Raw genomic sequence first — 288,358 nt, 5'->3', positions numbered from 1 at the left:
CAGCAGACTGTCAAATAGAAATTGCTGCTGCTGCTGTCGCTTTAAGACAACTAGGCAATGCTTTAGATACCGGATCTAACGTAGCTGAAAAATATGCACATGGTCGCTGTTTGTCTCCAAAACGCTGCATTAAAACTGACAACGCACAAACTTCTTTTTCATGAACATATAGCGTGAATGGCTTACTGTAATCGGGAGTACCCAATACAGGAGCAGAACATAGCGCAGCACCTAAGTCAGTGAAACTCTTCTGACATTCGTCAGTCCATGGAAGGGGCTGAGGCGTATCTTTCAAAGTGAGTGCCAACAGAGGTTTAGCCAACAGAGAGAAGTTAGGGATCCACTGCCTACAATAGGAAGTAATGCCCAGGAAGGCACGGACCTCCCTTTGTGTGGATGGCACAGACATTTGCGCAATCGCCTGAATTCGTTCTGGGGTTAATCGTCGTCCCTCCTTTGATAGGAGATGACCCAAGTAGGTAACCTCTCGACGAACATATTGTAATTTGGAAGGTGAGACCTTATGATTCAGATTAAACAAATGGCGTAACAATGCAACAGTCACGTTTTTGCAAATATCTTCTGAATCAGCGGCGATCAACAAGTCATTCATGTACTGGATAAGAGCAGCACCAGACGGCAAATGAAAAGTATCAAGGTGACATTTTAAAGCTTGGCTGTAAATAGAGGGACTTTCACAATAGCCCTGAGGTGCGCGCTTGAACCGGAAGCTTCGGCCTCCAAGAGAGAAGCCAAAAATATCCCTACTCTCTTCTGCAATAGGAATACTAAAGAAGGCATTCTTTAGATCGATAACAGAAAACCAAGTTGCTGTGGAAGGTATCATTGTCAACAAAGCAGTGATATCTGAGACAACAGGAAATTGTGGTACAACAATTTTGTTTACCTCCTGAAGATCAATTACGAAACGATATACAGGAGGCTGAGAAGGATCAGTGCGTTTAAGAACAGGAAGAATAGGACTATTGCATATGTTTCCGCTCGTTTCTTCAACCACACCCTTCTGAATCAAATCATGAATGATTTCCAAAAGCGCTTTTTCCCCTTCAGTGGAAATTCTATACTGTGGAATACGAGGCAATTCAACATTAGGCTTGAGAGTAACAACATAAGGTGGAATCTCAAGACAGCCCACATCGTTTGAACCAGTGGCCCAAAGCGTTCCCGGAAGAGAAAGCAATTCAGGTGGAAACTGATCTTTGGACAAATACATTGGAGAAGTCAATTTCTGTCCTAAAGTAAGATGTACACCAGAAGGAGAACAATATATCGTAGCATACATTCTTTTTAATAAGTCAAATCCCAACAAATTCTCACCGTAACCATTCATCAAAAGAAGCGGAGCATCCAAATCATAAGGGCCAATTGAAATGGGCAAAGGGCAAGAAACCGGATTACGAACAGGGGCGCCAGAAAATCCTACAGATACATTCGTTAAGACAGACAAAGGTGCCCCAGGGAGTTTAGAATGAATGATAGAACTTCTCATCGCACCAGTATCTAAAAGAAATGGCTCTGAAACACCCATTGTAGTGACTTTAACATAAGGTCCATTCTGATCTACTGGAATCGACACAACTCCCTTACTTTGTCCATGGCTGTCCTAGTTAGCATGAAGATTTTCATTCCCGTCTTCAACATAACAATCCTCATTGTAATACTGTGTAGACCGAGCGTTTTGCTGATCAAAGTAATTCACGGAATTAGAAGGAGGAAGGGAACGCTGTTCTTGGGTCAACATACCTCGACCTCTACCTCTGTTTGCTGACTGGAGGCCAGCACGACCTCGTGAAGCAGATGGTGTCCCATTTCGCTGCAATAAAACCGGACAACTATTCTTGAAGTGACCTTCCTCTCTACAATAGGCACATTGATTAGGACCTAACAAAGGTCGCAGAATATATGGCTCAGGCTTTTGATACACCCTCTGAAACTGCGGAGGCTGTTGAAACTGGGGCTGAGCATAACGAGGTGGATAAGCCTGTTGCAAGAGAACCTTAGTTTTTAATTCTTTAGTCTTTTTCTCTTGCTTATCTCTTTCTTCTTTATCTCTATTTTCATAATATTGAGCAGTAGCCAATATCTGGGCTGAAGAAGAAACAGCCCATGAACTTTCGGAGTCTTTCAACTTATGCGACAGCTCGGGAAGCAAATTAAATACGAACTTATCCACAAATAATCACTGTCCACCCTCTGTAGTCATGTCCTGACCACTGTCATCAATGAATGTCTCCTCGAAATGAGTAAAGAAATCGGAGACACTCTCATCTTTCTTCTGTTTACACGCGGCTAGTTTATCCCAGTTAACTCTCAAGGCAGGCATCATCGTTTTCATTAATGTAATAATCCTACCAGGGAGTTCTGAAATCAAAACATCAGGCTTCGCACCACCCACTTGATTTCTATCTGCGGCAATGATAGCATCCCAGTCTCTACCTAATTCTTGGCCATGATTTTCTTTACGAATCCTAGCCCATAATGCTTGTGGGACTACATTTCCCATCAACATGTCAATATCTTCTAAATTCATGATGCAGGCTTCAACAGTTTGTGACAATTCTTTATAATAACCTGCCGGATTCTTACGAGGGTCCGGTAGAGACTGTTTAAGGGCTAAAACCTCAGATCTTTTCCAGGGGACATGTACCCATATTCGCTGGAAGTGAGCAGGAATAGGTTGATTACCACCTACTCCCGCAACCTCTTCTCTCCACACTGGAGGAACCTCTCTCATTGGATAATTTTTCAGTGTCAACCTAAATGAAGGATCGGAATCTAGAAAAGTCTGTGAGGAAAATAAGGTTCTAAAGGAAACAAGTGTCTTTACAGCGTCCTCAACCTTAGAACCCACAACGAGACCCTTATCAAAATTAGCCTGAATGTCTAACAGACCCTGAGGAACCGAACCCAAGTCCATATCCTCCCATCCTTTAATAAGAGTATAGCACATAGCATTGAAAACATATCTCTGCGTAGGCGCATTCCACTGTGAGAAGGTAGGCATAATATCAGATACACTATACCGAGGACCCTTTTCAATCCATTTACGAGCAAGAGAGTCCAACATTTCTCGTTCTTCGGAATCTGGGAACTGACTACGAGACTGTCTTCGAGAAAATGCCGGAGACACATTTAATGCCTCAAAGAAAGGTGATAAAAGACCAGAGACCGTTTCTGTCGTTTACGCATAAATGGAGAATTGGACATAAGAATAGGGGACAAAGTATTAGGCGAACTAACGGAAAAGGAATCGGTAATTTCCGGGGGAGCAGAGGGCAAAGAAGACGAAGGCAAAGGAGTCGAAGGCAAAGCCGGCAGAGGTGGCAATACCTGAGGGGGCAAATGTGGAAGAGCCGGAGCAGGCGGAGGCGCAACTGGCGGCTGAACAGGCTGTAACAACTGGGGTGCATTAGCACCTTGTGCATAGGGCGGAGGCAATCTCAATAGGTGAGACATCAAGGAATCTTCTTCTAAATCCTTTCTTTTATCAGAGGGGGAAGCTGGCAACATTGGATAGCATTTATCTATCGCCATACGATGCTGTCTCTCTGAAATCTCCATCACATTATCGACTTCAACATCTTTAAACTGTTGAGCAGCCTGTATAATGGTCATACCCTGTGCTTTCTTATCTCGTTTTTCCTGCTTAATTTTCTTCTGTTTGGCTTCCTTATGCCAAAGGCGGAAAGAGTCAAACATTGCCGGCCGGGCTTTTCTTTTGAATAAAACTGCTTCCAAATTATCTAGTATGTCAGGCTCAAAACTACCATTTTCTGACCATTTTAAAACACCATCATTCTTCGTGTATCGGATCCATGCCTCATTAAAGGCAATGGGGCCAACACCATGTTTAGAATAGAGCTCATAAGTGGGAGTTCCAACCGAAGGAATCGGACAAGAGTCCTCAAGCCGGGAATCCCTATTACAACCAAAGCAACAAAGCTTTCCAAACTTAGTCAGACCAGGCATCTCGTGATTTCACCGGACTGTTCACAAACATCAAGGGGGCAAACTCAGTTTACGCAGCACCAATGCACTTACCCCTCGGCTTTGGCTATTGCAATAGTAAAATCTAAGGACCAGAGGAACTAAGGAACCAAGAAAACAAAGGACCAAAATTGTGGGCGCGACCCACCAAATACTTAACTAAGGATGTCTTCTTACGCCAACAGAGGCCCCGTCTATCGTCTCGCCTTACCATACATCATCGAAAGAGGGCCAAGGCAGGGCGGCAGTCAGAGCAGCAGTCGTCAGTAGCCGTCAGAAAGGAGTAACCACGCTGCAAAAGACCTTCGGACCACTTTCGACATACAGGGGTCGCTTAATGCGGCTCGCGATTCCTCCAGAATTTTCTTGCGGGGTTCCTCACGACCTTCAGGCAGAACCACTACCTCTGAAGCCACCCCACGTTGGGCGCCAGTTGAAGAACCAGAACCTTTTGGGTCCGGCGGTGCAGGGTACGCCTTAATCTCCTGGGTTCTCCTGCTCAGCTACACAGAGACACCGGGACACTCCGCCGGCGTAAAAGATCAGATTTTATTAGCTGCAGCTAGTACAGTTGTCCTAGAAGTACACACGGTATGTTCTCAGGAGACTGCCACTTCACTCCGTGGCGCACAATCTTATATAGGTCATATGTGAAATATACATTAACCAAGAACACATCTAAAACATATAGAAAGAACCAATAAGAAAGGTTACAAAACAGAACAGAACCAATAGGAAAGGTTTGAAAACAAAGTATCGGGTAACTCGAAGAAGCCTCTCCTCCAACTGTGTTTGTCACCCCTCCCCAAGAACTAATTCATTAGCAGGTTTGTGGTCGACTCGCAGGTGACGAGATACGTTTGTGTGTTTTGGAGGACAGTTGTGAAACGAGAGAATACTAGCAGAGGACAGTGAAGGCCAGATGATAAGATAAAGTTAGAAGAGAATAGTGTGAACCAACAGATAGTTGAGACAGGGATTAGAAAAACCAGACGGGGATTAGTGTACTCGGCCAGTGCTAACATCAGCTTTGTAAATAGGGGCAGAAGGCTTATTTCGACACAAAGCTGCAGAAAAAGCAGAAAAGACTATGTTCGCCGTGCTGCCTGAGTGAGGACACCACAAAATGGCGGTGGAGCACAAAATGGCGGGTCGATACGATCACGATCGAAAATCGAATTTCCTCAGGACAGCTGGCAACAGCTTGTGAAACTTCAGCTTCATGAAAGAATTTCAGTGCTGTGGCATCAGACTCCAGTGGGACCACTGGCAACAGCTTGTGAAAGTGCAGCTTCATGAAATAATTTCAGTGCTGTCGCATCAGACTCCAGTGGGACCGCTGGCAACGACTTGTGAAACTGCAGCTTCTTGAAAGAATTTCAGTGCTGTCGCATCAGACTCCAGTGGGACCGCCAGCAACAGCTTGTGAAACTTCAGCTTCATGAAATAGTTTCAGTGCTGTCGTATCAAACTCCAGTGGGACCGCTAGTAACGGCTTGTGAAACTGCAGCTTCATGAAAGAATTTCAATGTTTTTGAATCTGACTTGAGAGGGATCTTTGCTAATACCTTGAGGAACTGAAGCTCTGGGAAAGAATTTTTAAGACTTCACATCGGAGTGATGAGGGACCTCTAGTAATGTCTTGAGAAGCTTTAACTCTGTGAAAGAATTTTGAAGTTTTCGCACCTGACTTGAAAGAGACTTTTAGTAACGACAGGAGGAGTTGACGCTTCATGAAAAAATGTAAATACTTTTGCATGTCACTCAAGAGGGAGCTCTAGTAAAGCAACAATGAACAGCAGCTCTGGGAAAGAATTTTATAGATCTGCATCCAACTCGAAAGGGACCCTCTAGTAAGTAGTTGAGGAATAGCAGGTTTGTGAGTATATGTATGTGTATACATATACATATATATATAACCTCGGGCTCAAACAGCTTGTCACCAACCCCACCCACACCGCATGACACGCACTCGACCCCATCTTCTCAGCTAGCGACAGAGTTAAATACACCCACACCAAGGAACTCACCTAGACCGATCACTACTGTGTCCATTCTTTTATCTCAGAACCTCCCAACACCGCCACCTCCACTGCCAGTGGCACATGGTGCTGTTCGTCTAAGTTATCAGAGCAACGATGAACCAAAACCCTCAACTCCCGCCTGCCCACCACCACCAAAGACACAGAACAAGCGGTGGATAACATCACAAACTGGATCACTGCAAGTGTTAATCAAGTCACACCAAGGACATTCACCAATGCCAAGAAACGAACATGACACCCCAACTGGAAAGAAGATTGTGCTCCAGTAAGACCATCTAGGACCAGAAACGTTTCAAAGATGCCTTCAACCAATACCACCACCTCCTGAAAAAGCACCAAGAAGACTTCCCTAACCACCCACCTCAACAATGGCTTCAACAACAGCATTGAACTGTTTAACATAGCCAAGGAGTTCACCAACCCCTCGGAAACTGAAAACATCACACCATCACCAGCTCTCTGCAATACCCAATCAGATTCTTTTTAGAACAAAATCAGCACCATCTACTTAGACTTTGCACCCCAACCCCCGCCGAGGACAACATCAACCTCCTCACGCCGAGCTACACTGATCAACACCACCTCACCTCGCGGAACACCCTCACACAGAAAGAAACGGTGTCCACCATGAGATCCATCCACTCCTAAGCTCCAGCTGACCCCTGCCACATTTTTAACCTCGGCAATCAACACATCAGCAAAGAACTAAGCAAGGTCCTCAACTCCTCAATCACCAAGGCCCAATTCTCTCTGAAATGGAAACAATCTGACGTGAAGCCATTGCTGAAGAAACCATCCGCCAACCAAAGAGATCCCAAGAAATACTGACCCATCTACCTGCTCCCCTTCTAACCCAAGGTCATTGAAAAAGCCACCAACATCCAGCTAACCAGACATCTGGAGAACCACAGCCTGCTGTACCCCTCCCAAGCCGGTTTTAAAACAAACCACAGAACCGAGACAGCTCTAGTCCCAGCCATGGATGACATCAGAATGCTGCTAGATCACATTGAAACAGGAGCCCTCATCGCCCTTGATGTCTCAGCAGCCTTCAACACCGTATCCCACCACACACTGGTCAATAAACTCCACCAGATCGGAATCCAAGGAGCAGCGCTCAAGTGGATTGCATCCTACCTCTCAGGAAGAACACAGAATATCATCCTCCCTCCCTACTCCTCACTCCCTAAAAACATCACTTGTCATGTACCTCAAGGCTCTTCCCTCAGCCCAATCCTCTTCAACATATACATGGCAACCTTAGCTATCATCAGGAGCCACAGACTCAACATTATGTCCTACGCCAATGACCCCCAACTCACCCTCAACCTTACGAACGACCCAAGAACCATCAAAGATAAGTTCAAAGATGCATGAAGGACGTGGCTGTCTGGATGAACAACTGTCTCAAACTCAACTCAGACAAGACTGAAGTACTCATCTTTGGGAAAGGCAAGGTCACCCTATAGAGCAAAGCATGATGGCTACCCAAGCTGGGCCCCACCCCCAAACCCAACGAACATACCTGCCATCTATCTATGAAGAAGCAGGTCAGCACCGTCTCCTCCAAAGGCTTCACCTCACTGTCCGAATGCTTAGAAAGGTTTTCAGATGGTTCCCACCCAACTAGGACTAACATAAGGGAGGGTACACCCAATTATTCTATATACCACCTGCTGTAAAGTGGTGTGCGTGGATGTTTGATATATCACAAGTGTGTGTGGATGGCTCCCAGGTAAATTAGTACCCACGCCACATTTCTTGGATATACATGTATATATGTTTTAGGGTCCTCACCCACAGGTACTACTCGTGGCTTGCTTCATCATTGGACCCACACCCAGATCACCTAATGTGAGTGGGTGGGCTCTATGCATTTGTGAGTAGAGCTTTCTAGGAGGCATGTGCAGGGAACTGAGTGAGTGTGTTAAAAATGTCTATAAATCCACTGTTATAGGCATAATGTATAAGACCTAGGGAAAGATTAAAAACAGTGAGATGTTTGTAAGGATTCTATGGTCTTTAACATCCACAGGTCGACATGTTTCAGCCCTATAATTGACTTTTAGGGTCAGTCGGCTTTTTTAGGACCTAAATCATTTTTTTACCACTCCTGCTTGGGGGATGAAGTCCCCGTGGCTGCTGAGGGATCTTGGGGGCCAAGAAGCCCTCCTGTTATCTTCAGAAAGCCCTTTACAGCTGTATTCCTGAGAGCTGGTCAAAGGTAACCCCTTCACATCTCCACCACTCTGCAAACACTACTACTAGTTAAACAACCATAGAAACTCACAACAACAACAAAAAACAAAGGTTACAGGGACGTTAAAGATCAATCAATCGGGGAATTGTAAGCGCGCTACTCACCCGTGAAGATCTCAAGGCGCTGAGGGGGGGGGGGGGGGTTCCGCAGATCTGTTTAGCCAAAGAGCCATGTCTTGAAGGTCTTCCTGAAGGTGTTCAGGGAGGGGGCACGTCTGATGTCTGCTGGTAGCTCGTTCCAGGTCTTGGCTGCAATGTGAGAGAAGGATCTTCCGCCTTCTCTGGCTCTGTGGATGCGCAGTGTTTTGGCCAGTGCGAGGTTAGAAGATCGGAGGTTTCTTTTGGGTACGTGGAAGCTGATTCTGTTGTTGAGGTATTTGGGTCCATTGTTGTGTAGGCATTTCTAGGCGTGAGTGAGGATTTCGAAAGCGACTCTTTTCTCCACGGGAAGCCAGTGGAGACTTTGTACGTGTTGACTGATGTGTTCGTGTCGGGGGATGCAGAGGACGAGTCTTTCGGCGGTTTTCTGTATTGTCTGGAGTTTACGGAGTAGGGACTTGTTGATGCCGGCATAGAGTGCGTTTCCATAGTCCAGTCTGCTGGTGATGAATGCGTGGGTGACTGTCTTCCTTGACTCAGGGGGGATCCACTTGAAGGTCTCACAGAGGATGCAGAGGGTGTTGAAGCAGCTGGAGGTGATGGCGTTGACCTGTCGGTTTATGGTGAGTGATGAGTCAAGTACGATGCCGAGGTTCTTGGCGTGGTCTGAGGGGGTAGGTGGGCTTCTGAGGGCAGTCGGCAACCAGGTGCTGTTCCATGCAGAAGGGGTGGTACCCAGGACAAGGACTTCAATCAATCAATCAATCATTTGTAAAGCGCACTACATACCCGCTAGGGTCTCAAGGCGCTGGGGGTGCTACAGATCGAACAGCCAGGTCTTGCGTATCCTCCTGAAGGTCAGCAGGTCTTGGGTCTGTCGTAGGCAAGGTGGGAGGGTGTTCCATGTCTTGGCGGCGAGGTGGGAGAAGGATCTCTCGCCGGTGGTTGTTTTTCTGATCAAGGGACGGTGGTGAGTGAGAGGTCGGCGGAGCGTAGCTGGCGGTTTGGGATGTAGAAGGAGAGCCGTCTGTTGAGGTAGGCTGGGCCGGTCTTGTGGAGCACTTTGTGTGCGTGGATGAGGAGCTTGAAGGATATCCTCTTGTTGACGGGGAGCCAGTGCAGGTTTCTCAAGTAGGGGGTGATGTGGCCGTGTCGTGATACATCAAGGATCAGTCGTGCCGAGGCATTTTGGATGCGTTGTAGTTGTTTGATGAGCTTGGTCGGGGCTCCCGCGTAGAGGGCGTTTCTGTAGTTGAGTCTGCTGCTGACGAGGGCCTGGGTTGCTGTCTTTCTTGTGTCTGTCGGGATCCATCTGTAGCTCTTGTGGAGCATGCGGAGGGTGTTGAAGCAGGAGGAGGAGACGGCGTTGACTGGCGTGGTCATTGAGAGCGTTGAGTTGAGGATGTTTCCCAGGTTGCGTGCGTGGTCGGTGGGTGTTGGGCTGCCCCTAGTGCCGTCGGCCACCAGGAGTCATCCCAGGCTGAGGGGTTGGAGCCGAGGATGAGGACCTCCGTCTTGTCCGAGTTCAGCTTCAGACGGCTGATCTTCATCCAGTCGGCGACGGCCTTCATTCCTTCGTGGAGGTTGGCTTTGGCAGTGATGGGGTCCTTGGTGAGGGAGAGGATCAGTTGAGTGTCGTCGGCATAGGAGATTATGTTGAGGTCGTGCTGTTGGGCGACGTGTGCGAGCGGGGCCATGTAAATGTTGAACAATACAAATTGATACAATGGTAGTGATGGTTATAATAGTCGCACATCAAGTTCTAAACATTTCTCAAGTTGAAAATTGTCCTACAAGTTCACGGTGCCCATCGGGGTAGAAAAGACATCCCACTACCAAGGATGTAAAAACGAACAGGGCCTTCAGGAGGAGAGCCTGTTGCCAAAAACGTTTTTGTATTTTCGGACTACCCCGGCACTCTAACGTTAAAGTTGCAATGTCAACCAGTGTTCTGAAAAAGTGAGTAACGTACAACCATAGGTGACTTTACATATAATCAGTACTGTCCCAGCAGAAAAAGACCATATATGTCATGCAGAGCTCCTTGAAAAGAACCCAAAGGAACATCAATGTACAAACATGATTTGTGTAGTTAGTATCCGCACAATTTGATGTGGTGTAAATGGTTTTAAAATATACCAAATGCAGTCTCAAAAATGATGATGAAAGTATACTATAGATTGTAATAAAGTCACTCAAGTGTTAAAAGAACTCAAAAAAGCCAAAGCGGCAGGCCCAGACTCCATTCCAAATGAACTATATATAGCCCTTCAGGAAACTATATCACCTTACCTTACATCCCTTTTTAATGATATTTTTCTAGACAAAAAAAACAACCAGCCTCATGGAGTGAAGCAATAACAACTCTAATTCTAAAACCAGATAAAAATCCTGGCAAATGTGAGTCTTATAGACCTATATCACTCCTAAACTGTGATTATAAAATCTATCCACAGATTCTTACAAAGAGGCTGAGCAAATGTGTAGAGAATATTATCCATGAAGATCAGAAGGGCTTTATAAAAGGTAGACAGTTACAAGACCTTACACACCAACTCATCGGAGCAATAGACATCTCGGTCCACCAAAAATTGCCCCTATCTGTTATAACGCTGGATGCGGCAAAAGCGTTCGACAGAGTAAACTGTTCTTTCTACATGCCGTGCTAGAGAAATTTAAGTTAGGGGTTAATTTTTTGGAGGCGATAAGGAACATCTATAGTTCCCCTTCAGCTAAAATTTTAGTGAATGGTAGTCTGTCGGAAAAAATTCTCATTAAAAGAGGCACTAGACAAGGTTGTCCCATTTCTCCCTTACTTTTTAATCTCTATATAGAACCCCTCGCCTCAACCATTAGAAATAATTCAAGGATAAAACCATTCTGCTACCGAAATTGGACAAAAAAGGTTGCATTATATGCAGACGATCTAATGATTTTTACCAACAATCTCTCTGAAGCAATCCCTGAAATTGAGCAAATGATAGAAGAGTTAGGAAACATTTCAGGTTACCAGATAAATCAAACAAAATCAGAAATCTTGGAGTGGAATACTTGAAGTAATTCTCAGTTGATGAAATCAAAGATCAGATACCTTGGGTTGGACATAGTTAAGGATATTGACGCACTACCACAAATAAACTTCAATAGAGTCTTAGCAGAGGTAAGGAAACTCTTGAAAACATGGAGTGGGCTCCCCTTAACACTCCTAGGTAGATCTAATATCATCAAGATGACAGTCCTCCCAAAATTTACATTTATTTTTAGTGCAATTCCCCTGGAATTTAATAAGTCCTCCATACTTAAACTACAGGGAGAACTAAATGGCTTCATATGGAACTCAAAATGCCAGAGAATAGCTTGGAAAAAACTAAGGAGAACAAAGATCCAAGGTAGTATAGCAAGTCCGGATATATTAGAGTATTGTAAGGCCTTTCAATTTAAATATACTAGGGTATTATTGCAAAGCTATGAGGTATGTCCACCACACCTACAAGCGATGGTAGATACAGGGGGGCATTTCCTATATAAATTTGGTCATCAAAATTTTTTTTAAAAGATGAAACTGAAAATCCTCTTGTCGGCAGCTAAGTTATGGCTGCAAATCAGGAAAACTATAAAGATCCCTTATTATAGCCAATACGCTCCAGTCTGGGACTCCCCCGGTACTCCTAATTGCCTCAAAGACCAATTGGCCCTACCGTTAAGACGAGCAGGAATCTTGAACTGGGGGGAACTAATTTTAAATGGCACTTTGATAGGTTGGGACTTGTTAACAACTATTACAGAAGCCCAAATATCAAAGTTTAAATATTACCAACTATTGAGCTGGATAAAATCAATAACAGAACCACTTAAGGGAAATCAGCAATTGGAACTTAAGATGCTTGGAGCTAGATTCCAGAAAAAAGAAGTTTCATTGTGGTACTGGACTCTGATAACAGCCGGTGAAGACAACTTTACGATTCCAGATTCGACCTGGGGGATTTCACTGCCTACAATAGATCTTCAGGACATATGGCAAGTATCAATGGGCAAATGTTGGGGTATTATCCAGTCCGCTGCATTAAGGAGAAATCACCTTTTCACTATCCACAGAGCCTACTGGACCCCAAAGAAGCTTTCAAAGTTCAGAGGCCAACAACGCTAAGGTGGACGACACACATATGTTCTAGCAGTGCCCCCAGCTCGAAGATTTTTGGTCAAAAGTTGGTAAGACACTGACTGATCTCTTTGGCCTATAAATAGCTGTAAGTATTGAACTGGTAATTTTTGGAATATATAAAGCAGATGTAAGTGTACGTAATTTAGATTTAAGACAAGAGAACCTACTTTTTGTGTTAATCCTTTTAGCCCGTAGAGAAATATATATTAATTGGGTTAGCCCTTTACCACCAAAACATTTGGATTGGTGGAACTCAATTGGTAGAGTGAACAAATTAGATAGAAGTGGAAGGCCCAGTTAAAAATACAATTTTTGGGAAATATGGGAGCACTTTCTTAATCACAGTGACCAAAGACAAGTCCAATGATTTTAACCTAGGCAATACTCAAAACGAATATACTTGGTCTAAACAACTAAGGGTCGTTGGTCTCCTCCACTGTGCCTAGGTGATAACTGGTTCCAGCTGCAAGGAAAAATTTTCCTTCGTAAAAACTCTTGCTGTGTTGGTTCAGGAAAGTTGTAATAGCAGCATTGGTTCCCATATCAAAACCTGACACAAGTATTGCAAAATGAGGACAAAAAAATAAATGAATAAATAAATAAATAAAGTCTCTTAAATATACAGCACATTCTATGTGGTTCTAAACTAATTCTTCATACACTGTACAGAATTCAGAAACACAATTTAATATTAGGAAACACAGTTTTAAGACTCAAATGTCTCATTTGGAATGCACAATATACTGATTAATGACCCAATATGAAAATCTGATCCTGAAGATTTCTCAGGATAGATATTTGAAAAAAAGGTCAGGGAACACAAGAGCCCCGTAGGGGGAAACAATCCAGAGTCACCACCCTGTCCGGGAAACAGTCCAGGACAGCCGACACGTGTTTTGTTACAATATGTAACTTTATCAAGGCTGTAAATGCAATTTCCACAAAGAAAAAACAGAAATTAACATTTGTTGGACATATGGGTCTATGTACAAATATCTGTGCATCAAAAGAAACAGAAAGAATTCCTTAAAATCCAGAAGGAATAGGTGCCGAGATATATTGAAACAGTGAGTTAGCAAAGTCAGAGTGTTACTGTTTCCTTCGAATCCCCAGTGAAAGAAGGCGTGAGCTAGAAAGTTACCAAGTTATCCAAGAAGATCAATACGGATGTGCAAAAAGAGGTCCCAAAAAACAGTGTGAGGAAACGTAAGCCTTTCAAAAGATAATTCAAAGCGCAAAAAGCGAGAGTGGATAGAATTCCCTGTGAAGTAAAGTCATAACATTCGCGCTTTGAGTGAGTATAAAAAGTTACTAAGGTCCTAAGGGGATAATAAATACCTTAAATTCTAGGTGAAGCAAATTGTAAGTGGATAAGGTCCAAGTTGTAAACCGTCGCCCAGTGGTCGAAACAATATACTTCAACAATCCTGTATATGTAAAAGTAAAAACAGACACGAAGTCTGTTTGCAAGAACATTAGTCACTGGTGGGACATAATATCAATAATTTATAGCATCACATACGCAGTTAACGCGATGTGTTATACCTTAACTGTTTCACACGTAGTGAATGGTGCAAAAGTATTCCGGTTTATGGAGTCATCATAAAATTGTCCATGAAAGACACATAAAGACATAAGGACTAAGATTAGTCTGATATGTGCCCGAGTATTCAATAAATACTAAGCTCGGATCAAATTGGTAAAAGAACAGGAGGTCAGTACAGAGTCCCCCTAGTCATAGTGGAAGAACCTAGGGTAACGGATCATTGAGAGCTATGGAAAGATACATCATGAATCTTAATATTGTTGTGAGTGTACAGAACGCTCTAATAATCAAAAGCGAACGTGTGTAGTTTAGAACAATTCGACCCAGTGGCGGATTGACGTAATGCTCTCAATTCTCGAGTAATGGGAACCAAACGAAAAAAGTGTTGTAGAGAAATTAACACAATACTCACATGCAACAAAAAATAGTTGGCGCTGGAAGTACTGTGATAGGTCCCTGTGGGGGAACGAACAGCAGTCAGGTAGGAAGTCATTCTCCAGTATGTATAATTTAGATATAGCGCTATAGACGGTCTGTCTGGAAGGTATAATCTAATACGTACTTCTGAGCCAAGTAGGTGAGCAGCAATTCGGGCGTCGATCCGTGGGAGCAGCCACGGTCGACGACTGCATGTCTTTATACAGTGCGATCTTGAAAATAGTAGAAGGACAAAGCATGTGGGTGCTCTTCCTGTCAAAGAAAGTGAAAAAGGGGACTACGAGGACTCATAATGTATATGTGTCTGCCATGTTGGAACGGAAAAAAGGAAAACGTCAATGAATCTGACACAACTGTTAAATAATGAAAAAGTCAAGAATGCAAAGAAAAAAGTACCAAAGTTTTGAAGGTAAAGCTTCAAAAGCTAAAAGTCACATTCGGATGTGTCTGATTCGGTATTCTATGTCGTTATAAGTACGATCGTGGAAATAGTAGAAGGACAAAGCACCTGGGTGCTCTTCCTGTAAGAGAGAGTAAAGAGGGGGCTAAGAGAGGTCATGGTGTATATGTGTCCACCATGTTCGAGCTGGAAAATGAAAAACGTCATTAAATCTGACACACTTTTAACTAATGAGATGGTCAGGAATAAAAAGAAAAAGAAAAATTTACCAAAGTTTTAAAAATACACCTTCAAAGAAAATAACAGTCACAGTCAGTGTGGTAGGTCTTGGTAAGAGAAATCGCAGTTGTTTATGCGAAAACTGTACCTCGCTAAGAAATGTTTGGTCAAAGGATGATGGTACCATTAAAAGTACGCACGAGTCAGAACGAGAAAATAGAAAGGTGAAGTTTTCTAGGCGCTGTTCATGAATAAGCTACTTAAGGGAAATACCACCCCCAGAAGACTGATAAACTAAAGAGGGTGTAACAGGTATCATGAGCCCTATATCCAACACCACAAAATTTGTTAATATTATGGAAGTTGTTAGTTTTTGGTTGAAAATAAGGAAGAAAGAACAAAATTGATAAGCCTCCTAGAATACAAATAGAGAAATCTAAGTCCTATATTGAACATGTACATACATCATGCATTTATTAATGTGGAAGACAGGAAAAGACTTCCAAAACATAAGTATAGACTACAATAAAGCAGATCTGGTACATTCAGAGATGTCACTTATACAAGACCTATTGGCAGTGTACCCTATTGGGACTGTTCGATAATGTGACAACCTGACCAGAGGATCTATCAAAGAAGTAGTGGCATCAATCCTTGAGAAACACATGTAGTTCTTTGTCATAATTGATCCCCTGTTCTACCGCCCGGAGACGTATAATCCATTGGGCTTCCAACTTCCTAAGAGTAGAGATTCGATCACCACCCCTAGGATCGTTGTATGCTTGGGCTATTCCATGAAACTTGATATTCAAGAAAGAGCTGTTGGGATGAGCTGTGTTAAAGTGAACCGCCAAAGGGTAACTACTGTCATTTTTACGAATGGCCCTTACGTGTTCCTGAATTCTTTCTTTTAAGGCTCGGATGGTACTGCCAATATAGATCAAATCACAGGAGCATTTGATGCAGTACACTATGAATTTGGATTCACAATTCATAAAATCCCTGATGGTATGAGTGGTTGGAGTGTTGTAGCAAAATTCTTTGATGCCATTGCTGGCCAGAGGACACATATTGCAATGGGTGCATTTATAAAATCCTTTGGGTTTCGTAGGTAACCAGGATATAGCCTTAGATTCAACTGGTAGATAGCTTGTACAGAGAATGTCCCTTAGGGTTTTGTTCCTCCTGTGTATAATCTTGGGTTTTTGTGTCAGATGTTTAACCAATGACTTATCTAACAGTATGAGATGCCAATGTTTGGACATGATTTTGTAGATGGCATTACTTTCCACATGAAAATCTGTGATGAGGCCTAATTTGTTGGAGCTCTCTTTTTTACTACTTTCTTTGCACTTCTTCTTTAGTAGTGTGTGTCTGGGTGTATGTAAGATTCGCTTTTTGGCAGGTTCTAATAAATCAGAGGAAAAACCTCTATGTTTGAAGCGTTCCTGTAGATTATTAAGTTCTTGGATAAAGACCTCATGCTCGCTACAGTTTCTACGTAGCCGAGTCATTTCACCCAAAGGAATGGCTTTAATCTGGGCTTTTGGATGGGCACTGGTGGCGTGTAACACAGCATTGCATGCTGTTTCCTTTCTGTAAAGTTTGGACATGATTTTAGAGCCTTTAGTATAGATTGTAATGTCTAAGAACTCGATTTCTGTGGTGTTGAAATTCAAGGTAAATTTTAGATTGAAACTGTTGTCATTGAGATGTTCCGTAAGTAAAGTAAATTCCAAGTTACTGCCTGCCCAGATGATAAAAATATCATCGATGTATCGTCCTCAATATACTATGTGTGCAGTCAAATTAGGGGGACCATCAGTCCATAGATGTTTCTTTTCAAATTTGCCCATATACAAATTAGCAATTGAGGGTGAAAATGTACAGCCCATGGCCACTCCCATCGCTTGTTGGTACTATTCGCCTTGGTGAAAGAAAACATTATTCTCCAAGACTACTCTTGTCATCTCCAAAATCATTGCTGTATGTCCATACAAAGTGGCATCCCTTTGATAGAGAGTATCCTTAAGGGCTTGTAAGCCCTGATCCCAAAGAATGCTGGTGTACAAGGCGCACACGTCCAATGTAGCAAATGACATATCTGTCATCCATTCAATGTCTTCCAATTTATTAAGCAGGTCCCCAGTATCCCTAAGATAAGAGGAAAGATTAAGCACAAAGGGTTGTAGGAAAGTGTCGATATGTTCTTATAGATGCTCTGTGGGTGAGCCGAGACCTGACACTATCGGTCTACCTGGGGGGAAGATCGCTGGTTTGTGTATTTTTGGAAGGATGTAGAAACAGGGTGCTTTTGGTGTAGAAATGAATAAGTATCTAGCCTCTCCATCTGAAATAAGGCCCTGTTCCTGCCATACTCTGAGTTTAGATTCAATGAGAGTAGTGATTTGTTTAAGTGGATTAGTGGGCAATTTGATGTATGCTTGTTTGTCCAATAGTTGTTTAGTAATTTCACCTTTATAGTCATCCTTCTGCATCAATACTATATTCCCACCCTTATCGGCTTCATTGACAATCACTTCTGAGTTAGCAGATAATGTTTTTAGTGCCAAATGTTCTGATTTGGTGAGATTAATGGTGTATTGCTTGTGCGTGCCCCTCAAGTTATCTTCCAGGATATGGAGATCTTTTGTTACCGCTCTATGGAATGCATCAATCATGTTCTCTGATTGCAAATTGGGAACAAATTTTGACCTAATCTTTAACCCACTGTCAATATTCAAGTTTGGTTCAATACCTAAATCAACCAAGACATCAGACACTGAGATTGAGCTATCATTAAGAGATGACAGTAAGTATACGTTTTCAATGTCATTAATTGTTTTGTTGCAAGGTAATGTAGTTGGATTTACAGGAACCATAGTACTCGGATTCTCTTCAAAATATTTTTTTAATTTTACGTTTCTGGTAAACTTGCATTGATCAACATGGATATTCACAAAGTCTGGTCTCGCAGTGGGACAGAAACTAAGTCCTTTAGTTAATGCCGTTTTGTCACATTTGGTAAGTTCATAGTTAGATAAGTTAACAATATTGACATGTTTGGAAGAGTCTGCCAATGCAACCTCCGTACTTAGTTCAGTGGATAAGGTCTGAATCAGTTCTTTGCATTGCGGGCCGAGAATCTGGTGTTTGTAGCTCCTTCTCTCCCGCCGGTTCCGCCTCCCACAGTGTCGGGCTGAGGGAGGATCCCTGGGGTACGCCGCAGATGATCTCGGAGGCTTTGGAACGGAATGGGTGGAGGTGGACACTCTGGGTACTGCCGGAGAGGAAGGAGGTGGTCCATTCCAGAGCCTTGTCTCGGATTCCTGCGGCGTGGAGGCGTGCGTGTAGTGTGTGGTGGCAGACGGTGTCAAAGGCGGCGGAGAGGTCCAGGAGGATGAGTGCTGCGGTCTCACCGTTGTCCATCAGGGTCCTGATGTCGTCAGTGGCGGCGATGAGGGCAGTCTCGGTGCTGTGGTTGCTGTGGAACCCTGACTGGGAAGGGTCAAGGATTCTGTTTTCTTTGAGGTATCGGGTTAGCTGTCTGTTGACGATTTTCTCGATGACCTTGGCCGGGAAGGGGAGCAGAGAGATGGGCCGGAAGTTCTTGAGGTATCTTGGGTCTGCCTTAGCTTTTTTGAGTAGGGCGTTTATCTCGGCGTGTTTCCAGCTCTCTGGGAAGGTCGCGGTCTCGAGGGAGAGGTTGATGACATTGCGTAGGTGGGGTGCCATGGAGCTGCTTGCTTTGGTGAAGACGTGGTGCGGGAATGGGTCTGACGGAGACCCCGAGTGGATTGTGCTGATGGTCTTGATGGTGTCATCGACGCTCACGCTGGCCCAGGCTAACAGGGGGTCGTGGTCGATGGTGTGCGGAGGGTCTGTTGTGTTGCTGTCTGTTGGGGCTGTCTGGGTGTTAAAGCTGTCGTGGATGTCTGCTATCTTGTGGTGGAAGAAGGTGGTGAGGGAGTCGCACAGGGCTTGCGAAGGCGGGATGTCGTTGGTGTTGGAGCTGGGGTTGGAGAGTTCCTTCACAATGTTGAAGAGCTCCTTGCTATTGTGTGCGTTGTTGTCGAGGCGGTGTTTGAAGGAGGTCCACTTCTGTCTTCTCAGCGTTGAGTTTCAGGCAGCTGTTGGTCATCCTTCCTTTCTGGAAGTTGAGTTTGGCAGTGGTGGGGTCTTTGGTGAGGGAGAGAATGAGCTGGGTGTCGTCAGCGTCGGATACGATGTTGAGGCTGTGTTGTCGGACGATGGCTGCGAGGGTGGCCATGTAGATGTTGAAGAGGGTGGGGCTCATGGATGAACCCTGTGGGACTTCGCAGGTGATTTTCGTGGGGTCAAAGAGGAAGGGTGGGAGTCTGATCCTTTGGCTTCTTCCTGTGAGGAATGATCGGACCCAGTCCAGGGCTGTTCCTTGTATTCCTGCGTCATGTAGTCTGGCGACTAGTATGCGATGGGAGACGGTATCGAAGGCCGCTGATAGGTTGAGTAGGATGAGGGCTGCAGAGTTGCTTTGGTCCAGGAGGGTGCGGATGTCATCTGTGGCGGCGAGTAGGGCAGTCTCTGTGCTGTGGTTGCTCCGGAATCAGGATTGGGACAGGTCGAGGACGGCGGTCTCTTCAATGAATCGTGTCAGTTTCCTGTTGACTGTAGTCTCTGCAACTTTGGCTGCGAAGGGGAGGAGCAAGATGGGCCGATAGTTCTTGAGGTTGGTCAGCTGTGGGCTTCTTGATCAGAGGTATGACTTCTGCGCGCTTCTAGTTGTCTGGGAAGGTGCCTGTTTTGAAGGTGGTATTGATGGTGCATTGTAGTTCGGGTGCGATGGCAGCCGCGGCTCTGTGGTAGATGTGAGGGGGCACCCAAGTGGATGCTTTTCATGGTTGAGGTGGTGTCTTCGGCCGTGATCAGTGTCCAGTTGGAGATGGTGGGCTGGCTGGTGTTTCTGAAGGGCGGGGGGCCGTCTGTGGCACTTGGTGGATGGACGATGAAGTTGTAGAGGTTTTTTATCTTGAGGTAGAAAGAGGTTCCACGCTTGTCACAGAGGTCTTGGGATGGGGTGATGTCTGTGGCTGCGCTGAGTGGGTTCGTGAATTCTTGAATGACACTGAAAAGTTCCTTGGAGTTGGTGGAGTTGGCCAGGATTTTTTGTGTGGATGAAGTTCCTCTTGGTGGCTCCGATTGGTTCTGGTAGTCCGTCATGGAGTCCTTGTAGGTCGTGTGGTTTTCGGTTGTCTTGGTGTTTCTCCAGGCGTCTGAAGGTGCGTCTGGCTTCTTGGAGAGCGGTGGTGAACCAGGCGGCTTTCCTGGGGTGTTGTCTGTCAGGGTTGCGTAGCGGGGTGAGCTCGTCTGCGCAGTCAGAGATCCAGGTGTGGAGTTCTCTGGCTGCGTCGTTTGCGTTGGGTACCTAGGTGTGGTTGTCTCGGGTGAGGGTGGAGTTAAGTTGCTCATCGGTAACCTTGCTCCAGTACCTTCGTGATGGGCGTGGGGCTGGTTTGGGTGCCTTGGGTTTGTTGATGGCGAAGTGTACGCAGTGGTGGTCGGTCCATAGCGGCTGCGTTGTGTGGCTGAATTGTATGCTGTTTCCTGCTGCGAAGATGGGGTCGAGGGTGTGTCCTGCTCTGTGGCTCGCTGTGTTGACAAGTTGTTTAAGTCCGATGCTGGCGAGGTTGTCATGAAGGATAGTGGAGTTGGGCTCGCTGGAGTTGTCAAGGTGGAAGTTCAGGTCTCCAATGAGCATGTAGTTTGTTGAGGCGATGTCGTGGGGTGCGATGAAGTCGGTGATGGTGGTGGTGAAGGGTGTTCAGGGGCTGGGGGGTCTGTAGACGAGGGTTCCTCAGAGTGTGTCTTTGGGGTGGTCTGGATCTGGAAGTGCAGGTGTTCGGCGGAGGGGAAGGTTTTGCTGGAGGTGGTGAGGCAGAGGGTGCTCTTGTGGGCGATGGCGAGGCCCCCTCCTTGGTGGTTGGGACGGTCTTTCCTCTGGATATTGTATCAGTCTGGGATTGCGGTGCTGATGTTGGGGGCGGAGGATGCATTGGTCCAGGTCTCTGTGAAGAAGGCGATGTCGGGCGAGAGAGAGTCAAGTAGGTTCCAGATTTCCATGGCGTGTTTGTGTACAGAGCGTACATTGAGGAGGATGCATTTTAGGGTGTCGCCGGTGCTAGCGTTGGCGGTTTTGGAGGCCGGGGTGGCGGTGAGGGTCTGGTGGCAGTGGAGGCAGGAGAACTGGCTATGGGTCGTGTTCGGCAAGGCCTGATGGCATTCTCTAAGTCTTCGAGGGTTGAGTGCGAGGAGGGTGGTGGAGTCATAGCGATGGGTAGTGGGAGGTCCAGGGTTTCTGGCGCTGGCTGCGGTCGGGTCGCGGACGGGCACAGATTGGCTTGCCTTTGGCGAGCCTTTGGTGTGCCCGCTGTGCTAATCCGCTGCGCGACCACGCAGCGGCCGCCATTAAGTAGGGGAGGTGGGAGGGAGGAGAGGCCGGGAGGCGGGAGCGGGGGAATTCTGGGGGGGAATTCCAGGGGGGGAATTCCTGGGGGGAATACCGGGGAGGAGGGGCCACAGGGGCAGCAGCGGCAAAAGGTGAAAGGAACAGGCAAGCACGAGAAATTAAAAACAGTGGTGGAATTAGAGCAAGACACAGATGGGCATAATAACAAGTGGCACAACAGGGAAAAATTAAGAATAAAAATGGCTGAGAAAGGTTATGGTGGTTGCAGGCAGTCTGTTCCCAGTTGGAGTGGGCAGCAGGTGCAGGAGCGGACAGCAGCCTCGAACCTCCCAAGGAGGAGGTCGGGGTCTGGAGGCAAGAGACGGCACAGCAGAGCTACGGGGAGAGAGTGGACCTAGACTGAGGGTTAGGAAATAAAATTTGAAGAACCATAGAAATTCACTGGAAAATACAAATGTTGAGGGACATTATAGTTACATTATAGTTAGAATTTAAAAACCTTAGAAATTCACTGAAAAAAACAAAAGTTACAAGGATCACTGATGACATCATCCACAGAACCACTCACACCCCATGGAACCTCTTGTACGCCCACTGACACACCCACACAACTACTCACATACCCATTCACAGACCGATACCAGTACTCATATGCCCACTCACTCCTCCATAGAGGCAGTCAAACAGCCAGTCACTCACTCATAGAGCCACTCATACAACCATTCACTCATCCATACAGCCACTCATGCAACCAGTCATTCACATGTACAAGCACTCAAATAGCCAGAAAAGTACCCATACAGCTACTGAGACATCCACTTATTTACCTATATAGTTACTCACATACCCACTTACTCACCCATACAGCCTCTCAACAGAGCCACTCACTTACCCATACAAACACTCAACCACTCACTCGCACATCCACACAGCCACTTACATACCCATTCAGACTTCCATACAAGCATTTGCACATCCGCTCACTCACCCATACAGCCATTCACACATACACTCTCCAATACAGACCAACTTACTTAACCAAACACCTACTCAAACAGCCACTCACTTATCCACACAGCCACTTACACACTGAGTCACTCACTCATGAAGCCATTCAGACACCCACTCACCCATGCAATCACTACACACCCACTTATCTAATCACAGAGCAACTCACACCGCAGCTCACTCACTCACCCAGCCACTGACACACCCACTTACTCACCAAGCACTCACACAGCATGTCACTCACCCACATACCTACTCACAAACCCACTTATACACGCATATTGCACTTAGACATCCATACACACAAGGATATATTCAGTTACACAGTTATTTACATAATATATGATAGGAGTAGTATCACTCAATAGTAGTGCACCTAGTACACTAATTTAACTATTGTAGTAGGTTAGTATATATTTTTAACACCCAAAAAACACTTGAAAACACACACACGATATGATGTCATCAGTGATGTCACTGACCATGTCATTAGTGATGTAATATGTCATTAGCTGTGCATGGCTGGGTGTAAGTTATTGTTACCTCTTCTAACTATAACTGGTGAATTTCTGTATGTTTTTTTAGGTCAAAACATTAATGTTGTCACTGTTGTCAATTCGCCTAACTATTACTATAACGTTACTTTAACCTTTGTTTTTTTCACTTAATATATATTACCTACTGGCGGTCGCCAAGAGGCAGTTTTAGTTGGGACCTAGTTTCCATTGGAAAACCATTTTTTATTTTGCTAATGACTTTGGCGCCGTTTGACGAATCTTCATGAAATTTTCAAAACTAGTGTGCCAGTCACTTCAGCTGCTTTCTGGAAAGTTTTGGGGTGATTCATCAAGCAGGGGCCAAGAAAAAGAGGGGTCCCAAAACAAGTTTTCCACATGCAATCTCCCATTGAGATTTTAGACACGACTATACCCAGAACGCTGAACAAAATTATATCAAATTTGGCAGAAAGCTATATCTTTGTCCAGAAAGAGAGCTTTTTGTACTTTGGTATACATTTGTTCAGTAGTTTTGGAGTTATTAAAGAAAAAAATGTATGTATATCTAGAGACAAGGATTCACTGCAGTGAATCTGCGAATCCACGCACCAAAAGCAATGCTGCAATTTACTGGCCACAACCTGAAAGAAAAGTTGCAGCTGCCATTTTGTGAATCAAGACATGGGTCTGGGTGGAGAGGGAGGGATAAAGTCGAAATAGGTTATATTGAGTCAGAATAGAAGAATCCTGACCCCATTGAACTGATGGAGGGGTCTGTGAGGGACCCCTAATGGGCAAGAAATTGTCCAAAAACATTTTATTTTTAGAGTACGAGGATCCACCATGTTGCTCAGCATGGCCCCCCTTGTGTGAATGGGTGGGGGATCTGTGGATTCAGACCTCACTTCATAAGGGAAATGTGTGTGTTTGGAGATGACATGGTCAGTGATATCACTGATGACATTACTGATGACATCTTAAATGACATCACTGATGACCTCATCAAGTGAGTGTAAGTGTTTTCAAGAGGTTAAGGGTGTGTAAGTGGTTTTGATGTATGGGTGCATGAGTGGGTGTGTATGTGGCTGTGTGGGTCTGTGAGTTGATGTATGGGTATGTATGTGGCATGTGAGTGGATGTGTGAGTGCCTGTGTGGGTCTGTGAGTGGGTGTTTGAGTGGTTCTAAGGGTCTCTGAGTGCCACTGTGAGTGGTTGTGTGGGTGTGTGAGCGAGTGTGTGAGTGGGTTTGTGAGTAGGTGTATGTGTTTTTTTAAATTGAGGTCTGAATCCACAGGTCCCCCACTGATTCACCTCGTACACCCTAAATAAAATGTTTTTGGACAATTTCCTGCCCATTAGGGGTCCCTTTCAGACCCCTCATCAGTCTCATGGTGTCAGGATTTCTCTATTCTGACTCAAAATATCCTATTTAGACTTTATCCTTCCTCCTCTCCCCAGAACCATGTCTTGATTCACAAAACTGGCAGCTGCAACTTTTATTTCAGGTTGTGGCCAGTAAATCGCAGCATTGCTTTTAGTGCGTGGATTCGCAGATTCACAGCAGTGAATCCTTGTCTCTAGATATACATACATTTTTTTTTCCAATAACTCCAAAACTACTGAACAAATTTACACCAAAGTACAAAAAGCTCTCTTTCTGGACAAAGATCTAGCTTTCTGCCAAATTTGGTGTAATTCCGTTCAGCAGTTCTGGCTATAGTCGTATCTAAAATCTCAATGGGAATTTCCATACATAAATTCAACCCCCCACAGGCATGGCCTATGGCCGTGCATTGAGGGGAGGGTGGGTTAGCTTCAGGCAATCACCCACATGCAACCAACCCCACACTGTGCTCTGTGTGGCCAACAAAGGTAAAGTCAGCCAACCCTACACTGCACAGGGCCATAGGTCATGCACGGTGGGGGAAGTGGCCATAGGCCCTGGCCACAGGCCAGGTCCTAGTGCTAATCCCGGCATTTAACCAACCCCACACTACGCATGGCATTCAGCCGTGTGGGCAAAGCCCAATAAAGGCAGCCAACCCCACAATGTTCAGGACCTTCGGACGTGCATGGCGTGTGGTTGAACGCACAGGCCTGGCCGTGCTAACCCCCCGCATGTAACGAACCCCACTCTGCGCACAGCCTTTGCTTGTGCGTGGTGGGGGTTGGACTAAGGGCCTGACCCGTGGCTAGGCCCTGTAGCTAACACCCCTCCCCTCAAAGGCAGCCAACCCCACATTGCACACTGCCTTCGCACATGCATGGCAGGGAGTTAGCCACAGGGCCTGGGGGTTGCTGGTTCTGGGGACACCAAGACCCAGGGCCTTTTTATTGTTAAAAGGAGAGGTGGCCAGTTGGCCCCCCTCCCTGAACCTTTTATGGCCCTGGGGACTCCATCCCCCAGGGCTATATATTTTATAAAGGGGAGGAGGGCCATGTGGCTCGTCTCCCTGATCCTTGTTAGGCCCTGGGTACCCCATCCTCCTAGGCCTTATTTATTTTGAAGTGGAGGGGGCCCCGTTGCCACCCTCCCCGGGCCTTGCTGGGCCCTGGGGACCCCATGTCCCATGGCTTTTTCTCAAAATCAAGGGGAGGGCGGCTGTGCCGCCTCCTTCCCCGAACATCTTTATGCCCTGGGGACCCCATTCCCCAGGGCTGTGCATATATATTAAAAGGGGAAAGGGCCGCCCTGTTCCCATTCCTGAGCCTTGTAAAGCCCTTGGCACCCTATCCCTCACAGACTTGGATTTTTTTAAGGGGAGGGGTGGTCACGCTAACCTTGTTAGCCCCTGGGGTCCCCATTCATCAAGACAATTCAAAAAATGAAGGGGAGGTAGGCCATCCCCGGGGCCACTTATTTAAATGAAAGTAAGGGGGCTGCATGGCACCCCTCCCTGAGACTTAACAAGGCCCTGTGGAGCGCATCTCCCAGTGCCGTGTATTTTAAGGGAAGCAGGGACGCCTAGCACCCCTCACTGAGGCGCTGTCAGTCCCTGGGGCCCCATCCTCCGGTTCCTGCATTTTTTTAAGTGGGTGCCCTGGTGCCCACCCAGGGCACCCACCATATATACTTGTTGGGGGCCGCAGGGGAAGCCCTAAGTCTCCACGGACCCAGCCGGCTCCCCACAGGCAGTAGGAGCCGACATTGCTCCCACCTGCGGGGAGCAGCTACTAATGCTGCTCCCTGCGGGTGGGAGCAATATCTTGATGTGTTTCATCAGTGCAGGCAGGGAAACAGATTAAAAGTCAGTTCCCAGTGGACAGGAGCATTTTTAAGGCTCCTGGCCTCTGGGGGCGGGAGCATTTTTAGGTTTCACCTCCACAGCGTTTGCGCAGTCCTCGCACAATAACTCACGATCCACCATTTCTTTATTAGCAAAAAAGGCCACTTTATTAAGACAGGTGCCAAATTATAATTTTCTCTAAACACCAATTTTCTTTATCTGATAAGCAAATCCCCCAATTTTTCTTTGACATCCATAAAGCATAACCCCCAATGCAAACCCCAAGCAAAAACAACTAAAATGACTCCTGTTGATAGATCCCCCTCATTCTCATTTCCCGTCCCCGTGACTGCGTCCCCCACCTCCCCCGTTGGAGGATGGGCAATCCCGTGCAAGGCTGCCCACCCCCCCTATCAAAAAACCCGCCTACCCAAAAACCTGGCTAACCAAAAAAACCTGTCTTAACGTGGCAGAAAGAAAAAAAACCCAGGCCTGGCAGTAGCCAAACCTAGAGAAGAAAAAACCCTGTATAGGTAAAGAGAGAATTAGAAGAAAACAAGAAAAAAGAGGGAAGGGTGGGTGGGGCAAATTCGCAAACCCTTCCTCCCGTCTCCCTGTGACACAATGATTTTCCCGCCCCACTGCACCTCTAATTGAAACCTCGCCTCGCGCGCCTCCCGCCTTCCTAATTACCCCTACATCTCACCTGGGTGGCCGCTCCATTGTGCGAAACCACCCAGGGGGAGACTGGCTCGCGCTCAGCGCCCCCTGCGTCCCCCCTCGTGAAATCTCTATTAGTTAATATATCTTCAAGGGGGGGGGGTCTTATCGGTTCCCGTCCGCGAAATACTGTGTCCTTCTGCTTTTGTATAGAACTTTTTTTTGTTTACTTTCCCTGCATTGACACTGTGCTTTTAAAGATGTAAGGCACTTCTACATTGATGCCCATAAGGTCAAGGTGGAATCCTAAACCCCTTGGAGGAAACAAACTTGTTTTCTCACACAAATAAATACTCATTGGTTCTTTCTGCCTTATCACTTTTAAATTTCTTCAGCAGCCACTGCAAAAAAAAGGCATCGCCTTCACCTTGTCTTCCTCGGGAAATCAGTGACTTTTTCCTAAAATGAGCTACTGTTGTAAAGATGCATCGTTAGTTTTATTGGCGAACCAACCAAATATAATGGACAATTCGTCATCACCAACAAAAGGCTTTAGAAAAGAAAAGATGGAGCCACACTGCCATCTTGTGGTTAATTATGCACATTCCGACTGCGGCTGAACATATTTATCTCTACTTGAGATTCAGACGGAAAACAAACGGAAATCCTACAGTTGTCGTTCAACTACAGGCGGAAAAGGTCAAAAGCAAGTGATGCGCCGCTTTAAGTTCAGTAAAGAGAAAATCAAATCTTAACGCTTGTAAGGCGGTGACGTTAAGAAAGGTGCAATAAGGCTTAAACATTTTTAATACAGAAGCAGGTGGGTGTAATTGCTGGAGCTTGCTCAGAAATATATCTGTGCATCCAGAAAAGATGTGGACTAGAGCGGATTGGTGCCAGCTCTCTGGCTACTGTCCTCCATCCTTGCGATGGCGTTGCTAGGAGCAATGATGGAACACCTGCTCTTACCAACTTGACACCATGAAATGATGGAGATGCCAAGCGGTGCGCCAATGTTCACAAGAAGTGAGTGGCATACAGCATTGAAGGGCTGGCCACCAGGCGGCGCTAGATCCCAAACATCGGCTCATATATGGAGTCACCAGCTTCAAATGGACACACGCAAGACAAGTAAAAACATACACCACCAGGCCAATATGCACTTGCTCTGTTCTGCACGTTTAACTGTTGGATGCAGCAAATGTTCCTTACGCGCCCGTATGGTTGACTATCATGGCTTGCAATATACATGCACAACGTTGTCACCTACATTTCATTTGCAAAACAACCTATGCTCTTCACCTTACCTCTCAAGGCTCCAATTTTCAAATTTATGATTCCACAGCTATATTTAACTTCTAAACAGGCAGCCACAAGTGCAGTTACCTTGGATACAGTAGGGTAATAATTTAAATAGTGCAGCAGGTGCAGTGACACCATGGTCCAAAGTTGTAGGAATCCCAATAAACACCAGAAATTGCTATATTTTATTACTAAAACTAGGCAGTCACAAGGGTAATAACCTTACATCATCATCCATCTTTATTTCGGTCACTGGGACCATAAAAGAATGCAGCAAGTATACAATTAAAAATTAGACAATGTAAAAATAACACACATAATTACATTAAAATCAATCATAAAACAAATGACCTAAAATCATCAAGAATATTAATTCAACTGTGTTTAGCTTAATACAACGGTTACGGCTGATCCACATTGTTGTTAAACATTTTGCGACAGCAAATACAATTGGGGGCGATAAATCTGTTTTTAGGATTCTGTATGCTGGAAAATGCTGCCTAAAGCCGAGATTTTTGAGAAGTGGGACAAGCCAATAGTTCCTTGCTCTTTGATAAGCTGGACAAAAGAATATAATATGCAGATCAGACTCTCGCGGATACGCGCAAGCTGGACATTGCACTGTAGGCTGGGGATATGTCCAGCGGTCTGTGTGCGCCCTGAGGGGGAGAGTACTATATCGCCATTGCATGTATAGCTTCCTTGTTAGCGAAGGGCCTATATCATCAAATGCGAGCTCTAGTTGATATGAGTCTTTAAACCCCAGAAAGTGGTCGGATAAGGAACCCTCCCCTGCGCTCATGATTAGAACGCATAAGTTATGCTCATAGTAAGCCTTGGAGATGGATTTGCATGAGATCCTGCAACATGCATTTCCTGGATCAGACCACAAATCCGGTCTTCCTAGTGACTCACATGTTTGCTTGATATATCTTAGCCATGGGATTTGTACAGCTTTAGCAAGACGTAAAATCTCTAGGAGCTCAGCTCTATAATTAGATAGTTCCGGCGTGCTCCATATTTTGCGCCAAAAGATTATGGGTTTGAGTCCCAACTCCTCTGTAATGGGTCTTAGGCCCAGGTCTAGTCTCAGTGGGAGGAGAGGGGTACTAGACGGTAAAGCTGCCAATTGCCTTAAAAAGTTGTTCTCCGTGACCTGCAATTTCTGGACGGCAGTATGCCCCCAAATTTCACCTCCATAAGTCACTGCCCCTCTTGCCTGGATTTTGTAAATTTGGAGGCGGGGACCAAATGGCTTATAGGTCAGTCCTCTTGTCATCCTAGCTATGCCACCCGTCAACTGGATCAGTTTCAGGTTTGCCTTGGTTCGGTGTGAATCCCACGTCATGGACTGGTTGATTGTTACCCCCAGATATTCGAACGTGTAAACCCTCTCTAATCTGGAGGACCCTATGGCAGGATTCGCGCGTGTAGAGGAGGGCAGGTTGAAGATCATATACTTGGTTTTAGAAGCATTAATCTCCAATCCGCGTCTCACACAGAAACTCGCAAATCCGTCCAACACCCGTTGTATGCCCATAGGGGATTTGGAAAGCAGCAGGGTATCATCTGCGAACATGATAGCAGGAACCCTGCTGCCATCCAACCTAGGGGCATCGATGTTGCTCAACCCATTGAGATGGTTAATGACCCCATTGACAAAGAGGCAGAAAAGGGTCGGTGCGAGCACACAACCCTGCCTAACCCCCCGGTCAACGGGGAAGCCATCCGAGAGAGTACCCCCTCTTCCACACCTAACCCTGGCAAAATTTCCCTGGTGTAGTCTTTTCATAATTAGTAAGTTGTCGGGGGGAACTTCAAGGTCCATTAAGACAGCCCATAGTTTATCCCTGGGCGCTAAATCGAAGGCGGCTCGAAAGTCCACGAACACCGTGTATAAGCTGCCGCCCTCGATTAACACAGTCTTCCAATATAGAAGATTCAGACGAAAAATGTGGTCAATAGTGGAAACACCTCTTCTGAACCCTGCTTGATATGGACTCATAATCTCGCGTTCTTCAATCCAATCCTGAAGGCGATTGAGCATGAGTCTGCCGAAGATCTTTTGGGGCACATCAATGAGACTGATGGGTCTGTAGTTGGCTGGGAGCAGAGGCGAGCCCTTTTTAAATATTGGGACAATCTCTGCGCCCAGCCAAGTATCAGGCAGCTCCATGCCCCCCAGGATAGAATTAAATAGAATCATAAGATAGGGTGCCCAGACATTCGGTTCTTGTTTAAATAAGTCTCCGTGCAAGCCATCCAAGCCTGGTGCCTTGCCTGATGCCAACCCGGCAATAGCCGCTCGGACCTCCTTTATTGTGAACGGCACCCCTTTCGAAGTGATGCTAACCGTCTGGGTGGAGTTTGTCCTATCCCCCTCAGGTAACTTATAAAGGGACTGAAAGTGATCTTGCCATGCCTTAGCTGAGATGTTGGGCTCTATGGCAGGGGCCAACTCATCAGAACCTGTATTCGCGCAACGCCAGAATTTGCGCGAATCCCCACATGCCAGGGAGATAGTAAGTTTTTCCCATCTTTGGTGCTCCCATTCGCTTTTAGCATTGGTAGTCAGGATCTTGTAGGCCATTCTCCTGGCCCTAGTTTCCACACTTCCCTTCCCCGCCTTAATCGAGGTCAGGAGATCAGTTTTTGCCTTGCGGCATGCCATATTATACCAGAGGGGGCCGGCAGCACATCCATTGACCCTTTTTGGTGTGGTGGTAAGAATCTCAGACACCGATTTAGTGAGAGCTTCGTGTAACTGCCCCAGTTGTTTGTATACACCCTGGGTAATGCCTTGCACCTTTAGTGCCTGGACCTTTTCGAGTGTGGGAATTACCCGAGCGTATAGCTTGGATATCTTCCCTGGATTGGAAGCTATTTTCTCCCACTTCACTCTACGTCTATTGTTCGCGAGGGCTAACCCCACCTCAGATGCCTCCCTCTGCTTTCCCCTGACCTCAAGACCAGGGTGGTCATATTCCAGTTCTAAAGCGTTGTGGTCGCTATCTTCCCTAGCTGTCACCCGGAAGTCTCTAATGAGTGACCACGAGGCCAGTGGAATCAGGATATAATCAAGTCTTGACTCCCTGCCCACTCTGTTATATGTGCATCTTGGAGGGATATCAGATTTTAGCCTTCCATTACAGGCCCGAAGACCGTATTGCAGGGTTAGAGGTGTAATTTGTAGAGCCAAAGGGGTCAATGCTCTTGGGGCCGGTGCCTGCGAAGGAGGTATAGACAACGCCAGGTCCTCCTCCTGAGGCAGACCATCCAGTGTACCTGAAAGGGGCTCAAAATGGCAATTCAGGTCACCGTCTATTAAAAAAGGGATACCCTCCGTAATTTCGTTAAGGGCGAGCGCAAGCTCCTCAATGGTGCGCGACTCCTGTGTAATATTAACTGGCCTGGAGTAAACATTTATCAACAGGAGGCTGTTGGAGTTTGGCCATTACAGCAATACAACTAGAATGTCCTCAATGTTCAATGGAAGGACAACGGCCCTACATCCCAGGTCGCTAGCCACTCAGATTGCGAGACCTCCCGAAGGACGCCCTCTACCCCCCCATGCTGCATGTGTGGAGAATACAGCGAAGCCCGTGCAGGTAACGTCTACCCTCGCCCAGGTCTCTTGGAACAGGCATATATCTTTATCCTCGATAAAGGAACTCCAGGCCGGGCAGTTCAGTTTATTACCCAAGCCCGCCACATTCCATGATAGAATCTTAAGCGAGGAGGGGTTAGTTCTCTCTGTTTGTGAATTAGGAGGCGCAGCCATACCAAAGTGTATCCCCAGAGATGGGTTGGAGTCAGAGCTACCAGCTAGGGCAGCAATCTCCTCGGATGTATTGTGTGGAGGGCTGGGAGTCCCTGCACGGCCCTCTCCGTTTACTTGGATATGCTCGGAGTAATCCTTCTCCGTGGGGATTGCTGATCGTAGATTGGATAACAGGATCCTACCTTGGCCCAGGTCCTCTCCATCCCCCCTCTTACTTGGTCAATCCACCATATCTAGGTTACTAAACCTGTTATAGGTGGAAAAATGATCATATCGCGGAAATCTTGGAATAGGGTAATCCCTTCTTTCACTTGGGCCCCATCTACCTCCTTTCTTGCGTACTAGTTCCCACCCCTCCTCTTCCTGCTCATTAGTTGTAGAGGGATAGAAGAATGAGAGGGGAAGGGATTGGATAGAAGTCCCCTGGGCGTTGTGAGGCCAGCTACATATATGTGAGACAGTAAGAGGGTCCCTGAAATTAATCAGGACAAAGTCTCCATGAATAGATTTTCTGGTGTTACCTAGCCAAGGGACTCTCCTCACCATGAGAACCTCACTATGAATACCTTCAGGGAGGGGCCTGTTAGTGGAAAGCCAGTGGATTACCTTGTTTTTTAGGGCCTCCATAGGTTCTCTAGTAGATGGTTTTAGTTTGGGAATGCCGGTTAAAATAACTGTGTACGGAATGGCCTCCGGTGGCAGATTGACTGGCCTATGTTTTGTACCATTACCATGTACCTCTGTTACGTGCGCAGCTAACTTCTCTTGAGGACTAGCGTTTGCTACGCAGGGTGGGACCTGTAGATTTGAGGTTTCTGGAGTGGATAGTGTGAGGTGGTGTGTTTGTACGAGCTTTGATGGAGGACGCCCTTCCTTAACTGGAGGTGCTGGTGTAAGCTTTGTACATTGACTGGCTATTTTTGGGGCATTTACTAATTGTGCAATTCCATATTGGAGATTCAATAAGCACGTTTCCATCTTTACTAGACGGTCTTCTAGGGTCATTGTAGGAGAGTAGGATCTGCACTTATGTTGCCCCCACTTTCTTTCTGATGTTAAGACTGGTTTCTGGCTATAGTCTGGCTGGGTCCCTGCTAATCAGGGCCCCAGCCTCTCTGTTCTCTCTAAACAACTTGGAGTGCATACTAGATGCACTAGTTATTGGATACCGTGGTACCTTATGAGCCCCTAGTATATGGTACCTTAGGTACCAAGGGCATAGGTACTTCACAGGCCTACCAGGGGCTGAAGCATGTATTATGCTTACCTGGGAAGCAGACTAAATCTGGCACCACAGGCCTGCTACTGCAGCCTGGGTGAGTTCGTGTTAGCACTCCTCACTGAGGTATAGGTTCCCTATATCTCTAAATACACACACATATAATCCTATCAGTCACCCCTAAGGCAGGCCCTAACAATCCTGAGGGCAGGGTGCTTGGTTTCCATGTGAGGGAGTGCCTCTGCCTGAGCGGGGCCCCTCTACAGCTCCCAGAGTCTATTCTCTGTGGCTCTTTGTGGATGCGGTTAAACCATATACTCTTAAGTGCATTATAACCTAGCGGTAAATGCTAACTTTGGGATGGCTGCATCAAAACATATCGGGCCCGATTCACAGAACTAACTTAAGACAAAATCCTAAATTTACTACCATTTTGGTATTCACAGAAGACACTTACTCACTTCGGTATTCACAGAAGTTATTAGTCCTTTCAAGTCAAGTCAAGTCAAGTCAAGATAGCTTTATTCGATTTCAGTATAAAAACCATAAAAGCAACATTAAAATACATACATATTAAAAATACTACATTAAGAAAAAAGTGTTACAGCTTTATATACGGCTTAGTCGAGTTACTCAGCATAAAAACAGGCTCTGCCTTAGTTCATCGACAGTCTGCACCTAATAGCAAATTTTAAAAACTTAGCTAAGGCATTAATGGTTATTTCATCTTGGAGTAAGAGCAGTTTCAGAAAAGCAGGCCTACACTGCCTGAATCCCCAGGACTTCAGTAGGGGCATCAAATATAGCCTTCTTCCCCATGAATAAAATTTACAAAATAGGACACAGTGTATTTGCGATTGTGTTGCAACATTATCACAGGGACACTTAATTAGATGTGAAGACCAATCATTTCTAGCTGGGAAAGTTATTAATCTAAAATAAGATCCAACTCTCAGACGGGCTAACAGCATCCTGTCATAACTGGGAAAATCGGGGGACAGGTACAACTGTAAACCAGGGGCCTGTAGCAGTGAATTATGTTGGAGTACTGATTTCTTGCTTATTTCATCACACCAACGTCGATTTTCCAGGAAGTCAAGGCACCTTTGTTTGTAATCCTTCCTGGACATCGAGTTTAAAGAACCAGGGTTTTCAAAGAAGGCTGGGTGTCCCATCTTAATCATAAATTCTTTTATGTAAGCAATCCAGGGAATATCCATGCATCTTTCCAATTTAAGGCAGTCAATCAAAATAGATCTATTAAAGACAGTTTCCTCTTTAGTCCATATCTTGTGCCATAACAGTAAGGGGCTAACTTTAATCAAATCTGAAATGTATGGCAGGTCTAATTCTTTATGACAGATATATGTGGGGGACGAATTTGGGACCGCCAAGAGATAGCGCAGAAAAGAATTTTCTCTTACTTGGATCTCTTGACAGTCAGCAATGCCCCATAGGCCAGAACCATATATTGCGGTTGAAATGCATTTGGCATTATAAATGTCCATTAAAATGCGTACAGGCCTACCCCCCAATTTGTTGGAAAACTGTTTTACTGCTCCTAGTGCACGGGCGAAAGCAAGGTTTCTACTCCTAATCGCTGCTTTCCAGGAACCTTTTTCATTAAAAACAACCCCTAAATATGAGAAGGTACTTGTAAGGGCTATCTTGGACTTTTCAATAAAAACATTACAGGGGAGTTTTTTCTTCGAGGAGCAGCACATGGAAAAGGTTTTCCCAATATTTACTTTTAGTCCTCTAGTACTCATAAACAGTGTAAAACAGGTTAGAGCTTTTTGGAGGCCCAATTGGGTTCTCGCCATGATAACTGCGTCGTCCGCATATAGTAAAATGGGAACCGCCGTGCCATCAATTAAAGGATAATCTACATTTTGTGTGGTTAAAAATTCCGCCACACCATTTATGTATAAATTAAAAAGAAATGGTGCCAGGATACACCCCTGTCGGACTCCTTTGTTTATTGGGAACTTAGTAGAACATTCTCCTTTATTTCCAAATCGAACCTTTGCACCAGCCCCCCTGTATAATTCTTTGATGAAATTAAGGATGTTTGTATCAATACCCAAGCCTGTCAAGGTATCCCATAGTACCTCATGGTTCAGACAATCGAAAGCAGAACTTAAATCAATGAACGTCATAAAAAGATTACCTTTTTTTGCCGTCATGTATTTGCCGATAATTAGGGCCAGATTTAGTCCCTGTTCGATTGTACCTAGGCCTGTTTTGAAACCATATTGGAACTTAGAAAGGATAACCTTTTCCTCTGCCCAGGAATTTAATCTGTTTAAGATTACCCTGCCTGCCACTTTCATCAACGTGTCAAGTAAGGAAATAGGCCTATAGCATTTAGGGTCGTTTCGATCACCCTTTTTAAAAATAGGCACAACTATTGCTTCTTGCCAGGTCGATGGAAAGCCAATAGTATTAAAACTATTTAAAACATTGGTCAACAGAGGAGACCATAGGGATAATGTATTTTTATATATATCAATAGGGACTCCGTCCGGGCCGGGAGCTTTATTTCTCGAACTTTCTAATAGTGCCAATTCTACTTCCAGGACAGAGAACGAAATGCTAATAGGAAAAGAAGTGGAAGGGGCAGGGTCAGATGAAAGCTGATGTTTGTGTGGTATAGAGACTGTGACGGGAAGAACATCTTCTTTATATAATTCGGTGAAATATTCCACCCAAGTTGGTCCGTCGATAGCGAGCTCTACCTTGTCTGTTTTTCTATCTACAAAAAAGGGAGCATTTACTGCTTTCCAGAAAGCAGTGCTATCTCTCAACTTGCTGGCCTTTGTTAGGGTCTCCCACGCAAGCTCTTTCAACTCCTGTTTCCGATTTTTCAGGCAGGTTCTATAAGCTAATCTCGCAGCTCTGACTGCTGGCAAGTCTTTCGGTGTTTCCTTTAAGATCCGCTTTAAAAACGAATGTGCTTTAGTGCAGTCAGAATTAAACCATCCCTCACTTTTTTCTCTCGTCCCTGTCCGAGATGTTCCTATCAGTTTTTCACTAATGTACAGAGTAATCTGGTTAAAAGCATTTGCAATCATGTGCGGGTCGGGATTTTCCTCCAAACATGTCTTGATATTGTTGTAATTTTTCTTAATTAAATTTTGGAGAAAGTTTATAGGGTCTACTTTATTCCATTTTACTACATAGCCGTTTTGTCTCGCCAAAGAAAGCGCATGGTGATATAAATTTTCGGCTACGTTATTTCCCGATCTAATACATAGCTCAATATCAAAAGTTGTGCTGATCGGGTAATGGTCGCTCATCACAGTATCCAGTGTTAAGAAAGACCGTACAATATGGTGGTGAAAAGTAGAAATTAATATATAGTCTATTACAGACTGTGAACCACGCCCATTAAATGTAGGTTGAAAAGCAACCAGGGGCTTACAAAGTTCATTTGCGAACCCCATGTTCAAGTCAAAAATTAGGGCATTAAACAAGTTTCCCAAAGAGGTATGCTCAAAATGTGTGCATGGTTCGCCAGATAGGTTAACCATACCACAAATACCTGAGTCACTTAGGGGGCATAAGTGACAGTTAAAGTCGCCCAGCAGTATGATACACGTATCATTTTGTTCGTGATTAAGGCTAAGCGAACGTAAACAGTCAGTTAGATCTTCCAAAATTTTTTGCTGTGATTCCTTTGGGATATTGTTATACAAGTTCACCACAATAAAAGATCGTTTCCCACCTGCCATTAGACTGAGAACCTGAAAACTGTCGTGCCCCGGAGTAATGTGTTGTTTAATGGACAAAATAGTTTTATTAGAGATATAGGTGCAGAGGCCCCCAGAACACCTGCCTCTCCGTGACTGAGTGGCGGGGGTGAAGTATGTTCGATAGCCTGAAATATGGGTCTCAGTTAGTTCCCAGCATTCCTGAAGACAGATAATGTCATATTCCGCAATTAAGTCGCGAAATATGGGGTCATTTACCTTACTTGCTAATCCCGCTATATTCCATGAGAGGAAAGACAGTTTCCCTCTTGGTTTTTCCCCTTGGGGTTTTAGATTTTGGGGGTAATCCAGAGAGGGTTCTATTTCACTCACGCACGGGTTATTTTCAAAGTCATTATTTAATAATGGGTTAGGTAATAGAGATACTGTTTGGGTTATTAAAGGCTGATTGTCTCTTAACTCATCAGTTTCCACTAGGGAAGTAGATGTCCTGGGGTTGATATTAATGTGTGATTTGTCTGTACCAGGATAGTGGACGTTAGAGCCACGGTTCTTCTGAAAAAGTCAATCCACCATCTCCAAACAATCAAATCTATTGAAAGTTGGTATGCCTTTCCAGGTATCCCTAGATGAACAATCTCTGATGGGCTGCCTTTCCCAACGCCTATTGACTATACCGCAATCCCGAGTACCCACCCTAATCCAATTTTCGTTGCTGCGAAAATGATGGTAAGGAGAAATGGGTGGATAAAAGAAGGAAAGGCGTTTAGGTAAGATACCCTCGTTGCTTAAATTCGTGTCCCAAGAGCAAATATAGTCGACTGTGTCTGGGTTATCAAAATTAACCAAAACACAGTCGCCCGATATCGATTTACTTCCTGGGCCCACCCAGGGTACCCTACGGACCATTAAGATCTTGCTATGTCTGTTGGATGGTAAGGGTCGGTTAATATTTAACCAGTATTGAGCTTTATTTTTTAATGATCCGGTTGTCTCTTCATCTTCCTCCTTCAATTCAGGGACTCCGGTCAGTATTACCACATATGGTGAGGCTTCTGGGGGTAAACTAATACTTGGATTTCCTAGATTTGTTCCCCAGGTAGAATGTTTGGCAGTATTGGAATCCTGTACCAAATTTGTGGGGGCGTTTTTTTTAGTAGCCACATTTATTATATTATCTGTCATAGTGGATGTCGATTTAATTACCTTTTGCGCAGGGACCATTGATTTAAGAATCGGGGGGGTCGGTGAAGATGATTTTGGGCGGGTTAAACTTTCGCTTTCATTCTGTGATATCACTGGATTTGGCTGGAATTTTGAGGCTTTAGACAAATCCATTAACTGTCCCTCGATCCGTTTCAACCTGGTCTCTATGGGAGAAAGAAAGATTTTAAAAAGCTCCTTAATGTATTCGGCTAAATGGTGATCAGGTTCAAAAATATCATGGTTTATGTCAGTTACAAAAGAGGCCCCCCCATTATTCGGCTCCAAATTAACTACGGTTTCTATTGGACATTTTCTTATGGGTAGATCCTTAGACTGCTGTCCTTTGAGTGCTGCAGACCTGAGTGAGAGTTTACTCTCCCCTTTCTTCGCTATGGCAGTAGGTTTTCTTGATGTCTTGGACTTTTTTGTGGTATTATCCTTTATCTTGTTCCTAGGGTGTTTTACTAATTTTGTCGTTTTTAGACCAGCTCCCTTACTAGCATCTCGCGACTGCTCAATTATCGAAACCTGGGATGATAAATCAATACTCAATAACTCAGAAACAAGGAGTGGAGATCTCTCTAGTTGAGTTGGAGATAATGAGTCCACCATTGATGGTGAAAGGTCCACGGTATTTGGGATGCTATGTAAATCTGCCTGTATTACATTCGTGGTTACCTTATTACTTTGTGGAACGGGAGTTTTAACTGTAGCAATGTGTCCCATAGACGAACGCCGTGCTAATAAAAGATCTTGTGAGACTCTCCGTTCCATAATTGCAATTCCTTGATCAATTACTGAGTTTGCTCTAACGATAAAATTATCTATGGGGCCAGTAATGTTTGATACATCCACATTTAACCTACTCTTGTTCCCTCTAGTATTCGCCATCTATAACAATGAATAAATATACAGCTATCAAAAGATAAGCACTTAGTCCTGGAAGTAAATTTTACCCGTAAATGTTACTGGTCAACTGGACATTAGACGTTAGAGGGGGGGCCCGGTCCGGTCTTGCTCGGTCTGGAACGGGCATGAACGGGCCCGCCCTTGGCCCGGGCTTCGCCCAGCGCGCGTCCCGCGCGCGTCCCGCGCTGCGTCAGCGAGTTCCAATTGTATAGTGCAGGTAGGCGGGCAAACAGGCGAGGGGGGAGTGTCCGGGAAGAGGCAGCAGCTGTTCGAAATCTTCAGGCTGCAAGCGCCTCGCAGTCCCTCACACCCTTTCGAAGCGCCCAACAAAATCCATAAACAAAGGGTTCAGGAATCCTGGCACGAGCGGCACCCGCGGAGCGGGGGCCGCGAGTCAGCTTTCAAAGTCAAAGGCTTCAAGTATCCTGACACGAGCGGCACCCGAGAAGCGGGGGCCGCAAGTCAGCTTTTAAGGACAGGTAGGCGGGCAAACAGGCGAGGGGGGAGTGTCCGGGAAGAGGCAGCAGCTGTTCGAAATCTTCAGGCTGCAAGCGCCTCGCAGTCCCTCACACCCTTTCGAAGCGCCCAACAAAATCCATAAACAAAGGGTTCAGGAATCCTGGCACGAGCGGCTCCCGCGGAGCGGGGGCCGCGAGTCAGCTTTCAAAGTCAAAGGCTTCAAGTATCCTGACACGAGCGGCACCCGAGAAGCGGGGGCCGCAAGTCAGCTTTTAAGGACAGGTAGGCGGGCAAACAGGCGAGGGGGGAGTGTCCGGGAAGAGGCAGCAGCTGTTCGAAATCTTCAGGCTGCAAGCGCCTCGCAGTCCCTCACACCCTTTCGAAGCGCCCAACAAAATCCATAAACAAAGGGTTCAGGAATCCTGGCACGAGCGGCTCCCGCGGAGCGGGGGCCGCGAGTCAGCTTTCAAAGTCAAAGGCTTCAAGTATCCTGACACGAGCGGCACCCCATTATTAGTCCTAACTTTAGGACTCCTAAATGCCTTCTGTGAATACCGAAAGTCTTAAAATTAGGATTTTTCTCAGTTTAGGAGTCCTAAAGTTAAGACTCCTAACTTTACTACTACTAAACTGAGAAAAATCCTAATTTTAAGGCTTTCGATATTCACAGAAGGCATTTAGGAGTCCTAAAGTTAGGAGTCCTAACTTTACAACTACTAAATTGAGAAAAATCCTAATTTTAAGGCTTTCGGTATTCACAGAAGGCATTTAGCAGTCCTAAAGTTAGGAGTCCTAACTATACTACTACTAAACTGAGAAAAATCCGAATTTTAAGACTTTTGGTATTCACAGAAGGCATTTAGGAGTCCTAAAGTTAGGACTCCTAACTTCTGTGAATACCGAAATTGTAGTAAGTTTAGGATTTTGTCTTAAGTTAGTTCTGTGAATCGGGCCCATCGTGTTTGATGTCAAACGCTATGGAATCATACCCCCACACCAGTAACTGGAGTGGGAGTATGATCCCACCCTTTTAGAGGGATAGACATGTACCCACTGTGGAAACACGGTAGAATCCTGAAGAGCCCTGGCATCACAAAATGGATGCCACCAGTCACAGACACTGGGCTGCCCTCCTGCTGCTGACCGAAACTCGCAGTGGAGGAGGCCCAACAATAGACATCCTGTCACAGGGAGGTGTGGTCACCTCCCAGACAGGGTTTAGTGTATTGGGGATGGGTGGGTGCACTCCTAGAGTGCTTTGAAGTCCTGCACTGGGGGAGCAGTAGGCTCCTCTGTGCATATGCCAGCTCAAACCGGTTCAGGGGCTACCAGCCCCTGCTCTGGCGTGAAACTGGATAAAGGGAAGTGGGTGTAGCCACCCACTCCCCTAACCCTCCCATAGGAGGGGTCATAGAACTAGTCCCTCCCTTCCTTGTAGTATAAGTTAGGGAACCTTTGCCATTGCAAACTACATATCCCTGGACGACGCTCTTAAGAAGAATCCTGGACCTTCAACGTTCCACTACCTCTGGAAGACTGAAGAATCTCCCTTGGAGTCAAGGAGTTGCTTCCCTGCTTGGCAGGCACCAAAACTTTGAATCAATGGTAGCAAACTTTCCCGCTCCTGGCGGAGTCCAAAGTCCCTGCAGCCCCAAAAGTAGATTTCCTGACTTCTCCAAGGCCATCGTGAGTACCCAGTGACGCTGAGGCAAGTGGACCCCACAAGTTACGAGGAACTGCAATACCTGGGTACCAGGCACTATGTTCGAGTGCAACCCCTTCACGACGTTCTACAAACTTGTGCATTGGACCACATGTGGTCCAAGCCTCCAGCAGGATTTCCACCAAAGATCAGAGGCCTACCTCATCCCGAGTGACCGTGGGCTCCTGGTGAGTGAATCCTCCCAAGGCATCTTTGCGATCCCTTTCCAGTTGGCTTGTGGGTCTCCAGAAGACTTTTGTACAGAACCAAAGGGCTCCCCGGGTTGCTCCAGGCCTGCCCTGACTTACCCTTGTTGGGTGAGTCCCTCAGACCTTGCTGGTCTGACAGCTGACTTTTTACACTTCCCACAAGACTTGCTGTTGCCAAGGCTTGTTGGCTCCAATCTGGTCGCTGACACCTCAGTAAGCTGCAAACTTTGTGGGACACGCCGAATCCAGCTCCTGGTTGTCGTCAACGCCTCCTGGACCTCGTGGCTGAAGAGTCAAGACACCCGTAATCACCTGAAATCACCCGACGACTGTGGGCATCCATCTTCCTTGCCCCGGGTCACTGCCAAGTGACTTTGAACACTGTCTCCTCTGCTTTCAGGTCTTCCTTCTTCTGAATACCGCCTTGGATTCCACCGGACACTTCTTCTGTCTTCACAAGCAGCAAGTCTTCTTTGGCTCCCATTGAAAATGACGCCGTGACCCGACACCAAAAGACACCTATGCACCCGGCTTCCCTGGGTGAGGTAACTCCAGCATTACGGTGCTCCTGTGTGTGTTGGCTCTAGAACTACTTACCCTGTAAGTGACTTGCTTGTAGACTCTCCCGAAGTATCCTAAAACTTTAAAATTCCAACCGTGACTTGCTCCATTGAAGTCTATTGGGATCCGCGGCTGTGTTCTCACACTGCATGCGTCTCCTGTGGGTCCTTTACTTACCTGCCTTGGGTGGATTAGTGAGGCCCCAGCACTTCTGAAGGCCCTAGGCCTTACCTCTTCTCAAGTCGATATTCCTAAACCTCTTTTTTAGTATATGGTCTGGTACGCCCCTAGGGCCCCAGCCATACTTGTGCTTAACTTGTTGTGAAATGTTGATTTGTGCATATGTCATTGACTTCTAATCTCATAAAGAGATTAGTAGAGTGTGTCTAGTAATAAATATATATATATATTTTATATATATACCTGTGTGGTGTCCTTTCATTTAGTGATTCAAGAGATTATAAGGTAAAACAAGCTGCTTTACATTCCTCTAAAGACTTAGCCTGAAGGCTGCTCTCCACAGCTACCACTAGGATAGCTTTTTTAAAAAGGTTGTCTTAAACCTATCTACCATAAGAGTCGAATTGTACTGGTGCAAGTGGCCACTTTAACCAGTGACCAGCATATACCAGGCCAACATCTCACAGTAATGATTTGAATGTTTGAAGCAGGTGCAGTGGCACTGGGGCCGAAAGTTGTCAGAACTCCTCTAAACACATAATATAGCGATTACATTAATTAATTCTATTAGTTCCCTCTCTCATTTCATTTTTCAAAATTGTACTTACTTACCCGCACTAAACCACTAGTAACAGCACAATATATTACATATATTATAGAAAATAACACTTTAACATACTTTCTTTTACTTAAATTGTACAGCTACTCAGCAAACTACAACTTACAACCAAAACAGATTATTATTAATCACACAGGCGCAGCCTAATGCATTTACCAATGATTGTTGAATTTCCCGCCAAGCGAGAGCCGCGGCGTGAAGGGAAACTGCTATGTCCTAGCCGTTTTGTGCTGCTTCCCCTGCTCACAACTCTAATCCTCTGCAGCGGATTTGGGAGAATGTTGAGGGCGACGGTGCTGGTGGATGCGCCTTCCCGTGATTGCTATTGGTGGACCTCGTGGAGCTGCGTGGATGATGGTGACCACCCCTCCCCGATGTTGGAAATGTGGGCTAAATAAAAGTAGCACCAGCGCCAGTGGATGTCGAAACCTCACAGCCCGTGGCATAGTGTATTTTCGCTGCTGTGGACCAATAGTTTAGGCCACGCGAGGGATCCCTGGGGCATATCAATGCTGGGCCCCTTACCTTGGACTGGGGTGACCGGGAGGAACCACGTTTGTAGTGGATGTCATCTTCCATTCCATGGGGGAGTCTGTGTATGTCTTGAACTTAGCAGTAGTGCTCTCGGTCCTCGTACGGGTGCTGCCATGGACCGTGGCCTTGAGGTGCCGCACCCTGGATGTGGTTGCCTGGAGTCACCTACAAGACATTTGTTCTGGGGTGCTGGTGACTTCACTTTCTAATCTGGGATGGCCTGGTATTTCTAGGGCAGTGATATGGCACCATGGCAGCAGTGGGCCCCTTTCTTCCCCCCAGATTGCCTAGAGGTGGTACAACATGGTTGTTCTAAATAATGTGCTGAGCTGCTGTGCTGGGCGGTGACTTTTGCTGACTGTCCTGGTACACTGGGCAGTGCTCTGACTGTGCCCCGGCTGACCTGCAATGACCTATCAGCTTGCTGTCTAGGGCCCTTGGAGGGGTTCTCCTTTGTGCTGGAGGTGCTAGTTGTCTCTGCACCGTCATGACTACAGGGAGGCATTGTGCTGGATGAACACTTCACCCCCTTTGATGTACTGTTTGCTGGTGGTTTTGACATCCCACCAATGCAGGAAGCAGCACTGACCAGAGGGGTGGAGGAACCTCTGCCCTTTGCCTGGATGGTCTTTGCCCTGGATCATCCTCCCCCACTGAACTGGAGCTTCCTTGGGGCAGACCTTGATCCTGTTGACTCTGGCTCCTAGTGCTGCCCTGGGATAAGTGGGCCAAGGGTGTGTGATTCCCCTACCAATTCCCATGTCATCCTCCTTGGGCTCCTGTGTTGTGGTCATGCCTTCCTGGAGGATCTCTTGTCTCTGTTGTAGCTGGCTGCTCATACTGCCACGAGGCAAGAGGGCTGGCTGGACTGTATCTTTGTCCTCCATAGCGACCGTTACCTTGTGACAAGTAATGGAACGTGACAAGCCACCCATGTTGAAACCAGCCCTGACCATGATGGACTAATATACCACCTCTGTGCAGGATACTGAAAGGTCTATGGAATGCCCCATCCCCACAGTGCCAGCCAAACCCCTCGCCGACCTGGCGACTATCATCAAGGCCATACAGGAGTCTAGAGAGGCCGTGAAATCTAAAGTAGACTGAGTCTGGATTGATGTCTCCCTCCTACGTCAGGACCTTCGCAAACTGGTGGAGCAGGTGATGGCAGCTGAAGCCCGGGTCTCCACAGTTGTTTATGAGATAGTGACTCTCAAATGCCTGATCTCCAAACTCCTCTCCACAACAGCCATATTGGAGGAGAGGGCAAAGGACGCTGAGAATCAATCCCAACATAACAATTTGCACCGCATTGGTTTTCCTGAGGGAGTGGAAGCCCCTGATATGAATGGCTTTCTGAAAGAGTGGTTCCATACCTGAGCCCAGCTGGATAAGTTGTCCCCCTGTTTTGTTATGGAGTGGGCGCAGGTTGCCCTGCCAAGCCACCACCAGGGGACCCTCCTTGTCCTGTGATAGCTCATATCCTCAATAGGCCTGGGCGGTAAATTCCGTTCCGCTCGCGGAATTTGCGGAATTCGCGTAATTTCGCGTTCCGCGGAGAACGCGCAATTGCTCAAAAGTCTGCTTTCCGCAATTTCGCGAAATTTTTGCTTGTTCGCGTTCTCAAAATGCGTGTTCGCGAGATATTTCTCCCTGAGCACGCAAACAGCAATTGTGAACAGGAAAAAAGCATCGCGAACAAGCAATTCCGCGTGTTCGCGGAATTTCTGCGTGTTCGCGGAGATTTTTTACCGTTTCGCGGAGATTTGCGTGATGCAATTACGCAAATTCCGCCCACCCCTAATCCTCAATCATCGGGTCCACAATGATATACTTCGTGATGCCCGAAGTCAACAAGACCTGCGCTACCTCAATAATAAAATCTTGATCTTCCTGGATTATACTCATGTGGGTCAGCAACAATGCCGCTCATTTGAGGGGGTTAAGCAGAAGGTCTGGGCGCTTACGGTCCAGTACATGCTTCTTTTCCCGACCCACCTCATAGTGATCTTTAATTCATCAACACATTTTTTGACTCCCCAGAGCAAGCCTGGGAATGGGCAGCAGAAAAACAGCTGCTCCGGTTGACAGAGTCTGGAAACCGGACCGAATCAGAGCTGCTGGAGCGCCCTTGGCCCCTGCCCGCTCAGGTGCCCTGGAGAAAAGCACCCATTTTTGGAAAGGCCATCCAAACTAGCATAGTAGACAGGGGTCGCCAAACCTGTCTCTTGTGGAGGGTGCCACTAGTGCTGTGGACCCAGAGGCATCCCTATCTGATACCCCAGCCCTTTTTCAGACTTTAGGAGGTGCTGCAGACTCGTTGACCTGAAGTTGGTGGGCACAGCACTTCACGCTGCACTGCTTATGGTGCAATGTGCTCTCCGACAGGCCCACATTTTGAGTGGGGTGTTGTGTCTCCTGCTGTTCTGTTGTTGAGAGGGTGGCGGGACCCAACCACTGTCTCTCTGATATCCTCCATGATGATGATGTGTTTGTTTATAAACTTTTCAGATGCTGCTGTCAGGCACTCATATCGTCCTTATGGGTGCTGGGACTCTCAGTCGGGTTTCCCCCCTATTAATTGAGTTATGTTTCTTTCTTGGGCAACAGATGCTTGTGGGTTGGAAGTATGGGGTGACGTGGAGTTGGAGGGAGGATTTATTGTTTCTATTTTGAAAGTTGTTATGAGTCTTTTTTTTAGGCGCCCACCAAAAAAAATCGACCACAGTTATTCCTGTTTACGTGTTAGGTTCCGTGACATTGCTTTGCATTCTATCTCCGAGTCTGTGGCACGCTGGGCAGATCCACCAATTTCTGACTCTATCTCCAGATGGTTAGAGTTGTGCCCTGGAATATTAACTTTTTTTTGGATCATATTAAGAGATCCGCTGTATTGTGCCGTATCAAGCCGTACAGACCAGATTGGTCCTGCTCCAGGAGACACACCTCTTGGGTTCTAATTGCTCCTTCCTTAGCCAGTTTGGACATGAATGCATTTTTTATACCGGCTTTTCTAGGGCCTCCCAGGTTGTAGAAATTCTTTTACATAGACCATTTCCCTTGGCAGTCTCCGCTTCTCACATTAACCCACAGGGGAAGTATGTGGGAATTGAGGGGCGCTTGGAGGCCAGGCATTATCATTTCATTTCATTCTATGTCCCCCAGCAGTTGCTACAACTGACCCTACAAGCACTACATTCTCTAGTGGTGGTTCTTCCCCCAGGAACAACTCTGATCGGAGGGGACTTCAATGCAGGCCTCAAACCCTCACAGGATGTCTCTGGCACTCACCACCTGGGTCAGATTGCCCATTCCTCTCAACTGGCTTCTTGGGCAGATTACATGGGTCTCTGTGATGCACCACATTCGTGGAACCCCTCAAAATAATCTTACACACACACTTCTGCTGCTCACAAATAAGAATCTAGAACTGATTTTCTCTGGCTCCCGGCGTGCAATTTACTGTCGCTGCAGTCCATCCAGATTCTGCCACGTGGTATATCTGATCATGCTCCCCTCCTGCTTGAGTGGGGGACCCAAACGGATTCCCTTCATCCACTGTGACATTTCAGTGCTTGGCACCCGATGGATCAAGACTGTGCTGACTCTGTGTAGGAGGAACTGCTGGCTTTCTTTAAAATCAACTGTGGCTTGGTGTCCTCTGCTCGGACCTTATGGGTGGCGTCCAAGCCTACCTTGAGGGGTCTGCTAAGGAATATGTGCGGAGAAAGGAGTTGAGCCAGCTGGCACAGGTGATGGAGTTGAAAGCTCTTATCCTTGCCTTATTTCACCGACACGGGGTCGGGACCCGGGAGACGCCATGGGCCAGTTGTTGTTGGCGAGATCCTAATTGCGTCGGATTTCTCTGGAGGAGGCGAAACAGTGCTGGAGAGCATCAACCCAGTGAATCTATGAATATGGGGACAAATCAAGCAAGCTACTCTATTGGCTGGTGACCTGTGATGTCTCCAATAGGATAGTGCTGGCCATTCAGGATGCTTCAGGAGCCCTTATATGAGGTTTTGCCTCTGATTGCACAGGTGTTAACGTCCTACAAACGGTCAAGTCCCTGCTAATTCTGGACATCCCATTGGTGTTCTTTCCCTCTTCTTTGGCTCTGAAACTCAGATAGGCCTAGCTCTCTCTGACCTCCCGTCAGGCAAGACCTCTGGCCCTGACAGATTCCCTATTAAGTTCTTTAAGTGTTATCGCATCCATCTAATACTCCACCTTTTGACCCTTAATACTGAAGTGTCGAAGTTCGGGTCCTTCCCCTTGACATGGATAGTGCCACAATTGTTGTTATTAAAAAGGCGGACCAACATATGGGCCACTGCTCCTCCTACAGGCTGATTTCACTCATAAATGTGGACATTGAGATGATCGTGAAGGTCGTTACACCTAGCTGGGTTGGACGTTACATTATTTGATCCATACCGGCCAACGTGGCATCATGCCTGGCAGAAACACCCAGTATTGCATCCAGAGGGTGCATCTGCCCTCTCCCAATCGAACCCCCTTGGCGGTGCCCTGGGCTTCTTACTTATTGACTTTCAAAACACGTTCAACACAGTTTCATGGATGTTTCTGGAGGACGTACTACTATGAAGTGGCTTTGGGCTCTTCTTCTGTAGGCTTGTGGGTCAGCTATACAGAGCCCCTACGGCACAGGTCAGTGTAAATGGTGTCCTTTCCCACCCCTTCTTAATCTGAAGGGGCACTCGTTAGGTGTGCCAGTTATCCCCCTTGTTATGCAACCTTGCAATCGAGACCCTAGCGTGTCTGCTTAGGTGAGCTGCTCAGGTTTAGGGATGGAGGTGAGAGGGAGGTGTTTAGGACCACCTCGCGGATGTAAGATGGAACCCCGCATGCATTTACCAAGCATGCCTTTACAATACAGTCAGTACCACAACTTCAACATTACCACGTGTTACTTTACCACGCAAGTCGTTACAATGACTTGCCTTAGGGAGCATTGGACTTTGGAATGGTATAAAGTACTATTCCAACTCCAGTCTACGCAACAGCAGGGAAGGTGTTGGACTTAGAATCCAACACAAGTCCAACAACGCTCCCTAAAGTAAGTCGTTGTAACAACTTGAGGGGTAAAGGAATGTTTGGTAAGGTCAGAGTAGTGACTGTGTTATAAAGGCATGATGTGATTCTGACTGCGGGGTTAAGGATGTTTCCCACGCATCGCCCTATATGTGGACAATGTTCTGCTGTCCATCAGTGACCCTCAGCCTGCAAGCCCCAGATGCCTTGAGTTCCTTCATTTGTATGAGGAGTCCTCTGGTTTGCAGAATATTATATCCAAGCCACAACAGGTTATGGTTGCGGGAAATGCTGCAGACCCTACCTGGTCCCAGATGATACTGGGAAGGAGTATCTCCTTTAAATATTTTGGCATATACATCTATTGTCGCCCAGACCTCTCGTGATCTCTTAATTTCCTGACCCTTACATTGGCCATGGACAGGTATTTGCTGGAGTAGAGTTGCCTGAATCTGAGAAAAGGGTTCAGGGTGTTTACCCATGTACCCCTGCAATAAAACAATTATTTTGTCGATATAATGGCACCACAAAATAATAAGGGTGAAGTAGGGGTTGTTGTCTCATTGGATATTGCCTTGTTCGAAGTTGGACATGTAATTTCTTTTGTGAATCGGTAAACACCCTGAAACCATTTTCTAAGTTTCATGCAACTCTAGGAGGTCACCTACATACCACTATCTATAAAAAAAAACATGGACTGTAATAGTCTACAACAGCCACCATCGCAAACACCTGAGGGACAACTTACCATTTGGGCAATTTTTGCGGCTGCCTGTAGCTGCAGCTCCTCCAGTGACTATGACTCCCAAGCACTCTCTTTAACTGACAACCTACAGGCATGCCACTATCCACCTCATGGGGTTAAAGTAGCTCGCAAAAGGGAAAAAAATAACAACAGGGCAGCGCTACTTGAAACAACACCATGGACCCAAGATGTTACTTTCATGTGTATGACATCCACAATCCAACAACATTTAGAAAATCATTAAGAAACACATGGGGACGTTGGTCTGCATAGGTTTTAATTTTATTTTTCTGAGTTGCATCGGTGTCTCGAACCTGGTCGGTGCTCCCTGATCGATCCGAGTCCATTGAGATGGTTTTCTTCTGATGGCTCTCCCAAATAGCATAGTGACTGGACTCTCACCAGTTGTGGAGTGAAGAGTTGACCGATAGGCCTGGATGGCCTGATACAAGGCTTGGTTCAGATCATTTACTTCCATGGACGCACATTGAATGACTCTCCTGAGGATGCCCATGAATCATTTAACTACACCGTTGGCCTGAGCCCGGGGGGGTGTACTCTTTTGATGTTTGACGTTGAGTTGAACAAGGAATTCTTTGAACTCTTTGCTATTAAAAGGTGACTATTGTCAAATTTTAGAATTTCGGGGATGCCCCATGTTGCAAAGATGTCATTAAGTTGTTCAATGACTTTGTCATGAGTTGTGGAGGATATGACTTCCACCAAAGTTAAACACGAATATTCGTCGTTGACTACCATGCGATGGTGTCACTTCCTAAAGGCCCAAAGAAATCAATGACAATCCTCTCCCAAGCATGGACACAAAGGTTAGACATTGTCACTGGGTGATGTGTTGCTTTAGGAGACAAACAATCACAAATGTAGCATGCCTTCAGCTCTTTCTCGACTCGCTCATCTAGTCGGGAGCACCACACTTGATCTCATAGGGCTCTTTTGGTGGCTACTATACCACGTTGTCCTTCATAGGTGACTGATAACTCATCATGTACATTTCTGAATTTTTGAAATTCAACATCATAGGCAAGGGGCCAGGATCTACTTCATAATTGCGTAGCAATAATTTCTTTGATGATGACCATGTCTTTGTTGGTTTTGGTGGTAGCAATGATTTGTTCCACTGACAGATCCACTAGTGTGCTGGATCCCACAATGAAGCTGAGCTATGCTTCAACTGTCTTAGATGTCAAACTGTGATGATGTAGAGGAACTTGTGAAAAGTAATCTGATGGGTTTTGATCTTTCTCTGGTTTGTACACTATCTCATAGTCATATTCACATCTATTGCAGTGGGGCTTCTTTGCTTTTGGGTTTCCAAAAATTTTGAGCAATGCCTGGTGGTCTGTGACAACAGTAAATCGTTTTCCATAAAGGAATACATGACAATGTTTGCAGGCCCACATGACACCCAGAATCTCCTTCTCTGGCTGAGAGTAGGCACGTTCTGCCTCAGACAAGTTCAACTGGCATAGGCCACAATGTGATTCAAAGCATTTAGATGGCCATTGCTTGAGCAAGGATTGCCCCTATTCCTATCGGGTTGGCTTCAACAGTTATTTCGTTATGTAAGTCCCTGACCTCCTGTCTGGGCTCACTCTCTCCCCCACAGCTCCACAGGCAAGTCGCATCGCCGCAGCGCTCAGCTCTCACCTCTCCTCCTGGTGAGGGTTCGCACCTGCAGCCTCCAGCAGTGCACCCTCCAGCCTCTTCGCGACCTCCGCTCACTCTCTCCCCCACTCTTATTTTTATTTAAGCTTACTTGAAGCTTACTTATTTTTCATTAGCCTTAAGCATTAAGCACTAAGCTTCATTAAGCTTACTGGAAGCTTAATCCTCTCGCCGTTTTTTTCCAGCTGCCGCTGCTGTCCCTGTAGCCTTTCCCTCTCCTGCTCACACCCTGCTCCCACCCTGCGACCCTCCCCTACTTAATGGCGAATGCTGTGCAGCGCACCTACGCCAAGCCTGTCTGTGCCCATCCGTGACCCTGTCCATGACCCGACCGCGGCCAACCCCAGGAACCCTGGATCTCCGGCCATCCATCGCCACAGCACCACCACCCTTCACGCACTCAACCCCGGAAGACTCCGAGACTGCAAACAGGCCTCGCCGAACACGACCCATGAACATTTCTCCTACCTCCACTGCCGCCATACCTTCACCACCTCCCCGGCCTCCAACAGCACCGACGCCAGCAACGCCAACTCCCTAAGATGCATCCTCCTCAATGTTCGCTCTGTACACAAACACGCCATAGAAATCTGGAACCTACTTGACTCCCTCTCGCCCGACATCGCCTTCTTCACGGAGACCTGGACCAATGCCTCCTCCGCCCCCGACATCTACACCGCCATCCCAGACGGATACAAGATCCAAAGAAAGGTCTGCCCCAAACACCCGGAAGGGGACTTCGCCATCGCCCACAAGACCACCCTCCGTCTCACCACCTCCAGCGAAACCTTCCCCTCCACTGAACACCTGTATTTCCTGATCCGGACCAGCCCCAATGCCACACCCCTTGTCTACAGACCCCCCCGGCCCCCGGACACCCTCCGCCACCACCATCAATGACTTAATCGCCCCTCACGCCATCGCCTCAATGAACTTCATACTTATTGGAGACCTGAACTTCCACCTCGACAACCCCAGCGACCACAACTCCACCATCCATCGTGACAATCTTGCAAGCATCGGACTCAAACAACTCATCACCACACCAACCCACAGACCAGGACATACCCTCAACCCCATCTTCTCGGCAGGGAAAAGCGTCCACTTCAGCCAAACAACGCAACCACCATGGACCGACCACCACTGCGTACATGTCACCATAGACAAACCCAAGGCACCCAATCCAGCCCCATGCCCACCACAAAGGAACAGGAACAAGGTGACCGACGAACAACTCAACTCCACCCTCACCTGACACAACCACACCTGGGCATCTGACGTAAACATCACAGCCAGAGAACTCCACACCCGGATCGCCAACTGCGCAGACAAGCTTGCCCGACTACGCAACCCCAACAAGCAGCGCCCCGGTAAAGCTGCCTGGTTCACCTCTGGCGCACTTGCAGATGCCTGGAAAATAACTGGAGATATGCCAAGACAACCGAACACTACTCCACCTACAAGGACGCCATGATGGACTACCAGAAAAAAATTGAACTACCAAGAGGAACTTCATCCACAACAAAATCCTCGCCATCTCCACCAACTCCAAGGAATTCTTTAATGTCATTCAGGAATTCAACAACCCACACAGCGAAGCCACAGACATCACCCCAAGACCTTGGCGACAATCTCAGAACCTACTTCCACCTCAAGATCAAAAACCTCTACGACAACTTTGTCAGCCACCCTCCAAACACCACAGCCGGCCCCCGCCCTCCAGACACACCAGCCAATCCACCATCTCCAACTGGACGCCGATCACAACCAAAGACACCGCCTCGACATCGAAAGGCATCGACTCGGGGGCCCCCACCGACCCCCCCCTCTCCACTTCTACCACAGAGCCGCAGCCTCGATCACACCTGAACTACAGCGCACCATCAACACAACCCTCCAAATAGGCACCTTCCCAGATGACTGGAAACGCTCAGAAGTCATTCCCCTGCTCAAGAAACCCACAGTTGACCCCACCGACCTTAAGAACTACCGACCCATATTCCTCCTCCCCTTCGCAGCCAAAGATGCAGAGAAAACAGTTAACAGGGAACTGACTCGATTCATTGAAGAGAACACCGTCCTCGACCCATCCCATTTCCGGTTTCCGAAGCAACCACAGCACCGAGACCGCCCTGCTCGCTGCCACAGAAGACAGCTGCACCCTCCTGGACCAAGGTCACTCTGCAGCTCTCATCCTACTTGACCTATCAGCGGCTTTCGACACTGTCTCCCACCACACACTAGTCACCAGACTATACCACACCGGCATACAAGTAACAGCCCTGGGTTGGATCCGATCGTTCCTCACCAGAAGAAGCCAAAGGATCGGACTACCACCCTTCCTCCTCAATCCCACGAAACTCACCTGCGGAGTCCCACAGGTGTCATCGCTGAGCCCGTCCCTCTTCAACATCTACATGGCTCCCCTCGCAACCATCGTACAACAACACGGCCTCAACATCGTATCCTATGCCGACGACACCCAGCTCATCCTCTCCCCCACCACTGCCAAACTCAACTTCCAGAAAGGAATGCAAGACATCGCAGCCTGGATGACCAACAGCTGCCAGAAACTCAACGCTGAGAAGACAGAAGTCCTCATCCTTGGAACCACCCCCTCAGCATGGGACAGCACTTGGTAGCCGACTGCCCTCGGAAGCCCACCTACCCCCTCAGACCATGCCAAAAACCTCGGCATCGTACTCGACTCATCACTCACCATCAATCGACAGGTCAACGCCATCATATACAGCTGCTTCAACATCCTCCGCATCCTCCGCAAGACCTCCAAATGGATCCCCCATGAGTCAAGCAAGACTCATCACCAGCAGACTGGACTATGGGAATGGGCTCTGCGCTGGCATCAATAAGTCCCTACTCCGCGAACTCCAGACAATACAGAACACCGCCCCCAGACCCGTCCTCGGCATCACCCGGCAAGAACACATCAGCCAACACCTACGAAGACTCCACTGGCTCACCGTGGAGAAAAAAGTCACCTTCAAAATCCTCACTCAGGCCTACAAATGCCTACACAACAACGGAGCCAAATACCTCAATGACAGAATCAACTTCCACGTACCCAAAACAAACCTCCGATCCACCAACCTTACACTGGCCGAAACCCCGCACAGCCACAGAACCAGAGCAGGCGGAAGATTCTTCTCTCACATTGCAGCCAAAACCTGGAACGAACTGCCGGCGGACATCAGACGCGCCCCCTACCTGGACACCTTCAGGAAGGCCCTCAAGACCTGGCTTTTTGGCTAACAGATCTGTGGATCCCCCACCCCACCTCAGCGCCTGGAGACCCTCACGGGTGAGTAGCGCGCATACAATTCCCTGATTGATTGATTGGTTGGTTGGTTATGTAACTTCAGCTTTGTCAAGTCTCTTAATGGGGCACTCACTGTTGCAAAGTTGTGATTGTATCTTGAGCAATAAAAGGCAATGCCTTGAAAGGATTGCAGCATGGTAACATCCTGGAGGGGGCAAGTGTATGACAGTGCTTGCACCTTTTTCGGGTCTGGAGTCATTCCCCTATCAGAGAATATGTTCCCACAGAATTTCTTGTTGTGTTTCCCTAAAAACCAGTAGGTCATAACTGTAATTGAAGGCATGTGTAACAGGTTGAATTACTCGGCAAATAACATCTTGAAATATTTCAGCAGCTGAAGATACTCCAAACCTCAGTCTCATATATCTAAATAAACCAATATGAGTTGAAAAGGTAGCAATGTACCTTCAGTTCTCCTCCAGTTTAAGTTGATGGTATCTTTTATTCAGGTCAAGACAGGAAAACACTTTGGCTCCATTCAAGTGCATGACCACATCTGCTAAGTGAGGACCAGGGTGTCTCGCCTTCTCAATGGCTTTATTCACTGGGCCCATATCAATGCCAATGCGCACTGACCTGCTACTGTCCTTTTTTGGTACTTCTACTGTGGGCAAAACCCATGGTGTGGGACTTGTGGAGTGTTCAATGTTTATCTCATGCTTAAAGAGGGCCCCCAGTTAGTTTTCTACAACTTCTTGTAGATTAAAAGCAATTCTACAGTGTCGCTGAGCAACAAGGCCAATGTCTTCATTAAGCTGTACTTTCACTTTCTTGAGTTTTCCTAGGCCATGGAACAACTATGGGAATTGGCTGGTGATATCAGACTGAGCACAGAGTTTGTAGTTGAAGGATATTAATCCCATGATAGCAACATTGGCAAAACTAAGCAAATGGGCACTCAATGAATTCCCTTGTAGAACATGAATAGCGGCTTGTACCAATGTCTCCTTGTGTCACACTGTCACTGTGAATGACCCCTGGCTTTGCAGCAGCTCAGAAATGGCCCCGGTATATGCCTTTGTGCATGACGGAGTGTGGTGAGGCACAGGAGGTAGGCTGTTTACCCTTTCCAGTGGCATGATATTAATCGATGCACCACTGTGTATAATGAAAGTTATTGGATGACTGTTCACTTTCAATGTGATTTTGGGACAGTGTCCAAATGAAGTTTGCCATTTTATTTAGTGAATTTCCATTGAACTGTGGTCTTCTTTACAGGAGACTAACCCTACATGCGCACAACGCACTTTGGTAGATAGCATCAGCGCACACACATCTTCTTCATCGGTATACTCGACGGTGATGTCGAAGAGCCTTTGTACGATGAGCTTGACGATGATTGATCTAGCGTTGTTTCCACATGTCAAAGCGGATGTTGCTTTTTGTTTTTATGGGTGTGGCGAGAGTGCTTCTGGAACATTCTCACATCCATCTTGTCTTTCCGTCAGAACTGATTAGATTTTTCCTTAGCTCGGTGCACATTTGTGAAATGGTTTTCTTTCCCACAACCTTTTCAGACCTGTCCGATGGCTAGACATTCACCTTTATTGGGAAACAAAAATCCACATCAAAAGCATAGCTTTGATTTCTTTCAAGATGTTGACTTATGTGCATCTCGTTTTTGCTTGTGCTCGCTTTTCGTGGTCTTGGAGGATTCATTGTGAGCCGTTACCTCTTCCATATCAGCAGCTTGTTAGTCTGCTTGTACTTCTGCTCTCGGAACCATCAGCAGTTTTTTGTGTGGAGTTTTATATAGCTCTTTCAACATGTGCCTTCTAAATGAATCAGAACGTCAGCCATCAATGATTCTGAGGCGCATGGCTTCTTTGTTGGTGATGTCACAGAACTTGCAATGTTTAATGAGTGTATCAAGTATTTCAATAAACTCATCTATTGTTACACCAACCTGTTGTCATGCTTAGTTGAAGATATACCTTTCTTAGTCGACATTCAGCATTGGGTTAAACTTGGGCTCCAATACTTCTTCTACCTTTTGGTACCTTTTTGCTTCAGTTTGTAAAATCTTCTTTAGAACCTATTTCACTCTGCCACCTGCAAGGTTTTTAAAGTTTTTAATGATCTTCTTTTCATCTTTTTCTTCTAGCGCATCTATGAAGTCATCGTATGTTTTGGTCCACTCAGCCCACCTGGCACCGATGTTCTGCTTCTTAGAAGTGTAGAATGGTGGTGGTGGTTTCAGTAACACGGCTGCAGTGTGCACTCAAATATTCTTTATCACATGTATGCTGACGACACTCAATTATACTTGAAAATCTCAACCCCGAAGATGTTAAAACTCCCAACCACACCCTGCTGCAAACCCAGCATTGGCTAACCCACAACCACCTCATGCTCAACGCCCTCAAAACGGAATTCCTCCTGATCATCCTTGACAACTGCTCTGTCCCTATACATGAATGGCTCAAACAACTTACAGTTCTGAATTGCGTCCAGACCATCATTGACTCCACGAGATCACTTGGTATAATTTTGGGCAAATATCTGAATATCCAAGATCATATTAGTGCAAAAACCAGGGGAGCCAACTACCAGCTGAGAAAATCAAACCTTTCTTGCCCCCTGATGACCTTCTTATGGCTGTACAATCCCTTATCATTTCCAGATTAGACTACGAGATTGCTACTCTCGCAGACTTTCCCAAACCAAGGTTAGCACCATTAAGAGCTGTGCTGAACTCAGCAGCTAGACTAGTCACTGGATCTAGGAAATTTTATCATAACAGTCCAGGCCTAAAACCTTTAAACGGGCTCCCACTTGAACAAAGGATTCAGCTGAAAATAGCCTTCATGACTCATAAGGCTCCACACCACAACACTCCCATTTACCTGGCCAATAAACTTGAATGGTCATGGGGCAGTCGCTCCTTGAGAAGTGCCAATTCCCTTTTGCTGGAACCGCAGAAGCTCAACAAGATGACAACATACAACCGTTCATTCTCTGACCTAGCCCCTAGAAAATGGAACCGATTGTCACCCACTATCAGAACCAAACCCTTGATTACTGCCTTCAAAATAGAAATGAAAAGGTTTCTGATGAACAAATATCTCTATTAACAAACCTTGACAATATCTGATCCTGATTCAGCCTGCTAGATGGTGCTCTGCAGTTCTTGCTGTTCCCTCTTAAAACTATTGCCATTTACATTGTTTGCATAACCTGTCTACGATTTGTTCAGCACTCTGATTCCCAGATGGGTCACGTCCTTTCTTTATAAAAGTCTTTAAATGAAATTAAAAAAAATATATATTTGGTGATCCCTTCTGCCAACACAGTGTTGGCACGTGCCGTTCAGGCGACTGCGATGGAGGAAGGTTGCTGCAGCTTCTGTAAACACAACTCTTGCGCTTAAATTTGTGACGTAGAATGCTTCAATCACTCCTGCTGTTGAGTAATGTTTTTGTTGTTTTTCTACCTTGCTGATGCGATTGTTGTTTCTTGCTTCACCTAAATAATTTTTCTCTATTTAAATCACAGCACAGCGTTTGTGTTGATAACCTCGTCGACGGCTTTGGCAGACCTTTCAAATATGCAATTCTGCAGGGCCTTCATTCACTCTCTTCAGTGGCTATGAACAGGCTAGAGCAGGGCTTTAACTCCACATGTGCCAGTCGCAGACTGCTTTGCATCAATTTCGGTCATGTGTGGCACATACAAGCAGTTTGCTGTACCATTGCACACACAGCAGTCTGTTTTTTTTCAGGCATGTATTCCAGCCACTTCACCAGATGTAGCGTCTTCCCCAGCCCTGTAGCATGCAGATGAAATATGCCACACTGGAGTTGCTGTTAAACCTTACTTTATTCTTCAGCATACACTTACATACTGAACATTACATCATACTTTTTATTAACCACACCCTAACACCTCCCTGCATATTACACAGTTCCTTTCTAGAGTCTGGCCCAGAGCCATGTGGGCCCTGGTGCGTATAATCGCAATATGCTACACAGGAGAGACTGCCTCGGGGTTAGTAAAATGTATTCCAAGGACACAGTAAAATCCTGACTTGTCTGTAAAACAATTTCCATCTAGAGGAAAATGAACGACTCCATTATGCTCAATTGAGACACCAGGTATCACATCTGATTATAAAAGACCTAGAGCCAGTAAAAAGAGGCTGCACCAAGACTGCACGGCACCTGCTGCTCCTTGGTCAAGCAAATAGTGGACTGTGCCTGGGGTGAAATACTTGAGGAAAAGTCATCCCGAGCCTCAGACAGAAGGAGTGACTCCAAGAGTTAGTTGGTTGACTTCCTAGTACAGTTACAGGACCACAAAAGCTGATGAAGCCTGTCTGGGCAAGTTGGTGGCCAAGATTGCCTAACTGCCCAAGCGCAGCCTGGAAGATCACGTCTGGACACTCAAAAGTTGCACCCGAAGCTGCTGGACCCAGGAGAGTCATCAGAGTGCAATTTGGTTGTCCACCAGAAGACCAGTGGCTGTACTTTAATTGGACTCCGAGGGACATTGGCCTCTGTGGCCAAAGTCACGCTACTATGTTCATAGATCAAGCGGTGGCCCCAGGAAGACCTGTCACCAAATCTGCATCATCTGCATCCTTCAGTGTCCTTATAACTATATCCCTTGCATCAGGATCACTCCATTGATGTCTATGGCAGTTTGGCTATAGAACCTGGAATTCGATTGGAGACTGCTTTGACTACAAGGTAACTGTCCTGTCAAGCCTTTTTGACCCTTGTGACTCACTCCCTGCCGGAGTTGGCTGCCCAGACCGGGCCGAAGAAGTTCTACTCGACTTTGCAAACCTTTTCAAAAGTTTTCCAAGTAACTACTAACATTAGTAGGTGCCAATACTTGTTTGCGAATTGAATCAAAAGTATTGATTTATTATTGCACTGTACAGTCAGATGTGTACAGGAATCCTTGACTGCTCGTCTGAGGCATCACTGTAGAGTCAGGTGTGCAGGGAGTCTTGAATGCTCGACTAAGCCATCACTGCAGAAAAAAGTGCGTACAGGGAGGCTTGACTGCTCAACTGAACCATGACTGTAGAGAGACAGGTGTGTACAGGAAGGCTTGACTGCTCGACTGAGCCATCACTGCAGAGACAGCAGTGGCGACTCGACCGAGGGAGTGCTGTGGGGCAGTGGGGCAGGTGGGAGAGGGGCAGAGTGGGGGGTAGTGGACTCGGACATACGATGGACAGGAGTAAGGTAAGTAAATAAATAAAGCTATTTTCCTTGCGCTTGCTGCATCGCCAACTCGGTTATGCAGCAAGCGCAAGGTTAATAGTTTTATTTATTTAATTACTTACCTTACTCCTGTCCGTCGTAAGTCCAAGTCCACAACTACCCACCCTGCCCCTCCCACACCCTGCCCACCACCCCACAGCACTCCCTCAGCGAGCTGCCACTGAGAGACAGGCGCGTACAGCGAGGCTTGACTGCTCGACTTAGCTATCACTGCAGAGTCAGGTGTGTACAGGGAGGCTTGGCTGCTCAACTAAGCCATCTCCGCAGAGTCAGGTGTGTACAGGGATGCTTGGCTGCTCGACTGACCCATCACTGCAGTCAGGTGTGTACAGGGAGGCTTGGCTGCTCGACTGAGCCATCACTGCAGAGTCAGGTGTGTACAGGGAGACTTGGCTGCTCGACTGAGCCATCACTGCAGAGTCAGGTGTGTACAGGGAGGCTTGGCTGCTCGACTGAGCCATCACTGCAGAGTCAGGTGTGTACATGAAGGCTTGGCTGCTCAACTGAGCCATCTCTGCAGAGTCAGGTGTGTACAGGGAGGCTTGACTGCTCGACTGAGCCATCACTGCAGAGTCAGGTGTGTACATGGAGGCTTGGCTGCTCAACTGAGCCATCTCTGCAGAGTCAGGTGTGTACAGCGAGGCTTGGCTGCTCGTCTTAGCTATCACTGAAGAGTCAGGTGTGTACAGAGAGGCTTGGCTGCTCGACTGAGCCATCATTGCAGAGTCAGGTGTGTACATTGAGGCTTGACTGCTTGACTGAGCCATCACTGCAGAGTCAGGTGTGTACAGGGAGGCTTGGCTGCTCAACTGAGCCATCTCTGCTGAGTCAGGTGTGTACAGGGAGGCTTGGCTGCTCGTCGTAGCTATCACTGCAGAGTCAGCTGTGTACAGGGAGGCTTGGCTGCTCGACTGAGCCATCACTGCAGAGTCAGGTGTGTACAGGGAGGCTTGGCTGCTCGACTGAGCCATCACTGCAGAGTCAGGTGTGTACAGGGAGGCTTGGCTGCTTGACTGAGCCATCACTGCAGAGCAGGTGTGTACAGGGAGGCTTGGCTGCTCAACTGAGCCATCTCTGCAGAGTCAGGTGTGTACAGGAAGGCTTGGCTGCTCGACTGAGCCATCACTGCAGAGTCAGGTGTGTACAGGGAGGCTTGGCTGCTCGACTGAGCCACCACTGCATAGTCAGGTGTGTACAGGTAGACTTGGCTGCTCGACTGAGCCATCACTGCAGAGTCAGGTGTGTACAGGGAGGCTTGGCTGCTCGACTTAGCCATCACTGCAGAGTCAGGTGTGTACAGGGAGGCTTGGCTGCTCAATTGAGCTATCACTGCAGAGTCAGGTGTGTACAGGGAGGCTTGGCTGCTCGTCTTAGCCATCACTGCAGAGTCAGGTGTGTACAGGAAGGCTTGGCTGCTCGACTGAGCCATCACTGCAGAGTCAGGTGTGTACAGGGAGGCTTGGCTGCTCGACTGAGCTATCACTGCAGAGTCAGGTGTGTACAGGGAGGCTTGGCTGCTCGACTGAGCCATCACTGCAGAGTCAGGTGTGTACAGGGAGGCTTGGCTGCTCGACTGAGCCATCACTGCAGAGTCAGGTGTGTACAGGGAGGCTTGGCTGCTCGACTGAGCTATCACTGCAGAGTCAGGTGTGTACAGGGAGGCTTGGCTGCTCGTCTTAGCCATCACTGCAGAGTCAGGTGTGTACAGGAAGGCTTGGCTGTTCGACTGAGCTATCACTGCAGAGTCAGGTGTGTAGAGGGAGGCTTGGCTGCTCGTCTTAGCCATGACTGCAGAGTCAGGTTGAGGAAATTCAAATACGGCCACATATTTCCTAGTAACACCTTTACGCTGTTGTCCTCACTCAGGCACCTTCAACCTTCATAGCGTTTCTTTCACATTCTATACTGTTGCGCATATTACACGACCTTTCCTATTTCCCTGAGCTAAGTCAATTCTGAGACCCGGCTCGAAGCAACTAATCCCCGAGATAACCATCTATTGACCCTTGGTGACCGTTCTCGGCCTCTCCAGTTGTTTTACGAATCACCATCTTCAAACACGCAAACACGTCATGTCGTAAATTAATTTAACCAAGGAATGGCTATGCCACCTGACCTATAGGGTCAGGTAGAGAACACGACCTTAGGGAAGGAATTTCTATTACCCATTATCTTGTATCTTGTACAAAGAATGTTTTCTTGTGGATGATTTGTATTTTTATTGCACATTGAGGGGGTTGTTGCTTTAGGGGATTCAAGCGCTACAAAAGACTGTGAGCCACGGATTGAAGTGTCAGTCTCCTGAGAACCTACCACTGATGTACTTCTAGGACAACTGTACCTAGCTGCAGCTAATAAATTGAAGTTCCTATGCCAGACAGAGTGTTCCGTGTCTCTGTAATTTGAAAGGCGAACTCAGAAGATTTCAGGCGTACCCTGCGCCGCCAGGCTTAATGAGCCCGGTTCTTCAATTGGTGCCCTCTGTGAGGCCGCTTCAGAGGTCGTGGGTCCAGCCCAAGGATCGTGAGGAGCCCCGCAAGGAAATTCCGGAGGACGCGCACCACGTGATCGACCCCTGCATGTCGTAAGTGGACCGAAGGTTTTTTACCGTGTGGCTTCTCCCTCCCAATGGCTGAAAAGACCTGCTGCCCTGACTGCGGCCACGCTTTGGCTCCCTTTGGTAATTTGTATCGTGAGACATCAGACGGACCTCTGTTGGCGTACGGACACATCTGGATAAGTTAAGTATAGTGGCCACTCCTTTGTCTTTGTTTTGTCTTTGTTCGACTTTTGCAAAAGCCGAAACCGAGGGGTGAGTGCAGTTTTTGTACTATATAGTGACTAATTAACCCCTTGAAGTTTGTAAAGAAACTATTGTGGTAGCGATGCCTGGTTTCAGTAAGTTTGGAAGATGATTTTGTTGTAATCGCGATAGGGCTTCCCGACTGGAGGACTCTTGTCCAATTCCTCCGGCCGGAACTCCCACTTATGAAGTATATTCTAAACATGGTATTTGCCCCATAGCTTTTAATGAGGCATGGGTTCGCTATACTAGGAAAGATGGTGTTTTACGATGGCCACAGAACGGCAATTTTGAGCTCAATATTTTAGATAATTTGGAGAACACTTTGTTTAAGTGAAAAGCCCGGCCGGCTATGTTTCACTCTTTTCGCTTATGGCTTAAGGAGGCCAAACAGAAAGAAATAAAACAAGCTAAAAGTGATAGGAGGGATATGTCTATTTTACAAGCTGCGCAACAGTTTAAAAATAATGAAACCGATCATGCGATTGAGGTCTCAGATAGGCAACATCGTATGGCGCTAGATAAATGTTATCCAGTGTTGCCAACTTCTCCTACGGAGAAAAATGTGGACCCTGAGAAGGATCCTTCAATGTCCCATATGTTGAGATTACCCCCGCCCTATGCGCAGGGAGCTAATGTACCTTTTGGATTACCGACTGCCCCCGGAGCGAATGCACCTTTATTATTAGCACCTGCCCCGCCTGTTCCGCCTGTTGTCCCACCTGTCGCTCCTCAATCGGTTCCTGCACCCCCACCACAGCTTTCTTCGGAATTACCGAGCTCTCCCTTACCTTCGGCTCCCTTCGTAAATGTTACTCCCTCTTCTGCCCCGCCTAATATTCTGTCTCCTGTCCTAATGACGAATTCTCCCTCCGCTCGGAGGCGAATGATCGATACCGTTTCTGGCCTTTTGTCCCCTCTCTTTGGGACATTTCAGATGACCCATGTTCCTCCTCGTAGACAAACTCGTAGTCAGCTCCCAGGTCCGGAGGAACGGGAAGTACTAGATCTTCAAGCCCGAAGGTGGATCACGAATGGCCCCCAGTATAGTGTGCAAGATATTATGGTCACCTTTCAGCAGTGGGAGGCACCAATGCAGAGATATGATTTTGATACTAGGTGTAACATTTTAAGTCAAGAGTGGGAGGATATGGGATTGGGACGAGCCCCTCAGGGCTGCTCGATGTACAGGCCGAGTTTGATAAAGAGCTGATTGTGGGCGCAGAGGTTGAGGACACGGTAGGAACGCTTGTCACTTTTAAAATGATGCTTGCCTGCCGGTCCTTGCCAAAACGCGATTCATCCGTCAGGCGAAAATTAAAACACTATCCCATGAGAGAGGTTCCCCCAGTGTGGAGAGAGGAGGTTGCAGCTCAGGGTGCTAATCCTCTTATACCTGCTCACTTTCAACGTGTGTGGGTACACGTTCCTTGGAATAGATCTGAGGTATTGGCCCTTAAGCTGTCCTTACCGGACCCCCGTAAAAATCCTGCTGGTTACTACAAAGAGTTGTCCCAAACTGTCGATGCATGTATCATGAATTTGGCCGATTAGACATGCTAATGGGTAATGTGGTCTCACAACCGTTATGGGCTAGGATTCGGAAGGAGGACCATGTGGGGGAACTGGGGGGTGATTGGGCTGCCATACTCGCCGCGGACAGACTCCAAGTGGGGGGTGCCAAACCTGAGGCTCTAATTACAGAACTCCCAGCTAGGATCATTGCCTTACTGAAAACTATGATGCCCCCTCTGCGAGTTAATTGGGATAAGTTAGCAGCTTGTAAACAGAAAGCGGATGAAAACGTCTCTGATTTCTTCACTCGTTTCGAGGAGACGTTCATCGATCATAGTGGTCAGGATATGAGCACGGAAGGTGGCCAACGGTTGTTTGTAGACACATTTGTGTCAAATTTGGTTCCAGAAATATCTAATAAGTTGAAGAATTCCGAAAGTGCGTGGGCGGTCTCCTCTTCGGCCCAGATATTGGCTACTGCCCAGTACTATAAAAATAGGGATAAAGAGGAAAGAGAGAAACTTGATAAAAAGACCAAAGAGTTGAAAACAAAAGTTCTTTTGCAACAAGCTTATCCTCCTCGCCCTGCCCAACGTGAATATCAGCCGTCTCCACAATTCCAGAGACAGTTGCAGAGGTCTGGGCCTTTCGTTCCCCGACCCCCACTGGGCCAAAATCAATGCGCTTACTGTAAAGAAGAAGGCCATTTAAAGTATAATTGCCCGGTTTTGTTACAGCGCACAAGCGGTATTCCCGCGTCACGAGGCCAGGGTGGTTATCAGTCAGCACCAAGAGGTAGAGGACGAGGTACGCCGCCTAATAACCAACGTTCCATGCCCCCTGGAAATTCCACTAATTATTTTGATCAGCAAAATGTTCAGTCTACCAACTATTACAACAGTGATTACTATACTGAGGATGAGAGTCAGAATTCCCAACCTAGCTAGGACAGCCATGGACAAAGTAAGGGAGTAGTATCAGTTCCAGTGGACCAAAGTGGGCCTTATGTTGATGTGGAAGCACTAGGTGTTACAGAGCCATTCCTATTAGACACTGGTGCAACAAAGAGCTCTATGATTCACTCTAAACTCCCTGGGGCACCTTTGTCTGGCTGTACAAATGTTTCTGTAGGTTTTTCGGAAGCCCCAGTTCAAAACCCAGTTTCATTCCCTTTGCCCATTTCAATAGGTCCTTACAAATTGGAGGCCCCGCTCCTTTTAACAACTGGTTGTGGTGAAAATTTGTTGGGCTTGGATTTATTGAAGAGATTGTATGCGACATTACACTGTTCCCCTTCTGGTGTACGTCTTACCTTAGGTAAGAAATTGACCTCACCGATGTACTTGTCTAAAGATCACCTTCCCCCTGAATTACAATCTCTTCCAGCCACCCTCTGGGCCACCGGCCCCAATGATGTGGGCCTCCTGCGGATTCCTCCCTACATTGTAACACTCAAGCCTAATACTAAATTTCCTCGCATTACACAATATAAAATTTCCAGTGACGGCGAAAAAGCTCTTTTGACTGTAGTTCATGATTTGGTACAAAACGATGTAGTCGAAGAGACTAGGGAAAATGTATGTAATAGCCCTGTTCTGCCTGTTTTTAAACGAACCAACCCTTCCCAGCCACCTGTCTATCGTTTTGTGATTGATCTCAGAGAGGTCAACAAGATTGTGGTACCTCAATTCCCTGTTGTCCCGGATATTAATGCCCTGCTGACAATGATACCAGCCTCAGCTTCCTGGTTTTCTGTCATTGACCTCAAAAATGCTTTCTTCAGCATTCCCATTGCTGAGGAAAGTAGGGATATTTTTGGCTTCTCCTTAGCAGGCCGAAGCTTCCGGTTCAAGCGAGCTCCTCAAGGCTATTGCGAGAGCCCCTCCATTTATAGTCAAGCATTGAAATCACAGCTCGATACTCTGTGTTTACCACCAGGGGCCACTCTCATTCAATATGTGGATGACCTGTTGGTTGCAGCAGATTCTGAAGACACTTGTAAAAAGGCTACCATTTCACTGTTACGCCACTTATCTGCCCACAACCACAAGGTTTCACCATCAAAATTGCAATATTGCTGCCAAGAGTTTACCTACCTAGGTCATCTCTTGTCAAAGGAGGGACGGCGATTGACCCCAGAACGTATCCAAGCAATTGCCCAAATGCCTATTCCATGTACGCAAAAAGAGGTGCGTGCCTTTTTTAGGTATTACCTCTTATTGTAGACAATGGATCCCCAATTTTTACCTTCTGGCAAAACCCTTGTTGGCACTCACTCTTAAAGATACACCACACTCGCTTCCATGGACTGTGGAATGTCAGAAAAGTTTCACTGATTTATGCACTGCCTTGTGCTCTGCCCCTGTGTTAGGTAGTCCTGATTACAGTAAGCCTTTCACACTCCATGTTCATGAGAAAGAAGGTTGCCCGTTATCAGTTTTAACGCAACGATTTGGGGACAAGCAACACCCTGTGCCTATTTTTCGGCCACGTTAGATCCAGTGGCCAAGGCATTACCTACTGTTTGAGGGCTACAGCAGCAGCGGCAGTTTTCCATTCGCCAGTCCGCTGGATTGGTATTAGATAATACCCTTATTGTCATGGTACCGCATGCAGTAGACACCCTCCTAAATAGAACAAAGACTCATCACCTCACGAGTGCACGCCTTTCCGCGTACGAATTGACGCTCTTGGCTAGCCACATACACATTAAGCGATGTAATACCTTGAACCCGGCAACATTGCTGCCAATTCCAGTAGAAAATGACACTCAGGAGCAACACGACTGCTTCCTCCGCATGGAGGAAGAGACAAAAGGCAGAGTTGATTTAAAGGATACTCCACTCCCGGACCCGGATGGGACCTTAGTGGTGGACGGTTCTTGTTTTAAGCTTCCCAATGGTGAAACGACCTCAGCCTATGCAGTCACTACCTTATGCACTGTTGTAGAAACAGCGCGTATTATACATAACTCAGCCCAGGCAGCTGAATTGATAGCACTGACTAGAGCTTGTGTGTTGGCTGAAGGAAAAAGGGTGAATGTGTATACTGATAGTCAGTATGCGTTTGGAGTGGCCCATAGTTTTGGCCGCCTGTGGAAGGAAAGAGGGTTTCCAACATCCCACGGCACTAAGATACAGCATGGCAAATTGGTAAATGACCTCCTTGAATCACTCACCTTGCCCACTCGGATAGCGATTGTGAAATGTAGTGCACATAAGAAGATCACTGATGATGTAGGTCAAGGAAATGCTTTCGCAGACCACATAGCGAAAGAGACAGCTAGAGACACTACAAGCCGCATGTATGTTGCGGGCTCTGCTAGGTGGGTTGCACAAGGAGGGATGTGTGAGAATACTGTGGACAGTGTGAAAATGATCCAGGCAGAGGCCACAGAGAAAGAATTGAGTACGTGGAAAGAAAGGTTAGGAAGATTGGATGTGACAGGGTGCTGGACGGACTTGTCAGAACATCAACGCTGGTTGTTACCAGATGCTTATGTACTCCCAGTAGTTACCATGGCACATGGTCCAGCCCATATTAGCGCTAAAGGTATATGCAAGCTTCTGGCTCCGGTATGGAAGAATGTGGGGATCCCTAAATGTGCAGACAATCTGGTTAAGCATTGTATTGTATGCTTGATGCATAACCCGGGGAAGGGAACACCAACACCAGCAGGACACTTTGCTTCCCCAACTTACCCTTTTGAGGTTTTAGAAATAGATTACATCCACATGGAACGATGTAACAATCTGAAGTACGTTCTTGTTGTGGTATGTGCCTTCTCCCGATGGGTAGAGGCCTATCCCCTGAAAGATAATACTGCTCTATCCACGGCAAAAGTCCTTTTGAAGGAGTTTCCGCCAAGATTTGGGTTACCAAGAATTATTTGGAGTGACAACGGAAGTGAATTAGTGGGTCAGATCATGCAGAAAGTATGTATAGGCCTTGGCATTAAGCAAAAGTTCCACGCAGCAAACCATCCTCAGTCAGCAGGTTTGGTGGAATGCTATAATGGCACCCTTAAGCTTAAACTGGCGAAAATACAAGCCAGCACGGGTCTTGCCTGGCCTGATGCCTTGCCCTTGGCTCTCTTATCCACCAGAACAACCACCCATTCCCGTATGAGGCTTAGTCCTTATGAGGTTGTCTTTGGACGCCCTGCAAATGTTTGGGGAGTCCCAAGGCCAAAGAAATACTCAGAGATATAGCATCCATTGTTGGTTGACTATTTACATGATCTAACCACTAAGTTACGTGTCCTTCACCAACAGGTACAAGATACTTTGCCCCAGGCTTCAACGGATTCTGGTCACACCATACAGCCGGGAGACTGAGTCTGCGTCAAAAACTTCCAGAGGTCAAAGAACTTGGAACCTCGCTAGAGAGAACCTCGTCAGGTACTACTGACGACGCATACTGCAGTAAAGGTGGTCGTCAAAAAGAACTGGGTACATGGGGTACATTGCAAGAAAGTGCCCCTACCATTGCCTTATGATCAATGGGTTCATAAACGAATTAGAGACTCTGAAACCGGAAGAATACCAAGATTTGGACTATTCAGCGATGCACGCCTAGACTTTGCCGGAGCAGGACAAGACGACGACGAGGTCCTCCAGACAGCTATACCACCGGCAGTGAAATTGGACACTTCTAAACCACATCTCCTTTTCCAAGAGCAAACTGTACCTGGTTCCCGGAGGTACGATTTGAGGCCCAGACTGAACAAAAATACCTCAATAGTGCTTCATTGACTTTGTCTTTATCCCGATTTCCACATGATTGCAGGGCCGTGATCGTAAGTCTCAGAATTGTGACCCAAGGTGTGGCTCTAGGCCTGTGGGACTTGTAGGAAAGTATCAAGAACTACAGACAATCACAGCTGAGTGAAGCAACCTCCCGTCACGGGCAATATGTAGAGCTGGAAATGACTGTAAACAAGGGAATGGACAAAATACAAACAATGAGCACGAAGCATTGTAAATTATTGCATAATCGTTTTATAGTGGCTTTAATAATATTGATTTTGATGTGTATTATATTGTCTTGTATAGGATGGGGACTACACGTAATTTTTACACAGCCTACTCCCAAAGTTACCGTTGAAATGCATACACATGTCACTCTACCACCTCATGTTGAGTGAAGAAGGAGTGAATTCCGCAACAACACATTTGTTTCCATGCTACACCAACATCAATTGGCCACGACGAACTTTTGGGTTTGTGGCCTTCTGCCAAGTTCGGTGAATACTGGAATAACATACATTACCCTTCCTTTTTCATTTAATGGCTCTTGTAGTGCATGGTGGGAATTGAGCGCCAGTTGGGTATTTTCTGGAGATGGGGATACTCGAGAAGTAAGGAGCTTGGGAGTACATCTATACCATTTATGTTGGCGGGACAGAAAAAGGATATATGGGACGGATAGTGAGAAGTCGGAATATGCTGATCGCCAAACCAAATCTACGGATTTGTATTTTCTGCCCTCTAATAGAACCTCTCGAAAAGGACGAACTTTTCTAGTGGTACCTGGACAAGCACCATTCTGTATTAGGAAAGGAGGGTTAGAATATAAAGGTACAAGCAATTGCCAACATATTGTGACATTGAATGGGACAGATTGGCCTCGCATGGTTCCCTCACGTAATACATACTTCGTGTGTGGAAATAAGGCTTACACTTCTCTACCTGGTAATTGGAGAGGCACTTGTTATATCACTTGGTTGTTGCCCCCTACATATATAGCAGATGCCAAGCATCATTTACAGAAAAGAGGGGTGGCGTCTGACCAGGATACGTCAGGACAAGAAGTCGGGGATGTCTTGAAAGGACTCCTTCCATTCTGGGGCCCAATAGCCAAGAGTAGAGACATAAGACAACTAATTCGAGTTGTAGAAGCCACTGTCAATGAAACTGATGGAGCTTTGAGTAACCTCACTGCAGAACTCGTTGCTGACAGGATGGTATTAGATATCATCCTTGCTGACCGTGGGGGCGTATGCAGATTGATCGGATCTAGCTGTTGCATTTTTATTCCAGACAACGCCCCTACAGTATACCATGCCATCTCTAAGCTACATAAGATCGCTGAGTCCGTTCACCAGGATGAAGGGAATTGGTCTCTGATGGGATGGTTTGGGGGACTACTGTCTACATGGGGATGGAAGATTCTCACCTTTGTCGGAGCGACTTTGGCTATTCTCTTCTCATGTTGCCTTTGCCTACAATGTGGTCCAGCTATATGCGGGCTCTGCGCCACCCTGTGTGTTCCAAATCCGGTATCACAGAAAGCAGCGAACACAAAGATAATGCTGCAAAAACAGCTTGTAGATTTTATGGCTATTGAAGTCGATTCAGATTAACAACAGCCTCTGGTTTCTTTGCCTGAGTAATGGCAAAAGGAGGGTCTGAGGAAATTCAAATACGGCCCCATATTTCCTAGTAACACCTTTACGCTGTTGCCCTCACTCAGGCACCTTCAACCTTCGTAGCGTTTCTTTCACATTCTATACTGTTGCGCATATTACACGACCTTTCCTATTTCCCTGAGCTAAGTCCATTCTGAGACCCAGCTCGAAGCAACTAATACCCTTGGTGACCGTTCTCGGCCTCTCCAGTTGTTTTATGAATCACCATCTTCAAACACGCAAACACGTCCTGTCGTAAATTAATTTAACCAAGGGATGGCTATGCCACCTCACCTATAGGGTCGGGTAGAGAACACGACCTTAGGGAAGGAATTTCTATTACCCATTATCTTGTATCTTGTACAAAGAATGTTTTCTAGTGGATGATTTGTATTTTTATTGCACATTGAGGGGGTTGTTGCTTTAGGGGATTCAAGCGCTACAAAAGACTGTGAGCCACGGATTGAAGTGGCAGTCTCCTGAGAACCTACCACTGATGTACTTCTAGGACAACTGTACCTAGCTGCAGCTAATAAATTGAAGTTCCTATGCCAGACAGAGTGTTCCGTGTCTCTGTAATTTGGAAGGCGAACTCAGAAGATTTCAGGCGTACCCTGCGCCGCCAGGCTTAATGAGCCCGGTTCTTCAAGGTGTGTACAGGAAGGCTTGGCTGCTCGTCTTAGCTATCACTGCAGAGTCAGGTGTGTACAGGGAGAATTGGCTGCTCGACTGAGCCATCACTACAGAGTCACGTGTGTACAGGGAGGCTTGGCTGCTCGTCTTAGCCATCACTGCAGAGTCAGGTGTGTACAGGGAGGCTTGGCTGCTCGACTGAGCCATCACTGCAGAGTCAGGTGTGTACAGGGAGGCTTGGCTGCTCGACTGAGCCATCACTGCAGAGTCAGGTGTGTACAGGGAGGCTTGGCTGCTCGACTGAGCCATCACTGCAGAGTCAGGTGTGTACAGGGAGGCTTGACTGAGCTATCACTGCAGAGACAGGTGCTCACAGGGAGCCTTGGGTGCTCAGGAAAGCTCTAATTGGCTAGTGGGAAGTGTGCAGGGAGAACGAGGTTTATTTTTAGGGCACCCGTCCCCAAGGCACTAAGACACACCAGGGGTAAATGACAGAGCCCGCCAAGGGCGCTGCCCAGTGGTCCGAGCCACCCTTGGAAGTGGAGAAAAAGGCATAGAGACAGCTTTCACTGCATCCTATCTGCCTGAAATCAAATGTTTATATCTGAAGCCACAGGAAGAGGACTTTGAAAACCTGAGCAAGTAAAACGTCCAAGAATATGAAAGTGGTCAGGAGTGCACGGGCGTACCACAGAAATGCATCAAAAACAACAGCACAAGTCCCACTCACTATAGAGGTGATTTCACTGCACTGGGAAAGGCTGTTAGTCCAAAGCATCCGAGGGAGTTTGTACTCCCTTAATTTACTGGCCACAAGCTTGCAACTGGTGGCCTTGAGAGAAGGCATACACACCTGAGTCCCTTTACAGAGTGTGTATATCTAGGCATTCTTCACTAGGGCGCGTTTCTCGCTTGCACGGTGAAAAGCTGTCAGACGAGCTTTACAACATATGCGGACACTGTGCTCCAGTCAGTAACACACACAAGAGCCTCAGGGCCATCCATGTTTTCACAGTTCTCTGCCCCTGCCTCTTCCAACCCCACCGTCGATGTCCCTCCCATGAAATGCAACTGTTGCCCTCTTTGTCCTCCAGTTGTATGAGCCTTTGTGAAAGTCTCTGAACAAACAGAAACCATGTAATGGGAGAAGCTGAAGCAAGTATATGTTGTGTGCAACATTTGGAAGTGCAAGGGGGACAAAGGTGCTGGAGAGAGAAAATGCTGCAAAGTGCTGATTACCAGTAATGACTGGGATGGACCCTGGGGGGCTGTCTGTTTACTGGTAATTACTGGGATGGATGCAGGGTGCCTGGCAAGCTCACAGGCAATCACTTGGAAGGTCGTAGGGTGATTTCCCGTTTACAGCCAATCACTGGGAAGCATGCAGAGTGCTTGACTGCTTTCTGATAAACATTGGGATGGATGCAGGTTGCCCGGCAAGCTTACTAGTAATCACTGGGAAGGATGCAGGGTTTCTCACAAGCTTACTGACAATCACTTGGAAGGTCGTAGGGTGCTTTCCTGTTTACTGGCAATCACTGAGAAGCATGCAGGGTGCTTGACTGCTTTCTGATAAACACTGGGATGGATGCATGGTGCCCGGCAAGCTTACTAGTAATCCCTGGGAAGGATGCAGGGTTTCTCACAAGCTTACTGACAATCACTTGGAAGGTCGTAGGGTGCTTTCCTGTTTACTGGCAATCACTGGGAAGCATGCAGGGTGCTTGACTGCTTTCTGATAAACACTGGGATGGATGCAGGGTGCCCGGCAAGCTTACTAGTAATCACTGGGAAGGATGCAGGGTTTCTCACAAGCTTACTGACAATCACTTGGAAGGTCGTAGGGTGCTTTCCTGTAAACTGGCAATCACTGGGAAGCATGCAGGGTGCTTGGCTGCTTTCTGATAAACACTGGGATGGATGCAGGGTGCCCGGCAAGCTTACTAGTAATCACTGGGAAGGATGCAGGGTTTCTCACAAGCTTACTGACAATCACTTGGAAGGTCGTAGGGTGCTTTCCTGTTTTCTGGCAATCACTGGGAAGCATGCAGGGTGCTTGACTGCTTTCTGATAAACACTGGGATGGATGCAGGGTGCCCGGCAAGCTTAATAGTAATCACTGGGAAGGATGCAGGGTTTCACACAAGCTTACTGACAATCACTTTGAAGGTCGTAGGGTGGTTTCCTGTTTACTGGCAATCACTGGGAAGCATGCAGGGTGCTTGGCATGCTTAAAGCCAATCACTGGGAAGGACACTGGGTGAATGACTGCTTTCTGCTAAACACTGGGATGGACGCAGGGTGCCTGGAAAGCTTACCGGTAATCACTGTGTAGGACACCAGGTGCTTCACAGCTTACTGGTAGTCACTGGGAAAGATGTAGGGTGCCTAGGTGTTACTGATAATCAGTGGAAGGATGCAGGGTTCCTGGCAAGTTTACTGGTAATCACTGTGAAGGACGCAAGGTGCCTGGTAAATTTACCGGCAATCACTGAGAAGGACACTGGGTGTCTGGCTGCTTACTGGTAATCACTCTGATAGATGCAGGGTGTCTTGCTTGCTTACCTGTAACCCCTGGGAAGGATATAGGTTGCCTGACAAGCTTACAGCCAATCACTGGGTAGGACATTGGGTGCCTGCCTTGCTTACTGGTAATCAATGTGAAGGACATGGGGTGCCTGGCAGCTTACCAATAATCACTGGGAATGATGCAGGGTGCCTGACAAGCATTCTGTCAATCACTTTTAAGGTCGCAGGGTGCCTGGCAAGCTTACCAACAATCACTGGGAAGGACACTGGGTGCCTGGATGCTCACCGGTAATTGCTCAAATATATGCAGAGTACCTGGCAAGCTTACAGGTATTTACTGGGAGGAATTCAAGGTGCTTGGCCTCTGAGTAGTAATCACTTACAAGTATGCAGGGTACCTGGAGCGGTTACTTGTAATCACTGTGAGAATTGCAGGCTGCCTGGTGTACTTACCTGTTATCAATGGGAGGGATGCAGGAGGGCTAGCCTCTTATCTGCTATCACTGTGAAGGGTGCAGGGCGCCTGGCCTCTTACCTGTAAACACTGTGAGGAATGCAGGGAACCTGGACTACTTACCTTTTTATCACTGGGAAGGATGCACAATGCCTGGCCTGTTACCTGTTATCACTAGAAAGGATGCTGGGTGCATGGTCATGGACGCTGGACCCCATCGTCGCATCCAGCAACAGAATCAGAAACAGTCACACCACAGAACTCACCTGGTCAGACCATGCCATTGTACACTTCACCATCACGAGCCTCCCCCGACCAACCACAACCACCACAGCCCCCCTACCGCAGCTGGACTAAGGTCACTGAGCACCAGTGGACTGGCACCCTTAGCAACACACAGCCCAACGTCACCACCAACTTGAACCAAGAGTAGAGAACTTCAACCCCTGGATTACCAGCGCCGCTAACCTACTCGCTCCCACCCTAACAGCCAAAAGGCACAGACCCACCAGAGGAGCTGGGTGGTACACCCTGGAACTCAGCACTTCGAAGCTCAGATTTAAACAACTGGAAAGAAAATGGGCCACTGGAAGGGACAACACTGATGAGTCACCTTCACTGCCGCCCTCATCAACTACTGCCGCCACCTCAAAGCTGTGAAAAAGGAGTCCCTGACTCACTAGCTTGGGACCAGCGCCAACTGAACCAAGGAATCCTTCACCATCATCAAAGAATTCACCTGCCTGACAGCCACAGAAAACTCGATCCCTTCCTCGCAGGAACTCTGTGATGCTCTCGCTGACCATTTCTACAACAAGATAGCAACCATTTACACAAACTTCGATCCCCAACCCACAGACCTCCTCAGCATCCCATCGACCACCACCGCCGACTACCCGCTCAGCACGTGGGAACTAGACAGCCCCCCGAACACTACTAGCCTGATGAACTCCATCCACCCAGGATCACGCACCAACACATGCTCCTACCGACTTTTTAACCGTGGAAGAAACGAGATAAGCCACCACCTCACCACCTTCCTCAATACCTCCATCACCATAGCCACCTTTCCCAATGCCAGGAAACATGCAGAGATGAGACCCTTCCTCAAAAAACCATCTGCAGATCCCAGGAAGCCCCAAAACTACTGTTCCATCACGCTGCTGCCACTTCTCGCCGAAGGCCATAAACCTCCACATCACCAGACACCTGGAAATAAACCACCTACTCAAAATAGGAGAATCAGCTGCCCTGATCCTGCTCGACCTCTCCACCACTTTTTACACCATCTCCCATCAAACACTCATCCACCAACTGTTCCAGATCGGAATCAGAGATCCACCAACTGCTCCAGATAGGAATCAGAGAAAGCGCACTCAGGTAGATGCCATCCTTTCTCGCTGGGAGCACCCAGGGAATTCATTTCCCTCCCTTGACCTCACAACCCAAGCAGACCATCTGTGGCGTTCCTCAAGGCTTATCTCTCAGCCCAACCCTCTTTCACATCTACATGACAACACTGGCAGACATTGCCAGCATCCACAACATCAACATTATCTCCTTCACCAACGATACTCAGCTCGTCCTCTCGCTCTCAGCGGACCCCTCCTCGATGAAGACCAACTTCCACAACTGTATGAAGCCTGGACGAAGGACAACTGCCTGAGGATCAACACGGACAAAACTGAAGTGCTGAACTTCGGCAATCACACCACCCTCTAGAACGACTCCTGGTGGCTATTGGAACTCGGATCCACCCCCATTCTGAAAGACCACGCCCGCAACCTCAGCGTCATCCTCGACAGCGAACTCCCCATGGAGCGTCAGGTCAAATCCGTATCCTCGGCCTGTTTCCACACTCACCGCATCCTCTACGAAGTCTTCAAGTGACACCCAGATATTGTAATACCCCGGAGACCAACCCACCTTGCCATACTGCCAGCAAGGGTGACCCGACACTGTACTACCCATGACCAACCCCACTTGGCTTACCGCCAGCAAGAGGGACAGGGCCCCAGACATTGTACTACCCCTGAGACCAACCCACCTCGCCCTACCCACAGTAAGGGGGACCGAGCCCCACACATTGTACTATCCCTGAGACTAATCCACCTCACCCTACTCTCAACAAGGCGGACTGGGCCCTAGACATTGTACTACTCATGACCAACCCACCTTGGCTTAGCCTCAACAAGTAAGACTTGGCCCGGGGCATTGTACTATCCCTGAGACCAACCCATCTCACCCAACCCCCAGTAAGGGGGACCGGGCCCCAAACATTGTACTATCCATGAGGCCAACCCATCTTGCCTTACTGCCATCAAGGTGGACCAGGCACCAGGCCCCAAACATTGTACTATCCATGGGACTCACCCACCCCACCCTACCTCCATCAAGGGGGATCATGACCCCAGACATTTTGTACTATCCATAGGACCAACTCACCTCACCCTACCCCCAGTAAGGGGGACCAAGCCCCAAACAGTGTACTATCCCTGAGACCAACTCACCTCACCCTACCCCCAGTAAGGGGGACCGGGCCCCAAACATTGTACTATTCCTGAGACCAACCCACCTCACCTTACCCCGAGTAAGGAAGACCGGGCCCCAAACATTGTACTATCCATGAGACCAACCTACTTCACCCTACCCCCAGTAAGGGGTACCGGGTCCCAACATTGTACTATCCCTGAGACCAACCCACCTCACCCTACCCCAGTAAGGGGGACCGGGCCCCAAACATTGTACTATCCCTGAGACCAACCGAGCTCACCCTACCCCCAGTAAGGAGGACCGGGCCCCAAACATTGTACTATCCCTGAGACCAACCTACCTCACCCTACCCCCAGTAAGGAGGACCGGGCCCCAAACATTGTACTATCCCTGAGACCAACCCACCTCACCCCACCCCCAGTAAGGGGGACCGGGCCCCAAACATTGTACTATCCCTGGGACCAACCCACCTCCCCCTACCCCCAGTAAGGAGGACCGGGCCCCAAACATTGTACTATCCCTGAGACCAACCGAGCTCACCCTACCCCCAGTAAGGAGGACCGGGACCCAAACATTGTACTATCCCTGAGTCCAACCCACCTCACCCTACCCCCAGTAAGGGGGACCGGGCCCCAAACATTGTACTATCCCTGGGACCAACCCACCTCACCCTATCCCCAGTAAGGAGGAGCAGGTCCCAAACATTGTACTATCCCTGAGTCCAACCCACCTCACCCTACCCCCAGTAAGGAGGACCGGGCCCCAAACATTGTACTATCCCTGAGACCAACCCACCTTACCCTACCCCCAGTAAGGGGGACCGGGCCCCAAACATTGTACTATCCCTGGGACCAACCCACCTCACCCTACCCCCAGTAAGGAGGACTGGCCCCAAACATTGTACTATCCCTGGGACCAGCCCACCTCACCCTACCCCCAGTAAGGGGGACCGCGACCCAAAAATTGTACTATCCCTGAGACCAACCGAGCTCACCCTACCCCAGTAAGGAGGACCGGGCCCCAAACATTGTACTATCCCTGGGACCAACCCACCTCACCCTACCCCCAGTAAGGGGTATCCGCGACCCAAACATTGTACTATCCCAGGGACCAACCCACCTCACCCTACCCCCAGTAAGGGGGACCGCGACCCAAACATTGTACTATCCATGAGACCAACCTACTTCACCCTACCCCCAGTAAGGGGGACCGGGCCCCAACATTGTACTATCCCTGAGACCAACCCACCTCACCCTACCCCAGTAAGGGGGACCGGGCCCCAAACATTGTACTATCCCTGAGACCAACCGAGCTCACCCTACCCCCAGTAAGGAGGACCGGGCCCCAAACATTGTACTATCCCTGGGACCAACCCACCTCACCCTACCCCCAGTAAGGAGGACCGGGCCCCAAACATTGTACTATCCCTGAGACCAACCGAGCTCACCCTACCCCCAGTAAGGAGGACCGGGCCCCAAACATTGTACTATCCCTGAGTCCAACGCACCTCACCCTACCCCCAGTAAGGGGGACCGGGCCCCAAACATTGTACTATCCATGAGACCAACCTACTTCACCCTACCCCCAGTAAGGGGGACCGGGTCCCAACATTGTATTATCCCTGAGACCAACCCACCTCACCCTACCCCAGTAAGGGGGACCGGGCCCCAAACATTGTACTATCCCTGAGACCAACCGAGCTCACCCTACCCCCAGTAAGGAGGACCGGGCCCCAAACATTGTACTATCCCTGAGACCAACCTACCTCACCCTACCCCCAGTAAGGAGGACCGGGCCCCAAACATTGTACTATCCCTGAGACCAACCCACCTCACCCCACCCCCAGTAAGGGGGACCGGGCCCCAAACATTGTACTATCCCTGGGACCAACCCACCTCACCCTACCCCCAGTAAGGAGGACCGGGCCCCAAACATTGTACTATCCCTGAGACCAACCGAGCTCACCCTACCCCCAGTAAGGAGGACCGGGACCCAAACATTGTACTATCCCTGAGTCCAACCCACCTCACCCTACCCCCAGTAAGGGGGACCGGGCCCCAAACATTGTACTATCCCTGGGACCAACCCACCTCACCCTATCCCCAGTAAGGAGGAGCAGGTCCCAAACATTGTACTATCCCTGAGTCCAACCCACCTCACCCTACCCCCAGTAAGGAGGACCGGGCCCCAAACATTGTACTATCCCTGAGACCAACCCACCTTACCCTACCCCCAGTAAGGGGGACCGGGCCCCAAACATTGTACTATCCCTGGGACCAACCCACCTCACCCTACCCCCAGTAAGGAGGACTGGCCCCAAACATTGTACTATCCCTGGGACCAGCCCACCTCACCCTACCCCCAGTAAGGGGGACCGCGACCCAAAAATTGTACTATCCCTGAGACCAACCGAGCTCACCCTACCCCAGTAAGGAGGACCGGGCCCCAAACATTGTACTATCCCTGGGACCAACCCACCTCACCCTACCCCCAGTAAGGGGTATCCGCGACCCAAACATTGTACTATCCCAGGGACCAACCCACCTCACCCTACCCCCAGTAAGGGGGACCGCGACCCAAACATTGTACTACTATCAGACCAACCTACTTCACCCTACCCCCAGTAAGGGGGACCGGGCCCCAACATTGTACTATCCCTGAGACCAACCCACCTCACCCTACCCCAGTAAGGGGGACCGGGCCCCAAACATTGTACTATCCCTGAGACCAACCGAGCTCACCCTACCCCCAGTAAGGAGGACCGGGCCCCAAACATTGTACTATCCCTGGGACCAACCCACCTCACCCTACCCCCAGTAAGGAGGACCGGGCCCCAAACATTGTACTATCCCTGAGACCAACCGAGCTCACCCTACCCCCAGTAAGGAGGACCGGGCCCCAAACATTGTACTATCCCTGAGTCCAACCCACCTCACCCTACCCCCAGTAAGGGGGACCGGGCCCCAAACATTGTACTATCCCTGGGACCAACCCACCTCACCCTACCCCCAGTAAGGAGGAGCAGGTCCCAAACATTGTACTATCCCTGAGTCCAACCCACCTCACCCTACCCCCAGTAAGGAGGACCGGGCCCCAAACATTGTACTATCCCTGAGACCAACCCACCTTACCCTACCCCCAGTAAGGGGGACCGGGCCCCAAACATTGTACTATCCCTGGGACCAACCCACCTCACCCTACCCCCAGTAAGGAGGACTGGCCCCAAACATTGTACTATCCATGGGACCAGCCCACCTCACCCTACCCCCAGTAAGGGGGACCGCGACCCAAACATTGTACTATCCCTGAGACCAACCGAGCTCACCCTACCCCAGTAAGGAGGACCGGGCCCCAAACATTGTACTATCCCTGGGACCAACCCACCTCACCCTACCCCCAGTAAGGGGTATCCGCGACCCAAACATTGTACTATCCCAGGGACCAACCCACCTCACCCTACCCCCAGTAAGGGGGACCGCGACCCAAACATTGTACTATCCCTGAGTCCAACCCACCTCACCCTACCCCCAGTAAGGAGGACCGAGCCCCAAACATTGTACTATCCCTGAGACCAACCCACCTCACCCTACCCCCAGTAAGGGGGACCGCGAGCCAAACATTGTACTATCCCTGGGACCAACCCACCTCACCCTACCCCCAGTAAGGAGGACCGGGCCCCAAACATTGTACTATCCCTGGGACCAACCCACCTCACCCTACCCCCAGTAAGGAGGACCGCGACCCAAACATTGCACTATCCCTGGGACCAACCCACCTCACCCTACCCCCAGTAAGGAGGACCGGGCCCCAAACATTGTACTATCCCTGAGACCAACCGAGCTCACCCTACCCCCAGTAAGGAGGACCGGGCCCCAAACATTGTACTATCCCTGAGTCCAACCCACCTCACCCTACCCCCAGTAAGGGGGACCGGGCCCCAAACATTGTACTATGCCTGAGACCAACCTACCTCACCCTACCCCCAGTAAGGGGGACCGCGACCCAAACATTGCACTATCCCTGGGACCAACCCACCTCACCCTACCCCCAGTAAGGGGGACCGGGCCCCAAACATTGTACTATCCCTGAGACCAACCCACCTCACCCCACCCCCAGTAATAGGGACCAAGCCCCAAACATTGTACTATCCCTGGGACCAACCCACCTCACCCTACCCCCAGTAAGGAGGACTGCGACCCAAACATTGTACTATCCCTGGGACCAACCCACCTCACCCTACCCCCAGTAAGGAGGACCGGGCCCCAAACATTGTACTATCCCTGAGACCAACCCACCTCACCCCACCCCCAGTAAGGGGGACCAAGCCCCAAACATTGTACTATCCCTGAGACCAACCCACCTCACCCTACCCCCAGTAAGGAGGACCGGGCCCCAAACATTGTACTATGCCTGAGTCCAACCCACCTCACCCCACCCCCAGTAAGGGGGACCAAGCCCCAAACATTGTACTATCCCTGAGTCCAACCCACCTCACCCTACCCCCAGTAAGGAGGACCGAACCCCTGTCACTCTACCATCTGCTTTGCTCCCTGCTACTTGCAGTCTGCACGTGCAGCCTGTAGTTTATCTGGTTCTACTACATTCTTCCGCGCATGCGTGGCTACGCTAAAAAATGTGTGCTGAACCAATAGACAGGGAACTGGATTCATCCAGTTTGTGGCTGTCGCGTTTTCCACATAATTATGGTTTTGTCGTATTAGCCGCGTGATTTATCATCTGCTGCGTAATCTTCAGATTTTAACAAAAATATTGTTGTTCCTAGCTCCAACGGATCAGAAGTTACTAAAAACGTGGTGACGTGTGGTGCTGCGCAGTGGTGCTTCGCAAATGCTGACCGGCCACCTTTCAGCTTATTTGGGTGTCAAACTGTTACAAAAGAGGAGAAACCTTTGCCCAGATATTGTTTAGGTGTGTAAAAATGTCAAAATAGTGGGGTAATGTTATCACAGAAGGTGCCGCATCGTGCCGCATAGTTTTTCTTTTCCTGCTGCATAATTTAGTCAACTCCACCACATCCACCACATAGTTTGATCCTCACCTGCTGCATAATTCCAGTGGCCCTGTAGCGAGCTGGAGGTCTGCACATCTGTCATTATGTACCTGTGACACTACATCCCGGGGTGTGAACACATATGTCCTACCCAGGAGCGGTAGTCGAGGCGCACCCGTGTTCAGAGCACTTCACACCGCTCTGCAGGGTTTAAAGTACTATTAGTGAAACTGCGACCTCGGCTCAGCTCAGAGCAGACATGGCGACAGGAAGAAGCCACCTGCCCCTGAGGGGCGCTGTGCACTGACCCCGTGACCATGGACTGCAGACAGCTTCTGTCTCGGCTGCCTCAACACATGCAAGCGCACAGAGGGTTCGGAGAGAGCGTGCCCGGAATACAAGGAGGGCTAACAGGAATTAAAGCAAATACGTCTAAGTGCAAAATGAGAAAACGCACCGGACACGGTGAAGAAACTGCAAAGAGCGCCCGGAGGCCTCACACCTAGAAGTCTGTGCGAGGAGCACGGGGAGAGGGTGCGGCTCCTCGGTGACACGGACGGTGAGCTCCTGTGAGCGCTCTGTAGAGAGTCCCGGGCACACAGAGAGCCCCGTGTGACATCCGTGAAGGGAGCAGCACAGGACTTACACGGTAAGAGAGGCTGAAATCAGAACATAGAACAGAGGGGCATGAGTGGGCAGGGCAACACTCCTACAAAAGGAAGTGGGGGCACTGACCAACTTAAACAGTATGCAAGTGACATCATGAGCGTGGCACCACACGGTAAGTGACCGCACTAGAAGTGGCATCAGATACTAAGATCTCACACATTTGTTTACCAGGTGCATCACGAGTAAATGTAAGTGCATTATGATATTTAACGAATGAGATTTGGAGTCCGGGTTGTGCGAAAAAAGTGTCGCAATCCTGACACAAACGAATCCATTTTTATTAAAACCCCGCCACAAAGAAATTGGCAACAAGGAGAAGCCTGGCAGTAGATTAGTTCTGCTTAGTTGGTTGAAAAGTCTGCCTTTTAAAATACTTTATGGGGTTAAGGCACCTGCTGCAGAGGTGCCCAGTAAATCTCAGGAAATAATAATGATGGTGAGATAGCTCTGGGGGTTAACGCACTTGGTTGAGAGATCTGTGTTTTGTGCAGTCCCAAATTTGAATCAAAGTAGTATAGAAGATTATGTTGTCTCCTGCAAATCATAATCACCCGCTGTTCTTGGGGGGTGGGACGGGGCGTTTGAGGATTGTTGAACCTCTGTTTTGTTGCTACCTTCTTCGGGTTTGTTATTCAAGATATCGCAACACACATGGTGTGCATCTTAAAGAATGTGCAGCCACGTTTTCCCTTACCTGACCACTGCTGTCCAATACTTAAGTGTATAGTCATGTCCATATCGCTCACCACTGCCCAATGCTGAACAAATACGGCTGTTTCTACCCTTGTCTAATAGTAAACAAAACAGCAATGTCTACCCTCGTTCACCAAAGTCCAAAATACATCACACAGTCATTTCTTTCCTTCAGTCCATCTGCTCCATATGAAACGGTACAGTCGAGTCCGACCTCGCTGACCACGGCCCAATACTAAGGGCATGAGTTAGAAGTCGTGGAGGGGAACACTCAGTCACACATGTGACGGATATCCGGTTCGCCGATATCCGGTACGCCGTATTATGATCCCATTCTATCCTATGGAGATCGTAAAACGCAGATGGGCGATCCGCCACATTTCTAGCGGAGTATTCCCTCCGCCAACTCCTAAATCAGGCTCCAAGTGCAGTCAGATCAGGTCAAGTAATACTTTATGTCGGCAGTGAAACACAGCCATAAAAGCACACAACAGACGTAGAAAACATCATAAAAAAACATATATCATGATATTCTCAATAAAAACAAGTCTGGGAACAACAGATAAAATGATTTTTTCAAAAACCACAATTAATGTCCCCTGCGAGCAAAGTAAGGGAATCCTGCCATGGGGGTCGATGCCCCCATGGGGGTCGATGCCCCACAATCACCGTATAGACAGATCAAACTAACAGGAAAGGCCATCCAAACAATATTTGTTTTCTCCTTGCAAGAGCACCCTTTAAGAAAGAGCCAAACACAGGTGCAAACTGTAGGAGAGTTCAACACTTGCAAATAAGACAAGGCCTCAGCACATCTTCTAATACCGCAGGCTTGGATTAAGGGAATTAAAAACCTTTTGGAGTATACCAAATAAAACCTACAGAAGAAGGTGAGGTGAAGCAAGCTCTGAGGGGAAAATTCATCACAAGTCCAGATTAAAACTGTTTTGCGATCGAACATGTCCAAAGGGAAGCTCAAATGCCACCTTATAATGCCAAGTCTAAATCTAGTTAAAAGGACTCTGTCCCAGGTGGCATCCACCCATGACAGATATGGAGTGAATTTATTAATTCTTAGGTTGGGGCCGAAGATGGGTGTCCCCTTTGCCTTGGCGATGGAGCTGCTGGCAAGCAGGAGTAGGAGACACCCAGTTATAGAGGGGAGACACCAAGTAATAGTGGGAATACCCTTTGGCCAGGAGGAATCAAAGATGTCTTTCTTTAGGCACAATATTTTATTTGCCCCGATAGCTCAAGAGAACTCCATCCCTGAGGACCTAGAAAAAATTGAATTAATCTCAGGATTTAAAAAAAATATGCAGAAGTCAGAAGAAATTCTGAGTATTGTGATTTCGGGAGGGATGAGGCAGCAACTTAGGGAAGGTGTCCTTTGTGCTGGATGGCTAAGTCGCAAATATATTTGAGGTACGATTCACCAATAATCTGTCGGGCTGGTATATAGCAAATTGATCTCAGCTACATGTACAGACAGTCAATGATCTTGTTGTGGAAGAATTAATTTTCTAAAAATGAATATTTTGCCCAGGTTTCTATATTTATTCAACCCATTCCCATGAATGAGTTGAAATCAAATGAGAGCAAAAAGACTGACTTTGTCTGGTTGGAGAAGACAAGCAGAGTAAATAAGAGACTATTAATTCCATTGAGAGATCAGGGGATTGGAATGCTCGATGTCCTCTACTACGAGTATGCGGTCCACCTCTGCTTCCGGGTGGACCTGAGAGCGAGATAGACAGATAACAATGCGGTTCCCAATAGATAGGGTGGTTTTGGGAAGGTTGCTGTATGATCTACCATGACTTCTTAGTGCACAGTGACCAGAAATACTCACCTATTGATCCCTGTGAAGACCATGTTACAGATTTGGGATTTAATCTCGAGTAGTGGGTGCCTCACTGCCTGCCTCACTGCCTCTCCTTCTCTACTATTCCTCTGACGATTCATATTTCAACTCAGGAAAAGAGGGAGGAACAATATAAGAGATGGAAAGAGGAGAAGTGCATGATACTCTCAGATTTTTTCTTTTGTGGGCAAATGAGGTAATTTGAACAGTGATACTGGGATTACTAGTTCAAGAGACGGCAAGGCTCAAGTACTTACAGCCAAGGAGCTTGCCTCTTCCCCCATCGAATAAAGAGGCAGACGTAGGAGAACTGACCCCAATGCAAAAGTCTGAGGGTGCACTTGGGCTCAAGACTACTGGTCTCCGGGTTAACTAAGGTGTCAGGGGAAGTACAGGTGAAAATAAATTGAACTATTAGAAGCGGTGTAAAGTGACAAAGGGAGAGCCTGGAAGAAGAGGGACCTCTATGGTAGGGAATTCCTAAAACATACAGGTGCAATCCTGTAAGGGAGATGGATTATAAAATAACATTCCGATGGTATTTCCGTCCTGAAAAGCTGCAACATATTCATCTGTGGATCTCCGATAAGCTCTGGTGCTGTGACGCAGAAACCTGCTCAGAGCTTCATATATGGTAGACTTGCATGAAGGTAAGTATCCTGTGTAAGGAGATCCTTGGCCAGATAAAGAGAGACAGCCCACATTGGTCTTCTTAGGAGCATTGCACAGTGGAAGTAATATATACATAAGAAGGAATATATCCATAGGGGGACTAATGATGGGGTGGCTCTTGCCCCCCAGTACTAGAAGATCAGAGACCCTTGCAGCTTGTTTCAATGCTGCCAAAGTTTCTGGTAGCAAATAGCCATTGAGAAGCTCACACATAGCTTGCAGCATAATAATAAGACCTTGGAGAAGAAATGGGGACCTCTGACAGCATGTCTTCATTGCACTGTCAAGTGCATAGAAGCTCTAATCAGGTTGAGAGGATTGAAACTGTTTGACTGTTGAAACAAGTTACCCGGTTCCAGAATGAATATGTCTCTTCCAAACGTGAGTCATTACATTGCGTGCTTTTACAACGCGGTCATCACAATGACCGTGTTGTTACAACTCCCTTCCATTTTTCACTGATTGCCTCCTCTGTTTTTGATATGTTTTGCTGGTTTAGATGCTTTGGGCACTGTGGCACTGCTATTCAGTGCCACAGTGCAAGAGCTCCCTATGTTAAAGTGATGCAATTGATTAGTGACTCCATGATTGGCTTATTTGATTTACTTGTCAGACCCTAGTACAGTGCACCTTGTGTGCCCAGGGCCTGTAGATCAAATGTTGCTGGTGGGCTTACAGCACTGATTGTGCCACCCACAGAAGCAGCTTGTAAAGCGTGTCTCAGGCCTGCCATTGCAGAGCCTGTGTGCAGTCTAGTACTGCCCCCAGTCTAGTAGTGCACCCACTTACCAGTCCCCAAACTTTCCCTTTTCTACATGTTAGCCACCCCTAAGGTAGGCCCTAGGGTAGGGCACATTTTATGTAAATGTAGGCTATGCCCTGATGTGTGTGGCATACCTGATAGTGAATTACAGCCTATTTTGTTTTTCACTATTGCAAGGCTACCTGTTCTCATAGGTCAGAATGGACAGTTTTGATAACATCTTATAATCCTAACTGACCGAGGGAACATGGTAGAAATTCAAGTTTAGTATGCCTGAACTCAGAATGATAAAATACATCTGTTAGAAATGGGTGTCTCTGGTTGGCAGTGGATGACCACTGTCCAAGCAGGGACCCTTCTTTCTATGTCAGAGTGAAGGGCTGTACCCCTTTGACAACCCCTGCTCCACCCTGTGGTAACGTAGCACAAGCAGTTAGGCTAATCTCAGAGTCAGTGTGTAAAGCATTGATGATCATACACAGTAAATACAGTGAGAAACACTACAAAGGGACACAACACAGGTAGTTATCAAAAAATAGTTATCTTTATATAGAGGCTTATCACAAGACCAAATAACGAGGAAACCACAATACTGTACAAAAAAATAGTTCTCTCTGAATGCTGCAAAAAGAGTTCCAATGGGGAAGGTAAAGCTCAGTTCAGGGCAATGGTCTCTGCAACCCTTTTTACTCACAGTTCTGAGATGTTGGCAAATAATCCACAAGAAATGTTGCTCCGGTGGGTTAGCGATGTTTTTCCTCACGCTCTGGTCATGGCCGCTCGCTAACGAAGGATAGCAGCGATTTTCCGGGCGCTCAGCAGCTGTAGCGATGATTTTTGGGCCGCAAACGTGCAGGGCGATGATCATTCCAGCGGGCCCTCAGCGGCAGCGATGTGACGATTTTCTTTACGCTCAGCAACTGTAGCGATGAATTTGTGGCCACAAACGTGCGGGGCGATGATCAGGCCAGCGGGCCCTCAGCGGCAGCGATGCGACGATTTTCTTTACGCTCAGCCACTGTAGCGATGATTTTCTGGCCGCAAACGTGCGGGGCGATGATCAGGCCAGCGGCCCCTAGCGGCAGCGATGCGACGATTTTCTTTACGCTCAGCAGCTGTAGCGATGATTTTCTGGCCGCAAACGTGCGGGGCGATGATCAGGCCAGCGAGCCTTCAGCGGCAGAGATGCGATGATTTTCTTTACGCTCTGTAGGTGTAGCAACGATTTTCTACACGCTCCTCGGCTGCGGCGGCTCGCTAACAGGCCTTAGCGACGAAAATGAAGGTTACTGGTCCTGAGACTTCAGTCAGGAGGCTAGTTCTCTCTCTACCCCTTGGGTGATTGCAGGTTCAAGATTAAAAAGTTCGCTTTCAGCTCCTTTTTCCTCCATTTTTCCAGTCCAATGAAAACTACTGCAGGCCAATCCAGGGAACAGCACACAACACCAGGACAGTCCTCTCCTGCAGCTTTCTTTAGTTCCACGGACAAAGGTTGGTCTTGAAATCCAGGGGCAATACACATTGTAGGGGTTTCAGCACAGATATTTATACCCCAAAAGTCTTTGTTCTAAAGAGTCACAAGTCACTGAACCCAGCCAGAACCAGTTCTGCTCAGTCCTCGAGCACTTTGTTTACCAGGCTCTTCTTTCCTTTCAGGGTGCAGGGCAGAGACATCAGACGCACCATAGGAGGTGGAGCCAGCATTGTGAAGGGAAGGCACAGCCCTATTCAGGTCCCAGGTGCAACTCCTCCAACCCATCTAGATGCAGATCTCTCTATTCACCACTGGGACACCTCACCCTGTCTCCTGGAAATCCCCAGCCCTGTCACTCCAAACCCAGACAGCCAATACACATAACAGCAGAGCACACTGGAAGGCTTAGGCAAGAAAATACCTACTTTCTAAAAAGTGGTACACAGAATATAAAAATAAACTTCACTAAAAGATGTATTTTAATATTCTGAGATCAGGCATACTAAATTCGTTTTTCTACCATGTTTTATGGGTCAGTTAGGACTATAGAATGTAATAGCCAAACCTCCCATTCTGGTCTATGGAGAACAGGTAGCCTTACAGTAGTGAAAAACGAAATTGGGTGTAATTCACTACCAGGACATGCTACACACATCAGAGCATGTCCTACCTTACACATACAACACACCCTACCATAGGGGTGGCTTACATGATGCGAAGGGAAGGTTCAGGGGCTGGGAAGTGGGTGCACTTCACAGCCAAGATGGCAGTTCTAGACTGCACACAGACACTGCAGTGGCATATCTGAGACACACTTTACAAGCTGCTTCTGTGGGTGGCGCAACTCAGCGCTGCAGGCCCACCAGCAGCATTTGGTTGACCAGCCCTGGGCACACACAGGCCACATTACTAGGGACTAACAGGTAAACCAAATAAGCCAATCATGGATATACCAATTCACATGACATATTTACGAAGGGAGAGCATATGCACTTTAGCACTGATCAGCAGTGGTAAAGTGCCCAGAGTCATAAAATCAACACAAACAGGTCAGAAAAAATACAGGAGTAGGGCAAAAAGTTTAGGGATGACCCCGCAAAAAGGGCCATTTCCAACAACATCTTTTAGTGAAGTTGGTTTTAACATTCTGTGTTTGACAATGCCACTTTTAGAAAGTAGGTATTTTCTTACCTAACCATCCAGCCTGCCTCTGCTAGCTTGTGTATTGTATGTCTGGTTTTGTGAGTGACAGGGGCTGGGAGGCTCCAGGAGGCAGGGTGAGTCAGCACAGGGCTGAATAGACCAATCTGCATGTAGAGTGGTGGGAGGAGTAGAACCTGGGCCTGAATAGGGCTGTGCCTGCCTTCCACAATGCTGGCTCCACCTCCTGGGGTGCGTCTGATGACTCTGGTCCACATTGACAAAGGAAGAAGGTGTGCACTGGCAGAATGCACCCTGAACTGGTTTGGACTAGGTACAGGACCCTCCGCCTTCAGAGAACAAAGAAAATAGTAGTATAAATATGGGGGCCCAGACCCCAAGACTGTAGATCACTTCTGGGAAAAGAAGACAAACCTTTGCCAAGGAGAAGAACCAAGGAAGCTGCAGGAGTTGGACTGCCCCTTTGCCAGTGTGCTGTTTGCTGGGTTGGCCTGCAGTGGTTTCTTCATTGCCAAGGAAAGGAGAAGGAACTTTTAAGGAACTTTCATCATCTTGCAGAATATTTCTCCAAGGGCTTGAATTTGTGCTTGCCTCCTGCTGAAGTCTCAGGGCTCCAAGACTTCACCACCAGCCCCCCTCTGAATTTCCTTGCTTGGAATTCTGTCTGCAGAAGCCTGCGTGTCGCTGGGAGCTGGAAGCGCGACTCAACGAGAAGTAGCGTGACGCCATCGCAGCTGTGCCGTCGCATCGCCGGAGAAGCATGGCACCGCCACAGAGGCCGCCGCCGCATCACCAGAGAAGCGTGTCTTCGCCGCAGTTGTTTGTCGTCGCATCACCGGAGAAGCGTGTCGCCACCGCAAGGGTCGTCGTCGCATCACCGGAGAAACGTGTCGCAGAGTCTGTCGCGGCTCCAAAGTTACAGAGTTTGCCGCACGGCCGTTGGGCGTGCACGCTTCATCTTCAGGCCATCCCATCGCATCAAGGGTACCATCTTATCGCATCACACCGGATTGTCGCATCGCATTGAGGCACCATATTGCCGCATCGGAACCAGAACACAGTACGAGAATCAACGCATCACCTCCTCTCCAGTAAGAAACAAGTCCCATCCCCTACTCTGCGCAAGCATTGAGGAGTGACGCATCGCCTCCCCCGAAGCAAGGAACCGACGCACCACCCTCCCTGCGAACCTTTTGTTTGTTTTGCGTTATGCACCCAAGGTACTTTTGTGATAAACGTGTTGCATTTATCATCAACTTGAACTAAGTTACTTCTACCATCTTTAAGTCTATTTTTGAGTACAGTTCTAACTTTACTACTCCTAAACTGAGAAAAATCCTAACTTTAAGACTTTCGGTATTCACAGAAGGCATTTAGGAGTCCTAAAGTTAGGAGTCTTATATTTACTACTCCTAAACTGAGAAAAATCCTATTTTGGTATTCACGGAAGGCATTTAGGAGTCCTAAAGTTAGGACTCCTAACTTCTGTGAATACCGAAAGGAGTAAGTGCCTTCTGTGAATACCAAAATGGTAGTACATTTAGGATTTTGTCTTAAGTTAGTTCTGTGAATCGGGACCTGAGAGGGCTGCTTGAAGCACAGAATAATTCCTACTATTTTTGCACTAAGTTTTTCTGCTATAAAAGTATGAGCTGAGTATTTTTTATGCATTTTAAACTTGTCTCAAAATTTGTTGGGTGCACGTTGATATTAAGTGATAAGTGGGGGATAAGGATAGCACATAAACTTGGTTTTATCACGTATGTGGCTGCATCTATGAAGACTGCCTTTGCCTGATGTTTGTATATTTGAAAATGTTTATTTTATGTTCATATTTTTATATGCCGAATAAAGATTATTAAAGAAATATTTTTGGAGTGCTCGAATACCCAGAGGGTGTGTTGGCGCTAGCAACATTGTTGCATGTAGACCAGGAAGATAAATGAGACCCATTATGAAGAATTGAAGGGCTTTCAGAAGATATGTAAAGGAAGCTCAATCTCAGCTTGAGAGGCTCCCCGCACAAAGCTGCAGCCGCCCCAGGTCAGGGTTTGAATCTGGGTAGGATCACAGTTTTGCAAAAGAGGATCTTAAAGGCCTGTTGGGAAAGTACCAGTTGAAGCTGTTTTTGAGAAACAAGGGCCCTTGGTCGTGTAGAACTTTATAAGCAATACATAAAGCCTTGAAGGAAACTCTCTGCCTGACGGGCAAAAAGTGGAGCTTCCTCGTAGGTTTAGACACCGATTGATGTTTGGGTAGTTTAAGAAGGAGTGGAGCGGCTGCTTCTTGCATGGTCTGTAGCCTGTTTAGCGCACGTTGGTGTGCAGTTAAAAACAGACTATTACAATAATCTGGGGACAAGGGGAGTAACTACCGTATTCTGAAGCTAGGAAGGAATAAGGGAGTATCTTCTTTATCAGCGGAAGAGTCTGAAAGAACTTAGAGGTGACTACATTGAATTGGTCAGTAAGGGACAGAATAATATTGTTCAGGACACCCAAGTTGTTTTTTTTATAGACAGGAGACGGGAGGGCGCCCATGTCTTGGGGCCTCCAAGCGGGAGTCCAAAACGAGGGCTGCGCTCCGAAGAGCAGGACCTTTGTCTATTCTGAATTCAACTGAAGGCAGTTCTCTGCCATCCATTGGTTGATGGCCTGCATACAATTACAGAAATTTGTTCCTGTGCCAGATGTGTCACTGGCAAGGGAGACAACAATTTGCGTATCATTGGCGTAGGGTGTGAGAGCAAACCGAATTAAATAATGAGTTTAGCCAGAGGGGTAACATAAATGTTAAACAACGTCAGGCTTAGTTAGGACCCCTGGGGGACCCCACATGGGAGGGACAAAGAGTGAGAAACACATTTTTCCAGACAGACTACTTGTTCACAACCGTGAAGGAATGAGCTGAGAAGATTCCAGGCAGTGCCAGAGATACCAATATTTGCTAGATGAACTAACAGTCTGCCATGGTTAACGGTATCAAATGTCGCTGACATATCTAACAGGATCAGGGCAACTCTGCCACCCAGGTTGAGGGATTCCCCAATTTCCTCTGTTGCCTTGATTAATATTGTATCCATGCTGTGGCCAGAGGGGAAGCCAAATTGGGTGGCATCCAGCAAATTATTATCTGAAACTAACTTAACACGTTGACTATTCATTTCCTTCTTGATTAGCTTAGCAGGTAAGGGGAGACATGATATGGGGCGATAACTGTTTGGATCTGAAGGATCTAATGAAGGTTTCTTTAGAAGAGGGATAAATGATTTGTTTTTCCAGATGAAACACATGTTGAAAAATATTGGCCAGAGTGGGAGGGACTTTTTCAGCAATGAGAGTGCCTCTCTTAGGTTGACATGGGTCACCTGGGGAACCCGATTTGATTGATTTGGTGGAGGGAGGAGTGAGAGAGTTAAAAGTGGGCTCAACCAAGGTAGGACTTGGAGAGATAGATACAACTGTGATGAGAAGACGTACAAGGATTAGAAAAAGTATTATAGATATTAGCAACTTTCTGAAGAAAGAAACTAGCCAAGGAGTCACAGAACTATTGGCAAGCATTAGTAGAGCACCTGGGTGAGTCTGTTGTAAGTATAATGACTGTTTGCATAAAGTTACCTAGAAGAGTTGTTTGTTGCTTCAATTTTATTGGTAAAGTAAGCAGCCTTTACTGTAAAAATCTTAGCTTTGTAGGTACTCACACATTTCTGATATGTAATACTTTCTGCATTATTGTATCTGTGTCGCCACTTTGTGTTTAAAAGTTCACAAGGCTTCTGAGAACCAAGAGGTAGATGCCTTGTTACCCTTAAGATTAACCGGTCTTTGGAGGGGGGAGTCGCACAGTACAGGCGGCCGAGTCAATCCAATGAGTGTACTGTGTAACGGCACTATTTAGGTCATCAGTGAGGATAAGTTGGGAGTTAAATAGTAGTTTGGCAACATTTTCTCAGTCATCTTTGTGCCAGGCCCGGATGGATACAGTGATCGAGAAGGTAGTGGAGGCGTTGTAAAATCATCTTTGAATGATCAGTGATATATGTCTCAGTAGGGATATGGCTTTATCCTGGTTCATTTCATTTCTGGATAACTGAACTCACTTAGTCACGTTGGGCTCTCAGCAACAGTTCCAACCCGTTCTGAGTTGTTTCCCTGCCTTTCAAACATCTCCCTGAGTCCATTAACATTCCAGTGAGAACCAACCATTCACGAAATTCCTGCTAATCGTGAACATGCCTACAGCCTTCTACGGGGACAGAGCTCCTAGAGAAGATCTCATCTGCCACATCACTGTCACCAGGAACTTCTGTGTTCACAAGCTAAGACTGACACACACATCCATAGAATTTTTCAGAGATAGGTCTTCTCCAACACCACAATCCATCTGAGAGCACCCATTCTCCACTCCTAAGCATTCCTGTGTCTACCAACGGGGAGTGTAGGAGTGCAAGAAAGAAGGAAAGTAGCAGAAGGAGAGTTTGCAAGAGGTGGCAATTCAAAACTTAAGTAAAGCACTTTTTAAGGTTTGGTATTTGAATGAGACTCACACTCCTATATCCTTTACCCTAAGGATGGTCGTGCTTCACAATATCTAACAAGCTATTCTTTGCTTCTGACAGGACAAAATTAGAGTTGAGAAGGATACAAATCCATCTGCGGACGAACTGCTGCACCAGTGGTAGACAACGGGGAGATGCTTCCTGGTAAACTGGAGGCGATGAAGAAGAAGGCGAAGAAGAAGACAGTGACAATGGTACAAAATGTGAATATCACCAAACTCACTTCTCCTAGTGCCCTGATAACAGACATAGGGAAGAAATGTGAGGAATCCGCCTTGGAGTCCCTGAAGGTGAGACACTGCTTGGTAAACACAAGACAATACAGAAGTGCTACGTTCATGTGGTGTGTGAGATGTTAAGTGTAAGAGAACATGCATGATATTTAGAAGGGGTTAGTTTACCGACAGGCCTTAACAGTATACCGATAAGTTCAGTTTTAGTGACCGCTTGTTTGCTACCAGGGTGTCCACAGTCTGCAGCCCTCCATAACATTTAAAAGCATGTTGTTTGTGCCCTTTCCCAGATTGGGGCACCACTGTGGAGTACAATGTATTTAAATTAGGCCATAAAGGGCATTATGGGGCACTCCTTTCCAGGAGCAGTACATTATAGATGAGTAGCTACTACAGCTCATTTATTATTCTTTCCCCTTTATTCAATATATGTATATATTTCTTCTGGGTTTTTTGGTCCCACCCATCAGCCACAGTTAACTTTAAAATGTTGGGGGCGATGGGCTAGCCCCAGGGCACCTGCAGACCTGCTAACTTCCTTCCAGGTACTATCCAAGGTGCCGGTGGGAGCCAACTATGCTCCCGCTGACGGGAACAGCTTTTCTTCCTGGTCCCGCAGTCCAGGAGTAGTTCTGTGTTTCCTTGCCTGTGAGTGCAGTGGCAGGAAGAAACATATGCGCCACAACCTGTTGGAAGCCTTTCTTACCCCGCTGGTGGGAGCACTGAAATCGTCCCTGCCTGCATTCTCATGGGACAGGGGACAATGTCCTTGGGGATGGGATTCCCAGGATACTAACAGTGAGCCATGGGAGGTGAGCATACCCATGCTTCCCTCCCCAAAAACATAATAAATACTGCTGGCCCTGGGAGAACGTGGTCCTCCGTACAATGGCTCGGGGAGGCCGAACAATGCCCCCTCCCCATTCAAATGAAATTTGGCTTCAGGGGATGGCTCGAGGGAGGAGGGCCACACGCCAATACCCCAATAAATATCAGTCATAGGTTATGGGATGACTACCTAACTACAATTCCAGCCCTTCCCTTGCTCTAACCGGAACAACTTCTCAAGAGCCTCTCTTGTCTCTTGATGCCCTAAAGACTAACCTTCATATTGTAACTGCACTTCATGTTCTTTCCTTTCCTATGCCAGCATAAGTCTGCAAACAAATCCCTCAAAAGTTTCCACCTTACAGCAAGCCCTCATTGTCTAATTACACTTCAACCTCATCCAACCCTGCCCCCAGCACATCAACTCAAAGATCTTCCTCTAAACTATCCACCCTTAACCAAAGCCCACAGTTCCTAATTAAACTTCAAGAACTATCCAATCCTACCCCCAACACAACCCCTTGAAATCCTTCCTCATAGTTATCCACTATAAAATCAAACCCACACTGCCTTTAACACTTCAAGAACCTCTCGATCCTACCCCAGCACAACTACTCAAAGACCTTCCTCATATGTATTCACTCTATAGACAGACCCCCACTATCTAATTACACTTCAAACCTGCTCTCATCCTCTCCATACACAAGTCCTCAAAGGTTTCTTCATTATGTCAAACCCTCAATGTCTATTTACACTTCAAGTCTCTTCCAAACCTACTTCTGGCACCACACCTCAAAGACCTTCCTCATAACTCCCCACCCTAAAGACAAGTCCTTACTGCCTGATTGCACTTCAAGTCTCATCCAATGCTACCGAGCACAACTCCTCAAAGATCTGCCCCATAAGTATTCATACTAAAGTCAGGCCCTCACTGTCTAATTATATTTCAAGCCTCAGCCAATCCTATCTAACACAAGTTGAAGACCTTCCTCATACCTATCCATGCTAAAGTCAAACCTACACTGCCTATTAACACTTAAAAAACTCTCCAATCCTATCTCAACACAATTCATCAGTGGCTTCCCTAATTACTACCCACCCTAATGTCATACCTCCTAACTAAACTTCAATTGCCATCCAAGCCTACCTCAACACAACTCATAAAAGACCCACCTGATAAATATTCACCCTATAGCCTAGCACCTACAGCTGAATTTTACTCCAACAACCACCCAATCCTACCCCAACAGAGTTCCTCAAAGACCTTCCTCATAAATCCACACCCTAAAGTCAATCCCTTATTGTCTAATTTTTTTTTCTCAACAAATGTTATTGTTTCAATATGCCTCTACTAATATCATCATAAGACAGGATCATTTCCCAAACATTCAATAATGAGTTCTCGACCTTTACATGCAATATCAAAGGTGCTTGGAAGGGCCATCACTTCCCATACCCCTATTTCCCCTCTTGTACCTGCAACCCTGCACGTAGTCGGCAGATCCAGGTTAGGCACGGTCTATAGCCCCATCTGGAGGATCCAGTTCATAAGCGTCCCTGCGAGACCTCACTTCAAACCACCTCAATAGATAACGGGTTAACAAAACACCCTCTACCCTCCCCCCACCCCTCCAACTTCCCCCCCCTCCCACCGTCAGACTTGTCGCTCCTTCCGCCATCTCCCAGTATTAAGAATGAGTCGCGCTGATTGAACTACTGGTATCGCAATGTCAGGGTACAAATGGACGGGAGCTACTACTTAGTACCCGCTGCCCTCCAGCCCTGCCACCCGCTCTATAAGGGCAATGCAGCCATTCATGTGCGCAAGTATTGTCGTGGAGGGGATCAGTCATTGTCGACCGTCGGGTTCTTAAGTAAGTCCACCATCACTACCCATGCTCTGGCTGCGGTCAACATTTTGTCATTATTGGCTCTCTGGGCCAATTGTAGTCTGAGAATCCCCTCGCTGTCTGCCCACTTTATAAATTCTCGCAGCCATCGTGCAGCATTAGGCGCCGTGACCGCCTTCCAATGACTGGCGATTTCTCGTTTAGCAAGGACTTGCCCCAAGTCTATGAATTTACTGGTAATTTTGTTACGGACAGTGTGGGGAAACCAGTGAATTAAGCAAAAACCCGGGGACTGATCAATGCCCTTATCCATTATTTCGCCCAGTTTAGCCGTTACCTCCCCCCAATACTCATGCAGCAATGGACACTCCCAGAACATGTGTAAAAATGTAGCATTCTCTAATTTACAACGGGGACAGGCAGTTTGGGACCCGAAGAATTCGTTGATTTTGTGCGGAGTGAGATACGCCCTGTGGAAGACATAAAATTGTATCAGCTGAAACCTCGCATTTCTAGAGCATTTCCACGCCCGCTCCATCAGCTCCTCCCATGGTCTCTCCTCTATAGGGATCCCAATGTCCGCCTCCCACTTAATACGTAGCCTCCCCAAAGGGGACCTAAGCTCCTGAGTAAGACGCCTGTATAGGCAGGTTACCGCTTTGATCGTCCCTGCCGCATATACCACATATTGGCAGGGGAGAGAGGTCGGGGGTTCCGCCATCCCCCTCTTCCAGTGTTTCCGGATAGCTGCCGTTAAAGCAGCATGTAAAAGAATGTCATGGCGGGGCAGTTCGTACCTTTCTAAAAGGTCCTGGTAGGGTAAAAGAACGCCATCCTCATAGAGGTCCCCAATAGTGGAGACCCCCACTTCTTCCCAGCCTCGCAGTCATTGCCAATCCCCCCCATGTGGCAGACCCTCGCAGACCCTCAGCGGGATCTCCGGGGCATACGGGGTTCCCATCTTGGCTCTTCTGTTGGCCTGACTCCAGCACTGCCGCACCACACACAGCTCCCTCGGGATCTCTCACTCTCGTAGAGGAAGCCGGAGAAGCGTCCGAGAGAGCTGGCGCAGGTCCGGGCCCATGCCCCCGTGGACTTCCCCCAGGCGTAATCCCCTGGCCATCCACTTTGTAAACCATTGAAATTGGGCTGCATGGTAATAGGCCTCAAAGGCAGGGGCTGCGAATCCCGACTCCCGCCTGGGGCGCTGCATGGTAGGAAGCACCACTCTGCGCCTCCCAGACCCCCATAAAAATCCCGTAGTCATAGTGTTGAGCTGGGTGAAATATTTTCGCGGTATCCATCGAGGAAGGGAGCCAAAGTAGTACAGAAGGCGTGGCAAGGTTACCATCTTTAGCAACGCCACCCTTCCCGCTACTGAAAGTGGAAGGGTCCCCCAGAATTCAAAATTGCTCCTGGTGGTTCGTAACGCCCTTCCGATATTCCCTTCCAGCAGGTCAGAGGGTTCATGATAAATCCGGGCTCCTAGGTAAGTCAGGCAGCTGCTTTCCCACCTCACGTCTAGTGCACCTGGGGGTGCCCCTCTACCACCCTGAATAGGGAAAAGGCAAGTCTTATTCCAGTTGACTCTGAGGCCTGCCACCCGTCCCAGTCTAGCCAACAGTTCTCGAGCCCCCCGTAGCTCCTCAGAAGCATTGACAAGGAACATTAGGAGATCGTCCGCGTACAGAGCGATATAATGGAACTGACCCACCCCGTCCAATCCCTTGTAATCTCGTCCCGATCTTGCATGCACCGCCAGCGGTTCCTTTGCCAGCGCAAACAGGAGGGGAGACAACGGACATCCTTGTCTCGTCCCCCTACCCACACTGCAGGCCTCCGAAATCACTCCCCCCGTGAGGACCCTGGCAGTCGAGAGGTGGTATAATATCCTCGTCCAGCTCACAAATCTCTCGCCTAGACCAAAAGCCCGGAGAACTCGAAACAAATATGGCCACTCCAAACAATCAAATGCCTTCTCAATGTCAATAGATAAAATACATGCCTCTTCTCCGAAATGCGCTGAATTGTGAAGCAGCTGACATAATCGACGGACATTCATGGCCATATTCCGGGAAGGAATAAACCCGGCCTGATCCACATGCACCAGTGTTGTCGTGTGGGTCAGGAGTCGGCCGGCTAGAATGCTGCTCAATATCTTGTAATCAAGATTACGCATTGCGAGGGGGCGATAGGCAGCGCGATCCCACGCCGGTTTGTCCGGCTTGAGAAGTGGTACGATTATTGCTTCTCTGGTTGAACGAGGCAAGCAGCCCTCCCGCCGCGACCTGTTGTAGAGGGCTAACAGATGGGGGGGCCAACTGATCCACAAATGTGGCGTAAAACTCTATTGGGAGCCCGTCTGTGCTGGGGGTTTTATTCCTGGCCATACGTTTTATTGCTCCCCGGACCTCCTCCAGTTCCACATCTCGACCCAATTTCTCCGCGTCTCCCATCTCAACCTGAGGGAGTTCAATATCAAGAAAATCATCCTCCTCCAACACTTGGGGGTTGAGTTGCCTTTGATAGAGGGCGGTGTAGTATTCCAGAAACTGGCCATTAATAGCCTGCTGCCCATAATACACTGCCCCATCTCCATCCCGCAGTTCTAAGATTGGAGTTCCCCTTCGCGCCGGGTTGGCCAGCCATGCCAGTAGTGCCCCAGATGTGTCTCTCTCAGCATGCACCCGCACCGCGTATGCCCTATAATCAAAACATCTCAGGCGTTCCACTTGGGTCGCCAATCCTTCCATGGCCGTCGTAAGTCCCTCCTGTCCATCCACCCGTTCAGGTCTTTCCCTTTCCGCGTCTCGGAGCTGTTGTTCTGCCCTCTGAACCTCCTTCAGCAGGGTTCTGCGCACCCCAACCGCTTCTCCTGTACAGCGACCTCTTATCACTACTTTAAAAGCATCCCACTCATTGTGAATGCTAGTGGTCGTGTTAGTGTTGGTCTGGAAGTACTCCTCGATAGCAGTGCCTATTGTGGTTCGAAATACCTGGTCTTCCAACGTCTCCGGTCTGAGGCGCCAACTGGGAATAGTGGACTAACTCGCAGCCAATTCAGGGACACCAGCAGGGGATTATGATCTGATATTGTCCTGGCTAAATATGCCCTCAGTGTGATGCCTTCATGCACATCTGGGGAGCAGAGAGTAGAGTCCAGCCTAACATGAAGCTCATGTAAAGCCGAGAAATAAGAATAGTCCCGTTCTTCTGGATGCTGAGCTCTCCAAGTGTCTATCAGCTCCCAGTGCCGCTGCCAGTCACGTCGAGCTTCTGCTATTCTATGCGTGGGGGCGTCAGGGAAGGGAGGGTGAGACCGGTCCAGGGCCACTTCAGTAACGCAGTTAAAGTCCAACCCCCCCAACAGCACAGAGCTAGTCAGGACCGGCGCTAGCTTCTGAGATAGCTATGCAAAGAAAGCAGGCTGATCTACATTAGGAGCGTATATACTTGCCAAAGTAATATCTCGGCCATCAAGGCGCCCCACCCCTACCACAAATCGCCCCTCAGGGTCTATTATCTGTCGTACACATTGAAAGGGAACCCCCGCGCGCACCCACACCAAGGTCCCTCGCGCAAAGGCCGAGTACGTAGTGTGAAACACCTGACCCCTCCATTGGCGCTGTAGCACAGCTCCTTCGGTCTTAGTCAAGTGAGTTTCTTGAAGTAAGGCTTTTTGCACTCCTCTTCTCGTCAGGTAGGCATGTATTTTGTGCCGTCTGCTCATCGTATGCATCCCCCTAACATTCCAGGTTATATTTTTTATGCCTACGGAGGTACCCATAATCCTGACTATATATACCGACAGCAGTGATTCCCCTTAGCGACATGTCTGACCCCAACCCACTTATCCCAAACTATAAACCCTACCCAACTCCCACACCCCAGGAGAGGCACACCAGAACAGGTCCCCATCCAAACTACAACAGTCATACTCGAAACCATGAAAAGGTGGAGGTGCGTGCCTCTCTCCCGATGTCCCCAGAACTCCCCCCGACTCCCCCGCCATCTCTAGGCCATCCAGCCGGGCCCCACTGTACAGCCAAGCCCCTCCATCAGATAACAGTTAGGCCACTGGGATCAGGGCCAATAGGGGGCAGCCCATCATCTTCTCTCCAAGGAACCGGCAGACCAATTAACCAAACACCTCGTCTCCCGTCTGCGGAGTGACGTCCAGAAGTTCAGCATCAGAGAGTCCCTGGACACTACTCGCTCTCGAGCTCTCAGTCCTGTCCCTCTCGCGGTCCGTGTCATTGCCAGTCGGACTGCCATTCCCATGGCTAATGGCTGCCACTGCCAAAACTGCCCTGTCTCGTTCCCGCCGGCGGCCAGCAGGAGAAAGGGACCTCTGTGGGGGTGAAACGGGAGACAACTGCCGCTGGGGCGAATTCAAATGTGGCGAGCGTGGTCCAACTTCGCCGCGGGTGTTCAGCCAGTCCCAAGCGGCTTGCAGGGTGAGAAAAAAGTGCGTTTTTGCCCCTGAGGTTACCCTAAGGCGGGCCGGGAACAGCATTGCATAGGGAAGATGAAGTTGGCAGGAGGATCTCTGACGCTGCACCTCCTTAGTATAACTCGGGAATATCATCACCTTGCTGTTCCCGATCTGTAGGTTCTGTTTCTCACGGGCCCTCTATAGAAGTAAGTCCCGATCCCGGTAATGCAGTAGCCACACTACAAGTGGATGGGGTGGGGCTCCAGGTCTAGGAGGGCGAGCCGGGATCCTGTGAGCACGTTCCATTGCATAGAAGGGGGAGAGACCCTCCGGGGCCACCTCTGCTTTCAGCCATGTTTCCAGATACTGAACCGCATCATCCCCTTCCTCCCTTTCCGGAACGCCTACTATGCGGAGGTTATTCCTTCTCGAACGCCCCTCGCTGTCCTCAGCTCTCATCTCTAGCACCTTAACCCTGTGTACCACTTCTTTCAGTGAGCTTTGAAGGATGGTGACAGCATCTGGTATGGCCTTCATGGTAGTCTCGTTGGTTACTACCCTCTCTTTAAGTTTCCGGTGGTCGTCTTTCAAGAGGGTGAGATCCGACCCAATGGTGTCCATCCTCGCCTCCAACGCCTCCCATGAGGATATGATGGCCTGCATGATGTCCCCCAATGAGGGGTCTCCGGGTTGCCCCATGCCACGCCTCCCGGCCGCACCGGCCTCGTTGTCTGTGTGTTGTTCCGGTTCGGTCGGCCGCAGAACCTCGTACCTCTTGCTCCTGGACACTCTTCCCATTTTCCGAGCTATTGTCGGAAGTAGGGTGATGCGTGCCTAAAGTCCGTGGGCCCCGCCCTCACAGGTCAAGTACGATGCCGCCGTCCTCCAGTGGGTGCAGTGGCCCCTCAGCCCATGCGTGATTTGTCTGACAGTAGGTGGACCAAGCGACTCCAATCCACAGTCGCCCCCGGGAGTTGCCCCAGCTCCCTCAGTAGTGTGACGGATGGTCCATCTAGGAACAGGGGGCTCGCCCCTGCAGCAGTGCAGGAAATAGGAAGACCTGCAGCGCTATCACTGTGGCCCTCCGGTGTAGCAGAGTCTGGGCCTGACACTCCCCCGGTGCTGTGATGACACTCGCAATGACCGGCTGAGGCGAAGGGATGTGCCTGCGCTTCTAGTGATGGTAGACCTCGCCTCCCCCGCTACAAGGCGGTCCGTCACAGTGCACCTCCAGTGCCAGTATAGCCGTGCTGTGAGCAGTGTTTTCGTCCAATCCCCCCCACGCTCTCCCTCAGCACAGCTCTCTTGTCATGTCTCTGTGCCACTCAGCATGGGCATGTGAGGCGCCCGCCAGCACTCACCAGGGGTAGCCTGTGCGCACCTCTCACCAAATCCCGGAATCGCAGGCTACTTCAGGTGCCTCCAATCACGTTCCACTCGCGCCTCCGTCTCTCTCCCTCCTGACCGCACCGCAAGGCCTCCGGGAGTCTAGGGCAGTCGTGGCAATCGCCAGCCCCTCCAGGTGCTGTGCAAGTCTGCGGGCCATGGCATCCCCAGGCGCGCGAACCTCAGAGGTACCAGCCACAGGAACTTCTCCTTTCACCCCAAGACCAGTGCAGTCGGGTGTCGCCACAATCTGCCGCCTCAGCCGGATAGAGCGCCAATCCGCGCCGGCGGGCACCGTGTGCAGAAGAGGCGGCCTGGATGCGAGCAGTTTCACTTCGGCATAGGCAGTGTCCTTCCGTCCGCCATCTTAGGGTCAGGCAGCCTCGGCCATTCAGCTCACCGAGGCGAGTCCGTCTTCACCGCCCCGCAGTTTCACCGCCCAGAGGGTTCCCAGACAGGATCCTACCTCCGAGCAGTTGGGGCATGACTGCCAACAGTCGTGTCAGGGGCACCTGGAATCCCTAACGGCTGACGTTTCCTCCTCCGAGCACTGCTGCCATTTTGGGTCCCGATTCGGTGAGGATCAACGCGCAGAGAGACCCCAATTTTCTCCTTTTGCCAGCGCTTCTCACGCCTCAAAAGTTCAGCCAGGAGGGCACCCAGTTTTTCGCTCTAGTTTGCAGTATCGGGGGCCTCCATATCTCGTCAGGATGATCTACGGCGGAGGGCAGCCACGGAGGAGCACCGAGATCCGCTGCTGCTTACATCGGCGCCAAGCCACGCCCTCCCTCCCTTATTGTCTAATTGCACTTCAAGGACAAACCCTACTACAATTCTACTTCTCAAAGACCTTCCTCATAACTACCCACCCTAAATAAAAGCCCACACTGCCTAATTATACTTCAAAGACCATCCAATCCTACCACAAACAACTTTGTCATAACTATCTCCCCTTAATGTCAAATCCACACTGACTAGTAACCTAACACTTCAAGAATCACCCAGTACTAAATCCAACACAAGTCTCAATGGCTTTCATCATAACTTCCCACCCTGAAGTAAAGCCCACACTGAAATGTGTTCTATTGGCTTTTTCACATTTAGAAAACACTGATACAGCAAAACAAGCATATTATGAACATACGTGAATCTCCAGCACAAACGTTACATATGTAGAATTGAGCAGTATACGTCAGCTCTCCCCCAAAAAACAATAAGGGCTTACACATTGAAGTCTGTGTAAATAGTGTTTATCATGTAGGAGCATCGAGTTCCAAAGTGTAGCTTCAGGCCTGTTCGGCGGCATAAGTGCAGGTCGTTGCGTAAGTGCCGCTGCACCATCGCATGTGGAGGGACAATGCAGCGTACGGCTCTATGAAAGGGGGTCAGTGCGGAGGACCTCTACCTATGTAAGTGATGGGGTAGGCATTCAGCAGGGTCGTGTAAGGGGCATGTCATGATTCATGGGCCATCCACAATCATCGTGGGTGGTGTGTCTCCGGAGGAGAGGAAACAGACAAGGAGGCATTCACTAAGCATACTCTCCTTGTGGCCTCTCATAACCCTCTTGCCACCATGTGTAAAATCTGAGGTAGTAATTTGGTGACCATTTCCAGGGAGCATTGTCCTTTTCAAGGTGGGCACATATTGCTTTTATCATTAATGTGAGTGAGGTAGGTCTTCCAACCTTTGCCACCCGTTCCGTCCCCTCGCATCCTAAGAAGCCTAAGGGTGTTCACTACTGCTTGCACTCATGTCAGTGATGTGGATAAAACAAACACAAGGAGGTGATGGATGTAGTGCTGAAACTTTTCAGACACTCACCCCAGTCACAGATCTGGGTTGAATCCCTCATTGTTCTTTAGCTCACTTCGCCACCCCAGTTCAGACCCAGCCATATGCACATCAGTCTTGACCCTGTTCCTCATGGAAACAGTTCAGCCCGAGCTGCCAAGCCAGGTCTTCCCTGTACCAGAAACAATCATCCTGGGACTGATTTTGGGGTAGCACCCCTCATCAGCCAAGGTAGCTTGAATCCAGTGGCAAAGTGAGCAAGGGATCCACGTCTGGGCATACCATGCCAAATTTAGGGCAAACACTTCAAACATAATAAGATGATGAACAGAGTGCTGAAACTTTTCAGACACTCACCCCCAGCCACTATTAGATCTGGGTTAAGTCCATCATCATTATTTAGCTCACTTTGCTGCCCCAGTTTAATACAATGTGGACAACCAGTATTGGGGTTTGGGGGCTGCAGGTGCATTCCATGGCATCTCTATCTGTCGCTTCAACAGTACAAAGGTGAGGTCAATAAATGTATGTAAGTGCTTGTTCCGTTTGGCTTTGGGGCTTATCCCCAGTAAACAAGATTCGGTGTGGGAGTGAGGGTATGGTCTTCAAGTTCAGCAACTATAGTGCTAATTTCACGTCATACCACCTTTGGTATCGGGCAGTCCCGTACCATGTGCTAGGACCCCGCATTCACCAACTTACACCGGGGATACTCAGGGGTCAGGGCTGGGAACATACGCTGAATGCGCTGTGGGGAGAGATAAGCTTGATGTACATCACTGAATTGCGCAAAGTAGAACCTCTGTTTGTTAAAAACCTCCTTCACATGCTGTAATACATTGGACCAGGTCTTGTCCAAGAGCGGTTGTGGGAGGACCCTCTCCCCAGTTGCATATGCTGTAGGTACGGAGTTAAGGGAAGTGTGGAGGATAGTAATGGCATGTCGCGTAGATCCATGTGATAATATCGCGTGTAAAGGGGGGACAGAGCAGGTTCTGCCTATCCAGCGTCCCAAGTGGCTTGTAAGACACACAACACTGTATATTGTGATGTGTCAAAAAGTGACCTGCCCCTATTCCATACATTCCATAAGAATTCATGACATCCTGGAATGCCATGAACTAGCCATCTTGGAATCGATCACCCAGTTTGGTCACCCCTCCTCCTTCAAAATGTCAGTGTTGAGACTTTGCACTTCCTTGTGACGTTTTAATAAATGCCACAAGTCTATGGAAGGGGAATAAGACATCACTGCCCCTTTCTATGAACAAAACAATGCCAGCATAGCTGAGTCACAGTCGTGTCGTGTGTTTCCCGCTTAGGTCATCCAACAGGGTCAAATAACCATGTGTAGAAATTCATGACCTCAAGAACGCCACAAATGGGCATCTGTTTAGAGCACTCAAAGGCCTGTAACCAGCCCATCGGCCACTGCAGATGTGCTTCTGCATAATACATTTTAAAATTGGGTGCACCGAGACTGACCTTAAACAATTGGTGTTGTAGAGTGGCAAGGGCTGTGTGCTTCCCACCCTTGCCCCATATCAATTCCATGAGAAGACCATGGAGTTTGTGGAAGAAGGAAAACAACCATGACAACACAGTCATTTCAATGCACTACATTTACAACATGATCATTACAACGCAACAGCCTTTACATCAAATGCCATTACAACGCATGCTATTACATAGCATGTCACTACAACACATGCCATTACAACGTATTATAAGGTAAGTAATGGGAAATAGTAATTTTTACCCCTACAGTATCCAGCTCTTATCCTACTGTTGCACTCACTGGAGTTGGAATAGTAATTATAGTAATTTTTACCCCTACACTATCTAACACTCACCCTACTGTTGCCCTAAAAGTATTATGCGTTGTAATGGTATGCGTTGTAATGGAATGCATTGTAAATGTAGTTTCTAAAAATGCATTGTGATGTCATGCATTGTAAAATGATGCATTGTAAAGGATGTTGCGATGTAAAAACCGCTTTGTAAAGGCATGCGTTGTAACATGTCCTATTTATGGAAGAAGCACTGTGGTAATATGATCGGAAGTGTTGCAAAGAAGTAAAGCAAACGGGGCTGCACCAACATCTTAGACATCGCCACCAGGCCCAGCGGGGATAGGGGTAGCGGTTGCCAAAATGGCATCGACTGCCAGATGGATCTCACTGCCTTGTCCACATTATCCTACCTGACATCTGCTTTGAGTGGTAGATCTGGACACCCAGATATCTAAAGGTGTCGTTACACGATTAAAGACGGGATCCCGTTGGTGCAGTCCTGTGCAATTCAGTTGTTGGGGCCATAGGGTAGAGGCAGGATTCGGGTCAATTCACTCAATTCACTCTGAGTCCGGAAACAACCCAAAATTACTCCAGTAGGAGCATTATTCCTTGGAGGGAGGCTACAACCTCTTTTAAGCACTCCAGAGTGTCACCGGCTTATAGCGATATAATATGGTGCACACCCAATTCCGGTATCCCCCATTGGGGTGCCTGTTGTCGCAGTCAAAAAGCCAATGGCTCCACCACCAAGACAAATATCAACAGCAACAAAGGACACCCGTGCCTGGTGTCCCTTTTAATTGTAAAACTGTCCAATATCACCTGACCCATCCGAACTTGCACAGCTGGGTTCCTGCACGTAGCACAATTCTATCCCGAGCCGAACCCCATGTCGAACGCTTTTTCAATGTCCAAGGAGACGGCCACCCGGCTGTAAGCGCAGGGGTATGTCCTTGATTAGGCGTAGCAACTGACGGTTGTTGAGAAAGGTGCTGCCCCCAGGTATAAACCCCGACTGATCCTCGAGTACAAGTGTGCCGATATGGGGAGCAATCTTTTGGCTAACACCTTGCCTATGATTTTAAAATCTAACTTAAGTAATGACAGCAGCCTATAAGAACGGATGTCCAATATGTTCTGATAAGGTTTAGGCAACCAACAATAAGACCTTCTCCCAACAAGTCTGGAAGTTGGCCTGTCTCCCTAGCCTCGGTGTACATGACCAATAAGTACTGTGGACCGTGGGCTGAGAAGGTGGCATAATACTTGACGGGAGCTCTTACAGTCAGGTGTTGATGATGACTGGCCCATTCGGGTGTACGTTATCTTCAATCCTCGCATGCTCCCTAGTGTCAGGGGCACCAGTAGGCTACAAGGCACCCCTGCAGTCATAAGGGTCAGATGGTATAACTTCTGCATCCTCCTTTGTCACAGTTGTGTCGTTGGGTTCTGGTGTTTCATTCAAACACTCACAAGGGGGTAAGGAGATACTGTCAGCCCTAGGGTCATTGCAGCTCAGAGCGCCTAAGGAAAGGGACACATCATCTGAATCGGACCCACTGTCCTCAAGCGTGTCAAAATCAGGGGTGTGTGCTCTCTGTATATGTCAAGGCAGTGGGGGCCCTGTACCTGGCGCCACTTCCTTTATCTACCAACAGTGCGAGTCCCTCCGCGGGCCCCCTTTCCGGCTTAGCTACGCTGGGTAATCAGCCCTCACTCCTCAGCTCATGGATAGCACCGCACTAGCACGGCCTCGCCATCATGGCCGTACTAGGCCATAGAGCCAAGCTCATGTCACTGGAATTGTGCGGCTCCGCTGTAGGCAGGAAGGTTGGCATGGTAAAGGCCTCCAATACTAGTGGTGCCTCCGATCAGCTTCCCCTTTGGGCCCCTCTTGAGGTCACCGCTCATCGGCGTCAAGGTGTGGGCCGGTCTCCGCCGCTGTGATGGCGCAGTTCCGCTGCAGTCAGGACGGCAGTCTTGGTACAGGCCTCTGGTGATAATGTTGTTGCCGAGCGTGGTCGCTTAGATAGTAGTACCGCCGCGGTTCCCCTGTTGACTCACCACTTCTAGGCGGATGCCTGCAGGGTAATGATATATGAGAAAACAGTGGTTCCAGTGGATAATAGGAAAAAATGATTTAAGCAATGAATATGCACAATCGCAATAGGTGTGTAAAAGACCTGGTAATGTTAGAGGGCAAAATGTAATTTCTACACAGTTTACTCAATATAGTATTTTATAAAAAACAGCAAATAGTATATACACTTCTTTAAGTCAAAAGCGCAAAACTTTGTGCATGGTGTCCCCAAGTAAAAGTTGGGACCAAAAAGTGACTGTACACGGTGAAATATTTTGTAAAAGGTTTCCATAGGTTATAAAGAACGACCATTCAATTACACTTTTTTCAACAGTCTACGTATACAGTGATACAAGCTGGGTGATGGTCCGTTCTATGTGCTTGTCGACGGCGTTTCGACCCTTCTGTGAATGTAGGGTCTCTTCAGGACTAACGATGTAGGGACATCTAAAATAAATTGATAAGGGTTAGCATAAGTCCCATATACCGGCACAGATGCGAGAAACTATAGCGAAGGACTTCAATTGAAGGTGGTTACCTGGATTGCTAAAAGGGCGCAGCCTTAGTGAACGTGAAGTGCCTCAGTGGAAAGTGAAAGGAAAGAACTCACGTGAGGACCCAGCCGGGTTCTTCAATGGTGGGTTCGAAAGAAGGAAAAGCACTGGTAAGTTATTAGCGCTGCGTGAATGTGTGATAGCTAATCATTCACTTACTAGATACAATCATAGTGGTACCGGAAGATTTGAAGTTTTGCTTTTCCTCCTTTAGTGGAGGGGTAAAAAATACTATTCCAACTCCAAAGAGTCCAACAGTAGGGAAAGTGTTGGATAGTGGAGGGGTAAAAATTACTATTCTCACTCCAGTGATTGCAAAAGTAGGGTAAGTGTTGGATAGCGGAGAAATAAAATGTATTATTCCAACTCCAGTGAGTGCAACAGTACGGAAAATGTTGGATAGCAGAGGGGTAAAAATTACTATTCCCACTCCAAAGAGTGCAACAGAAGGGAATGTGTTGGATAACGGAGGGGTAAATGTTGCTAAACCCACTCCAGTGAGTGCAAAAGTAGGGTAAGTGTTGGATAGTGGGGACATTAAATTTGCTATTCCAACTCCAGTGAGTGCAACAGTAGTGAAAATGTTGGATAGCCGAGGGGTACAAATTACTATTCCCACTACAGTGAGTGCAAAGGTAGGGAAAATGTTGGAAAGCAGTGGGGCAGAAATTACTATTCCCACTCCAGTGAGTGCTACATTAGGGAACGTGTTGGATAGTGGAGGGGTAAAAATTACTATTCTCACTGCAGTGAGTGCAACAGTAGGGACAGTGCTGGATAGCGGAGGGGTAAAAATTACTATTTCCACTGCATTGAACACAACAGTAGGGAAAGTGCTGGATAGAGGAGAGGTAAAAATTACTATTCCCACTCCAGTGATTGTAACATTAGGGTTAGTGTTGGATAGCAGAAAAACAAAAATTACAAATAACACTTAAACAATTGAAAAAAGATATTACAACATTTTAAAAATCATAAGAATAAATAAACAATATTTTAAAAATATAAAATTAAATATATTAAATATATAAAAAGAACACATATTATATTAATAACATATAACAAAGACCTACAAATAATATATAAAATAAATGAATAAGTGCATTTATAAACAATAATTATTAAAAAGTAGCAATATTAACTAACAAAAAAATTAATTAAAACATAAATGTATTTTTATGTTGTTTCCTAGCCTATAACACCACACCAATAACGAAACACTTCAACATTTTTAATAAAATGTATTTCCATAATTAACATAATTAATAACAATCTTAATAATAAAAAAATAACAAACATTAATTGAGTACACATGCTTTAAAAGTATAATATCCACAATACAAACCTAAATTACACTATAAAATAATAAAAACTATTACTATTAATAACTAATAATTACATATTTAAACATTTATTAAATACCCACCTTTTACCCCTTTAAAAGTATAAACACACACAAAAATAAACAATTACACCAAATAAATATCAAACAATTAACATTAATTAACCCCTTCCCTGCTCATGACGGAACCGTTCCGTCATGAGCCACGGTTGTCGTGTGCTCATGACGGAACGGTTCCGTCATGACAATCCTGCCGGCGGCCGCTCCGCCTGCGCGGCGCTGTTTCCCCGCCTGTGCGGGGCGACAACGCAAATGGGCGGAGTCATGACGGAACCGTTCCGTCATGAGCACAGCTCAACTGTGGCTCATGACGGAGCGGCTCCGTCATGAGCACAGGCCCGCCGCGCTGCCCCCCTGCCCCCCCCAGCGCTGCAGCGGAATGTCCGCAGCAGCGAAGGGGTTAACAACTATATAATAATTAATTAAACACAAAATACTTACCACCCTTTACTCCTATAAACTCCTCAACACACACATAAAATTAATTACACAATTACTATAATTAATTATTAATTACAATTAATTAACAAATATTTATGAATTAATTAATAATACATTACTTTACCCATTTTAACACTATAGCATCTCAAATAAACAAATAATAATTAATAAAAAATATTCAATACATTTTATATAATTAAATTACTTCTCACCCTATTCCCCTATAAACCCACAACCTGCTACAGAACTAAAAACACAAAATTCTCATAAAAAATATTAATAACTACTAAAAATAATCAATTAATTTTATATAATTAAATTACTTCCCACCTTATTCCCCTATAAACCCACAACCCGTTACAGAAATAAAATCGCTAAAAATCAAATAAAAAAAAATTAATAACTACTAAAAATGTAACACATATATTGAAAATACAAACAAATCGTATACAAAAAAACATACATCACATACATATAAAATATATACTAACATTCATAACATTAATAAAAAAAATCAATATTTTTAACAACTATATTTTTGCAAACAATGTTTTACATGATATTTTTAATGTCGATATTACTTACCTAAATTTCGATATTCTTGACCATGAGAATTTGTCTGTCGATATTTCTAACCCACGATATTTTTAACTCGATATTTGTGTAAATCAATATTTTTGATTCAATATTCTGCACCACTCACAATACAAAGAGCGCAGGGGAGAGCCTTGGTTAATAAGTTGGAATAAAAGAGTCAGGCGGGGTTGATACATTGGGACCCTATGGAGGATCGTGCACAACAGGGGAGAGGCAGTGCGAGTGAAGAACGTGGAGGGTCTGCTCCAGTGGTATGGCAGGGGCCCCTGGGAACATCCCGGAGACTCAACCTACGGAGGCTGGGGCATACCTTCTCTCATTGCATGTGGTGCTTGATGAGTCAAGGTCCAAAGAGAGAACATCACTAGGCAGAAAACTTGTATTGCCCCTTTGGAAAGGGCAGAGTGGGGGAAGGGAGAACAAAATACAGGCCAAATACTAGCAAACCAGGAGACTAATAATCAAGCTCTTCTTGAAAAGCAACAAAGCCAGGACTGACACAACATCACCAGAGCCCATGTTAGCAAGGGTCCGACCGCCTTACAAGAATGATCAGAAGGACTGTCTAGAGGAGCTGAAAGCCAGCTTTGGTAAGACCCTGGCGGGATTATGTGCCTCCCTGCGAACTGATATGGGGAGACACCGTTTTTTTCCTGAGCTTTATATAGTGCAAACTTGACCTGAAGGTATCAGAGCACTTTACATGAGCACCAGTTGTGTTACATAAGGACATCTTCATTTTTTTTTTGTTAGGCACAGGGTGATTAAGTGATATGCCCAGAATCAGTGGATGTTGAGCGTGGTTGCCGAGACTCGAACCCGGTTCCCCAGATTTGAGGTCGACCGCCCTAGCAGTTAGGCCACATCCTCTCCCAACACATACCAGAGGTGAAAACTGATATGGAGTCCCTGAACCAATGGCAGGAGGAAGCTAAGATCTAACAAGGGCAACATCCAGATTTGCAGTTTGAAGGGGAAAGCAAAGGGCGATGGCCTCTATGGGTGCTTCACAAATATCTATCGAGGTGTACAGTAAACGAGTGAAGAGAAGATGATCGGAACACTGAGAGCCCTTGAACACAGAGGGAAAGAACACCTGCGAGCCTGGTGGAAAACCAAGTGATAAAGTGGCCAAAATGTTGGACTATAGGCTGGAGGAAAACAATAATATCCCAGGCCAATAAACGAACCTCCTGCAAGCATGGATAAACATAGGTGCTGCTATTCAAAGTATCTCTGCAATGACCCTGCAACACAGGAGAGAGTGCAAGTGGAAGTCAATAGGAGACAGCTACAATACAGGTGGACCTTCCAAACAGGCAACCAGTTCACATGGCGGGAGAAAGACAGGCGATTAGAGACCCGGGGGCTTCTTGTTTGTCTTGAGCCCAACAAAGGGAAATGACAAAACAGCTGCAGATAAAGATATGTAGATGCCATATACTGCTGGAAAAAAAAGAACTCAGAGTGGAAATACTCTGGAATCATAGTGACAATCTGGTGTTGCGTCTTACCTGCCAGGGCCACTCACGGAGTTGGGGTAATACATGTATTTTTACTTCTGCTTGTAACAGTGAACATTCTAAACCAAGAGTTCACACTTCACACTCACACTGATGTCGTAGTTCTACAGAGTCATCTAGGAACAAAAAGAGTCCTGTACTCATATGCACACACAACACTACATCTGGGACAAGCCGACATGCCATGCCTAATGGAGTTAAAGGACAACAGTCTGAATATTGGAAGGGGGTTCATGGGGGAGGTAGGTGCAGTCTGCAGGCAGAAAGTGGACTCTTAGCAAGGGTTTCAACCATTGTACCCAGGATGGTGTGAAGTCACAGTCAAGCTGCAAAACTGTTGATATGGCAACCACCATTGCCCCTCTGTTGGGCAATGACAGGGGATGCCTCTTGAGCTCTTCACGAATCCTGCTAATGGAATACTCGGATAGTGTGCTACAGACCCTGTTGGCCATCAGTGGCTTTTTCCCTGGTTGGAGCTAGCACATTTAGGATTAGGAAGGCTATCATGGCTATTTTGAGTCTACCTGGCTATAGACAAAGCAACATGACAATTGAAATCAATATCACTTAGGGGCCGATTCTGATCCGGGTCGGAAAGCACTCCGACCGAACCGGATCCAGAGTGTTTTCCGAACGAGCCGGAGTCCTGCAGTCCAACCGAACGAGTACGATGCGGCCGTATGCTGCCGGACTCGGTTCGGTCGGACTCCGATAGAAGTCAATGGGAGCCGGTCGTACGACGCGTACATGGACTCCCATTGACTGAATGGGTACGTCGCGGACAAGTGCGCCCTCTACAGTGGGTATGCGTCGGTGCCATCCGCACCGTACATGCCTGTGTTGTGGAGACCCATGGGTATCTCCCTGTGTCCGAGTCGTACGGCTGCGGGTGACAGGGGGTCCGACTCGGACCCCCAAAGGCAACCACCCGGACAATTTGCGAGCCGGACACTCTGGCTCGCACAGTCTGTCCGACGCGTGCATCGTACTGGATCGATAGTGAATCGCATACATTGCACGCCACGGTTAGCTTACGACCGAGATGTACGGAGCGGTTCGGACCGGGAAACGACTCGTTGGTAAATTTCATGTAGCTCGCATTGTACTTGCTCGCTCGTACAGCTGTACGAGTCGGCCGGAAAACATGCGTAAGGCTCGTAGTTTTTCCGGCCAGATCGCGTTCGGTGCCCTTCCGACCCGGATCGGAATCGGCCCCTTAATGAGAAAGGCCTGAACTGTCCCAGAAAGAAAAACAGAATATGGCACCATGTGCATCAACGTGATCTATATGTGCTAATTATACAGTAAACAAGCTATTCCCGGGCTCCTGCGGCACGGGACCTTGCAACCGACAGGCATAGGCACTTGCACTTTTCATTGGGGCAGCTATGGACTATGCTCCCCACCATCCCTTGCGCCAGGAGGCGCCAGCGCCATCACCAACGCGGCGGAGGCGCTTAAAAGCTATTCACGGGCTCCCGCGGTGCGGTACGTGCCTGGGCAAAGCGTGGGTCAAGGGTGGGCCCATCCATGCCCGTCGGAGGCCAGAGGAGACTGGACTGGGCCCACCCTCTGTCATCTATGATTTGGGGCCCTACATCAGACAAGGTACTGTCACATGATCAAAACACTAATACAACCTGGGTCTGTGGCTGAGCAAAGAAATTACACAAAATGGTCTAGGTAAACCCCATTCTCAATGTGACGACTCTATAAGAGAGCACTTCCTTCAACAGGACCCATCAATCACTTAAGGTGGTTAATTGTTATTATCATCTGGGTCTGTGTACTCCAACCAGCAGGACCAGTTCATGAAGCAGTGATCTGGTCACTAGCATAGAAGGAGCAACCAAGGAGGATTGTCACCTGATCTCTCACGAGTATTGTCTCGGATGAAGTCCTACCCATAGATCAAAGGTGAGAGATCCTAAAGGTCAGCAGTAAAATCATAATGGTGAGAATTAAAAATGGCTAAGGGTGCTCAAAAGTTCTTTATTGGTAGAGGACCCCTGTCACGTTTAAAAAGCAAAATGGCAATATGGCATTAATTAATTTGACATTATGCTATTGTCCATAGCAAGTACGGTCAACATGTTTCTGCCCTCAATCGATCAAAAGTATCTGGGCTTTCGTCAGGACCTATAATACTGCTGTAGTTTCTATGTGAAAACGTGTGAATAAAGTATACAAAAAGTGGGGTGTGTAGATAAATTATTCCTACCGCACCGGTCAGGTCAGAAGCAATCAAAACCGGATACCTGTGGAAAAATTGAAAAAGAAACAACAACCCAATGTGTAAACAAGCTCAACCAGAGGTCAAACATACTAAATGACCTAAAAACCGCATTTACTAATGCTGTATGGCATTCAATACTGTTCATTTTGAATTGCACTTACCCATAACCAGTGGGTACTGCCCTCACCTCAACCTGGTCTCGACTCAGGGAAAGGGGCCCCGCTCTAAAAGGACAAAATAGTAGGAGAAAGAGAAAACAGGTTGTACCTGAAAAACCTCTCCTCTTAAAAAGCATGGTTTAAAACATGAGAAATGCACCAACATATCCCAATGAAAAGGCAGGTATGGTCAAAGAAAGTCACTATGAAAAAGAAATATTTTGATATCTTAATATTTCAAAGAAAGCTGTGCCACATGTACCAAAACATTTAAGTGTTCACTATCGTACTGGTTATATGGTGAACTGTGCCAGTAGACGTGGAACATAGAGGCAAAAACTACAAAGACTGAAAAAGCGAGTAACAGATCTCTAAAAAGTTGTTAAAGTCACGCCAAACGTACCGAATAGACTGGTATACAAAGGAGGAAGTGGTCAAGATCAATCACTATGACCTCCCTACGATAGCGTGTACACAGTAGAGATGAATAAACAAGACTAATACAAGACGACCCTGATCGCACCAAAATACGGCACCCACACAATCAAAACGTAAGGGGCTGGGAAAGGAACACTCACCTGTCCGTCGGTACCCCGGGGCGGTCTTTGAGTTAAGACCGGAGGTGCCGGCGGACGCGGCGGCGAAGTCTATTTATCCCTGCTAAGCCCAAGTCAGTGCAGGTGAGGCGGGCCGGATTAGGTGTCCGAAGAGATGCCTGTAATCGGACAACGCGCATGCGCGGCGGAGAGAGGGACGGAACACTAGCTCACTCTCTTTCGCCAGCACCGCGCGAGTGCAGGATCTAGCTGCTACTCTATACAGCACCCCTGTCACACGCACTCATTAAAGTGCAGAACTGTTGCCCCGCGATAGAGTAACAACGGACAGTTGACAGTTAAATCGATTGATCACTCACAAAGTGTGTGATAGTGTGTAGAAATCGGTGTTTATACAACCATAATCATCTTGGGTGTCTACAAACAGCACTCAGTACAGGACAGTTTGTCGTGTGTTACGAGCCCAAACAGACATACGGGGGAATCACATATCTACAGGTGTAATGGTGTCCCCTCTATAATAACTAACATCCGGTGTCTTATAATATCACCTATGTAGCATAATGGCCAAACCACATCATTAATGTGTATGTAAGCCCCAAAGGACATACAGGGGAATCGCCTATCTCAAAGTATAACGGTGTTCCATTTATAATAGCCATCTTTTCTGTATTTTATAATATCCCCTATATAGCATACTGGCCAAACCACATCAATAGTAGCCAAAGAGGAGGATGGATAAATATTATAACAACAGCCAAGGAATTTCATCATTCAGACCTTCAGTGTCCGAGTGTAGTCTGTGCACCCATCTCTGCTCTCTGAGTAGAAGGAACTTCTGGATGTCAGTGATATGAGATGGAATGTGTGGTTGTTCTAGAATCACCCACTGCAGCTCATTCTCTTTGTGACCCACCGATATAAAGTGATTAGTGAGCTTGGTAGCACTTTTCTTGCACCGGATGGTGCTCTTGTGCTCCGATATTCTCACCTTAACCTTTCGTGATGTCATGCCCACGTAGTTCTTATTGCAGGGGCATTTTATTAGGTAGATCACTCGCTCACTATTGCAGTTCGTGTGGGTCTTGAGGGACCAAGGTCTATTCGTCCCTATTTCTACCTCGGTAGTATGTCGAGTCTGGGGACATACTGAACAATTCCCGCATGGGAAGTGACCTACAACTGGTGGTAGCCCCCAAAGTGTAGTTGCTTCTTGATTTCTCAATACCCTGGGGCGTGTATGCACTAGTCGGTCTTTCAAATTGGAGCTCCTTTTAAAGGCAAAGAGGGGAGGGGGTAAAGAACTACCCTCTATTTTAAGAAACCTCCAGTTCTTCAGGATGCTCTTCTTGAGTGCATTGGAGTAGTTGCAAAAAGTGTTGACACAGGTGATTCTTTTGTTCTCTTCAATGGGACTCTGTGTCCTTTTCTCGAGCAGAGCTTCTCTATGGTTGTTCCTGGCTCTCTTCATAGATGTTTTTATGATTTTCATGGGATACTGCCTCTCCTGCAATTGTATAGACAAAAGAGAAGCATGTTCACGATATTTGGACACCTCAGAGCAATTCCGACGGATACGAAGGAATTGTCCAAATGGGAGGTTCTCCCTTAGAGCCCTGGGGTGATAGCTCTGGAAATGCAAGAGGGAGTTCCGTGCCATTGGCTTCCTGTAGAGTTCAGTGCTGAGGGTGCCATTGTTTGGTCCAATCCGTAGATCCAAAAAGGATATGCTTTCCCTTGAAAAATCACAGGTGAATTTAAGAAAACTGTTCTGATTGTTCAACCAGGTGTGGAAATCCTTGATTGTCTCGATGGACCCCCTCCAGATGACAAAAATGTCATCAATATAACGTTTCCAGGTCAAGATGTGACCTAGAAACGGATTCGTATCGGAGAGGATCTCAGTCTGTTCGATCTGGTGGACGTACAGATTCGCTAAAGATGGTGCGAAAATGCTCCCCATGGACGTCCCCGAGACTTGTAAAAAGAGATCTTCTTCAAATTTGAAAAAATTCTCTTTCATGGCTATGGTTGCACATGTCATGATAAAGTCCACTGGTGTAGGGCTCTGCAGGGAGGCACCTTCCAGGAGCATTTTGACAGTGGATAAAGTCTCATCCTGAGGAATGCATGTGTATAATGACTCGACGTCAAAACTCACCAAAATGTCTTGGGTGACATCAAATGGCATCCCATCCAGGATGCGTAGCAAATCTTTCGTATCCTCAACAAAAGAGGGCATAGTTCTCACCAAAGGTTTCAAGAAGAAATCTACAAAGGTAGAAAGGGGTTCCAGAACAGACCCTATCCCCGAAATTATGGGTCTGCCACATGATCCCCAGTTCATTGTAGTCAGCCTATATTGCGTGTATTTCTTTATTTCCTTGCTTATATTCACTCCTAAAAAGCTATAATCGATGGCTAATAGGAAGACCCATGCTGATCAAACAGTGGGGAGTGCTGCAGGGACACTGGATGCTTTTTTAACAAGACACTGGATTTAAGATAGCCTGGCTGATGATGGTTATGAACCCGAAACTGGTCCCAGGATGCTTGTTTCCGGTCCAGGTAAGAGATGGCTTGGCAGTTTGGGCTGGACTGTTCCCATGAGGCACAGGGTAAGACTGATTTGCATATGGCCATGTCTGAACTGGGGTGGTGGAGTGAGCTAAAGAATGATGATGGATTAAACCCAGATCAGTTGACTGGGGGTGAGTGTCTGATTTGCTCAAACGCTCCGTCCATTATCCCGGTTGGTATCGCTTTTTTAAAAGGGCAGAATCGGTATTGGCGCACTAGATTGCTTTAACAGAGAGACGCCTTTCTCTGGATTCTTTGACCGCCCAGAAGCACTCTTCACTTGGTACCCATATCCCACTAAGCACCTCACTAGCCTCAACCCCAACACATTAGTACTATTGCCATTTCCCGTACTTACAGCTGCACCAGTGGGTTCTAACCCCCCTGACGAGCCTATAACTAGATCTAAGCTATCAATAGTAGGACGGGGTCCAACAGGGATGCCCGATAGGAACAGTGAGCCGCCAGAGAAACGCAAAAGGGATGGTGGAATGGCAAAGCAGTCAGTAAAGCAGAAATCCCAACTGAAAGGATGCAGAGGGAAGGATAGATCCGAAAGAACTGAGTTTGGCCCAAATTTGAGGGTTTGGTCACATCATTTTGTCATCACTTTACTGGGCCTCCCTACCAATCTAAGGGGCCTCCGCATCAACACATTGGGGCTCAGCCGCACCCTCTCAATGGTAATGTGCATGGGAACCAACCTACCCAGGGGCGAGAGGGACGGTTGGAGAGCCCCAATTTAAATGAGGGGAATATAAATAGACCCCCCCATGAGTAGTCTGCCAACTTATGTCCCAAGCACAAATTGTCCACACAGTACATGCAGTACACCAACACCAACTGCACCGGAGAAACTAGACCCTCTTTCTGCAATCTGTTACTGCCAACAACGACCTAGACAATAATACCCGTCCAGCTTTATTGGAACATCGGGGGGCCCTCACCCCAGTAAATATAGCTTGATTAGGGGAGCACCCACAAAAATCTATCAGTCTTTGCATCTCCCTCGGGCTTCAGACCCTCTTGTCCTGATTTTGGCGAATGTTCCGATTCTAAGGAAAGATCAGACGGCAAATACTACCCAATTGATAAATAAATCTCTGCACTGGTTGTCCCGTCAGGTCCCTAGAGGGGTAATCGGGGCTGTTCCACTCACTAAACAAATCATCATGGCGAGAAGGGTGGAGTTGCTAGGCTCGACAAATAAATCAATGGACGGGGATTGTGTTATCCTGAACTTCAATAATCATTATAGCCCTAGAGCTCTCTTGGACCATCTGTGTAGGGACACCCCAAGGGGTACACAGATAAAAGTCTTACCCTATGTTTTTTTTCTTCTCTAGATACCCCTTGATACTGGTTAATGAATGCAGATCACTTGGGGGAGGGACAAACAAGAACCGTTGTTCCAGTCGAGGGTGGTAATAGAGAGTTAGCCCTCCATAATAGATTTGCCCCCCTCAGCGATTTGGAACAATGTGATTGACTGACACCATCACTAAATTCAGAGCTGAGAGGGTTGCCTTCTCTGCCACCTATTGATAGCCAGTTAAGTATATTAGGGCTTAGGAATGGCCCAAATACAACAAAGGTCCCTCATACGGGTGGGCAGGCTTAAAACACGGTGCTCATTGTAGGGGAGGCATATGAGGAACCAGACTAAGATCACTCTAGAACCAGAGCAACAGAAATAGGGCTAACAAGACACCCACATGGGAAAGGGTTTGATTTTGCAACCTGGTATGGGAATGGGCTGATAAGCAAGGTTGAGAATATTGACTGGGTAAACTTTATCTCCGGTCACGATAATATATGTTTACAGGAAACCTGGTGCATAAATCCTGTAACTATCGATGGCTATTCTTCCCATTTCCTTCCAGCAACTGGTTCACAATCAGGTCGAGCAAAGGGGGGCTTATATACACTTATCTCTAACAAAATGTCTGTAAGGGTTAAAAAAGCCGTATCAGTGGAACCTCACGCCCAGATTTTATGGCTGAGCAAGAAGGGAGGGAAAGATGTTAGTAAATTTCTACAAGAACATTTTTGACTTGAGTCGTATTTACGTGGTAACAGCCTTTGACCGGCAACTAGAATTTCTTTTAGCTCAAATTAGTACGAATTACATCCTCTTGTGGGCAGGAGATTTTAATATACAAGCCTGCGATATGTCCAACTTTCAGGCATGCAGCCCCATCCTTCGTGACGGGGGTGGAACTGATCACTTTTGCCATAATGAGTATGGGGAAGCCCTAAACCAGATGATATCCAAGTATGATCTCCTACTTACAGGAGGTTGCAGTCAAAACGGGGTCATATTTCCAATCTTTATAGGGAGAAATATGTACTCAGTTGTTGATCATATACTAGTGTCTACCCCAGATATTTTATGGTGTGGCAATCCCATTGTTGTTCCCTCCATTCTGAGTCACCATCATTTACTGGCCTTGTCTTTTGGGGTCCCAAGAGCGAAGTTTTCACTCTAGCTGATCATATTACCCCTTTTAGGAACAATGGAATTAGAATAAAGTGGACGGGTGTTGATCCAAGTAGAACATTAAAGCAAATAATAACACATAATCAGCGTAAAATGGCCTACTGCCTCCAGGATGAGGTTTCCCCAATCATAGTAATTAGAAATTTTAACTGTATTACAATGTTTAATAAAACACTTTTAACCAGACAGATCGATATAACACCCAAAAACAAAAAGGGTTGGTTTGACAGTACTTGCACCAAAGCTCTTCAGGTGCTAAAATATGCACTGTCCAAATCACCGTGAAACGTACTGGGGATTAAAACCCTATAACGTGAGTGTAAGATAGCTCTAGTAGCCAGGAAAAAGGTATTACAAGAGGAAGTGTGGGAATGTCTGATCATATACTCAGAAACTGGGAACAATAAACTCTTCTGGGATACAGTAAATGCCCCATTTCTAAAGCATGATGATTTACCTAGGCTTGGTTCATTTATCCCGGCTGACAAATGGGTGACACATTTTTCTAGAATTTTTAATAATAATGAGGAGACAGTGGGGAATTAGACCAGGAACCCCACGAAGAGAGGCCCTGCTCCTTAGACATCACATGTGAAGAAGTCCTCCAGGCAATCCAGGAGAGTGCTGGGGGGCGGGCACCAGGTCCCGATGGAGTCCAAGTTCATGTTTTTAAATCCGAACCAGAACTGTGGGGACCTATTCTAGCAAGAGTGTATAATTCAGCCGCAATGGGAAAAACACCACAAACATGGGGCGAGTCTATCATTGTCCCAATCTATAAAAAGGCGGATAAAACTAACCCTAAAAATGACCGCCGGATCTCCCTTTTAGATACTTCTTTAAAAGTTATGAGTCGGGTTTTACTCAAAAGGTTGGAGGAATGGGTTGAGGAGTACCACATTTTAACGCCTGTGCAGTACGGGTTTAGGAAACGCCTGGGGACAATTGAACAATACCTTAATTTGGAACTATATCTATGAGCAAGGGGTTTGCCCAAATAACCCTCCGCTTTCTGGGCAATAAATCAATTCAAAAAAAGAAAATGAGGTGGAGGAACGAATATTGCAACTTTATTGCGACAGAGTACCTTTAATTACTCCAGCGTATGGGGTCTGTGTCCCTACAAATTAAGATTAAAATGAATGTATAACAAATCACATTCAAAGGTCATTCTATGTCGCAACCGTATTTAATTTCTTATATCATATCTGGTTGGGACTATTCATTTACTTTACACATATTCAACAAAACAAGATATAAACAACATATACACACAGTCTGTGACATTTCCTAGACCCCAATTCTTTGTAAAAACCAGTGTCCATACTCACAATTCTGTTGCAGTCCACTGTGAGGTAACCCTACTGTACAAGTGAGAGAAACACAGTTCAACCTCTACATATTCCTTATATCTGTACAGAGAAAGCTATCTGCAACTTTAGTGATCAATGGGTTCCTCCTTGTCTGGTGGTCTACGCAGTTTGATCACTTGATTTAGGTCTCATCAGGACTGGGGTATAAGGAAACATAATTGTAAGCTGCGGGCTGAACAAAACAGATATTCTTTGCGCTGGCTAGTGTGTCCACTACGTAGCTCACGATCCAACTGAATCCAACAACAATGTAAAATAACATAAATAACAATTGTGACAACGTGCCCAGAACACGAAACTGCACCCTGTGGCAAGAGCAGGTTACAAGAATACCTTAAAATCTCCTTTAATATACGTGGAGAAAAACTAGGATGCAGCTTGCCTCTGGTGGGTCAGTATTTACCGTAGTTTAAGTCCCAGGTCATAAATCTAAGAAACTCGGGGTAACAGGAGCCTTTCTTCCCCGAAGCTGCAACATTCCAAGCGCGGTTGGCGGGACCGGGATAAATCACCGTCGTATTCTGTGACCTTAGAAACAGATCCTATACATCAGGAACTCTGCATGATTCAAGAGCCCTGTATCACCAAAAACCGCAGTCAATTTGGAACTACTCATCGGCAAATACAGCAGGGCAAATATATATGTTTTGCCGATTTGAGTAGTGCCTTTTGATTTAGTTGACCATAATTTACTTTGGCAAACTTTGATTGACCTGGGAGCCCCTCGGGCGATTATTAGTTTTCTTTCCCGTTTATATGAAAAATTAACTAGTGCGGTCCATTTTGGTCCTCAGGCCGAATGTACACCTACATTTAAAGTGGGACGGGGTAAACGACAAGGCTGTGTGCTAGCTCCAATTTTATTTTCCCTTTGTATTAATGAGGTTGATATTTATTTGCAAAAAATACAGGCTGATGCACGAGGGTGGCTGGTCGTCCGATACCGGTATTACGATATGCGGCCGATGCAGCACTATTGAGACGGACCCCAGTAGGCCTCCAAAGATTGATGGATGGGTTTTCGGGCTTTATAAAACAATGGAGGATGGTAATTAATAAACTGAAAACATTCACCATGATATGTGAGTCTAAAAAGAAACCCTGTTGAACCTTTTTTATAGATAGTACTCCAATACGTACAGTAAACTCATTCTCGTATCTTGGTATACTATTTTCAGGCAATGGTACATGGTCCCAACATATCGTAAATACGAGAGCAAAAATGAGCAGGGCCAATCAAGGGATTTTTAAATTTGTGGCCAAATTGGTTAACCGACCAAAGAAGGAAATGGTAACCATCTATAAAGCTTAAGGAGTAAGTGTTGCTATATATGGAGCAGGACTTTGGGTCTACACAAATAGTGTGGCCCTGCAAACAGAAGAAAATAATTTCCTAAAACGCTTGTTGTCTTTACCATCATCTGTATCGAATACTATCTTTCACCATGAGGTGGGGTTGCAATTCTTGGGGGACACCTTGATGGTATGGCCTTTGTTATTATGGGCATCAATCTGGAGACGTGAAGAGACTGTTTTTACTAAGTCTATTATTTTAGATTGTCTAAAATTGGATGATGCTCTAAGAATTCCTTGGCTTTTTTATATTAATACCACATTGGGGAGTCTGTTTAATATGTCTGTATGGTTGAATTCTGGAAAAATAATAACTATTACCAAGAAAGAGATCAAGGACTCCTTCATGTCATTAAGACAGAACCTCAGAGCTAAATCGGACCTGTTCAAACCGACTGTGGTTTTATATAAATCTTTTATGTTAGAAGAAGGGACAAATAGCTATTTGCTGCACGTGACTCATGGGCAGCACTGATTTGTTTTACAGAGGTTAAGATGTGGTATTGTACATTATTGTGTTGCCTTTCCAAAAATGAAGACATGTCCCCCAGACACAACACCTTGTCCGTGCGACAATAAGAGTAAACAAAGCATGCTGCACTTTTTATTGTTTTGTAAATTTTACTGTAATTTGAGATGTTTTTATCTAAAACCCCTGTTCGTCACCCATGGAATTAAGTCTCATAAAATTGCGATGAAATTTCTTGTAACTCTGGAGGACCCATTGACGTGCTATAATACTGCCCTGTTCATTTTGAAATCGATCTATGCAAGGAAAAGTTTTGTGCTATAAACTAGGAACAAATTAACTTAATGATGGTACTTTTTAAATTGTCCAAAACTTTTATTGTATTATATTGTGTGCACTTTTATCGCTGTTTGTTTTTAATAGCCGAATAAAGATTTCGAAACGAAACAATATCTATTATGGGCAGATTTGGTTAGGATGCCCTGACCACTACAATACTGAGACTTGGCCCACACAAGAACTGGATGAGCAGCCATCCTCCCTAAATGTACACTGCCAGAAGAGAGGGCAAAAATCCATATAGGCCAAGAAGGGAGAGTCATAAAGATAGAATTATAGTGTAGCTGAAATAACCCTCATAAACCTCTGTTCCTAGAATGTGGCACAGTAGGGGTTCCTGAAAGACATGGTCAAGATCCTGATTTAAGGTGTCATAGGTGAGATGGAGGTGGGAGGACACCCTAATGTACTGTGGATCACGCATGTGGACAGGTTAGGTAGAGCGGAAGGAAGTTCATGGCAGCGTCAAAGGGCCAATGGAGTAATATGGAAAAGCTGGGCTTGAAGACACATGGCACACGCTACAGCCCAAGGATAAGGTAATTCTTTTTCTCCTCACATCCAAAGGCCATACTCACGAACAGATTACTTTTGTGTGACACAAAGATTGCTACTTGCATTGGCAGGGGAAGAGATATCAGAACATTGGTTTGGGGGTGCAGTCACTGTGATGGTTAATGCATGAAGGGGAAATAAGCTAGTAGAGTCCATACTAATCGAAATGCTGAGGAATCCGGAGAGATAAGATAAGTCGAGTTGCACTGCAGCAAGCCATTCAAAGCTGGCTGGGCTCAGGGGTAAGGCGAGCATGATGGGAATTAATAGAGCAGAGTTTACTCTCTTGCTGCAGAGACAAACCTTTTAGGAGAGAAGAAACAAAGTGCATATGTGTTTGGCCAGGAGACTAAGAAACCAGAGTGAATCAGAGTCCTCATAGGGAAAATATGAAGTGAGGAGAGCACATTTGCATACAGGGAGGAGAAACAAATAGTTGAACAAGACTTCTTTCAGTGCTCTTGGACAATAAAGGAATACCTACAGACTAGAGCTATACTGTGAATACCACCGAACAGGGTTGAGGAGTTGGATACATGTTTGAGATTATGGAAGTTTATGATGTAGTCAGACCAATGCACTCACAGAAAACCCTGGGTCTCATTGGATGGTCCGCACACTTCTACAAGACCTTTTCAGGTCTGCTGTAGAAGTCATTAGTCAATCACTACCACATGAGTGTCAGAAGGAACTTCAGTGTTCACAAGCTGACACTGACACACACATCCCTAGAATTTCCCAGAGATAGGTCTTGTCTAACGCCACAGTCCGGCTGAGAGCACTGATTCTCTCCACCTAAGCATCCCCGTGTCTACCAACGGGGAGTGTGGGAGTGCAAGAAAGGAGGAAAGTAGCAGAAGGAGAGTTTGCAAGAGGTGGCAATTCAAAACTGAAGTAAAGCACTTTTTAAGGTTTGGTATTTGAATGAGCCTCACACTCCTTTATCCTTTACCCTAAGGATGGCCGTGCTTCACAATATCTAACAAGCTTTTCTTTGCTTCTGATAGGATGGAATGAAAGCTGGGAAGGATAACATTTTATCTACAGATGGACTGCTGCCCCAGTTCCTGGGAGAAAAAGGTCATGGTACACTGGCGGCGACCAAAAAGAAGACGAAGAAGAAGACAATGACAATGATACCAAATGTGAATATCACCAAACTCACTTCTCCCAGTGCCCTGATAACAGACATAGGGAAGAAATGCGAGGAATCAGCCTTGGAGTCCCTGAAGGTGAGACACTGCTTGGTAAACGTATGACAATACAAAAGTGCTACATTCATATGGTGTGTGAGGTGTTACATGTAAGAGGAGAGCATTCATGATCTTTTGAAGGGGTTAGGTTACCGACAGCCCGTACCAGTACACCAACATGTTCAATTTACAGTGACCACTTGTGTGCTACCAGAGGGTCCACTCCCTGCAGCGCTCCACAACATTTACAAACATGTTTGTTGTGCCCTTGCCCATACTGGGGCACCACGATAGAGTACTATGTATTTAAAGGGCTCTATGGGCCACTGCTTTCCAGGAGCAGTAAATTATAGATGAGTAGCTACTACAGCTCATTTATTATTCTTTCCTCTTTATTAAATATAAAATATATATATTTTTTGTGGGTTTCCTGGTCCCACCCATCAGGCACAGTTACCTTTAAAATGTTGGGGGCGATGGGGAGTCCCAGGGCACCTGCAGCCCTGCTAGCTTCCTTACAGGTACTATCCAAGGTGCCGTTGGGAGCCAACTATGCTCCCGCTGACGGGAACAGCTTTTCTTCCTGGTCCCGCAGCCCAGGAGTAGTTCTGTGTTTCCTTGCCTGTGAGAGCACAGGCAGGAAGAAACATTTGTGCTACAACCCTCGGAAGCCTTTCTGACCCCACTGGGTGGGAGCACTGAAGTCTTCCCTGTCAGTGTTCCCCAAAAAATAATACTGAGGTTGCCAGTGGATAGCGACACCCAGGGACGAAGAATACCCCTCACCATAAAAATTTTATTCAGATTTGGGGGATGCCACAGGCCGTTGTATGGCTAGGGAAGGAGGGCCACTCACACCGTCCCCAAAAAATATTGGCCTAAGGGAAGGCGGTCTCTTGGGCTTTCAAATAACATAAAGTAACATTAAATGTGTATTTTTAATGTGCACGTTCACCCAGAACAGTATCTTGGCATTGAATAATAGATGTTTATTGTTACCCAACTCAATGATACTCATTTTGTGGACCACAGAGGATGAAAGGCTGAGTGGACCCACCAGTATTTGAACTTGTGACCATGAGGTCAAACACAGGCCCTACAGTGGACACATTGATCAACTAAGCCACCAGATCTGGCCTGGCTTGGGGAGTGGGCTCCATACTTCTCCCCAAAAATTAACATTATGCCATTCCCCTGGCCTACGTCGGGGAAGATTTTATTTAAAAAGGATGGCACTCATTCTTTAAAATAAATGTACTGCGGTTCCATAGCAAACTTTTTTTTAAAAAGCTACCTCTATCCTGCCTCCTATATGATTTTTAAAAAGAATTTCAGGACAGGGTACTGAGTCCTTGAGTCTGAAAATGACAGCCACAACATCTTTGTTTATGTTGTGGCAGCCAATCCGATCTTGTTTTTGATATGTCATGTCTGTGAATCCTCCGTGGTGTGAAACATGCATACATACATACATACATACATTTTGAACCTTCATTTCTCAAAATCAACGGAATGGTTTTAAACAAAACACAAAAAGCACGGTTTGTGGATCACTATCAAGCTTTTTGCTTTTTGCTAGTGCAAATTTGGAGTAAATTCGTTCAGCCATTTTTGTGGTATTGCTGTTCAATTTTCCTATGGAAAAATTTATAGAGAACACATGTTTTGGGACCCCAATTATATAAGGCCCCGCATAGTAGATAGCCCCAGAACTTTCCAAGAAGGAACGGAGGTGGATGAGATTGTTTTTTTGTCATGTTTTTTGAAGACTTGTCAAACTGCGCCAAAGTTATAAGCAAACCAGAAAATTAATTTACTATTTTCCTATGTCCACCGGGTAGTATATAGGTATGTGTATATGTACATACATACATTCATATACACATACCTATATACTACCCTGTGGCTATATTTTTGTTTGCGTTACAAACCCAAATTAAACTACACAAACATTAGACCTTCTAAAGTTATGGTTATATTTTTAATTTATCATCTATGCACTACTTTCAAGTTAATATATATCATTATTATAGCTCGTATTTATAAGGTACGCACCACATTAATATTCACATAACTCATGAACCTCTGTACATAGTCTTCTTACCTTACTTGCCACACTACATTAACTACAACTCGCCCCTTCTCCTTGCACTACCTATACTCTTACATATTACAGAAGTTAGAGCATGTGAAATTATTGCATTAAGAACAACACTTATGACATCTGAAATTGTATAATATATTGTGCATGGTACAGGGGCCAGCTACAGTTAATGTAGTGTAGCGAGTGAGGTGAGAAGACTGTGTACGGAGGTGCACAAGCTATGTGAATTTTAGGTGGTGTGTAAATATGTAAAAAAATGGAAATACACTTTAGCACACTATATATATTAGATCTAGGTGCCGATTACGATCCGGTAAAAACCGGGTACGAACTGTCGGTCGGAGAGTTTTCTCCGTCCGACTCGTACCCGGTCGGAAAACTTCACAAACATGGAATTACGATTCGCACGGAAACACCATTTCCGTACGAATCGTAAAAAACACCGACCGACGAAAATATACGTACGAATGTGATCCGGGAATGCTGCGACGTGACGTCGGGACGCTGTCAGGCAGCGTTTCACGACCCAGGAAGTACGATTCGGACCGACAGCAGTCCGGACGGCGATATTTTCACGGCACCCAAAAAGTGCCGGAAAAACGAAGTACGGCGCGAAACGACCAGAGTAGGTGGCCCGGTACGCGCCGTACCCCCCCGACCCCGTACGTACGCGCCGACCCCCCCCCAGCCCCCGTATGTACGCGCCGACCCCCCCAGCCCCCGTATGTACACGCCGACCCCCCCAGCCCCCGTACGTTCGTGTCGTACCCCCCCCAGCCCCCGTACGTTCGAGTCATACCCCCCCCAGCCCCCGTACGTTCGAGTCGTACCCCCCGTGTATGTACACCCGTGTACGTTCGAGTCGTACCCCCACCCGTGTATGTACAGTGCGTACCCCCACCCGTGTATGTACACCCGTGTACGTGTCGTACCCCCCGTGAATGTACACCCGTGTACGTGTCGTACCCCCCGTGTATGTACACCCGTGTACGTTCGAGTCGTACCCCCACCCATGTATGTACACCCGTGTACGTGTCGTACCCCCGTGTATGTACACCCGTGTACGTTCGAGTCGTACCCCCACCCGTGTATGTACGGTGCGTACCCCCACCTGTGTATGTACACCCGTGTACGTGTCGTACCCCCCATGTATGTACACCCGTATGTACGTGTCGTACCCCCCGTGTATGTACACCCGTGTATGTTCGAGTCGTACTCCCACCCGTACGCGTAGCGCTGGGGGTACGCACCGTACATACACGGGTGGGGGTACGACTCGAACGTACACGGGTGTACATACACGGGGGTACGACACGTACGTACGGGTGTACATACACGGGGGGTACGACACGTACATGGGTGTACATACACGGGTGGGGGTATGCACCGTACATACACGGGTGGGGGTATGACTCGAACATACACGGGTGTACATACATGGGGGTACGACACGTACGTACGGGTGTACATACACGGGGGGGTATGACACGTACACGGGTGTACATACACGGGTGGGGGTACGCACCATACATACACGGGTGGGGGTACGACTCGAACGTACACGGGTGTACATACACGGGGGGTACGACACGTACGTAAGGGGGCTGGGGGGGGTCGGCGCGTACGTACGGGGGCCGGGGGGGGGGGTCGGCGCGTATGCGGGCACATGTCTCCATGGTTGCTATGGGAGTTCGGTGCGGATGGTGTTTTTTCCATACGGTTGTAACATCGGACGCACGGGATGGATCGTAATTCCGCGGTCGGACTTCACTTTTCACATTTGTACGGTAAATCGTCTGAGGACGTGTCGGACACATTTTCCGACCCGAGGACGTGTGGGGAATGATTCCCAATGCGATTCGTATGGACTTTTTCCCATGCGAATCGTACTTGGCAGTTTGTACGGCACTTGTACGATTCGTACGGTAAAAAGACCGGATACGAGTCGTACGGGGAATTTTTTTACCGGATCGTAATCGGCACCCTAGTGTATTTCCAATTTTGCATGAATTTATTTTTTGGTACCAAATATAAAAGAAAAATATATACATGCATGTATTGAAGGGGTAATAGGTGAGGGAGAAAATACCAAGCTTATACTTACCAATACTGAAAGGCATAACGCAGAACGCAGGGAAACTCAAACTGAAGACAACATGGCTGCCTTTAACTTTTGAAACCCGGTCATTAGCCAGTCAGCTAATGACTTGCAATCGCTATATACCTTGGGAGTACTACAGTACTACCGGGACCACAGATATATTTAAATAAAAAATGCTTAAAACATATAACATGCTTACCCTACTTACCTGCAGTACCCTAAAGAATCATCTGCGCACCATAGTTTATGATCCTTCCAAATTTCATCTGAATGATGGTTTTAGCTCTACAGAAAGTACAAAAGTCTTTGTAAAATACTTTGGATTTTATGCCCATTTGGGACCCCCCTTTTTTCTTTGCATCCCTTGAATAAACGCTGCAAAACTTTCAGGACTACAAGAATGAAACCGGGGCGTAGGTTTTATGGACATTTGTCCAACAGGTGCAACTACCTCTCAGAGAGCGTGGTAGTACCAAGGTACAATAAACCATTTTTTATGGTTAACATTTTTCTTTATTAATTTCTATACATTTTTATAGCAGCGTACACTTTTTTGTACATATAGAAATATGTTAAAAATTGAAAAAGTATGGGGAGGGCACACCTGTATTTATATGTCCTCATATTGTGTACAAACTTACTGTGCGTTGCAGCATATGGGTTACTAACTGAATACGGTCATGTCTGTGAACTGCTCTACTCGATGTATATTAAATTATCAATAAAATGATTTTTTTTAAAAAAAGTTTTTGGAAAAAGTGTACTCCCGATTAAAAAAAAATATAGATATGAACTTATAAATATTATTCCCTACCTATTACTACTTTACCAAAGTGGTAATAGCTATGGCAAAAATACCACACCCAATACTTACCTACATTGAATGGCGTAACGCAAAACACAGGAAAACTCTAACAGAAAACAACATGGCTGTCTTTAATTTTTGTGAAGACATAATTTTCCAATCAGCTAAAGACTTGTCCTAACTATATACCTCGTGAGTACCATGGTACTACCGCAGACACAGGTATAGCTAAATGAAAAACACTAATACAAATACAATTCGTACCCTAATTACCTGAAGTGTACAAAAGATTATGTAAAATGCATTGGATTTTGCATCTTTTTTGGGATCCCCCTTTTATTCTTTGCACCCCCTTACTGAAACGCTGCAAAACCTTCAGGACTCCAATAATGAAACGGGGGCAGTGGGTCTGCAAAGTTTTGCGAACATTCGTCAAACGGATGCAAAGTTATTCAGGGACAAAAAATGTAAAAAGTCTGTGTCGGCTGTCACACAAACTATAACTACAGAGTGGCTACCACCACTCTGGATTATTACCTAATGGTGGTTGCCAGTAGGTAGTTAGAGTTAGGACTTAGTTTCCATAGGAAAAACATTTTTTTGGTTTGCTTATAACTTTTGCTGCATTTGATGAATGTTCACAAAATTTTGCCAGAAAAGTTCCCACCTGTGTTTTGTTGTGCATGAAAAGTTTTGGAGTGATTTAGTAAAGGAGTAAAAAAAAAAGTGTCTTTCCAATGTTAATTCCCACAGAGAATTTACACACAACTACAGCCCAGACAGCAGTACGGAATTACACCAAATTTGGAAGAAAGCTAGATCTTGGTCCTGAAAGATTTCCCTTTGTGATTTAGTGCAAATCCGCTCAGTAGTTTTTGAGATATTAAAGCAAAAAGAAATTATATATAGAGGGACGTGGAGGTCAGCTGAGCGGACCGATCTCAACCAGGAAGTGTTGGCAGCAGTCTTGTGACTTGGACTCAGCCAAGTCACAAGAAAAAAGGCAAAAAACCCATAAGGGGGCAGGATAGGACCCAGCGATGGCTGCCACAGGTAAGCACGGTAGGGCGGTGGGGTGGGGCGGGCGGAGTGGGAGGTGGGGAAAGTCGGCAGATGATGGAATAGGTAAATGTTCTGTCATCTGTCAACTTCCCCCCCACACTCCACCCCACTCCACCGCACTTACCTTCATCGGCCGCGACTGCTCTGACCCCAAAGCCTTTTAGGTGGTTTTACACAGGGACTCCACTGGGGGCCAAAATGTTTTTTTGTTTTTATTGTGACACGAAATCGTGGTGGATCCGTGAATTCGAGACCATTTTTTTAAAAAAAGTACAGCATGTATATATGCATATACCAATTATATATATATTATCTACTGGCGGTCGCCAGTAGATAGTTATAGTTAGGACCTATTTTCCATAGGAAATCTGCAACATTCTATTTACAATAACTTTGGCGCTGGTTGACGAATCTTCGCAAAATTTTCAAAACTCGTGGGGCGCTCCGGTCCGCTCCTATCCTGAATGTTTCGGGGAGATTCGTCAAGTGGGGGCCGAGAAAAAAGGGGGTCCCAAAACGTGTTTTCCCCATGCAATTTTCCATAGGAAACTTTAGCCGCGGCTACAGCCCGAACTGCTGAACGGAATTACACCAAATTTGGCAAAGAGGAAGCCCTTGGTTCAGAACGATGCCTTTTTGTTAAATGGTGTAAATCCGTTCAGTAGTTTCTGAGAAAATCAAAAGTAAAATTGCATATATATCTATGGCCGTGCAGGATCTGCGCACCCTGTGCGCACCCTCCCGATCACGAGCTGTATGCTAATTGGCTGACAACACTCCAAATCAGGAAGTGTTGGCAGCCATCTGAAATGGGCAAAACGCAAAAAAGGGGCAGGGTAGAAACACCCTGACCCCCTAGGCTTGCTTAGGGGGTCCCATAAAGAGCCCCAGGGCCCAAAATCTTTTTTTTTTTTTAAATCGTCAAAAATCCTGCCGATAATATTTGTTGCTAATTAGCCCCCAGGGGGGCCAAGTCCCGTTTTATGTAATGGGGGGCCCAGAGGGGCCCCCCAGCCCTGGGGACCGCCACCCCCTGGGGCTTTATAAAAAAATGTGCAAGGGGGCTCACAACCCCCCAGCCCCAGGGACTGCCACCCCCCCGGGGCTTTGAAAATAAATGTGTGGGGGGCTCAAAGCCCCAGGGACCGCCACCCCCGGGGCTTTATAGAAAAATATGCGAGGGGCTCACAGCCCCCGCAGGGGACCGCCACCCCCCCGGGACTCTACATATTCAAAATAGGGGGGTCTGTGACGGACCCCCAGCCCCGGGGACCACCACCTCCTTTGGTAATGGTGGGAGGGGGGCCGCGCGGCCGCACGGCCCCCCTCCTGGAGATCTTGATGGGCCTGGGGACTGCCACCCACCAGGGCCGGCTCCTGTAGTGTCCCAGGGTGCCCACCCCCAGGACACTGTAGTTTGCTAAGGCAGGGCGGGAGCCTCGCGGCTCCCACCCTGCCATAGCAAACTTGGTTTGGATTTTGAAAGAGAGAGCAGGGAAACATGCTCTCTCTTTCAAAATGCAAACCAAATTGCTTTTCCACACGGGGAGCTGCATCTTAGCAGCTCCCCGCGTGGAAAAGCAATGCCGACTCCCGCAGGACGCGGGGAGCCGGCGGGACTGTGGGGGGATTGGGCCCCCCCCAACAGTTCCCCAAAGGAGAGGGCCAGCCCCGGGGGATGGGGTTCCTGGGGCTATTAGTGGCCCGGAAGGGGTGCAAAGCGGCCCCCTCCTCAAATTTAAAAAAAACAAAAAAAACAAAGGCCGGCTCCGGGGGATGGGGTCCCCGGGGCCATAAATAGCCTAAGGAGGGGGGCAAGGCAGCCCCCCTCCAAAAAGATTTTTTTTTTAAATGGCCATGTCCTGGGGGAATTTTTGGAAAGAAAAAATACATTTGGGGGCAGGCCCTGGGGGATGGGGTCCCGAGGGCCTAGAATATTAGGAAAAGAAGGGGGGCCACACAGCCCCCCTTCTTAAAAAATAAAAAAATAAAAGACCGGCATCACGCCGGAGGCCACGCCCCCTACTTTCAGCACTCAGCAAACGCATCCAATGGCATATTTGCAGATGGGGAACAAATTCCCCTTGAATACTGGGGGTCCCTGGGGGCCCCTGGGGGCCAACTAGCTCACCAGGAACCTCCAGTATGCGCCAGGGGGCTGCGTTGCAGAGAGGTGTTGTGAGGCCATGCCCCTTTTTACACCTCTCTGCAACGCAGCTCTGTGGCGCTTAATGGAGGTAGCTGGTGGGCTAGTTGCACCCCAGGGACCCTCAGGATTCAAGGGGACTTAATACCCCAACCTAAAATGCGCCACAGGGCGCATTTGCACAGTGGTGAAAGGAGGGGGTGGGGCTTGAGGGGACATGTGTGCAAACACGCCCTGTGGTGCATTTTAAGTTGGGGAATTAATTCCTCTTCAATACTGAAGTCCCCTGGGGGCCAACTACAATACAGGAAAGAAACTTGCACTCTCAAGGACCGTTGCTGTGAAAAGTTTAATCAAAAGGCTGACGTGTTTCAACCAACACGGTCTTGAATGGAATTGAATTGAATTGAAAAGGCATTTATAGAGCGCATGGCTAACCTAGAGCATCCCAGCGCTATAGCAGCTCCTTGAGCAAGTAAAAGATTTACGGGAACAAGAAAGTCTTTAAATGTTTACGAAACAGGAGATAATTTGATTCAGACCAAATCGTCAATGGTAAGCTATTCCAAAGCTTCGCAGCATTGTAACCAAAGCAGCGTCCTCCACTACGCATCCTTTTTATAGTGGGGACTAAGACAAGGTGCTTGTTTTCTGATCTCAGCGATCTGGACGGACAGTAAGGCTGGATAAGAGATCTAACAACAGGGGGGCCTTTGTTGGAGAGGGCCTTATGAGCAATACATAGTGCTTTAAAATGAATCCTTTGGGGAACCGGCAGCCAGTGAAGTAATGCAAGAGAAGGTTTGGCAGCCATACGCCTAGCAGAACTGGTAAGTAATCGTGCTGCACAATTCTGGATGACCTGGAGCCTATTAATGGCAGCTAGAGGGGCGCCCAGATAAAGGACATTTGCATAGTCCAGGTGCAAAAGAATAAGTGCCTGGACTACAGTTCTTCTAACAGTGAGTGGGAGTAGATAAAGAATCTTCCTCAGCATTCTGAGCAATCCATAGCAGCCAGCGGCCACCTTCCTCGCCTGCTTCTTAAAATTCAGATTATGGTCTATCCAAACTCCCAGACTCTTGATTTCTGTTTTTCGTGTCGGAGGGGGACCGAGACAGTTAGGCCAGAAGGGAGCTATGGTGGATGGAGGGCAATTTCCCAGAAACAAGAGTTCCATCTTGTCCCCGTTAAGTTTTAAGTAAGAGTCGTCCATCCACCTTGACACTTCTTGCAAACACAACGCAAGATTAGAAGCAGACTTATCTTCTTGACTAAATGATACTACTAACTGGGTATCGTCTGCATATGTAACAATCTGGATGCCATGAGGGATTACAAGTTTTGCCAGGGGACTCATATACAGTTTGTAATGTAATGTGTCAACCTTTTGACCTGGTGGTATGGTCCACCAGGGACCCCGCCGGGGCCAAAAAGCATTACAAAAAAACAAGATTAATCAATTAATAAAATAAACAAGTGCAGTCTCCCACATTAAACTTCATTATTTTGGGGAGGGGTGCATGTGGCCCCCCTCCCCATGGCCTATGTTGGGCCAAGGGACTGCCATCTCCCCGGGGCAAGCCAAATGTAAATCAGGGGTCCGGGCCATATTCGGCATCCTGTCAGCATTGATTTGTTTCACAGAAGAAAACCAGCCGCGGCCCATGCAGATAAGAGCAGTGGGGCCGATTTTGACAGATGTTGATGAGGGAAAATTAATTATTTATTACATTTTCCCTCATCATCATCCATCGAAATACCCCCCACCCGGCCCTACTGCACTTACCTGCACGGGCCGCACTCACCAACCTAGTTGGTGGCATGCTTTATCATCTGGGTCCCACCTAGGGGGTAGATGCGAAAGAGAAAAAAATTATCTCACACATCCAAACTCTGCATCCACCTCAACGATCGATGTTGATTTAAACTGTGATGTATGTCTCTTTTTGTTTTTCTTACAGATATACTGCTTCGGGTGTAAATCTTACATTATGAATCCACCCCACTTATGCACACCTTAGGGTGTGTGCGTACATTTCATTTGTTTAGGGTAATTTCCGGATGTGCGAGGTAATTTTTTTCTCTTTCACACCCACCCTTGTTTTTAATCCTACCCCAGGAACATTTATTTAGGGCCCGATAACGATGCCGGACGGAAGGCCATCCGTGCTGGTGGCGGAGGCTGAAAACGTTAATTTCCCCGCTCCAGGCGCTGTCATTGCGACCACCAAATTACAATGGTCCCACAGAGGCCATTCACTGTCAGGCGTGGTCTTTCAGGCTCCGCACATTTTTTGCGTATGCAAGGCTGGCAGACGGAGCCAATAGAGCAGGACCGGCGTGCGGAAACACATTCCGTCTGCCAACCAGATTACGATGTTGCAAACAAGCCTTCCCACTGCCTCTTTAAAACCACCACATTGTGGATGGTGGAAAACAACAACGGAGAGGAAGAGCTGATACAGTACCCATCTAAACCCCAGGAGTTGCAATGGTACCTGCGAGACAGGCTCTTTGCTGTACTACCTGCTGCACCTCCGGCAGACAAGACGCCGCCACGCTCAACAGCATAGGTACATACCACACATCTCCACGCATGCAACCCCTGAACAACTACAACTCCCAGCAAGCGTGTGGCACCATGATGAATGTGGCAACCTGCCAAATGCAAAGTGCAAGGCCCACCCAATCCTCACGAGTGACCCTCGGTGCCCCTGAAGGCAATTGGGGCCAATGACGAGCCCTGCAGTTGCCGAGCACGCACACCGCAGCTTCAAAATCTGTACGCCGCCGAAGGATCCCATTTGCTTATGGCTCATTTGCGTAGTGTATGTCACCCTGCGGCTGCATAGAAGCTGCGACCGCAATCCTGCAACATTCAATTGGGGCTAATGCGTGTCATCGCTGTGGATGCCAGCTACCGTGCATGCAAACACATCCTGCATTTGCAATGTCACCATGCGAATTTCATCACACATCACAACTCATTCACCTAAAGTGAGTGGTGCACCCCATGTGTAATGTTGTGGGCCATGAGGCCCCAATGCATATCAAGTCACCACACACACAGACACTGTACTTGCATGGGAGAACTGGCCCAGGGCACGTGCGTCCGGCCCCATTTGGTGGCAGGGTCACAGGTACAGTGACGCTAGTGCTGAGTGGCTGAGGGGTAGGGTTAAGCCAGCCCTCTGGGAGTGGCTGGTACATCAGGACAACTAGAACAGTGGCCAGCTGCTCACTACACTGTGAAGGTATGAGAGAGTGGGACCTATGAGTCAAGTCATCACACACATGGTATGTCCAAGAAAGTAGAGAGAAATTACCAACATTGTCATGCTTCATGGCCAGCATGGACTTTAATGGGTGAAGGAATCCAAAAGGACAAAGGTCTCGCACACTGTACCAATGTTGTGCAAGGAAACATCAAAATTGTGAACATCACCTGTACATCCCTTGACATCTGACAGGCATGCCTTGGCCAGGGCTCATCTTGTGAAGGGCCAGTGATGTAGGCAGACAATCAGAGGTGTAAATTGTCTGCAAACCAGACATACTCGTAATCCCTGGCACTTCCAACAAACATACTGGTGTGGCTTGCAGTCTGCCCAGCTGCCATTGCCCGTAAATGTCCTCACACACGTTATAGGAGTGCACTTGTTGAACAAACAAATATAGCTCTGACCCACATCATCGGACATTGACAGCAATATGGGCATGTATACACAATCAATGTGCATTTGTGCCTCATTCAGGTGAACATTGCAATGTCTATGACGCTAAATCCTCACACACTCATGCAGGACTGACCCCATGAGGTCCACATGTGTCTGTTCCCTGTGCTCTACATACATGTTGCGTTGTCCAGATGACACTCACTGCCCTCATTCTGCAATGTTGCTGTGAGTAGGGGGACTAAGGTTTGCGGCCGTGCAGAGACCGCAGCTACATGCAACTCAGCACTGAAAGTGGGAAACACAAGTGCTGTGTAAGTAGCAGTACAGATGTAACACGCCTATCATAGGACAGTGACCTAGGAACTGTCATCAAAGAGCTGCATGATAACCTGAATTAATAGTCAGAACGTAGCTGTATTGCTGGGTTGTAACATAGTCATAACTTCCCCAGTCATTCATCATTCGAATGTTGCCATAAAGAGTTTATCAACAATGCCAACCCCTAACCACTGGGCTGTGCATTAACTCCTGAGTTAGTGCTTCTCCAGACCAAACACCCTTAAAATATCCTGCCCACCAGTATGGATGACATGTGATTCCCATTCCTTATAATCCTCATTGGCTTTGGTGACATTCCCTGTAGGATGATTTCCCTACATACTAGCAAGATTGATTGTCTCTGTACACTGGGTGCATGATGTAAAGTACTGTCACATCCAACACTGATTTAACTAGTGCAATACAACAAATGAACGCATAAACTGGTTTGATACGCTGGGCATAATCGGGAATATATGTCCTCCCAAAATTCAGAAAACCAAGCAAAGACTGAAGTTTTTTCAGTGTAGAAGGGGTTGCAATTGTGCATATTTCTCAAGGAAGTGGGGGACTAACCCCTTACATTTATTGTTGAGCTCATAGCCCAAAAATAGTACCATCAAATGTGCGTTGTGCAATTTTGCAAAATTGAACTTGTATCCATAGTCGGCAAATGATAAAATAATCCTGTCAACTCAGACGAGATGCTGCATAAGCTTGTCGTCCGTCAGATAAATGTCATCAATGTACGAGAACGCATCTGGATCTATGTCATGTAGCAAAGACACAACAATTGCCGCAAACGTCCCGGGGCTATTCTTATACCCCATAGGCAAGCGCGTACATTTTTTCTGATTTTCGACAGCGGTAAATGCTGTCAAGTCACGGCTCTCAAGAGCGAGATTATGACTGTAGAAACCATTAGAAATATCCAGTGTAGTTTTGTACATTTTATGAACAAGATTGTTCACCAGCGCAGAGCTGTGTGTATTTTGCACTGCAAAAGTGCGGCAATGACTATTCCAATTTCAGTAATCCAATACAATGCGATATGAACCGTCAGCTTTTGATACCGTAAATAGAGGATTATTCATCGGTGATGTACATGATTCAAGCACACCTTGATACTATAACTGTGTTAGAATGTCACAAATGTGAGCCTTAGCTGCACGTCAGATTGTGGCTGCGGCATAGATCGTAAAGGTATCTCATGAGCCGGTGAATCGATATCCCAACCCACTTGATTACGGTACACCGCCGGGGCAAGGGCCAAAGCCCACTCATTTACGAAAGCCTTTGGATGCTCTTCGGGGATTGTTAGATGGCGACCTCAGAGGAGCCCGGAAAGGTGTCCTGACTACCCTGAGACCCACCCTCGAAGTATCGTAGCCGGGCACTGGCGGGAGATTCCTCAGGGGGGGGGGAATCTCGTATCTAGGATCGTACCCCTGGCACCACACAACACAGAGACACCACACCGTGCGTTCTCAGGAATCAATCTTTATCAATCAGATTAGCACTGCAAATATGTACAAGGAGAGCGTGGGCTCAATGAGTCTCGGCAGGGATAGGGGGTAGCGGGACAGTCTCTGGCAAAGGTTCGAGGCAGGGACGTACCCGGCGCACAGCTCACAATCCTCGAGCTGGGGGGTACGCTTGTTGTAGTTGGGGTCCGGCGGGACCGTGAGCGTCCGTGGGAGCCGCGAGTCACTCAGCAGGGCTCAGGTACAAGTTCGGAGGTCTTACGATCTTCAGGGAGCCGCGAGTCACTCAGCAGGGCTCAGGTGCAAGTTCGGAGGTCTTACGATCTTCAGGGAGCCACGAGTCACTCAGCAAGGCTCAGGTACAAGTTCGGAGGTCTTACGTTCTTTAGGGAGCCGCGAGTCACTCAGCAGGGCTCAGGTACAAGTTCCAGGAGCCGCGACCACGTCAACAGGGCTCTCGTTGTTCCAGCGTCGAATCTGCCGGACAGCCCCAGAGCACCCCTTGTTATAGGTCGACCCCTCTTTGATGTCCGGAGTCTGTGCAGGCAGGGGTCTCACCTGGGGGTCGCTTGTCGGGGTTTCCTGCCATTGTCTTTTGATCCTTTCAGGGCCGGGTCGGGAGGAGTCCCAGACACCCAGCAGGCGTGGAGCCAGCCCTCAGGGAGGCCGGAGGGCCGATCGAAACCCATCGTCCCAGAGGAGTTCAGAGGTGCGATAGAAACTGCTCCTCCCTCTCTCATCCCCTGGAAGCGTGATGTCCTCCAGCCGGAGTGGCGCCTCTAGGCCCGGGTCGCGCTGGGGCCGGGCGGCCATCTTGGTGCTTGAAGTGGGCACGCGGGCCCGGGGTGGCCGAGAGGAGAGAGGCCATGGACGAGGATGTCCGGGTCGGGTGCGTGTGTTCTGGTGGGAAGGATCGGCTAGGCCGTGGGCTCGGGGCTGCAGGTACCAGGTTAGGTGGTGCGGGGACAAGTAGAGCCATGCTACGAGGCCGGGTCCAACACGTGTCCCCCCCAGCTGAAAGCCGGAGAGAACTGCCCATCATCTTGGGGGGTTCTCTTCGCTGAGGCGGAAGAACCGGGAGAGGCCGTCAGCGTTGGCGTGGTCCGTACCAGGGCGATGTTCTACGGTGAAATCCATCCCCTGGAGGGAGATTGACCACCGCAGTAGCTTGGGGTTTTCTCCTCGCATCTGCATGAGCCATCGCAAGGGCCGATGGTCGGTTTGGACTTTGAAATGGGTGCCGAACAGGTAGGGGCGTAGCTTCTTGAGTGCCCAGACCACGGCAAAGGCTTCGCACTCAATGGTGCTCCATCTCTGTTCTCTGGGCAACAGCCGCCGGCTGAGGAAGGCGACGGGCTGGTCTAGGCCTTGGTCATTCATCTGGGACAGGACGGCCCCAATGCCATGCTCGGAGGCATCGGTTTGGGCTACAAACTCCTTGGAGTAGTCGGGAGCCTGGATGACGGGGGCAGTACACATGGCCTTCTTCAGAGCCTCGAACGCCTCCTGGCAGGCAGTCGTCCACTGCACCTTCTTTGGCTGTTTTTTGGACGTGAGTTCTGTGAGGGGGCCGACCAGGCTGCCATACCCCCGGATGAATCTTCGGTAGTAGCCAGTGAGGCCCAGAAAGGCTCGGACCTCCGTTTGGGTGGTGGGTGGTTCCCAGGCTAAGATGGCGTCGATCTTCGGCTGTAGGGGGGCGACCCGGCCGCTCCCGACCTGGTGCCCCAGGTAGACCACTGATCCTTGCCCAATCTGGCACTTGCTGGCTTTTACTGTGAGGCCTGCCTGGCGCAGGGCGGTTAGCACCCTCCGGAGGTGCTGGAGGTGCTCACTCCATTCGGAACTGAAAACGGCGATGTCGTCTAGATAGGCCGCGCTGAACTGTTCCAGCCCGGCCAGGACTCTATTCACCAGTCGCTGGAAAGTGGCCGGGGCATTTTTCATTCCGAAGGGCATTACGCGGAAGCGGTAGTGCCCATCTGGGGTGGAGAAGGCGGACCGCTCCTTGGCTCCCTCGGTGAGCGCAATCTGCCAGTATCCGCAGGTGAGGTCGAATGTGCTGAGGAACCGGGCTGCCCCGAGTCGGTCAATGAGCTCGTCGGCTCGTGGAATGGGGTGGGCATCGGCTCGGGTGACGTCATTGAGCCCCCGGTAGTCCACGCAGAAGCGGAGCTCGGGGGCGACACCGGGGGCCGCTGCCTTCGGGACTAGGACCACGGGGCTGGCCCAGGGACTGTCAGATGGCTCGATCACCCCCAGGGTCAACATCTTCGAGACTTCAGCTTGAATGCAGGTCCGGACCCGGTCAGGGACTCGGTAGGCTCGGTGTCTCACCGGCGGGCTGTCCCCGGTGTCCACGTCATGGACACACCAGTCGGTGACTCGGGGGATCAGGGAGAAGAGGTCGGAAAATTGTCCTAGGAGCTGGCGGCAGTCCTCTTGTTGCTGGGCAGTGAGGGCTGGGGAGAGGTTCACTCCTTCCACGGAGCCATCCTGCTCCTTGACACACAGGAGGTCCGGGAGGGGATCGGACTCATCTTCGGCCCCGTCATCGGTGGCCAGCAGGAGGCTCAGTTCTGTCCGCACGAAGTGAGGCTTGAGGCGGTTCACGTGAAGGACCCGAAGGGGATCCCGAGGCGACTGGACGTCCACCAAGTAGGTGACTTGACTCTTCCGCTCAATCACCTTGTAGGGCCCGGTCCACCTGTCCTGGAGGGCGCCAGGCTTCACGGGGGCCATGACCCATACCTGCTGGCCCGGCTGGAACTCGACCAGAGTGGCATTCTGGTCGTACCAGCGCTTCATCTCTTCTTAGCTTGCCTCCAGGTTGGCCTCGGCCAGTTCTCGGAACTTCCTGGTTTGGTTCCGGAGGGTCAGAACGTATTGGAACACATCTCGGGGGGTGGTCTGGGGTGCCGCCTCCCACCCTTCCTTAACCAAACTGAGGGGACCTCGGACAGGGTGTCCATAGAGTAACTCAAACGGGCTGAATCCTAGGGACTTCTGGGGGACTTCCCGGTAAGCGAACAAGAGGCAGGGGAGCAGGACGTCCCACTTATGCCGGAGGGGCTCTTCTAGTCCGGTGATCATCCCTTTCAGAGTCCTGTTAAACCTTTCTACTAGGCCGTTCCCTTGGGGATGGTACGGGGTGGTGAACTTATAGGACACTCCACATTGTTGCCACAGGGACGTCATGTATTTCGAGATAAAATTAGTGCCGCGATCGCTCACGACCTCGCGGGGAAAACCCACCCGGGAAAAGATCCCCATCAGGGCCCGGCCCACCACGGGGGCCGTGACGGTGCGCAGGGGAATAGCCTCAGGGTATCGGGTGGCGTGATCCACTAGGACCAGGATGAAACGGTGACCTTGGGAGGTGGGGGGATCCAGGGGCCCCACGATGTTGATCCCGACTCGTTCGAATGGGGTACTGACGACCGGGAAGGGTTGGAGGGGAGCCTTGCGCTTCCCCCCACTCTTCCCACTAGCTTGGCACGTGGGACAGGATTTGCAGTGGGCCTCTACAGCTGCTCTCATTCTAGGCCAGTAAAAGTGGGTCACAAGACGGCTGTAGGTCTTGTCCTGACCCAGGTGGCCGGCGAGGGGGACGTCGTGGGCTAAGCCCAGGAGGAAGTCTCGGAAGCGTAGGGGTTCCACCAGCACCCGGCCGGATCCCAGCTCCACCGACTTCTGCTCACTGTACAAAATGTTATTCTCCCAATAAACTCGGTGCGTTCCGGTTTGGTCGCCTGCGGCTTGGCCCTCGGCCTGGCGCCGCAGTCCGACCAGGGAAGGACAGGTGGCTTGCTCCCGGCAAAACTCCTCCCGGGTGGGCCCGCCCTCGTGGCGCCATTGGGCCAATTCGGGTAGATCGCCTAACTCGGGGACCGGGGCGGTGTCGGACGGTGAGGGTTCGCCGCAGGCGACTGACCCTTCCGATGGGGGGACGGGAGGACCCTCGGCGGGGACTGTTCTGACTTCTTCGGTCGGGGCGTCTTCGACTTCTCCCAGGGGGGTGAGTCGGGCTGACATAGATCGGGTGGTGGCGCACACCCACTCGGGGAGTCCCATCATTCCTAGGTGGGCCTTGCGCTCGACGTGCTTCCAGGGAGAACTCTCCAGGTCGTTCCCTAAGAGGCAGTCGACCGGCTGGGAGGTTCTTACGGCAACCCTTAGTTTACCTATCACCCCTCCCCACTCAAACGGCACCAGGGCTACCTGACACATACTCTCTCTATTATCTGCGGAAATTACCGGGCAAAAGACGTTGGGGAGGATCTGCTCCTCGGGGACTAAGTGCCTGAGGACACCGGTGATGCTGGCCCCGGTGTCCCGCAGGGCCTCTATTTGGTGGCCATTGATCTTGACGAGCTGCCCGTATTTCTTTGTGTTGGAGGGCAGGAGGCTACCAGGGACCATCTCTCTATCTCCCAGGGATACTAGGGCCATAGCTGCGGGTTCCCACTCCCCGGTTTCCTCAACCTCCTCCCCCAGGGCTACGTTGGCTATCTGTCTCGCAGGGGTTGCCGCAGGGGGGACTTGGGTGGCCATGGGGCACTCCGGGTCATTGGCGTAGTGCTCGGGCTTCTGGCAACGGAAACAAGTGACGGTTACCCGGTGTCCCCGTCTCCCGGGGGGTCCGGTTACTGGTGGGGGTGTTAAATGGTAGCGGCAGTTTCAGTCGATAACCTTTCAAGTATTTGCCCGGCGGTAATCGCCTCTTATACCACTCGATAATTTACCAATGAAAGAGGCAGGCGCCGGAGACTGGAAGGCAGGAAACAAGTTTTATTCCGTCGGAGCAGAACACATCAGATCAGACAGCAAGGTATCGTCACGAGGTGCTCTAACTGCATCTCTGAGACCTGGTCTCTTATACACTGGTTTATTGCTTTATTACATATAGTACATTCTTGAGATTCCCTTGATGCCTGAAAGAACATCCCCTGAAGCCCCGGCTCAGATCCGATCCCACACATAGATACAGTAGAAGTTCCCACCCTACCCGCAGTGGGAGATGGCCATCGCGCAGCAGGGAATTCCGCTAATTCCCGGGGGTGTGTGCAACTGGCCGGGTCTCAGGGGGTAGGGGCTTTGATCTACTGTAATCCCTTTGATGTGGGGTGTTTCCCTTACAGTAGGGACCGTAAACTGCATCCGCAGGGCTAGGTGATGGCCTGGGACCAGTTCAGACAATGGGGCGCAGAGGAAGGGGGTTATCAAAGGAGAGGCATGACCATGTATGGGTTGTCGGTTGGAAGTGGTTCCGTAGCAGGGTCGCGCAGAAGGAGAGGGTTTATGGCCTGTATGAGAGAGCGGGGGGGGTGGCCGGCGCGCGGGGGATGCTTGCAGCGCCAGGGGAAAGCGCTGGCGGTCGAGAGTGAGCGGGGAGAGAGTGGGGTGCCTAAAATGGCGGCTGTGCATTCGCTGCGCGTGGTGCTGGGGAGGGGCAAGATGGCGCAGATAATGTTCAGTTTGCGAGCTAAATTTCCACAGTCCTCCCTTTTAACATATCTCGCCAGCTTGTCCGGCCAATATTCGCCTTTGTTAGCCTTTCAGTTACAGTATCGTCAATGTTCGTCACACATTTAAAGATACAGAGTCTTTAGGGTAGGCAGGAGTAATCTGACACATTTGTACATTGTCTCATACAGTTTGATGAAGCAGGCGAGGAGGAAGTACATTCAAAGTTGCAGTATAGTTGTGTACATGGCTGGTGTTGTATGAATGTTACTATACAAAGTTACATTTTCTTACTTCTCAGTGTACAGTCGGAAGTGATTGATGCAACATCATGAAAACTTGATAAGAAGATAGTTAATATAATAAGGTGGTTGGGAGAGGATTTTCAACTTTGACATGGGTTCTTCTTTCCAGTGTCCTTGTTTATAAAGAGCTATCACTGGTAAGCTCTCATTGTTGTTCTTCTTTCGTTGGCGCTGTTGAGCACCGGCGGTGGAACTAAGGTCCGGCTCAAATCCGATTTCTTCACGTGGCAGGGTGTGACCACTCACTGTTCTTTGATCACAGTCCTGTTCCTTAACACAGTTCACCACAGGTACTTTTGAGACAGGGTGCCGGCCTTTTGTTCCTCGGTAGTAGGTCAAAGTCATAGTCCAAATGAAAGAGGAAGGGAGAATGGGGTGGCATGGGATCAGATCAAAAATGCGGACCAAGGAGAGCAGAATCCTTTCAGCACTGGGCCCATCAATCGGGCCCGACGGGTTAAGACTTCAGGCACGCTGGTCAGTGAGCAGGGGCCTCGATGTAGCCCTTCGCGCTCATCGTTCTGATAATGGTGCCTCGTCTCACACTCTTGTTGCTTCGTCGCTTCCCCCTTGGTCGATGTCATAGATGTTTTATGATCCGCAGCCAGACTGTGCGTCACATCCGACCCCTCTCTTCTGATGGCTGCAGGTTATCCTTGAATAGGTTATAAGAAACGAAAGTCTTAGAGATCTTGGCAGGGAAGACATTTACATACTTCATTCTCTCTCCCAACCACTGAGTAGTTGCGGAAATGCTCTTATCTGTTACTATATGATTGGTGTCTATTAACTCTGATGTTAATGTGCGTGTTACTAATCTATTAATTACTGCTGTGGTGCAGGGTTCTGTGGGTGTCCCTGTCCATCGTCTGGCCTTCTAGGTGTCAGTTTCTGCGCCCTATAATGCAAGGTTTGGTAATACCCGTAAGTGCGAGGTGCTATGGTCATGCGTTCACGAGTATCCTTTTCATACAGTAGGTGACCCTTTATCAGTTTAAAACAGGGGCCATCAGCTGTTTCGTTCGGGATACTCTGAGACGGCTAGTATAGGGCTGGAGTTATCTTTGGGAGAACAGGGTGCTTTAGACATTCTATTCCGGGCCAATTGGTCAGGGGTAATTCTGGGTGGTGGAGATGGTGTCCTTTAAGAGCAAAAACCACTGACATATAGTCCCCGTGTTGTGGGTCAGATTGGGAGACATCAGTCGTCTTACCTGTCCTTTCCTTCTCAGCCGATTAGGCTTAATGTTTGTAAAAAGGAGAGGTAGTAACGTGGTAAAGTATGGTCGTTTTTGTTTCTATCAATTTGTTCGGACACCACTGTGTTCAGGCCAATTATACACTTACCAAAGAGGTGTATGTCGTTAATTTATTCAAGAAGAAAGAGGGCAAGAAAGAGCCTTTTGCGAGGGAGGGGGAGAGAGTGCGAGAGAGAGAGAGAGAGAGAGAGTGCGAGAGAGAGAGAGAGAGAGAGAGAGAGAGAGAGAGAGAGAGAGAGAGAGAGAGAGAGAGAGAGAGAGAGAGAGAGAGAGAGAGAGAGAGAGAGAGAGAGAGAGAGAGACGTGTGCATCAAGTAGGCTATTCTGGCGTACATACGACACAAAACGAGAGAGAGAGAGAGAGATGGGTAAGATAATAGGCCACTTGGTGCACACACAACATGGAGTAGCATGGGTCTGTTCCATGTAAGAAAACACAAGCGGGGAAAAGACATAAATTCGGTGATCACGTACACACAAATGCCGGATAGGGTGTGACAGTACATGCATCAAGACGGAGACTCAGGGCTGCGTCGAGCACGGGGACCTCTCCTTTCCTGTCCTCTATTCCTATGCATGTTGCGTACCTTCAGTATTTTGTAGTTCATCTTGTGGGTTGTCTGACCCTTTATTCTCCCTCCTTTGATCGGTGGACGCACACTTCAATTATACAATGACGCTCTCTTCAAGTGATCCGAACATGAGATGCATACACATTCATATCGTATAATCGTAGTACACACGCACAATCATATCATACGGTTTTTCATGTTTTCAATGGTGGTCTGTAATTTTACACACTATCTCACAACGTTTGTCTATGTTTTCCCTGATATTGAACTTGGTGCGGTCCATGTCCACTCCACTCTTCAGTCGGAACTTCGTCGTGACCTATAGAGGGGAAATAAGAGGGGAGGGGAGGTGCAGTATTCAAAATACCCCAGCGCGTGCAGACACGAAAGGTTCTACCTACCATGTACCAGGCTAGCCGCAGGGTTGGGTAATACCACGGACCCATTATTCTTTAGTTTGAGGCAAAGATGCTCTAGTTCATTCATCTCCTAAATTCGCGTTCCCTGGTCGTGCATGTATTTCTCAATTGGTCGTGTATTATGGTGCAGGATACCATACCTTGCATGCGACATATACCTTAAGTTATAGTTCATTATTGATTTGACAATTCTTGGAAAAAGGGCAGGCGTGATGGGTACAAATTCCGTTAAACAAAAAGATTTTTAGGCAAATTGTGTCTGTATTATCTGTATGCTTTCGCTAGGGAGTAACAATCATTTATTCAAAAGAAAAACCTTCAACAACCTAGATGATTAGTCATGACACTGAGTTCGTAATTCCTTTTTAAGAAGCCCTTTATTTAAAACAATGTCAGTATGGAAATACGGGCCTACAGCCGCCACAGACCGGCCACGGTGTGTGAGGCGTCGAGCAACATGAGCAACACTGGATTAACATAAAAATCGGTTCCCCCCTCTCCCCCACCGCCATGTGTGAAAGCATCGCATACATGTATATATATCTCTTTTTAACACGAATGTCACGTGACTGGAACGCCACAAGGAGTTGTAGGCCACTCCTACATCAGCGCCATCTTAGGGCGGGGTCGGGCCAGTGCACAGTCTAAGCCTTTCCATGAATTAGCAGTTGAACCAGAATCCCTTTCGGTAGTTCGAGAACTTTCGTTAGCGTCAACTTTGCGTCACTGCAACCTCGTAGCAATGCCACGGTTTGTTCTTAGGGCGGGGCAGCAGGCGGGTTCTTCCGCCGACGCTTTACTGTCTCACTGTATCAAGTGGAGGCAAGGTGGCTGCCGCCCGGGGGCAAAAAGAGCAATGGTGGTGGTTTTGTCCTTACCGGAAGTCTGCAGGAGTCGAACGTCAAATGACTCCAACCAATTCTGCAAGGCTGAGGGGAGCGTTCTGTCAAGGGTGGGGCCCATGCCCTAGCAAACAAGCTTTCGAGTCCAGAATTGTCTCACGGTGGGCCAGGCCTGGAACCGGAGGGGTCGACCACCGGAGTTCAAGGGCAGCAGTAGCAGCAGCTCTTCGGTACAGTCACTGGAGAGGAGCCAGCAGCAGTAACAGCAGCAGTTCGGGTGGTGCTGCCACCGGGGTGATTCCAGTAGCAGTGACGACAGCAGTTTGGATGGTATCACCACCGGGGTGGGTCCCCGATTACCTTGCTGCGGGGGCCCACTCCTCACGTCGGGCGCTAGCGGCAGTCCTGGTGAACCCGGTGCTTGGGTGGTTGCCTGGCGGCCGCGTGCAGGGGTGCCGGCTCAGCCGAACGGCGAATGAAGTGGCAGGGCGCAACTCAGCTGGCCGACGTGTGAAAGGTGTGGTTTGGGGTGCCCTCATCTGCTGGCGAGCCTCCACCTGGGGAGGTGGGGGAGGTCCGTCCGCGTCGCCTCCCCCCGCCAGGGCACCCTCCATTATTGAAGGAAGAAGCAAATGGGAAGATCCGCACGGCGTGCCAGGGTGAAATTCAGCAGGCCGATGAAAAAGATGGCTGGGTGCAGCTTAGCTGGCCGGTGAGTGAAAGACGGTTGGGTGCAGCTTAGCTGGCCGGAGAGTTAAAGACGGTTGGGGTGCAGCTTAGCTGGCCGGTGAGTCAAAGACGGTTGGGGTGCAGCTTAGCTGGCCGGCGAGTCAAAGGCGGTTGGGGTGCCTGGCAAGCCTCCACCTGGGGAGGTGGGGGAGGTCCGTCCGCGTCGCCTCCCCCCGCCAGGGCAGCAGCCATAATTGAAGAAAGAAGAAAGAAAACGGGAAGGTCCGCACAGCGTGGCGGGCTCCGCCTTGGTGCTGCCAGAACTTCGGCGCTTCGTATAGCCTCCGGCCTATTCGCACAATCGCTCGCCACTGATGTCAATGGATTTTTGCATGGTTTTTATAGCCCAAAGTCAACTAAGAGGGACCGCCCAAAACAGGCCAATGTTGCAACTTCGAGGAAGGAGAGGCGAGGACGGTGTCACGTGGACATTAAGGCTTTGGGATGGAGGTTGCAGCAGACCGTCATGTAAATAGTTGTTTAAAAACGTGTTTTAACCTGTTTACCCTGTTGGTGTGTTTGTTATATCCTATAAGTTATTAAAATGTTATAACTACATTACTTCGTTGGAGTGTTTGTACATATTTGTAGTCAGATGACGAGCACCAGGAGGTGACTGTGCAATCGGAAAAATAACATAGCCCAATTGTGCGCGAGCTAGCCCTAGTTCGGTGACGTCGATGGTGGGTGTCAGCAGGCTTCCGTTTGTGCGGGATTTTGTCATGCTTATTGGGCGGGGTGGGCAGTAGGGCAGACATGTTTAGGTAGCGAGAGTAATGGAGTCGGGCTACCTCGTGGTCGTCTCGACCGTGAGCTTGACTCCTTCCCTTGGTTTCATATGTCCCACAAAGGGCTAACTCCTAGCGTTATTTTAGGTTTTGTAAGGTCAAAAAGGATCCTACCAGTGCCTTTACTATCTTGTCGATTCCTGTTCGTTCATCCTTAGCTAATCGATTCATTCTGGTGGATTCTTTCTTTCCTATCTCATGGTCGTCTAGCGTTGTAGTCGACGTTGGGTTCGGCACAAGAGGCTCAGCCGGCGCGGAGGCCGTGAGGGCCGAGGCCCTTGTACTGCTTTCGCTCGTGTTCGGGGGTTGTGGGTGTTGTACTATTGATTGGGAGGGTGCATACGGAGGGGGCATGTAAATGATCGGGGGACCTAACAGTAATTCGTCATTCGTTCGCTGCTTGGAGGACAACTCAGGGTAGAGCAAAGAAGGGGTCCTAACAGCGTACTGGCCTGAGGTTTCGGGCTCCTGTCTTAGTTTAGTTTCCCTTCTCTCTTTTATGTCTTCTTCTAACTTTTTAGCGGCAAGGTGAGCTGCCTTTCGTAATTCCTTTTCTGCTTTTACTTCTTCCCTCTTTTTCCGTTGCGTTGCTTCTTTGCGCCACATGCCGATACTGTCAAGCATAGTAGGCGTCGTCTTATTGCTACGCAGAGCTACTTCTAGCGCTTCTATCTTGCGGTCGTCGAAGGATCCCATCAGTGGCCACTGACTTTCGGGGTCCTTCTTGGTATATTTATGCCACAGCTTGCTATAAGCTACGGCGACTAGTCCATATTTAGTGAACATGTCCTTATTAGGGGTGCCTTCCAGTGGAGCCGGATGGTTCACCTCTAATAAGCGGTCCGGGCAGAACCAACTACCAATCAGTGGGGAGAAGATAGGCATGACGGGTTTCAACGGGGACAAAAGTCAGCACTACCTATCTTTTCACTGCTTGCAAAGACTAGACAGAATATCTCTATTCTTCGTTATTTGTAAGCAGAGAATACCTCCAAAGAACCAATATCGAACAACTAGTGTTCGGACAATCAATCAATCAATCAATGGGGAGATAAAGATAGGCACGACGGGTTTCAACGGGGACAAAAGTCTGCGTTACCTACCCTTCACTATTTGCAAAGACTAGACAGAATATTCCTATTCTACGTTATTTGCAAACAGAGAATATCTCAAAAGCACTATTCTTCAAAACAATCAATGTTCGGACAATCAATCAATGGGGAGATAAAGATAGGCACGACGGGTTTCAACGGGGACAAAAGTCTGCGTTACCTACCCTTCACTATCTGCAAAGGGAGAGAGAGAGAGTATTTCTACTCCTCCCCGTTTGTAGACAGCGAATATCTCAAAGAGAACAATCAATGAGCACAATCAATGAGCAATACTAGTATTCAAACAATCAATCAATTATTTCGCACTTTTGTCGTATTTCACGACCTTACCCGGACCGCGTGGACCGTTTCTCGTCTTCCGCCTCCAGCGCCCGATCGTCCTCTATTCTCCGTATTTGCCGCGGCACTCCTGATGGTTCCCAGTCAGGACCGTAGATCACTCGAGAGAGGTCTGCTCGGAACCAGTGAAGTTCGGATGATCGGCTGCCAGACGAGGGTCTATTGGGCAGGAGCTCTCCCGATCGTTGCAGTCGTTCACTCTGTCGTCGGGACCTCTCCCACTGGATCCACGTGTCGCTGATGGGCCCCACGTTTGGGACGCCAATTGTTAAATGGTAGCGGCAGTTTCAGTCGATAACCTTTCAAGTATTTGCCCGGCGGTAATCGCCTCTTATACCACTCGATAATTTACCAATGAAAGAGGCAGGCGCCGGAGACTGGAAGGCAGGAAACAAGTTTTATTCCGTCGGAGCAGAACACATCAGATCAGACAGCAAGGTATCGTCACGAGGTGCTCTAACTGCATCTCTGAGACCTGGTCTCTTATACACTGGTTTATTGCTTTATTACATATAGTACATTCTTGAGATTCCCTTGATGCCTGAAAGAACATCCCCTGAAGCCCCGGCTCAGATCCGATCCCACACATAGATACAGTAGAAGTTCCCACCCTACCCGCAGTGGGAGATGGCCATCGCGCAGCAGGGAATTCCGCTAATTCCCGGGGGTGTGTGCAACTGGCCGGGTCTCAGGGGGTAGGGGCTTTGATCTACTGTAATCCCTTTGATGTGGGGTGTTTCCCTTACAGTAGGGACCGTAAACTGCATCCGCAGGGCTAGGTGATGGCCTGGGACCAGTTCAGACAATGGGGCGCAGAGGAAGGGGGTTATCAAAGGAGAGGCATGACCATGTATGGGTTGTCGGTTGGAAGTGGTTCCGTAGCAGGGTCGCGCAGAAGGAGAGGGTTTATGGCCTGTATGAGAGAGCGGGGGGGGGGTGGCCGGCGCGCGGGGGATGCTTGCAGCGCCAGGGGAAAGCGCTGGCGGTCGAGAGTGAGCGGGGAGAGAGTGGGGTGCCTAAAATGGCGGCTGTGCATTCGCTGCGCGTGGTGCTGGGGAGGGGCAAGATGGCGCAGATAATGTTCAGTTTGCGAGCTAAATTTCCACAGGGGGGGCGCTGGGAAAGGTGGAGGTTGGGTCTTTGGGGGGCTAGGCTGGGACTCTCTCTGCCCTCCCTGGTTCCCTCCTCCTCTCTGGCGGGGTGGTCCCTGACTGGCTCGGGGGTATTCTCCTACCATGCCCCGGGGGTCCCGGGTGTTAGTCCAGCGGTCCGCTTCCACAGCCAGTTTCCTGGGATCGGTGAGCTTGCTGTCGAGCAGATGCTGGCGTAGTTCCACAAAGCAGTTCGCAGCCAGGTGTTCCCACAACATGAGGTCGGTGAGTTCCTCAAGGGTGGTGACTTTGCTGCCCTTGATCCACCCATCGAAGGCCCGACTGAAAAAGTTTACATACTCCACCCAGGTGGTGCCCGGGATCTTCCTGCAGTCCCGGAATCGCTGACGGTACATCTCGGTGGTGAGGCCGTACCTTGTAAGTAGAGCCTCTTTCATGTGGCTGTAGGAGGTCTGCAGGGAGATGGGCAGGTCGAGCAGGGTGTCTCTCCCTTCGCTCAGAAACCGTCCCCACAACCCTGCCCCCCAGTCCTTCTGCGGGACCCGATGGGAGGTCATGGCGACCTCGTAGGCCCTGAACCATTGTTGAATGTCATCGTTTTCATAATATTCTTTGACCACGTCCTTGGGGATGTGGACCTTCTGCTCCGCTGGGGAGGCCGCCTCTCGGTTTCCCGGGGGCCTTCCTTCCTCGTTTCTGGCCTTGAGCTCGATTTCCTTCAAGCTGCGTTCGTGCTCTAGTTGAAGCTTCCTTCCTTCGTGCTCCCGTTGGAGCTTCTTCTCTTCTAGTTCGCCTTGTACGCGCATTTGCTCTACTGCTAGCTTTTTTTCCGCTGACTTCAATTCGCCTTCGATTTTGAGTTTGGCTAACTCGAGTTCGTGATGGCGACTTCTCTCTCTGTCTTCCGGGGATAGGCCCCCATCTGGTACGATGCCTCGCACCTGATTGCTGCTGCTTTCGCCTTGGGGGGGTTCGGCTTCGTCGGAGCGCTCCCCTGTGCCTTCTGGGCGGGAGGCCTCGGCATCCACCCAAGCTTTCAGTGCTTTCTGCAAATCTTCTTTGGTGTTGAGACCGGTGGTAGCGATTTTAAGCTCTTTGCAGAATTGCTTTAGTTCTTTGTGCGTGTATTCTTCTAGTTGTTCCACCTGGAACACCCTGTTGGCGTTGGTTTCTGCGGGGCTCATGGCGCTTCCTTCTGCCATCTTTGTCGGTAGTGCGTCCTTCATTCACGGTACGATCACTAGGTTATGGGCCCGAATCCCGTCGCTTGCCACCAATGTTAGACGGCGACCTCAGAGGAGCCCGGAAAGGTGTCCTGACTACCCTGAGACCCACCCTCGAAGTATCGTAGCCAGGCACTGGCGGGAGATTCCTTGGGGGGGGGGGAATCTCGTATCTAGGATCGTACCCCTGGCACCACACGACACAGAGACACCACACCGTGCGTTCTCAGGAATCAATCTTTATCAATCAGATTAGCACTGCAAATATGTACAAGGAGAGCGTGGGCTCAATGAGTCTCAGCAGGGATAGGGGGTAGCGGGACAGTCTCTGGCAAAGGTTCGAGGCAGGGACGTACCCGGCGCACAGCTCACAATCCTCGAGCTGGGGGGTACGCTTGTTGTAGTTGGGGTCCGGCGGGACCGTGAGCGTCCGTGGGAGCCGCGAGTCACTCAGCAGGGCTCAGGTACAAGTTTGGAGGTCTTACGATCTTCAGGGAGCCGCGAGTCACTCAGCAGGGCTCAGGTGCAAGTTTGGAGGTCTTACGATCTTCAGGGAGCCGCGAGTCACTCAGCAAGGCTCAGGTACAAGTTCGGAGGTCTTACGTTCTTCAGGGAGCCGCGAGTCACTCAGCAGGGCTCAGGTACAAGTTCCAGGAGCCGCGACCACGTCAGCAGGGCTCTCGTTGTTCCAGCGTCGAATCTGCCGGACAGCCCCAGAGCACCTCTTGTTATAGGTCGACCCCTCTTTGATGTCCGGAGTCTGTGCAGGCAGGGGTCTTGTCACCTGGGGGTCGCTTGTCGGGGTTTCCTGCCATTGTCTTTTGATCCTTTCAGGGCCGGGTCGGGAGGAGTCCCAGACACCCAGCAGGCGTGGAGCCAGCCCTCAGGGAGGCCGGAGGGCCGATCGAAACCCATCGTCCCAGAGGAGTTCAGAGGTGCGATAGAAACTGCTCCTCCCTCTCTCATCCCCTGGAAGCGTGATGTCCTCCAGCCGGAGTGGCGCCTCTAGGCCCGGGTCGCGCTGGGGCCGGGCGGCCATCTTGGTGCATGAAGTGGGCACGCGGGCCCGGGGTGGCCGAGAGGAGAGAGGCCATGGACGAGGATGTCCGGGTCGGGTGCGTGTGTTCTGGTGGGAAGGATCAGCTAGGCCGTGGGCTCGGGGCTGCAGGTACCAGGTTAGGTGGTGCGGGGACAAGTAGAGCCATGCTACGAGGCCGGGTCCAACAGGGATGTAACACGAAAAACTCGAAAGTATCACGTCCTCACCTCTAGAAGCGGCTAACACAAAGGGTGGAGGCCAATCTGCCTCCGCTAACAAAATGTCATATGAAGATGTTAGATTTTCCCAGAAAACCGCTTTGATTGGATGTGGTATATCACCTTCAATTTGGAAAATAATTTCATAGAGTCTATCCAGGGGGGCAACCCGGGTATCTGCTTTTTCTACTGTAAAGAATGTATCAGTTGCTATCGCTTCCAGACAGGGACGCAGTGCCTCCTGCACTATGGTAACCTCCGCTGCACTGTCGAGCAGAGTCACTGCCCATGTCCAGTCCAGGAATCGCGTTCTCACTGTCTGAGGCATATCTCGCTGTTAAAGCGGCAACTTTTTTCTTCTGATTCGGGGGTCAAAAACGAAGCAGGTCCCCTTGTTTGTTTTTTACGTAAAATTTGCGAGGTTGATCTCATCCCTGTTGAGTGGTTGGACCTTTGACACAATCCTGGCGTTCCCCACCACTGACGTGAGGGTCCGATGTGTCCTGTAAAGAATGAGGAGAGCTCTGATCAGGGACCTGAAATCTATCAGGAGTCTTAATTTTTGTGCTATCGCGCAAGTCAGAAGTACGCTCAGAGGACTTGGGTGTCGGTGAACGAGCACGCTAACCTTGCTTCTGTTGTTGCTGCCCCTGTTTTTTGTTTTTTTTCAGTTCTTTTTAGGAAAGAACCGGCACCCGTCTTTATAAGTCTGGGCTTTTTGTTGAGTTTGCAATTGCGTTTGCGCATGAGTAAAAGGCTTAACTCCCAGACTATTGCGGCCCACGGTTTTATAAGCCTTTGCAATAATCTTCGGTAATTTGCGTGGCTTATCTGCATCTGGTACTGCCTCCAAGTGGTTTGCCTCTTGAAAGCTCACAGCATCACCCTTGACATTAGCAAGGATCATGTCAGCAACCACGTCGAACACCCACACCAGTCTCATTCCCAACTCTACAGCCGCTTCGGCTCCGTGTTGAACACATTTTATCATGGAGGGAAGTACGGTCATGGAGGGAGTGCTAAAACACTTCGAATAGACCGCTGCAAACACCTTGCCCCAGGTGTTACAATCAGCTAACTCTGGAATTAAGGGATCATTACGATGCCGTAGCGATCGCCACCACCGGGCCAGAGGTAGCGATTGTTACACCATCTGAATGAGAATTACCCACCACCATATTAGGATGGCGGTGGGTATCGTGGCGGACGCAAAGTCCGTCCGCCGCTTTTCCGCCGGTGGCACTCGTAACAACTGCCTGCCGGGCGGAGCTGGACCACTAATATGGTGGCGGTGCCTAGCAGGCACCATCCGCCATATTAGGATGTGGGTGATGTAGAGGCCTTTCCATGGCAGCGCCGCCCCCATGGAAAGGCTGGTGGGGATTGGCTTTGGGGGCCCGTTGCGGGCCCCCTCTATGAGGGTTCACTGGGGGGTGCCTGCCACGTGGTGCAGGGAAATGTGCATGCTCTTTTAACATTGCAGACGGTGCTGCAGCCACGTAAAAGGTAAAAGACCAGGATGCGCCCGCCAGTATGGCAGGCGTGAGGTTCCGTGTGGGACGGAATGACACTTTTGAGTGGTGACGAATATGGATGAGTTTGGTGTCTACGAACCGCAAATGACGAGTATAGTGGGTGTACTCAGTTTCGCTATGCAACCACGTATGGTTCGTCTTATTTTTGGGTTTGTTCATCCGAACCCTCAGGTTCCATTTTAGATACAGCATCCATTTTGTTTCTTGCCCTCAAGTAGCCAGCGAACGGACTTTGTCCGCTTCGTGACCCTGGGATTCCCAAGCTTACACGAGGGACACGTGTTTCTTTGAGGGTGACTTTACGATGAGGGAAATGACACGGCGAAGGCAGATGGCCCCACTCGAGGCTCATCTTGCCGTGCCGGTCTATTGTTTCAGTCATGCATACATTGGACACGAGGTCTTTGATCCCGTTATCAAGTTTCCTTTATTACTCCCAACACTCTTTCCTAATCTGTTGTGCATCCTTGTTCTTTCTTTGTATCTGTTTTCGTTCCCTTTTCCTAATGCGTTTACGGTCAGGATGGAATGTGTTTTATTGCGGAAAAGATATGTTTTTACAGTTGGGAACCGGTAATGCTGTTGTAATTATGTTCCGGCCTCCTGAAACATGAACACTATTTTGGTGAAGTTTATTGTGGGAACTGAGTTGTAACCTTTGTTCGCCATACTGTGCAATGGCAAAAACGTGTATAAAAGGAGCGATCCACTTTTGCAAATCGAAGCAGTCTCCGAGAACCTACACGTTGTGTACTTCTTGTGACTTCTGTATCCCTGCAGTAAATAAACGCTGATCTCTGACGTCGCTGTAAGTGTCCCGTGTCTCTGTGTTTTGTACGCCGGAACAGGTAACCCACGAAGGTTTCAGGTGTTGTTCCCTGGCACCGCTGGGTCTTAGAATAACCCAGTCCTTCAGTTGGCGCCCAACGTGGGGCGACATCAACGGTACCGGTCCAAAGCCCGACGATCGTGAGGAACTTCGTGTGAAATCTCCGAGGGAAGGTGCACCCCGCTTCATCGATCCAGTTGTCGAAATAAGTGGCCCGAAGACTTTTCCCGCGAAGATCCCCGCCTCCTGACGGCTGCGACGGACTGATGCCCTGACTGTCGACCTGTTTTGGCGCCTGGCGTAGTCCTTTGTACGGCGAGACAATAGACGGGCCTTCCTGGTGACGTCATTGTTCTCTCAGTTAAGTATTTGTGGGTCGCTCCCAGTGTTTCTTCGTTGTTTGCATGGTTCCATAGCATTTGTGGTTCTTAGTTGTTGGATTTTATTTGACGATTGCAATTGCCAAAAACCGAGGGTCTTGCATTTTTTGTGCGAGGACATCATAATTCGATAGCCCTCGAAGTTTGTATACTCGGTTAGTGTGCACGATGCCTGGCCGTAGTACTTTGTTTGGGTTTTTCAAATGTTGCAGAATGGATTCCCGGCTGGAGGATTCGTGTCCGATACCTCCGGTTGGAACTCCAATTTACGAGCTCTATAGTCGCCATGGCGTGGGTCCTATCGTATATAATGAATATTGGGTCCGCTACACTAAAAATGATGGCGTTCTTAGTTGGCCATCACATGGTAGTTTCGAAACTGCCGTCTTAGATAATTTGGAAGCTAAACTGTTTAAAAAGAAGGCTAGGCCGGCCATGTTTGATTCCTTCCGGTTATGGCGGAAAGAGGCTAAGCAGAAAGAAATCAAACAGAGTAAGAAAAATAAAAAAGAAGGTGTCATTACGGTGATGCGAAATGCAGAACAGTATCAGCGAGACAAAGATGAGAAAGAGCAAGAAATTAGTGCTCGACTTCATCATATGGCAGTGGATAAATGTTATCCGGTGTTACCGTCTAATGCCGATAAGACGGGAGAAGAAGCGATAGAGGATTCGCTACTATCTTATTTGTTGAAATCGCCACCTCCCTATGCTCCTGATACTGTGGGTCCTGTGATTCTACCTCTTCCTCAACCTGCTGTTTTGGCGGCTGCTGGTCAGCCCGCCGTTCCTCCCGCTCTCCCGAATCCTCTTGTACCGCAGATCGTTCATCCTCCTTTGCCGGCTTTTCTTCCTACTGCGCCTCTCCAAGTCCCTCCTCAGCCTGTCGTTCCCGCTACTCCTGGTGCCGCGTCTACTTCTACTGCCTCTACTCCTACTGTCGCTGCGCCTGCACCTTCTTCCTCTTCTCCTTCTGTTCGTAGCCGTCTCCTGACTGCTGTTGCTACTCTTTATTCTCCGCTTTTTGGGCCAATACTCGGCTCGACTCTTTCAGATGTTGCCCAGAGGCGCAGCCAGCTTCCTGATGGTAGGGAACGTGAATCGTTGGTAAAAATGGCACGTAAATGGATTCGTAATCCTGTTAAATACTCCTTGCGTGTAGTGTTTGAAACATTTTCCCAGTTTAATGCGCCCACGCAACGACTCGTGTTTGAGGAAATGTGTAAATCGTTGAGGGAGGAGTGGGATCATGATGTGGTCGATAATGTACCGTCTGAGGTTTCTGAGCTCCAGCATCAATTCACGACTGGTGTGATTGTAGGTGATAAGGTTCGAGATGCTCTAGAACGCCTGTTATCCTTTCGGTGTACAGTGCAACCTCGAGCATTGTTTAAAGAAGAGACCGCAGAGTGGATGGCGCAACCTGGTCAATATCCTATGCGGGAAGTTCCTCCAGTGTGGATGCCAGGTGATCCTAATGCTAACCCTGCTGTCCCAGGCCGTTTTCAGAGAGTGTGGATACACCTCCCTTGGAAACGATCGGAAGTTTTACAGGTGAAGCAAACTTTGCCTGATCCTCGTAAAAATCCTGCAGGTTATTATAAGGAGCTGTCCCAATTAGTGGATGCTACTGTTATGAACCTTGCTGATATTGACATGTTGTTTGGTAATGTGGTGCCTCAGCCGATATGGGCGAAAATTCGTCACGAGAATCACGCGGCCGAGTTAGGCGGTGACTGGGCTGCCCTTACGGCGGCAGACGCTCAGCAAGTTGGTGGGGCTAAACCTGAACAGCTTATTGTGGAGCTGCCCCAGAGGATAATTACCCTTATGAAGACGCTTATGCCAGCGATGCGTGTCAATTGGGACAAGTTGTCCGCGTGCAAGCAAAAGAGGGATGAAAGCGTCTCCGATTTCTTTACGAGATTCGAGGAAGCATTTGTTGATCATAGTGGTCAAGACATGAGTTCGGAGGGTGGTCAGCGGTTGTTCGTTGATAAGTTTGTATCGAACTTGTTGCCCGAACTCAGCAACAAGTTGAAAAATTCTGAGAGTTCGTGGGCTGTTTCTACCACTGCTCAAATATTGGCTACGGCCCAATATTACGAAAATAGAGAGAAGGAAGAAAGTGAACGTGCAGATAAGAAAACAAAGGATCTTAAAACTAAGGTCTTATTGCAGCAAGCGTATCCTCCGCGCTCAAATTACAGTGACTCGCAACAGCCAAATCGATCACAATCACAGTTTTCCAGGTCGCAGACGCGAAATGACTCTCCCGCACCTCGTTTTGTGTTGGGATATAATCAGTGTGCGTATTGTCGAGGGGAGGGCCATTTGAAGTTTAATTGTCCAGTTCTCCGTGATAGGAACAATGGTGTGTCAGCTCGAGGAGGTCGTAGTGGTCCTCAACAAGCTTCACGTGGTAGAGGTCGTGGAGTTACTCAGAATCAGGCCGAGCGTCTTGCCACTTCCTCAGACTCGCAGAATTGTTTCGATCGACGCGACCTCTCATCTGGTAGATCTGCACAGTATCATGTGGATGACTATTACGTCGAGTGTGATGTTGATACGGATGGTATCTACTAGGACAGCCATAGACAAAGGAAGGGAGAAGTATCAGTTCCGGTTGATCAGAGAGGGCCTTATGTTGCAGTTGCTGCATTGGGCGTCGTTGAGCCTTTTCTGTTGGACACTGGTGCGGCAAAAAGTTCCATTATTCATTCGAAACTCCCTGGCGCACCTTTGTCTGGCTTAACGAATGTTTCCGTTGGATTCTCTGGCGCCCCCGTTAGCAATCCAGTTTCTAGCCCCTTGCCCCTTACGATTGGGTCTCATGAGTTAGAAGCTCCTTTGATTTTGACTACTGGTTGTGGTGAGAATCTTCTGGGCTTAGATTTGTTGAAGAGGTTACATGCGACTTTGTACTGCTCTCTTACAGGTGTGGAGCTTACATTGGATGAGAGGGTGATTTCTCCTATGTATCTATCGATCGATAAGCTCCCACCGGAATTGAGTTCTCTTCCGGCTTCTTTGTGGGCGACAGGTCCCAATGATGTGGGCCTGCTGGATATACCACCTTATGTTGTTCAATTGAAAGTTGATGCGCGCTTACCACGCATACCACAGTATCGTATCTCCCTTGATGGTGAACGAGCACTATTAGCGATCATTTATGATCTGATCGATAAAGATGTTATCGAGGAGACACGAGGTAACGTGTGTAATAGTCCCGTGTTGCCTATTTTGAAGCGAACTGATCCCTCCAAGCCTCCCGTGTACCGTCTAGTTATTGACTTACGGGAAGTAAATAAAATTGTTGTCCCGCAGTTTCCTGTGGTGCCCGACATTACAGCTTTACTGACTCTGATTCCAGCCTCTGCATCATGGTTTTCGGTAATCGATCTGAAGAATGCGTTCTTTAGCATTCCGATTGCTGAGGAAAGTCGTGATTTGTTCGGCTTTTCATTAGGAGGTCGTAGCTTCCGGTTCAAACGTGCACCTCAAGGCTACTGTGAGAGCCCATCGATCTACAGCCAAGCTCTTAAGAGTCACCTGGATGCATTTGTGCTGCCGACTGGTGCGGCTTTGATTCAGTACGTCGACGATCTGTTGGTAGCTGCAGACACTGAACAAGTTTGCAAGACTGCTACTGTGTCACTGTTACAGCATCTCTGTGGTTTACACCACAAAGTGTCACCTTCTAAACTACAATATTGTTGTCAAGAAGTTACCTACTTAGGTCACTTATTGTCAAAGGCGGGAAGAAGGTTGACCCCTGAAAGAATCGCAGCAATTGCTCGAATGGCTGTGCCGACAACTCAGAGAGATGTGCGTGCCTTTTTAGGTATCACGTCATACTGTAGACAGTGGATTCCAAATTTTTCACTGTTAGCGAAGCCATTGATAGCTCTCACGTGCAAGGATGTTTCGACTCCCTTGCCATGGACGGAGGAATGTCAGAAAAGTTTTTCTGAACTACGTGATGCGTTGTGTTCGGCTCCTGTGTTAGGTACTCCTGATTACAGCAAGCCATTCACACTATACGTCCACGAGAGGGAAGGTTGTGCGTTAAGTGTTTTAACGCAACAATTTGGTGTCAAGCAGCGCCCGTGTGCATATTTTTCCTCGACCTTAGACCCGGTAGCCAGAGCGTTGCCAAGTTGCTTGAGGGCGACAGCGGCAGCAGCGGCGTCTATTCGGCAGTCCGCAGGTCTTGTCATGGATAATATGCTCATGGTGATGGTTCCGCATGCGGTTGACACTCTCTTGAACCGGAAAAAAACTCAACATCTGACGAGTGCAAGGTTGTCTGGGTACGAGTTGACCCTTTTGGCAAGTCATATACAGATTAAACGTTGTAATGTACTGAATCCGGCGACATTGTTGCCGATTAATATGGAATCAGATGATATACCGCCACATGATTGTTATTTACGAACTGAGGAAGAAACAAAGGGTCGTGTGGACCTGAAAAACACTCCCTTGACAGATCCTGATGGTACTTTGTATGTGGATGGTTCTTGTTTCAAATTGCCGAATGGCGATGTGACGACTGCGTATGCTGTAGTGACGTTGAGCACGGTTGTGGAAACTGCGAGATTGAATCAGAATTCAGCACAAGCGGCAGAATTGATTGCATTGACAAGAGCGTGTGTTTTGTCTAAAGGAAAGCAAGTGAATGTGTTTACCGATAGTCAGTACGCATTCGGCGTTGCGCATAACTTTGGAAGACTGTGGAGAGAAAGAGGATTTATGACATCGCATGGTACGAAGATCCAACACGGGCAGCTCGTGAATGACCTTTTGGATGCACTTACATTGCCTAAACAAGTGGCGATCGTTAAATGTAGTGCACATCGGAAAGTGACGGATGACGTTGGTCGTGGTAATGCGTTTGCGGATGAGATTGCTAAGGAAACGGCTAAGGATTGTACGACCCGAATGTATGTTACGAGTTCTGTGAGGTGGCCGACGGAGACTGGTATGTGTGAAAGTACTGTTGAGAGTGTGAAAGCAATTCCGAACGAAGCTACTAAAGCTGAAAAGACCAAGTGGAAAGAAAGTACGGGGAAGTTGGATATGCATGGATGTTGGGTTGACCTGACGGAATGTCAGAGGTGGATGTTACCAGATGCGTACGTATTAGCTGTCGTGACGATGGCTCATGGGTTGTCACATATTAGTGCAAAAGGAATATGTAGGTTCTTGTCCCCTGTATGGAAGAATGAGGGTATTGCTAAGTGTGCCGAGAGAGTGGTTAAGAATTGTATGGTGTGTTTGATGCATAATCCTGGCAAGGGCACCCCCACCCCACCTGGTCATTTCGCTCCTCCTGTCTGTCCCTTTGAGGTTATTCAACTGGACTTTATCCATATGGAGAGATGCAATAACTTGAAGTATGTTCTGGTTGTGGTTTGTGCGTTCTCCAGATGGATTGAGGCCTATCCTCTTAAGGATAATACTGCCCTGTCCACAGCGAAAATCCTGCTGAAGGAATACTTTCCTCGGTATGGAATGCCACGGATCGCGTGGTCGGATAATGGAAGCGAGTTTGTGGGAAGTGTAATGCAGAGTGTGTGTAAGGGCCTTGGAATTCGTCAAAAATTCCATAGCGCTAATCATCCTCAGGCAGCGGGTTTGGTTGAAGGGTACAATGGTACCCTGAAACTCAAACTCGCCAAGATACAAGCTACGACTGGTCTATCATGGCCAGATGCCTTGCCTCTGGCTCTCCTATCAACCAGAGCGACTGTACACTCTCGAGTAGGGCTTAGCCCATATGAGATTGTGTTCGGCCGCCCTGCGAACATTTGGGGAGTCCCGAGACCTAAGGCTTTTGATAGTCTTGAGTATCCAATGCTAATTGATTACCTTCATGATTTGACCACTAAACTACGGTTAATCCATCAACAGGTCTTTGAAGCTCTACCGGCGCAGACAGAGGGTCCTGGACATCAGCTACAGCCAGGCGACTGGGTCGTTACCCGAAATTTTGGTCGGAAACGTAACTTGGAGCCCAGATTCCTAGGACCCTTTCAAGTCTTGTTGACAACGAGGACTGCGGTTCGACTGAAAGGCCGGAAAAACTGGGTCCACGCTAGCCACACGAAAAAGGTACCGATCCCCTTACCAACAGACGGTTGGGTGAGAACTGGGATTTCGGCAACGGAAACTGAGACTCCTTTACACTTTGTGCCGTTTAGTGACGCTCAACCTGTAAGAGATGATTTGTCACTGCCAAATCCACATGTGGAGTCATCAGTAGCAGAGAACCCAAGGTCCGACTCATTGTCCATTTTATCGAACACTGTTGCGCCAGCCGAACAATTGTTTACAGAGCAAACTCGACCTGGAAGAAGTCGATACTTTCTTTGTTCAAGGACTAATAAAAATTAAGTTGTATATTGTTTTTTTTTTTCCTTTTCCGGTGCGATGAGCATTATGGACAATTACATCCTTTCTTTTTGAGTTTTTTATATGTTTTCCACTGCTAAAGAGATTTGTATTAAAATTGAACGTTTTGAGAAATACCTACCATCCGGGTTACCGTAGAACCGTGCGGGTACTCCTTTCTGTTTAGCAGGTTTCTGACGCTAGGTCGGTTACTTTTGTCGATTCCTGGGAACTCCTGGGGATTGATAATCGCTACTCAGACCGAAGTGCGTCAAGTACGTCACGGACGGTTTGTAGAGGATGGCGTTCTCTAAGCTGTTGGAAGTAGAAAGGATGTCGGTGCAGAGATCAGAGTTATATAGGGTTGTACGAACAAAATGTTTTCTGTTTCAGGTGTTCCTACTGTTTCTGACCGTATCTATGCTAGTGGTGGGTGGAGTGTATTTTGGAGTATCGTTGTTATTACCTTCTGTTCCACCTACTCTTTCTCCCAAACTAAGCTCCCTCACCACTGTTTCCCCACATTCTTTTCACCCTTTGCCTCAACATGAACAGGTTAGACGTGCGGAATTTATGAATAACTCCTTCGTTCAACTTCTACATCAGCATCAGTTGGTGATAAATACTACCAATTGTTGGGTGTGTGGGTTAATGCCACATACCATGGATAGGGGTATTCCGTATTTGGTCCTTCCTTACAGCTCCCAGGGCTCAGCTCGAGCATTCCAAACTATGTTCCGTAGTGCACTAGATTCCTACCCCAGTCGAGAGCCACGTTCTGTCAATTTTGGTCCTGGGCCGTATCACAAGCCTTTGGCGATAGCGATAGCGGATTTAGATAGAGATGTTTTTGATGCATCGCTTATCCCAGATGAAGAAGTGCAGGCCTATAAGGATCTGAGCGAGGCTGAGTATAGTACGTCAGTGGGTGATAGACAGCTTAAGAGCTCGTCCCCAATATGGATTGTACCACACCTCGGTAATTTCTGCTTGAAAGGTTTGGGTCAAAATCCGAGAGCACAACTTGGGAACAGCGCTTGCACTGACACGTATGTTCTACCGATGCTCTCTTCCCCTGTTTTTCTGACCGCTAAGGGCACTTATTTTGTATGTTATGAACGAGCATATACATGGTTACCCCGTGATTTTTCGGGTACCTGTTATATTGCGAATCTTTTACCACCGACTTTCACAGTTGCCTCAGACTATCACAAAACTAGAGTTGTGAGAGGTGTTATTAGCAAAGAGGATACTGCCGGTCAAGAAGCAGGAGACTTCTTTAAGGGTTTCTTGCCGTTTTGGGGACCTATGGTTAATAGTAGGAACCTAAGACAGTTGACCCGTGTAGTTGAGTCGACTGCTAATATTACTGCAAGTGCCCTTGGTAATTTAACAGCTGAACTTCAGGCGGATAGACTCATGACATTGCAGAACCGTATGGTTCTAGATGTTGTTCTTGCAGATAGAGGTGGTGTGTGTAAAGTTATCCATTCGAGTTGTTGCATTTTTATTCCTGACAATGCTCCAACTGTTTACCAAGCCATCTCGAAGTTGCACAAGATTTCCGAGTCCATGCACGTGGACAAAGGTAATTGGACGCTTCTAGGATGGTTTTGGGGGCTGATGTCAACTTGGGGTTGGAAGATTCTGATGATCGTAGGGGTTGTTGTAACGTTTCTGTTCACGTGTTGTCTTTGTGTACAGTGTGGTCCTGCCTTATGTGGCCTCTGTGCTACAACGTGTATAAGACGGCCATCTGTTACCAAGGAGACGTTGATGAATAGAATGATGTTTCAGCAGCAGCTGAACGATCTGATGAATATTGAAATAGATTCCGATCTTGACTAGTGCTTGCCTACATGAGGGCAAAAGGAGCGTCTGAGGTTCCGTGTGGGATGGAACGACACTTTTGAGTGGTGACGAATATGGATGAGTTTGGTGTCTACGAACCGCAAATGACGAGTATAGTGGGTGTACTCAGTTTCGCTATTCAACCACGTATGGTTCGTCTTATTTTTGGGTTTGTTCATCCGAACCCTCGGGTTCCATTTTAGATACAGCATCCATTTTGTTTCTTGCCCTCAAGTAGCCAGCGAACGGACTTTGTCCGCTTCATGACCATGGGATTCCCAAGCTTACACGAGGGACACGTGTTTCTTTGAGGGTGACTTTACGATGAGGGAAATGACACGGCGAAGGCAGATGGCCCCGCTCGAGGCTCATCTTGCCGTGCCGGTCTATTGTTTCAGTCATGCATACATTGGACACGAGGTCTTTGATCCCGTTATCAAGTTTCCTTTATTACTCCCAACACTCTTTCCTAATCTGTTGTGCATCCTTGTTCTTTCTTTGTATCTGTTTTAGTTCCCTTTTCCTAATGCGTTTACGGTCAGGATGGAATGTGTTTTATTGCGGAAAAGATATGTTTTTACAGTTGGGAACCGGCAATGCTGTTGTAATTATGTTCCGGCCTCCTGAAACATGAACACTATTTTGGTGAAGTTTATTGTGGGAACTGAGTTGTAACCTTTGTTCGCCATACTGTGCAATGGCAAAAACGTGTATAAAAGGAGCGATCCACTTTTGCAAATCGAAGCAGTCTCCGAGAACCTACACGTTGTGTACTTCTTGTGACTTCTGTATCCCTGCAGTAAATAAACGCTGATCTCTGACGTCGCTGTAAGTGTCCCGTGTCTCTGTGTTTTGTACGCCGGAACAGGTAACCCACGAAGGTTTCAGGTGTTGTTCCCTGGCACCGCTGGGTCTTAGAATAACCCAGTCCTTCAGGCGCATGCTAATTGGATTGGTGGGACCGCTGCACATCTGGCCGGTGGTACCATCACCGTTATGATGGTGGGCAGACTGATGTCTGCCCGCCATCATAATAAGCCCCTAAGTCTTTAGGCAAACTTATAGTTAAGATACTGTGTTTCTCCACAGGAGTGGTATTTGGAAAAACAGCCTCTAGTTGTCCAAATTTTTCAGCAAGCCAATAAGGAAACTCATCCTTATTCTGTGGACACTTGCCCATCACTGAATTAACCATAAGGGGACTGATGGTCACACCACCAGGACCCACATGTTGCACAGCAACGCCAGGTGGTCCCACCTGAAAGTTGTGCAACATGAACTGTATAACAGCTCTATGCACACGTATCAAGGATGTATGTAATATGCGATGGTCTGCTATTGCAGCAGTTAAATCACGTGGGTGTGGTGTATACCCAACCAAAACAGGCCACGTGACCCCATCGATTGATAAAGGGCCTAAACGGACCAGCGTTATTGAGTGAGAAAGGGCGCCATTAAAACAAATTTGGTGTTGCCAAGCTGTGAGCGGAAGCTCAAGAGTACTATACAGTCTATATTCCCGTGGAGTCGCTGTGGCAGTATACTCGTAAAACAAATTGTCTGTCCATCAACTGCTGGAAAGATGACCCAAGAATAAAACACTTTGAAGCGGAAAGCTGGATCCGCTTCTATAACAAATATAAGCGTGGTGCCCGCATCAGGTACTCCATACTGAGCCAAATATGACCTGAGCGGCGCGTGGCTAGGTGGCGTAATATAAACCGCCATGACGAAAAACAAAGAACAACAACCTAAAGTGTGGCAATGCAATATCGGGTTAAGAATAAAGAGAAGGAACCTTTCAAAATTTCAAGCTTGAAAGAACCTATAAAACATCAATATAGAAGGTCACACCGTCACAGCTGTCTCCGGAAACAGAAGTGAGGGGTTTGTGGACAAGCACAAGCACCACTCAAAAGTCTCACAGATAAGAACCAGACCAAACGCTGGTGGTGTCATGTTGCGGGGATTCTGCACCTACACAGAACTATGCACAGGAAAACAGGACCTCGGTGTATTAGGGTGTACCAGCCTATCACCTTAGTACCCTAAATCCCAAAACCGACTAGCTATAGTGTCCCATTCGTTCTGCACCAAAACTCACGAAGCTATAAATGATTAGACAACCCAGAACACAACACTCCCGACTCTCTCAGGAATCGCAGTAGCAAGACATACCCTTTCACTCGCTCACTCGTACTTGTTCACAATAAGAGTTGGCAGAGTCACTGTAATGGTTCAAAATGTTATTTTAACTATCGTGCTCTACAATATAGTATACGAGCTAATACCAGCAGCAAAATGCATAAACTCAAAACAATTAGCATTGTTACAATTCCATGGAGTACAAAAGGGGGAAGTCATTTTATAAAGACAGCGGAAAAAGGACTATAAGGCCTAACCACCCTCTCCTTGACTGGAAGAAGTTTATTTATATAAAAGAAGATCTCTGGGCTTTGACAGCAGGCCCCATACCTTAAAGCCTGGATGTAAGGTTTACATAATAGGAACCGCATAGCTCTTCTCCATGGAAAAGGCTCTCTCAAAGTGTTTGTTAAAACACCATTGATCCCCGCAATATCAAAGCACGAGTCTCCAGCATTGCAGCTGTGTTTTGCATGTTATGTCTAGGTGCTAGGGACTGACCAGAACAGAATAACAAGGGGCATTGTTTATCGACCTTGCACATCGTGTTCAGACTAAACTCCAGGAACAAGCCTCTTGCACTGGCGGCTTACCGATTGAATACTAGGCCACTTTTGTGGCACAGACCTCACAGCGCCTCCTGGATTTCCTTGTGGGGGCCAGAGAGTGCAGGGGCTTCAGACGCCGTCTACAATGCCAACTCGCAGAAGGGGGTTTGGGGCACCCCATTATAAATTATATTATGCCGCTGATGACGTGATTATGCAACTCGAGCCACCCCGAAACCATCATGGTACATGCACTGCTGAAGGACGTGAGTACTTACACCTGCCTGACTAATTCTGTACCTCGGGCACGATCTGGGATTTGAAAGATGGTGGTGGTGCACACTTGTTGACCCAGGTACATACACACCCAGAGCATCACGCTTCCATACTCCCCGGCAATCATCAGCTGGGACTTGCCAACAATACGCCGGATGGCCTCACGCCCTGATCCAGCTCCTGGCAAGATGCTGAGCTCAGGCTGGTCGGTGATCTCTATTACGAGCGCGCGCTTGCTCTCTTCAAGACCTGGTGGCATCACACGGCTTGCGCACTGGACAGTTCCTAACACACGGAATACTCCGAGATGTTATTTCCTCATCGCTACATGCCCTATTATCGGCCACAAGCACCCGACATGCCATGACAACCTGGTACACGTCACTCCACATTCCTCCAGTGGAACATGCATTCAGGGCACATGCCCGATGGTATGGAGTACTCCACCAACCACTGACTGATAAGGACTGGTCCAGCGCCCTCCAGATGCCAAACAGCGTGTCTCGTAATCCTAGGTTTCGCTACACACAAGTTAGCTTCATGCACCACACTTACCTTTCCCCGCACCACATCCAACATATGTTCCCAACACCCTCCCCAGAATGCCCTTGGTGCAACCTCCAGAGTGCGGATTTCTTCCACATGATCTGGGCATTGGGCATGCCCGTTGTTGCATCCCTCCTGGACAGAGGTGACCGTGATGATAGCCGAGATGTCGAAGCACACCCTCACCCCCATGCCCAGCTCGTGACTCCTGGGACTGCGTCACAGAATCAAGGGAGAGAGATATACACATACAGTTTCATAGAGCTGGCTTGGTATTATTTAAATGCAGTATCGCTATGGGATGGAAATCGCCAGCAAGTGCAACCCCGAATATGCGGCGGTGGCTCAGTGGCTTGCTGACATGGACCAGTGCAGAAACACACACACTCCGGCTCCCTCGCATGAGAGGCGACTCCTGAACAGGAGGCGAATGCTGGGAAACGTTCCTACTTACGGTGGAGGCTACAACCAATGAGCATCCCCGATAAATGGTAAATGTGTTCAGGATTAGATTGATTGGCATCGTTGTGGTCGCCCTGCAATAGATGACATGTCACTTATTGATCCGTGCCCGCCTGTCTTACACACACCCTGGCTCTGCACGACTTCCCCGGGGCACACCCCCCGATTGAGGGCTACGTGCAGATGACAAGAAACACACATATGTACACAAGCAACACACCAGCTGCGGCCTCCTGGGTTGCACACACAGGCAGGGCCCTACCCCATCCTCATCATAATGGTTTCTCCCGTTGCAGCGGGGACTACCGGCCGTGGGAGGATCGCCGCAGGATACCCGTGCGTCAAGAATGACTGCTAGGATAGTGCAGAGATCTCGTAATATTTGCTTGTTTATGGTTTATTGTTCACGGTCCCTATGGTATATTCCCCTGTACATTGATGTAACCCTGGCAGGGGTCATTGATGACGACGCTTCGATCTGTCACTATGTGGTCGAGATGAGCACGCCTATCAAACCTTTGGTATTGATTTAGTAGCGCACAATGTATGTTGGCACAGTACCACTAATGTACAATGCTTTGCAACAGAAAAAGCTGTCAATACAAATATTTGAGAAAAAAAAGCCCACAGATTGGACTTGATGGTGCTTTTTTGCAAGAAAACTAACTGTAGGGAAACAGATGTTGGTTTTAGAAATACTTGCAAATACTTTGGGAATGTATGTCCAAATATTGGGTTCAGTGGAGTAGCAAGATTGGATAATACTAAGGGCCAGATTTAGATCTCGGCGCACGGGTTACTCCGTCACAACGGTGACATGTATCACGTCTGCCAAAATATAAATCCCATAAGATACAAAGTAACCAGTCTGCTGAGATTTATATCAGGCCCAAAGTGTCTATGTACCCCTACTTTAAATCAAAACACTTTGGCAGACTTGACTAAAGGGATCACTAATGCAACCTAACCCATGCACAGGTAGACTCCAAGGACACGGCAAGACTCCAAGACTGAGGCATTGGGTTGACCATCTAGGGCTTAGTGATGTGTGAAGGGTCAGACACTGGACATCCCTGCATACACAAATATTTCATGGTCTATCTCAGACCATTACCTCAAATGACACACTAGGAGGCCCTAGTGCTAAAATGAATAGGCAGTGGAGGCTTAACCCTGGGTGGTTGCAGGATTTCAAATCCCAAGATCACATAAGAGGATGAGTACATGACCCTAAATTCAACCACCACATATTATTTTTTGGGAGGTGTTGAAAACGGTCATATTGGGTAAAATTATTTTATACATAGTTGGGAGGAAAAGAGACAGGGAGCAGGAAAATAGGCTCTTAAGCAACAGATAATTAAGTGTGAGTAGCAGAAAAATAATTTACCAGATAGGAAGGGGCATCGGACTGACCTTGACACAACGACTGCTAGATAATCCCAACGCAGCTTGGTCAGCCATGCAGCACAGGATATATGAGATTGGGGACAAAACTTGGAAATTAATTTCCTGATTAGCTTACAATGAGGTTGAATCCGGGTTCATACCCTGCATAAATTAACTGAATGGTACAGAACGAGTTGGCCTACAGGGTATAGCATACACCTTTGCAGGCTCCTATGACTCCTTATACCAGCCACACCAAGGGGCCTATTAGCATGGCAGTCGGAAATTCTCCCTGACCGCCATGGTAGCGGGAAAAGACCACCCGAAAGGACCGCGGCATAACTGCCGGTCCAATTAGGATGCTCCGCAGTCGATATCCGACCGCGGTGGTCAGATTCTGGCGATTAACATTGCGGTGGTTGCTGCTGTCAGCAGCACCACCGTGGTGTGAAAAGGGTTACAGCAAACAAATGATGGACGGAATGCTGACAATGCAAACATTCTCCCCCAGTCAAAAGATCTAGGTGAAATCCATCGTCCTACGCCACCCCAGTTTGGACTCAGCCATATGCAAATCGGTCTTGACCATGTGCCCCATGGGAACAGTCCAGACCAAACAGCCAGACCAGGTCTTCCCTGGACCGGAAACAAGCATCCTGGGACCGGTTTCAGGGTATGTCACCCTTCTTCAGCCAGGCTAGCTTGAATCCAGTGGCACAGTGAGCAAGGGACCCACGTCTGGGCATACCCATCCCACTTAGGGTGAAAAGTGTTACAGCAAACAAATGATGTACGGAATGCTGACAATGCAAACATTCTCCCCCAGTCAAAAGATCTGGGTGCACTCCATCGTTCTTTTGCCCACTACGCCACCACAGTTTGGACCCAGCCATATGCAAATCAGTCTTGACCATGTGACCCATGGGAACAGTCCAGACCGAACAGCCAGGCCAGGTCTTCCCTTGACCGGAAACAAGCATCCTGGAACCGGCTTCAGGGTATGTCACCCTTCTTCAGCCAGGCTAGCTTGAATCCAGTGGCACAGTGAGCAAGGGACCCACGTCTGGGCATACTCATCTCACTTAGGGCGAAAAGTGTTACAGCAAACAAATGATGGACGGAATGCTGACAATGCAAACATTCTCCCCCAGTCAAAAGATCTGGGTGAAATCCATCGTTCTTTTGCCCACTACGCCACCACAGTTTGGACCCAGCCATATGCAAATCGGTCTTGTCCATATGCCCCATGGGAACAGTCCAGACCGAACAGCCAGGCAAGGTCTTCCCTGGACCGGAAACAAGCATCCTGGGACCGGTTTCAGGGTATGTCACCCTTCTTCAGCCAGCCTTGCTTGAATCCAGTGGCACAGTGAGCAAGGGACCCACGTCTGGGCATACCCATCCCACTTAGGGCAAAAAGTGTTACAGCAAACAAATGATGGACGGAATGCTGACTGTTAGAAATGGGATCTCTTGTTGGCTAAGGTTTGCGCCAAAGCCAGGCAGAGACCACCACTCTAGTTAGGGCGAGGGAGTTACACGCCAAAGATAACCCCTGCTCACCCCCTTGGTAGCTTGGCACGAGCAGTCAGGCTTATCCCGGAAGCCATGTGTAAAGCATCCACACAAAGTTATATATAATAATAGCCTTTGTATTATCATAACACATTAGAATAGTAAGCACATATTATACATGGTGCCACCTGGCACTAGGTCATATTTACAAGGGATTATTTACACCTGACAGGGCCAACTGGACCACTGTCAGTACCATCACAAAGTGAACTTAGTAAATGTAGAACTTATCATAAACATAGAACACAACCAGTAACTACTGGTAATCACTGTACTTAGCATCGGCCTGTAACATAAACTACATTATGCACAGCATCACATCAGGCGCAAATTACATTCTGCGCCAACCTCACCAGCATAAACACCTTATGCAATTCTCTCAGAAGTCTAAACGCATTAGACAATAACCTCCTAATTATAACTACATTAGGGGCATAAATCTTACTAGCATAAACCATAATATGCAAAACAACCTCATAATCACAAGAACCACATTTAGAGGTATAAAACAGGGTGCGTAAATCATACTACATGAATCACATTTCCTAGCACCACATTACCATATTAGGGCCTGTTGCCCTACAAACCTCACAGACCCCCTGGCCAACTGGCCATCTCAAAAAGGGGCTCAAATGCCTATGTCCCAAAGTCAGGGCACGCTGCCTATGCAGCGAAAGTCAAGGGTGTGCCACGGCGCAAACCTAAACGTAGCAGCTGCCCACTACTTGCTGGGCAGCTGGGAAAGTCAGGGGCAAAGGAGTGCATCTCACTCCTAACTCAAAAGGTATGTCCCCACATAAAGGATAACCTAAACGGTGCAGCTGCCCACTACTTGCTGGGCAGCTGGGAAAGTTGAATATGAGGCATGGGCTCTCAATGGCCCTTTAAACAAATGTGCCCCCTTCGTTGGAGCCACGCACGGGCTCTAGAAATAACCATGTCCCCATGGAGCGCACTGGCTCCTGAAATAATCATGCCACAATTAAAGAAAGAGAACTTGCCTCCAACACTGGAGCCACACGGGGCTCGAAAATAATTATGCCACGGTGCAGTTGCCCTCTAGCCATCGGGGCAGCTGGAATGTAAAATACGGGTCCGGCACCACGGTGGGGCACTAAAAATGCCCAAGGGCCCCTCTGGCCCGTTAAGCAACAATGAACGCATGGGCCCCTGTGGGCCCTGATAAACCATCATATCCGCAATGGTGGAGTGGCCCGCTCTCCTGGCGGGACCGCTCAAACTCCCAGACAGCCCCTACTCACCGGAGCTGCTCTCTTCACATGCGGGCTGTCTCACTCACGGGAGCCCCGCCGATGACCTGGGATCGGCACTCTGCTTTCTTCCAATGGGGCGGACACAGCGGGATCAACAGGAGAGCCCCCACCTCTTTTCGAGGACTCTCTCTCTGTCTGTGGTTCGCTGCCTGTGGGACTCCCTCTTCACTACGGGAGTCCCGCCTTGTGCTGCAGCAGCCCTGCTCTTCACCCGGGCCCCCTCCTGAGACCCGGGACTCTTTGCCAGCACTCGGGGAGGCGGGGTAGGCTCCCGTCCTTCCCAGTATGCAATCAAGCTTCCCTCTGACCGCGAGCCCTCTGGTTGCTAGGCAACGTCCCGCGCTGGCTCCAATCCCAGCGCGGCAGTGCCTGTGACGTAGTGGGGGTGTCCCCGAGGTTCCCGGGCCGGCGGTGATCCTCACTTGGCAGGCAATGAGGGGTAGGCTCCCTTGGAATTCAAAACACAACGCAGGGTGGGCACCCATGATTAAATAAAAATAAGTGTGATGGCACCCGCAATTGCAGCATGACGTGGGTCCTGGGCTCACTGTGCCACTGGAATCAAGCTATCCTGGCTGAAGAGGAGTGAAACCCTGTAACTGGTCCTAGGATGCTTGTTTCCGGTCCAGGGAGGACCTGGCTTGGCAGTTCGGGCTGGACTGTTCCCATGAGGCACAGGGTCAAGACTGATTTGCATATGGCCAGGTCTAAACTGAGGAGGCATGGTGAGCAAAAGAATGATGGATTTAACCCAGATCTCTTGACTGGGGGTCAATGTTTTGATTTGTTCTGCATTCCGTCCATCAACTGTGTGTCTTTTCCAACCTAAAGAAAAGCACAAGGTTAAGGAGGAACTTATGGCACCTACTACCGCCCTTCCCAGTAAGCTCCCGTTAGGACCCGGCTCACCAAGCAGAGAAGATCTGGATTTGCTGTGTGAGTCAGGAGTCTTATTAGATGCAAACTAACTCCAGGCATGCACTGAGCCAACAGTAACTCCGAAAAAACCTACAGCATCGATCCCGGACGCTAAGTGGAAAAGCAGCACCGCAGCTTCATTCACGGCCCGTACCGGGCCCCACTCAGGTCGAAACAGCAGCAAACGGTCTCTGATCACCGACTTTCTAAAAATTGCCACCAAATCTACCTCGGAAAACCAATACTTCAATGACTCCAAGACTCTGAAAGTAAAAATCTCAACTCACCCCACCATAGATTCTGCAAGTGAGGCCCCCACGAGCACCTCACGTGACAGAACCAACATAAGAAGCGAGACCGACAGGAGCGGTCCCCAGACCAACGGATGGGTAGCTATGCCCAAAGCATCCATCGTAGTCCCAAATCTTCAAACTTTATCATCAAAAGCTCTCTACCCCCCAGATCTACATCAAAGGCCAAAGACTCTAGTCATCGAGGCACAAATCCATCATCACTTCCAGTCCTCTCAGTCCCTCTCAGCCCCTCCCTGCTTGCAGTCACTATTTATACATTCATCAGACCCCCAGGATCCTAAAAGACGCAAGGATGGTGCCCCTACTTACCAAACATAATGAGTCCATTCTGCAATTTGATCACGCTATCAGGTGGCCCACACCCTGAAGCGCAAAAGTCCACCAACCCTAATACAAACAGCAGAGACAAGGCCGAACAATCTTCAAACCTGCTGGAAGCTACACAATACAAAGGCCAGAATTTCAGCCAATCTGAATTACTGGAGGAGTCGTTCATCCAGTTTGAAACACATAGATCCATCCCTTAGACGTCACCCCTTCAAATCAAGGACCCAAGTAAAAAGGACCAATCCGGCAGGTGCCCTGGACATCATAGCGATCCGCTTCCAGCCCTCCTAAGCAACAGGCAACACCACACTCAGGCTCTCTCCGGTGAATCCAGTTGTTCCCCAACATCTTTCTGCTCAATAACTTTGATACAATCGGTAAAGCCATGACCCTCCACGCTGACAAGCTAGATACTCAAGTAGATCTTTTAAACATTCTAACAATTCACGTTCAGGGGGTCGAACAAAAACTACACCGCTTTAACGAGATGATCACGAAGGTGCAGCAAGACCGAGACACCATATACCAATCGTGCCACTGCCATTGCACTCAAATCATTGATAAACTAGCCGTTGTTCCAACATTACTGACAGACCTCCTGGGTACTACCAGGGAAGCCCTATTAAATATCTCTCCCAAAGCTGGGAAAGTACTCGAGGCCCCACGGGAAAAGGCAACGGCATGCTCCAGCCACATGGATGGACAAATTATTGGCAGCATGGGCACCTCCCCAACACCAATACAAGCAAATACACCTGCACCCACGGCCGCAAGCGCCTGTGATAACTCTTAACGTTTTGGCCTCCCAATCCTTAGACAACTGCGATCCGTCACCAGGAAGGCTGTCTAAAGGAAATAAGCCATTAACCAAGAGGGAGAAAAAACACCTCAGAAAAGCGTGAAAAGTAAACAACCAAGACAGTCAATTAACGCAACCTCTGTCAAACCTGAACAGGGAAGGAAACAAAGTGAAAACGATGAAGTCTCAAACTGTCTGGAAGCAAAAAGCAACAAGGAACCTTCAACTTCCCCATCTGACACCCCCACTACACCTAGTAGCCCAAACTACATCAAAAAGGTACAACCGTCGTCAGATAAACTAGGAAAGAGAAACAACGGGCCCGATTCACAGAACAAACTTAAGACAAAATCCTAAACTTAGTACCATTTTGGTATTCACAGAATGCACTTACTACTTATGGTATTCACAGAATGAACTTACTACTTTTGCGATTCACAGAATAAACTTACTACTTTTGCTATTCACAGAATGGATTTAAGACTACTAACTTTACGTCCGCACTCGGGCCAGAAATTCCGGCCCGGAGGCGGGGCTTCCGGCCCGGAGGCGGGGCTTCCGGCCCGGAGGCGGGGCTTCCGGCCCGAAGGTGGGGATTCCGGCCAGTGGCGGAGATTTAAAATCTCCACCACTGGGCCGGAAGCTCCGCCTCCGGGCCGGAAGCCCCGCCTCCGGGCCGGAAGCCCCGCCTCCGGGCCGGAAGCTCCACCTCCGGGCCGGAATTTCCGGCCCGAGTGCGGACGTAAAGTTAGTAGTCTTAAATCCATTCTGTGAATAGCAAAAAGTAGTAAGTTTATTTTGTGAATCGCAAAAGTAGTAAATTCATTCTGTGAATACCAGGAGTAGTAAGTGCATTCTGTGAATACCAAAATGGTACTAAGTTTAGGATTTTGTCTTAAGTTTGTTCTGTGAATCGGGCCCAACATCTTAATACCTCGGTCACACAAACAGCAAAACTCGTATCCCCACCCAGGATTGAAATGAAAGAAATAAGCATATTGTGCCCCAGAGAAGTCAACATGATCAAGGACAACGCCCGGAAAGACTGCTGCAAACCTGAGATAAACGACAAGCCGAGCCCGGAAAGCAATGACATCACCAACATAAGGGTCAACGAAATTCACACTCAAAACAACACCAACGTCTCTCCGCATCTGCCTTTGACGTACTCAGGGCCCAAAGGGGCCGCTAACACAATGGTAAGGGTTGCTGATCACGTGCCGCAGCATGACCCCTTTCTAAACAATAAAAACTGGCTTTTATTCCTCACTACGTCTCAAGGGGCAACCACGACATCCTCAACAGAAGCGTTCTGTTAAAACTATTTAAAGCTCTCCCTCCCTTGAGCCACATTAATACTAGGGATATTGACAGTATAGAGTTTAAACAGAACCCACATTCCACGGAATTACAAGAATCAACTACTGCTACGTTTACAGACTCCCTCTTCATCGAGCAAATCTGGCAGCAGAGGGACCCTCTCAAAAAGTGGGGCATCAAGTTAAAAAAGATCAACCCTCCGTGCTATTCCAGCCCACTACACCCGTCTATACCCTCAGCGGGCTTGTTAAAAGGTGCCAAAGGCCCGGTTAACTGCAGCCCTCTATCAGGTATAGTTTCTAAGGCGAGGACAATCACAATCACCTTTGCTCACCCTGAAGCAAGGCAGTCAACTGGACCTCGGCACTCAAACACAGCCGGTACCTCCCAAGCCAGAGCATGAAAAAACCTACATGTTGCCACTAATCCACTCAAGGGCTACAAATCTGCTCCTGGAACGTGTTTGGCCTCAGCATGAAACTAGAAGATCCAGACTTTATGGAGTTCATCATACAGTACAATATACTCCTCTTACAGGAAACATGGCTAACAAATTCTACACCCCTAGTCGGCTACAAGGAATTCCTGAATCCAGCTAAGAAGGGGACTAACCAAGGGAGAGCAAAAGGGGGTCTCTCCACTTTTATTTCGACTGACATTTCCGGACTCGACTCTACCATAGACCTCGATTCCCCCTGGTTGCAATGCGTTAAACTTGACACTCCACCTTTTACCAGTCTGCTGATCATGAACATTTACATCCACCCTGCACTCAAACAAAAAAGGGAAAGTATTGATCATTTACTAGCCTCACTTGCCACACTAAAACTTGCCTACCCTGATGCCAACACCATTCTGTCAGGGGACTTCAAAATGAATAAACTGCAAGAGACAAAATGCACCAGGGGACACACTCAGGCCCCAATTCGACATGACACCCTTGGCAAGAGATGTGCAGTTCGCCTGCATGACTTTTCAATGCTCATGCTCAATGGTCAAAGCCTGACAGACTGCCCTGCTGCATACACAAGGGTCACTCAAAAGTCAGCTTCAACCATCGACTACACTCTTATGAATCACAACCTCGCCCCCCACACCATGAATTTTCAAATCTTGGATAGAGCAGAGAGCGACCATCAACCACAATCCTTCACGCTCTTAAGAAAAATGGCAAATCCAATCCGTGTTAACGCAACGCCACAACAACTGCTTTGCCATACCCTCAAACGCCTCATATGGAAAAAGGACAATATACGCGACTTCATGGGTACCTGCACTAGTATTTTGGAGAAATCCAAAACAGAACCATCAAGCATCCTGGCCTGGGAATCATTCATCAGAGAACTAAATCAAAAACGCTCTAATCAAGCAACCGGCAGAAAAGCAGGAAAATCTTTAGGGGCAAGATGGTTTACTAAAAGCCTCAGAACTCAAAAACAACAATTGAATAAATATTTATGACAATTAAGAACTCGGGGCTCACCCTCCTCCCAAGACCTCCTGCTTCGAATCTCTAAAGCCAGAAAAGATCTTAAAAGAGACATAAAGGAGGCCAAGAAAGCATTCAAAGAACACCTTTGGGCAAAACTCCATTACTCTTGTAAATAAAGAGACTCCAAGCTTTTCAGGGAATTTATTAACCAGCTAACCAACGTCAGAAAACTCGGACATCATGGAGGACACATGGAGAGCCCAAATTGAATCACTATACAATGACATTCCATCCCCAGGCATCGCTGACTGTGGCTTCCAAACAAGGAACGGAGTTGCTGCCCGTGTTCTAGTAAAACACGACTCCCCTTCTGATCTACAAGACTTTCCTCCGCGGATCCTTAACAAGCAAGTTTTAAAAATAATAAAAAACTTAAGAACCAAGGGTGCCCCAGGGCCCAACGGGCTCCCAAATGCCTTGTTTCGGCACAATCCACTACTGGGGGCGAACCATCTGACTCCTCTTTATTTGGACGTTTTAGCCTCCAGCACAATCCCCAATTGCTGAAGGGGAAGTATTCTAAGCCCAATATACAAGTCAGGTTCTCCTTCTGACCCTTCAAATTATAGATTGATCACGTTAATCGATGTGGAGGCAAAAATATATACGCATCGAACCTGCTGGCAGATTTAGAGGACTGGGCGGCTCAAATAAACCTTATTCCCCATACGCAAACTGGATTTAGGGCTGGGATGGGCACTCTCACGAACATTTCTGTTGTAACCCTCCTAGCCAACCAAGCCCTCGCAAAATTAAGGCCACTGTACGCATGTTTCATCGACCTAAAAGCGGCCTTTGACAAAGTCTCGGGAGCCACGCTATGGGCAAAAATGCACAACTGGGGGGTTCCAGCCAAGTTGTTGGAGGCTATAATCAACTTGTATTCTCAGACGTGGGTCCAGATCAGGAAAGGAGACGGGCTCAGTATAACTAATAAGATCACTACTCTTAACGGGTTAAAACAAGGGTGTGTGCTGGCACCCTGCCTTTTTAACATATACATTGCTGACCTGGATGAGCTCCTCCGGTCAATTCAATCCGACCCCCCAAAACCTGGCAAAATACCTACACCTAGCCTGCACTACGTGGATGATATCGTCTTTCTAATGCGAATGTCAGTAGGTTTGCAACGACTAATCACCATACTTGGAGCTTACACCACCTCGGTCCAATTAACCATCAATCACCAAAAAACGAAGATGATGCGCTTTGTCAAACACCACAAAACAGACCGTGAATTCATTTGAACCTCGGACAAGCGACCCCTGACTGAGGTGGACTCGTACAAATACCTAGGCTTTCAAATTGAGCGTAACCTTAACTTCAAGACACTTCTGGACCAAGGTGGCACAAAATCCAAACAGCTGCAGTTCGCCTTTAAAATCTTAAAAAACAAGCTTGCAGGCTGTTCTACCTGTCATCTACTAAAGGTTATCGCAGAAAAATTCCTTCCCTCCACCTCATATGGTACAGAAATCGTGAACGGCAAAGACGCCACAGGTTTGAACCTAGCTCAATCAATTCTTTTCAAGAAACTGTTTTCAATCCCTGGCCATACTCCGCAAGCTCAAATTCGACTAGAATATGGTCTAAGAAACCAGATCCCCGATAGACAAGGTGCACTAGTCAAGTACTATTGGAGGATGCGGGACGCAGAGGACAACACACTCGCTCATCATTGTTGGGTAGAGATTGAAAACCAAGCCAGCCTTAATAATTCAATCTTCAAAGTTCTGAAGGCCTCGCTCTCGGTACTGCAGCTAGAAGAGGCCTGGCTTACTGCTCCTACCTACCCCGGCTTTAAATCTGTGGTCAACACAGTCATGAAACGGTATTCTTTATCATTAGGTAAAACAGCCCTAGCTAAAAAAAATCCCATGCCTGGACCGTGATACAGACATACCAGAGGCTGCAACCCCACCCTTATTAGCCAGATGATTTCCCTCATCAGAAAAAGTTTTTCTTCACTCTACTAAGGCTTGGGTCGTATCCATCAAAGGACCTAACCCCGAAATGGAAATACCCATGGCAATCAAAGGAATGCCACCTATGCGGAGCAGGGGATGAGTCCTTACTGCATCTAATATGCATCTGCCCTACCCTAGCAGAATCACACAAAACGGTCCTTCGGGAGGTCTCCAGGAAGGTATAAATAAGAACTTGTAGAGCTGCAGTGATTCATTGTCTCGGGGCTCATCAATCCCACTGTCCTGCCGTGCTATAAACTTTCTGAAAGAGGCTGCAAAAGAACTGGACAAAACAGAATCCGCCAACCAACTCAAGTAGTTCCAGAACATTCAGCTTCGAAATCCTTCTATTGCACTGCTTGCACGCTTTAATATTTTTAAAAATACTGCTTCTTGCCTTCCGATCATCTTCTATGTGCTTTGCATCATTTAAAGAAAACAAAAATATGTATATTTTATGTATGTTTTACCCATGGTTGTTTTCCAGTCCTTTCATGATTTTTTTCATGAAATCAAATAAAAGTACATTTGACTGACTGACTGACTGGCAATCGATATTCTATCAGTGTACCAGTGGGAGGGCAGTGTAGAAACCAAATCTCTCAATTCCTAGGCTGATGCAAAGTTCTGAGTGGATAGAGGAATGCCTCCGCTCTCTGCGTGAAGACACCTTCATCCCATTAATATGAATTTCCTCACCAGCATCCAGACATTCTTGCACTTAGATGCAAGTTGAGTCCCTTCAAGTCCCTGGGAATGATAATTTCTAAAGACACACTGATTAGTTTGAAGCTGAATATCTAAGCCTTAGCCATCTAACTCAGTTATCATATGTCCCCTGGAGCAATATGCTGGTGCAGGATGCTTCATTCAAAATAGTGGCCCTACCCAAGGTGCTTTATATTTAGCAAAAGTATCACTACGAAATACCACTGGAATGGCTCTCTAAGCTACAGACCACGCTAAATAACTATATATGGGTAGAGCCCCCCCAGAGTAGCACATAACAAGTGCATTCGCCACTATATGATAGGGAATTGCGACAGCAGATATAAGTTAGGTTACTGGGCTGCTCAGTTGCTTTAAATAATCAAACAGATTTTTGGGGATAGATGAGATCCAGCAATAATATTAGAGGAAACATTCTTTGGCAGAAACAGACCACCAGCCAACATGCCAGCAGTGACAGCAACACCATTAGACTGTTGGCATGAGGCATTGAAGTGGATGGCATGGGATAAGAATGTAAAGTAAGAAATTATGCTTTGGCATGGGACGTTGTTAAACTAAGAATCGGGAACTGAAGGGGTCGGGATCTCAAAACAGAGGGATATATGGTTGCACAATCATATGCTATCATTTGAACAGTTGACTCTGATTATGACTTGCACAAAACCCATTTTTATTGGTATCTGCAACTACTATTTGCCCATGAAAAGTACAAGGACAGTCTGAACCCGACCCCAGAGCTCAATCCACTTGAACCTGAACTTACTATGGAGAAACTTGGACAGAGGAAGGGGCTGAGTGGGAAGTGGGTGCTAGATTTGGGCTAATTGGTGAGAAAGACTGGGTGGAGGCCAAAATGGCAGCTAGACAGTTGGTCATCCTGACCTGACATATCTAATTCAAATACTTTCACAGAGTCTATTACATCCCTGAGTGACTATGGAAGACAAGGAAAGGTAAAGACCCAGACCGCTTAAGATGCTGGCCAGTCAGTGGTTCCTTCTTGAATGTCATATGGAAGTGACCCATTATTGAGAGATACTGGACCAAAATCCTTGACACATTGGAAGCGGTGGTTGGAATAACAGTACAAAGAGACCCCAAGACGGTGGTATTTGGAGTGTTTTGTGATTGGGATGGACTATGGGGTGCAAAGCCAGCTGATGAACTTTGGCTGCATTATTGCTAAGTGAGATATCGCCTGTTAGTTGAGGCCACAAGAGGCCCCTCCCTTTACTGAATATCTCATAAGAATGTATTATTGCTCTGTTACTGAGGAGTTGGGGTACATGACAATGGTATGCCCACAGAAACATACACAGATTTGGGGAGCTTGGTGGGACCTTTTTTATTATAATCAGACACTTACCAGCAAGAACCATTCCCACTTTTTGAATATTAGGTACTGGTTTAATGCCTCTGAAAGTGCACTGAGGCCTGCTAACGCACCCCAGTGTATTTGCTCTGGCCCTTAAAGGGGTATTTTTAATTGCCTATACCCAATTGGCATAGGTTAACTTTCTTCAGTGCCTGTAAGTTAAAAAGTGTCCTTCCTGGCCTGCAGCGCTTACTGTGCCACCATGCGTGTGACAAAGTAAAACATGCCTCCCAGCCTATCACTTCAGACTGGTAGAACAGTCTTAAATTGCTAACTCGATATTGCCATTTAAGCTAAAGAAAAAGTCCAGACCTCCCTTTCTAATATATCTAAGTCACCCCTAAGGTAGGCCTGCCGAGTCCTATGGCAGGGTGCTGTTTAATAAAAAGTAGGACATGTGTTTTTATGTGTCCAGTATACACCCCAAATTGTCGTTTTTACTGTGGAAAGACTAGTAGCCTCATTGACAAGTACAAGGTTATATGCTGACAACTCAGCTGTGCTAACTTCTGAATGGGACCATTAAAGTTGGTACTTCAAGGTATCAAAACAACATAATTGTTATATTAAACCTGACTAGATGCCCAAGTCGAATTGAATGTAGTACTTGAGTGAAAGGCAACTTTAGAAAGTTCCTACTCTGTTGCCCAAATTTTCGGGTGACCATTCGCAGTTATTGGCCTCAAGAGAGCATTTTGCCATCCTGGAGAGAAGTGTGAACGACTCCCAGGAACAAACAACAAGCGCATGCCATGGGAAGAGGTGTGAATCATTTCCTAGCAGGAAAGCCAAACAGGATGGGAGACCAAATGGCACGTTTCAAAGGGGAGGTCACTTTTGAAGAACAGAGAGTGTACGCACAAAGAAGAGACTGCTGTTTTGATCTGGAAGACCAGCTTGCAGCAGGGACAGAAAGGTAAAAATAGTTGCCAAACTTTTTTTTGCGTGGGCATGTAGGTAGCCACACCTTTAGGGTGGGCTACCAAGCTCCACACACTTGGAGAAGGGTTCCATCATCTCGGGAGTTGGGAGAAAAGTGAATGCTGGGATTGCTGGATGCCACACTTTACAGGAAGCTGTTTGGATATAGCAAAGAGAGGGTGCAGCTACATTTGGACTGCAATTGCTGATCCTTGGGCAAGCAAAGATAGGGCTGTTTTTGTGGTGCCCTGCTTGAGGAGGAGCCATCCCTGAGCCCCACACAAAAGAAGAGACTCCAAGAGTCAGTTTGATGGCTTCTTGTTCCAGCACCAGGGCCAAAGCTCAGGAAGCCGTCCATGGCAACTTAGTGCCCACAAATTGCAGGCATGGAGACCGAGCCACAACCCTCAAGAATTCCATCCATATCCGTTGGACCTGGGAGAGTTCAGTTTGGTCGCCCAGAAGGAAAGTTATTTCAAACCATTATTATTGCAACCAGAAACCAGTGGGTCAGTGGCAAATGGATTTTGGCTAAACTCAATCCGGACTTGAAGGACATCGACCCATTGAGCCAAAATCATCCCACCATGTCTGTTGACAGAGGAGTGGCCATAGGAAGGCCCCCATAACCGGACTGACATCTGCAACATTCTTTAGCATCTTCATTCTCCTGCATCCTTTGCATCAGAACCCCTCTATTAAAGTCAATGGCAAGTTGCAGTTAACGCTGAAACTGAACTGGAGACTGCGTTTATTGGAAGCTATCTGTTCCATGGTACTTTGTTAGTCCACTTGACCTGCTCCCTGCCGGAGTTGTTCAATCAAAGTAACTGGAAGGGACCACATTCAACTTTGTCAAAGTTTGGTAAAAGTTTCCAAAAGATTTCTAAGCCACGTTATCATGGTGCATACCAATGCTTGTTTGTGGTTGAGTGAAAAGCTCTGATTTATTGTTTCTTCAAGTATTTATATCTCCAGAAACCTCCAGAAATTTGCTTCATTTTGGTGTATATAGAAATATAATTTATTTTTATAAATTGAAGTTGGATTTCTTGAGAGTTGTGTTTCTTTCTTATTCAATTGATGTGGTACTTCTTAATGCTTTGCACTTGTTCCTTTGTTTAAGCTTGACCGCTTGAAGCTACAGTTACCCAGGGTTAAGCTAAGGTTTTACAAACGAGCCTGACTGGATGCAAGACAGAGTGGTGAGTGTATTACATGGAGAGGTCGCACAACCACACCATGAAATACACCCCATTTCGTCACAATATACTTTACTGGTCAATATTCTTTTTAGAAATATTGTAGGTGCCTAAGATTGACAAAGTTGTGTTTACAAACATGTAACAACTGCTACGTAAAAGTTGAAAATGACAATAAACAGAAATTTAACATAATTGACTAACTTGCCTGCATGCTAAAATACTTCAAAATGGCCCGTGTGGTACTTACCTGCATGGTAAAGGGAACATACTGCTTTGTCATGCCATCCCATTCAGAACATCACATAATGAGCTTTGTTGTATGACTTCAAAATATCCCAGACTATCCTTATGGAGTGGGCAGTGGTTTCCCAATGTCTTTTCAGGAATGGTTATAAGCATTTAATGAAGCTTGGGTTTACAACGTGTCTTGCACCTAAACTGTTTAAGTATGTAACATCTGCTGTGAAATCTCACTTACTTGTGTCTCTTCCTCTGATTTGCAGGATGTCACAAGCACCTTGAGCAGGTAAGACTGCATTTATTGTCGTTGTGTCATGTGTGTAAGGAGGAGGTCTGGCTGCTTTCTGTAAAGGTCATATTCACAAAGGTAAATGTACATGGTAGTAAATGTACACGTGCAAATTTGGTCTTACACTTTGAGGTAACTTTAATACTATTGGCTATCCACAATTTCTCAGTGTAAAGTTACTACTAAGTGAACTTACATGTGCCCACTCCTAGAATCAGGGGGTGGAGCCTAATTTACAACTTCATGGTTATTAAAGTAACTTTCACACATAGGCTGAGGTAGGCCACTATCGCAACCAGAGGGGCAGAGAGCTCATTATGGTAAAGTAAAGGGAAGTAGTAAAAAATGTATTAAACTGAAAAACAAATTATGGAAAATATTTTTAAGTGACATATAAATGTACATTAATTATATATTTATTTTAAAAGGATGTTACGATATTTTATGATCAAATAATATTATGGGGCCGATTCCGATCCGGGTCGGAAAGCACTCCTACCGAGCCGGACTCGGAGTGTTTTCTGACCGAGTCAGAGTCCTGCAGTCTGACCGAGCGAGTACAATGCGGCCGTATGTGCCCGGACTCGGTTCGGTCGGACTCCCATAGAAGTCAATGGGAGCCGGTCGCACGACGCGTACATGGGCTCTAATTGACTGAATGGGTACGTCGTGGACAAGTGTGCCCCTACAGTGGGTACGCATCGGTGCCATCCGCACCGTACATGCCTGTGTTGGGGAGACCCATGCGTCTCCCCCTGTGTCCGATTCGTAGAGCTGCGGGTGACAGGAGGTCAGACACAGACCCCCAAATGCAACCACCCGGACGATTTGCGAGCCAGACACTCCGACTCGCACCGGCTGTCCGACGCGTGCATCGTACTGGCTCGGTCGTGAATCGCATCCATTGCACGCCATGGTTAGCTTATGACCGAGACGTACGGAGCGGTTCGGACCCAGAAACGACTCGGTCGGTGAATTTCACGTAGCTCTCATCGTACTTGCTCGCTCGTACAGCTGTACGAGTCGGGCGAAAAACACGCGTACGGCTCGCAGTTTTTCCAGCCGGATCGCGTTCGGTGCCCTTCCGACCCGGATCAGAATCGGCCCCTTAATTGTTATGTATCTATTTTTTTAACATTAAATTATAATTATATATATTTTTACAAAGTAAAAATAAAGACATTTATTTTCACAAGTTCTTCCTACAGGGTTCTACTGTAAGTTCTTGCCTCCACTATTTTATACGAGAGTGCATTGCAGTATTAGGGGCGGTCTGAATCTAATAGCTAAGATGAGTAATGCACCCATTGTAATGATCTGTTTTTGACCTCATGGTCACAGGTTCAAATCCTGGCAGATCTACTCTGCCTTTCATCCTTCTGTGGTTGATAAAATAAGTATTATTGAGTCACAATACACATATGATATTTCAGCCTCAAGATGCCCTTCAGGGTGAAAATATGGTTTACGAATTTGCATCTTATGTGTGTTGGGGTACATTTACAACTGTTTAAGGTCCTACAGTAACTATAGAAGAGCAGTTTGAGAATAGCAATGGGTGTACGCTTTTGTGGGTGGGTGAATGTCCCCCCCCATAAACCCCAACTCACCAGTTTCTAAACTCCTTCCATTTTGTGGCAAGTATTCCTAATTTTTCAGCCACATCCCCTATCCCTCCCACATTTACTACGGAAATGTTGTTGTATGTGTGCAGCGATCTCTGCAATCCAGGCGGCGATCTCTGCACAGAAAAGATTGGAGCCGCTTGTAGGTTCGGAAAGAGAACTTTGTAGTACATAAGCAGCGCTATCATAGTGGTACTAAACATACTAAAAGTGTAGTATGAACAGGACTCCACGACTGGGAAGAGGCAGACAGAAGGGGAAAGTGAGAAGAAAGAAACAGTAAAAGAGAGACGGTGGCCCAGATTTATCATAGGATTACGTAGCCCTTGCACTCAAGGTGACGCCAGGGCAACACAGCCCTTAAGTCATATTTACAAAGCCATGCAAGGCCCCCTTGTGTGGCCCTGCATGGTTTGGCAAATCCAAAGTAACGCAAACCAGCACAAGTCACTCCCTTGATAGATATGGTGCAATCCTGCCCTCTCCGATTGATACCTTGATAGATATGGTGCAATCCTGCCCTCTCCGATTGATACCTTGATAGATATGGTGCAATCCTGCCCTCTCCGATTGATACCTTGATAGATATGGTGCAATCCTGCCCTCTCCGATTGATACCTTGATAGATACGGTGCAATCCTGCCCTCTCCGATTGATGCCTTGGTAGATATGGTGCAATCCTGCCCTCTCCGATTGATACCTTGGTAGATATGGTGCAATCCTGCCCTCTCCAATTGATACCTTGATAGATATGGTGCAATCCTGCCCTCTCCGATTGATACCTTGATAGATATGGTGCAATCCTGCCCTCTCCGATTGATACCTTGATAGATATGGTGCAATCCTGCCCTCTCCGATTGATGCAGTGCAGCAAGTTGTGGTACTGGATTGCGCACCTCCGAATTTGGATAAATCTGGTCCTGGGGGGAGATTTATCTGAGGATTGCATGGTCTTTGTTTCATGCAAGGTGAAATATGGTCAACGTAATCCTTAAAACAGATTTAACAAGCCATGCAAGCCCCCCTATCATGGCCCATTGACACTTGGTAAATCCATAGTAATTCACAGGAATGTTATCACTGCCTTGTGCTCCTCTGCGTCAGGGAGGCGTTGCATGAGTTAATGCATGGTTGTTCACACGCATCCACTCATCTATTTTGGCACGTTCCCAGATTTACCAAAACTGGTAAACCTGGGAATGCAATAAAATTGTACGCCTTTCTGACAAAGGCGTAACGTAGAGAAATAGCTTTATTTATCCTTTTAGTTTCCTCTAAGTGTGCTGCATTCAGCATTCTGCCTGTAAAGGTTGTTTTTATGCATGAAGGTCTCCCTTCGTGCTCCAAAACAATCATGCCTGCAATGCAGGCACACTTGCACCATGGCCCGAGTGTGCCTGCTTTGGCACTAATCAGCCACAATTGCACCAGCAGAAGGAGAGGGCAGGAATGCACAATATCTTGATAGTTTGGAGGTTGTCACAAAAAGGGACAGGAAAAGCCCTGGGGAAATGGACATGTTCGGTGGGAGAGGATGCTTGGGTAGATTACCTGGAAGAAGTTTACAATAAAGATACTGTAATCTCTCAGAGCCCAATAAACCTTAATGAGGAAATAAAGAAGTTTTCAGCACCATTAATTAAGAAGACAATTGAGTCACTAAAAATGACAAGGGCAGCCGGGCCAGACAATCTACCTGCAGTAATAACAAAAACCAATGTTGCTTGGCGGACCAGCTGGCTCTATCCCCTTTTGCAGAAAATCCTCCTGACAGGATGTTTCCCGGATAGCTGGAAGGCAGCGTTTATTAAACCTATGCATACAAATGTGAGCATCCCCTCCCTGAAAGCTATCGGTAAAAAAACCTGCTGGATGTGAGTGGGAAAGCCTTTTCAAATATCCCTCTGGGGATGCTGAAGGTATGGGCAAAAGCAAACTCAGCAATTCCCCTAGAGCAAGGAGGTTTCAAAGGGGGGACACGACAACAGACCATTGCTTTAGATCATGGACTCTAGCCAGGAAATCAATAGAGCACTGTGGTGGATTACACTGCTGTTTGGTGGATTTTTGCTCCACATTTGACTCTGCTGATCGGGCCTTGCTATGGGAGGTGCTAATAAGATATTGCTCCGGCCCATTTGAGTATCTCGCAATTATCTACTGGAACCCACTCTGGTCAGATGGACCTTTTTACTTGCCCAATAGCGTGGAGGGAAAAACACAATTATCAAAATTACTGTCCGCAATTTGCCATAATCAAGGACTCGAGACTTAATCTCTTGGCTCTCTGGTTTTTATTATCAGCATGAAGATTTGCAGATACAAAGTCCTCAATACGAGGCACAACATGTACATAGGCACTAACACAAAAGCTACTCTACGGAGAATCCGCATACGGCTAAAAATAACTAAAAGTACAATCTCTAAAAGCATGAGGTAGAACACCACCAAGCAAATGTCGATACTAGGGACACTGAACCATACCATCTCTGTCCCTACTCTGCACTAGATGACATCCCTACTTAGCAATCCCTTGAGACCCTCATCGAATAAAAGGTGTCAGAGTGAAACTTCATAAGAAGACTTCACTTAGAGAGCTGGTCTAAGTTGCCCCCTCTATCTCTTCGCCTAGCCTTCCTCTGCTCAGGGCTGCTCTGATCTGCCTCCACCCCCGGGGCGCTGTCCCTAATACAGAACCCCAAATCCCAGAACACGCCCTTTGCGCCTCCTCTTCTCCGGGGTCGTCTTTCAGTAAATTTCCACAGAGCGCTGTCCAGTTCCATCGTCCATCGCTTGGCCTTGAGTCCCAGACGCCATCCGCACTAGGAGTTACGATTGGCACATTCCAATACACTCCCATGTCTGGCTTTTACTACATAAGTCAATTTGTGAACAAAGAGCTTCTCTACTAACGAGCAACTGTCCTTGCACCTGGGGTGAGATCATGCAAAGCAGACATTCTTCACATCTTTTAAGTTGCAATTTACTACAGCCTAAAACCTCTACTGGAATAAATCCTTTTTGGCCTATTGCCCTTGGCTAACATAAGAAAATACCAGGCCTTTCGCCTCAACGATATATGCGAATTCTGGCCACTACTTCGGTTACACAAGCAGGTTTCAATCACAGTATTGACATTTACGTCTTTCTTTCATGTGTGGTCAAGCTAAACAAACTACAGACACGAAGTCTAGGGTGCACATTTCTAACACCACATTACATTTCACATAAACTAAACTCTATACATTTCTCCAATACGTTTACAATGGGCTTGTACATAGCTAACACTTCTATTAAAATCGATATAGGTTATACAATTCGTAATACATTGCACACAAGATACCTGAGCACACATTTGATTATATGCGGGTGCCGACTAACAGTGAGTATAATGCACCCCTACAATTTTCAAACTTTTAAGCGCTACATCAGTTCCCCCCTTTGATGACATCCGTCATCACACCATTACATTTCTCTTCTTTAGAACTGATTTAAACCGCGCTAGTCATAACTTTACCATGTCGAACTCCCTCTAGTTTCTTAAGACTCTCATATTGCTGCTCCTGGAGCTTCGCCATCCTTTTCTCGTTTGCCTTAAGAGCCCTCTCAACCTTGCCTCCTTGATACCACTTCCATGCCTTCACGCATCCCCACAAACAAATCACGCAAACCACAGCAATAATAATCGGCTTCAACACTGATCCCAGAAATCCTCTTCCCAAATTCGCAAACCAAGTTCCCACTCTTCCAAAGCCTAATCCAATCTTCTCCCACACATTCTCCTCCGTCAAATCCATAATCTCCTTGTGAATAGTCGTGATGTTGTCTATGTACTTCCCTATCTCCTTCGTGTTGTCTGGAATATATGTGCAGCATTCCTGAACCTTCAATATTTTGCAGACTCCGCCCTCTTTGGCTAATAACACATCTAAAGCAAGGCGATTCTGCATAACCATATTCCGTATCGACAACATCTCTCCAGCCACCAACAACAAAGATCTCGCCGTGTTCATAGACAACTCATCAACCACAGTCGCCAACCTCCTGATCTTCACATCATTCAACACCACACCCATACTAGGTATCATTGCTCCGTATATGTCCCCAATCACTGCACCAGCGTTCGTAGCCCTACGTTTCCTGGACTGTCGCTTCGTCTCTAACAACTCCAAGTCCTCGGTGTGATAGATCTTCGGGAATATGATAGCCAAATAGCATATGCCATACCAATTCGCAGGTAGTCTGACATAAGCATTCTTCCCACATACATAATATACTGTCGGAATTACCTCTACTGGACCTACCATAAAATTCTTAGCAGAAGCTTCCACTGTGAAAGTCTGAGAACAAGTGCTATGTCCGACTGCGACCTTATCCGTATCGGATTGAGGCCGCCCAATACACAAATTCCCTCTCTGTACCTCATCTAACGCTATTGGTCCATAACTTCCCTTGGATCTGTGAGCCCTCTCCTCGTCTGTCCAATCTACTGGGCTATCTCCGGTGTGTCGTGTCTGGGTCAACTTTCTGTATCTGTCCTCTACCTGATCTATGAATTTCTTCTCTATCTCAGATAACGCACATGTCAGGTTATTCCTGTGAGCATGCGCCGTATCCAACTTCATAGTCGGTCTAAAATACTTCAGGAGTCTGTCCTCTTTCTTGCTAGAATCATATTTGTTCAAATGCTTGATTGCTGGAACTTCAGGAAGTACCGTGTCAAAATTTGAAAAGAAATACTCGAACTGTCTCCTGTCATAAAATAAACTGAGTAATAAACTACAAGAAATCCCATATGTCAATGGGAGATGATGATACTTGATACCCTCATCCACTGAAGCAGGCAACTGCATACACACATAGCAATCCTTCACATCCATCGCATCAACATACTCATACAGCAACCTTGCATACGCATTGAGCTTAAAATCACCCCTCGATAAATCCATGTGGAGTCTGCGATCATCCCTCATCTTCGATGTTTCCTGTTCCCTGATACTGACACCACTCTGCCCTGGGGTAATAGGTGTAGGTGCTCCCTGAACCTTCCCCTCTTGCCTGTGAGCCACCATGTATGAACTTATCACTACCGCAAATATGGTGACTATCACAACTCCTACCAATGTGCCTATTATCAATTTAGCCCTACGATGTGGGTTTGCAGGATCTGCCATCTTCGGAATGTACTCAGCGTCCAATACAGTCTCTGAAAGGGTATGTCTCTTTCTCATCAGTGTCTCTTTCGTGAACTTTAGGCAAACCTCCCTAACTTTTCTTCGTTCTATAACGGAAAAATCCCTAAATTTATTCTTCTTCCGCTCGGATCTAGGTTATCTTCTTCTCTGCTTGCAACCTTCTCAAATCAATCTAACATAAGCGCTGGTCCCAACAGCTCCAAGACTCCCTGCAATATTTCGAGCTTAAGAATGATCAGTTCTTGTGGATCTGGCACAGTCGTGAACGTCGGGAACTCCAAATTGTCCAAGATCATACCTCGAATGACACTTAGGAATGGCGGACTCGGAATATGAATCGTCAAAATTCCTTCGATCTCCAATCCCGGAACCTTCAGCAACACTTCCACCCTCTGGAGCGGGACACTGTTGACCAATGTCATCGACCTCAACCTTCCCGTGCTCGGTAACCCTGGCATCAGTCACTTGATATGCCCACTCGGGTGAAGCGTACTTCCGACTTGGCACTCTTGTTCTCTTTGATCTTCTCACACCTTGAGGATTCTCCTCATCCCCTGATTCTTCTTCTGGTTCTTCCGAAACTGGTGCAAGGTCTGTGTCCGGAGCCAACCTCAGGTTTACCCGGTTCTGTCTTGCGGGCCAAACCCTTTCTGCTTCGGTGGCACCTCCGGTCTTCTCCCCGATACCCTGTGCACTGACTTCCTCTTCTTCGCCTGAACTCGATTCTGTACTACCCACTGCACCTCTTGCTATTTCGCCGGTTTCTGGGTCAGTACTTCTTTCACGTTCTTCCTCAACTCGATTCAGTGCACCCTCAGCCGCTTCAGCAACCCTTACAGCTTGACTGGCCCTCTCAGGAGGCTCTGTCGGCTCACTGGGATCTTTGTTCTCGAGAGGGGCTGTGTCTTCCAAGGGTGCTGGAACTCTACGGGTATGAGAAGCATGCACCCAGTTCGGTAAACCTCCACACTTGACAGCTGTGTTCGTGACAAGGATCACTTGGAAAGGGCCGCGCCACCTAGCATCCAAACAACTCTTCCTCACGTGCTTTCGGACTAGGACCCAATCGCCTGGGTCCAAGTCGTGGCACCGGTCACTCGCAGCTGGAACCGTTGCTGTCTGCACCTGCTGAGACACAGAACGGACCACGTCAGCAAGGCCTTTACAATAGTCCAGGATCATATCATCAGTGATATTTATCAGAGCAGTAGCAGGTATTGCAGGCAAACGCATCGCTCTTCCCATGAGGATTTCATGGGGTGACAACCCAGTCCTTCTATCAGGCACACTTCGGAGGCTCATAAGGACCAAAGGTAATGCGTCAGGCCATTTCAGAGACGTAGACGAACACACTTTCGCCATCCGAGCCTTCAGAGTTCCATTCACCTGCTCCACTATCCCTGAAGCTTCTGGTCTATAGCTACAGTGTAACTTCTGATCTATATTCAAAGCAGCACACAGCAACTTCATAACTTCGCTGTGGAAATGAGTTCCTCTGTCCGATTCAAAGGACGTCGGGAACCCGTACCTTGGAATGAGTTCTCTCAATAGTAGTTTTGCTACCGTGAGCGTGTCACATCTACGTGTAGGGTATGCCTCCACCCACCTGGAAAAGACACATACTATCACTAATATGTACCTCAACCCATTACACTTCGGCATTTCGACAAAATCCAACTGCATCCTATTGAAAGGTCCCCCTGACCTCCCTATGTGGCTCAACGTCACAGCAGTTCTTTTCCCTACATTCATCTGTTGACAAGTGATACACCTCTGGCACACAGTTTCAGCCACTGCACGAAACTTCGGATGGTACCAAGTCTGACGAAACACTCTCATCATGGCATCCCTACCCAGATGTACGGCACCATGTATCAACCTCGCCATGGGGTTCAACAAACTTTCCGGCAACACTGCTCGTCCATCATTCGAAACCCATATATCCACATCTCCCTTCTCACATCCAGCTTGTATCCAACTGTCACGTTCCTGATCCGAGACCCCTTCCTGAAGCTGTTTCAGTTCCTCCCATGAGTCTGCCATTGCTAACATCTGACCGTACACCACCTCCTCCCCAGTTTCCTCGACGTGGGTCTCAGTGAAGTTGTATCCCTGTTCTGCACAAAATCGGGCTACTTCATCAGCGTAGTTATTTCCCAACGAGACGAAATCATTTCCCTTTGTGTGGGCAGCACATTTAACAACAGCAATTTCATCAGGACCTTGCAATGCCTTTAACAGTTTCCGTACATGTTCACCATTTCTTATAGGAGAACCTGAAGACGTCATAAACCCTCTCTGGGACCATAGCTGTCCGAAGTCATGAACCACACCAAACCCATACTGGCTGTCCGTGTAAATAGTTACACGGATCTTGTCGGCTGCCAAACAGGCACGAGTCAAAGCAATAAGCTCAGCCACCTGCGCGGAGTGTACTCCTTCTAAACAAGCGGCTTCAACCACACCCGTAATAGTGCATACAGCAAACGCTGCTCTCAATCGACCGACACTGTCTCTTAAACATGAGCCGTCCACAAAGAAAATCTCATCTGACTCTGGGAGCGGTTCATCGACAATGTCAGGTCTCGGTTTGGTGCATAGTTCAGTCACATCGAGACAATCATGGTCCTCACAATCTTCATTATCATCTATAATTGGAACAGGTAACAATGTAGCAGGATTTAAAACAGCACACCTCTTCAATGTCACATTGTCGGCTGCAAGGATAACTTGCTCATAACGAGTCAGCCTATTATTCGTGAGGTGCTGCGTTTTAGTCCTAGTCATCAACAGTTCAACAGAATGTGGCACATGTACAGTAAGAGGATGACCCATCACAATGCTCTCACATCTCTCGATGCTGACACCTGTTGCCGCAACGGATCTGAGACATCCGGGCAACGCAGAAGCTACTGGATCTAAAGTAGCTGAGAAATAAGCAACTGGTCTACGGACACCTCCATGATTCTGGGTTAACACTGCTAATGCGCAACCTTCTCTTTCGCAGCAGAACAATGCAAATGCCTTGTTGTAATCCGGCATTCCCAACGCAGGAGCGCTACATAAGGCTTCTCTCAGCCTCAGAAATGATTTCAAACAGTCGTCGTCCCATGGTACCGGATCACTTACATCCTTTCGCGTCAGCCGCTGTAAAGGCTTCGCTTCAAAGGAAAAGTTTGGGATCCACTGGCGGCAATAACCCACCATTCCCAAAAACATTCTAACTTCCCTCTGCGTCGAGGGAACTGGCATTCTCAGAATCGCATCAATGCGATCTGGAGACACCTTCCTTTTACCCTTCTCAATTCTGTGCCCCAAATACTGTACCTCAGGTAAACAGTATTGCAGCTTGTTTGGAGACACCTTGTGACCGTTCTCTCCCAGGAAGTTCAACAATGCAATGGTATCGACCTTGCAAGCGTCTTCTGTCTCTGACGCAACAAGCAGGTCGTCAATGTATTGCACCAAAACAGAGTTCTTCGGCAACACAAGACCTTCAAGATTCTTCTTTAAGAGCTGATTAAAAATTGACGGGCTCTCCGTATACCCCTGTGGGATCCGACACCACGTTAATATACGATTCTCTAGCCTAAATGCAAAAAGAAATCTACTCTCTTCATGTAGGGGAATCGAAAAGAATGCCTGACACAAGTCAATCACTGTGAACCATCCAGCTTCGCATGGGATCTGGAACAGTATCACAGATGGATTCGGTACCACTGGACAACATGGAACAACTATGTCGTTTATTTTCCGCAGGTCTTGCACTATCCTGAACTTCCCACTTGGTTTCTGCAGCCCCATAATGGGTGAATTACATGGACTACCCATGATCTCCACCAGTATTCCCTGCCTAATCATAGACTCAATCACAGGTTTAATCCCTGCAATTGTTTCAGGCGACAGTTTATACTGAGGTGTTCTCGGGAATTCTGCGTTTGGCTTAACCTGTATCTTCACTGGTTCCACTCCCCTGACTAAGCCGATCTCCTCTCCGCTTAGATCCCACACATCGGTCGATACAGACTCCCTCAAATCCTGTGGAAGCTCCTCCACTGTCAAAGCCGGGTACATTTCCACGCACACCCGCTGATTTGCAACCTTAAAGGTCGCGTCATCATCTCTTGTCTGTACCTCTACTCCTTTCGGGGTACAGTAGATTGTGCAATTGAGCTTACACAATAAGTCTCTTCCCAACAAACAAACAGGACTAGAATCGCACACCACGAACTGATGTCGATCCCTAAAGTTTCCTATCCTGACTGGAATCGGTTCCGTTAAGGGGCTCACTAGCCTCTTGTTCGCAACTCCAACCAAAAAGGTAGTCGGGCGTCCATCGAGTTCTGCTTCCACAAAGGGTCCTCTCTGATCTACCTCTAGAATAGCCCTAAGGAGGCAATCATCATCCTGACCTAAACTTAGCTGCGCTAGCAAATCTGCATCCCTCTCCTCTCCTACTTCGAACATGGGCATCTGCAAATAAGTCCGAGCTCCCTGCTGTATGTTCTGCATCCGGGGTGGCTGGGGAACCTGCACCTGCGAGACGCCGGTCCCCCCTTGCATCATTCTCGGTACAGTCACCGTCTGTACCTGTTCCGCCCCAGGGACCTGACCCATTCCTCCCTCCATCTGCGGCTGATTATAGGGGTTCAAGGGACACTCGCGCCTCCAATGTCCCACCTGGTGACACTGGTGACAAGCTGTCGTCTTCTTCAAGATTGCTACATCTATGCCTGTCCTAGGGTCAACGGGCCTCGGCCTTCCCTGACCCTGCGCGTTCTGATTCCCTGTCTGATAATTTCCCTGTCTCCGCCCCACCTGACCCCCATTCGGCGGTCCCTGAGCAGCTTGCATCTGAATGAGCAATAGGTTATCCTTCATCTTCTTGTGCTTGGACTCAATCTCATCCGTGCAGTACCTGGCGTACCGCAAGATCTCATCTACAGGCTTATTCTGCCAACAGATCAAATGCTGCTGTATCATAAGACTGACCTCGGGCTTCAAACCCAGCACGAACTTAGACACAAACTGTCCCATGTCCTTCGTTTCCAGCTCATCTAAACCACTGTACTGCTTAAAAGCCTTCAAAAGTCTCTCATAGAATTCATGTACTGTCTCCTTTGGCTCCTGCACTGTCCTATCTATCTTCACCCAATCGATGTCTTGGGGTGAAACCTTCGATTTCAGCCAGGTAATTACCTTATCGTACAGCCTCATTACCACGGGCGACGGACCATTTGTAACTATGTTCCTATCAGGCTCATAGTCCGGCCAATCAACAGCAATTTTACATGCGTTCCACAGATCTCCCGGAACCACGATATCGAATAAGGTGTTCAGATCTATCCACAACACCTTCGAAATCTTAACGAAGCGCTCAACTTGCTTGTACCACTCTGCAGGCTTCTCCCTGAGCCTGGGAAAATCATTCGTAAATGATGCCAAATCCCCCCTGCTCCATGGTACATGCACGTATCCTCCATTCGCCACCTCTCTCAAGGGAAGGATCTTTACCTCCTGCAAATCTCCTTCAGAGCTCCCTCCCTTCGCTCCTCTAGAATTCTTTTTCCTAGCCCATTTCTCTTGCCATTTGTCAAGCATCAGCCATATTCTCATAGCTACAATCAGTTCCCTAGTATGTGACCTTAGACCAACAACTCTTTTCTCTTCCAATTCCCGCTCGGTACAATGCATCCTATGGCTCCCTTGTAATGCTCTAGTCTTGGATAGATCCACCCCATATTCTCTAGCCAAACCCGCCAGTTTCTCATGTGCCGCTCGTGCTTTCCGAGTCACATCTTTTGCTACAAAAAGCAATTCATCCGGAGTATATGCCACTACTCTCTCAAGAGGTAGATTCCCATATATTATTTCATCCGCCTCTGCTTTAAGTCTTACTACATCTATCATTCCTGCCTTCAAGGCCCCTTTCAACACCTGACAACTTGCTCCACATCCCTCATCATACTCGCATTCCGGCTCCTGCTCTCTCCTTTCTTCTGGTAGTTCTATGGGAGCAGAATGGCTCGTAAAGGCAACTGGGGTTGTCCCCGCTCGGCCCATATTCCAGCTCATTTGCTTCTTTGGCGGTACCCATGACCCTGAATCTGATCTCGACTCCATCAGAGTCCTCGGCCTCACCGGTCTCTCGTCCTCTTCGCCCCTAGATGTGTCTGACACCGCTGCTAATGGTGTACTCCATTGTACAGGGCTTGGAGGTCGGGCCGTTGCCCCTTCCAACTCACTTTCCCCGCTTTCTCTCCTTGTTCTTTCTGCCACTCGTTCTGACCTCTCTCTTTCCTCTGATTCCGGACTGTATATCGACACAATCGGTCCAATAGTGACCGGTACCCTTAAGGCATCCGGTAACCTCATCTCTCGTCCAATCCTTCCACTGGTCTCCGACTGACCCTGTGAACTCGCTGTTTCAAACGAAACCAACCCTTCCACTCGGGTCTCAGGCTGGATTGTTACCCTCCTAGAGTCTCCCCTCTCACCCCACCTATCATCCTCTTCATCTGGATTATAAGGGGGTGGTCTCTCGTCTAGCAATCTTTGCAATACCCCATCATCAGAATCACTATCTTCCTCTTTCTGTGCTCTCCCATGCCTTATCCCAGTCTCCTCCATTAGCGCGGGATACAGTTTCGCTTCCTCAATTGTCTGCACTCTCCATCTTTTCTCCGCTGCGTCCCACTTGGCATCCTGAAATGCCCTAATCGACTTCCTCATTCTCTCCTGACTTCTTCCCTTTTCCTTATCATGCGCTGCTCTTATCCACGCATGTAATGCTTCGAACTGTGCTGGTCTTGGCAAGGGTTTTAAGGACCCCATCACCGTCTTCAGTTGGTACAGCACTGCTAGTCTAAATGAGCCGTACCTCGGGAAAGCTAATTCCCCTTCACCTTGTGTCACCTTGTGCCAATTCTCAATCCAAACTATAGTATGTAACCCCACATTCTGTGCCATGTAATGTGCCGGGGTATCCTCGGGAGGGGCTTCTTCTCCCCCACGAACAACCACATGCTTATCGCCTCTACACAACTCTCGCAAAGCCCTAAGGCACTTCATAATGACCAAATTCGATCTCGCTCTCTATTTACTTCTTGCTCCCGAATCCTCCAATAACAGCGCGACTCACACCAACCGGCCTATCACAGCGCGACACCCTCTGACGTCACCTTCCTTCGTTCGCAGCAGTTCCCTTCTCCAAAACTCGTTTCACGCTTACTCACGTCCCATTCACACACTGAAATAACCGATTAAGTTACTTCTCTGGCTGTCCGTCCACAGCCTCTGACTGTTCGTCCACAGTCTCTCGACTTTGTTGACCTCGATTGGCGCCCGTCTGCCCCGTACGGCCAGACGACTCGCCTCTGATAGGTTACTAACACTCCGATCTGCACACCACAACCCACGACCAGCGTTAAGTTGCCATACACACACGCATTCGCTCCCCCATATCTCGGTCCAGGTGATTGATGGTACCTCACGATCTCCTTTGGGTGGTCAACAAAATCTATCTCAGGTGTCTTCTACACCACAATTCCCGGGCTGCGCGCGCTCACAGCCTGATCTCACAATCACACGACATACACAACAACTCCGCAAGACATCACACAACAAATCAACACCGCAATCTACAACATCTCATTTTCATACTCACTCCTGGAACTGCTGCTTTCTGCCGCACCGCTACTCGCCGTCGATGCTCATCTGCTGCCGTCTGCTGCTCGCCATCTGATGATTCAGCATCACTTATCGTCTCTTGGGCCTCAAGGGTCACTTATCCTTATCTAATCTTCCCTCGCTATCAGTAAGAAACCATCCTCGTTTGCTACCAACTGCTCCGGCCCATTTGAGTATCTCGCAATTATCTACTGGAACCCACTCTGGTCAGATGGACCTTTTTACTTGCCCAATAGCGTGGAGGGAAAAACACAATTATCAAAATTACTGTCCGCAATTTGCCATAATCAAGGACTCGAGACTTAATCTCTTGGCTCTCTGGTTTTTATTATCAGCATGAAGATTTGCAGATACAAAGTCCTCAATACGAGGCACAACATGTACATAGGCACTAACACAAAAGCTACTCTACGGAGAATCCGCATACGGCTAAAAATAACTAAAAGTACAATCTCTAAAAGCATGAGGTAGAACACCACCAAGCAAATGTCGATACTAGGGACACTGAACCATACCATCTCTGTCCCTACTCTGCACTAGATGACATCCCTACTTAGCAATCCCTTGAGACCCTCATCGAATAAAAGGTGTCAGAGTGAAACTTCATAAGAAGACTTCACTTAGAGAGCTGGTCTAAGTTGCCCCCTCTATCTCTTCGCCTAGCCTTCCTCTGCTCAGGGCTGCTCTGATCTGCCTCCACCCCCGGGGCGCTGTCCCTAATACAGAACCCCAAATCCCAGAACACGCCCTTTGCGCCTCCTCTTCTCCGGGGTCGTCTTTCAGTAAATTTCCACAGAGCGCTGTCCAGTTCCATCGTCCATCGCTTGGCCTTGAGTCCCAGACGCCATCCGCACTAGGAGTTACGATTGGCACATTCCAATACACTCCCATGTCTGGCTTTTACTACATAAGTCAATTTGTGAACAAAGAGCTTCTCTACTAACGAGCAACTGTCCTTGCACCTGGGGTGAGATCATGCAAAGCAGACATTCTTCACATCTTTTAAGTTGCAATTTACTACAGCCTAAAACCTCTACTGGAATAAATCCTTTTTGGCCTATTGCCCTTGGCTAACATAAGAAAATACCAGGCCTTTCGCCTCAACGATATATGCGAATTCTGGCCACTACTTCGGTTACACAAGCAGGTTTCAATCACAGTATTGACATTTACGTCTTTCTTTCATGTGTGGTCAAGCTAAACAAACTACAGACACGAAGTCTAGGGTGCACATTTCTAACACCACATTACATTTCACATAAACTAAACTCTATACATTTCTCCAATACGTTTACAATGGGCTTGTACATAGCTAACACTTCTATTAAAATCGATATAGGTTATACAATTCGTAATACATTGCACACAAGATACCTGAGCACACATTTGATTATATGCGGGTGCCGACTAACAGTGAGTATAATGCACCCCTACAATTTTCAAACTTTTAAGCGCTACATCAATATGAAATTCCGAATGGTGTACTCCTGATTTTACAAGCACTGCATAGAGATAATTGGGCCCCGGTGGAATTAGATCTCGAGGGATCCCTCTCAAAAAGAATAGACATATACAACGGCCTGAGGAAAGGGTGGGCGTGAGCCCCTATTTTGTTTTCTTTATTCTTAGCTGATTTACCAAAAATACTCGACCGCTCGAATAGCTTTAGCCCACAATTAATGGTACGCGTAGAAGCTGCCTCTTACATGCAGAGGATCTGGTAATTCTAGATCGGACAGAAATCGACTTCCAGAGGAAGCTAGATGTCTTCTTGGATTAGTGTAAAAGGAAAAAACTAATAATAACCGTTGAAAAGACTAAAATGCCTCTCATTGGTAAAAAGAGGATAAAGTCGGTTTGGACTATAAATAAAGTTAAAATCAAGACAGTCAGCAAAATACATATTTGGTGATGTGGTTCTCAAATAATTTGTTATGGAAAGAACATATTGCACCCCTGGAGGCGAAAGCACTCTCCTCCATAGGGGGCCTTAAGAAATGTGACAACCAGTTTGGGGTCCCTCCCTAAGACCGGTGCTGGCAGCCCATCAGGGAATGATATGGCTCCAGTTCCAGTGCGGAGCTGTTCTGTATCAGAGGGAAATGCAATGGGGACCTTGAAGAGGGTAAGTGCTTGAGAAGATTACTCGCTCTTCCTCCACCTACCATGGTCCAGGCTGTTAGAATAGAAACTGGTCAGACGGGGTGGACTCACTCAGCATATGCAGAGACAATTAACCTGAGGACAAGAATAGCCATTGAGGAGCTCCCCAAAACCTAATCACTATGCAAAAAATAAAATGCGAGAAGCGAGTGAACGTGGGCACAATTTGTTAGAAGGAGGATCCCAATTGCTGCCAAACTTTAAGAGAGTGTGAGATAGATCAGGCATGCCTGAGGTAATCTGAGCTCAGCAGAGCAACCAAACTGGTGCCTAGAAACATTAAGGGAAAAAAATCAGTATTCCATCTGATGAAATCGTGGATGGAGGAGGAAACATTTCCTTATTTGGAGAAACCACCTAATGTTCGACTGGGACGAGGTTTATTGAAATTGAGGTGCGGGGTAAATCAGGTCTCAATCTCGATGCGCACCACAATTCCCTCTTACACAAGGATAAAACCTGCAAATGTGGCCTTAACACCAAGGGACATCTAAAACATATTTTAGTGGTTTGCTTGTGGTTTTTAGCTCAATGACAATTTTTATTAAAACCAGTTTTACTAAAATATGATATTAGTGAAAGGGGCGAGCCAGTTGATCTGCTCTTGGATATGCGATGATTCTTGGATGTAACCTGTGCCTTGGGGTGATTTCTACTCTCTGTTTAATATGATCATTTTATTGTATGATGGGTTGTGGTACCATGTTTTAACTATAGGTTCAGCCGGATTTTGTTAAGAACTTTGCTTGTTTGTGCATGGGTTTTATTGTGCTTCTGTTTTAAAGACCACAGTCTAAAATAAACGTACGTTTGACTGACAAAAATATATTGATAGATATGGCACATTCCTGCCCTCTCCATTTGATGCAAGGCAGCAAATTGTCTTGTGACGGTGCATCAAATAAGGATACAACTGGGTCTGTGTGTTGATAATAGATGTCTGAGATCCTGAGGCTTCAAGTACCATTTGTTCTTCTCTCCTCGGCTCTAGAGTGGTGTTGCTGGGTCCACCGTGGGTGGGATGGTGTATGGCGCTTTCAGAGGTCGTCAGATTTGCTGTCTGGGTATAGTGACGCACACTACGAACTGTTTGGAAGGTGTTTCTGTTATTAAAACATATTTAGCAGCCTTTTGTGATGTTCCTTTAGGGATTCTGTAAACAAAGATTGTCTGTAACACTGAGACAATGTGTGTGTTGTTCCAGGTGTAACAATACGAAGGTTAGAGGCCCCGAGAACACCGTGATGAAATACAAAGGTAGGTACAAATCTATTTGTGAAAATGACATGGTGCAGTATTGTCTCTGTATCTGATATAGGGCACACAAATCAGAAGACAGTTTAGAGGCACTGAGATCCACACACTGACTTCAAACCACATCTTTAATTAAAGAAACATAAAAAGACCACGTCAGCTATTATAATAATAAATAATAATAATCTTTATTCGGTTTTGATTAAAAACCATAAATGTACATTAAAAATAAAATCATAGAGAAAAACAACATCAATAAAAGAAGATGAAAACTCTAAAATACAAGGTAAAACTCAGATTATACATCTTATTACATAGGAACAAGTAATGATCAACCCAACACTTGTAAAGTATTCAAAACTTATCATGCAATAAGAATATATATGCTTCTGGGACCTTACCAATCAACCTGCTGCAATGGCGATCAATTTCTGTAAAGGGCAGGTGCATGAATGTTACCATCCTATATCTAAAACAGGCTCCAAAAATATTAATTTCATTCAATACAGTTGGACAATAACTGTTTTAAAATATGTATCCCAATACCCACTTATGGCCCTAATACAGATAAACTAGTCTTACTTCTCATCCACCAGGCATATATAATAAATATAATGATACAGAAAACACTAGCCAAGATGTAGTATCACACTTCAAGCTTCTAACAGTCTCCTTCAGTTGCCTCAGACATAAATTACTGCAGATTGGGAACAGCCAAACTCTCATGGTGGCTGTGAATTTAGTACAAAAAAAACAAAAAGCGACCCAAAGATTTAGATTTACCTGGAGGGAAGGGACAATTTGGGGAGCAAATACTTCCTACCCATCTGCTCCGGGTTTCGTTCACCGGAAGAATGCCATATCTGAACTTTAAGTATAGAGATCTTTTCTGGCGGTGGTTCTATACAATTAAGAAAGGTCTCACCAATCATTCTGTCTTTGAAGTCTAGAAATCTACGTGTTAGCTCACCGACCGGGGAGTAGTTAAGCCACTGATTATTAATATAGCCCCAGTACCTCTTCTTTAGACCAAAAAAGTACTTCTGTGGCATAGCTGCTGGGTTATTCCATAATTCAGGCATTCCTAAACTGTTTAACAATTCCTTGACATGATTGAACTAGGCTATTTTCCCTTTCAAATCTAAAGCAAGAATCTCAGCCACTGATTCACATAGGAAAAGAGGAGACTCATTAGTCCATAATCTAACCCTAAATGCAGCCACGTGAGATATGTTTTTCAAACCAAGATCTAAACGAATAAGGGTTAAGGGCGCTTTGAGAGGCAGAACAAGAACAGACCTCATAAAATTGTTCTCAGTAATTTCAATGCCACCTATATTATTACCACCCATAATTGAGCTCCAAACAAGGCGGCCACAATTTCTTCGACCACCTTGTAAATGTAAATATTCGTAAATGCCCTTTGTGAATACCGAAAGTCGTGAAGTTAGACTTTCTTCTCATTTTACATTTGTGAATCGGGCCTTTTGATTATTTACAAAGTACTATTATTTACTACTCGTAAGTGCCCCTTGTGAATACCAAATTTGAACTTTACAACTTTCGGTAGTCACAAAGGGCGTAAATGCCCTTTGTTAATTTCCGAAAGTCGTAACGTTCAAATTTAGTATTCACAAAGGGCACTTACGAATAGTAATTGCCCTTTGTGAATACCAAAAGTCAAAAAGTTAGACTTTTGTCCGTTTACCTTTGTGAATCGGGCCCAAATTGCTTCACGTGCTCCAGATATGTGTCCCCCAAACTGATCTTACCCTTAAAGGACCTATGTGGGTTGAATGGCATAAATTTAGTTTTCTTAACATTTATTTCCAACCCAAATTCCCTACAAGAACGTGTAAATCGGGTTAGAAGATTCTGTAATCCCATAGGGGTTTTGGAGATAAGTAGGGTATCGTCTACAAATAATACTGACAATATAATCTGGCCAGAAATCCCAGGGGGGGGTCACCAATACAATCCTCCAATGTCTCTATAAACCCAGTCATGTATAGGGTGGACAGGATAGGTGTCAATACACATCCTTGGCCAACTCCCCTGTCCACCCTGATATGTTCAGTTAATTCTCCTGTCTGACCCATCTTATTTGGGCTCAATTGATGGTGTAAAGTCGTATTATGGTATGCAGAAAGTAGTCAGGAACTCCCATACGTTTTAAAGCAATCTACAATTTTTCTCGATGGATGAGGTCAAAGGCTGCACGTAAGTCAACAAAAATGACATAAATATGTTCTCTTTTAATTGTCACATACTTCCAAAGAATTAAAAGAAATTAAAAAATTTGATCCGTGGCACTTGTATTTGCTCTGAAACCCGCTTGCAAAGATGACACTTTGTTCCCCTCTAAAATCCAGACTTTCAATCTTTCTAACAAATGCCTGAGAAAAACAGCTTCTGTGATATATCAATGAGGCTTATTGGTCTGTAATGTGATGGATCCCAGTGTCACCTTTTTTAAAAACTGGCATCACCCCAGCGCCTAAACTAGAGTCGGGTACCTCTGCCCTCCAAAAAATTGCATTAAAACTTTGGTTAAGGATAAAACACCATATTTCTTGTTCAGAGAGGTAAAGGTCACCTGGGATTTTATCCAAGCTGGGGGCCTTAACCCTCTGTAGGGTGGAAAGGGCCATCTTTGTTTCATATAAGCTATAAAAAAAATCTGAATCTTCAGGGCACAACCCCCCAAATCTCTCAAGACATTCTTTATCATTTTCAACTAAATGGATATCTGACAAATTGTGTATAGAGCACTAAAATGAGTAACCCAGAGGTGCGGTTGAATGTAAAATGTTTCTTCCATAATACTACTCTTGGAACCCTTGGCTCCCATATGCCATAACTATTTACAATCTTTTACTTTTGCTGCATAAAGGAGTTCTCGCCATAAGGCCTCCTCCCAGTTCCTTTTAGCGCCTATTTGTGCTACTTGATATTTTGTTCTTTGTTCTGCTACAAGATGCCAGTTTCCATTTTTTGCAGGGGACGTTAGTTCAGCTCTACAAGCCTTGCAATTGTCATCATACCATTCAGTTTTATTGCTACTAACGGCCTTACCCTTAATCTCCATAAAAAATGTTGTTTTGATTTCCCGGCATAAGTTGTTAAACTATCTAATTATATGATGCCCCACATCTGCATATTTTTTAAAGTCATACAATAAGGACCACGTTGTAAATGTGCGCTAGGACTGTGGACTCACCTTCAATTTTTGACCACTTATCCCTCCTCTTGCTATTTATAATCGGATTATGATTATTATCCTCAATTGGTGTTTGTTGTAAATCGAAATAGATGGTAATTCTAGGGCTAACGCATTGTGAACACTGTCAGATTGTTCTATGACTTGCATATCAATTAGTGATGCCAATATGAAGTGTCCATAAGAAAGTCATCAATCCTCGTTTGGCAATTTATTCTTGTATAAGTATAACTAAGATCCCTATCCCTATCGGAGATAGTACGGCCATTACATGCTCCTAAATCATATTGCAAGGCCAGTGATGTTAATTGCAGTGCCACTCTAGTGTTTTTAGCGAATCAAATCTGGTTTAACAGTGGAATCCCCCTTTCCTCATCGTCTTCCTCAGTACGATTTGATAGTAATTCTCGGGGTTCATAGGTGACATTCATGTCCCCAGCTAATAAAATGAAATGCATCTATCATCCCCAGTATTTCCCAGGAACTCATCCAGAGCCATATTAGGAGAAAGTCAAAGTTTGGGCAGAAAATCTATTGTATGTATTTACCAGTAAGATGGACTTGTTTTTCTTATCAGAACAAAGTTTCAGGGCCAGAAGATCTTTTGATTTTAAGCTATATTCTTCTCAGTTTTATGCAATCCACGTTAAAAACTAAAAAACATTTTATCACTATTTTCATATATGAAGGTGTGCATGTTTCAATACTAAATACAAAATCATAATAACATTTAATTCAATGAAGGATGAAAACAGCACCACACCCTATTGAAACAAACAGTGTCTGGTTGGCCGAAGGGATACCCACAGCCAGGCCGAACTACTGCTCCCATCAGGGACAGGTGATTACACTCACTGTATAACCCGCGCTTACCCTCGGGTAGCTTGGCACTGAGCAGTCATGCTTACTACAGAAGCAATATGTAAAGCAAAGGCACAGCACTCACTCGTGATAAATACACTGAGCGTCACAAAAGAGACTTCACACAGGATGTATGTAAAAATGTTTACATACAACACACATATTCACTAATTATAATATGATCATCATATACTTTTAGGCATAAAACACATTCAGAACTATCACTAGCAATACTAGCCTCACACGTATTGTGATGATATCAATATTATGCAACTGTAAACAATTCCTAATCTAACCCTCCCTCAATTGAGAAAGAGCACCCTTAAGCAGAGCACAATTTCAGAATTATGTACATACACAGAATTAGACCACATTTTATCAGCACCACGGGCTGGAGCCACCTGGGAAATTCAATGTCGCAACGTATTGTGCTCATACCACCAAACGACCAGTGTCATGAATCACAGGCAGTCCTCACATGATCACTCCCACTCACACACACTCACTCCACACCATTATGAGATGTGGCAGGTTATCAGGTAGTCTGTATGTCGCGTTCTAACACACACATACGTACTCAGCACCCTAATCCGGTGCCACTGTTGTCCAGCAGGTCAGTGATTCACCCTCAGCAGACTCTGTGGCCCCAGCCTCTCTCCACCTCTTGGATGGAAGATAACCAACCCCGCCTGCTAGACACTGGGCCGCACGCGGCCGAAGTCACTCAGTCTGGGTCCTCAGGAAGCAGGTGGGAATATGTAACAGTTTTAATTAGGACATAGATGTAAACAAGGGGAAGGTTAGCAGCCTCTCAGGGAGTTCAGCCACAGGTCTCAAAACAACAAGGAGTCACACAGTCTCTTAACCCCTTCCGAACTGTCTCAGGAGCGTTTCTTCAACCCAGTAAGTTTCCCTTGCTACTACCTGCATCAAGATGTCCCCAAGAGGAACAAGGTGTGGAGAGGGCAATTGGTCCACCATGATGAGGGTAAAGAGGGGAACAAACTCAGGAATGGGGAGTAACACAGGGGAGCCTCTCGATAGGATGAGGCGCCCCAGCTGGTACACAATGATCTAGGTCATACAATCCGGGCACAGTGCCTGGTGCGCGTAGGGAGGAGTCTCACCAAGAACAGGTTTCAAACAGGATGAGTTGCAAATTACGCATCTTCCTGGAAAGGAGGCACAATGACCGGCGCATGTTGAGTTGGGCTGCACCAGGTGATTCCGGTCACACAGTGAAGCTTTGCAATTCCGTAACCCTCTGAAAATAAGGCACAACATCTGGTGTCCAAAGATACTGGTTGCACTAGACCAGTCTGGTCACGCACACACACAGGCGCAAGTTCAGTAGATCCACATGAGGTAGAATGAGGCACTACTACAGGTACACCCCCACCTCCAAGGGTCGTAGCCTGTGAATCATTCTCCGCACACAATGAGCATGCAGTCGGCATGTCACCGGAGAGAAATGCAGCACGGTAAAAGAAATGGCCCACGTGGGATCCCACAACCAGTGAATCCACTCACCACCACTAAATGCTTATGAGTGTCAGGATCCCTGCAGTACAGAAACCCATTGTCTTAGATGCTGGCACAGTTTCTGGGGCTCTGCACTAGACAATCCAGTCTCCAGACACAGGTCTTAGGTCCATGCTCACACGACGCTACCAGTTTCGAATTAGTAGCCGAGGTGGGCACTTGAGAGGGCGAGGCCACCGCTCTCCAGGTCTCACAGGTAGATGGTGTAGGTCCCTCGTTGGAGATTTTTGATGTCCATGAGATCCCCGAAAGAAAAGGAGATCCACCATCAGGCCCTTGAAGATCACCCTTCAGCAGGTCCTCAGCCCAGGCCAGCCTCTATTCAGATAGGAATCCTCCATGTGTACATCAGAGACCTCTGACAATGTGCACCACGCAGTCCAGGCTCTCTGGTCCCACGTACCCACAAGTGTATCTCAGCCCTTGCTGAAGTATGGCACCCGTAGTTATACTGTTGTGTGTCTATGAAGGTCAGAGTCGTTTAGGGGGTTACACAATGAACCACAGATGTCTCCCCTAAATTTTAGGCCTGTCTGCCATGGGGCCTTGGAATGTGGATCTTAATCATTAGTGGGGCAATGAACCGGCCTGAAGGGCTAAGTGTCAATCTATTCCATTCACCCCTCAAATGGCAGAGATCTGCCAATCCCGTGGGATGCCCATGGTTTATGGCTGTCTAGTGGGTAAATGAACAGATGTGCTCCCCCCGACCACTGGTGTCCACTGAAGCTGACCATCACATTCCCTGAGAATCTTGGAGCATAGAAATATCTATTTGTTTATAAGGGACATTTCTAAGCGAGTTATGTAAAACCCCTTTACCAATGGAAAGGGTTTGGCACTACGAATCCCTTGATATGAGACATCATGAGGCTGCTCGACTGCAATCCACTAAAGCAGCCTAAAGTAGTGTCAAACGCTTCCCCATTTTAGCCAATGGGAAGAGCAAGCCTCATAGGTAGGGAAACACACACAGGTATTCCTCTCTACCTGGGCGCACAAGTGCTAGGGCACATGTGCACTAGTGAGCACACCGACCTGCGATGGCAGATGGAACACATCGGTCCCAGCACCAGGGGTGCAAGAACACCCGCCCTAGTCTCCACAGAACAACGGACACTGCTTTAGCTAATGTGTGCACCTGTGCACATGCACAAGCATGAATTGGTAGGCGGCACACGCAACCATGGGCACCATAGGTGCAGGTGCGCACTTACTGCAGCCTACAAAGGCAAGCTGCTCATGAGGCTATACACGTTGGATGAAAGCGTGCACTCACTGGTCTGCAATGACAGATCGGCCCGTGTTGCAGAATCTTGAATCAGTGCCACTTTCCAAAAAGGATAAGAAGGCTGTGCGCACGTTCACACCGTATTTACCGTAGGAAAGTGCCCACAGCCCAAAGACCACATAAGAGAATCAGCAAAGCCCGGGTGAAAACAGCATAAAAGTTCAGGGCTCCCCTGTGTCACACCCCACAAAACTTATGAAGTCCATCAGTGTGTAAGCACTTTTGTTTGTGCATCAACTACTCAGCCACAAGGAGACTCTTAACATAAAGTCTTATATCCTATGTGCACAGAACCGTGTGTTGGTTGTTAGGCTGTTATGGGATAGTTGTTGACGTTTGTACTATCAGACATGCCATATCCAAGGAACAAACATGGGCCAACAAGTCACCAAGAAATGCGACAGCTTGGGAAGCTATCATCCGACACTGGGGTCAATGCAGAAGCAATCATTATTAAATATGGCATCTAAAACAATGTGCGGTGTATTGTGCTGTGCTATCTAGAGCAGTGTGCAGTTTGGAAAATTTTACTTTTTTAGTACAGTGTGTATTCTAGCGCAGTGTACCAAGTACAGTGCACAGACTAGTGTCAGTTACAACCACTAGTGCATTGTACCCTCTTATTCAGTGAGAGTCTTGCACAGTAAACCATCTAACAGTGTGCCATCTAGTAGTGTGACATTCAGTGCTGTGCACTTTCTAGTGTCATGTTATGTGCAAAAAAGCCCACTCACTAGTGTATTGTACCCTCTGATACAGTGTTCGTCTAGCACAGTAAACCATCTAATACTGTGTCCCACTAGAACGGTGTAGCATCTACTGCAGACCTGTTGGAAGTGCAGTGTAGCTAACTGTCTATTGCAGTGTGCTTTCTAGTGCAGTGTGCCACCTTGTACACTGTTTTTTCGAATACTGTTTACTGTATAGTGCAGTGTAGTTTCTAGTGTAGTACTGTTTCTAGCACTATGTGCTGCCTAGTACATTATACAGTCAAGTGCAGTGCTCAACGTACCACTGTGGGCTCACTAGAGCACTGTTTTGCTGTGTAGTGTACCCTCTATTAGTGAGAGTGCTGTCTTTACACTGTCCAGTGCTGTAGTGTGTGTGTCCAGTATAGCGCATTATCATGTTCTTTGCGCTGCTAAGTGCAGTTTATCATCTAGTTCACAGTTTTTTTGTGAAGCATCTAATAGTGTGAACCATCTAATGTTGAGTTTCGTCTAGTAGATTGTGTTGTCTGATGGTAAGTACTGCCTAGTGCAATGTACAGCCAAGAATAGAGAGCAATCTACTAAAGTGTGCTCTGCACAACAGCATACCGTCCAGAACAATGTGCTTTCTAGTCCATATCTCCAGTGCAGTGTGTCATCTGGTGCAGTGTGCTCTCTAGGGCAGTGTGCTCTAAAATACAGTGGAATCTCCAGGACAGCCTGCAGTCGCTTGCAGTGTACCTTTCAGCATATTGGTTTAACTAGGGCAAACGTCTCACTAGTGCAGTATGTTTTTAGTCATGAATGAGTCAATTATTTCAGAATGAATGTCTGACAAAATATCGACAGACAGAAAATCGACCTACAAAAATATCGACACAGAAATATCGAAGTCAAAAGTATCGAACTCCTATCTACATAAAGGTAAATACAAAAATATTGAGGAAAAAAATATTGTTGTCAAAAATATCGGTTGAAAATATTGTTTATTTAAATGTTTTAATAATAATGTAAAAATAAGCAAATAATACATATAATTAAAAAAATATAGCTATAAATATTAAAACATATTTAAAAATAATAACTAATACATATAGGGGCCGATTCCAATCCTGGAAAAAGGCTGTACGAATCGTTGTACGGAGCGTTTTCTCCGTACGACTCGTACCCGGTAAACTTTCCTTACAACCTAGGAAGTACGATTCGTACAGAAAGCCTCTTTCCGTACGAATCGTACAAAAGACCCTACGGGTAAAAAAAAAACAACGATTCGGATCCGGAACAGCCTGTACGCGACGTCCGGACGTATTTAAGCAGCGGTTTCCGGCCCAGCAAGTACGATTCGTCCCTACGGCACTCTGTACGGCTCTTTTCTTACGGGAGCTAAAAACAGCCGTATAAGCAGAGTCCTACAAACGGAGCCCCGGTACGTGACGTACACGCCATGAACTCCATCGTATGTGTCATCCCGGTCCTCTTAGCCTACGACCTGGTGCACCGAAACCGACGCACACGCCGCAGAAGGTGAGAACAACACCCAGGGGCCAGGGTGGGGGTGAGGGGCAGGAAACATACCCCATACCCAAAGCCAAACCTATAATATGGAGCCCATACATTACCCCCAGGGTCTGGTCACTTGGGGGGGCGTGTCCAGCAACCCCTGCGTACCGCAGCAATGGAAGTGGTCGTGTACGGTGCGTTGCACACGTACCTGTACGGCACCAGTACAATAGTGATACGGGGCGTACACACACAATGAATGCGGGGGTACGGTGCGTTTCACACATACAGGTACGGCACCAGTACAATGGTGATACGGGGCATACACACGCAATAAATGCGGGGCTACAGTGCGTTTCACACGTACAGGTACGGCACCAGTACAATAGTGATACGGGGCGTACACACGCAATGAATGCAGGGGTACGGTGCGTTTCACACGCTTACAATGGTGATACGAGGTGTACACACGCCAGGAATGGAGGGCTACGAGTCGCACAAGGATGTCCATCAAGTACTTGTCATTGCATACTTTCATGTGCAGGCCCTATGTGTGGCAGCCAGTGATATTGCACAGGTCATCTCATCTAGTTGCACAATTGATGTGTGATGACCTGTGGACACATGTTATGTGTGATTGGGCACTATGTGGCACACATCACCTTGACACTTGCCACATGTGTGTCTGTAGTCCAACTGCTTCATGCACAGCAGCTGTGGGATGGCACAGTCATCAGCACCCGCACCTGTCTCCTGATGCCAGGGACAGAGACACTCTATCAACTGACATGTCACGATCAGCGTGCCCCTATGTGACTATGTCAGGTGTGTGTCATGTGTTCCCATGAGCTTGCTGTTAGTGTTCCGTCAACTGCATCTGCTGTTGGTGCATCCAACATGGGTCTGTGTGGAGATGGGCATGGCACACATCTACACACACCATGCCACATGTGGATTCCAATGGCTGTAGGGTCTGTATACATCGGACATCATATTTTCCCAGGCATACATGTCTGCGTCGTCTCAATGGCTGTGTTTTTTTGTTGTCACGTGTACCCCTTCATCGCAATGTGTACATTTGACATTCCATGTGACCTGTGCGTGTGCCTTGCAGACAGCTGTCTGGATGAGATGACATCCTTCCAATGCAGCTATGTGGATGTGTGTCACTCCGGTGATATCTCTGGCTGTTCACTCAGACTGGCCACCAGCTCATTTCAGGACATGTCATGTAGACTTGACAATCAACAGGTGTATCTGGCTTTTCGTAGGAGTGCCAGCAAGCTGGCATATGTGTCCTGGATGTATTGCACACACCAGACGTCATAGTTACCTCATGTTTAGTAGCAGTTTAGCATGTGCTATGTTCATTGACTTTGATGTTGGCAGACTCTCAATCTTCATTATTTCAAACAATGTCCTGCAGGGCACCGCCTGTCCCAAGACCAATGCCAGACTTGGCTGCCATGAGTGAACGTGCCTGCATCCGACGTTACAGATTCACTCGACAGTTGATTGAGGACTTGACTAACAAGGTGGCACCACACCTCCAACCGCGACACAGGTATCCTACTGCGCTGACCCCCAAGATGAAGGTGATGTCAGCCCTACATTTTTTTGCCACAGGTACGTTTCAATTGATGTTGGTGGGATGTCACAGACAATGTTCAGCCGTGTCCTGCGTGATGTTTTGGCAGCCATGTTGGAGCACCTTGATGAATTCATCAAATTTCCTACTCCTGAGGAGTTGATAGATGTCAAGGGTGATTTCAATGCCCTGGGAAGGATGACCCATGTCATTGGGTCCATTGATGGGACACATGTGGCTTTGGTACCACCACAGGCACAGGAGCAAGCCTATCGCCTCCGAAAACATTACCACTCAATAAATGCCCTTGTGGTGTGTCTTGCTAACATGCTGATTTCCCATGTCTGTGCACGTTTTCCAGGATCAGCACACGATGCCTACATCATGAGGCGTAGCAGGGTGCCACAAATGATGCTGCGGCTGCACAATGAACGAGCATGTCTTGTTGGTGGGTATACTCTGTTTGTCCTGTGTGTTGCGGTATCTTTGGCTCTTACGGTATCTCCTGACCCACTTATTTACATGATGTTTCCATGTAGGGGACTCTGGCTATCCCAACATGCCATGGCTACTGACACCTCTCCTCAACCCAAAAACAGCTGCAGATCACCGGTACAACAATGCACACGGGCAGACCAGGCGAGTGATTGAGAGGACGTTTGGCCTCCTGAAGAGCCGATTCCGGTGCGTTGACAAGACAGGCGGGTCCCTCCCATATGCACCGGAGAAGGTCTGCAAAATCTTCATCGTGTGCTGCATGCTGCACAACATGGCAGTTGAGAAGGCAGTGCCACTCATCCTGGATCCGGATGAGCAGGAACATCCACCCGTGGAGGATCAGGGGCTTGGTCACGAGGCAAGTGATGAGGAGGAGGAGGATGATATCCGGAGTCCGTTCATACGCAACTTCTTCTCATAATGGTGAGTCACTGGGTATGAGTGTGCAAGCTTGTAGCATTGAGTGGCATGTGTTGCAGTGTGTGTGTCCAGCTGACTGAATGCAAAGTGACTTTGATGTGTGTTCTGATGTGTCACTTGAGTGATGATGTCATGCCACACAGTTTTGCAGAGAGACTTTCTTTGAAGTTTGCATGTGTCCAACATTGTTTATGTTTCATAACTGACCATGTGTGCGGCGAGAATTGTTTTAGATGACTTCTTGTATGTCTGTCTTTCCCAGGTTTTTGCGCCTGTTGTCTGCTCGTGTCATCTTTGTCCTCCTCTTATTCCTCATGAGGATTGCAACATGTGCTGAATCAGCGTTCCATGCACGGACATGTGGAAATGTCAGTTTGAGTAAGGATTGCAGCAAGGCTTTTTGGTGGTGGTACGGGTTGGGAATGTGTGGGGACTGCTTCTGTGCATGTTGTGGTACCATGCATACATGTCTTCTCACCATGGAGCATATAACATGTAGCATCACTCCCATGACATGATAGTCACCCTTCTTGACAGTCATCTGTAGTGGAGTGTGGAGTGTGATGAAGGCATCAATGTGCGTAAACCTTGCCTCTGAAACATTGCGGATGCTACGGGTGGACATAGTGTGGGACATCACAACAACAGGCTCTCTGGTGAATTGCAGCCTCTCCGTGTGCAGCAGGATGTGTTTGGTTCATCCCCTTAACTTGTGTGCCAGTTATTTGGGATTTACAACATCCGTGTTGTGAAGGGGGGGTCCAGCGTATGTCCCACATGTTCTGTCAACTGACCTGTGAGTCTGTTCGTATGGATGCATTTCCCTTTGTGTGAGTTTGTGCAATAAAGGTGGTCAGCACAATCCAAAGTGCCTCATCTCTGTCACTGCAGATCTCTTGCCAGTTTGCATGCGTCATTTATGGCATAATTGTCAAAGATTGAGCATATGAGTGTATGTGTACTTCGGCAACATGCATGCAGTTCTTTATGGCTAATAATCTCTATTGTGCATGAAGTACCTGGTTGTGTATGTATTTGTCCAGGTTGCTCCCCACAACGGGACGTCAACGCCTGCTGATGGTCATTTTTGGGGATTGTTCATACATTTTCTCGGAGTGACCCATGAGTAACCTGACACTCCTTCCTTTACATACACCTGTTGCACTGTGCCTTTCTGACCTTCTTGTCTTTGTGTGCTACTTTTTGCCTAGTTTCTCACCCCTTCCACCTGCTGCTGCCTCACCTGCGGCACCGCCCCACCGAGTGCCCTGATTCTGCAACCCACACGCTTCCAAAATGCTCCTCCCTTCCCCCCTCCACCCATTCTTAATGCAGCCAGCAGCTTGTCTGTGCCACTGTTGTGCCAACGCCGTGCCAAAGGCAGGACCGTCTGCGCCTGCAACGTGCACAGTGCACGACCCTCTGGTCCTTGCATGACCCACGTCACACAAAAGGCTCATGCTGCAGCCACCCTCCAAGCAATGTCCACCAGACAATCAACCGCCTGCTATCAGGCAACCCCTAAGCGCACACACAACACCTTCGCATGCTGAGTGTGCAACTCCAACTGCCTACACAGCGCTGCCCCACCTACCAGACTCTGTCAGAACAATCAGGTCATGTGCCTCCTACTCCACACCCGCTCTGTCCACCAGCACGCCATTGGACTCTGTTACCTCCTCAACACAACAGGCCCACTCATCACCTTCATGACAGTAACCTGGATAAAAGCATCCTCAGCACACAACTTCTTCATTGCCATCTCAGACGGATACAAGATCACCCGCAGGGACGGCACCAACAATCCCGGAGGATGAATTGCAATTTATTCACAAGTACACCCTCAGAGTCACAAATCCGGTTTCGCACCAACCCCCTGGCAACCCTCAGAGTAACACTCATCTACAGATCTCCAGGCCTACATCCACAATTCTGCTAAGCCATCAACACGCACATCTGCATGCACGCCCTCACCTCCACAGGCTACATGTGGCTGGGGGCCAGTAACTTCTTGCTGGAGGAGAACCACACCACCATCCATCATTGGTCCATCAACATTTGCATCCACATCTCCGACAAGCAACACACTGCCCCACCCCCCACTACCGATCCCCCAAAGATGCTTGATGTAAGTCACCACAGACAAGCTGTGTGGGACACTCGAACCAACACCACCGCCACAACCTGCAACCTCACACACTGGATCAGCAACTTGCCACGTTGACAGACTTTCCTGTGAAGCACAACAACAGTTAAGCCACCTGGGACAAGGCAGACCTACTGGACTCATACAGATCTAGCCGGACTCTTGTGCAAACCTTGCAACACAAAGAACCATCAGTTACCTTACAGCCCTGGAAAACGCCACACACAACCATCACCATATCATCAGCAAGGACAAGTGGAGATCCTTCAGATAGGGCCAAGGCACCAAAACACACGACATCAAGGAGCTCATCAGCATTGTGAGTGAACTGACAGCAGCTCTCCATCCTAAAGACACCCCACCCTTGCAAGGCAGATCATATCCCTTGCAACTTTCTACCGCTGCAAGCTAATGTGCATACACGACAGCCTTGGCACACAGAGGCAGACAGCACTATTATCCGCGGGACAAACCCCCCTCAGGTTCTGGAATCCCGTCAGCAGCAAATACACCACCTGGCTCATGTGCACCATCCACTCTGGCTCTCCATCAGGCCCCTTCCCACACAACATCTCAACCACATCATTCCCCATCCTTGAAGCCCACGTCCAGCACGTCATGAATGTCTCCTTTGAGTTTGCCACATTCCATGGGAGCTGGAGGCATGTAGAGACCCAGGCCCTTCTTAAACAACAGACGGCAGTACCGCAGGATCTCCTGGAACATCACCCTGCTTCCCTACCCAGCAAATGTCATCAGTAAGACACTCAACAAGCAACTGACAAACTTCCTCCACGCAAACAGCTCCAGGCAACCGGCACCAGACCATCTTCCACAGTAATCACACCACTGCAACCGTCATCATTGCCACCACCAACGACAACTTTGCACTGCTCAATGGTGAGACCACCCCCCCTTGACCTCTCAACGGCATTCTACACCATGTGCTACCACACTGTCAGCTCACACATCTCCAACACTGGTATCCAGAGGAGGGCCCAGGATTAAATCACCAGCAAGGCCCAGGGAGTCGGCCTCCACCCTTCAGCATGTAGTACACTGGGGTCATCTGGCCCATGCCCCAGGGCTCATCTCTCAGCGTGACGATCTTCAATGTCTCCATGACCCCCTCTCCACCATCACATGCGCACACGACCTCATCATCATCTCGTATGCCATTGACGCCCAGCTGCTCCTCACCCTCACCAATGACCCAGCCATTGCCAGATCCAACCTTCAAGAAGGCATGAGATCCGTTGACGAATGGCTGAACATCAGCCACCTGAGGCTGGACTTGGACAGGACTGAGGTCATCATCTGAGGATTGTCCCCTTACGGCTGGGTCAACTCCTTGTGTCCCACCGGCCTGGGCACCGCACCAGCACCCAGTGGCCACGCACGCAAGCTGGTGCTCATCATGGACTCATCGCTCACAATTACCATGCAACTCAACACCATCTGTACCTCATACTGCAACACCCTCCACATGCTGCAAATGATCCACAGATAGATCCACTCCAAGGCAAGACAGACCGTCCCCCAGGTCCACGACACCAGCCGGGTCAACTACAGCACCGCCCTCTACTGAGGAACAACAGCAAAACTGCAGGAGAACTTGTCCACATCCAGGGTGCATCCGCACACCTCATCTTCAACATCCCTCGCCCCAGCCACATCACCGTCCACCTGAGATAGCTACAATGGCTCACTGTCTGCTGCAGGATCACCTTCAGACTCCTCAACCACACTCAGGAGGCAGTCCAAAACCCCAGACCCAAAACCGACCTTGGACATCTGTCATCCAACACCCCGTTGGCCCAACTCCGTGCATCCAACCTTGCCCTGGCCACCATTCATCACATCCACAGAACAACTGAATAGTTCTCCTACCTCGCCAAACAGACCTGGGACTCCCTCCCCGGGCACTTCAACATGACCCATGACCTCTACGCCTTCATGATACTCTTCCAAATTGGTCTGTCCGAGCAGTATTGCAAGCCCCCCCTCAGCAGCTTGAGGCCATCACGGGTGAGTATTGGGCTCCATGTCTGTATTTGATGATACATTGTGACCCATGTGTGTCCTCGACCGGACTCAGATCCCAGTGTATGGATGGCTGGAGTTAGTTCCACACTCAGGCATACTTTGACATATCCCCACACGTATGTTGTGGACTCATGCTAAATGACTGCAACATAAAATTTCAATTATTCTTTTTTGTATTATAGATCTGGGGCGTGATTTGTGCAAAGAAAAAGGTGCAATACAGGGACCATAGAATCCAAAGTTCACAGGGGAAGATGGGATCCTTGGCATTTGAAGACAGCAGAGTCCAGACCACAGTGTTTGGCATCATTGGTCAGACTGTGACCAGCAAGTCCATGTGGCAGATAATGCCAGTCAATGAGGTGATGCTGTCGCACATGAAGGCCAGGTGCCAGGCCAGGTGACCTGGGAGATGTGGATGGGCCGCTGCCTCTCACGGTCTTTTCCGTGGATGACCCACCTTCCTCGGGGGACCCTCAGATGCAGACCTTGACGATGCTTGGGACGCTCCGTCGGACGAATCCTCCTCCTCCTCCCACCCTGTGGCTGGTGGTGGTCTTCGCCTGGTGGCACAGGGAGGGTTGCCCATGTTGTCGGCGATCCAACGAAGTGAATGGCTTATGTCCCTTTGCACCGCCAGGAGCTCAACCAGTCTTGCCTCCATCCGTTCTTGGTGTTCTTGTTGACTGGCGTGTTGCACGGCCTGCTGGTTATTCATCTCTGTGATGGTCCCCTTTATATCTGTGAGGGTCCCCACTACCTGGCTGAACTCCCTGGTGTCACGCCGGTATGCGTCCATGATGTTGTGTATGTGTGACATACCGGTCCCTTCAGCTGGCTGGTCAGGTTCTCGCCTCCGCCTGCCTACACTCCCACCACCCCTGCCCACACGAGCCTGGGCTGCCGTTGTGGGCACATCAGGTCTACGGGACCCCTGAGGGATGGCAGTGGCGGTGTTGTCTGCCTCCTCCTGGGTGCCTGGCGCACCTTGTCCCTCCTGGTCAGACAGGCTCAGTTGTTCACTGCGGGCACGGCTCCTCGGTGTCTCCTGGGATGTGACAGGAATGGGGGTGGTGGTTGGCACAGATGTTCCTGAGCCAGGTGCTGCAGGGGCTTGGACACCAGAGGGTCCAGGTCGGTCGGGGTCATCCGCGGAGTGTTGAGAGGCGTCGCTGCTGGTGGGATCAGGTTCCTCCCGAGCCTGGGACTGTGACTCTTCACCCCCATTGTTGGAGGGAGATTCATCACGTTGCCCTGTGTGTGAGAGACAGACAATGTTAATGCTGTTTTATGCAACATCCATGTTTCATACACATTCAAGTTGGCACTGTTCCTCCAGGTAGTTGTATGTGCCTAGCATTCTCCTCAATGTTCACTTGTGGATGGGAATGTTGCGGGGGACAGATTGATATGTTCTCCTGAATCTTTGACATGTAGATTTTTGGCTTGGATGCTTCTTCGGCTATGTATTGGTCTTGTTGTGTTACATGTCCATTGTGACAGTGGGTAAATCCATTGCCTGTCCCGGGGGTGTCTGCTTGTGTAAGGGGTGTGAGTGACAGGGCCTGCTGGTGGGTGTAGTGTGATTTGGCACTGGGGCTCCTAGGTGATGTAGCTGTCCCCCCATGGAGCATGCTGCCATGACAGTGAGTGTGTGTTCCTGTCCTAGATATCTGACCTTGTTGTCTTGGTGTTTGTGTTTGCACTGGTCACAGGAGGGCCTTGTGCTGCCTGCACCTGGGCCGAGTGTGAGCTATCTTGTCAGTACTTTCCCAATCCCTGTGCATTGCGCATGGTGCATGGGTATGTACCTGGGCCATATGGGATGAGGGCAATTGTGTCTGATTTGGAGTTCAACAATGTGTTTTGTGCCACCCACCCTCCCAGCATACCGGACATCCATTCTTGGGTTGCTGCTTCATGTAGCATGGGACATAGCATGGCCTTGCTTTCTTAATGGAGCATACACATGTTAGTGGCATTAGCGTTATTTTTGACTGTGGTTCTGGCCGGTGAGGGCTTGGGGGTAGTTGCGTGCATTTGGTGTAATTGGGGTGTGGATGCCATTACCCCCATGTTACCTAAGTTGTTTGTGTACTCACCACGCTCTGGGAGCCCTTGCAGTCCATGAACTCCCACCGGCGAAAGCAGGGCCATCACCTTCTCCTCCCAGGGATGGAAATGTACTGGTCTGCGGGGCACACCACCTCCAGTGATGTTGCTCTGGGTGTAGTCATCATTCATTTTGCGCTTGACCGCCCTCCGCAGAACGTACCACCTGGTTTGGCATTCATTCCTGGTCCTTCTGATGGGTGCAACAGCATTCACCCTATCGACGATCCTCTGCCACAAGTGTGATTTTTCGCCTATGCTGGTCTGTCTGACCAATGTTCCAACAGCTGTGGCTCGACTCTGATGACTTCATTGACAAGGATCTCCAGCTCCTCCCTTGTGAACTTTGGATTCTTGTCTGTGGGCATGGTGTGGGGTGAGGGTGTGGATGGTTGTGGGTGTGTGGTTCTGAATGTGAAGGTGTGGGTCGGAATGTGAAGAGGGGGTATGTGTGAAGGAGGTTGTGTGAAGGTGTATATGTTAAGGTGGATGGGTGCAGTTGTTGGTGTGTGCTCTCTAGCTGCAGTGAGTCTGTTACAAAGGCTCATGGTTTGTGTGTGTGGGCCCTTTTTATTGGTCCATTTGTGGGTGGGCCTCAATTTGAATTTTTGGTGGGTGTGTTATAAGGGGTGGTTGTGAGTTTGCCCCTCTGTTTGCCTGTTTGGATGTGGCCAGGTCAGTCATTTCCATGTTTTGTGCACTGCAGACGTGTTTTGTGGTGTTGCGCGAGTCGAATAGACCCTCCTTGTGCTCTTGTACAGTGTCAGTGGTTCAGTACGACTCGTTTCGTTGTATTTGCTTCAGTTTTTTTGTGTGTCCGACTCGGTCATACGTGACGTTCTCCGCGGTACGAGTCGTACTCCGACACGTTCCCAGGGGTGCGAGTCGTACAGGGGTACGAGTCGTACAGGCATACACCCCCATGCATTGTGTATGTACGGTGCGTACCCCAACATTGCGTATGTACGGTGCGTACATACGTGATGTTGTTGTAAGGTGCGTACATACGCGATGTTGGGGTATGCACCGTACATACGCGATGTTGTTGTAAGGTGCATACATACGAGATGTTGGGGTACGCACCGTACATATGCGATGCTTTTGTACGTTGCGTACATACGCGATGTTGGGGTACGCACCGTACATACGCGATGTTGTTGTAAGGTGCGTACATACGCGTTGTTGTTGTAAGGTGCGTACATACGCGATGTTGGGGTACGCACCATACATACGCGATGTTGTTGTAAGGTGCGTACATACGCGATGTTGGGGTACATACCGTACATACGCGATGTTGTTGTAAGGTGCGTACATATGCATGGGGGGGCCTGTACGACTCGTACCCCTGTACGACTCGCACCCCTGGAACAACTTTTCCCGGGATACGAGTCGTACAAAGTTCGCTTCGTAGCGGGTAAAGTCATTCCCTGTGTACGGGACGTTTTCTGTACGATTCGTAAATCGGAAAGCCGGTCCGGATCGTACATGTACGGTCGGACTGTATTTTTACGATTCGTACGGAAAAGTGTCCGGGTCCGTCTCGTACAACTTTTCCCGATCCGATTCGTACGGATCGAACCGATCCGTATGTATTTTTCCCGTACGAATCGTACTTCACGGGTCGGATGGGACTTGTACGATTCGTAAGGAAAAAATTACGGATACGAGTGGTACGGAAAAAAAAAATACTGGATCGGAATCGGCCCCATAATGTTCAAATTAATTAAACATATACATATAAATTAATATAATACTTACTCCACATATTGCAACATTAGGGAAAGCGTTGGATAGCAGCAGGGTAAAAATTACTATTCCCGCTCCAGAGAGTGCAACAGTCGGGGAAGCGCAGGATAGCGTAGGGGTAAAAATTACTATTCCCACTCCAGTGAGTGCAACAGTAGGGAAAGCGTTGGATAGCGTTGGGGTAAAAATTCTATTCCCACTACAGTGAGTGCAACATTAGGGAAAGCGTTGGATAGCGGCAGGGTACAAATTACTATTTCCACTCCAGAGAGTGCAACAGTCGGGGAAGCGCAGGATAGCGTAGGGGTAAAAATTACTATTCCCACTCCAGTGAGTGCAACAGTAGGGAAAGCATTGGATAGCGTTGGGGTAAAAATTACTATTCCCACTCCAGTGAGTGCAACAGTAGAGAAAGCGCTGGATAGCATTGGGGTAAAAATTACTATTCTCACTCCCATTGAGTGCAACGGTAGGGAATGCGTTGGATAGCGTAGTGGTAAAAATTACTATTCCCACTCCAGTGAGTGCAACAGTAGGGAAAGCGTTGTATAGCGTAGGGGTAAAAATTACTATTCCCACTCCAGAGAGTGCAACAGTAGGGAAAGCGTTGGATTGCGTAGGGGTGAAATTACTATTCCAACTCCAATGAGTGTAACAGTGTGTAAAATGTAGGATAGCGTAGGGGTTAAATTAACATACTTTTTAAAATAACATATTAATTAATTTATAAAAAAAGAAATTAATAAATACCAATAAATTGAAATTAATATTTAGTTAAATAACATTAAATTACATCCCAGACTATTCCCCCTTTAAAACATAAACACAACACATACAAAAAAACACAATTAATGTAATTATCAATTAATCAATTAATAACAATTAATAATAAATTAATTTAATTATAAATTTACTAATTAATAAAAATTAATTATAAATGAATAATGAATTAACAATAAAGTATTGATCAATATCAATAAATACAATCTCATTAATTAATTTAATTTAATTACTTCCCACCCTATTCCCCTATAAACCCACAACCCACTACACATAAAAAAATCACATAATTAATTTAATTATCAATTAATCACTTAATAAAAATGAATTACCAATTAATAATGAATTGCCAATAAATTAACTATCAATTAATCAATTAACAATTAATAATAAATTAATTCTAATTTGTATAATTATAAATGCACTAATTAATAAACATTAATTACCAATTTATAATTAATTACCAATTAATTAATAAACAATACCAATAAATAAAACATATTAATTAATTAATTAATTAATTAATTAATTATAATTAAATTACTTCCCACACTATTCCCCTATAAACCCACAACCCGCTCTGATCCTAAAACGCAAAATTTACTTTAACAAAATTATAAAATTTTAAACATTTCTTAAAAAATTTATGAAAATACATTAAAAAGTTTAACCTACATATAAAATACATACTAAAATACATAACACTAAAATAAAATTTGATATTATTGCCAATGATGTTTTTGCTCACAATATTGCTTACTTCGATATTACTGACTTTGATATTAAAAAAAACGATATTACTTACCTTGGGGTCGATATTCTGGTCAATGATATTCTTGACTTTGATATTCTGTCCCTACGATATTAAAAACTCAATATTAATGTAGGTCGATATTTAAAAATCGATATTTTGACCGGCCACCTTTCAGAATCTAAAATCTATAGTACTAATTAAAACAATATTCATACAACTATAATCTACAAAACAATATTATATAAAACTATATTTAAAATTATATTATAAATACCTTAAAAACAATAATCTTACCTTCAATATTAAGTCCCACAATATTTGAGGCATTATAATATTCTGGCCATAATATATGTGACCTACGATATTATTTCACTTATATTCTGGTCAAAAGCCACATAGTTAGAGACACGCCACAGATCAGCCTGTCACTAAGGAAGAGGGACCCCGGGAAATAGGACACAGTGATTCTATTCAGTGCTGCTGCATTATGGTGACTCAGGGCCTAATTTATGGGGTTTTGGGGTAGGGCAGCGCAGGTAGTCCTCCCGTTGCGCTGCCCTACGCCAAAGTGAAAGGGAAGGAGTGCATCATATTTATGAAATACGGTGCATACTTGTCCTTTTCCCCTGCGCTGGTGCAGTTTCCGCAGCCTAGCGCCAACACAGGCACCCTTGCACCATGGTGCAAGGGTGCCTGTGATGTTGGCAGGATTGTTTTTGTTGCCAAAAGGGGCACCTTGCTACACAAAATCAACCCCGAAAGGCGTTTTCATTTTTCTACGTGTGATGCAAAATGAAGCACACTTGGAAAGAGGAATAAACAAGGAGAAATAAAAATATTTCTCCTCGATACACCTCACCTCAGGAAGCAGGAAGTTTTGGCTTTTCTCCACTTTAAATGATCTTGTAAATCTGGGGGAGCACCAAAAGCCATGGATGTTGCTAGGAACACCCACCGCAATGCCCATCAAACGCCTCCAGAACACAGAATTAGGCAATACAGTGTTTTGCTCCGCCTTGCCTTACTCCATATCTATGAGACCAAACAAAGCCATGCAAAGTGGCTTTGCGTGGCTTCATAGATATGTTTTCAAGGTTTGCGCCACTGCAGCATAAAAAAAAGTGATGCTCCGGCGGAGCAAGAGGCTCATAAATATGCCCCTCAGTGTGAACTGTCAGGGCAACCCGCTGCAGCAAAACACCTGCTTGGGGCCCTCTGAGGCCGGACTGCAAGTAGGTCATCAGCAGCAGCGGATGAACGTCATGCACTGTTGATCACAGGCGCTGACATGTGAAGAAGTCAAGTACTACCACCCATGCCAGGTCAGTCAGAGGCGATGATACTGGGAGAAGTCAGACACTGGAGAAGTCAGGTCAGCCACAGGTGCGGACAAAGGGAGATTTCTAGCATTTGAGTGATGCTACCTTCCCTTTCACCCAAATCAAAAGTGCGGAGAGGTGCTATCTACCCTGTTAGGCCAATCACAGGTCCTTTTCTTGATAGTCAGGCCTGCCTGCAGCAGGGCCTGAAGCACTTCCTTGAGGCGGGCGAGATGGTCCTCCCAGATAGAACTGAAGACAGCAATCTCGTCCAGATATAGTATACTAAAGGCTTCTAAACTTAAGAGCACTCTATTCCCCAACGTCTGGATGGTGGCGGGTAAATATTTTAGCACAGAGGGCATCACCTTGGATTGAAAGTGGCCCTCAGGAGTTGAAAAAGCAGACCCCACATTGGCTTCTGGTGTCAAAATTGCCCAGAGTTTGCAGCTTCCAAATAATCAATGAGCTAATCTGATCTTGGAATGGGGTGAGCAACATTCTTGGTAAGTACATACATGTCTCTGTAGTCCACACAAAATCTCTGATCTAGTTTTCCTCCCTTGGAATGTGGCCTATGCACCAAAACTACTGGGCCGGCGCATGGACTAGTAGAGGGCTCCATCACTCCCAACTCTAGCAACCTTATCCTTTGACCTGGTCTGCAATCTGTTGAATTTACATTTAACAGGAGGCAAGTTGTCACTGATGTCCACATCAGGGGTACACCATGTTGTGAAACCTGAAGTCAATAAAAGGAGACCAGCAAACTGACTGAGCAGGTTGTAACCGTCATTTTGCCAATGTTCTGTCAAAGTGGAAGAGAGAACTACTCCCTCTACTGAGTCATCTTTGACATACATTAGTAGACAGTGGGTCAGAGAGAGATTCACTTCCCTCCTCTTCTTCCCCATCTTTCAACATGAGCATTCTCATGTCTGCTCTGTCATGATGGAGCTTGAGCTTGTTCACATGTATCACCCTATAGGGGTGTCTGGGGGTTCCCATTTCCACCAGATATGTGACTTCACCCTTCTACTCCAAGATAGGGTGAGGCTCGTCCATTTGTCTTGGAGGACTCTGGGGGCCACAGGCTCTAGGACCCACACCAGCTATCCAGGTTGGTATTCCACCATGGAAGGCTTCTGGTCATACCAGTGATTGACAAGCTCCTGGTTGGCCTTCAAATTACTGTTTGCTTTTTCATATACTCAGCCATTCTGGAGCGAAGACCAAGCACATAGTCCAAAATGTCTTGTTTGGATTCTTTGAGCGGTCTCTCTCAACCCTCTGTCACCAAAGTCAAAGGACCTGTTATAGGTTGTTCAAAGAGTAGTTCAGGTGGACTGAAACGTACTTCTTTCTGAGGAACCTCCCAGTATGCAAACAGCAGGCATGGTAGGAGGTCATCATATCTCCTCCTTAGTTTGTCAGGAAAACCCATGATCAGGCCCATCAAGGTTTTGTTGAATTTCTCCACAAGACAATTTCTATGGGGATGGTAAAGGGTAGTGAACATATAAGTCAATCCACACTTATTAAACATGGCTTTCAGATAAGCTGACATGAAAGTCATGGCCCTATCTGAAATGACCACCGTAGGGGAGCCAAATCTGGGGAAGATGCCAGGCAGGGCTCTAGATACTGCAGGAGCAGTAACTGTCCTAAGGCTTATAACTTCAAGGTATCTGGTAGCATGGTCTACTACCACCAAGATAAACCTATTGCCAGAGGAAGCAGGTGGATCTAGGTGACCAACAATATCGATCCCCACCCTCTCAAAGGGAGCCCCCATCACAGATACTGGTAAAAGGGGAGCCTTTGGCTTGCCACCTGCCTTGCCACGTTAACGTTTCTGAAATCTGGGGCAGTAGACATGGTTGACCAGTCTCTCCCAGGTCTTGGTCTGCCCCAGATTTCCAGCTAAGGGGGTGTAATGGGCTCGGTTAAGGAGAAACTTTACGTACTGTTGGGGGATCACCACTATCCTGGTTTCCCCTTGTTTTGGGACCCTTGCTTCACTGTACAGGATTCCCTTCTCCCAGTACACCTTATGGATTCCAGTGACATCACCTTTTCCTCCTGTTTGACAGCCAGCTGCCTCAGGCTTACACGAATGAGACAAGTCTTCTGCCCCTGGCTCAAGTCCTCTCTGGAAGGTCCACCTCCTCCTTGGAGCTCTGCCAGGGCAGGCAAATCTCTCAAGTAAGCAGCCTCCTGTACAGACACCAGACCTTCCCCCTGAGGGTTAGGCTTCTCCTGGGCCTATGGACTTTAGGAAGTGGCCTTGCCAGACTTGCTACCCTTTCTCTTGAAACTAGGGCCTTGGTCCATTGTTCCAGGCTCCAAAGTCCATTGACTTTCCCTTAAGGCATTCTGTGCTCTAGTGGAGAGGAAACACACACCGACTCAGGGAGACCAGCATTGCTGTATGATCCTCCTGTCCACCTCTGTTCAGGTACAAGTTTCAAGGTCGTTGACTAGCAGACACTCCACTGGGATGGCAGGGGACAATGCTACTTTCTTAGGGCCAGTAACCACTCCCCACTCAAAGTCTACCACACCTATGGGATGTGACTTTGTAACATTGTCAGAGTTTACTATCTGGTGCACCTCATCAGGTATGATCTGCCCGGGGGAAACTAGCTCAGCCATGGTGATGCTGGCACCTGTATACCTCAGAGCCTGGACTCCAATCCCATTTATCAGTGGCCTCTGACACTGTACTTTACTGGGAGGCCAGTGGACCAAGGTTTAACTTCCTTCCCACCCATTGAGACTAAAAGAGCTTCAGTGTATCCCTTGCATTCCCCAGGGACAACTTCTACCCCCATCCCACCACTAGCAATACCCTTGGGATGGTCACCAGTGAGTGATTTCATGGTGCACATAGCATTCCCTTTCTTGTAAAATCCTTGTCTACAGTCATAGCACACCCCAGCCTTTGCAGGGTCGAAGTTCCTTACCAGGCTACCACCCACCCCCAATGTCTGACTGGGATGTGGTGCTGGGATCCCACCTTGGGCATCTTTTGGGAACTTTTTGGGAGTATTTGACTTGTTATGCTTGGCCAAGGGAGCTTGCCCTTCTTTTTTGTGATCACCACGTCAGGACTTTTTTGGCACTCTTTTACAAGCTATCTTGCCCAGGTCTCTGGGGCTAGATAGCTTAGAATCCGCTAGATACTGGTGTAACTTCTTTGAGGGTCAATTTGTAAGTATTTGTTACCTTAACACCAAAGTGTAGATCCCCTCACAGGTATTCACCTTGTTACCCTTTATCCAGCCTTCCAATGATTTCACAGAGGCATCTACAAAGTCAACCAATGCCTGAGTTGATCTCTCTTCTTTGCTCCTGAACATATGTTTGTACGCCTCGGGAGTAAAAACTAAATAGCTCGATGAGTGCTTCCAGTGTATGATTCTGCTACCCTATCGTCTATTGTCAGCAATTTATCCCTCCCTACTGTTTAAACTAGCTCATACAACAAGGGCCTCACTTTTGGATACCCATACTTCTCATCCTTAGTGCCTTCACATAAGATTTCAGCAATTTGTTTATTTCATTTTCCTCTACAAATTTAGGAACAATACCCAAGGACAACCTGGGATCATAGGCACCCCTCACATTTACCTCTGCTCCTTTGTTGCTGCCACCAATTCTTTGTGGTTTCGGCGAACAAAGCAAACACAAGGAGATGACGGATGGAGCGCTGAAACCTTTCAGACACTTCCCCCTCAGTTACAGATATGGGTTGAATCCATCATTCTTTAGCTCCCTTTGACACCTCAGTTCAGACCCAGCTATATGCGAATCAGTCTTGACCCTGTGCCTCATGGAAACATGCCAGCCCGAACTGCCAAGCCAGGTCTACCCTGAACCGGAAACAAGCATCCTGGGACCGGTTTCTGGGTAACACCCTTCATCAGCCAGGCTAGCTTGAATCCAGTGGCAAAGTGAGCAAGGGACCCACATCTGGGCGTACCCTGCCAACTTAGGGCGAACAAAGGAAACACAAGGAGGCCCTGGCTTGGCAGTTCGGGCTGGACTGTTCCCATTGGACACAGGGTCAAGACTTATATGCATATGGCTGGGTTCAAACTGGAATGGCATGGTGAGCAAAAAAACGATGGATTTAGGCCCAGATCTCTGTACTGGGGTGAATGTATGACATGGTTCTGCATTCTGTCCATCAATTGTTTTTGCATTTGTGATTTCGGCCCTAGCTCGATCCTCTACTCCTCTAAGGCCAGTTTCATTTCTTCTTTTTAGAGCCAGCTTCCTCTCTTGGATCTCTAAGAGGCTGAGCTGGGCTTCTAGGTCCATTGGCCTCTTCATTGAAGTGGAGCTGTTTTCACTTCCAGATGTGGAGTCATGCCTTGACCGAGGTGTGGGAGTCACAGTCTCATTGTCCCACGCTCTGTCAAACCTTTCACCAACTGTTGGGAAACTTGCTGTCAACTTTGAATTCTTTTGCTGCTAGTCGGAAAAACTCCTGGAAAAAGGAGATGACACCGCTCTGGGACAGCGACCTACCCCGCAGAGTGAGTGAGCTACACAGCTTTGGTAAATGGGAACTGCTGGGCCTAGAGAACCTAGGTGACATTTGGAGAGGGCAGGCATGCATCACTTTTGCCACCCTACAACACGAAAATGACATGGGAAAAGGGGAGTCGCTGAGATACCTGGAGCTGAACCATGCCCTTTGGGGCGACATCCATAGCGAAAGCGTCACCCTTAGAGGACCGGGTGTTGACAGACCCATTGATTGAGAAAGCAATATCATTAATATTTAAGAAAATAGTGAATAACTCCCCGGACCCTCTAGAGCCACTGAGGTTAGCATTGGAGTGCGATCTGGTCCCGCTTGAGGACGACTAATGGGTTGAAGTGATACAGGGACTAAGAGAGGTGGCGATATGTTCCAGATTTCGACTGATCCAGTTAAAGATTCTACATCGTATATATTATTCTAGATCTGTGTTACATCGATTGGGACATGCTAACAGCACGCTGTGTCAGAGGGGGTCTGGGCTGGAGAGGACCTACTATCACCTGTTATGGGAATGCCCAGTGATACAACTATACTGGCACGAAGTTGGGAGGATTATGGCCACAGTTGTGGGAGCGGAAGTTCCTATCGAGGCCAAGTGGTTCTTGTTGATGATCTCGGGAGAGGAGGTTTGGACCAAGCACACAAGACTGTGGTTGACACTAACCACAGTGGTAGCAAAAACTAACATAGCAAAGAGCTGGGGAGCAACCGCCCCTCCAATGATGGCAGAGTGGAAAACACATATCTAGCAGCAAGGTTTAAACAAAGAAACAGGTGTAAAGCACTTGGAAACACCAAATAACAAAATAAGAAAGTCACACAACACGAAAGGAATCCAACACCAATTTATAAAAATTGCTTATATTTTTATGAATTTTGAAAGTCCAAGATAAACAAAATCCGCTTGACGTTTCCAGAGATATGGATTTTCAAAGGAAATGTAAATATCAGTACTTTTAAGCACAATCTCAAACTCGGACTGGTAAAAGTAACATTTAGATAATTTTGAAAAGCTTGTAATAGTTGTGCTTGGCTACTCCAGCCTGACTGGAGAGAGAACAAATCTACCACGGAGAGGGTCAAGGGAGCCTCTATTGAGTATTTGGAAAGTTACCTGGTCACCAAAGCATTCACCAGTCCAGTTCTGAACTTTAAATCATGACGGCCATAGAGTTTTAACAGAGTGTTCCTGATGCCAGGTATGCAGGAGAAGGAGGATGTTCTAGGGAAGCTCTGGCGGTCAATGGGGAGGTCCATGTGGTTACTCCTCGGTTCATGGGTGAGTTGTTGTGACTTTGGCCACAGAAGTCAGGGTCTCTCAAAGTCCTCATTGAGCCAGTAGAAGGCCAGCTGGTGCTCTGCTATCAGTCTCCATCCACAGTGGCACCAGTGGTATCTTTGGTGGCTGCGGGTGTCCCTCTTGGGTGACCAGACGACACTCCTGGGTCCAGCAGACTCAGTGCCACTTTGGGCATCGAGGACTGGTCTCTTGCGGCACTCAGCGGTGGTCAGCAGCGATTCTCCAACAGTGGCTATTGACTTCCAGAGTTGGGCTATTTCAGCTTTGATGGCCCTGGTGCTGGTTCAGGAGGTCAGCCAACTGACCCTTGGAGTCACCTGTTTGGTCTGGGGCTCAGGAGTATCTTTTCTCTGAGATAGGCACAGGCACATTCCTCTCTTCTCTAGCCCAAGGGGCAGCAGGTGCAGTCCAGCAGAAGGTACAGCCTCTCTGTGCCAGGTCAAGGGTTCCGTAGTGCTGTCCTTCTCTGGTGCTTTCTCCAGTTCCATAGCGATCTGACGTCCAGGGTGCGAGGGGTGACATATTTATGGCCAAGAGGTTCCCTGAAGGTATGAAGCTTTCACTAGCCAATGGGCTACCAGGATCCCTCCCACCCTGTGACAACTTCCTACTATGTGTGACATCTAGCAATCCTAGGGTGCACTATTCTGACTACTCCCAAGATATCTGAACCCTTCCTCTGTTGTTAGGAGCTTGGTAGCTCACCATAGAGGTGTAACTAAATTTAGGCCACAGGCCCACAGTAAATCTCGTTTAGGCACTGACCTTCTCTCTCTGTTCCCGCTGCCAACCTGTCTTATTGAACAAAGCGACAACCCTTCAGGAGTGTGATCGCCTTTGAAGCTCGCGTTTTGTGCCAACATCCTGAGTGGTTTCTTGTAAGGAGTTGGTAACAACTCTCCCTGTAGAAGGCTGTTATTGTTCCTGAGTACCTGGGAGTTGTTCACTCTACTCCCCCGGAGGGCAGAAGGCTGTCTGGTGGCCACTGACCATGTGAGGCCACTGGACAAACTATACTACAGTTGGCAACGTTCTAAAAGGTCCTTTTCCTTTAAAATTGACATTAAATTCGACTCGGGCATTAAGTTGTTTTTAATGCTACGAATAATTTGAAACTTCGTTTAGTAGCCCCATTCAGATGTTAGCTGTGCTTAGGGATCAGCTGTACTCTGTATTAACCAAATGGGCTACTAACTCTTCCACAGCAAAAATGACAATTTTGAAGTTTTGCTGTTAGGGCATATTACAATTCATGTCCTACTTAATGATATACAGCCCCATGCTTTAGGGAACTGAAGGTCTTCATTAGGGGAGATATACATATATTACTATGGGAAATGAGGGGTTTGCCATTGGTTTAAAGGGAACTTCAAACTAACAGTTTTAAAACTGATCATCTAGATTGCAGTGGCAGGCTGGGAGCCATTTTGTACTTTGTGACCCACAAGGTGGCACAATCAGTGCTGCGGCTCAGGGTGGACTCTCTGCCTTACCTGCTCTGGGTACCATATGCTAGGGACTTATAAGTAAGTCTATGCCTATTGGAGATGGTCAATTCAACATACCTTTTGTAATGAGTTGGAACGCTGGCACTGATGTCTGGTTAGCAGGCCACAGTGCACTCTCAGAGTTGAAAAAACCACCAGCAACAGATAAAAATTGTGGGGGTAATCATTAAAAAAAGAAGGCATTTCCTTACAAAGACCATTGAGTGCCGGTACAGTAAGATAGCTGCAGACTGAAAGACTAGATTGGGCGTCTCTTCATCCTGCTTGCAGAATGGATTCTTCTGTAGCTCACTGAATCTCACTTCCTAGCTCAATAAAACATAGGCCCAGTTTCCAATATTTTTGCTCACGTCCTTCATGTGTGGCTAGTCCACGTGACAGCAAGGCACCTCTTGTAAACAGTAGTACTTCGGTTTCCGAGGACTGTAGCTCCCCTTGAGGAAAACTACTGCTCTGAAGAGACATTTCTAGGAGGACACTGAGCTGAAGAGTGAAACAATGTGTCTGTCCTCCAAGTACTCAGCAACTGAAGTGCACCAACCACTCCTCCTGCTGCAATACTGCTATGGAATGGTGGACATGCAAGGGATCAGGACTAGAATATTTTGCACCATGCAATCCCTAATCTCAAGTAACACCTTTGATGTATTAATGCTTATCCGTTGTTAGTGAGTATGAAAATTCTATCTATCCTGAGTGAACGCAAGAGTGTACGAAAGAGAAAATGAGAGAAATTGTGCAGAGGGCCTTAGCAGGAAGAGTGAGACAAAGGAAGGCATAGAGCAGGAGCAAGAAAATGAAAGCGAGAGAGGCAGAAACGATATGAGGAATAGATGAGAATAGAGAGACGATAGTAGGAAAGGTAGAAATGCAGAGAACCGAAGGGAGGAAGTGAGGAAGAAAATCCAGATAGAAGGGAAAAGACCTGCAGGAAAAATTGAGCCATAAAAGCTTGAGCGACAGCTGGGGAAAGATGAGAGATTGGGAACGTGAGTGTGACTGGAGGAGGGTGGAAAACAAAGAGGAGAGGAGTGAGACAGCAAAGAGAGGGAGGATTGAATGTCAAATGAAAGGATGGAAACACGTTCTTTGGCCTGTAACAACAAGGGTAGCTTAAATGGTGCCTTGCAGGGCTGCAATACATGGGCCTGGTTTACAGGGGGGTGGTATCGGCTGGTAATATCAAGCTTAATATATTGAGGGGTCACATTGTCATTGACCACAATATCGAGGGACAACATTTCAACCAGTTAGCTTCTACACATATATATCTTCAAGGTACGTAGATGTGGAGATAAGAATAGTAAATCCATACCTTAGCCTGTGCATATACTTATCGATACTTTGGCCAGATTTAGATCTCGGCGGAGGGGAATACTGCGTCACAAACGTGACGGATAGCCTGCCGACCGTATTACAATCCCATTATATCCTATGGGGATCGTAATGCAGGGGATGGGATATCCGTCAAGTTTGTGACAGAGTATTCCCTCCGCTGAGATCTGAATCAGCCCCTTTGTCCCTCATATTATAATCACAATTTTGTGACCTGAGGATATTTTGGATTTGATTATTCGCCACTACAATCGAGAAGGGGGGTAATGGAGAATCTGGTGGAATCTCAAGTGATAAAATGGTGAATGAAAGATGACTGGTGGATTCTCCTCATGTTTAACTACTGTCTTCGGAAGTAACAGGATTTCCTTTTATCACTCAGCTATAAACCAGGCCCTAGAACTGGCCACCTCTGGGAACAGAGCAGGGCACCTTTACTTCCATGGCTCACCTTTGGAAGCCTTGGACCTCAGGGCACTCATGACACAAGGATAACAAGCAATGGAAAACCAGGGTTTCCACACCTACATATGTTGGGTTTTATTACAGTTTGAAGTCGCTGACTGCTGTCCATCTTGGACTGAGCAGCACGCGGCCCAGAGGTACTCTGTGAGAAGAGAGTTCCGTGAGACATCATAAGCATTTTAGTTGAGTATCAGTGCTTTATGTTGGTTTCTAGAACCATGATATTCTACAAATTGGCTTGAAACATGATGCCTTCAGGTAGCAAGATATGGATCAGTAATTACTTTTGTTCACCAAAGGATTATTTCTGATATTGATCTCATTGCATGAGCATACCTGTTTTGGTCAACTCGCGATAAAGTGTCACACCTGTGGTGTTGAAAAGTCGCCCCTAAGCAAAGTGAAAACGTAGCAGCTATGTGGTGCCACATGTCTGCGGAGTTTCTGCTACAATAAAAATGTTATGTTAAGCACTCCCTGCTTCTTCCAGATAGGTTTGCCTTGTATCAATTATTTGAACATAAAATAAAAATAGCAATGAAAGCCTTTATGTGCAAGCAGGATATCACTAATTCTGAATTTCTCCTCTGCAGCAAAGGTGACTCTGGAGCCAGACACAGCGCATCCAAAGCTCCTCCTGTCTGAGGGGGGGAGACGTGTGAGATGGGCAGACACAGAAGAGCCCCCGCCGGACACCCCCAAGAGATTCACCTACTGGCCCTGTGTGCTGGGGAGCGAGGGGTTCACCTCCGGCAGACATTACTGGGAGGTGCAGCTGCTGGAGGAAGGGGGAGGATGGTGTGTGGGGGTCGCCACAGAGTCTGTAGACCGGAATGAATGGATCCCATGGTCACCTAAGTGGGGAGTCTGGGCGGTGGAGGGATGGGAGGGTCAATATTGGGCTCTCACCTCCCCCGTGACGCCTCTGACGCCACAGGAGAATACCATGAAGCTGGGGGTATTTCTGGACTATGAGGGGGGACAGCTTTCCCTGTACGACGCTGACTCCATGGAGCTTCTCTACACTTTCCCCCAAGCCTCCTTCACAGAGAAGCTCTTCCCGATCTTCAGTCTCTGGAGAACAGCAGAGCTGGCGTTGGTATAAGAGCCACAGCCCCCGTGAGAATAGGTGACCCCTAACCCGGGATTCATATGTCTGCCCTCCTTTAGAAATATAATAATTTGGGCCCCTAAAGCAGAGCTGAAGGTCCAACACCTTTCCCCCTGCTTGCTTTTTCAAGCTTCCCTCCAGCAGAGCCTTTGATGTTTGTGTGGAGCTGGAAGGGTGCTCCTGCTTCTGCTGGGTTGAGATGTCCTCCCTCAGCACAGATTTGACCTCGTCCACTTCTGATTTGACATCTAATTTCCCTGCCTTTAGGAGTACGGTGCTTGCAATTACAAGCGCTTCTGACGTTCAGCACAGTGTGAAGTTCTGGTTCTTCTGGTATATATCTGTGTGGCAGCTAAGAACGCTCTGGTTCCAAGCGAGGGCAGTTGTTGCTGTGGTGAGGTACTAGCAGCATCTTTGTAATTTATCTCCTGAATTAAATATTTCAAACTGCATTATGTGGTTCTGTTTTTTTCACTGGTATCGAGGGCTGTCCATCTCCAGCTTTCCGCCTGCCTCTTGCCTAGAGACTGGACGCCATTTCACACACTCAGCGAGTCAACCTTCACTCTGCCCTATCGCCTTCACCACAGCCTGACCAGGTTCCTGGAAGGTTTATTAATCTGCCTTCACCTGCAGAGGAGTTCCAGTGCATCTTTGACACAGACTTCATCGGATTGTCTTCTTTTCCAACGTAGAGAGGGTGCGACCTCCTCTTCCACCCTAGCATTGATGCCAGTCCTGCGTTGAGCGCGCCCCGGCCAGGCAGGTGCACTTACGTCGCACGCCTTTGTAGTATTGTGGGATCCTGTTTGAGAATGCTGCTTCCTGCTGCTTGTGTCTCAGGTTGCAGGGATAGGCATTCTCTGCCTGTGTCCCATGGTTGCAGGGTTGCTGGGATTGACTTGGTTGGGATTCTGAGAATGTTTAGGTTAACTTGTACTTACAGTTGAAGCTGTGGCAGTGGCTGATGGAGTTGCTGTTCTTCTCCACAAACGTTTAGCCTACATCCTGGCTCCGGCGTCTTCACTACAAATTGTTGGCAGCGATCTGGCTACACGGTCAAACCTTCTGTGTGCTATTTGTTTCCGGTCCGCCTCAGCACAATCGCCTAATCAAGATTCTCGCCATTTCCTACTGTTCGTGTCCCCTTCTGGTCTAGAGGGGGTGAATTTCTTCCTGCGGATCTGCCTGCTTCTACCAGAACACCTCGTTTCATGGTATAGCGTGCCTCTAGTGCCCTGTTTAGGCCGGTGTGGTTTCCATGCGACATAGATTTTGCTCATACGTTGCATCATGGGCTGCAAGGTATTACCAAGGCTTTTGGCTGCCAACATTGAGGAATTTTGGCACAGTCTTCCACACGGACCATGGAGTATACTCAAGGGAATCTACATGACTCAGCGCGAACCACTGGCAGCACAAGACACCACTCCAGATACGCTGCACAGACTGCAGTGGCGCGTGAGTCGTTTCATGCGATTCAGCACAAGCTGACAACTACTGCTTCTTCCGCACCCGTATTAAGACACAAGGGGCCCGATTCACAGAACTAACTTAAGACAAAATCCTAAACTTACTACCATTTTGGTATTCACAGAAGACACTTACTCATTTTGGTATTCACAGAAGTTAGGAGTCCTAACTTTAGGACTCCTAAATGCCTTCTGTGAATACCGAAAGTCTTAAAGTTAGGATTTTTCTCAGTTTAGGAGTAGTAAAGTTAGGACTTCTAACTTCTGTGAATACCGAAATTAGTAAGTGCATTCTGTGAATACCAAAATGGTAGTAAGTTTAGGATTTTGTCTTAAGTTAGTTCTGTGAATCGGGCCCATGAAGTTGCGTGTGACTTACCCGCCTCGCACTCCTCTTCCCTGTGAGGTCAAGAGCGTGCTTCACGTCTCTACGCAACCACACTGGCTCTGTTTCCTGTTTGCTCAACATTTTTGAATCTCATCTTTTGCCAGAGCATTTCAACACATTGCGTTTGTTCTACTGTAACGCTACGCTCACAAGGTGTTCTGACATAGTTCTATGACTAACCTTATCTCCAGACAGTGAGTATTGCGGATCATGGTGATTCGCAAACCGTAACAATTTATTTTCATTTCAAGCCCATATTTGTGTACGCTGATTCTCTACACAGCACACCCCTTTGTGCTTACTTCCTCACTCTTAAGTTTTTCCACATTTATTGTTCATCCACAAACTCATTCAAGAAAAAGAAATGTATTCTTCCTTTTCTCACTTGTGGTGTACTTTATGGTTGCTGACAACTAGTTACACTAGTAGGCACTGTATACAAAATGTACCCATGTATATTTATTTACATATTCACTAACTGTTTCTGAAGCTATCCATTATTCCCGCTTACCTGTACTCTTGTTCCCAAATTTTACCCCATTCCATTTTGATGTGGTTATAGCTTTTAGTCGTGCATCACACCATGTGCACTATGCAAGCGGTCATATCTCCACCATCATTTTTGGACAATCCTGGTGATCCACCAGTGAGAGAGGAAGTGTGGTTTGATGCATTTGAGTCCTAGTTGGGGGCCATTGGAGCATCAAGATTTGGTGCAGAAAGAAAAAAATGTTTGTTGCTTCATTCACTTGGTTTTGAAGGTAGATCTATCTTCAAACATCAGACAGATATTCCATGAACTGAGGGTGAGAACATTGATGAGTATCAAGAAACTCTTCTCGAGCTTAAAAATAGATTTGACAAACAACCCAGTCTCATGGTGCTGCGATATACGTTTTTTTAAAGAAAGCAATGTGATGGAGAAGATGTAGATGCGTACATCTTGGTTTGAAGGAGGTTACCTGCTGTTTGTCAATTCGAGGGATTCACTGACCAGCTAATTAGAGATCAATTTGTATGCCAATGTAAAGACAAACAAATAAGACAAAAGATATTAGCTATGGAAAATCCATCGTTAGAAGAAACTTTCAAAGTAGCTAAAAGTATAGAAATCTCCATTGTTTTGTAAAAGAATTAGAAGATAAACCTTCAGAATCTGTAGGTGCGATGGGAGTAAGTAAACCCAGGCTTAAGAATAAGCATAATGGTAATGCTATGACTGGCAAACCAAAGGTTGATGTTTCCAATTTCATCAACAGCAACATGTGTCTCTGATGTGGGAATTCTCCACAGCCTAAAGGTGGGAGGTGTCCTGCTGCAAATGTCACATGTAATTATTGCAAAAAGGTCGGGCAATTTGCTAAGGTGTGCTTGAAACGGAAAAGTTAAAAAAAGGCTGGGGTTTGTGTAGTTGAATCTGAAGATGAGTCTGATACTGAGGTTGTTTCTATCATCAGAGACAATCCTGTGTATAGTCAAAGTGATTTGTGTACCAATGTGACTGGTGATCCTTCTAACAGTGGTGACCCCATTGTGGGAGTCAGTGTTGGGGGAAAGGTTCTTAAACCTTTGGTGGATTCAGGAGCTAGGATCACCATGATTACTCGACAACTATTTGAGGAGACATGGGGAACAGGGTATTGGCACCCCCGGACCGGTATCTGGTATCTTATGAAGATCGTCGGATCGAGCTACTTGGTTTCATTGAGGATGAAATGGAGTTCAAAGGCAGGAAAATTAAGGGAAAATGTTATGTTTACCAAGGACTGTTCGGAATGATTTTAAGACTCTAGAATGCGTCACGTTGTAAATTGGCCGCATTTGTTACGCTGCCGCTGCATCAAAAAAGTGATGCAACAGCGGCACAAAAGTGTCACAAGGGGCTTGTAAATCTGCCCCATAATTGGGGAAGAAATAGAGTAGAGGCCGACTCCCGGTCAGTTGAGGTGATCACATACCAAAGAAATGGGTAGAAAAGTGTCTTGAGGTAGCTGGTAGAATCTAGGTAGGCTAGGTAGGTAGGAGCTGTTCCGTTATAGATATGATGCGTAAGGTGCCAATGAACTATAGGAAACAATTGTGGGAGGAGCTGGAAACATTGTGTGAATTGATGATCATGGAACCCACAGAAAGGCCAGAGTGGTTAGCCCAGTGGTCTTGGCACTAAAGCCAAATAAAACCATAAGAATGTGTGTTGCGTGATCTGAATCAAAATTTCTGGGTTGATCTGCAACTGCTCCCTATCATTACTGAGGTCCCGAGTACCTCGAAGGTTGCCAAAGTTTTTACATCACAGGATATGTATGCAACTTACTGAGTCGTGTGAAGATCCAAACATCTTACATCTTATGTAACACCAGAGGGTACCTATCAGTACATACATATGTGGTTTAAGCTAGCTATAGCATTCTCCATGTTACCAAGTGTCATGGGATGCTGTTTGAGTATGGGTGGTGCAAGAAATGAGGTTATTGTGCAGGATGCGAGGCCTGCGCAAGTAATAGGCTTACAATTTCCCATTACTGGGAACCAAGTACTCCATCGTAGCCCTTGACTCTCTCAGGGTAGTGAAGCAGAGCAGTCCAAGGCCTACTTAGGGGAGGTGGTGTGGGCTAGAAATGACCATTCACTGGAGTGCAGTAATAACACTCAAGTCAGTGCTTTTTCTTTAGGAAAGGAAAAGTAGATTTGTTACAAACACCCTACTAAGTACTATGAATTATTCACACATATATACACAGAAGGCAGGTAGAAGTACCTTAGATTACATTCTTCAATCACATTTGACCCATAAAGGATCATAACCCCCACAATCACAATCACAGTACCTCCACCCACCTATATCATATCAAAATATGGTGGGCTATTACTTTAAATAAAGCAGTCCTAGTACTTTTGCCAAAGGGCCATCACAAAAACAAATAAAGCACACCTAATGGCTTTGTCAAGCATTCACCACATTTTAAGTCAAGTAATCCACAAATTAAAAGCACCCTGATGTCACTATTATCAATAACAATGTATAAATGCACTCATTAACATCTATAAAGCATTTCAACACTGATACAAAATAACTGTCAACATAAATGGTTAATAACTCATTGAAAACAAGCATAACATGAGTCTGTGTCTTTTTTATACACTTTCAGGCCACATAATACGCAGCCATAGAACCAGCCTCTAGAAGGCAGTGCACTACCAGCTCAAAGGCAAGAGCTTCAGCCGAGGGAGTGCTTTGAAAATAGTAATGAAAATTCTGGGCCACATATTTTGTGACCATAAGAACATAGAGTTACTGGTCAGGGGGCCGATGTGCCTTGTGTAGCCCCCATAACATAGTTGTTAATGCCCCTATCTGTTTTGGAGCCACCACAGGAAGGAGAAATGCATGGCAATAAGGCCCACAGACCCTCCTAGCCGTGAGCATGAATGTAATATCAGCAGCTTTATCTGTATTTCTTTGCAGCCGCGCGGCCTCACGCAGGCCAGCTTCTTGCTATTTCTTTTTTTTTCTGGGGTTCCCAGTTCCACCCCAGCACCCTGACTTACCTTCTTGTTGAGAGCAGCATAGAGAGCCCCCCCCCCCCCCACCCCCCGGCTGCCCGTGCTGGCTCCACGCCCGGCTGAACCACGCAGGAAGGATGTTCTGTGTGTGGTGGCCACTCGGCTATGCCCAAACACAGGCACAGGGAGCGAGGGCAAGCCCACCACAATTGGGAGAGCATGACAGTACTCCATCTGCTTCTCTGATCCTTGTGGGCCCAGAGTTAGGGTCCTGGGCGACTGTTCATTTGTTGTGAAGAGGGGCAGGGGGAGAAACAGCACTTTGGTTTTCTCATGGTGGGGGGTCGGAGATGAAGTCTCGGGCCCCTGTGCATGAACCAACCTGGGACCTCTGTGAAGAGGCCCCCCCACACACCCTCCTCCATGCTTATTGAAAATGAATGAGCTTGCACCGATCCCAAGGCTCTAGCCCATCTCAAGGGTCCTTTTCAAAAACAGCAGCAGAGCCCCATGTACTCAGTTTTCCTGCAGGGGTCAAAGGTTAACAACCTTTAAAAGGCCATAACTCAGGCTCCGTTGGGCCGTTTTGGATCTTCTTGGACCCATTCATCTCTTGATGGCAATTTCTAGCCATTGGGAGTGGTTTCCGTATGCCTCCACCTAGCCTAGAAAGGCTTATTTTCCAGGGGGCTGATTCTACTAGCTCCCTGTACCAGCCTTTCTCCTTTTCCTTGTGCTCTGATACTCTTCTCATCATGCTTGAGCTCAGAAGCCCAGATCTTCCCTCAGCTGGTTCTTAGGGGGTGTAAGGGAACCAGCTTACCTGGAACTCAAGAGACCCACTGATCCTAGGATCACTTGTAAGCGGAGTACTTAGCCCATTATGGCATCAGGGGGCTTGTACTTCCAGACGTCCATGACTGCTTTCACCGCCCAGTTCCAGTATCCAAATCCAACAGGAACATCCCTTGTGCAAGAGTTTTTAAATGGGGGTGGAAAGTTCTATGAGCCAGGGACCCTTAGCAGATCGTAGGATGCCACATCACCCCTCTGCCTCAGTTCCAACCCTCCTGCACAGCATGCAGAGACAATTAGGATGGCGCCATCCAGATGTCACTGGTCACATCTCCTCTGAGGGCCTCATCTTCGTCCCTAGCTGACATCACTGCCAGGGCCTTTCCCACCAAAACCTCAAAGAGGAACACCCTCTTGTGTTGGCTCCAGTTGGCTCCCCTTCTTCATTTGCTCAGCAGATTCCTCTCATTATGTATAATACAATGTCACTGCAGACAAAACAGTAAACCATACTGATTTTATCTATGATTGCCCACTACTATTTTAAGGTCTATTATAGGTCAACATGAAACCTTGCGAAGACCAGCACCAGACTTCCTGTGCACAGTTATCGGGCGGCTCAAGGCAGTAGTGTCCCATGCACATATGTGTTCACGTGAGAATACAAGTAACCTACTAAGTGCCCCTTCCCATCGCTGCATCGCAGTGGCCTTATCTTAAAAGCAGAACACTGGTAGTAAACATGCGATGACTGGTTAATATTTGATTACCGTTGATGAATCACAAGTATTAAGACTCACCCACAGTAAAAAATCCCAAATCCAGGAGTACTAAATGGGCATAACCCTATTGCAACAAGTGGTGTAGCATGCTTTGAGGACAACATCCTGGTTGATAGAAAGGATGTTATGGAAATAACATGATGCTAAGTGGTTTGGTGGAGCAAAGGTTAAGCTCATGTAAATACAAATATAGGTATGCTGATGAAGTGGTAGACTATTTAGGGCAGCACATTTCCTAGAAGGAAGCTAAGCACAAAATAGCGACTATTTACAAATTAGAGACAGTAAGACCAACCTAGTTATCAGAGTCATACCAAGTCACACAGGTTATACCTATGTGACCTACAATGAGGGACAGACTGTTCCTATTGCATGCAAGTCTCACGTATATTCTCCAGCTGAAGCACGTTTTGCTTCCGTTGAAGAGATGGCTGACAATTATTTTAAAATGAGCACTATTTAGTGCAGGAAAATCTAATGACTGTATTTTTTCCCACACCAGTACTAGAGGCAGCCACCAAGGCAAGCATCCTGATGCTTGCACCCCACACCCACGGTGAGTTTTAGTATGATCCTAATCTTCATACATAGGCTTTTCTCCAATATGAACAACATGCTATTACAATTTTGACTGCTTTACCAAATGAGTCTTACCAGAGCATATTCTATATGGATTGCTCTGCACAACCAGCAGTTGGAGCCAAATGTATGTACTCCACAGCCTGCGCAGCGGGGCAAGGCATAGCGAAAGATGTTAAATTCTATGCACAGTGCACCCACACAGAAATCTTAGGTGATAGCACAACATGCAGAACTACATGCCCTGTTGCTTCCATTACAAAAGGTGAGTCGTCAGTCCCTACACTCATTGTGTCTGACTCAACCTTTTGTGTGCAAAGTCCAATGTTGACTTGCAACATTTAGGGATTTAAATGAAAAATCTATAAAGAATGAACATTTTTGGGGAATGTTAATTGTCTTGCAAGATAAGCTACCACTGGTCCATGTGAGGTACTCTTTGGGCCATCAGCGTAATGGCATTCATGCGAAAGGGAACTGTGCGGCCAACTTAGCTGAAGGTTGCACTTCAGACTGTTGGAGTAGCAGTTCTATCCAGATCTCAAATGAAGATTGACACAGATATAAAACCTCCCGCAGGTTTCCTTCCAAATAGTCCTAGACCATTAATTCAGACTATATTACTGTTGTCACAGTACCAGGAGTGGGAGACAGAATGATACCAAAATTGTCCAGATTAGATTTAATCAAAGACGCTCATGATGAACTGGTATAGTAGGCCCACGCAGGGATCAAAGTAACCATAGCAATGCTACAGCAATGCTACTGGTGGCCTGATTTATATAAACAATTTAAAGATTATGTTAGACAGTGGGCCATTTGTCAACAAATTAAGTCTTCCACTTTCAAGAGACCCTTGCCAACTCATCTTACAGTCTCCAACATCCCATTCAGGGTGATTTATTTGGAGCACATTGGTCCAATAAATTCTGTTAACCGATATAAGCATATACTGGAGGCAATCGATTCATTTTGTCAATTAATATGAGTGTGGCAACAGAGAAATTCAGGTGCTTTAGCTGTCATAAATGATTTGCAGTGACTGGTAGTGAAGGGGAAGTGCATTCATTTCACTCAGCTAACGGTGCAGCGTTCGACTCTAAGGCTTACAAGGATTAAATGTCTGCCATAGGAGTTTGGCTGTAATTCAGCAACTGGTTCAGGGCTGACTCCAAAGTTTAGTTGACCTCACTAACAGCATGATGTAACACGCCTTGACTGCTAGGGTACTAGGTTCAGGTCTTAGTTGGTACCATAATCTGTATGGAGTCCAGAGATTGTTAAAAACCTCACCTAGATGAGTATTGGGAGGCCGCACTCCATACGAGGTTCTCTTCAGAGTTCCTATGTTTGTGCCTGGCTTGCATAATCCTGGAATGGTGGCAGATGAAGATACATTTGACTTGGAGAAACATTTGTATGTTTTGCAGCATATCCAAGAGGTTAGAGACAAGTTGTCTAATGTGAGCCACTCTGACTACGCCACCTGTGAAGAGAAGGTTATAACTGCTGCTGACGGGTGGGTTCCAAAAGTTGGGGACCTAGTTCATGAAAAAATCCACGACAAGCAAGATTTTGAACCTTCATACAGAGCAACCTTTCCAGTTCTTCGGGTAAAAGGCAAAAGAACTGTTATCCTGCCTCCTTTGTTCGGTACAAGGAGAGACAGGTGTTATTAGGATTGTGAGGAAGCACTATGTAGCCGATCCTCCACAGCAGACCATCGCAGATGCCAAGAAAGATTCAGAGAAGAACCTATCAATCTCCTCCTACTCTGAATGAATTACCCCTTGAACAAAACAGTAACATTACTAGCTTAACTTCCCAACCGGGGATATTAGAGCATACTACGTCTTCAATTGTACGCAGAGCATTAAGTTCCACAGACAAATCTGATGCTGCCTGTACTACAGTTGCTACTATTCCAACACAAACTCTGTGGTTTACAATGAACTAATACCTGACTCAGCATCATTTGAAATGACGCCTTTTTGAGAGCCAGCTAATTATAAGAACACCTCTGGTTATTGTACAGAGGACTTTTCAACACATTCTACAGTCATTTCACACCAGAGATTGCTTCATGCCTATCACTAGTTTCGTGACAGGTACTTGATTCCACCTTGGTCTTATTCCTGGAACACTTTGGGAACTTTTCTTTTCATCATGTGGCTGTCAACAATAGTCGTCATTCCACTGCTACTGAATGGACATTTAATTCCTACAATCAATAACAATTGCACTTTCTGTGGTTTGTGAACTACAGCCTCATTCTTCATCCTACAGAGCTCAATGAGATCTATATGCTGCAAACGTCACAGCTTATCCAGTGCCTGAGTGCATAGTTTGGGAAAAAGTTCTATATTGTTGCGTAAACTGAGAGCCTGATTCACAAAGGTAAATTTACATTTTTGTGTAAGTTTATGTTTGTTTGCTATTCACAAGGGAATTTACGATTGGTATCTTTACAAGTGCGGAGTCTCCACACTCATAAAGATACTACTCAAAAATCACTTTTTGAATAGCAACCAGTCATAAACTTACACAAAAGTGTAAGTTTACCTTTGCGAATCATGCTCACTGTCTCTGGCTCAGGTCCACAAGGTATGTTTTCACACTCACAGTTGACACGAGTGAACTTAATTCAATGACCCAGTACTGAATGTGGAAGACAGGTTATTGTAGCCCTGCAGAACGCCACCAAGTACATAAATGAGATGCTGTCAATACTTTTGGATTACTAACAGGGATCAGTGGTAATCCAAATGATAGTTCATTAATTATTTACACACACAAGATCATTAGAAACGGAAAATGTATTACAATATATTTATTTTAAAATAGTTATTTTAAAATGCCAGAATCTAGTGCACATAATATTGGTAACATCACAGAAGATAATAAAAAGCAGCTAAGCTTTACAATAACAGTGAAAACAGGGAAAAATCATGACATCACAATTTATAGCCCTTACACCCTCACTGTGCTATCCCTATGCGCATTGCTAGCTCTAGCAGATGCATAAATAATAAGCTTCGGAGGTGTTGCACATACCTTGGCAACAGGGTTTGTCATCTGTTTGGAATATCTTCTCAGCTATTTCGTGCACAAAGCTAAGAGCTAGGAGACTGCTTCTGTGCGAAAACACAATCCTGGCACCAGTTTGTGACAGAAGAATGGACTGCTACGCAGAGCCTTGGAGAGACTTGCAGGAGGGTTCTTCAGTCAAGATGAGATCTGGTGCTATGATCATCTGGACCTGAGTCGGTGAATTGGGTAAAGTTTCTCTCCTGACAAGTGGTCAAGTGGGAGCCCTTTTATACTGTGTCTCATCTAAGATGGAAGTTCCAACATTATCTTAGGAATGTCTTGACATAATCATATACATCAGTGAATGCACTAATAAGATAAAAATACGTCAATAGAGATCACATTGTTTGGGTTATGGTTGCTTTTTGACCGTGACATATTTACAGTTTGTCAGGAAAATGAAGCACACAAGTGTTTTAGACCTAGGAAGTTAAAAACCGCCATTTGCTGGACAGGCCTATAACAAAAGTCTCTGCCTGCACAAAATGGAGTCTGCATTTATGTGTTCAAGAACCTAAATCTAAAATAAAGAAGTCTAAAAGCGAGTGATTCAAATAGATAAAATCATAGAATTATGGAGTGAAACAGTCATAAGATTTTTGACATCCATGGATAATTTCTAAACTAAATAGTCAGTTAATGATAACTGAATGTGTTTGTGATTGAGCTTGCGTATCAGACATATCCATTTTAATGTGCAGAATAAAAGAAATGTTGATTTGATAAAAAAGCAATTCATCCCTTGTTACATGTTCAATAACAAATGGCTTCAAACTGAAATTAACAAGCATTGGCAATGCCAATCGGTCTCGCCATTGGGATCTTATATGTTTTTAGCTATGCATCACATTAGCTTGGGTGCTGAAACATATACTGTTCTTTAAGATGGAGGGAAAGTAAGCACCAAACTGCATGACACGCCAGGTATTGGAACAGATGGTCAAATGCAATCAATCCACTCCCAAAGTAATGACCCATCTTAAAGTTATTATTTAGAATGCTGTTTAAAAAAATGGCAGGCAAGGAGCAGCTAAGTATGTTAGAGAATATTTGGGGTAATTTAAAGGCGTAAAAGTAAAATGTTCTTTTTTCAGCTGAAAAGAAAGGGTAGTGTTACTACTTTCAGCTGCTCTGGAACAAAAGAAGTCAAAACGATAACCTTGAAAATAAGAAATCCTTAGAGGCATGAAAATTATTAGTTACCGCTAAAATAACGCAGTAATTATTTTAATTTCACGAAATACAATTATTAATGATCAACAACATGGCTGGTGCTCTGGCGTCTCGTCTATTGTCTTAAGTATGAGAATGTTTACGAGATGAGGAAAGAAATTGTTTGAATTAATTAACCGAGCCGGCGCTTTATCTACACAAAAGTACAATGCAGGACAATAAATAGACCAGGTCTAAATATTCTTTTTGTTGAATCCAGTCCAGAGTTTATTCATCGAGTCAACACAACGGTAGTGTTTTTTTGCAATCTCCCCATGCTCAGTGAGCTGGTTTAGGGATAGTCATGTTTCTTAGTGAGGGGTGTGGGTTAGTGACAAAGGTCTCAACTGTGAGGTCAGTGGACCAGATTGGTTTTTAAAATACATGCATTTTGATGCTCAAACATTCACACAGGGATTAAAATGTTGGATTTAATAGCAGTTATTGCACAAAGCGCCAGACCCCGTTTAGAAGATACATTTTCATTATTTTGGAAATAGTCTTCTGGTGGGAGCTGAAATGTGAGTGGGTGCACTACCTGATGGACACCCACAGAGAGAAAGTAATTGAACCTCAAATAATCTTTATACTTCTCCTGATTAGGAATACATCTAAAAGGACTACTCACGATTGTAACTTCTGTGAAAACTAGTCTGTTAGCGATTGTGAATGTTTATTTACATTTATACATTATTATGTACACAGGCAGAACATCTGAGTTGCCGGCCTGGGCCTGGGACTAAATTTAGACAGGAGCTGGTGACGCGTCAGTGCCTGTGAGAGAACCACGGGGAGAGCCTGGGGGAGCCTTGAGGTCAGAGGCCGCTGTCTTACACCGGATCCCGTCACCGACCGTTGTCGATTAGCACAGAGCTTGCAGTCGGGGTACCTCTGGAGGTGCTGGGGGTGAGTGCTGGATATTTATGGTGTTTTAATGCCCGGTTCAGTGTTGTGGCCTGCGGCCTATGGGTAGGCTGCTATTTAAACAGAGCAGACATCCCGGAGCAGCTGCTGGGGTTTGGGGGGGCTGCTGCGGGCACATTTGTGGCTGTGTTGTCTCTGGAGAGTACCCCCTGACCAGGATCCTGGGCTGGGACAGAAAGGGGGGGCTATGGGGCGTCGGTAAATTAATCTTTATGCCGTTTAATCAGACCTTCGGACAAAAGATGCTCAAATGTAACAGTTGTAAAAGAGAGTTGACACATGCGTAAGATAGCCGCCTGGACAGGTCGAGCAAAATAGAGTTCGAATTCATCCAGCCAATCCCAGGGCAAAACAAGCATTTAAAGTGTAATAGGACAGGTATTTACACGAGACCTATTGCATTAGAAATGGAAGTGCGGCCGTCAAAGAAGGCACGAACGGGGGGTGGTGGTGATACGAGAAGTTACGGACTGCGGGAGGGAACGAGGGGAGGCAGGGGAACAAAACAGTTTTGAAAGTAAAGGGGCGGATAGCCACGGAATGAGAAGAATGACGACATGGCCATCAGGAGGCGGGATTAAGTTGCCAAAAAACAATCAGAATGCAGCATTTAGGATTTCAGCCAATCAAAAAGATAGGCGGGTAGTGGGCGGAGCTTCCCTCGCTATACTGTATACTGCATGCTTTGCAAAGCGACAGCGCATGTGCTGCAAAGCTAGGCGAGACCTAAAAAGGGTTCTCTGCACTGGAAGACAGGATCCGTACAAAAATATCAGATAATGAGACCTACTAAGACATTGCAATTGCCTTATGTGATAAAAGTTTCAATGAATGATGTTATAATGGGAAACATCCATTACCACACGGTGATTACAATGCACTACCTTTACAACGCAGCGTTACAATGTGACTGTATTTACATCGCATGCAATTACAACACAGACATTACAACGCATGTCACTACAACGCATGCCATTACAACGCATACCATTACAACGCATGCCATTGCAACGCATATCATTACAATGCATGCCATTACAACGCATTATAAGGTAAGTAACTGGGATTTTTTTAGTTTTAGGGTGGGTATGAGTTTTGGGGTACATGGGAATAGTAATTTTTACACCTACACTATCCAACACTTACCCTACTGTTGCACTCACTGGAGTGGGAATAGAAATGTTTACCCCTACACTAACACTTACCCTACTGTTGCACTCACTGGAGTGGGAATTGTCATTTTTACCCCTACACTATCCAACACTTACCCTACTGTTGCACTCACTGGCGTAGGAATAGTAATTTTTACCCCTACACTATCCAACACTTAACCTACTGTTACCCCAACAGTATTATGCGTTGTAATGGCATGCGTTGTAATGGTATGCATTGTAATGGAATGCATTGTAATGGTAGTTTCTAAAAATGCATTGTAATGCCATGCGTTGTAAAATCATGTGATGTAATGGTAGTTGCAATGTAAAAACCGTGTTGTAAAAGCATGCGTTATAATTGCTTGCATTGTAACGTCATACATCCGTAATAATCCTTGGTTCTACTTCAGATGATTGGAACAATGATGCTAAAAGAACGATGTCTGATTTACCGTCATATGCTACTTTGAATAATGAATAACCCTATTTGAATTCAGCAAATTACAAAGAAATGCATTGTTTCCATCATTATGCATGCTATTACATACATAGAACCATTTTCCCAAGGGAAATATTTACCTACACATAGGTGCCGATTCCGATCCTGTAAAACCCGGGTACGAACCGTCGTACGGAGTGTTTTCTCTGTCTGACTCGTACCCGGGAAAACCACCTTACAAACCCGCAAGTACGATTCGTACAGAAATACCATTTCCGTACGATTCGTACAAAACACCGACCGGTTAAAATATACCCACAATTCCGATCCGGGACACCGCGTACGTGATGTCCGGACGGAGTCAGGCAGCGTTTTACGAACCAGCAAGTACGATTCGTGCCTACGTCACTCCGCACGTAGCATTTTTTACGGGAGCCAAAAACTGCCGGGAAATTGAGGACGACGCGAGGAAGGAGTACCTGTATGCGACGGACAGCCATGGACCCCATCCTACGTGTCATCCCGGCCCTCATAGCCTACGACCTGGAGCACAGGAACCGACGCAGATGCCGCAGAAGGTCAGAACAACACCCAGGGGCAAAGGTGGGGGGCAGGGGCAGGAAGCATAACCCCCACCCAAGGCAAAATGTATACATGCCCTGTACATACCGTACCTCCAGGGACTGGTCACTCGGGGGGGGGGCATGTCCACCAAGGCCTGCGTCCCGCCACAATGGAAGTGGACGTGGACGCGTCCCGTCACCACAACAATTGTGGTATGCACCGTACCCACGCCTAAAGAGCGTGGGTACGGGTCATACCACGCCTACCCCTACGTCACCCCAACATTGGGGGTACGGCCCGTACCCAGGCCTGAACATCGTGGGTACGGGTCGTACCACGCCTACCCCTACGTCACCCCAACAATGGTGGTACGGCCCGTACCCACGTTCTGCAGGCCTGGGTACCGGCCGTACCCCTACGGCACCCCAACAATGGTGGTACGGCCCGTACCCAGGCCTGAAGAGCGTGGGTACGGGTCACACCACGCATACCCCTACGTCACCCCAACAATGGTGGTATGGCCCGTACCCAGGCCTGAAGAGCGTGGGTACGGGACGCACCACGCGTACCCCTACGTCACCCCAACAATGGTGGTACGGCCCGTACCCAGGCCTGAAGAGCGTGGGTACGGGTCGCACCACACGTACCCCTACGTCACACCAACAATGGTGGTACGGCCCGTACCCAGGCCTGAAGAGCGTGGGTACGGGTCGCACCACGTGTACCCCTACGTCACCCCAACAATGGTGGTACGGCCCGTACCCAGGCCTGAAGAGCGTGGGTACGGGCCGCACCACGCATACCCCTACGTCACCCCAACAATGGTGGTACGGCCCGTACCCAGGCTTGAAGAGCGTGGGTATGGGCCGTACCACCATTGTTGGGGTGCCGTAGGGGTACGGCCCGTACCCAGGCCTACAGAACGTGGGTACGGGCCGTACCACCATTGTTGGGGTGACATAGGGGTAGGCGTGGTACGAGCCGTACCCACGCTCTGTAGGCCTGGGTACGGGCCGTACCCCTACGGCATCCCAACAATGGTGGTACGGCCCGTACCCAGGCCTTCAGAGCGTGTGGGCGGGTGGGTGGATGTCGTGCTACGATCCACATCAGTGGACAGAGACATAGGGGTGGGTGCCTATCACTCCCAGCAGTGCCCAGACATATGAGGGGTGTGTGCAGAGGACTCCCAGCAGTGCCCAGACATATGTGGGGTGGGTGCAAAGGACCCCCAGCAGTGCCCAGACATATGAGGGGTGGGTGCCCATCACTCCCAGCAGTGCCCAGACATATGAGGGGTGGGTGCAGAGGACTCCCAGCAGTGCCCAGACATATGAGGGGTGGGTGCCGAGGACCCCCAGCAGTGCCCAGACATATGAGGGGTGGGTGCCTATCACTCCCAGCAGTGCCCAGACATATGAGGGGTGGGTGCAGAGGACCCCCAGCAGTGCCCAGACATATGAGTGGTGGGTGCCTATCACTCCCAGCAGTGCCCAGACATATGAGGGGTGGGTGCAGAGGACCCCCAGCAGTGCCCAGACATATGAGGGGTGGGTACAGAGGCCTCCCAGCAGTGCCCAGACATATGAGGGGTGGGTGCATATCACTCCCAGCAGTGCCCAGACATATGAGGGGTGTGTGCCTATCACTTCCAGCAGTGCCCAGACATATGAGGGGTGTGTGCAGAGGACTCCCAGCAGTGCCCAGACATATGAGGGGTGGGTGCAGAGGACCCCAGCAGTGCCCGGACATATGAGGGGTGGGTGCCCATCACTCCCAGCAGTGCCCAGACATATGAGGGGTGTGTGCCTATCACTCCCAGCAGTGCCCAGACATATGAGGGGTGTGTGCAGAGGACTCCCAGCAGTGCCCAGACATATGAGGCGTGTGTGCAGAGGACCCCCAGCAGTGCCCAGACATATGAGGGGTGGGTGCCCATCACTCCCAGCAGTGCCCAGACATATGAGGGGTGGGTGTAGAGGACCCCAGCAGTGCCCAGACATATGAGGGGTGGGTGCCTATCACTCCCAGCAGTGCCCAGACATATGAGGGGTGTGTGCCTATCACTCCCAGCAGTGCCCAGACATATGCGGGGTGGGTGCCTATCACTCCCAGCAGTGCCCAGACATATGAGGGGTGTGTGCCTATCACTCCCAGCAGTGCCCAGACATATGAGGGGTGTGTGCCTTTCACTCCCTGCAGTGCCCAGACATATGAGGGGTGTGTGCCTATCACTCCCAGCAGTGCCCAGACAAATGAGGGGTGGGTGCAGAGGCCTCCCAGCAGTGGACAGAAACATGGGGGTGTGTACATCATCCTCCCATTAGCAAAACTCCATGGGTGCATGAAGGCATCCACAATGTGCAACTATGTTGATAGTGCCATGACAACACATCACTGACAGCAGTGTCCCACTCCCATGAGGATGGATGTCCTTCCCCCACTGCATGACACACCACATGTGGGTGTGATGACAAATTACACATGCATACCCACTGGCGGTGGCAGCACAATACACACACTGAGATCATGCAACAAGACTGTATCCTCATGTGAAACCCCACTAAACTAAGAGAGCCTAAGGGAACACACACTGTCACCCACATTCCAGGACTGATAGGAATGTACAGGTGCTGGGGCAGCCAACAAGTTGTTGCCTCCCATGGAAGGAAAAGGGTGGAGTACCCACAGATACAATGCCCACAATTGTCAGTCAGGTGCCCAAATACCCTGCAGAACAAGTAACACATGTGTGCTAGGCTGGGAGTACACACATGCATAGTGCGGAAAAGGGACCATGTCCACATTAAGCCATGGCAACATACTCCATACACAAGTACAGTGACTACCAAGGATGGCACAGGCGATGCAGGCGGAGACATTGCTGAGCAGGCATGGCCAAAGTTGAAGGGATCCCTCACACAGCAAGGAAATGTAGACACAGGTCAGCACAACAATTGGGAAACACCCTGCAGGGAAGAAGTCAGGTGCCACAGAGGAAGGAACACTCCTTGGGACAATGTCACCATACAGTAAGAGCTTACATGACCAAAGATTATTTGCAGAGACCTTGTGATGGCACGCAGATACCAGGGTCCTCCCCATGTGCAGCACACTAAAACATTTCCCAGACACCTAACACATTATCACCACCCCAACTCAGGGAGCAGCAGCACCAACAGCAATACCAGAAAAGCATTCGTGTGCAAATGAAAAACAAAATGCTTTATTCAGCATAAAAAAAAGAGTGGATTTGAAATGTACACTATATACAAGGCCCATAGGCCAGTCCATGACTCCCCTCGCCCTCCATGCCACTTGCTGCGCCAGACTCCCCAGCACTGGTGGCACCGGTGCTGGATCCCTCCTACACGTCCGTGCCGGTGTCTCCCTCGGTGTCCCCCGACGATGCTGTGGGCAAGGTGAAGAGACAGGAAATAATCAGACACCTGTATACATATGACACATGAGTCCAAACTACATAGGTCACAGTGCATAGCATGAAAAGCATCATGAGTAACATCTACAATACTACGCACATATGTAGGCCCTGCACTACACAGTTGGTTAACCCACCATGCCACTTTGATACAATGGAGAGCATGACACAACAGCAAAGAACTTGATATCGAATTATACAGAGAAGCTAGTGTCTCTGGACAGTCGAGCACAGCATCTGGACCACACACCGTTGCCAAAAATGGATGAGCAGGAACCATGTCTTTTAACTTTTGACACATGCTGCAAAGCACAAACATTAAACCCTGCACAACATGACTGGGTCAATACTTGTTGAGTGTCTGTTCCGACTATCATCACACACAGGCCAGACCTGGCAAGGAGACATAAGCTTTGGACAGCCTTGCCCGCACAAACCCCCCCCCTACCTGAGACAATGTGATTGAGACAGAGGAATGACTTACACCTCTTAATCAGGGATCACAAAAATGGGCTCCATTAAATCCTAATTGCACTCTAACTACCCCTCGTGGGACGGACCACACATAATATTGACAACCATCATCAGATAGTTGTACACAGACACACAGGCACTGGCCAGTGTGAGGATGCACAAGCCACATTGGGTCACCCTGTACAGTGTACACATGTAGCACACTTTACGTAAATACAAATGTGACCAGGGTACAATGCCACAGAGGCCAACTTATGCTGAAGGCACTGAGAATGTCCACAGTGTTGGATGATACACATGATTCCTAGGAAAAGGTGTCTCAGGGGACTGTAGTGGCCACACTGCTCCATGGTCCTGGATAGATCTGACTGCAACAGGAGCAACCGTCCCCGCACTATGCATATCTCCCCCTCATGCACATCATGTCTGAGGCCACAACATCGGTCATGCATGCTGCAAGGCAGTTCATTTTAAGCCTCACACTCCTATGTTGAGACTCTGCATCAGTGCCAACAATCATGGACCCCAAAATGACTGAACTGGACAGGGCACTGGCAAGGTCCCAAAACATGTCACAGACCACCCCCACACATGATGCTGCAAGCATTGGGCACTTGGATTACCTGCCAGCCTAGATTACCTTGTGCAAGAGTGACTGCACACAGACAACGGAACACATGTCAAGGAGGGGAAGGGAGAAAGAACAGGACCAGTTGACTTTGGGGAACAGGATATGCACTGCACATATAAACCCTGGCAGTGTATCCAGGCGACTGAGCACTTCCAAAAGCTGGTGACACACAACAAACACACATGTACCTACCCCCTTCCTGCTGCTGCTTCTCCTGTAGCCGCCTATCCATGTCAGGGAAGACCACCGCCAGGACACGCTTCATTTGGTGGGCCCGCCGTGTTTGCGTGGAGGTGAGTCCTCCAGCAGGACCCGGGCGATCCTCCTGGTCCAGCACCGGATATCCTGCCAGCGTTTCCTCACCTGGGCCAGGCGCCGACTGCGGCCCTCCACCGACCTCACGGCCCTGTCGGCCCGCTTCCAAATCTCCCCCTTGGCGTAGGTGGCTTCCTGTGAGGATGACAAAGTGAGACAACATCAATACACCTGCTCCATGTCATTGAGACACACATTAGAACAATTGGGCTTGTTTGAACAGGGCATAGTATGCAGCAAACTCATTGCACCTTTGTCATAGGGACATTATCCTCTGGGGAAGGCCAAATGCACGACGTGGCATTTAAAGTACACAGGTGGCATGAGGGGTGCGACAGAATCAATGATCATGGCTCACACTGTGCATCACAAGCAACACCAGGATAATGGACAGCACCTCAAAGCAGTCACATGCCCCAGGCCACTGACGCAACCTCAGCGGAGTACACAGACACACACAGGCACAGGACAATCACCTGCCATTGGCAACTGCGGGTACAAACATCACTCTGCACATGTGCCACTTGACTGGGGGGAGTCCCAGGTGTGGGCCTAGCTCAGCACGTCAGACACACAGCTCGGCTCCCTGCTCACATCAGATGGGTAGGGCATATGCATCCTCCATGCAGCTGGGGTGCAACACTCCACATAGACACTCACCCACATGACAGGGGACTTACACACACACCAATGTCCAGGGGCCGTACACATCATTTGGACACTATCACCACAGGTACACTCAACTCACACACATCTGTGGGTACAGTCACCTGTCACACTGGGGGGACCACAGAATCACATCAGGACTATGGAAACAACATTCCCAAGGGGATTAGCCAGGCTGAATGTGGCATGCACCATGCAGTGATTGTCACAGTAAGCACAATGCAAGTGAGGAGTGCAGATATGAACCACATCAGGCTCTGCATGGGAGACATAAGGCATTCCCCCCCCTGGGACCCACCATGAACAACATTGCATGTCTGTCACACCTGGACACAATGCCAGAAGTGACAGACACAAAAAAGGGGCACAGTCACAGCTAGTGGAGTCAGCACTCACCTGCTCCCCTAGTCTCCCATATAGGCAGGGGTACTGTGGGAGGATGACGTGCAGCAACGCCTCATTCTCCTCTTGGGTGAAAGGCTGGGCCCTCTCCACAGACCTGGACATGGTGCCAGAGGAATCACGAGTTGCAGCAGTGGTGTGGAATGAAAGGTTGTGCAGGCAAGTGCTCTCTCATGGGTCCTGGCTGCCTTATATCTCCCTTGCTGGGCTGTTTCGTTTACAGGAGTACAGAGTGATTGGTCAATCTCATTTGCATCCTACATTTCCTCCAATCCCTTTAAACCTACCCCAGTGAGGGCCTTTGCATGGTTCAAAATTTGAGCATGATGTCAAGGCAACAACCACTTTGCAACATAGTATATTGTCTCCAACCGACTTTTGCTGGCCACCTGATGCAAAATTTTGAACTGGAAACTCGGTCTCCATGACAACCAGCATGCATTTAGGCCCTTATACTTGTCCCTCATGTGTCCCCTATGTAATTTCACTATCCACACACAGGTACGGTGCGTTCCACATGTACCCCTAGGGCACCACTACTCCAGTGATACGGTCCGTACACGCGTGTGTAGGGCCCGTATCACTTTGGTAGTGTTGCCATAGGCGTACGCCATTGTGATACGGGCCGTACACGCGTGTGTAGGGCCGGTATCTCTATGGCGTACGCCTACGGCAACACTACCCTAGTGCTACGGGCCGTACCCGCGTGTGTAGGGCCCGTAGCACTATGGTAGTGTTTGCGGCGGCGTACGCCATAGAGATAGGGCTCGCACCCGCGTATGTACGGCCCGTATCTCTGTGGCGTACGCCTACGGCAACACTACCCTAGTGCTACGGGCCCTACACACGCGTGTACGGCCCGTAGTACTAGGGTAGTGTTGGCTTACGCCATACAGATACGGGCCGTACATACTCGGGTACGAGCCCTATCTCTATGGCGTACGCCTACGGCAACACTACCATAGTGCTACGGGCCCTACACATGCAGGTACGGCCCGTAGCACTATGGTAGTGTTGGCGTAGGCGTACGCCATAGAGATAGGGCTCGTACATACGCGGGTACGAGCCCTATCTCTATGGCGTACACCCACGCCAACACTACCATGGGGATAGGACCAGTGTGTACACGTACGTGTGTACGGTCCTTGCACACACACATACTCCTACCCAAACCCCATATTGTGATACAACCATACACACACCCTCAGAGCATGTGTACGGTGCGTTTCACAGCTTACACTGGTGATAGGAGGCGCACAGGAAAGGAATGGAGGTGTATGACTCGCACAAGGATGGACATCAAGTCATTGTCCGTGCAGTGCATCATGTGTAGGGCCTAGGTGTGTCAGGCAGTGAGCTGGCACATGTCTCCTCATGTTTTAACCCAATAGTTGTGTGATGACCTGTGTACACATGTCATGTGTGATGGGGCACCATGTGGCGCACTTCCCCTTCACACCTTTTACATGTGTGCATGTAGTTCAAACTTGTCAAGCACTGCATCACTGGCATGGCACAGTCCCCAACACCCGCAAATGTCCCCTGATGCCAGGTACACGGATGATGACACCTGACATCTCACTACCAGCATGCCACGATGTGACTATGTCATGTGTTCCCATGATCTTGCTGTTGGTGTTCCATCAACGGCATCTGCTGTAGCTGCATCCAACATGTGTCTGTGTGTAGATGCCCATGTCACACTATTACGCACACCAGGACACATGTGGAATAACACGTGACGTGTGTCTGTATGCATCTAACATGGACTTGCGAGCTTAGGACATATCTGCGTAGTCTCAATGTCTGTGTGATCATATTTGACATGTACCCCTTCATGGCAAGGTGTGTGGTCTGTCCTTTTTCCATGACATGTGACCTGTGCGTCTAGCTTGTCAGAAGCTGTCTGTATGAGATGACATCCTTCAAATGCACATATGTGGATGTATGTCACTCCTGTAATGTGTCTGGCTGTTCACTCACACTGGCCCACAGCTACTTTCATGACATGTCATGTAGACCTTGACAATCCATGTTTGTAGCTGGCTCTTGGTAGGAGTATCACCTGGCTGGCATACGTGTGCAGGATGTATTGAACAGACCAGACTCTGTATGTGGCATATGTGTATTAGCTGTTGAACATGTGCTCAGTTCATTGACATTGGTGTAGTAATGTACTCAATCATCGTTATTCCTTCCAATTTTCTGCAGGGCATCGCCTCTCCCACGACCAATGCCAGACTTGGCTGCCATGAGGGAATGTGACTGCAAACGCCGCTACCGATTCCCCCAACGGTTAATTGTGGACCTGACAAACAGGCTGGCACCACACCTCCAACCGCGACAAAGTTATCCGACTGCGCTGACCCCCAAGATGAAGGTGATGTCAGCCCTACATTTCTTTGCCACCGGTGCGTTTCAATTGACCATAGCCATGTTCAGCCGTGTCCTGCATGATGTTTTAGAAGGCATGTTGGAGCACCTGGATGAATTCATCCATTTTCCATCTCGTGAGCGGTTGACAGGTATCAAGGGTGAGTTCTATGCCCTGGGAGGGATGCCCCATGTAATTGGGTCCATTGATGGGACACATGTGGCTTTGGTACCACCACAGGCACAGGAGGTAGCCTTCGGTAACCGTAAACATGACCACTCCATTAATGCCCTTGTGGTGTGTCTTGCTAACATGGTGATTTCCCATGTCTGTGCACGTTTTCAGGGTCAGCACACAATGCCTACATCATGAGTTGTAGCAGGGTGCCAGAAATGATGCTGCAGCTGCACAACGAACGAGCATGTCTTGTTGGTGAGTAGACTCTGTTTGTTCAGTATTCAGCGTTATCTTAGTATGTGACGGCATCTCCTGACCCACTTCTTTACATAATGTTTCCATGTAGGGGACTCTGGCTATCCCAACATGCCATGGCTGGTGACGCCTCTCCGCAACCCGAGAACAGCTGCAGATCACCGTTACAACAACGCCCATGGGCAGACCAGGCGAGTGATTGAGAGGACGTTTGGCCTCCTGAAGAGCCGATTCCGGTGCCTCCACAAGACCGGCGGGTCCCTCCCATATGCACTGGTGAAGGTCTGCAAAATCTTCCTCGTGTGCTGCATGCTGCACAACATGGCAGTGGAGAAAGCTGTGCCACTCATCCTGGACCCCGATGAGCAGGAACATCCACCCATGGAGGATGACGGCCTTGGTCACGAGGCAAGTGAGGAGGAGGAGGAGGAGGACATCCGGAGTCAGCTCATACGCAACTTCTTCTCATAATGGTGAGTCCCTGGGTCTGAGTGTGCACGCTTTGAGCCTTGTGTGGCATGTGTTGCAATGTGTGTCTCCAGCTGACTGTATGCTAAGTGACTTTGAGGTGTGCGCTGATGTGTCACTCGAGTGCTGATGTCATTCCACACATTTTAGCTGACACACTCAATTGACAACTGGCATGGTGTCAACCTTATTCATGTAGAGTACATGACCATGCATGCGGATGACTATGTTTTTCCTGACTTCTTGTGCGTCTCTCATCCCCAGGTATTTGCGCGTGCTGTCTGCTCATGGCATCGTTGTGCTCCTGCTATTCCTCATGAGTAATGCAACATGTGCTGAATCAGCGTTACATGCACGGACATGGTGAAAATTCTCCTTTGGGTAAGGATTGCAACAAGGCTTTTTGGGTGTGGTAGTTGTTTGTAATGTGTGGGCACTGCTCCTGTGCAGGTTATGTTACTATGCATACATGTCGACTCACCATGGGGCACATGACATGTGGCATGACTCACATGAATTGATAGTCACACTTCGTGACAGTCAGCTGTTATGGGATTGTGGTTTGTGATGAAGGCATCAATGTGTGTACAACTTCCCTCTGAAACATACGGGAGGCTACGGGTGGACATATTGCGGGACATCCCCATATGATGCTCAATGGGGAATTGCAGCCTCTCTGTGTGCAGCAGGGGATGTTTGGCTCAAGCCCTTCACTTGTGTGCCAGTACAATGGATTTACAGCATCTGTGGTGCAAAGGGGGTGTCCGGTGTAGGTCCCACATGTTAATCCAATAGACCTGTGAGTCTGTTAATGTTGATGCTTTTGTATAGGTGTGAGCATGAGTAATAAAGGTGTTCCTCAGCCTCCAAGGTGCCTCATCTCTGTCAATGCAGGTCTCTTGCCACTGTGCATGCGGCATTTCTGGCATGGTTGTCAAGGATTGTGCATATGATTCTGATGTGTAGATTAGCAACCTGCATGCCGTTCTTCATGTATTTGATTCTCTATTGTGCATGATGTCCATGGCTGTGTATGTGTTTTGGCATGTTAGTCCCCCCCACGGGCCGTCAACACCTTCTGGGGTGTGTTTCGTGTGCGCAGCTCGGCCTTCAGTTTCATGATCCGGTGTAAGTCATCTTTGGTGATTGTGCATCCTTTGTCTCTGTGTGTGCCATTGCAAACCGGTAACTCCTTCCTTGACATACACCTGTTGCAGTAGTCCTTTCTGACATCCTAGTCTTTGTGTGGATATTGTGGCATAATTCCCAGGACATTCCGCCTGCTGTTGCAGCCACTGCAGCAAGGGCACACGTAGTTTCCAGATTTGGCAACACACACACATCAAAGGTGCTCCTCCCTTCCTCCCTCAACAAATTCTTTTGGCTGTCTTCGGCTTGTTTGTGCCACAGTTGTGGCCACGCGGTACCAAAGGCTGGACCGTCTGCACATGCAACGTGCACATTGCACAACCCTCAGGTCCTTGCATGACCCACATCACACTACAGTGTGATGTTGCAGCCACCCTCCAAGCAAGGTCCATCCACACATCTCCCGCCTGCTCTCAGGCATGCACTGAGCGCACACACAGCACCTTTGCATGATGAGTGTGCAACTACGACTGCCTACACAGCGCTGCCACGCCTTCCAGGACCTGTCACACCCACCAGGTCATGTCCCTCCTACTCCCCACCGGATCTGTACCCCTGCAAGGCCATGGGAGTGGGACTCAAGGCTTCTGCATGTAGTATGCTTTCGTCGTGAGGCACATGGCACAGATATCATCTTTCAGCATGTCAATCTACAATGTGTCCAGGACCCCCCTATCCACCATCACATGCGCACACGCCCTCATCATCAACTCGTATGCCATTGACAGCCAGGCGCTCCTCACCCTCACCAAGGACGCAGACATTTCCAGTTCCAATATTCAAGATTGCATGGGATCCATAGATGAATGGCAGAACAGCAGCCACCTGAGGCTGGACTTGTACAGGACTGAGGTCAACATCTGAGGATTGTCCCCTTACAGCTGGCTCAACTGCTTGTGTCCCACCCACAGAAGCCCCGCACAGGCACCCAGTGTCCACGCACCCAAGATGTTGTGCATCATGGATTGCTTGCACATGATCCCCAGATAGATCCACTCCAAGGTAAGACGGACCATCCCCCAGGTCCATGACAACATCCGTGTTAAATACTGCCCTGCCCTCTACGGAGCAGCCACATCCAAAATCCAGGGACACTTGTCCACATCCAGGCTGCATCTGCACACCTCAGCGTCAACATCCCGCGCCCCAGCCACATCACCGTCCAGCAGAGATAGCTGCAATGGATCACTGTGTGCTGCAGGATGACCTTCAGACTCCTCACCCACACTCAGGAGGCAGGCCACAACCCTGACCCAAAACCAACCTTGTACCACTGTCATCCGAGACCCCGTAGTGCCATCTCCGTGCATCCAACCTTGACCTGGCCACCATTCTTCTTATCTACCGTACTCCTGCATGCAGGACATAGTTCTCCCACCTGGGAACACATACCTGGGACTCCCTCCCCGGGAACCTACAAATGAGGCATGACCTCTACGCCTTAATGTTACTCTTCCAAATAGGTGTGTCCTCACAGTTTCCCTAGCACCCCCTCAGCAGCTTGAGGCCATCACAGGTGAGTATTGTGCTCCATGTCTGCATTGAATGATACATTGTGTCCTGTACCAGACTCCGTTCCCAGGGTATGGATGTGTGGAGTTAGTTCAACACTCAGGCATAGTTTGACATTTACACACACATATGTTGGTGAATAATGCCAAATGACAGCAACATCTTATGACAAAATAAAGTATTTATTTTTGGTGGGGTAAGTCTTTTGGTGGATGAAGTAAGGTGCTCTACCGGGTGCATAGAATCCAAAGTTCACAGGGGGAGATGGCATCCTTGTCAGTTGGAGTCATCAGAGTCCAGACCACAGTGTTGGTCATCATTGGTCAGACTGTGACCAGCAAGTCCATGTGGCAGAGAATGTCATTGGGTGAGGTGGTGCTGTTGCGCCAGCGGGCCAGGTGCCAGGCCAGGTGACCTGGGAGATGTGGATGGTCCGCTGACTCTCACGGTCTTTTCCGTGGACGACCCACCTTCCTCCGGGGACCCTCAGATGCAGGCCTTGACGATGTCTGTGACGCTCCGTCGGAGGAATCCTCCTCCTCCTCCTCCCTCCCTGTGGCTGGTGCTGGTCTTCGCCTGGTGTCACAGGGAGGGTTGCCCATGTTGTCGGCAATCCGACGGAGTGAACGGCTCGTGTCCGTTTGCACCGCCAGGAGCTCAGCCAGTCTTGCCTCCATCCGTCCTTGGTGTTGTTGTTGACTGGCATTTTGCTCGGCCTGCAGGTTCTTCATCTCGTCGAGGGTCCCCTTGATGTCTGTGAGGCTCGACACAACCTGGCTGATGCCCCTGGTGTCACGCCGGTATGTGTCCAGGATGTGGCGCATGTGTGCCATACCGGTTCCCTCAGCTGGCTGGTCAGGTTCTCGCCTCCGCCTGCCTCCACTCCCACCACCCCTGCCCACACGAGCCGGGCCTGCCGTTGTGGGCACATCGGGTCTACGGGACCCCTGAGGGATGGCATTAGCGTGGTCGTCTGCCTCCTCCTGGGTGCCCGGAGAACCTGTCCCTCCTGGTCAGACTGGCTGTGTTGTTCGGTGCGAGCAGGGCTCCTGGGTGTCTCTTGGGATGTGGCAGGAATGGGGGTGGTGGTTGGCACAGATGTACCTGACGCAGGTGCTGCAGGGGCTTGAGCACCAGAGGGGCCAGGTTGGTCAGGGTCATCCACGGAGTGGTGAGAGTCGTCGCTGCCGGTGGGATCATCTTCACGCTGAGCCTGGGACTGTGATTGTTCCCCCCCCATTGTTGAGGGGAGGTCGATGACGTTGCCCTGTGTGTGGGAGAGAGACAATGTTAATGCTGTTTCATGCCACATCCATGTTTCATACATATTCAAGTAGTCACAGTTCCTCCAGGTGGTTGGATGTGCCTAGCATTCCACTCAATGTACACTTGGGGATGGGTATGTTGCGGGGGACAGATTGTTATGTGCTCCTGAGTGTTTGCCAGTAGATTTTTTGCTGGAATGCCTATTTGGCTATGGATTGGTCATTGTGAGAGTGGGTAAATCTGTTGCCTGCCCAGGGGGTGTGTGCTTGTGTGAGGGGGGTGTGTGACCAGGCCTGCTGTTGTGTGTAGTGTGATTTGTCATTGGGTCTCCCAGGTGATGTGTCTGTCCCCTCATGGTGCATGCTGGCATGACAGTGTGTGTGAGTTCCTGTGCTGGGTATGTGAGCTAGTGGAGTTGTTGTTTGAGTGTACAGTGGTCACAGGAGGGCCTTGTGCTTCCTACAGCAGGGCCAAGTGTCAGCTACCTTGTCATTACTTTGCCAGTCCCTGTGAATTGGGCATGGTGCATGGGTATGTACCTAGGCCATATGAGCTGTGGGCATTGGTGTCTGTTTCTGAGTTGCACAATGTGTTGTGTGAGCCCCACCCTCCCAGCATCCCGGACATCCAGTCTTGGGTTAGTGGTTGGTGTGGCCTGGGACATGGCATTGCCTTTATTTGTGAATGGGGCATGGAGACGTTAGTGGCATGAGCATGGTTTTTAGGGTGTGGTTGTGTGCGGTGAGGGCTTGGGGGTAGGTGAGTGCATTTGTTGTAGTTGGGGTGTGGATGCCATTCCCCCCATGTTACGTGAGTTGTTTGTGTACTCACCAGGCTCTGCGACTCCTTCGACTCCGTGTACTCCCACCGGCGGAAGCGTGGCCATCACCTTCTCCTCCCAGGGATGGTAATGTACGGGTCTGCGGGGCAGCCCGCCTCCAGTGATGTTACTCTGGGCATAGTCCTCGTTCATTTTCCTCTTGACTGCCCTGCGCAGATCGTACCACCTGGCTTGGCATTCATGCCTGGTCCTTCGGATGTGCGCAACAGCATTCACCTTATCGATGATCCTCTGCCACAGGCTGGTTTTTTGGGCTATGCTGGTCTGTCTGACCAATGTTCCAAACAGCTGTGGCTCGACTCTGATGACTTCATTGACAAGGAGCTCCAGCACCGCCGTAGTGAACTTTGGATTCTTGTCAGTTGGCATTGTGTGGGGTGTGGGTGTGGATGGTTGTGGGTGTGTGGGTGTGAATGTGACGGTGTGTGTGTGAAAGTGAAGAGGGGGTGTTTGTGAAGGAGGTTGTGTGAAGGTGTGTAAGTGAAGGTGTAGTTTAGGTGTGAGTAAGGTGCAGTTGTTTGTCTGTGGTGTCTGTGAGCAGTGGGTCTGTTGCAATGGCTCATGGATTGTGTGTGTGGGCCCTTTTTATTGGTCCATTTGTGGGTGTGGCTGTGTTTGAATTTGTGGTGGGTGTGTTATAAGAGGTGGTTGTGATTTGGTCCTCTGTTTGGCTGTTTGGATGTGGCAGGTCAGTCATTGAGATGTATTTTGTCATGTTGACGTGTTTTGTGGTGTTGTGCGAGTCAAATTGACCCTCCTTGTGCTGTTTTACAGTGTCCTGGTTCTGTACGAGTCTTTTTCGCGTAGGTACGGTCCGTACATACGCGATGCTGGGTGAGGGTGCTGGGGTACGGTGTTGGGGTGCGGTGCGTACAGGTGCGGGGCTGTGCTACGGTGTTGGGGTGCGGCGCATACAGGTGCGGGGCTGGGCTACGGTGTTGGGGTACGGTGCGTACAGGGGCGGGGCTGTGCTACGGTGTTGGGGTACGGTGCGGAGGGGGGGTACGGTGCTGACATACGGGGGTACGGTGCTGACATGTGCTGGGTGAGGGGGGCTGTACGACTCGTATTCGGGCACATGGTTTACCCGTGTACATGTAGGCTACAGCGTTCGCTCCGTACGGGGCCTTTTACATGCGGTTGTGTATTCGGACGGGCGGTACGGATCGTACTTGCACGCTCGGACTTCTGTTTTACGATTTGCACGTAAAAATGTCCGGCTCCCTATCGGACACTTTTCCCGACGCTATTCAGACGTAAACATTTACGGCTCCCTCTCGGACCATTTTCCCGATGCAATTCGTATGTATTTTTCACGTACGAATCGTACTTCGCAGTTTGTACGGTACTTGGATGATTCGTACGTAAAAAAATACGGATACGAGTCGGGCAGTAAATTTTTTTCACGGATCGGAATCGGCACCTTAATGGGAACATTGTGATGCTGTGTCTCCTGACAGTCACCCTAATTTCTTAAAGAAATTCCCTTATTGGATGACTGCTCGCATCCTTCAGCTTTCTTTTTCTCACAGAAGCCACATCAGCTTTAATACAACCTCATCGCTACGAACACACTGATTTATTCCACTGAATTTAGTTGAAACCTGGCTATCCCGGGATAGGAGTATTGGAAAGGAAATATAGATGAGAAAAGTATTTGGGGAACCAGATTTTGGCAAATTCAAGTCAACTAAGCCTTATTTTGATCATGCATGTGATGCAGCGTTTACCCAGAAATTATCTCCACCCCAGGGTCTGGGTCACTCCGGTGGGGCCCATAACACCGAAGTACACCCACTCAGTCAAACACTTTTCCCAAGACCCTTGCAAATAAAACTACAATGGGTTGCCTGAATTCTCTCCTATCACAAGATACCTTTAAGCACAGATTTTAACACCAACATTTGTTTTCATCACATTATTTTACTAACTAACCTATGCACCAATGTACCCCGCTAATTAGGTCGATGGACCAATTAGTTGAGCAAGTTGATGGTGATTGTCAAGACCAGCTTACCCTCACTACAACAATACATTGATTTGCATAATTAATTGACTCTAAAACAATCATGAACACATGAAATCATTTAAAAGATTTTATGTAATTAAGTTGCATTAAAGAAAATTATCATTTATTCTCTTACTATTAATTCTCACTGAGCATTGCCATTTATTCAAGAAATAAATCAAGAAAACTAGTCATGAAGAGAAAATGTAGGTTTACATTCATTCCATTATTCTCAAAATAGTTAAAAATCAATCCCTGGCCATATAACTGACAGAGGGTTCCCCATGAAGGATCAACAAACCATAGTTAAAAACACGCATTGAATTCTAAACATTTCCTACACTAAAACCTTCCTTCCAAGCACTAAAACCCCAACTTACTTATTAACCCTAGCCTCTTCGACGCATCTCTCACCCAGGCTAGTGTCACGCAACGATCTCAAAGCTACAGGGGTCATCAGTGCGCATTTTGGCATAGTTTCAGACTGCAAACAGCTTCTCTGACACTCCCAATTTTGGTCTGCTATTTTTGCTGGCTCTCTACCCTCAAATGTTTCAACCTTTTCCGTTTTCCCTTCCTCTGATTGGTCATGACAATGCAGTTCTCAGCTCCCAGGATGTCCGTGAATAACTTCATGATTTGACAAGCTGATAGATACAAATTCAACTGTCCCACAGTTAATTGACAGGCACTCAATTGTTCATTGGCAGGGATTCAGCTGTTCATTGTCAGGGATTCTGCTGTTCCCACGTTATCATTCTTTGGCAGGCATTCGACTGTTCTCTTTGGCAGGGATTCAGCTGTTCTCATGTTATCATTCTGGCTCTCAGCCACTCGCCGGCATTCACACCAAATGGCCTCGAACATAGTCAGCTGGAGTTGCAAAGTTCAGTGGAGCACAGGGCAAGTGCGAGGTTCCTCCAGCCAGATGATGCAAGCATCCTCTAATGCGCAGAACCGGGAAAAACAAAGCCATTTTGGAACTGGCCACCAGCCAAAACTACGATAAACACACAAAGAAAATGTAAATACACAGAAAATAAGTGTTTTCTGTCCCCCCACTCGCCAGTGCTAATATTTATCCCCTAAAAACTGTTACCTAGCGGAAAAGCATCCCACTGCAAGCCATTAAAATGAAACAAAAGCAGCATGTAATGCACAATGTACACTACAACATAGACGTGCACTATTACACTACTTAAATGTGTAAAATGGATTAAACATACGTTTTACACCATTAATTAATATGTTAATCAAACCTGTTAATGCAGAGCATTTCCCACATGTAATGTGTGTGTTTGGTTAATACACAGCAATCAAAATTAATATATTACTTTGTTATGGGGGGGTGATTGGTCTGAACGGGGTGCACACAAAATCGTCTGTACTTCGCTCCATCACAAGATACCTAATGAAATTACTTTTTTTAACAAAACTGTCCAACAATCTACTTGTCTGGGATTTGATACTATGAAAAACCTAAAGAAACCTTCTATACCAAAAGTCAGTTTGACCCTGTTCAATAACTATCACTTTCAAATTAATATGTCAAACTCAGACATAAACGATATGGGGGCATATGCATCAACCAAACGAATACCGATTCCTTAATAGCGAAAAATAAGGAATCGCCATTAAGGAATCGGTATATGGCATGCATCAACAGATTCGGTAAAATTTACCGATTCCTTAAAAATCGCTAAATTTACCGATTTCTACATAGCGGGGCATGCAAACTCCCATTAGCAAATAGCGAGTGCGGTAATACAGAATTAGCTAATAGCGAGTTCGGTAATACCGAGTTAGCTATTACCGAATCGGTATTAGCGAAATCGCAATTTGCCGCGTCGCTCCGGGAACGTGCAGATGACATCACCAACCAGGAAATACTGCTGCCCCACCCACATAGCCTCGACAGAGGAGCAGACAGGAGCTGGGAAGGAAGACTGCCTGTGCAGAGTGAGGCCACACCGACTCTGCAAATCCAAAGACACACACATCATGGCGCAGGAAGTGCCATCCAGCGCAGAGTCAGCACGCAAGCGAAAGCGGAAATTTTCTGACAGGGAGCTCGAGTACCTTATCGAGGGAGTCTCCAGCAAACACGACCGCCTCTTTGGCAAGCTGTCCCTCAAGGTGCCTGAGCAGGAGAAGCGGCGCATATGGCTGCGCATCCGTGAGAGGGTGAATGCAGTTGGCGTCACGACCCGCAGCATCGACGACCTCAAAAAAAGGTGGTACGACCTGCGGAAGCGTGCCAAAGAGAGGATTGCGGAGAGGCTCCGGGAGGCGAGCAGGACTGGAGGCGGACCATCCACAGCACCAGCCAACACAGCCCTGGAGGACCTTGTGGAAGGGACGATAGAGCGGGAAGCCGTCGTGGGGGTGACCCAGATGGACACGTCCGGCGCAGCCACAAGTGCCCAAGGTAAGATGCATGCCTGTGCCCACACCCAGCATTGCGTAAATCCATTTCCATGCCCCCAGCCTGATCTCAGTGTGTCTGCAGCTCTGGCACAGACAGCTTTACACATGACACCAGTGCATCTTGGGAGTTGTAGTCTAGTCAGCCCAGTGTGCATGTACAGGCGTAAATCCAATGACCATACACCACATCAGTTGAACATGGATGGAGACTGTTCATTTAGTGGACCACAGAGGGACATTCATGTGTACAACACTATGTAGTTGTAATTATCCCACTAACCATGCACTGTTTCACACACAGATGCATCACCTGGGGATTCGGACGACAGCAGCCAGCTGATCATCTCGGAAACACCCGTCGAGTCAGACCAGGAGACAGCGCAGGACGCGCATGCATCGCCAACACCTGCCACCCCAACAGCACCACCTCCACCAGCGCCACAAGCTACGGCACCTCCACCAGCGCCACAAGCTACGGCACCAGCACCAGCGCCACAAGCAACGGCACCAGCCAAACAGGCTGCAGCAACTACAGCCACTATAGCGCAGAGGCGCAGGTCCCAAGTTGCGCCCTTGCAGGAGATGGAAACCCCCACCTCGCAATTGGCACCCAGCCAGCGCACATACACACCACCTGATGCACCACCTGGAGGTGCTAGACGCGCACGGCGGCACAGGGCTCGTCGCAGTTCCGTCTCCTCAGCCGAACAGGATGTCCAGACAACCTCTGCAATCGAGGAGAGGATGCTGCGTACACAGCGCATGCAGGGGCGACATGTGGCTAACATTAGCTGCAATATTGTGCGCCTTGCTAGGGAGATGCGCGCCATGACTGCAGCAGTCACGGACATGAGCAAGGCGGTCAGGGACATGACCACAGCGGTTGCAGAGGGCAATGCTCAGCTCAGGGAGGAGGTACATGAGCTCACCCGTTCCACGAGGGAGGGCCATGAGTGCCATAAGAGGAGTCACCAAGGCCATCACACGGCACAGCAACAGCACCGCTGTGTTGGCACGCCGCTCAGTCGCCCTGCAGGTGGACCTTGGGCACTTCTGCGGGGATGTCGCAAAGTCACTAGGACACATCACCACTGCTGTGGAACACCTTCAGAGCAGCACATGCAGTGCTGCTGCATTGGGAGGGGATGACACAAGTGAGGCTGCCTCCAGTGTCAGCAGCGTGTCACTGGCAGAGGCCAGCACCAGGCGCCGCAGTTCGCGTGCCTCCGCGGGGACAGGCCGTGGTGAGGCATTGGATACACCTGAGCGGAGGCTTGGGGTACGTGGGAAGCGCCACTAGACAGTTGGACATGCATGCAGGACCATGGTGGGGCAACCATGGCCATCCAATCACTGTGTATGCACAGGCGTGACTTTAAGGCACCTTTTATTTACAATAATGCAATTGGAGCATGATTTACAATGCTAGTTTTGTTGCACAATCCTCAGTGCTACTGTGCATTAAACAGTTGCACCCCAAACCAACTTGTAATGTCTCATTTTCCCATGTTTCAAAAATGATTTTGCATTATGTATGTCCGCCTCCTATGGCCCTCTGCTGTGTTTGGGATGTGTGCCTGTCGTTGTTGGGCGGGTGGTTGGTCAGCCCGGTGGTCGTCATCCCTGTCCACCTCTATGGGTATCCCCCTTCTGGTGGCAATGTTGTGCAGCATTGCACATACAGCAATTATCCGACAGCATGTTTCAGGTTGGTATAGCATGGCGCCGCCAGTCTTGTGGAGGATACGGAAGCGGCTCTTGAGAATCCCAAAAGTCCTCTCTATCACATTCCTCGTGCTGATGTGTGCAGCGTTGTAGCGATGTTCCTGCGGGGTTGCTGGATTTAAGTATGGGGTGAGTATGTATTCCCGAAGGGCGTAAGCACTGTCACCTAGAAGATAGAAGCATAGACTTAGCATTGGTGATGTACATACATGTGTGGTGTTGGTGTGGGGAAGCGTATTTCTACGTACCTAGCAGGAGTCCCTCTCCAAATTCTCCGTTGATTAGTCGCCTGTGCATTCCACTGTTGCGGAAGATGTATGAGTCGTGTGTGCTCCCTGGGAATTGTGCCACTAGGTCCGTTATGATGTTATTGGCATCGCACACAACCTGCACGTTGATCGAGTGGTATGACTTGCGGTTCCGGAATATGTACTCATTTGCTGCGGGAGGACATATGGGGATATGCGTGCAGTCGATGCATCCAATCACATGTGGGAATTGTGCCACCTGGTAGAAAGCCTGTTTGGTGCGGTCCAACTGCTGTGGGTTGTGGGGAAGCTGATGTGTGTGTGGAGCATTGTCAGCATGGCATCTAGGAATTTCTTGAAGAAGCGTGACAGTGCGCTTTGCGAAACACCTCCGGCCACCGCAATTACCCCCTGGAAACTCCCTGAGGCCAGTAGGTGCAGGCTGCATAGGACCTGAACGTGCGCAGGGATTGCATTTGTCCGGTGTGTCTGGTGCTGCAGTAATGGTTCCAGGTCTGCAATCAGGCGCATGATCATAGCGCGATTGAGGCGATACTTCTGGTACACCTCATCCTCATTCTGCCCGAGCAAGGTTATGCGCAGTCTGAAAACTCGCTCCTGGACCCTTCTCCTGCGCTGTCCTGCTGCATTGATCCGCATCCTCCTTGCAAGCACGTAGAGGGCAGCCATTTTGTGGGAGCCAACAGGGTCTCCTGGGCCACATTTAAGGGTTTAGTGATTGCCTCAATCATTTGCACATGTAGAAGATTTTTTTGCATTATCTTTTTTTTTTTTTGTAACTTTACCTCCAGGTTTTGATTCCCCTTATTTAGCTCTTGCAAAATAGCGATTTTTGGGATTTTCGTTATTAGCGAGTTTTGGTGCATTGGGGTGCGATTCGTTATTTGCTATTGGCACTTTCCGGGAGCTAATAGTGATTTCGGTAACTGATAATTCGGTATTTAGCGATTCGGTAACTTAGCATTTTTGGTATTACCGATTCGGTATGTTAGCGGATATTTATTTAGCGATTCGTTATTTGCTCACGTTTTGGGTTGATGCATTGGGATTGGGTATTTGGGACTCGCTACCGGGAGCTAATAAAGAATCGGTATTTTACCGACTGGATTTTGGCTTGATGCATGAGGCTGTTTACCTCCAGGTTTTGATTCCCCTTATTTAGCTCTTGCAAAATAGCGATTTTGGGGATTTTCGTTATTAGCGAGTTTTGTTGCATTGGGGTGCGATTCGTTATTTGCTATTGGCACTTTCCGGGAGCTAATAGTGATTTCGGTAACTGATAATTCGTTATTTAGCGATTCGGTAACTTAGCATTTTTGGTATTACCGATTCGGTATGTTAGCGGATATTTATTTAGCGATTCGTTATTTGCTCACGTTTTGGGTTGATGCATTGGGATTGGGTACTTGGGACTCGCTACCGGGAGCTAATAAAGAATCGGTATTTTACCGACTGGATTTTGGCTTGATGCATGAGGCTGATGATCTTAGAATTCTACTCCGCTCCCTACTGAAGATTTAGCCTTTTGCCCATATGATTATGATACCTGCATGAGCTGTTATCTTTACAACACTCCTGGACCTAAAGCTAATTAGCCCGATCCATGTTATAACATGCAAACACCTGTAGCGGTCACTACGTATAGTCCAGGTAAGCTATGCCAACAACGGCTAGAAAGAGCATTTTCTCTAATTAAAGAAAACATGGATGTATCTGATTTTCTTCTAAGATCACATTCGACTAGAAATAAAAGATTCCAGGCAACATGGATATATGACATTTACAATGAGCTAAACGAATTCTCTGAAAAGAAAGCTGCAGAAAGAATGAAGCAATTAGATAAAAAACAAATTGCAACCAGTCGTTAAAGTTAATGACAATGGAAAAGGGTTTCCTCATTAAACCACATTCTGTCCTCAGCTACAGATCTAGCAAAGTGATATTTGGGGTTATTACAATATGGACACGCTCAATTAAGAGCTATCACATGATTTAATTGGGCACTACAAACGTGGGGGAGGTCACAACTGCAGTGGCAACAGCTATAGGCATAGAGGTCCCTGCCTCTTCGGGCCACTCTCTCCTGGGATGGTTCCAGCGCACTGCTAGAAAGAGGATCTCAAACAAATTTAAAGACCTGTCCTTTATCTTGGCCAAAAGTAAAATTGCAAGGCACTGGAAGGTGCCGAGGAGACCCCAAATAGCTGCATGTAGGAAGGAGATGGAGATGTAGGTGTGCTGCGAGGGTACACTACTCTTGAGGGAAGCTAGATGAGGGGTTGGCAATATTGACGCAACCAGAGCATGGGACACACTAGCGGATTGCTTTACCAATCCTGACTCAGACACTGCCACCACATAACCAGCGGGGTCAGTAACAACTACCCCCCTAAAGTGACCCCTCGGATACCTAAGGTTGTTGCAAGACATTACTGAATCCTGGAGGGACTCGGACCCTGTAGGGTAAATATATGACACCCGTCTCGTCTCACCTGACAGTAGCACATCTAAATAGGGCGCGATAGGCAACACACACAAGGCAAATAATAGGCTCAAGGAGGGAGGGGGTTGGGATTGTTTTCTTAGTAGGGGATGACTGCAAATGAATGTAATTACATGTTAAATCTTAAAGCTTGCTAAAGCAGTAGAGTGAAATTATCTCACTAATCTGAAGTATGTAAAACCCCAATCCATCACCGTTCTTTAGCCCACTCTGCCACCCCAGTTCAGACATGGCCATATGCAAATCAGTCTGACCCTGTGCCTCATGGGAACAGTCCAGCCCGAACTGCCAAGCCATGCCTTCCCTGGACCGGAAACAAGCTTCCTAGGACCGGTTTCTGGCATTTCAGCCGTCTTCAGCCAGGCTTGCTTGAATCCAGTGGCAAGGCGAGCAAGGTACTCACGTCTGAGCATACCCTGCCAACTTATGGCGAACAAAGCGGTACAAAAGGGGGTGTTGATGGACGGAGGATCAGAACCAATCAAACACTCACACCCAGTCAACAGATCTGGGTTTGATCCATCACTGTTCTTTAGCCCACTCTGCCACCCCAGTTCAGACATGGCCATATGCAAATCAGTCTGACCCTGTGCCTCATGGGAACAGTCCAGCCCGAACTGCCAAGCCATGCCTTCCCTGGACCGAAAACAAGCTTCCTAGGACCGGTTTCTGGCATTTCAGCCGTCTTCAGCCAGGCTTGCTTGAATCCAGTGGCAAAGTGAGCAAGGGACTCACGTCTGAGCATACCCTGCCAACTTATGGCGAACAAAGCGGTACAAAAGGGGGTGGTGATGGACGGAGCATCAGAACCAATCAAACACTCACACCCAGTCAACAGATCTGGGTTTGATCCATCACCGTTCTTTAGCCCACTCTGCCACCCCAGTTCAGACATGGCCATATGCAAATCAGTCTGACCCTGTGCCTCATGGGAACAGTCCAGCCCGAACTGCCAAGCCATGCCTTCCCTGGACCGGAAACAAGCTTCCTAGGACCGGTTTCTGGCATTTCAGCCGTCTTCAGCCAGGCTTGCTTGAATCCAGTGGCAAAGTGAGCAAGGGACTCACGTCTGAGCATACTCTGCCAACTTATGGCGAACAAAGCGGTACAAAAGGGGATGGTGATGGACGGAGCATCAGAACCAATCAAACACTCACACCCAGTGTTTGATTACTAAGGATTGAGCAAATTTAAGAAGCACCACTTACAATTAGCGACACACTACCAGCAACATGGTTGATACATGGTATTATTTCACTACCAATTTCAATGTTTCATATTCATTACTGCCAGAAATATAATTCTGTAGGCTGATATGAAGCCATGCATAATTCACAAGTGTTCCAGTGAAGACATTTTCCTTTTTCTTACATGTGTTTATATAAAAATGAAAATGACCCTGCATATATTTTAGTACAACTAACTGCAAAAAAAAGCCAGGGACACTCCCTTCTGTGAGATACTATATCGTTGCATGGAATGTGCAGCGCTTTCATGCCAGGGTTAAGTTGTGTTTTATCTGTAACCCCCGCTTCATCCATCCACACGCACATTATGAACTTTCTCATTTAATTTTAACAAATGTCACTTGCTATAGGCTGGAACCCGGCAAACCATATGTGATTACCGCTTGGAAAAAATACAGAGTTGTGGAAGGACCTTTGTACCCACCATCTCCAAACATAATTTGAAATATCCCTTGGCCTAGTATTGATGGGAAAGATATGGGTTTTGATGACGTAGAGCAACTATTGTCAGTTTTGCTTCAAAAAGAAGTGTCAGCTGGAGCATTGAGACCAAAGGTGATGAAAATCCTGCATGAAGAGCACATAGGGATCAGGGCCACAAAGGTGTGAATTAGGACTTTTTTGGCAAGGGCTCGATAAAGAAGCTAAAAGGCATGTTAGGGATTGCATCATGTGCATCCACATGGATAAAACCCAAGTGACTAAACCTTCACCAGTTACTCCTGGGGAAATTTCATTGTTGCCATAGAGTAAACTAACTTTGGACATTTCTTGGGCTTTTGGAGTTCTAAGAGAGTCTCCAAAGTATGCTCTAGTGTTGGAGAACTACATGGTCAAGTGGCTGGAAGCAGGATTTGTGCACAGTGTCAACATATGCAGTGTGATTGAATTCTTGGAAAATGCTTTTGGCAGAGTTGACAATACCAACCTCCTTGTGAAAGACAAAGGTACCCAGTTTGTGTCTAACCAAATGAGATAATTTGATATCTCTGGACTCAAGCATGTGAGAACAGTTCTTTCTCATCCTAAGAGGAATGCTTTGGTAGAACAAGATTATAGAGTCATTAAAGATTGAGTCAGTGGGCCTTAGAGAATAGTACTGGGTGGAAGAAAACTTTGAAAGAAATGCTTTGGGTTATGAGAACAACTGCATTTCAGCACAAGGGTATCTTCTGCTTAAGGGAAGAGTACCCAGCTACATGCTGAATGGAGAGTGGATGGCATGTAGAGAACCTAGGCAAAGTGGTAGACATCAAGAGGTGTGTGCAGAGCAAGTACACAGGTGGTGAAGAATTGTTCTGGACAGAAGAGGATGAATGTGGGTGACTGAGTTAAAGAGCCAGGTTTCCTCTGTAAGGGGAAGCCAAATGTTTCAGCACCAGTGAGAGTCAGTGAGATGATTAACCAAGCACAGACACTCCTGCTTCTAATCACATGTACAGCTAATTCAAAACAGAAGACTGCTTTCTCTAAGCACTGGGTCTCCTGTTTCTGAGAGGGAGTACTTCTTTGTTGGGTGAAAAACTCTGACCAGATCCCAGTTAGAGCTACGAAAAACCTGAGACATAGGCACCTGTGCCTTGGCTTAATTGGCCGACCGACGCCAGCACACCATCACCAAGCACCACAGCTTCACCCACTTCAATTAGGACCAGGTATGGGCACAGGCCCCCAGCACTCAACAAACCGAAATATCAGTGGACCTTGACCAGGCTATCCAGAACTTATCCGCCTGGATCACCAAATGTGCTGAGAGATTTATTCTGCTGAAACCAGCAAAAGCCAACAACACCTCTAAATAAGCCAACTGGTCACCAAACGCTATTGCTACTGACTCGATAAGTGATGACGAACCACTAAGAAACCTTCCATAGAGCAGCCCTCAGCAACTACCACCTTCGCATCAAGGAGGCCAAGAGAGCAGCCATCTCTGCTCTCATCGACACCGCGATCAAACACATGAAGGAACTCTTCAAAATAGTCAAGGAATTCTCCAACCCTACAGCTATAGAAAACACTGTCCACCTCTGCCAAGAGCTATGTGAGACCCTCTCGGGCTACTTCCACAGCAAAATTGCCAGCATCTACAACAACTTCAACCTCCATCCCACCTCTCTCAACTTCGACAACCCCACCCAACCAGCGAACACTGGCTGAACGATCATAACCTGGTCTTCGCTCACCACTCAGACCACCACAGCCATCATGTCGTCCATTCACTCCGGGACGCCCCCCACCCCCACCACTTCTTCAACCTAGAAATCAACCCAATCACCACAGCTTTTACCAGCATCCTCAACACCTCCATCTCCACAGCTCCTTTCTCGTACAGATGGAAACACGCAGAGGTCAGACCACTCCTAAAGATACCTTTGGCGGACCCCAGCAACCTAAAAAATTAGCAACCAATCTCCCTTTTCTCCTACCCAGCCAAAGTACTTGAGAAAGCCATCAGCAAACAGCTCACCGAATACCTTGAACAAAACCACCTAATTCATGCCTCACAATCAGGATTCTGTGCCAACCACAGCACCGAGACCATGGTGATTGCTGCCAAGGATGACATCAAAACTCTTCTCTATAACGGAGAAACTGTGGCCCTAATCCTCCTTGACCTCTCTGCTGCGTTCAACACCATCTCTCACCATACACTCATGGACAGACTCGACCAAATCAGCATACAGCAAGACGTCCTCAAGTGGTTTGCCTCTTTTCTTACAGGATGCCCAGAGAGCATCCTACTGCCTCCCTTCACCTCTGCACCCAAAGATGTTGTATGCATTGTACCTCAACGATCAACCCTGTTCAACATCTACATGACCCCTCTTGCTGATGTCATCAGATCCCACAGACTCAACATAATCTCCTATGCAACCGACACTCAACTAATCCTCTCGCTCACCCAGGACCCCTCCAATGCCAAAACCAACTTCTGCAATGCCATGACCAACATAGCCAAATGGATGAGAGACAACTGCCTCAATCTCAACTCCGACAAAACAGAAGTACTGATCTTCTGGAAGAACACCTCTGAATGGAACCACAGCTGGTGGCCAGCCGAATTCAGACCAACACCCACACCGACAGACCATGTATGCAACCGTGGCATCATCCTCGACAGCCATCTAGCTAAGAAATGCCAAGTCCAGTCAGGTGGCCGAGAGACTCCAGGTCTCCAGGCTGATGGCAAGGGAGCGCTCCTCAGTTGCTCCCGGGGCTTGGGATCTCTAATGTGAGAAAATCCCCGGTTACGCCCTCCCATCCATAGCAACTGTCAGCGGCTAAAAGAGTGAAGTGACAATGGAATGCAGAATTGGTTTCTTACTTGAAACTGACGATCTCCAGACTGAGTCCTTGCTTAAAGGCTCATTGACTTAGTGTGCTTCTGCTTGGAGATGGTGAGCCACCCTTCCCTGATCTGCCACTGCCTAGGGTTCGTGAGTGCTGCTGGTTTAGATCAAGACATGCCTGGCCGATGGGAATCTCGGCCGGCAAGGGGTGTGGTGTGCCTCTTGTGGGGATTGAATAAATGGCACTGGCTGAAGCTCTGAGTGTGCAGAGTCCTCAGCTGGATCGCTGGGAATCGTGTATCGGCTCCCAGTGAGTTCTGTGGGGCCCCTGCGCTTGTAGGTGCCTGGCTCTGTTCTGCCGCTCAGTAAAGTTGCTGGCTGGTTGGTGATCTGAGATGCTGGTCCCAGCATGCAGTGGCCGGGCCTAGGGTTGGTGGCCTGCGATCCCTCATCCAGTGTTCTTGGCCTGGGAGTGCTCAGGGGGTCCCCGCTGATGCTGCCGATTGTCCCCTTCGGGTTACTCTTTGCCTGACCCTATGCTTGGCAGTAGCTGCCTGCAGCGGATCGATGGTCTCTCGCCGCATGCATGGTGAGACCGCTGCCGGGGGTGCGGGGGTTGGTGAAAAGAGGGCTCCACGAATGGAATTGATGGGGTTTATGTGGAGAATCCTCAACAGGCCTGTATCTCTGGAGGACAAACGTAAGTTAGTCAACTTTCACATGTCAAGCAAAGATGTCGCTTTAAAATTAGTCAAGAAAGCAAAAGACACACAGTTGATGGACGGAATGCAGAACAAATCAAAACATTCACCCCCAGTCAAGAGATCTGGGTCCCGTGCTCCCTACACCCCTGGATTCAAGCTAGCCTGGCTGATGAAGGGTGATGCCCTGAAACCGGTCCCAGGATGCTTGTTTCTAGTCCAGGGGTAACCTGGCTTCGCAGTTCGGGCTGGACTGTTCCAATAAGGAGCAGGGTCAAGACTGATTTGCATTTGACTGGGTCCAAACTGGGGTGGTGAGCAAAAGAATGATGGATTAAACCCAGATCCTTGTGACTGGGGGTGAATGTTTGCATTGTCCAGCATTCCATCCAGCAATTGTTTATTTTGCATATGTCTCCCTAAGTGGGAAGGGTATGCCCAGACGTGGGTCCTGTGCTCAGTACACCACTGGATTCAAGCTAGCCTGGCTGATGAAGGGTGATGCCCTGAAACCGGTCCCAGGAGGACCTGGCTTGGCAGTTTGGGCTGGACTATTCCCATAAGGAACAGGGTCAAGACTGATATGCATATGGCTGGGACCAAAATGGGCTGGTGTGGTGAGCAAAACAACAATGGATTAAACCCAGGTACTTTTGACTGGGGGTGAATGTTTGCATTGTCCAGAATTCCGTCCATCAATTGTTTCTTTTAAAATTAGTCGTGGCATGTTATTGGGTAGGTGAGTATTTATGTTTATTATCAATCCGAACTGCCCTAAAACGTAAGCATTAGACTGCAAATGGACATTGCAGACCCTTTAAATAAACAACTACTTGCTCGAATTCGGTGTGTAAACTTTAAACAAGCAACAGCACCAGCCGGCCCTAAGCTGCGGGAGGCGGAGGCAGCCGAACTGCGGAAGCTGCTTGAATAAAATGACAGTAAATCAAACAAGCATGGACGGCTTAAAGCGGGCGTCGCAAGATCCTCGGAGGTAGTGGCTGCCATTTTGCTGGAAAACCAGCTCTAGTTAAAAGAAACAAACAAGTAGATAAAGCGCAGTGCTTGTGAAGCTGGCGCAGTGCTGACCGTTAAAGTCTGTTCACAATTTTAAAAAGCAGTTGCCATTGTGCTGGATGCGCACGTTGTCCTGCCTGCAGTAGGAAAAAAGAAAACAGTAATTACAGACTAATAAACACGTACCTTGTAACAACAGAAGGAGGGGCCAGTAGTCATTGGAGGTTACAAATGAAGAACAGGCGATACTAAGGAGGGACTAAAACCAATTACTGAATCAGAAGCCTTCATTTACGAAGGACAGAGACAGAAGCGAATGACAAATATGGGTGGAGAGTGGGCGAGGCTTCTCTTCCACACTCCACTACAGAAGCACGCCAGAGCAGCGTATGCCCGTTGACTCAGGATCGACCTAAAATGGCATAGAGCATGTGTCGGTTTGTAGCAGGAATTTACAAAGTGATGCAATAGATTTTTTTATTGGAGAGCCAGGGTGGGGGGAAGGGAACATGGGGGTTGGTAAGGAGAAGCAATGCATGACAAAGGAGAAGGGCAGGTGAGGGAGAGCAATACTGAGGGGCAGGCGTGGGGAGGAGAAGCAATGGACTAAAAAAACAACACGAGCGGGCAAGGGAGAAGTACATGGGTGGGAGAAGCACACTGGGGAGACAACTGGAAAACACATGCACTCCTGCAGCGGCGTCACTAGGGTTGGTGTCACCCAGTACGGTAAATCATGGTGATGTGCAGTCCGCATCCCCCGCACCCCCCTAATGATGCCACTGCCTACACACTCCTCCAAATGTTTGCTCTCCACAAAATAAAGAGCACAGTTCGGGGAACTGCTAGCATTGATTAAACATGGATGGATAGGTGCACTTCCAAAAAGCACGAAAATTATGAAGTCCCAATAGCATGTAGCTGCGACCTCTTTCTAGGCGATAGCTGAATGTACGCTGAAGCAGGTGAAGAGCCGCGCCTTTCTGTAATGGTAACGGGGACGTTGCAATTCCCGGGAGAGCTTGTGAAAACAAAGAAAAGCGGAGAGGCGGAGAGCCGTGGTCTCTTGGAGGGCCCCGTTCCCTCCCTCTGCCTGTCCCTGTGTGGTCCCAGGTGTGCGGGAGGCATCATCAGGCTAACCCAGTCTGAGCCCCGGCGCTGCTGGCGGAGTCATTAATGCTGTGCTCCATGCGCGCGCTCCATCCGCGGCAGCCCGCCCGGAGCACGCGCGATTACTTCAGAATGTAGTTAAGGGCTGGTGGAAACCACTGCAGCAGCCAGTGAACGTTGCCCACGCCGGGGCGTTCTGAGGACGGCACCTGTGAGCAGGTAGAACTTCCCGGGTTGCAGCCCCCTATGGAGTCCATGCTGTCCCTGCCTGAGCTCCGGGCGCGGGGCTCCCCCGTGCAGGCTGGTCCGTGGGTGGGGCGGGGGTCCCATTATTTTGCATTTTGGTGTCACCCCATGTGATGGTGTTGATGCAGCGCGGAATACAAAATCCCTCCCTACTGTCACGGACCAACGGATTTCACACACGCACACTATCCATACATTCGCTGGTGGGGCCCATAACACCAACATACACTTACCATTAATCCGTGCGAGAGGCTATTATCCTCCTAAGTGCTGAATAATGAGGGAGGAAGATACCACTTTTCCCTAATGAGCAACACACCTACAAACCCTTCTAATACTCATTAGGCCCTAGACTCCACATTTGGTATTATTCTCCCAAAACCGGGATGGATCTGTTAGTTGAAGTTTTAGTGAAACCCTAATTCCCTAATTAACCTTTACATTAACACATTTCAATGAATAAACAACCCAACTCATTTCTGTTGTTATTCAAATTCAATTTTATATTAATATTGCAAATTAAATCATGCATTCGATCAAGTTGCCATTCAAATTTACCTATTCTGGCTAAAGTCGTCCTCTATGTCAAATCTGGCAGTCTCGCAAATCTATGCCCATCAATTTAGCAGGTTAAGTTCATCAGGAATTTGGGCATTAATTCAATCCGTCAGAGATTTGGGCTAACAGCTGTCCTGCAGTGTCACCGTCCTCTCCGTCAGCATATCATCAGGAAATCGAAAAGCGCGATCCGACGACTCTCCTATCACCTCTCTATTCTACCATAATTTATAGTAAAAATCACATTCCAAAAGTATCGAATATTATTTTAGAATGTCTCTGATTGGTCAATTAAATTTGTTCAACAGGGTTCCCATGCGCAAAATGTCTCTTTAGATGTAGTTCATAATTTTCCCGGTCCAATGTATCTTTTATTGTTTCTTTCAGGGCATCTGGCTTGTAGCCCAGAGCGTCCTTGAGGGGCACAGTCGGGTTAGGGTCACAGGAAGGCCACTGTGCATCTTGTCAGCGCAGGCGCACTTCACCCAAGCCTTGTTCAGCGTTGGCAGTCGGGTTAGGCACCAAAGTCAGCCATCTTTAGGCAGGCCAAAATGGACAACTTAAGCAAAGAAACACAAAAACGTAATTAATACATAGAAATGACTAATTAAATGTTATTCCCTCGCTAATACCCATATGTGTGTGTATTTATCTAGCAAAAGCAACACTCATTGCGAATTGTACTTACAAAATAAAGCACGAATCACAATTACATCACTAAAGCAACATATAACATGCAATGTTCTAATTATCTATCATTAATATGCGTACGAAATTTAGTTTATGTAATTAATTAGGCCATGCAGATGCAAATCCCACGTGTATTTCGGTCATTAATAAGGTTGATTAGTTATTTCCACATCACTTCCAACCATGAGTACGATTATAATTAATTAATTAATCTAATTAATAAAAATGACATGCAAAATGGGGTGGGTATACAACATTTTGCATAACCCGCTCCAGCAGTGTCTCCCGGTGTGGTCCGCACCCCCCGCACCCCCCTAGTGACGCCACTGCACACATGTACAAAGCCCTACACAATCTAGGCCCCATATACCTTAACAGCCCATCAGTTTCCACATCCTCACCAGAAACCTCCGCTCAGCCACCTGCCTGCTCAGCCATGTTCCCGGCAAACGAAGAGCCGGGGCTAGCAGGTACGGTTTCTCGTACTTGTCTCACAAAGCCTAGAATGACCTTCCACTGCAATTCAGAGCCACCAGCGCAGTCCTTGAATTTCACAAGAAACAGAAAACTTGGATTTCCCATTAGCCCCCTATCAGAGCAGGCACAGCCCCTTCATTCTAATGTCTGGAATATCCTCCAGGGTGAGATGTATGCAATAAAAATACTCATAACATACATTACATAACACACCCGCTTCACTTAGGACAGGGCTTGCAGTAACAATGAGCTTCCCACATTGCCCGTTACCATAGTGACTCAATATCATGTTCTGGACCACCGCCACATTTGGATCCAGTAGCCATAGGACACGATAGCCATATCAAAAAAATATTAATATTCTGCGAATCCATAGAACTAGATAACTAACATAGAGTCCAGACAGGACAGAATCCCACTGTGCGTGCCCAGAGTCCACCCACTGCTCAAGTCCATAACTGAAGCAGCATTAGGGAGTTGCAGCAAAGGCACAGCTACTGCGCATGCCCAGAGATTGCGATACTCGATGCACAGCACAGGAGTGGTGCGTTACTATCCCAGTGCACATGCATGGATTGAATCACTAGTATGGAGTACAGCCAGGACAGAGGCTCACTGCGCATGCCCAGAGATTGCGATACACGATCCACAGCACAGGAGTGGTGCGTTACTATCCCATTGCACATGCATGGATTGTATCACTAATATGGAGTACAGCCAGGACAGAGGCTCACTGCGCATTCCCAGAGATTGCGATACACGATGCACAGCACATGAGTGGTGCATTACTATCCCAGTGCACATGCATGGATTGAATCACTAATATGGAGTACAGCCAGGACAGAGGCTCACTGCGCATGCCCAGAGATTGCGATACATGATGCACAGCACAGGAGTGGTGCGTTACTATCCCAGTGCACATGCATGGATTGTATCACTAATATGGAGTACAGCCAGGACAGAGGCTCAGTGTGCATGCCCAGAGATTGCGATACACGATGCACAGCACAGGAGTGATGCGTTACTATCCCAGTGCACATGCATGGATTGAATCACTAATATGGAGTATAGCCAGGACAGAGGCTCAGTGCGCATGCCCAGAGATTGCGATACACGATGCACAGCACAGGAGTGATGCGTTACTATCCCAGTGCACATGCATGGATTGAATCACTAATATGGAGTACAGCCAGGACAGAGGCTCACTGCGCATGCCCAGAGATTGCGATACACGATGCACAGCACAGGAGTGGTGCGTTACTATCCCAGTGCACATGCATGGATTGAATCACTAATATGGAGTACAGCCAGGGCAGAGGCTCACTGCGCATGCCAAGAGATTGCGATACACGATGCACAGCACAGGAGTGGTGCGTTACTATCCCACTGCACATGCATGGATTGAATCACTAATATGGAGTACAGCCAGGACAGAGGCTCACTGCGCATGCCCAGAGATTGCGATACACGATGCACAGCACAGGAGTGGTGCGTTACTATCCCAGTGCACATGCATGGATTGAATCACTAATATGGAGTACAGCCAGGGCAGAGGCTCACTGTGCATGCCCAGACGCCTGTTATGCTTGCAAATTAAATCATGCATTCGATCAAGTTGCCATTCATATTTACCTATTCTGGCTAAAGTCGTCCTCTATGTCAAATCTGGCAGTCTCGCAAATCTATGCCCATCAATTTAGCAGGTTAAGTTCATTAGGAATTTGGCCATTAATTCAATCCGTCAGAGATTTGGGCTAACAGCTGTCCTGCAGTGTCACCGTCCTCTCCGTCAGCATATCATCAGGAAATCTAAAAGCGCGATCCGACGACTCTCCTATCACCTCTCTATTCTACCATAATTTATAGTAAAAATCACATTCCAAAAGTATCGAATATTATTTTAGCTGATTGGTCAATTAAATTTGTTCAACAGGGTTCCCATGCGCAAAATGTCTCTTTAGATGTAGTTCATAATTTTCCCGGTCCAATGTATCTTTTATTGTTTCTTTCAGGGCATCTGGCTTGTAGCCCAGAGAGTCCTTGAGGGGCACAGTCAGGTTAGGGTCACAGCAAGGCCACTCTGCATCTTGTCAGCGCAGGCGCACTTCACCCAAGCCTTGTTCAGCGTTGGCAGTCGGGTTAGGCACTAAAGTCAGCCATCTTTAGGCAGGCCAAAATGGACAACGTAAGCAAAGAAACACAAAAACGTAATTAATACATAGAAATGACTGATTAAATGTTATTCCCTCGCTAATACCCATATGTGTGTGTATTTATGTAGCAAAAGCAACACTCATTGCAGATTATACTTACAAAATAAAGCACGAATCACAATTACATCACTAAAGCAACATATAACATGCAATGTTCTAATTATCTATCATTAATATGCGTACGAAATTTAGTTTATGTAATTAATTAGGCCATGCAGATGCAAATCCCACGTGTATTTCGGTCATTACAACAACAACACATTTTACACCATCTTTTCATGAATGTACATCTACCTTTACTACTTTCTATGTTAGCCATCTTGTTAAAATGGACCGTGTCTTTTGACTTAGTCTCTTCTACTTCACAACTAGTTTTTCTAACCTATGGTTCTAACACCTATTTAGTTCTACCAGTCACTATTTTTAATTCAATATCTTGTTTTCTTCATCAATAATTTTCTTAACTTATTCAGTTTGGCATCTCATCGTTCTTCACTCCCCTCTCGTCTTTCAAATATGGATTTTCCTGAACTTCCGTTTCTTCTCCAATGTCGGTCAAGAGAACTCTCAGGATTTCCAATTCAATTTCATCCTCAACCACTTTCAGTACAGTCTCCTCTGGATTTCCTTGACTATCTGCCTCTTCTCCCTGTTCAGGCAGAGCCACGTACGTCCATTCTGGTGACTTATACTTCTGGTTAGGTTTCCTTGTTCTTCTACTCTCTTTGTCTTGAGTTAACTTGTCTTCTTTTGATTTCTCTTGACTTGTCACTTCATTCACCTGTTCAGCTCTTGGTGAATTCACTCGTGTCAGTCTGTATCTCAGTTTTCTTATTTTATTTGGCCAAACATCATCTCTTGCAACTCTTTTTACTTTACTTCCTTTGTCATTCTTTTCATTCCTCCAAGCTCTCTTTCTTAGAACTCGACCTTCAGGTATTTCGTTTTCACTCTCTTCAGACTCTGTCTCAACTTGCTTTGTCTTTTCAGCAACTTCCTTTTCCACCACTTGTTTTGTTTTCCCTACTTCTGTCCCTCCTCGGGTCTCCGGCACGCAATCTTCCTGCTGACTACTTGTCCCTTCACCTAACTGGATGTTGCAGTTCCCTACACCTCCTCTGGGGTCTTCCGCAATCTGTCCCTCTCTCTCTGTACCTGTCCCTTGTTCACTTAGATTTGTTACTTCAGGTGGAATTTCTCTCAGTCTCTTCATCTGGTACTTCCTTTTCACGTATTTCTTTTGTTGCATCTTCAGTATTTTCATTTTTTTCCTTGCGCTTCTTGCTCGTTTCCAGAATCGCTGGATTAGGAAATCTGCAATCTTCTTCTCAGAGCGACACTCCTGGGGACTAAAGCTGATCTTTGTTCTGTTTCCCTCCTTTCAGAGTTTCCTTGTGTCTTTGACCCTTCGTCATCTGATTCAGTGCTTGATTCTGATTCATCAAAGTATTCTTTTCCTGTGCTGTCCACTGGATTTGGAATTCTCAATGCATGACTGGCATGGATCCAGTTTTTCAGTCCAGCACACTTCACAGCTGTGGTTGTGGTCAAAATGACTTGTCGTGGTTTTCCCCACCTTGGAACCAGACAATTTCTTCATCTGTGGACTTTTATCCTTACCCAATCACCTGGGCTCAGATCATGGGCTTGCTTCTTTTCAAATGTGGTGGCATCTGGTCCAACCTGATGAAACACAGAATGAACTGCGTCAGCCAGGCCTTTACAGTATTCCAACACCATGTCATCAGAAATTGTCATCAGCTTGTTGACTGGTATAAACACATGTCTCATTGCACGTCCCATAATTATTTCATGAGGACTCAATCCTGTGGTTCTGTCTGGAATGGCCCTAATTGTCATGAGTACAAGAGGCAAGACATCAGGCCATTTCATACCTGTAGCCAAACACATTTTCCCTATTCTATTTTTGATAGTACCATTCATCTGTTCAACCACACCAGAAGCCTCTGGTCGGTAGGCACAATGTAGTTTTTGTTGTACATTCAATGCTTCACAAATTAATCCTACAATCGCATTCTGGAAGTGTCCTCCTCGGTCTGACTCAATTGTCACTGGGAACCCGAACCTGGGGATGAATTCTCTGAACAGTAGCTTGGCTACTGTTAACCCATCATTTCTTCTTGTTGGGAATGCTTCCACCCACCTGGAGAATAGGCAGACCACTACCAAAACATACCTCGATCTGTTACAGGGAGGCATCTCAATGAAATCTACCTGCATTCTGGTGAAAGGCCCTCCTTCTCGACCTATTGTTCCCAGACTCACTACTGTCTTCCTGCCAGGATTGTACTGCTGACATATTAAGCATCTCTGACAAAGACTTTCTGCCACAAGTCTGAATTTTGCATTGTACCAGGTCTGTTTAAATGACCTGATCATAGCATCCCGTCCAATATGTCCCTGGCCATGATACATCCGTGCCATGGTAGACATCATGCTATCAGGCATAACTGGTCTTCCATCTCTATAAACCCACACATGATCCTTTTCACTTGGGGCACATCCTGCTTTTACCCACTGTCTCATTTCCTCAACTCCTGCCTCATCCTGCAATTGTTTTACCTCTTCCCAAGTTCCCACAATGTTAATGAGCATCAATGAGCAAGAAGACATTTCTCTTTCC

The 288,358-nt window shown here is 47.5% G+C and overlaps 1 protein-coding gene across 2 annotated transcripts; it reads left to right on the top strand.

The window, feature by feature from the left end:
- The first annotated feature begins 81,480 nt into the window (after positions 1 to 81,480).
- On the top strand, positions 81,481 to 236,813 carry LOC146830288 (E3 ubiquitin-protein ligase TRIM39-like). Of its 2 annotated transcripts, XM_085604476.1 has the most exons (6): positions 81,490 to 81,960; positions 93,229 to 93,458; positions 125,218 to 125,442; positions 185,603 to 185,625; positions 203,505 to 203,557; positions 235,844 to 236,813. In XM_085604476.1, the coding sequence occupies exons 2-6, from the start codon at positions 93,303 to 93,305 to the stop codon at positions 236,353 to 236,355; spliced, it is 969 nt and encodes a 322-aa protein (XP_085460602.1). In that variant the 5' UTR covers positions 81,490 to 81,960; positions 93,229 to 93,302; the 3' UTR covers positions 236,356 to 236,813. The 2 variants fall into 2 exon arrangements, with proteins under 2 accessions (XP_085460603.1, XP_085460602.1); XM_085604477.1 differs by lacking the exons at positions 185,603 to 185,625; positions 203,505 to 203,557; positions 235,844 to 236,813 and adding an exon at positions 163,184 to 164,871 and having other exon boundaries at positions 81,481 to 81,960.
- The last annotated feature ends 51,545 nt before the right edge of the window (positions 236,814 to 288,358 follow it).

Source organism: Triturus cristatus, chromosome 5_1, assembly GCF_964204655.1.
Source record: "Triturus cristatus chromosome 5_1, aTriCri1.1, whole genome shotgun sequence".
NCBI classification, from domain to species: domain Eukaryota; kingdom Metazoa; phylum Chordata; class Amphibia; order Caudata; family Salamandridae; genus Triturus; species Triturus cristatus.
The sequence above is the reverse complement of the archived record's forward strand: the minus strand, read 5'-3'. Positions and strand labels throughout refer to the sequence as shown.

Excerpts from the sequence above, each read along its gene's own strand:
- LOC146830288 (XM_085604476.1), top strand. The coding sequence starts at position 93,303 with ATGCTTCCTGGTAAACTGGAGGCGATGAAGAAGAAGGCGAAGAAGAAG. Across the intron at positions 93,459-125,217 it reads CCGCCTTGGAGTCCCTGAAG|GATGGAATGAAAGCTGGGAA; the intron begins GTGAGACACTGC and ends TGCTTCTGATAG. Across the intron at positions 203,558-235,843 it reads CACCGTGATGAAATACAAAG|CAAAGGTGACTCTGGAGCCA; the intron begins GTAGGTACAAAT and ends TCTCCTCTGCAG.